The 288,358-nt window shown below is 46.4% G+C and overlaps 3 protein-coding genes across 3 annotated transcripts; 2 read left to right on the top strand and 1 right to left on the bottom strand.

Annotated features, from left to right (window-relative positions):
• Nucleotides 1-58,152: 58,152 nt before the first annotated feature.
• On the top strand, nucleotides 58,153-130,455 carry LOC144766822 (lectin-like). Its single transcript, XM_078650549.1, has 6 exons — nucleotides 58,153-58,227; nucleotides 64,320-64,410; nucleotides 75,899-76,056; nucleotides 119,040-119,180; nucleotides 123,135-123,246; nucleotides 130,218-130,455. Exons 2-6 carry the CDS (start codon nucleotides 64,329-64,331, stop codon nucleotides 130,322-130,324), a joined length of 600 nt encoding a protein of 199 aa, XP_078506675.1. The 5' UTR covers nucleotides 58,153-58,227; nucleotides 64,320-64,328; the 3' UTR covers nucleotides 130,325-130,455.
• A 7,248-nt stretch (nucleotides 130,456-137,703) lies between these two features.
• Nucleotides 137,704-210,042, top strand: LOC144766812 (arylsulfatase A-like). Its single transcript, XM_078650541.1, has 8 exons — nucleotides 137,704-137,918; nucleotides 160,578-160,818; nucleotides 166,710-166,928; nucleotides 167,032-167,201; nucleotides 170,934-171,058; nucleotides 182,654-182,781; nucleotides 184,586-184,688; nucleotides 207,801-210,042. The coding sequence occupies exons 1-8, from the start codon at nucleotides 137,704-137,706 to the stop codon at nucleotides 208,100-208,102; spliced, it is 1,503 nt and encodes a 500-aa protein (XP_078506667.1). The 3' UTR covers nucleotides 208,103-210,042.
• A 58,910-nt stretch (nucleotides 210,043-268,952) lies between these two features.
• On the bottom strand, nucleotides 268,953-269,897 carry LOC144757258 (olfactory receptor 10Q1-like). Its single transcript, XM_078646369.1, has one exon. It carries the CDS (start codon nucleotides 269,895-269,897, stop codon nucleotides 268,953-268,955), a length of 945 nt encoding a protein of 314 aa, XP_078502495.1.
• Between the last annotated feature and the right edge of the window lie 18,461 nt (nucleotides 269,898-288,358).

The following is a 288,358-nucleotide window of genomic DNA, read 5'->3' as shown; positions in this document are numbered from 1 at the left end:
GATGCACGACCATCTGCTCAAGCTCAACGGTGACAAGACCGAGGTCGTCATCTTGGGCAAGAATAAAGATCTGTGGGGCCCTCGACATTGGCCCTCCGATATGGGTCCTCTGCCGAATCCAGCCCCCGTAGCCCGCAACCTCGGTTTCCTCATCGACGACAGGCTCTCTATGAGACAGCAGGTAACAAAGGTCGCTGCAATCTGTTTTTCCATCCTGAGATGGTTGCAGAAGATCCTATGGATGTTGCCTTGCTCTACTCGGAGAACTGTCGTCCAGGCTCTTGTGATCTCCCGTATTGACTATGGGAATGTGCTTTATCTCGGGGCCGATAAGGCCACAATGAATAAGCTTCAGGTGGTGCAAAACTCCTCAGCTCGCTTACTGTGTAATGTACCCAGGAGATCTTCCACAGCTCAGGCTCTGCGCGATCTTCACTGGCTTAAAGTACCGAACCGCGTAAAATGTAAAACCTTATGCCTTCTTTTTTAAATTCGGCAGAGTTCTGCCCCTAAATATCTGCAGAATCTGGTCAAGTCTACAAGCCTGGTCGTACTTTAAGATCCTCCACTAGTGGCAATTTCCTGGTCCCTAGAATAAAACTGGCCAAAATGGGCGGCCGTTCGTTCTCTTATCTCGGTCCCAAGATGTGGAATGCTCTTTCGCTGGCCCTGAAAGCTGAGACTGATCTCCTCCCCTTCCGAAAAAAACTGAAGACTTTGCTGTTTAACTGATCCCTCTGCATTGTTGGTTCTATTAGGCTTTGCTGTTTCCTTTCTTTTATCTATCCCTGGCGCCGGGAAACCCATTAAGGGTAGCTGTGCGCAATACAAGTTTAATAAATAAATAAATAAATAAACTGGTCTGAGCGGGCGTTAGTTTTCAGCGAGATTCGCGCTTAGCGCACTTTTTTTATCTCTACGCCTGCCTTGTTAATAGGCAATAGCGACGTTAGCGACTGCTTTCAGTCGCTAACTGGTTGGGTACGCCCACTTTGCATGTCATTAGCGATAAATGTCGCTGACATGCAAAGCGGGCCCCAAACCGCTTGGTATCACCTAATAGGGCGATGAAATTATCGCCGCTTTGTGGCCGAAAACGGCTGCAAAAGCGGCAATAATTCCATTTTGCCTGCCTTGATAATATGCCCCACAGTTTCTTAAGAACTTAGAGGTCAGTGAGAGACTTTTGTTTTTCTAAACAGTATGGTTGTAGGTTTCTCGTACCGTTTTCTATGATTCTATGATTCTATGATTCACAATAATAAGATGTTACTTATCCCATTTTTTACAGGAATATTTAGTGCAATGTGCAGATTCTTATGAATTATTATTTATTGTTTAGGAGACTGTGTGCCCCTATCGCTCTGACAACCGTTGTGTGCCAATGAATTCACGACCGCAGAGGTTAGTATGAAATCCCTACATTTTGTCCACTAAGTGCCGATTAACACGAATATTCTGAGCTCTACATTAATTGGGGGCATCTGTATTCTTTTACATGGAGTGTAGAGTGCCTTTTCAGGAAGATTGGCACATACAACAGGAGGTAGCAAATAACACGCATCCTGTACAACAATTGGAGTTTAACATTCAATAGGTGAGCATATTTCTTGCCCCTTACTAAATTCACTGAGAAGATAGGTCTAAACACTTGAGTCCGCTCGCCACCGTACCGGGAAATGGGACTGACCGCCATAGGTGCTGTGGTCCTGTCATGGAAATTAGGATGCCACAGCCATGGTGACGGTGGAATCCAGCATAAATTGCCTTGTGGTGGGCGGTGCTGTAAGCAGGTACCTGCCACAATGTAATATATGCATGTTGTGCATTTGCATGCACAACATGGCAGGCGCCGTCCGGTGCCAGTCACATTGTGAATGCAAATAGAGGGGGGTACCATGGGTACACACCCAAATGCACCCCAATCCCTGGGGGCCCGCAAGTAAACTCCACCTGGCTTTCCATGGCGGGGTCTCCGCCATGGAAAGCCCTGCACTGCCACCTATCCTAATATAGATGGCGGTGTCTTGCAGACACCGCCACCATATTGAAGACCTTTTCCACCGGGTTGCCTGTCCGACCAGTGGAAAACCAGTAGACAGTCTTTCCGTCCGCCGGGGTCCTCACCGCCATCGTAATTTGGCAGGGGGAACTAGTAGGCGGGCGGTAGAAAATAGTGGGCAGATTGACACCACCAGATGGGCGGTGGAGATCCGCCCACCATCCAAATAGCCCCCTTGAAGTCTAATACAGACATAATTCATTTTCTATGCAGGCTATACACAAGATACCCTTATCTCTTCATACTGAGGAAGACCCGAGGTTGATGCTCTTAATTAGCACTTATATATACTAGGGACGAAACGTCAACGCATAATTAGAAGCATTATAATCCAATGTGACATAAATAAATAGAGTGCAATTCCAGGTCACTTTGAGATTTAGTATATGTTTCCACTCTAATTTTAAATCTAATGTCGTAAATTGTGTTTTGTATCTCATAATTTGTTGTGATATGTGTATTCCACATCCCTTCTCACGTATATCACTTTGACCTTGTGTATATGTTCTGAACCTAAACTATACATGTTTTTTTCATATACATTTTGGATATATTTAAATTAACACAATTTGTTTGTGCTACATGAGAAAAACGTGTTTAGACTGTTGTATGTCCTTTACCATAATTGTTTAGTAATTTGAAGAAATCCTGATTTAGAGTGTTGTGGAGGAACTACTTTATGTTTAACGCATTAGTCCCCAGGTTCTGCACGGTACTGGATATCCCCATTGATCAATACTGCCTGTGGAGATATGGGCTTGTAATTATGCCCCAAAATGTTTTAGAAAAAAAATTCAAATACAAAAGTACAAAGACACAGAGTAAGGTAATAAATAAAAGTGAAGGGCAGATAAGTTCCAGAAGGGTAGGATTAGATAGATTAAAGAGGGATCAAAAAGCAGGCCCCAAGACCATAAACGGAGCAAAACAAGATTACTGCACCCATGCGAACCATGTGGTGACGTTCATGCTTGATTTCCAGTGCGAGATCGCACTCTTTGTTGCATCTCTCACACAAACATGCATGACGAGTAACTACACCATCTCGGGAAACTACGCGTACAGCTGTGAAGTTTTTTTTACCACTTTGCGGCATTCTGCCAGGCCTACAAATATCCAGAAATCCTACAATAAATCCATGGAATTTCACACTTGAACTGTTAGTGAGATTTTTGATTTCCTGTGATAAATTCTGATAATCTGCATCTTTGTTTCAGTACCTGCAGATGCAACAAAGCATTGTATGTGGTTAATTTATTAAAATCTAACTTTGCACGAAGAAGTTCCTCTAAAGTAGAACTACAGGAGGAAGAATAAAATTGATGTGCTAGACTTTGATGTTTGCCAATAAACTATTATATTGATTGAGCGTTTTTTCTCTTTCCTTCAAACAAAACCTATACTGAAACCACGGGCAGCAGCTTTAAATGTATCCCAGGAAGAGGAGGAAGAGTTTGGATCTACATTCAAGGAGAAAAACTCCTCAGCAAAAGAAATAAAGGAAGAAGAAGAAAAAGGATCTTGTAAAAGGAAAATATTAAACCTCCATCTAGAAGATCTGGATGTGGTCAGAGTAAGTCACAATCAGAAACAACCAGGGCATGATCAGAAATTACAATAGGTTCAATTGAGGAGGAAATGAAATTCTTGGATAAAGGTTTGGAGATGAAAATGTAGTCTGACCGAGTGAGAGAGCCATGAGAAGGGGAGAATAAAGAAAATTCAGTTTCATCTGGATTACATAAATGCCAAGCATCAACAAGGAGTGTCTGAGAAATATTATCATGAAATTGTTTGTGAGCTTTTATAAGGGATGAAATTAACCTGGGACTGGCGGTCAAAAAACTGGGTAATCTGATTGCAGTCGCCTCCTAAAATAAAAAATTCATCTTCATACTGAATCATTCTTTTTATAATATTGGGATCGAAAGAGTAAGAGTAGTCTGGTTAAGTCGAGTCATAAACATTCAATACAGTCAAAGATATATTGTTAACAAGTACCTTAACTAATATCCATCTACCTTTCGAATCTGTGTCTTGAGTTATAACAGAACAATTCAACATTTTGTGACATAGAATAATCACATAATTTTTCTTATTGCAGGCAGGAGAAACAATGACTAAGCCAACCCAACATCGTTTGAGCTTCAAAGCCTATGTTTCTGTCAAATGGGTTTCTTGTAAGGGAACTAAATCTAGTTATAGGACGCTAAATGAGATACTATTCTCTGCCTCTTTATCGGGTTGATAAAACCTTTCGAATTCTAAGATATAACTCTGAATGTATACACATTAAACCAAAGCCCCCTCTCCCAGGCTACAGAGATACATAACAACTAACACTGTGATCTTGACACCAAGACCCACAAGAACCAAAGCCGCAATGTCCTTAGAAGAAGTGGCCGATCTAGCCTCATCATATGACTCTCCTCCTACCACATTGTCCTGCGAAGAAGGGGACAAACCTAACCCCATCATTCGACTCCCCTCCTACTGACACCCTAAATCCAAGATCAAAGTGATCACTGGCTTCAGAAGAGACCGTCCCCTCACGAAACGCTCGAGACCCCCAACCCTCCTCACCAGCTTACCTAGAGCCCCCCTGGAAAGACTCATAGTAAAAAAGATCTTTCACCAACTTCATTCTCATTAACTGTAGATCTACCTCTATGCATGCAACTGAAATAGCAGGAGCCATCTTCACGCAGGACATAGACATCGCATTCATCATGGAGACTTGGCTCAATGATCTCTCCTCACCGTGCTTAGATATGCCTGTGCCCCCGGGTTTTACCATCATTAACAAAGACAGAAAAGATCAACAAGGGAGAGGTGTAGCTATCATTCATGAGGACAACATCGCCATCATGGAAATGGATTCTTGTAAGTACAGAACCTTTGAATGTCTTACCACCAATATCAAGAGAAGGATAATGGATCATTACTCTGCCACCTTCTCTATCACCCACTAGGCAACACCACCGCATTTGGGAAACATTTGGCCGACCTGATTGCCCACTGCGTATTTGGGGACACTAACTACCTAATTCTTGGTGACCTAAACATACGTTGGAATTAAACAAACAACCCGTTAATTCAAACACCATCCAACCTGCGCTGTTATCCCAACACTGCTTGGAGAAAACGCACTATAAAGGCGCAACCTTGGATGCCATTATTGCTCAACAAGACTCAATTACGGTCGACCACATACTCCCTGTGGACTGGTCGGACCATCACTTGATCGAATTCCACATTAACCAAAAATGCTTGCTCAGCCACCCACACAAGACTGCCCCAAATGGGCTAGACACCTCACCCAGATTCCCATGGCTGCCATAGAAGAAAGGATAAGCTCTCTTCTTCCCAGCGCCAACGATCACCTCATCATAACCAAATTCACCTCACTCTACAACTCAAAGTTGGAGTCCATGCTTGACCAACTAGCTACTGAAGCTAAAAAAAACAGAGCCATTCCATCCAGATCATGGTTCAACAATGACATCAACTCCGAAAGGAGAGAACTAAGAGCCACAGAAAGACGCTAGAGGAATAATCCTACAACTACCCTCCGCGCACAAATCAAAACAGCTCGCAGGAAGTATGACAACCACATCAAGAACAAAAATTCCTCATTCTTCAGCTCTGCACTGGATACAGCAAAAAACAGACCCAAAGAGCTATACAACATCATCAGGCAACGAACCTCCAAGCCCGCTACTTCTTCAATACAGTCGTCCAAAGAACTTTGCAACAACTTCGCCAACTTCTTTAATGACAAGATCACTAACATTGAACTCTCATAGACAACAACATCACCCCCTCAAAAAGAACAACACATCAGAGGTGGATGATATCGCCCCCTTTCCCTCTACCATACCCTGAATAATCTTCCGCCCCATGCAGGAGACCGTGATAATCAATCCCATCTCCACCACCAAACCCTCATCTCATATCCTAGACCCCATTCCACCCCAACTGACCAAAAAAGCTGAAGCTCTCCCTTGCACAGCTCTGGTCCACGATCATAAACAGCTCCATGAAAAATGGAGTCGTTCCAGATTGCCTTACAGTTGAGCAAGTCACGCCTTTGTTGAAAAAACCTGGCCCTGACACAAAGGATCTTATAACTTTAGAACGGTCTCTAACCTCCCTCTTCTGTCCAAAACCCTAGAAAGATGCGTACTTCAACAACAAACCCAACAATTGGACAATATCAAACTCCTCGACTCCCATCAGTCTGGCTACAGAAAAAGGCTGTAGCACGGAAACCGCGATCCTTAACATCATCGATGGCATCCACAATTCACTCAACTCAGACCAATGCTGCCTCCTCATTCTCCTTGACCGATCGGCAGCATTTGACATGGTCGACCACAAACTTCTCATTAGGGCTCTCCAAGAAAGAGCTGGCCTTGGCGAGGCGGTCCTCCAATGGTTCTCTTCTTTCCTACACAACCGCACACAAAAAATCAAAATCAAAAACTTTACATCGACCTTCATCCAATCAACAAAAGGAGTCCCGCAAGGCTCAGTGCTCTCTCCATAACTTTTCAACATCTACATGGAACCTCTCACCAAACTACTCCAAAAAGCCAACATCCGCATCCATCTTTATGCAGACGATACTCAGATCTACTTGGAAACCGCCTCCTTAAGGGACATTCAACGACTCAATGATGTACTGAGAGATGTCCAACAGTGGCAGTCAAGTAACCACCTTAAACTAAATCCCGACAAAACCGAAATACTCCTCATCTCGAACAAAGAGGAGAACCCCCCAGTTGCTGAATGGCTAAAAGCTATTGATACGCTCAACGGCAACCTCACCCTGGCCGGCTCTGTCAAATCGCTAGGCATCACGCTAGACCCAAAACTCGGCATGTCCATACACATCAGGAGCTCGGCTAAGAGCGCCTTCCTTAACCTGAAACTACTGAATAAAATAAAACCTTTCATCCCGCCCAATGATCTCAAACAGGCCACCCAAGCATTGGTATTATCAAGACTGGAATACGGGAATGCAGTCCTCTCAGGAATAGCAAAATCACATCTTGCTCCCCTCAAAACAACGCTCAATGCAGCAGCCAGAATAGTCACCGGAATCAAGGAATTCAACCACATTTCTCCTGCACTCAGAGAACTCATGTGGCTCCCTGTGGAAATGAGGGCTAGTTTCAGAACAGCCTGTCTCACTCACAAAGCCTTGGACACAGGCAAACCCGAATATTAGGTGGCTAAACTCAAAAAAGCCGGTCAGGCCAGGAACCTCAGAAGCTCAAACTCTCTTCTCATCCCACTGAAAACTCGAAAACAAAAAACTGCGGCTCGATCCTTCGCCGGCATTGCACCCAAAATCTAGAACTCCATTCCCACTCACATCAGGACTATCACATCCTTTGTAAAATTCAAGAGTCAACTCAAAACCTTGTTCCTCGACCGCTCCCTAGGGAACCAATAGGAGCAGTCGGAGCCAGGAAACAGGCTCTATGTTAGCAAGACCTCGTAGCAGAACACTCCGCCGCCGACCTAGCCTATAATTGTTTTATGTGATTATCTACATTGTATCCGATGTAAAGTGCTCCGATACCCTCGGGTCAGGCCAGCGCTATATAAAACTTATTAAATAAAAAAAAAAGATTTATGAAGTAACACTAGCAACAATAATAACCACATGAAGATGAAACAATGAAAAAAGGAGAAAGAGCTGTGGAAAGAAAGGTAGTATAGAATAAAAGAAAGAGAGTGGACGTTAAGAGAAGGCAGTACATGCCAGCAACTGATAAAGTATATGACTGCAAATGAAGATAAAAAAGGACTGATGACTGTAATACGTACCTTCAGGTGAAAAACAGGAAGAGAGATAGGAGGAGTGGCGTCACACAGATGAAGACGACACAACCAACCAGGGAGAAAGCAGAATATCGGGAAACCATATAAGACAAGAAGGAAATGGATAAAGAAGAGATCTCAAAAAGAAAACCTGCAGGGGTATGTAGGGAAAAAGAATAAGATTAACATGTTATAGGACAATTGTTAAAAATAACCTGCAAAAGAAACATTAGATGAGGTAACGTGAATCAAACATGGCTGTAATAGAAAAAGGACCAGACATTTTCCTAGACGTTTTGAGTGAAATTGAATACATTTCCTAAGGGCTGCCTGGTCATCAAAGGTAGAAGTGCTGTTTTGAAAAGTGACCTTGAAAAAGCATGGGTGGAAAAATACATAACGTGCACAAAGTGTACGTATAGCTGGAGGAAACAAGGAATTCCTTCCGTAGTTTGACTGTTGCGAAGAAACATCCTGGGAAATAAATAATTTAGAGCCGGACCAAACAATCAGTTATTTAGGTTTAACTGTATTTAAAAATTGTAGATGGTCAGTAAATTTCAGAAATAAAATGATGAAGAAGACAAGCGGGGACCCAATGTATTAGCCCGTTGAATATTCAGATTCATAGAAGCAGGAAGATCAAGACACTTTAGAAGAAATTTAGGGGCATATCAGCAAGGGCCGGCAATAATTATCGCTCAGCGCTCTTAGCATGAGGATGATTATCTCTGGCCAACTCTGAATTTTATCGCGGAGATAACGTGCTATCAGCAACGCTTATCTCCAAACCGATAAAATTCAGAGTGCTAGCAGCCAAGCCAAGCAGCTAGCAGCCAACTGTGCGATTATCGCTGGAAATCCAGCGATAATCACACAACTTTTGACGATAGCTTGCTTATAGGGCCTCACATACTTAGCCATGATATCCACTTTCCATAGGATATCATGGCAGCGTGAGGAAAGTAGCGATAACAGATGTTATCGCTACTTTTCTTGTCGCTATGCTGCTTTGCGTGAGGCTTGATAGTAGGAGAAATGTCGCTTAGCGACATTTCTCCCATTATCCTGGGGAGGAACGCCCACTTTACATCTCATTAGAGATGCAAAGCTGGGCGTTAGGGGAAATGGTGATAATGCAAGGTTTCACGCAATAGCGTGACATTGCTGATAAGGCGATAAAATTATCGCCGATTTTCGTCCGAAAACGGACGCTAAAGCGGCAATAATTTTTTATCGCCTGGTTGCTGATATGCCCCTGGTTGAAAAAATGGACGGGGTCATCTCCCTCCAAAGCTTTCGGAAGACCAGATCATCAGAGATTATTGCATATATTTCTATTTTCAAGATATTTAGCAATTTTTTTCAACAAGAGGACCTCCTTCGCTAAGGTAACCAATTTGGTGGGTCCATCTTGTAGTTCATCAACACATTGCTCCACTACGGTAATACGAAATTCCATTGGCGACCATTTAGTATCCAGAACTTGTAGGCGGGAATTGGTTTCCTCAATAAATGGGCAGAAAGCACATATTTCCTCTAATACAATATCCAAAGATAACGGAGACACAGACTTAGGTGGAGAAGGAGGGTCTTGTTTAAGATGCTTATTGGCAGAGGCTGGAGTTTGCATTTTGGTTGAAGAGGTCGGTGAAGCCGTCGGTCGTTAAGAGCCAGACTGTGCCATTTTACTATTATTGTGCAACAGAGAGTCAGTTTGAGAGGAGTCAGACTCAGGAGCGTGAGCTGTACATTTCTTGTTAGTATGCCGCAATTTCTTACTCCTACCCATAAGTCAAAAGAAGAAGAAAAGCCAAAGGAGCAAAAGGAGACACCAGCATGCACACCAAACTCTATAAAGAGCAAAATATTCTCAGGAAAAAAAAGCTGAGCAAGAATCTCCATTACAGTAGTACAGCCTGTCCTGGCACACAAAACATTATTTACACATGAAACAAGCACCGCATAGTACTATGAGAAAAATCCCTTCATAAGCATTGTACCAGTGGAAGAGACCCACTCAAGGGCTCCTCTGACATGTGAAACGCTCCGGTTCACGTTAAAAACGCTGTTGGAGCAGTGAAATTCACCGCAACATTGCCCGCCGCAATACAGAATTCCGGGTCAGGCGGACATCTTGTTTGGTGCCACGCACAGCCCCCCCCACCCTCACACTGATAACCAAGCACACTGCCTTCAGAATTGAAAGGCCTGTCATGGGGTTACTTATAGGTTTTAAGTGCAGTGACCTCAGATATCAGGAATCTTGTATCTGTTGTGAGAGGTACAAGCACCAACTCACACAGGCTGCAATGCCAGGCTGTAGTCACAGTTTAAGTGGACTCCTATGGCTGGCACAATATGTGCTGCAGCCCCTGGGAGAACCCTGGTCTATTTATGCTCTGGGTACTTTAGTATCAAATATTTGAATGAATGAAATGAAAGGAAAGAAATGAAATTAAATTAAATATATATTTGTACAGCGCGATTGCTGCCCTGAGGCGTCCAAGCGCTAACGGCAAGTATGATTTGCTTAACAGAAGAAAGTTGCTGAGGAATTAATGAGGGGCATTAAAAAGGAAAGTCTTCAGCTGTTTCCGAAAGGAGGACAGATTAGGGTTGGACCTGAGTTGAAAGGGAAGTGAATTCCATAGCTTGGCGGCATTATGAGTGAACATCCTGCCGCCAGCTCTTGCCTTTTATATTCTGGGGACTACGGCCATAAACGCCTGGCTGGAACGAAAATTTCTACTAGGATGATACTGTGTTATTAGATCACGGACGTTAGCCGGTCCTGTGTCCAAAAAAAGCTGTGTGGGATAAACACATCACATTAAAGGCAATTCTTTGTCGTACCAGTAGCCAATGCAGACTGCTCAGTCCAGCTTTGGCTGACAGTCTACGCGACAGCTGGAGCAATGTGCAGGCCGCGCAGTTTTGCACTATCGGTAAGTTACGCAGAGTATATTCAGGGACACTGAGATATAGGATATTGCTAAAGTCCAAACGGGACTGAATCAGACCCTGAATGGCCACCTGCTTTGCCTCCAAAGGCAGAAGAGGAAGAACTTTCCTCAACATCCTGAGGAGACCAAAGCAGGTAGCTGAAAGTTTTGTAGCCTGGGTGTTAAACGATAGAGCTTTGTCCAGCCAGACCCCTAGGCTCTTTATGTTATCCTTGGGGGTTGGAGGGGTGCCTAGGCATGGGGGCCACAGGGAGTTGAAAGATGTGGGGTTCGTTGGACCCAGAAGCATCAGCTCCGTTTTGTCCCCATTAAGTTTGAGGGAGGACGAGGTCATCCAACCCTTTACCTCCTCCAGGCACCTCTTCAGCCCCACTGATGCTGAGAGACCACCCTCCTGCGCCAAGGAGACCACTAGCTGAGTGTCATCTGCGTAAGAGATAATTTTAATACCAATCGGACGGACAACCTCAGCCAGCGGTCTCATGTAGATGTTAAAAAGCGCAGGGCTTAGGGAGGAGCCCTGCGGGACTCCACACCTCAGTGGCACTCGTAGATACCGTATCTCCCTCAAAAATTTGAAAGGACCTGTCGCTCAGAAATGATCTGAGCCAAAGCCATGCTCCACCTGCTATTCCAACATTCGAGAGACGGCTCAGCAAGGTGTCATGGCTGACCGTATCGAATGCCGCACTTAGATCAAGGAGGATCACTGCCACTGATCCCCCTTGATCCAAGATCTTTCTGGTTTCGTCGGTGACTGCCAGCAGAGCGATCTCCGTCCCATGTCTGGAACGAAAGCCCGTCTGGGTGGCATCCAACAGCTGGTTATTCTCAAGGAGGTCCACCAGATGGTTATTGATGTGCTTCTCGAGAATTTTGCTCACCCAGGGGAGCAGGGAGATTGGACGATAACTACTGAAGTCGCCGGGGTCCAGTTTAGTTTTTTTTAGCAGAGCACGGACCATGGCCCGCTTCCAAGCAGGAGGGACGGTACCGGAGATGATGGAGGCATTCAGGAGGTTCATGATGGTAGGTAGTGCGACCTGAGCTGCCAGCATCATAACTTCTGGGGGTGCTGGATCGCATGGAGACCCAGATTTTACCCGACGAGCTGTAGAATCCAAAGTCTTGGGGTCCAACAGTGGAAAATGATCCAGGGTTATCGGGGATTGAGCTGGAGAATCCCCCAGGTTAGTCTGTCCCTGAGCTGTGGGTTCTGGTGCTATGGAGGTAAAAGAGGTTGACTTTATGGTGGAAAAATTCTGCCAAGTCGTTGCATTGGGCTGCAGTTTTACCCGGGTGCATGCCAGGGGAGGGAAGTTTAGTAAGGCTTTTCATTATTTGAAAGATTTCCTTCGGTTTGGACTTGGCTCGCAATATTTTATCCTAGAAGTAGGTAGACTGGGCAGATTTAACCTCAACCTTATAGGATTTAATTGCCTCTCTATATTGGGTTTCCTCATCCAGTGAGTAACCCATGCGCCACCGTCTTTCTAGTTTCCTGCAGTGGCGTTTCTTTTCTCTGAGGGCCACCGAATACCAAGGGGCGGTTTTTTGAGAGCGTTTCGATTTGAGTTTACACAGGGGAAGGGTGGCCTCAAGATATTGTGCAATCCAATCTTCATATTCCTGATTGGCCACACATGGGTCCCCGTTGTAAGAGGGCTGGGAAATCGCGAGTCTATTAGCCCAGGATTCAGCTGGTAATCGGGCCCAAATTCTGGCGTTTCTTACGGTGGGGCTAGGGAGAAATGGCTTATGTGTAGTCCAGGTGAAAGGCACTAGTAGGTGGTCAGTCCAGGGGATGGAGATTGGTAACCCAACCACCAGCTCTGTGCAGTTACTAAACACTGGGTCCAATAAGTGACCCTTAATGTGGGTGGGTGCCTCGACTCGTTGAGCTAACTGTAGCATCGCTAAATCATCTGCCAGCGCCATGGCGGTATGATCCAGGGTGGCGTCAAAGTGGAAGTTAAGATCACCTAACAAAGTATAATTCGAGGTAGTTGTGACCCGTTCGGCAACAATGGATGGAAGGTGCTTGTGAAACTGTTTAGAGGGTACCGGAGGGCGGTATACAACAGTGCCTGAGAACCAGTTGTTAGGGGAGAATTCCAGGCTAAATGCTAGGCTCTCACATTCTGGAATTGATTCAGGGATTACTCGGCAATGATACTGCTCTTTGTGTATAATAGCTAGACCGCCTCCTCTCCCTTCAGGGCGATCTTGCCGGGTGATTTGGAAGCCTGAAGGAAGGGCTGTCACAATGTCGGGGTCAGAGTCTTTCGTAAGCCAAGTTTCTGTGAGAAAAACTGCATCTGGCATACGTTCTTCTAGCAAAAGAGCCAGTTCCATCCTATGTTTTGGTAGGGATCTACAGTTTAGCATAAACATGTTATAGTCCGGTTTTGAGTCACACAATTGCATGGGTTTAAGAGTCTGTTGACACCCCGGACAAATCACTGGTAAATCTAACGGCTGGAAAGAATGCGAACAGCCTTTCATTCCCACAGGCCTCATACTAAGAAGGACTTCCGCACTATAATACCTGCTATTTGGCGGCTGAGATGTAGGGGGTATGGCCCTGAGCCCCGTCCAGGTGCGGACGGGCGCAGACAGGCTTGCCTTTGGCGCGACGCCGGCGCGCCCGCCCGCTGCGCCCGCCCGCTGCGCCGACGGGAAGACATCGTCTTCTTATACGTTGTGGAGGAGGGTGGGAGGCGTCCTACAGCTGGACCGCTACCCTTTCCTCCCACCAAGATGGCGGCCACCCTCTTTGCCTCCCGGTGTCAGCGCCTCAATCGGCTGCGCCGGTAAAGAAATCGGGTGCAGGGAGCCTCGGTGCGACGTTAGTCTCACACCCAGGGGTCCGGGATGCTTGGTAAGTAAAATGGACAGTTAAAATATTTACAGCGTTTAAAACAATTTACCAGTAAAGTAAACAAAAAACGGGAGGGATAGAGTGAAGAGTCCCCAGCTTCCGCCTCAGGGGAGAAATAAGCAGAATCTGGGACTTACAAGGGTAGACAGGTAGCCTATTGTGTAGGTACCAAAGTACTTACTGTGTCAGTTTAGGGGCAAAAGCACCCTTAAGCTGATAAAGACTTTACTCACTTTCACCAGACAACATCTTCATAAAACAGTGCTCACCTCCCTTGTGCTATCCTGGCTTGACTACTGTAACGTCTGAACTTGAAGGCACTTCAACATGTGCTCAACAAACTCCAAACTCTGCAAAGCACCACTGCTCGTCTCCTACTCAAGGTCCCTAAACACCACGCAGTGTCAAACCCCTGAGGAAGCAGCACCGGATGCTCATGAGGCAGAGAATTTCTTTCAGGGCTCTGTACATTGTACACAAAACACTACACAATCAAAGGTCTGTGTTCTTAAAAAAATATTTCAACTGGTATACTGCTAATAGATCCTTAAGATCCTCATCTTCCAAACACATGATTGTGCCCAGATTCAAACCTATGGCTTGGGTTGGCCACAGCTTTGTGCTGGGAGCTTCAAAAGCCTGGACTCTGCACATCAAACTTCTTCTAATCTCTTGACATTTAGGAAGGCACTTCATGCCGCACTTATAGCCAGTGCCAAGACACCCTTATGTATTTGGGTGCTTAATAAAGCTATAACATTTAACATAACATTTTTGGCAGCAAAGTTGGCAATAAAATGTATAAGCAAGAGAGTTGTGTCCCCTCTCAGCCAGTGCCACCCCTAAGGTGCCCTTATCTGAAGTGACTCCGTCCTTTCAGACTTGGAGATTCTCCATTGGATTGCATTGGGAGCCAGATACTTTGTTGGCACACTTCACCCGGATACCCTTGTGTTGCTGGAGGTGTAAGTTTGGTGCTGCCTTGTGGCCCTCCTGTGCTTATCTTAACTCACTGGAGACTGGGCTATTAAACCATGCAACTTACCTGTAAGTAGTACTACGTTGATTGCCCCCTTTCACCATTGGATACCATTGGCACTAGATGCAAAGTTTGAGCTCTGCACCCAGCCATCTCAGAGCTGCTGGTGGCGCACTTGTGTCATTTACCCGAACCTTACCTGGAACTGATTCTTTATACAGCAACTCAATATCATAAATTGTTTACCTACATGCACATAGTTGATTGCCTTTCCTCCAATAGGATCACATGATATTGTTGAAAAATTCACTATGTCCACTTTTCACATTGAAAAGCACTGATATTGCAAAACGTATTTACATGCAACAAAGTATATCTGGTTCTATAAATAAATCTACTAAAAGTATTATATTTACAAACCATTGGTTTCGAATGTAGTCATGGAGTGTGTACAACAAATGCTTATCACTACCCTCTAATAAGTCTAACTGCTCGCCCACACAACCACAAAATAGAGCATTAGTATTATCTACCCTAGCCTCTGTAAAGCCTCTGCGGATCCACTGGACTCTGTGCACAATATACCTAATTTGATATAGTATACAGAGACCCAGCTACCTACAACAGAGTCAAGAGCATCAACGGTGGGCAATTTGGTTGCTGACTGCCTTCCTTGGATGTGGTAGAGGTTTATCAGGCTCACTCTTCGGAATCGAACCCTTATTCCTGTTACCCGTGGTCACCGTGATAGGCACAGAAACTACCATCAAATGTTGATAGGGTAGATATCCGAATGTGGTGTCCCCATCAAGGGGGCCGGTGATCGACCCAAGGTTATCCAGAGTCACCAAATTGGCCCTGCGAGCTAGGATCGGTCGTAGGAGGTCAATGCTCGTCAGCAGGTATTAGGACTAGAATTACCACAGTTATGCAAGTAACGGATGGAGTAATCAAAGGAACCATAACTAATTTAATGAGCAATTCACTGTTTTACTGTACCCACTGCGTGTACTTACAGGTGCATGGCCTAATCTATGAGACAAGCATATGCTACTGGCAGAATCAACCAGGTAGATGCACCTGCTGATAAAGTTACTGGGAGCCTGGTGCCCGTCCTGGACAGACTTTGCACCTCTGAGGAGCCTGCTTTAAAGGCCCGCCCACCTGGGGGGCTTGCTGGTGGGACAGGCTGATTACATGGGCACCTGCAGGCCCAGCCGTCTCCACAGAAGGGAGAAGCAGGCCTATGTGCAGCCTGAGATGGACACATGAGTGCCGGCCTGGGCGGCTAAGGACACCCCATGGAACAATTGTTCCGAGCTTGTGTGAAAGTGCGCTAGGTGGAAGAAGGCGATGGCATGGCACATGGGGACCCAGACCACCAGGTAGCATGTGGGACCTGGCACCACCCGTCCCCCTTCCACTCTGGTCAGACCCCTGGAGGAGGTGCTCAACTTGTCAAGGCTGCTCGGCATTCTCTGTGCTGGGTAGGGCCTCTGTGCAAATGGCAGACCCTTGAATCACAAGGTCCCTGGAGGCTGGAAGGTCTTTGCTTTAAACAACAGCTGAGGCTAGACAAGCAGTCCATCCCTAAACAGACCAAGCATGCTCAATCGATCAGAGTATACATCGATGGCCAGGCCACCCTGCGCTGGGATGTTGGCTTTGTGTCCTTGACTGCTCTTTGGGAATGCTGGTTCATTGGGTAGGGCTGTGAGGCAGACACAGACCCAGGACTCAGAGGGAACAGGCCCTGGCAGCACCAGGCTGAGGACAGCTAAACCAGAAGGAGATCTGGAGTACCATGTCCCTAGTAATCCAGAGGGAAGCTACTGCCCTTTCTTGTAATCTGTGAGCACCTAGTGGCAGAGGGGACTGCCAGCACAAACACACTCAATCTCCTAGAGCCCTGTCTGGGGTTGAGGAAGCAAGTGAGACCTCATCCGGACAGACAAAGTAGCTGGGATGTTGGCTTCATGTCCTTGCCTGCTCTCAGAGAAGGCAGGCTTAGAGGAAAGGCCCATCAGACAGGACTGGGAGGCAGTTGCAGTCACAGGCCCCTTCCCAGATCCCTGCGGGACCAGGCATGCCGGCCTGGGCCCTGGTAACATCCGCCTGAGAACTGCTAGACCACAAGCGGGTCCAAAGTATCCCGTCCCTTGTAACCCAGAGAAAGCCTACCCCCCTTGAATGAAAACCATGTGCACCGAGCGAGAGACGGAATAAAAGGCCCAAATGCACATGACCTCCTGAAACCCTGGATGGGCTCAAGGAAGCAAATGAGCCCTCATAGGTACTTCCAGGGTAGCACAGCCATCTGGACATGGCATTGGTTAGCATTGCGTGTGACCAGAAGGGCCAAGGGATGGCCCTTTGGTAAGGCTGTTCCTTAACAAAAGAGCTCTGCTTGTCCGAGGAGGCGATGGGGACACTGCGGCTGGGGTGCTCGGAGCCTCAGTTGGGCCCCAGGCACTGTGCTGCAAGTAGGTCCATGATGGACCTATGACCCGGGGCTCAGTCAGAGCTGCTTGGCTCAGCCACACAGGATGCTTTGACAAGCAGCGGGTTTGAGCACGGGGCTCAGGATAAGGTGTCCCCACCCAAAATCCTGCCAGTAGACCAGTCAGAGCTTTTGAAGCTAGCCAGGCAGGGGACGCCTTTCCTGGCCTAATCAATCCTCATCCCAGGCCCTTGGTGGTTTGGCTGGCTGGAGGATGGACCCCAGGGCAGAAACACCCAGCCGGCAGGTGGGGCCTCAGTCAGAGCTCCTGGACCCGACAGTGCAGGGGAGCTCTCTCTGCCGTAAGGCAGGCCTGGGGACAGAGATCAGGTTGGAGGGCCCCCACCCCATGACGCACCATTACCCCAGTCCTGGGCAATCTCGTCATTGGCTGAGAACCGCCAGAGCACACAGGGGTCAAAGGTACCCTGCCCCTGGTAATCCGGAGAAAGACTACCTCCCTTTCTTGTAATCCATTCGCACAGAGGTACAGAGGGGACAGAAGGCCAAATGGACTGACCTCCTGGAGCCTTGCTTGGGCTCAAGGAAACAAACAATCCCTCATCAGCACTTCCAGAGCTGCACGCCCAGCCGGGGGTGCATTGGAATGTATTGCACGTGACCAGAAAGCAGAGGGAACTCATCTGGTTTTGCTGGTCCTTAACCAAAGGCCTTCCGCTTGTCCTTGGAGGGACTGGGGACTCTGCAGCCAGAGTGCTCGGAGCCAGAGCAGGGCATCATGCCTGGGTCTGAGAGGGAGACCCCTGACAAACCTCTAACCCAGGGCTTCTTTTCAACCCTGCCAAGTTTAAGTTTAAGTTTAAGTTTAAGTTTAAGTTTAAAATATTTATCAAGCGCAACGTACACCTGGGCGGTTTCTTGGCAGCGGAAGCCTCTCCAGGCTCGATGGACTCCATACCAGGCCCTTGACTGTGCAGCAGGCTGGAGAATTGACCACAGGGCGAGAGTGCCCACCCGACTAAGCTCCTGTCTGAGTTCCTGATCCCGCACATGCAGGGGAGGCCTTCGGGTCAGGCAATACCCCGTCCCAGACACTCTGACACAGGACAGGCCTGAGGACAGAAATCAGGATGGGGGCCTCCATCTGGTCACTGACTGAGAACCGCCAGACCACAAGGGGGCCGAGAGTATCCTGTCCCTAGTAATCTGGATGAAGGCTACACTCCTTTCTTGTAGTCCGTGTGCACCGAGTAACAGAGGGGACAGAGGCCCAAATACACCCACCCTCCCGTAGCCCTGGCTGGGCTCAAGAAAGCAAATGAGCCTTCATCAGGACTTCCAGGGCAGATGGGTTATCTGGACACACCATTGAAAAGCATTGCCTGTAACCAGATGGTCAAGGGACGGCACTCTGGCATCATTATTCCGTAATGAAATGGCTTCCACTTGTACTTGGAGGGGTTGGTGAGCAGCTAGGGTTCTCGGAGCCCCAGCTGAGCATCAGGCACATGGCTGTGAGGGGCCCATGATATACCTCTGATCCGGGGCTCAGTCAGAGCACCTGGGCCAGGCTATGGTGGGGAGGGTTCCCCGGGCCTGCAGGAACCTGTCCTAGGCACTTTGCCATGAGGCTGCTACGAGAACAGGGCCCAGGATGGGGGGTCCCACCCAAAGGCCTGCTGGGAGCCCAGTCAGTGGGCCCGATTCACAGAATGAACTTAAGACTCAATCCTAAACTTACTACTATTTTGGTATTCACAGAATGCACTTACTACTTTTGGCATTTACAGAATGAACTTACTGCTTTTGGAATTCACAGAAGTTAGGATTTTGTCTTAAGTCTGTCGTAAGTTTGTCTTAAGGCAAACTTAAGACAAAATCCTAACTTCTGCGAATACCAAAAGTAGTAAGTGCATTCTGTGAATACCAAAATAGTAGTAAGTTTAGGATTGAGTCTTAAGTTAATTCTGTGAATTGGGCCCAGAGTCTCTGGACCTGCCACACAGACCTCCCCGGGCCCACAGGACTGCATCCTGAGGGTTTTGCCATTTGGCAGACCAGAGGATGTAGCCCAGTAAAGGAGAGGACCCACACCTGTGCCCCCCAGGGCCCGCAAGGGCCCTGTTCAGAGTTTCTCTAGGCCCGAAGGACCCTTGTAACAGGCACTTGACATTACTGCAGGCTGGAGGACAGATCACAGGGTGGGAGTGCCCACCCATGGGCTCTGTCAGTGCTCCTGGACCTGGCTGAGCAAAGGAGTCCCCCCCGGGCCTAGGGGCTTGACAAATCAGCAGGACAGAGGGCAGAGGCCAGGAAATGCCCTTTGTAAATATCGGAAGTCGTAAAGTTAGACTTTCGGTTTTCAGTAAGGACATATTATTATTATTTAGCTTGTAAAGCACCTGGTTACTCTAACTGAGTGTCCCCCCGATAGAACACCATCAGAACCCCAACAACTGACCTAAGCTAGCACCCTTCCTATGCCTCTGACTGACCGGCAGTCGGAGTAGAGGCACCACTTCGGTCCTTCAAGCGGGTGAAAGAAAAGATAGGTTTTTAATTTTTTTCGGAACAGAGTCTCCGATACACACATCTGTAGATCCACAGGCAGATCATTCCATGCCTTAGCCACCAGGAAGCCAAAGGATCTCCCTCCCGCTCGAGCCTTCTGCACCATGGGCACAGTCACTTTGGATGTGCGCAACTATCTCAGGTTTCTTGCAGGCCGGTATTCTGTTAGCAGGGGGAGCAAAAATCTTGGCCCCTTCTGATTGAGGATCCTATGACCAAAGCATATTGCCTTAAAAGTAACTCTGGCCTGTATAGGCAACCAATGAAGTTTCATCAGAGCTTCCCCCACCGATGCCGGGTTGGGGATATTCAGATTCAGCCAAGCTGCCGCATTTTGGACCTAATACAAGATGTTCACATTTGCGGCGGTCACCCCTAGGTACAATATGTTACAATAGTCAAGATGAGATGTAACAAGGGCCTGTACAATAGTTCTTTTAGTGTCAGGTGGAAGTAGGTCCATCATTTTCCATAGCATTTTAAGAATGCCGAAGCAGGCTCCAGTGACAGCGGATATCTGCTCTGAAAAAGACAAATTGTCATTGAACCCTACTCTCAAATTCTTGACCTTAGCTTTCAGGACCGGAGTAAGTCCCAGTTCCTCCGGCCACAATAACTGAGACCAAAGAGAGGGCTGTTTTCCAATTACCATCACCTCAGTCTTCCCTGCATTCAGCTGAAGACAGCTGTGTTTCATCCAGTCCGCAAGCCCACCCAGGCAGACCTAAAGGCAGATGCCATTCCAGACTCATTTTGCTCTAGAGCAACAATCAGCTGAGTGTCATCGGCGTATGACACCAGCTTTACCCCATGCCTCAATACAATATCTGACAGGGGGCGCATGTAGATATTAAACAGGGTCAGGCTAAGAGCCGAACCCTGCTGCACCCTCTGCGACAGACTCTAGATTTGAAAGGATGTAGTATGACGTGGAAACATCTGGAAGTTTTTCTCCCACTCCCAGATGCCCCCACGAACCCCAGCCTCCCGCAGCCTCTCCAACAAAAGGCCGTGAGAGACCGTGTTGAACGCAGTGCTCATATCAAGAAGGATCATTGCAGCTGTCCTTCCTTCGCCGCTTGCAGTTCTCAGCGCCTCCGCAGCCAGGAGAAGGCCCAACTCTGTGCTATGAAGTGGCCTAAAGCCAGACTGGGTGTCGTGGAGAACACAGCTTTCTTCCAAGAACATGGACAGTTGGCGATTTAGATTTTTCGCCACAATTTTTGCAATGAAGGGGAGCAATGAGATCGGTCTCAAATTTTCTGGGAGAGCGGGGTCTAAAGAAGGTTTCTTCAGCAATGATACCAGCATGGCGTGTTTCCTGTTGCTGGGAACCTGCCCCGATCTGAAGGACATATTCAGTAGTGCGGTACGGTGAGAACCAGAGAAATGACTTTCTTTCCCTGCTTCAAAAATTTAGGGGGAACTGGGTCCAGAGGTGACCCACAATGTCCATCAACTCCAGGATCTCACTTTCCACAGGAGGGTGAAAGATAAACCTATTCTTGGTCCAAGGAACCTCCACAACAGGAGCAGTAACAAAATTCTTGCTACTTTCCGGAAAGGTGGCATATATTTTTTCTATCTTGCCCAGAAAAAATCTGCGGCCGTATTGCAGTGATCCGTAGAAGTAGGAAGTGCTGCTGCCACACGTTCCAAAGAGGACAGTTGTTTGACTACCTGAAAGATGTTCTTTGTGGAATTCTTTGCTAGCTCAATTTGCTCCGTATAAAATTCCCTACACACTCTCCTAATCTGTAAGTGATAAAACTTCAAAGCCATCTGTTAATTCTGCCTATTTTCCTCCAGGTAGCTCTTCCTCCATTGCTGTTCAAGGCGTTTGCATCCCGTTTTCAGCTGTGCCAATTCTTCTGCAAACCATTTCGCAGATGCATTCGTACGAGTGCTTTTGCATGGACTCAGGGGTATCAGGGAGTCCACTGCCTCCTTGATCCAAACATAGACTAAATTCTCTGCTATCTCAGTTTTGGCCCTAAAACAGGGGTACTTTAGGCCAGTTTCTCCTCAAAGATGCCCTGGGTTAACACGCCCCATTTCCGAACCATTATGGGCTCAGACTGCTTTCCCTACTTGTAAAGGACCTGTCTCGGATTCATGATCCTGAGAGGGAGAATATAATGGTCAGACCAAACTACAGGGACCGGAAGCAGAGTTTTAACCTCCGTACTATTAGTAAAGATATTGTCCTACGTATGACCCCTACTATGCTTAGGAGTATGGGCCACTTGGTTAAGACCCATAGTCGGGGTCAGCTCCGCAGATTCTTTACTTCCTTTATCTTCTAAATGAAGATTCAAATCACCCAAAAGGATAAAATTGGGGTAGCGGATAGCATAGGGGCAAAATATCCAAGAGTTCTTCAATAAAAGCTCTTGGCGGACCAGGAGGTCTGTAGATAAGAAGCCCTAGAATAGATTTAACACTAGTTATGTTAACATTTTAAAAAGCTGCTTTGCAGCTAGACATCGTCAATTTAGACATTTTTAACTGAAGAACTTTCCTATTTATCACGGCAAGGTCCCCCCCTCCGCTACCCAATATTTTCTCTACTGTTTTATTTAATGTAGTGTAAAATGTATTTTAGAAAGATGTAAAAAAAAAATTATAATTTAATGTGTTATATATGTTTTTTATACTGGAGTGGGAATAGTAATTTTTTTCCCCTCTGCTATCCTAAACTTTCCATACCGTTGCACTCACTGGAGTGGAAATATAAATTTTTACCCCTCTGCTTTCCAACACTTTCCCCACTGTTGCACTCTCTGGAGTGGGAATAGTAATTATTACCCCTATGCTATCCAACACTTTCCCTACTGTTGCTCTCTCTAGAGTGGGAATAGTAATTATTACCCCTATGCTATCCAACACTTTCCCTACTGTTGCACTCTCTGGCATAGTAATAATAATTGTATCCGCTCCGCTACCCAATATTTTCTCTACTGTTTTATTTAATGTAGTGTAAAATGTATTTTAGAAAGATGTAGACTTTTTTTATAATTTAATGTGTTATATATGTTTTTTATTTTTAATGTATGTTATTGGTGCATATGCATATATACATATTTATAATTTTTAATATGTTTTACCAATTCATAAGTTATCAAAATAATTGTTTATAAATATTAATAAGTAAGTAAATATATTATATTTTAGACATATATGTTTAATTTATTTTTACATTATATGTATTACTTATAATTTTAAACATGTTCTAATAATTTTAACTTTTTTTAATTATATGTATTATTTACTTTATTTCACATAATTTGTTTAACATTAAAAAAACAATATTTTTAACAACAACCATTATGTACACAGGACTTCGATTTTCTAGATATCGATTTTTTTTGTGTTGATATTTTTGTACCGTGATATTCTGACTGTCGATATTCTGTCAGTGATACATTCCAAAATAATTTACTATCATGTGGTCAGTCATGTGCTACTGAAGTACTTACCAACCAGAAGGCCATTCCCATTGGTCGCATTCTGGAAGCGCTCATTGATGGTGGAATGACAGAGGATGAAGTAATCATGAAGACAGCCTGGGTACTTTGCGTGGACATTAATGAAGAGACCAAGATGGTCCTCGATTGCCTGCTTGTTCATGGAATGCATGTGCCTCCTATTCCGGTACAGGTGTGATGCAGCTACTGGGGGCTGCGGTCCATTGTCCTCTACACATGGGGAATTCCTTCGATTGCCAAAAAGCTTTGCTTATTTTCCTGTTGTTACTGGGCTGTGTTGGAGAAGTAGAGGTACTGGGGTATGAAGCTTATGATGTCATCCAGGACAGAGAGGAGGAATCTAGAGAAGGATGCCTGGTATACTACTGACACTCTGGCTGTGGTGGGTTGGAAAATTCTTGACACCAATAGGTTCATGACAGCCAGTAGCTTCTCCTGCGGAGAGCTGTTGATGCACCGCTGCAAAACTGACATCCTTCTCCCTGAGGTCCATGAGGTTTATCCTCTGGCGGTATGCCCTCTCACTTCTCCTCCGCAGCCTCCATGGTGATGGTGGTGGTGAAGGTAATGGAGGGGTGGTCTTCTTGGTGATCCGAGCTGCCATACGAGTAGGCCCATGGCGTTGCTGAGCTTGCCAGAGGTATTTGTGTATGCTCTGCTTTTATACCAGTGGACATGTGTCATTTCTACGTCTGGTTTGCTGTACTGTTTCAGGAGAAGTGCTTAGAGCAGAGTTCATTGTACTGTTTCAGGAGAAGTGCTTAGAGCAGAGTTCATTGTACTGTTTCAGGAGAAGTGCTTAGAGCAGAGTTCATTGTACTGTTTCAGGAGAAGTGCTTAGAGCAGAGTTCATTGTACTGTTTCAGGAGAAGTGCTTAGAGCAGAGTTCATTGTACTGTTTCAGGAGACGTGCTTAGAGCAGAGTTCATTGTACTGTTTCAAGAGAAGTGCTTAGAGCAGAGTTCATCGTACTGTTTCAAGAATAGTGCTTAGAGCAGAGTTCAATGTAATGTTTCAGGAGAAGTGCTTAGAGCAGAGTTCATTGTACGGTTTCAGGAGAAGTGCTTAGAGCAGAGTTCATTGTACTGTTTCAGGAGAAGTGCTTAGAGCAGAGTTCATTGTACTGTTTCAGGAGAAGTGCTTAGAGCAGAGTTCAATGTACTGTTTCAGGAGAAGTGCTTAGAGCAGAGTTCATTGTACTGTTTCAGGAGAAGTGCTTAGAGCAGAGTTCATTGTACTGTTTCAAGAGAAGTGCTTAGAGCAGAGTTCATTGTACTGTTTCAGGAGAAGTGCTTAGAGCAGAGTTCATTGTACTGTTTCAGGAGAAGTGCTTAGAGCAGAGTTCATTGTATTGTTTCAGGAGAAGTGCTTAGAGCAGAGTTCATTGTACTGTTTCAGGAGAAGTGCTTAGAGCAGAGTTCATTGTACTGTTTCAGGAGAAGTGCTTAGAGCAGAGTTCATTGTACTGTTTCAGGAGAAGTGCTTAGAGCAGAGTTCAATGTACTGTTTCAGGAGAAGTGCTTAGAGCACAGTTCAATGTACTGTTTCAGGAGAAGTGCTTAGAGCAGAATTCATTGTACTGTTTCAGGAGAAGTGCTTAGAGCAGAGTTCATTGTACTGTTTCAGGAGAAGTGCTTAGAGCAGAGTTCATTGTACTGTTTCAGGAGAAGTGCTTAGAGCAGAGTTCATTGTACTGTTTCAGGAGAAGTGCTTAGAGCAGAGTTCATTGTACTGTTTCAGGAGAAGTGCTTAGAGCAGAGTTCATTGTACTGTTTCAGGAGACGTGCTTAGAGCAGAGTTCATTGTACTGTTTCAAGAGAAGTGCTTAGAGCAGAGTTCATCGTACTGTTTCAAGAGAAGTGCTTAGAGCAGAGTTCAATGTACTGTTTCAGGAGAAGTGCTTAGAGCAGAGTTCATTGTACTGTTTCAGGAGAAGTGCTTAGAGCAGAGTTCATTGTACTGTTTCAGGAGAAGTGCTTAGAGCAGAGTTCATTGTACTGTTTCAGGAGAAGTGCTTAGAGCAGAGTTCAATGTACTGTTTCAGGAGAAGTGCTTAGAGCAGAGTTCATTGTACTGTTTCAGGAGAAGTGCTTAGAGCAGAGTTCATTGTACTGTTTCAGGAGAAGTGCTTAGAGCAGAGTTCATTGTACTGTTTCAGGAGAAGTGCTTAGAGCAGAGTTCATTGTACTGTTTCAGGAGAAGTGCTTAGAGCAGAGTTCATTGTACTGTTTCAGGAGACGTGCTTAGAGCAGAGTTCATTGTACTGTTTCAAGAGAAGTGCTTAGAGCAGAGTTCATCGTACTGTTTCAAGAGAAGTGCTTAGAGCAGAGTTCAATGTACTGTTTCAGGAGAAGTGCTTAGAGCAGAGTTCATTGTACTGTTTCAGGAGACGTGCTTAGAGCAGAGTTCATTGTACTGTTTCAGGAGACGTGCTTAGAGCAGAGTTCATTGTACTGTTTCAGGAGAAGTGCTTAGAGGAGAGTTCATTGTACTGTTTCAGGAGAAGTGCTTAGAGCAGAGTTCATTGTACTGTTTCAGGAGAAGTGCTTAGAGCAGAGTTCATTGTACTGTTTCAGGAGAAGTGCTTAGAGCAGAGTTCATTGTACTGTTTCAGGAGAAGTGCTTAGAGCAGAGTTCATTGTACTGTTTCAGGAGAAGTGCTTAGAGCAGAGTTCATTGTACTGTTTCAGGAGAAGTGCTTAGAGCAGAGTTCATTGTACTGTTTCAGGGGAAGTGCTTAGAGCAGAGTTCATCGTACTGTTTCAGGAGAAGTGCTTAGAGCAGAGTTCAATGTACTGTTTCAGGAGAAGTGCTTAGAGCAGAGTTCATTGTACTGTTTCAGGAGGAGTGCTTAGAGCAGAGTTCATTGTACTGTTTCAGGAGAAGTGCTTAGAGGAGAGTTCATTGTACTGTTTCAGGAGAAGTGCTTAGAGCAGAGTTCATTGTACTGTTTCAGGAGAAGTGCTTAGAGCAGAGTTCATTGTACTTAGTGTAGAGTCCATTGTACTCTTTAAGGGTAAGAGCATAGTGTAGAGTAGATTGTACTGTGTCAGAAGAAATGCCTAGTGCAGAGTTCATACTACTGTTTCAGGATGACGGCATAGTGTAGAGTTCATTTACCGTTTCAGCATAAGTGCATAGAGCAGAGCAATGTTCCCTCTATTTTTTTCCTTTTTGTGTGGCAATGTAGGGTCCGGTCCCTGTGCTCTGCAGCCATGGCTATGTGCGCTAGGAACCAGACCTGCGTGTGTGCAGCGCCAAATATCACTTCAAACTTTTGCTTAAAACCCTAGCAGCCCAGCTCTGTTAAGAAGAGAAATTTTATTCCTCTGTCTGATGTAACATTTCAATCAATCAATCAATCAGTGACACTTGTAAAGCGCGCTACCTACCCGTAGGGTCTCAAGGCGCTGGGGGGGGGGGGGGGGTGCCGCTACCGCTCAAACAGCCAGGTCTTCAGCTTCTTCCTGAAGGAGAGGTGGTCTTGGGTCAGGCGCAGGTCGGTCGGCAGGGAGTTCCAGGTCTTGGCGGCCAGGTAGGAGAAGGACCTTCCTCCTGTAGTCGCTCTTCGGATGCGGGGGACGGCGGCGAGGGCGTGGTTGGCTGATCGGAGGTGGCGTTTGGGAGCGTAGAAGTTGACTCGGTTGTTGAGGTAGCTCGGGCCTTGGTCGTGTAGGGCTTTGTGTGCGTGGGTGAGGAGGCGGAAGGTGATTCTTTTGTTGACGGGGAGCCAGTGAAGGTCTCTCAGATGTCCGGAGATGTGGCTGGTTCGTGGGATGTCGAGGATGAGTCTGGCTGAGGCGTTCTGGATCCGCTGGAGTCTCTTCTGGAGCTTGGCGGTGGTACCGGCGTAGAGGGCGTTGCCGTAGTCCAGTCGGCTGGTGACGAGGGCCTGGGTGACGGTCTTCCTGGTCTCGGTGGGGATCCACCAGAAGATCTTCCGTAGCATGCGTAGGATGTTGAAGCACGCCGAGGAGACGTTGTTGACTTGCCTGGTCATGGAGAGGGAGGAGTCCAGGATGAAGCCCAGGTTGCGTGCATGGTCTGTTGGTTTGGGTGCGGTGCCCAGGGCGGGAGGCCACCAGGAGTCGTCCCAGGCGGAGGGTGAGGAGCCCAGAATGAGGACCTCCGTCTTGTCTGAGTTCAGTTTCAGGCGGCTGGTCGTCATCCACTCGGCTACCTCTTTCATCCCTTCGTGCAGGTTGGCTCTGGCGGCGGCGGGGTCGTTGGTCAGGGAGAGGATCAGCTGGGTGTCGTCGGCGTAGGAGATTATGCTGAGGTTGTGTTTGCGTACGATGGCCGCGAGGGGGCTCATGTAGACGTTGAAGAGGGTGGGGCTCAGAGATGATCCTTGAGGGACGCCGCAGATGACTTCGGAGGCCTCTGACTTGTACGGTGGTAGGCGGACTCTCTGTGTTCTTCCGCCGACATTTCCTATACATTGCTTTACACACCATGATTCAGTGTCTCTGTGTAATGTGTATGCAATGTAAAGTGCTCAACACCTTACATGGGTATGAGTGGCACTAATAACAAAATAGATATGAAAGCGAGAGGGGTTATGGAGACTTGAGGGGCACTGTTAAAGGTTGGTAATGAGAGTATCTGTGGTGGAGGTGGTCATTGGGGCGCAAACAAACATTGTCACATCAGGCGCCACCAGCACTAAACCTGCCCTGTTCAAATGGCACAAATAATTACATTGAAATTATTAAAACGTCCCACATTGCAATTTGAAACTTTGGCACCTATGTTGCTGCACTTCTTTTCCTAATAGGGCTGGGCTGCGGGGTGATTGTGTGCATTTGTTGATGTTTTTGTTTTAATTGCAGTTCACGATGGGTGCTCCGATTAACATGAAAACTTTAACAAAGGCAGAAAATATCTTAAGGATTTTTAGGGCCCTGGGCCAAACTTATTTCTGGGGCCCCTGATCAGAACAGAGGTGTGGGAGAGGTGTGGCGCCGCGGCCAGGGCGACTGACGCTGGAATCTGGGGACCACGGTTCGATCCCCGGCTCCGGCGGCAGGTTAGCCCAGCACCATGTGACTCTGGGCAATAGCTCGCTTAATCTTCCCGACGGCCCCCAGCGCCTAGAGACCCTTACGGGTGATTGTGCGCTTTACAAATGTGGACTTTACTTTATGTCCTTTTTGGCCAGGTCACTGGCACTGCAGAGGCACACTGGTCCAAATTCTAAATGAGCTTCCATCTAATATTCAGGGATAGTAATATGTGTTTTCAAAATTGTAATATAGCAGCCAGAAGGAAAATGAGAGGATACGAGTGAGAAATATAATTTAGTGGCAGAGAAAAGGGGAGAGAGGAATAAAGGAGAAAAAAAGTCATAGTGCAAAGATCAGTAAACAAGAAGGGGGTGGTGGAGAAGTTGGTACAAGAGGAATGGAAAGAGAAAGGCAGCCAGAGGGTCTGGATAATAGGGAGGAAGAATGGAGAATGGAAAACAGGTAAGAGACAGTCAGTGAGAGGGATATGAAGACAAGAATGGGATGAGGGAGATGGGGAAAGTGGGTAAACGTGGAGCGGGACAGATATGAGGAAGAGGAAAAAGAAGAGAAGGAAATGGCGAGAGCAGCTGAGGAGTGGAAGAAAAAAGGACAAAAGATATGTCAGAGAAGACAGCGAGTGTGATATGGCAAAGCTTCAGAAGTAGTGTCTCTGTATATCTACGTTGAGGTTCTAAAGGAGAATGTTTTGCCATCTTCTCATTTCTAAATGCTCACTCTATGTAACCGTGTTCACTTGAACAAACTAAGAAGGGTGGAAGGCTGGTTAGGCCTTGTCTAGATTTTAAATCTTGCCAAGATGAAGGTCTGAGCAGATGGCAGCTGCATGTGTGTAAATGACTGATCCATCTGTTGGACGTATTCTCTTCACTCACACCTGCTCTTTTCCTACAACACTCTCCAAATTACTTCCTGCAGGCACGAGCTCGGGCAATAGGTGCTATGAATGGACTAGTCTTGCACTGGCACGGAGTCTATCCAGAGTGAACCCCATGCATGTAAGACCCAAGCTTCCTGCAGCTTTTGGTTTCCACCGAAAACGTTCCCTTTTTCTTGACATTTTCTCCTGGTAGCCCCCAAATCTCACATGTAGTGCCAGGCCCCATGTGCTAATTGGCAGATTTAGGGAGACAGCCATTACCACGCGGTTTTTACACCGCGGTACCATTACAACGCATCAATCACAACGCAAGTCGTTCCAACGATTTGCGCTGGATGCGCTATGTGCTAAGGAATTGCATGATTTACAATTCCAACAGCTTCCCTACTGTAACGTGGGCTGGAGTTGGAATAGTAAATCATACTATTCCAAAATCCAGCGCCTCCAGTGCAAGTCGTTGTAACGACTTGCGCTGTGATTGACACGTTGTAATGGTACCGCGGTGTAGAAACCACGTTGTAATATCATACATCGCAGATTTAGACTCTTTGTTAATCAGCAGCTAAAGTGCCCTCCCTCACATTCTGATTGTGTGATGCTCCTAGCTGACAGTGGGTGACGTATGATTAACACTACATTCAGGGCTTTAAGTGGGCCGAGCACTGTCAGGTCTCGAAACGGGTCTCGATTGGACTCTGTTTTGTGCCCTGGCACAGGCGGTCCTCTTTCTTTCCAGACTGCAGTGACAGCAGGCATATTGATGTGTGCGTGCTCACACTGCTCTCTTTTCACTAGTGGAGAAGTTATGGCATGACGTCAGGCCAGGTGAGCGTTGTAGGGGAAGGGAAATCCTTCAAAGAAGCTCATTTCCTCTCTGGATTTCCCTTCTCTTTTTGAAACTCAGGGGCAGCAACAATGCTGTGGTGTCACCAGGGCTTTAAGTGGAAGCTTTTTCAATATTATACACAAGCCATAGTTGCTGCTTTTTTCTCTTATGCAACTAACAACTACTGACAAAGCCAACTGTCTGACTTGTTGTAGGTATGATGTTACTTGTTGTATCATAAATATGTATGCAATGACAGAAACAGGAAAATTAAGTCGAGTGGCACTCTATGCCCAGCACAGAAAAGTTTCAAGTCACACAATAACCCCCAAGCTGAGCTCTATTAAGAAGAGAAATTCAGCACGTCTACAAACAGCACGTGTGCTTTACATGCTGTGTTTGAAGAGTTGCTGCATATCTTTTCTTAATAGAGCTGGGCAGCGTGGTGATTGTGTGACTTAGCTAAAGTTTTCAGGTTAATCGCAGCACCCGTCACGAGCTGCAATTAACAAGAAAACTTTAACAAAGTCACAGAATCACCCCGCGGCTCAACTCTGTTAAGAAGAGAAATTCAGCAAGTCTACAAACGGGGGGGTGCTTTTACATGCAGTGTTTGTAGACTTGCCTGATTTCTCTTATTACTAAAGCGCTACTGTGGGCAGATTGTGTGCTTTTGTTTTAAAGTATTCATGTTAATTGCAGGTCGTGACGGGCGCTGCAATTAACATGAATGCTTAACAAAATCACACAATATGCCCTGCCACACACTCTAGATATAAAAAGAATAAAGCAAGTGCCCGCCATAATCCCACAGGCTGTGGCAAGACTTACCTGCTGCTCCCTTGTTTTCTTTTTCCAGTTAGTCAATTCCGCCCAGGAAATACCTGTTTTTCATGCAGCTCGCTTTATTAAAGGCAGTGGTGCAAATGCGCTTGCAGGATCATGTGCTGTGCGTGCGTGCTCCACCCATGGCACTGGCGCTCATGGCAACAGAGGTGCACTTACGCGCATGCGCGCAGCTTATTGGGAACAATGGTGCAGGTTAAGTTCATAGCATACAGTTCATACTACTGTTTCAGGATAAATTCGGATAAATTCATAGTGTAGAGTTCATCATGCTGTTTCAGGATAAGTGCTTAGTGTAGAATTGATCACACTATTTCAGGAAGCATGCTTAGTGTAGAGTTTATTAGAGTGGTTCAGGACACATGCTTAACACAAAGTTGATCATAATCTTTAAGGGCACATGCTTAGCCTAGAATTCATTATGCTGTTTCAGGGCATAAGCTCAATGCAGAGATCACCGTACAGTTTCAAGATACGTTTTTAGTGTAGAGTTCATAGTACTGATCCAGAATATGTGCTTATTGTAGAGTTCATGGTACTGTTTTATCATAAGAGCATAGTGTAGAGTTCATTGTACTGTTTTTGGAGAAGTGCATAGTGTAGAATTGATCACACTATTTCAGGAAGCATGCTTAGTGTAGAGTTTATTAGAGTGGTTCAGGATGCATGCTTAACACAGAGTTGATCATAATCTTTAAGGGCACATTCTTAGCCTAGAATTCATTATGCTGTTTCAGGGCATAGGCGCAATGCAGAGATCACCGTACTGTTTCAAGATACGTTCTTAGTATAGAGTTCATTGTACTGGTCCAAAATATGTGCTTAGTGTAGAGTTCATCGTACCGTTTCAAGACATGCTTAGTGTAGAGATAATTTAAGTAAACGTTATAGTTTTAGACATATGTTTAGTGGAGAGCTGATCCTACTTAGTGTGAAGTTTATCTGACTGTTTCTCAAAATGTTCTTAGTGTAGAGTTCATCTGACTGTTTCTAGGCGCATTCTTAGTGCAGAGTTCTCAGCGTTACTCCTAGCTCTTCTTTTAGATGAGAATCACATTTTCTAGGACATGTACCTGACTGTGTTCCATAAAAACTTGGATGAAAATGAGGGACACATGCACGCACTGTTCTTGTGAAATCTGCAGTGGCGACTAGTAGGGAACAGGGGTGGGGGCTTGTTTGGAGCAGAAAGGGTTGAAAATATATGTTCGAGGCATCTGAGCTGCAGATAGTACACTTTGCATTAGATCGCCATCTGGTGTTGGGGTCGGATGGTTGCACCTTTTTTTTGTCTTGGAAGAAGTCTTTGTAGTCACGTGATAGGTGACTCCTTCCTTGGACGATAGTGCACATGGGCATGGACTCCATCCTTAGATTGTTTTTTCCGCCATTGGGTTTGGATGCAACTTTTGGTGCACCAATTCGAAAACTTAGTTTTTATCATATTTTCGACGCACAAAACATCTATAACTCTTCAATTCCGATCCAAACTTTGACGCGACCTTCATATATTCGATTCCGGTAGTCAACCCGGGCCGCGGGGCCTATCAACTCCGCTGGGCCTTCGGATCATTGAAAGAACGCGGTTCAAGAAATGCCTCCAGTGTGGAGCAAAATTCCCACAAAACGACCTTCATAAGGTCTGCAACCTGTGTCTCTCGCCGGAACACGACGAATCCCGCTGCCAAGCCTGTGCCTCTTTTCGATCAAAGAAGACTATCCGTGATCGCCAGGCTCGATGACACATCAAGGCGCAGAGATCAGCTCCGGAACCAGTGGACATCTTCAATGAAGACCCAGATGTCCCAGAAAAAGATTCCGAAGAACTCAAAATCGTGTCAGAGGAAGAGGACTCAGATGACCCCATCACTCCTGGTCAACAAGTGAGTACTACTTTCCCTGCCACAACCCCACCATCACTACAAAAGGTACTGATCAAGACTTCGCCTGCTGGCCCCAGTCGTGACCGACATGCTGCAGAAGCTCCGCCTTTGAGCCCAGCTCCAAAGAAAAAATATAAGCCTTCCGGTATCTCGGTACCGAGCAAACCACATGTGATAGTCCCACAGGCACCTTCGATACCGAAGCCAAAAGGACACTCGGCTCCAAAATCGGTATTGATTCCGTCCGCACCAAAAGACAAACTGGCCCAAACACATCCAGGTCTACTGGTAGAATGGCTTAGAACAGTTCAAAGCCTAAACATCACGATCCGGCTCCGAAACCCAGACCTTCAGAACTGAAAACAATGCCAAAGGATTCTATCCTGCCTCCTAAGGCAAAAGACCACACAACTCAACCACGCTCAGAACTGAAAAAACGGTGCCGAAAGCGGTTATCAAGGAAGAGGAACTGTTTCATCCAGATCCTGTCGATCCTAAACAGAAGAAAATCCTATTTGATCCCAAAACAGGACATGTAATAGCTGTGCCATCCAACAGCAAGGACTCACATACTCTTGTAAAGAAGAAGGACTGTGCCACTTCACCCATGTCCCCTTCTTCTCCTGTACCTCCTTATAATACACTTCCTCACCCAAAACCAGCTACACCACAGCGTGTAACTTCTCCACCACATACACCACCACAAAATAATAATGATGATGATGATGATGATTTGGGGCGGGAGACTCTGTGGATCCGTTCACAGATCCATAGCCTATACCACAGGATGACTGGGACTTCAATGACCCAATAGACACAAAAAACCTCCCAAGCCCACAGGCATACCCAACAACACCATCTCCCCCTGATGACAATATTGGTTTTGGCCACCTCATTATTAGGGCTGTGGTTTTTCATGGTGTGACTATGCACTCAGACACACAAGAAGAGGATTTCATTTTAGACACGTTTGAACAGTCCCAAAGATCAGTACAAATTTTACCAATGATCAAAGGGGCCATCCTATAATATTTAAAGATCCGGTAAGAGCCAGAATTTTAAATCCTAGACTTGATAAAAAATATAGACCTGCCCCAGAAGACCCATTCTATATCTAGACTTACTAGTAGTGTCCAAAGCTAGAGCGTGCTAATTCACAGACATCAGAAAATGGACCACCCCCAGATAAAGAATCCAAACTGCTAGAAGCATCAGGCAAAAGAGAAGCTGCGCAGGTGGCCAAATCACTGGCACATAGCTAATACTCAAGCATTACTGACTGGATATGATAGGGCTCTCTACAACCAATTAGAGACCCTATTACAGCATTTGCCAGACCAATATAAAGCCCAAGCAAATGACCTCAATCAAGAGGGGAAATTGATAACAAATGCCTCGATTAAGTGTGCACTTCACGCAGCAGACCCTGCTTCAAGATCCATTAACACCAGTGTACTGCTCAGACGACAGGCACGGCTACTCATTTCAGGCGTCAATCAAGAGGTCCAGACAACAATTCTAAATCAGCCGTTCAATCAAGAGCACCTTTTTAGACCAGCTATGGACACAACTCTTGAAAAAAATGAAAAAGGACACAGACACTGCAAAGTCCATGGGAGCCTTGAAGTCTCCACAAACACGTGGTTCCTTTCGTCGCTCCTTTTATAGAGGAGCGTCAAAAACCATCAGTACAGCCACTTCATCCTCATTTAAGACTGCCACTCAAACAACCCCCAACAGAGGATATTTTAGAGGAGGTTATAGAGGAAATAATAACAAAGGCAGAGGACGAAATAACAATAACACTCGTACCTCCCCTGCCTCTAAACAGTGACTTCCCTCCACTCCCCCCAGGCCATTCCACTCCGGTCGGGGGAAGATTATCACAGTTCCTAACTGTCTGGAATTCCATCACAACAGTCAAGTGGGTAAGACAGATTATCCAATATGGTTACTGCCAAGAACTTACAGCGACCCCCAACATACCACCCAAGCAGCATCCCATGTCCACAGAACATCTTACACTGTTAAAACAAGAAGTTCTCTCACTGCTTCAAAAGCAAGCTATAGAGCCATCAGGGTACAGGAGTCTACTCCCTGTATTTCTAATCCCCAAAAAGGATGGGACTCTAAGACCAATTCTCGATCTCAGACCCCTCAATCTGTACATACACTTGTATCACTTTCACATGATCACTCTCCAAAAACTGCTTCCACTGCTCCAACAGGGAGACTTCCTTGCCACACTATATCTCAAGGACGCATACTTCCACATTCCCATGCATCCTTCTCACAGAAAGTGGCGACAAAAGTGGGTGGCGCAATCAGTGCTGCAGGCCCACTAGTAGCATTTAATTCACAGGTGATAGGCACATGTAGTGCACTTCACTCAGGACTTATGAATGCATTAAATATGGCAATTGTTGATAAGCCAATGTTAGCATGTAGGAGGACAGAGCATCTGCACTTTAGCTCTGGCCAGTAGTGATAAAGTGCCCAGAACACTAATGCCACAAAATGAAGGGGCATATTTACAACACAATGATGGAAAACTGCGTTGGGCAAAAACTGATAACACAGCGCTCTGCCATTCTGAAAATACAGAATTCATGGTGTATACAATGACACGGGTTACCCCTGCGTTTCCCCTAGCGCTGGTGCTGGGTTCAGCTGCCTAGAGCCCATGCAGGCACCATTCCACCAAAGTGCAAGGTTACATGTGTTGAGGGTATGATTGTTTATGTGAAGGCAGGTGTAAACAATCACTAATGGTGATTTGTAACTCATATGTTTGCTGCATTGTGAAGTTGCAAATAGTCTTCATAGTGTTCATGTGAAGGAAGGCACACCTTCCTGCACATAAAAAGTAAATTACACTTTGTTGTTTTTATGTGTGCTGCAAAATGCAGCACACATGGAAACAGCAAAGTTGAGGAGAAAATAGTAATTTCTCCACATTTCGCTCGGTTAAGACCAGGTTTTCCAATGGTCTTATTTTTGGTTCTGCCTCATATTTACGCCACCCTTATAAATCAGGGTCAGCATCAAAATCAATGGGTGTAGTGGTGGAACGGCCACCTCAACACCCATGGCCCGCCCCTTTCACCCTGGGTTTAGGGTGAAGGGGATCTTATTTACAGAATGTCATTAAGCCGCCTTGAGTTGCCTAACACGGCCTTGTATATAAGGCAAAGGGTTTATAGCCACAGGAATGTCCCAAAACGTAACGTTCCTGTTGCAATAAGCCCTTGTTAACATGCCCAGAAGTCTGCAAAACAGGAGGTCAGAAGGCAAAAATGTTAGGGGAACCCACACCAAGGATGTCAAATCTAACACCTTGCCTTTTTTTCCTTGATCAGTTTCATGCCTATCTGGGATTTCAGTCAAAAGAAAAGCAAGATCTGGGATTTCAACCTGCCTTTTTATCCATGCTGGACTTCTGTGACACACTTTATTTAGGTTGGCCTGAATCAGCAGTCCTGAAACTTCAAAGAATTCAAATTTGGCAATTCATCAAGTTTGGACACTGTACAAACATTTCATCATGACTCTCAAACTTGAATTAGCCAACACTGGTTTCCTGTCAATGAATAGTTTTCAAAGAATATTCCATCATACTGATAAATCTCCTTGTGATCTTGTTTTTCTCTCTTCAGCACTGCAAGTCCTCTACACTGCCCAACTTTCTTCCTTATGCAAGACTTGAGCTCATAGTGGGTGGTGTTGACTGTGCTCTCTTGTTCGCTGACTCTGGAACAGCATGCCCCATCACCTAAAACAAACTGGAACACATAGCGGGCGTAGAACCACACCATGATCCAAAGGAATCCCAAACCCAGGCCCTTTGTGTATGTACAAGAATAGCACCAGGACACCCTGTTCCAGGACCTCTGTGCACTTTAGAGAGAAACCTCAACATTAATTTAAACAGTGACGTCTTAAAGATTTTAGGGGCCCTGGCCAAGACATACATTGGGGCTTGTTGTGTGGAACAACTTTGTGTTTATCACCAATTTTCAGAAAGTTTAAAACACTTGATACCAAAGAATAAAGAAGGAGGCAAAATTAGCCAAGAGCTCAAGCTGTCTGCTGTTGGCTATCTAAATAGCAAGAAATTACAGTCTTGACACATTTATTTTTCACTTGGAACTTAATTTTCAAGTCAATCTTGCCAGACTCACACCAACTGTCTGATTGTAAAAGACCTGTTGTGGACTTACCAAAAACTAACTGTTGTTTACTTGTTGCTTGGATATAGATTTACTTGTAAAAACAAAAAGACAAGAGGTGTTTGGTAAAACAAGAGCAAATTAATTAAACACAGCTAGTGGGAGGGCAGCAACAGAGTCGCGTCTGAATATTGCCTCGATGCACGGAGGTTTTGACCAGTTTTATATATTGTCCTTGAAGTACAATAAACCAATTGCACATTCATGTAGAGTATGTAAATATGCACCTAGTCATGGACCATCAATAACCATCTGATTAGGGGGACGCAGGGGTGGTTCTCGACCTCGTAGAGAGCCTGTCCGGCAAGTGTGTTTGTGTCCTGATGTCCAGCATGGGGAGCACCTGATTACTGTGTGCACTGTGCATGCTATAGTCTGACTGGATGAGTGTTTCTAACTACATGTGGTATCTGACTTTGTGGTATTTTGGGAACACATGCTCCTTTGGTAAAACGTGTTTTATTGGAGCCAATCTTCTCTGACCTTTTGTGGTGTAGATGCCTGTCTGAGGGATCGGTCTGGGTTTTCACTGTTTGCGCGTTCGTCTTCGGGCTGAGTGTAAACCAACATGTGGACTATCAATCAGTAGGCTTGGGTTTGGGTCTCTGGTTGGCACAGGTAATTACTTGTGACAAGCAGGGACCCACTCCTCTTGTCAGGACAAGGGGATTACCCTTCAAAATAACCCCTGCTCACCCTCTAGGCAGTGTGGCACGAGCAGACAAGGTTAATCTCAGAGCGCTAATAATTAAGCATTTGTGAACACATACAGTAACTCAGTAACAACACCACAAAAGGATACCACACTAGGTTTTATATCAAAAATAAGTATTTTATATAAGGCTTAACACAAGATCCAATAACATTTAAAATAGGCCACAATACTCTCGGGAATGCAGTGATTACTAAAACAAATGCGTGTCTTTATGGTCCATGTGCTTCGCGCTGACTGTGCGGTTCTTTTGGGAGAGATCGTATCAACAAAAGAGTTAGCTAAACGTTGCGCACCCAGTCTGCGTGCAAATCTCACAGTACCTTTCAATGTGTACTTCTCGACGTGGACGATGCGTGGCAGGGGAAGGCGTACCAGGAGCATGCGTTGGTTCTTCTCCGGTGCCAGCCCGGCTGGTGTGGGCACCTTGGTTCGGGGCGTTCGAGCGAGGGCCACAGGGCAAAGTGGACGGTCCGGGTCGCGGAGCTTCACAGTGCTGGGTGTGATGCGCTTTTTGCCTTTGAGCGGGGATGCATGTGAACACCTCCACATGCATGGTTGCTCACATGTGGAATTTATCATGCTCTGGAGGCGTTTGCCATTTTGAAGTGCCCAAACACGCGCCTGACTGCTGTAGCGGTGCACGGGGACCACAAAAACACAATCGCCATTCTAGGAGACACCCATGGCCATCTGCATAAGCTTTGTGCACTGTCCTCTCATTTGGCTAATCCCGGGTGCTCTTTTCAGAGCTGAGGGACAATTGTGCAAACATACCTATAGATTCACTCAAAAGATACTTGTTGTAGTTCTTTCCCAGTCTCATCATATCAGAACTGAAGGACTTTTTATAATATATACAATGATGCCATAGCTGCTTTTTAATTATCTTATACAACTAACAACCAACAACAAAGCCGATACACCTGGCTTGTTGTAGGTCCAATTTTACATTTTGTGTTATATACGTTGAGGCATTGACAGAAACAGCAAAATACCCGTCTGGCGATACACCGTACTAAGCCCAATATTAAGCTTCTGTTTTGAAGCCACTCCCTTAATTACATCGACCAGACCCATTTGAGAGACCTCCCCCCAGATTTTTTATCCCACTTATACCTTTGCTTATGAGAATAGTGCCAACTGTGTAGCGCCTAGGTCTGGAATAAGATTTCCAAAAGTAGCGCGTTTAGTGCATTTTTCATTCACATACTCTATGAGCCCTATGTCTCCACTCCATCTGGGTTAGCAGCTGTTCAATGCAGTGGCTTCAGATCGTTGGAGGCAGATTGGTGCAGGGGTTTCACAGTACTGTTTTGAATGTGCACATCACATAGGAGTGTTGTTTGGCCTGACCTGAACCCTTAGTGTCCTGTACTTATCTGTGCGCTCTCGTGTGGGTCCATTTGTCTTACAACAACACCTTTATTTAGTGAAATCTGGACATCCGGCTTCAGATCCTGTAAATTGCAGTCACGTGTTGTGCCATTCGCCTGATCTCGTGACCTTATTCTTCAAAGGATTCTATTTCTTTAAAATGGAGTCCTTGGCCCCCTCCTGTGCCGCTGCAATCGATCTCTTCCAATTACTTGCCAACATTATACAGGAAAATTCATGGAAGATTTATTTGGGGTCTCCTAGATTTACAGTGGGGGCTGCTAACGTTGGGTGTGGAATAACCGAGAAACGGGCTGCCACATTTCAAAAAAGTTCAGGTCTCTCTTAGAGCAAACTGGCTTTTTAAAGGGACTGAAATATAATGCTTCTTAAGTTGTTTATCAAAAACATTCTCATGCACACATTTTCTCTAAAATGCACCCACCCAATTTATTCTTACACACATATTTCTCTTGCACATGCTTTCAGACAAGCCTCCTTTCTCTCACACACAGTTTCACCCTTTATTATTATTATTATTATTATAGCATTTGTAGAGCGCTCTATAACCCTACGGGCATCCTGGCGCTTAGGTACATAGCTAAGAGCTCTGTGGGGACAGGAACGTGGACAAGATGCTGAACAGAGTAGGTTTATTTATTGTGGTGGGTTTTAGGAGGATTTTTTGGAAAAAGCCAGGTTTTCACCCTTTTCCGAAAGGTCAGAAGATCATTAATTTTTCTGATATCGGTGGGAAGATTATTCCATAAGTGGGCTGCAGCTATACTGAAGGCTCGTCCTCCACAGGTGGCTTTCTTGATCCTAGGAATGCTGATGAAGTTCAAGGATGAGGATCGGAGAGACCGGGTGGGCTCGTACCACTTGAATTTATTCTGGAGTGGTCGAGGACCTAGCCCATGAACTGCCCTGAAAACAATACATAGGGATTTAAAGCAAATCCTTTGGTGTATAGGCAGCCAATGTAGGTCAGCCAGGGCAAGAGTGGTAGAAGATCTTTGCTCACGGGAAAGTGCCAGTTTGGCTGCTGCCGCCTGGATACTCTGGAGTCTGGAGATGAGGTAGGCAGGGGATTCCAGCAGGAGGGCATTGCAGTAATCCAGGCGGCTGAGGATAGTGCTCCTGACTATGTCGGCTCTGGTCTGTGGGGGCAGGAGAGGTAGCAGCCTTCGGAGTCATCTTAATAAGGCAAAACAGCAGCTAACCTGCTTGTTGACGTTAGTCTCTAGGCTTAGTTTGTTATTAATAGTGACTCCAAGATTTTTTACTGAGCTCACTGGGGTGGGTGAGTCCCCTAACGACTGGGGCCAGAAATATGATGGTAAACTTTTGGGGATTTTTCCTACTGTGCAATGCAGTATTTCAGTTTTCTCACTGTTGAATTTTAGTGAGTTCTGATTGAGCCAGAGAGACATTTCCAGCATGCAAGTGTGGAAAGTTTCCATTGAGCTTGCTCGAACTCCGTCAAGCAAGATTATCAGCTGAGTATCATCTGCATAGTTTGTCACGCAGATGCCGTGGCTTTTGATGATCCGCATCAGGGGTTGCATATAAATATTAAAAAGTATGGGGCTGATAGCAGACCCCTGTGGGACCCCGTGAGGGACTTTGATGAACTCTGATTGATATGGAGGGATTGCTACTGCCTGCCACCTGTCCGTCAAGTAAGAGCGGAACCAGTCGAGCACGACACCTCCAACTCCGATGTTCCTTAATCTTTCTATCAGAATGCCGTGGTTCACCGTATCGAACGCGGCGGACAGGTCAAGCAGAATCAGAGTTGCTGACTCGCCCCTGTCCGCCCTCATTCTTAGGTCATCCATGACTGTCAGCAAAGCTGACTCCGTTCCATGAACTGGTCTGAAGCCAAACTGCTCCTCTTCCAGGATGTTGTGGGAGATTGACATATTATTTATGACCGTGATTAATTCCTGCTGTTGTGAGGCATTAAAATACCCCGGAGACCTATAACATACAAGGGCCGTGAGGCAGTGTTCAGAATCATGTTTTATGGAAATCCCGAGGATTTCAACGTAGGAGACGGTATCAACGTCCAGGGTAGTGATGTTTAGTTGTTCCCTAAAAATGATCCCCAGGCCTCCTCCTCGACCTGAATGTCTGGTTTCTGAATGATCTTGAACCCGTCTGGGCATGCTAGGCCTAGCTCTGATTCTATTCCTTCAGCCATCCATGTCTCGGTTAGAAACAGGATGTCGAGGTTATTAGCCTCAATCAGAAGCTGTATTTCGGTGGCGTGTTTTGGAAGGGATCGGACATTTAACCTCTTCAGCGCGACCGCGTTTCTCCCTCCGGTGCTGGGCGGTAATAGAAACAGGCGTGGTCATGACGGAACGGTTCCGTCATGAGCACAGCTCAACCGTAGCTCATGACGGAACCGTTCCGTCATGAGCATGGAAGGGGTTAAAAGTCCGTTGATTAGTTTCTCTTTGATGCTGGACTTAGTTCCTGCTTGGGCTGATGGGGAATGGGTCGTGATGTTGTCAGGGCTTGGATGAGGCAACAGCATTGATTTGGGGGGGAGGGGATTGATGTATGGAAGCCGAACTTGGCAGTGAGAGCAAGCTCTATCGTCCTGATATACTGCGTGAGGGGCTAAGCGTGGGCACTCGATTTTGTCTGCCTGTGCATTCAGTAGAATGAGTGTTCCCCTGCTGTATCTGAGCGCATCATGGGCTGGTGTACAACGAATAGGGGGGGGTGCCTGGGCCCGGCCTCGGCGCGGACGAGCGCAGACGAGCTTGCCTTAAGCGCGCCTTCGGCGCGCAATCGTCGCGCCCGCTGCGCTCGTCCGCTGCGCTTCCGGTGGGGGCACATGCTTTGTAGCAGAAGAGGGAGGGGTACAAGGGGGGCGTGGCTTCGGTAGTGGGCGTGTCCTGGTGACCGGCCAATCCCGTCGTTACAGCTGGGAATCCTTGCCTACGTCAGCAAGCAGTCTGCTGAGTAGGGAGGGTGGTGCAAATACGGCGATTTTAAAATTAAGGTATTTCAGTGCAGTTTTAAAAAGCTATCTGTGCCCTGCTCCCGGCTGTGCCTCAAGAGCTGTAAGCTAAACAAATGCTGCGCTCGTGATCAGCGCGCGTTTTGTGTCAAAGGGGGCGTGGCTTCGGTAGTGGGCGTGTCCTGGCGACCGGCCAATCCCGTCGTTACAGCTGGGAATCCTTGCCTACATCAGCAAGCAGTCTGCTGAGTAGGGAGGGTGGTGCAAATACGGCGATTTTAAAAATTAAGGTATTTCAGTGCAGTTTTAAAAAGCTATCTGTGCCCTGCTCCCGGCTGTGCCTCAAGAGCTGTAAGCTAAACAAACGCTGCGCTCGTGATCAGCGCGCGTTTTGTGTCAAAGGGGGCGTGGCTTCGGTAGTGGGCGTGTCCTGGCGACCGGCCAATCCCGTCGTTACAGCTGGGAATCCTTGCCTACGTCAGCAAGCAGTCTGCTGAGTAGGGAGGGTGGTGCAAATACGGCACAGACACATTCTCGCTATAGCTCTCTCATGCACACTCTCAGCTTGCCCTATCTGATACATTCCATCACATTTTGAACAGGTTAAAGAAAACAAAACCTTTTCTATTCTTCAGTCTCCCCTTACATATGTTGCTTTAGGCAACCCCAAACCTTGGAAAAAATTCCATGTTAAAGAACAGTAGATGTTGCAGTACACAGTATAATGTGCAGCATTAGTAAATACTGATAAGGTCCCGTAGGTGAGACCAATTGCATTAAAAATACTTGTTCTCATATGTCATGACAGTCCTATTCCTTAAGTTTGGGTGTGTTTCTGTAGTATCTGCTTTCCTTGCTCTGGCTATTTGCATAACATCTCAGCCCTCACCACTAAAATAACCGCCATGCCCTCCAAGCCAACGTTATAAGCCTGCAAATGATTGAGGACCGCAATGCGACTATGAAGCGGTATGTCAACGTCAGCCATAACGACACAGTTAATTAAGGTACAATGCAAAACAATGTGGCACAACTGGGTAGTAACTCAAAAGGAAACCGTTTTAAAAGATTCAAGCTTGAAAAGACCTATTTAACTATAGGTAGGTTTATCTGTCACCACTGTCAACTGGAAACAATAGTGAAGGGGTTAAGGACTGATATAAGCACTACTCAAGCGTCATTAAAGAAGACCGACCGCCAACGTTAGGCGCCATGTTGCAGGGATTCTGCTCAGTCACAGAACTGTGCACAGATACTTAGGACCTCAGTGAATTAGGGTGTACAAAAAACTCACCTTAGTACCAAACAGCCCCTACCAGACTAGCATCAGTGTCTCATTAGCTGCTCGTCCTATAGCAAAGTCACCAATGATTAGACAACCCAGAACATGCGACTTAGGATACCTCAGATAAGGTCGGAAACATGAGCACTCTTTCGTTATACGCTCATACCAGTCCAGAACAGGAGTGAAGAGAGACACAATCAAGTTTAAATGTCTATTTTAACGCCATGATCTTAGGTGCAGCATCTTAGCTAATACAAGGAGACATATGATAAGATTGTCAGCATAGTTACTATTCCATAAAGTGCAAGGGGAGAAAGCATGTTATAATGCTAAATGGAAACAGGTTAAATATATACCTATATTTTACCCTCCCTTGCTAGTAGGTTTTTTTTGTAACTAAAGAAGGTCTCTTAGGCTTGCATAGGCGACCCCATACCTCAGAGATTAGCAGGAGTGAATCACATCGAGTTCTGCACAAGCTCTCAGCATACGAATATTCTCCAAGTGTGTTCAATCATGCCTACACAGTGTATTATTAAAGGCACCTGCATCTGAGCTGTCCACGACTGCATATATGTTATGTTTAGAACGTGCGCTGATCAGTTCTAACAACAACAACAGTGTTGATAACCTTGAAGGCCTCGGCACTCATTGTTCAGACTAAGCTTACGAAGCAAGTCTAGCAATGTAGAAAAGCAAGATATTGTCATGTGAAGCAAAACACTCAGCCTAACGCGATACAATATCTAACGTGTGTGCAGTGTGCAAAAGAAAGCAAAAGGTAAAATGGCATTTAAACTTCTAATAAGCTCATGTTAACTTAACACTGTAGGAATGCAAGGCTCAGCCCCACTACAGCTGTGCAACGCCACCTACTCTGCTCTGTATCTCAGTGATCAATGTTGTAAACAAATGCAGCCCGTCTTCAACACACCACAAATCCCACCAAGCACAAGAGAAAATGGTCATTTAAGATAAAAACTGTGGATCAGGTAAAACAAACTAACTTCAGTCCCATCGGTGAGTCAGCTTTTCTTTCTTTACAAGGTGCACAGAATCTGACCTTCAAAATTCCAGGAAGGACTATTGTGGAGTCCAGTGACTTAATAAAATGCGCAGGAAAGGTTTGATTAAAGACACGAAAGATGTTTCTGTACTTACGGTGAAGGCTAACAGTAATTACTGTGGAAATTGAACCAAGACAAAACCTGACACTGGCAAGTTGATGAGTCAGTGAAAGACAAGTATTGACATTCACATGGTATATAATTACTCGTTCTGTTTCCCTTTTTACTTTGTCTTCATTATTTCTTTTATTCTACAAATTGTAAGCTGAAGCTGGTGACAGAAAAGCTTCGGTAAGAAAACCTGTGAAATATGTGCAACATACAAAACGATTACTAATTAAGGACAGTCTTCTGAGAGATAAATTATTATGCTAATTCTGTTTTCATAGTATGCTCATGTGCTCATAAAAGGTTGTTTTGTTAACACTGGTTGTAGAAGTCGTGTTAATGTTAATGTTAATGTTATCAATTATCTATAGAGCGCACGGTCACCAAAGGTTTCATGGCGCTAATCATGCTTCAAGTTGCTGCCAGGAACCAGTTAATAGGCTAATCTGAAAAGCCAATTTTGGAGTGCCTTTCTGAAGCCCAGTAGGTTGTCACAGCTTCTTACTGTTACTGGGAGGGAATTCTAGAGGGTGGGTGCCAGATAGGAGAATCTGCAGCCTCCAACACGTTTAAGTTTTATAGTCTGGACAGATAGAAGATGAAGGTGAGATGAACAAAGATTGCACCGGGGGACATGCTTATTGATCATGGTCATAATAAATCGTGGGCTGTTGCCATGCAATGGTTTAAAGGTTAGGCACCCAGTCTTAAATGCAGCCTGTTGCTCCACAGGAAGCCAGTGGAGCTTGATCAGCAAAGCTCTGGCCAAGTGCCATTTTGGCTGTTTGTAAATTAATCTTGCCGCCTGGTTCTGCACTATTTGCGGACGTTTTAGCAGGTACTGAGGCAGATCGATGTAGAGGGAATTTGAGAAATCCAGGCGTGAAAGGACCAGCGCTATCACCACTTGAATTAGGGCTGAGTGGGTCAGCAGATGGGCGATCTTCCTGATTTTGCGGAGCTGGTTGAGTCTGTCATATGAAGAATAACTTCTCTCTGTTGTGCCAGCTTAGTAAAATTAGGTAAGCTATGTAAAAGGTTAAAGAAACATTTAACATATGCTAAATAGCTCGTGACTTTAGTAATACGTATATGTTTCTTTAATCACCCAGTGCTTTGAATGAAGACCGTGTGACTGAACATAGACTTGCACTCATCTAGAACCCCGAGAATTTTGAGTTTCCAGGTCTTTCCAGCCGTTCCAAGAAGTGTCTCCCTTCAGATCAGCAAAGACTTCCGGTATCTTTGTTGTCTTTGTCACTCTTCTCCGTCCCAATCCCCTTTTCCCCAGAGGGCTTCCGGATTGGCAGTGAATAATTTCTCCTCACTGCCTTTCTGTTACTTCCCAGGAGAACTAGGGAAATATCGTCACCAAAACAGAACAACCTGGAGTACATGTGAGGGGCTTTTCATAACAAGAAGTCAGTCACAGTCTCCCCAGGCTTCATGCTCTCTGCCATCAATCCTCCTGCGTCTGGGCGGTCAGAAAACACCTCTCTCAGGGCTGTCAATCTTCGGTGTCTAAACGAGTTCAATGTAGCCCCATCACGCTCGGTGTTGATCAGTGTGACTGCGGGGATGCAGGTTTGGGAAAACACAGTGGTTGTCTGCCCTAATGAGGCTGCTGAGCAAACATTTGACGTCACCTATAAATAAGTTAATTCCTGCCGTATTATTCTCAAAGTATGAGATCTACTTTCCTGCCCCATCTCTCAATGGAGGCAGTTTGTTCTTGAGCCCTTTCAAGTCCATCTCCACCCATGGTACATAGATATTCCCTGTCTCACCCTTTCATAGCAGCAGACAATTTGGCGTGGTGCGGCTCTGTCGGTTTCTCCCCAACGTATTGCTCCCATCTTCTCAGACATTCCTGCATGTAGTGGAAGTTCCACTGCAGATCTCCCCCTCCATGCTGGATGCAGTCTGCCACGATGGCCATGTCTTTGGGTTCAAAGCATCCCTCCTCCAGCCAGGGTTTATCATACTGTCCCTCCCTTTTGGTTGCACGAAGGACTCATCATCTTTTCTGCACAGTATCGTTCAAGGAGTCAGTTTGTCTGACTTGAGCGTTTGGGGTGTGGCGGATGTCCTCGTCATCGCTCTCCTCCTTCATGCGTACAGGTGCAACCATTCTCCTTCTATTTTGTCTTAATTATGTTTCAGTAACGTTACTCTGATTTCTTATTTCTTGGTCGGCCCCTCTCCTAAGCCAATAACCTGGTGTCGGTCAGATTTCAGTTATGGGCCTCTCTTCTCACTCTTCCCGATGCTCATCCTCATAAGTAGCCCAGGGCTTAACTCTGGCTCTCTCTGGAGGAGGGTGCATTGTTCTTCTTTACCTTGGGCTTCCCAGTTGAGAGCTCTCTCTCTCTCAATTCTCAACTTGCGCCTCTCCTCTAACTCCCACCTCGGTTGCCCTCTTCACTCAGGGCTGTGTGCGGTTCTCCTTGGTAGCATTTTTACCACCATCTCACTCCCTGATGCTTCCTCAGCAGTCTGAGCTTACCCCGGGGGAGCATATGTTCTGGATCCCCCCTCAATATCAGATCTCAGGGGGCTGGAGCCCCTATCCTCCGCTCACGGGTGGTGTCATCATCCAGAACTGCTATGAACTTCTCTCTGACTCTAGAGCATTCTGTGGGGACATTTGAAGCGTGTGCTCCTTGTTTTGCTGGGGCTTGAAGGCCTGCGACCAATGGATGGGGAGGTCGAACTTCAGTGGAGCCTGACTTCAGACTGGGAAGGGTTTGGCTTCACCTTGGCTGGTCGGTCTGATAATATACCTATCATGAGTCTGGTTGCTTGCTGCCTGGTTGAGGGCCCACTGGCACCTTCGACCATTGGATTGATGTAACCCAGCGCAGGAGTGGCTGGAATGGGAGGCATCAGAGAGAGCACATCTCTGCCGGTGTATGGTGGGGGAGGAGCTGGCACCTTGCTTGCGGGTTCAAGGATAACTTTGCAGGATAGGTCCACCTCAAAGATGGCCAGTACTTCTTGTAGGGCATCTCGTTTAACTCTCTTTTGATCTACATATCACAGCAGTATTTCTCTAGCTTTTCCTAGCCTGTGTGGGGAATCTAGTTTGCATATGGTTTCGCGGTGACTCCATGACGAGTTAGGAAACTTTTTAAGGAGTTTTTAAACTTCTAACTTTTTCGACTTCATATAATTCCAAATTCTACTCTGATCGTGGGGAAATTGTGTACATTGGCATGTGCCGGCAACAGCTACTGGTTCTGAGCTCTATTAAGGAAAACAATGCATCACATAAAACACTTAACAGTAGACAAAGACAATGCAATGCATTATTAATGACTTGTAAGAAAGTGCAATGGTTAGTTCAGAGAAAGGCGAGTTGCTTTTTGTCAGTGAAATAGAAAATATGGATTAGTGACTTGTGGGACAAATATGGTTACTATTTCATTGATGCACAAACTTACTAAAAGGACATAACATAAAATACAATAGCAACATTGAACAGCGCCACTATATCAGCAATGCATGAATTGAAAACCCTAATAAAAATAGAAGAGACAAAAATTGACTGGAAACAATTATTACTATGTCCAAAAATTCTTAGCCAGCTCCTAGCACCTAATGCCCGAAGAAGAGTGGATATGCTGCACGGTACACGTAGCTAAGTGAGCCCTATAGTCTGTCAGTATTGGCTCAGGGACAAAATAACAATGATTTGTGCAGGGAAGAAGGAACAACCTGACAATCATCCACCCTCCCTGGCCAAACACATATTACAGCTTATTCAAAGAGGTCTACATTTTTTCCTAAAGTCTGAAATACACTCTATATCACACCCAGGGGTCATGCATACTATCTGTGTGATTCCCAGCGGTGAGAGCAAAAAATGAACACCTCTTAACTTCTTTCAGACACGGTCAGTATTAAGAAACCGATATCCCTGAATAAAACTCTTTCGTACTAAAAAATAAGATCTGGTGGTGACCCTATATCACACCAAGGGCCTATGTAAACAATCTATGTAATACCCAGCGGTCCAAGCAAACAAGATAAAAAAGCGACCCTATGTCATGCACAGGGACTATGCATAACATCTGTGTAATAACCAGCAGTCCAAGCCAACTAAACTATAAACTCCCTTCGGGCAACAACCATTATAACGCAGCAGTTTCCACGCAGGGCCTTTACCACGCAGGCATTGCCACGCATTGCCATTACCACGCATTTTTTTAACAATGTATGTAGTGAGGCCATATGCTGGTAAAGGCACCTGCGTGGTAAAGGCAATCAGCATTGTTAGAGGACCGAAGAGGTACTTCCGCTTCGTCTTGTCGACGTGTGTGCAGTGCCTCGTCCGGAAAAGGTAGGGGGATTGTTGATTTTAGTTGAAAAGATTTTGGTAGGGGAAGTTCCACTGCGGATCTCCCCCGGGGTGGGTAATTTTTAAAAGGGCTGGAGGCTAGAAGGGAGTCGAGCAGGGTTAGAGATTATTAGGATTAGGGTCGGTATTTTTTAAACAGGGCGAGGGGCACACTGTGGACAAGAATTATGGCTTAGGGCAGAGACAAGTATTTTATAAAAAGGGCAGGGGATATGCTGGGGTCTAGATTTAGGGATTAGGACAGAGACTGGTACTTTGTTTAACAGGGCAGGGGCGAGCTTGGGTCTAGATTCATGGCTTAAAGTATGGTCATGTATTTTTAAAAAAGAGCAGATTTTACCATACATCCTTTCGGAAAACAGGGCAAAGTGGTCATCAGCCTCAGCCAGCAGAACAGGATGTTGAGCTTCATTTCAAGAAAGAACCTCCTTTTTAGAATTATTGGCTTCCAGATCTCCAGCCAGGAAAAGGAAAGATGCCTCTCCACCATCTTTTCAAATTACTAGTTTTGATGATGATGATAGAGACATGGAGTGGACCCCAGCAGAGTCCAGGAGTCAACAGGAGATGCAAGGGAAAAGAAAAATTCCTGAAAACATGAAACTTATAGAAGGGGATGATGAGGAAGATGACAATGAGGCAGTCATTGTGGAAGGTGACACAAAGGAGTCCAACATTGCTATTCAATATGATCCGAGGGATGTGGCATTGAGCCCCCATATTTGCAAAGCCCCAGCTGAGAGCTGACCTGACCCCTACCTCAGGAGAAATATTCTCTGCAGAGCGGCAATCAACAGCACACCCACCTACCTCCAGTTCTTCTCCAGGCATTGAGAGTGGCACTGTAAAAAAAAGTATCCCCCCAGTTTGGGACTTTTTTATGGTTAGAAGGAGGGTGAGCATATTGCAGTGTAGTATGCACCACTTGCCATACAAATCTTGGTTGAAGTAAGACTGGTACAAAGTATAGTACTAGAGACCAAACAACCGATATAAAAAACACCACACAATCAAGCATGAGGACCACCTTAAAAACCAAACATGGTTGTTGTGGTGCGGAGAGCCGGGGAACATTAGCTACAGGTCCAATCTTTGTGGGAGGTTATATTGAGGAAGAAGAATTTTACATCCTCATGCAAAATAGCTCCCTCCCTAGCAGTGCACTAACAGAATCAGCGACTTCACAATGGCACAAGAAGACTCAGAGTGAGATGGAGATACCACGGCATACAGTGACTGTCGCACCAAGATGCACATTGAGTCTACCACAACGTACTTTTCGAAAGTTGCCTGTATCAGTGGCCCCAGAAATAAGAAAATACAGGCTACTATTACAGGCATGTTTAGGCAGGAGGGGACCCCCAACCGCAATCACCCAATTACACATTTATACAATGGAAAGTTGGCAAAAATGTTAGGACTGGACCTCCTACCTTTTTCTTTTATGGAAGGAATGCGATTCTTAGAATTTGTGGCAGCCATCTTGACGAAATGGAAGGTTCCAAGTCAACCTATTTTTTCGGAGTGACTGTTTTAGTGCTGCATCACGATGTGCTGCAGTTGGTTGGACAAGCTTTGCACCACAGTGTTGTTAACGCTATTCACCTGAAGACAGACATGTGGACCAGTTGTCAGGTGAATGACTACAAGTGCATCACAGCACACATGATCTCTTTTGTGGGGTCAAACCAAAATATATCTGCAGGGTGTGGCCCTGAGGAAGGTTTTAAGACCGTTCTGTAGCACCAGTGGCCACACTCACCATCGAGAAATCACAAACAGCTGTAAACATCTTGAACAAATTTAGCAAAAGGTGTAAGAATGGCTGTGAGGTCTCAGAATTAGGTTTGTTGCCACAGACAAGGACAGTAACATAGTCAAGGCCTTGTCAGATCATGGCTATTTCAGGGTACTGTGTTTGTCCATTGCTTCAACTTGGTGGTGCAAGATTTTCTAAAAAAGTAGACGTAGTTAGTGACATAATGACCACCTGCAGAAAAATCTGCACTCATTTTAGATATTGTTTTAAAGCCTGGTAGCAGTTGTGGATTATTCAGCATACTAATAGAGCACCAGCTAAAGCCCAGATGCATGAGGTGCCAACGGGGTGGAATGCCACCTTTTACATGCTGCAACGTCTGTTTGAGCAGTACAAATAGAAAAATGACTATGTCATTCAAAGAGGAGGGGATACATTTGGAAAAGCTATGACCATGAATGCTGACAGATGGGGCCTAGTGACATGCTTGACACAGTTGCTACTCCCTTTTGAGGTTTTCACTCAGGATTATAGAAAGGAGAACAGTACAATGGGCCAAGCTATCCCATTGTTGCATCTGTTACATAACCAGGTATAGAAGGTATCACCCCCATAGTTGTAAACGAAAATACAGAAGCACACATCTTAGATGAGACCTTATTCTTTCACTTGGATTGAAATGGAAGGCTTTGGAAATACATAATCTTACCCAAACCATATATCTGAGCCACACTACTTGATACAGGGTACAAAATAATCAAAATAATTCTGACCACTTTCATTATCTTTTCTGAAGGGAATGCTTCAAAATACAAGAGGTAGAATGTTAGGGAAGCTGGAGACCTGAAGAGAAGAACAGCTGGAACTTAGAGTCCCACTCCATCAACTTTCAGAGATGGTAGTCTTGTCTCACAGTAGAGAACAACATCATCAACTAGAACACCGGCAACAACAACCTCAGATGGACAAGACCCAACCTCTGTATTGTATTGGTTTCAATTGGCAAGTCTAGTGCAGACACGATGACACAAGAGGCTCTGCATGTGGCAGCACTAATGACCATCCACAGGATGTTCCAGGAGTATCTGCATGATCCAAAAGAGGTCTAATTTTACAAAACCCATAGATGTATTAGTATGGGAAGATGCACCAATGTCTAGAGCTCATCAGTCAGGCAATAAAGTATCTGGTGTGTGCTGTCACCAGTGTGTCTGCTGAGCATGTGTTCAGTGCAGCTGGTGCAGTGGTAACAGTTGTTCGCCTCAAAATGTGGAGAGATTGGTTATGATCAAAATGAACCAACATTTCATGCCACACAATTACACTATTCCTGAAGCAGCACAGGAGGAGGATGATTGGTCATAATCAAATGTGCTGGCTGACCAACGTCTGGTTGAACCACCTGAGTTTGAGAATGAACTCTACAAATCCCAGTCCCCCATATAACTTTTTTTTATTATTTCTTGTTGAACTTCTATCTTTGCAACAAAAAATAGTAGCTAGTGGAACATTATTATTTTTGTGTCAGATTTATGCTGCATTACCATTTTATGTCATATATATTCATGAATTACAGTTGGTTGGACCAGTGTGCATTAAAGAAGCCTCCACAATTCCTTTATGACATTGGAGACAATGCGTGCCCTGCTCGCATGCCTATCCTTTTTTCATCACTTGGCATTTGCAGGGCTGCCCCAGCAGACTATTGATTTACAGGAGTGCAAGTAACAATGTGTTGCCTGCATTAAAGTTGATTTGTATGCCTACCACTTCACCTACCCGTGCTTGTATTGGAAGAGGTAACAACAACTATTGCAAAGGTGAGTGAGTGATAAGTGATGATTCAGTTGGTGGCAGAGACTAAGGAAAGGTGCTGATCGGGGAACTTGCTTGAGATGATTTGCAATGTTTGGGGCCTGAATGATGGGCGATAAGTTTTTTCCCGGGAGATGAATGGTATTTACAAACATACTAGGAGGGCTGTCCCAGAGGATCATTTGATTTACAAGCCTGCCAAATTCCAATCTGTTGCTTGCATTGAAGGGGAGATAGAGTACCTACCATCTTGCTTGGATTGTTACAGGTAACCATTGTCCCAAGTGATTATTGAGTGATTGTGAGTGATGATTGGTGATTCATGTGGAGGCAGACAGTAGGAGAGGGTGTTAAACAGTGATTTGGGAACTTGATTGAGATGATTTGCAATGTTTGGGGCTTGAATGGTGGGCTATCAGTTTTTCCTGGATTTGATTGACCCTTTTAAAATTAGCCGGATTTACTTGCAGCGTCGTCTAATTTTTCTGGTTCCTTAGAGACCAGGACAGTCACTTGTTAGACCTGGCCCCCTTGGCGTGGGTCTCCTTACATCTAGGGCCCTGACCGTTGGCCCCGTGCGAGGCCAACACCAGTATAAACCTATCCCCTGTCCGCCCGATCCCTCCTGACCCAGGAAGAATAGTAGCAGCCACCGTGTAGCACCCCCATTTCCCCCAGTGGCAGGAAGCCGAGTACAAATGCATAGCCATAGATGAACTCGGTCCGCCATCACTCTTCCCCCCCAGAGACCCGACCCAATAGCCCCCATACAGTACTCCGATTCCTGAGAACCCTAAACCCCCCAACGTGACATGCCCGGCTGTGGGAAGCAAGCCTCTCCCCCGTAGAATGGGGCGGAGGAGTTTCAATCACACCTCCTGCCAAGGATGGCCCCGCTCCCCGCCGAGCGTCTGTAAGCCCTCCAGCCAGACTTCAAAAGGGAAGAGTGCCAGATGGCCCGAGGCACCGACAATCAGCCCCGGGCCCCAGGAAGCCGTCTGGGAGGGTTATAACTTCAAAGGAAAAAAAGGAATATAACCGAAGCCGCTTTTGGAGCAAGGGTTAGTTGAATCCTGGAAGAAGAGAGCTCTGCTCATCCTGTGGGAAGAATGAAATCTACATTCCGTCCCTGTCTCCTGGAGCCCTGCAGACCTGATTGCGGCTCATCCTGTGGAAAGAGCAAAACCTACGTTCTGTCCCTGACTCCTGGAGCCCTGCAGACCTGGTCGCGGCTCATCCTGTGGAAAGAGCAAAACCTACGTTCCATCCCTGACTCCTGGAGCCCTGCTGATTGGATCGCGGCTCTCATAACCCTAAGGGACGCTTCACTCTCCCCGTTCCGAGTCCTGCTAACGTGGTCGCGGCTCTCGTACCCGTGAGGACGCTTCGTTTCCCCTGACTCAAGCCCTGCTGACCTAGTCACGGCTCTGGCCTTACAGCGCACCTGGAGCAGTACGCCCCGTACTTGGGAGCGCTAGAGGACCAGCCACGCTCAAGGGTACGCACCACACTGGGAGCAGTATGCACCGTACTGGGGAGCACTAGAAGACCATCCGCGCTCAAGGGTACGCACCACACCGGGAGCAGTACGCACCGTACTGGGGAGCACTAGAGGACCAGCGGTGCTCAAGGTTACGCACCGCACCAGGAGCAGTACGCACCGTACTGGGGAGCGCTAGAGGACCAGCTGTGCTCAAGGGTACGCACCGCACCGGGAGCAGTAAGCCCCATACTTGGGAGCGCTAGAGGACCAGCCGCGTTCACGAGTACGCGCCCGCACCTGGAGCAGTATGCACCGTACTCGTGGAGTGCTGGAGAACCAGTCACGCTCAGAAGTACGAGCCGCACCGTGCGTCCACCGTCCCTGTGGTGCTCACCGAATTAACAGTGCTCGGAAGTGCGAGCCATGCCTGAAACCCGTTGTGAGTGGACAATAAGTGGACAACCTGCGCTCGAAGGTACAAGTTCTATGCGAACCCGCCGCTCCGGAACACCTATGCATCACGCAACTCAAGGATTGTGAGTGGTACCCCTGATACTCCCGCATCGCAGCACCTCCGTATCCCGCGGCTCGAGGATTGAGAGCCGTACGCCGGATACGCTGCATCCAACCCCCGTGCCAGGAGTGCTAATTCCCTCGGCTCCCCAGAGCCCGCCCGGACTAAAGACTATCCCCTCCTGGGAGACTGTGAGTACCTCGGACATTCCCCCGAAGTCCACCGCACGCACCCTTCTTTAGTCCCGTCCAATCTCAGGGTAACCCTGGTCCCTAGCCTGATTGTGTATCGCATTAATGACCTGATGAGATTTGCTTTATAAAGAACATGTTCTGCAACTGATCAACTAGTGTGGTGTCAATTTGTAGTGTGGCAGAGTCTCTTTGTGCACGACCATAAATGCTTAATCCTCCCCCGGGAGGGTCTGACTCAAGTCCTCTGTAACGTTCCTGGAGGAGGTTGGTCCCGGGATGGCCAGAAATAACTACCTCTGTCCCCCAGAGACCTTCCCCCTCTAACGCACTTTAGTTAACAAACAAAAATGTATGCAAAATACTGCAATTCTGTTTCCTTACTTGTTGTTCAACCGCAGTGCACCACATCTATCTTGCTGACTGGGATGGAGTTACTTGGAGTCATGAGGAGCATGGAAGAACTCATCAGCAGCTAGAAGCAAGAATTTATTGACTTCAAAAGCAAACCATGAGCCTGAGGCCTAGTACTCAGCGATCTGGAATAGAGAGACGTGCGTGTGTGTATGTATGTCTGTGTGTAATGTACTGGTGGCAATTGGCAAAAGTGAAACTCTCAGTACCTTCTTGTTTTTTTTGCCCTGCCTCTGAGTCTTATTGGTACACTCCACATGAAGCTTACCTTTCTTCAGTTCTTTTCCTTGACTCTAATATACAGTTTATGTTTTTCAATCCACAGGCTTTCTAGTCTCCTGTATGAATAAAAGGCAAATGCTGAGCTCAACACTCCTGTTTACCTACTGGACAAGTAGAGATAGGCACCCAAGAATGATGTACATTCCCGTGGAGAATGCAGATGCGCCACCTAATTTTGCAATACAATATCATTTTTCTTTTAACAATAATATTTTGAAAACTGGGTGCATGGGTTCACTCTCAACCTGGAAAACAGAATTTTGATATATAATAACTTGGGTCTCAGGGGCAGAAGGAATGTTTGCAATGCATTTAACGGTACTATGTCACACTTATTCCTTAGTTTCCTTCCACAGCATATTGATGACAAATGGAATGCTGCTCATTATCCAGATGAATGAAGTCCTTGTACAGTGTTTGTCTTTGTCAAACCTTTCCCCAACACCCCTTTCCCATCCATTTATCAAACCCCTAACCCTCTTCCCCAGCGCTGTATGTGTTGAGGTGTGGCTTAATTTATACCATCAATGGATAACCCACTTGGTGGGGCGGATCTGCTGAAAGCAACACCAACTCACTGCAGGATCTTCTAAGCAATAGTCCACACTGGCCCCATGTATCCACCCACGTATAAAAGTGAATAAGTGATCCATATTTTAGAAATAGAACAAAGAACACCCGCATCATCATTCATTTGTCTTGTTGTGTTGTGAAACCATTAACACCTATCTAAGCTTGTCCACTCAAGACTGTGAGTTCATTTTTTATGACTTGAGTCATTTTATCGCTATCAGAAATCCTTGTTGCATCATCATGTAATAGTCTGGTCTGGTCTCAATTCTTTGTAAAGCTTTGATATAACCCACTAACTTGTTTTTTTTTTATTTCCATGTATTTACCCGCTATGGAAAATGAAGCAGGGGCTATTTTACCATAAAGTACTCCAGGACCATTCTGCCCACACCTGAGGCATGAGGCCCAGATAAGGCCCAACATAGGAACTGTTAAGTTGACCATACTGTCTCAGTAGGCCTAAAATGCCCCTTTGCTAAAATACAAGCTATTTCTTCTGCGACACACAAAAAGCTTCAGCTCTGTCCCTCTCCTTGCACAAGATGAGCTTGTCACTTCTCTCGCCTATTGAGAGATAGCTAACTACATGAACATGGAACTCTTGTAAACTCAAAAAAGTTTCCCTGAAGTGATGCAAATCCTCTTCAATAGATGTTCAAATTCTTTATGACTCATGGTCAAACATCGAGTGACCTACTGGAAAACGTTTTGAAGCGTGGTGTCACTTCTGTGTTCTTAAATATTTCCGAGAAGTGACCAAAGTGCGTTCATGCATCATGCGGTGAAAAGCACCTGATCATTTTGTGATTTTATGGTCAATGGTTCATCATTGAAAGAGTATAAATGATCTGCCCACAGTCCATTCGTTGAACTCCCTAGTTGAAGTGAAATGTGTGGTTTCCTTCAGCCATCAATCTAGCATCTTTGGCTGAAGCTATAATGCTTAGAGTATTTTAAAACAGTCTCTTTCTCTCTTCCCTGCATTTCCATTGATCTAAAATATATTTACATTGCATTGCATGAGTTTGTTCTTCATTCCAGAAATGTGTCTTTAAATGCCAAGTCTTTGCTAATACTTCCACATGCTTTCAAGTTCTCACTCTGCATATGTGTGACATTTTCATGTGTTTAGCAAGTTCATGTGTGACATTTGATTGCCATGTGTGACAACTGTCACACAAACTTGCAAAGCCTTAGATGCTTAAGGGTTGCTGTGTAACTCGGGTCCTACAGGCCAGATCTTGACAGGGGATCTATTAAAGTCCAGCATTGTGGTAGGTGGGTGCACCAAGCCTTGGCACACCGCAAGTTCCTAGGAGATGTCTGGGTGCCAGACTGCCCACAGTAGCTGGGTTCAGGAGACTGCTTGTGCAAGAGACTAAAGTAAAATGAAAGTGCTGTAGAACAATGGGATTCACGCACAGTATCAATGCAACCATCAAGTCTCTGCTGTATCCCCTTTCTGGGACTACAGCCAACAAACATAAACTGACAACGCCTGACCTACTCGACCCCAATCGTTATACAAGAGGGGCAGCAGTTTTTCTGAGCGCACTATCAATGTGCATGAGCCAGGTTTACGCTGACAGCAAGTCTTTTTAAAGATGCAGTGCAAGCAAAACCAGAGGTGGTGGAACTTCAGATTGCATGACAAATGATTTCAGTGCCGTAATGTGGTAGCAATGACGCATTTACATTGGTTTGACCCCTGATGAGTGACACTTGACAGGGTTCATGTAGTAGATGATCGAGCTCTTTTTCCCCCTGTAAGAATGAGCGAAGGGTGTGATGATTTAGTGGTGGGTGTGGTGTGTGTTAATTTGGAGGTATAGTTTCTTTTTTAGGTGTTATTTTAATCATCCATAGAGCAAGGCCTTTCGCCTAAATGTCCGGAGGCAGGGCAGGCATATCGAGGCGATGAAAGAGTGGGGCGTGTCACTGACCTCTGCATTCAGCCAGAATCTGCTGTTGGTCATCGTGAATGGCAGGACCTGGTCACAGTGTAGCCTCCTTCCAGGTCAGGCAGCCAGGTCGGAGCACGATGAGTGTTTTACTTTTGTTTATTTTACTCCTGCTTCAGTCCAGTTTTATTAAGACGTGACGGAGGTTGCATTGTGCTCTCGTGCACACAAATGAGGGACGACAGCAATATATTACCTGAGTCAAAAGAGCAGCATGTCAGCTCAGTTTTAAATGAGAAGTCATTAATCTTGGAAAAGCTTCCCAGTCCGTCCCTCTGTCCCTCCCACCAGGAGTAGAAAAACGTGTTGGAATCTGCTGTGTGCTGCTATGTGGGCTTGGGGTTTGTAGACGATTGGAGCTGAACGCACCTGGAGGAGCAGAATACAGCAGAAATTTGCTTGCCAGACGGAATAGCAAGTAAGTGAGATTGATTTGAATTCTGATCTTTATGCATTGTTACTCAGGCCGACCCTGCTCTCCCTCATGCCAGTCTGTACCTAAAGTGTCAGCCTGAGCCAGCGCTGCCACTGCAGTACGGACCCTCAGAGACTAAGAAACTTAATGCATTTACCAAGGCTTGTTTGCATTGTTGCCCAGGCTGACCCCACTCTACCTTATTCCAGACTGTACCTGGAGTGCCAGCCTGAGCCAGTACTAGCACTGCAGTACGGACCTTCAGACACTAAGAAACCTAGTGCATTTACCAATGCTTATTTGCATTGGTACCCAGGCCGACCCAGCTCTCCTTTATTCCAGACTGTACCGTAAATGCCAGCCTGAGCCAGCACTAGCACTGCAGTACGGATCTTCAGATACTAAGAAACCTAATGCATTTACCAATGCTTGTTTGCATTGTTGCCCAGGGCGACCCCGCTCTCCCTCATGCCAATCTGTACCGGAAGTGCCAGCCTGAGCCAGCACTAGCAATGCAGCACGGACTCTCAGAGTCTAAGAAACCTAATGCATTTACCAATGCTTGTTTGCATTGTTGCCCAGGCCGACTCCGCTCTCCCTTATTCCAGACTGTACCGGAAGTGCCAGCCTGAGCCAGCACTAGCACTGCAGAACGGACCCTAAGAGACTAAGAAATCTAATGCATTTACCAATGCTTGTTTACATTGTTGACAAGGACGAACCTGTTCTCCTTCATGCCAGACTGTACCTGAAGTGGCAGCCTGAGCCAGCACTAGCACTGCAGTTCGGACTCTCTGAGACTAAGAAACCTAATGCATTTACTAAGGCTTGTTTGCATTGTTCCCACGGCCGACCTCTGATGTTCACCGGGAGCTCGTTCCAGGTCTTGGCCAATGCTTGTTTGCATTGTTCCCACCACCGACCTATGTTTTAAGCAGTTTCCTAAAGATCAGCAGCGTGGAAGCCGCTCTGATGTTCACCGGGAGCTCGTTCCAGGTCTTGGCCAATGCTTGTTCGCATTGTTCCCACGGCCGACCCATGTTTTAAGCAGTTTCCTAAAGGTCAGCCGGGTGGGAGCCACTCTGATGTTCACCGGGAGCTCGTTCCAGGTCTTGGCCAATGCTTGTTTGCATTGTTCCCACGGCCGACCCATGTTTTATGCAGTTTCCTAAAGATCAGCCGGGTGGGAGCCACTCTGATGTTCACCGGGAGCTCGTTCCAGGTCTTGGCCAATGCTTGTTTGGATTGTTCTCACCGCCGACCTATGTTTTAAGCAGTTTCCTAAAGATCAGCAGGGTGGGAGCCGCTCTGATGTTCACCGGGAGCTCGTTCCAGGTCTTGGCCAATGCTTGTTTGCATTGTTCCCACTGCCGACCCATGTTTTAAGCAGTTTCCTAAAGATCAGCAGGGTGGGAGCCGCTCTGATGTTCACCGGGAGCTCGTTCCAGGTCTTGGCCAATGCTTGTTTGCATTGTTCCCACGGCCGACCCATGTTTTAAGCAGTTTCCTAAAGATCAGCAGCGTGGGAGCCGCTCTGAGGTTTATAGGCAGGCTGTTCCAGAGTTGAGAGGCTTCTGAGGCAAAGCAACTACCCCCAATATGAGTCTTTTGAATCTGGGGCGGGTGACCATCATGGAGCTTTTAGATCGTAAATCCCTGCTGGGCACACACCGTGCTCGGGATTGTTTGAGATGGGCGGGGCCTGAGTCAAGAAGAGCTTTGTAGGTGAGCCAAAGTGCCTTGAATTTTGGAAGATCAAGAAGAAGTCTAGCAGGTGCCTTCTGGACACTCTGCAGTTTTTTCAAGGATTGCTTTGGGACATTTGTGTATAGTCCATTACTGTAGTCCAATTTGTAAGGATCAACAGTGTAATGACTATTTTCCTTGAATTAAAGGGAATAAAAGAGCAAATTTTAATACTGATTCTAAGGGTTTTGAAACTTGTAGAAATAACTGAGTTAATGTGTTTGCTAAGATTTAAGTAATCATCTATTAGGACTCCTAGATTTTTTATTGTGTTATTGGCTCCTAGATCAGAGGGGCTACAGAGGCCCATGCCTCACAAAATACAGTGAACAGGTACAAAGAGGCATCCAGGTGGGAAACACTTGTGGCGACTATTTTTATGCGTGGGTGGGTTAATGAGCCGGAGGGCATATCCCAGACAGACAAATTAGGTATTTCTACTTCGCAAATTTCTGTTATGCTTTGATAATTGTCTTGAAACTTGTGCTGTAAAATGCCCCATTTGAATTCCAGTTTTTTAAAAACTAGTTATCAATGTTTGCTATAAAATCTATAATTTGAATCCCATATTTTCTCAGAATTCCTCGAGGGGGAAAACTCGCACTTGCCCTTTTCACTCCGGACCTGCTTGCTACGCTCGCTGACACCTAATGCTTGTGTATATAATGTACGCCCCATCACTTTTAAAATTCAACAGCCGTCACTGACATAAAAACACAGGCAGTGGGCTGAAGAGAGGTGTGAGAGGAGAAGAGACATTAAAATAAGGACAATCACAGGGGAGTGGAGAGAGATGTGAGGGGGTAACAGACGTTAACATAAGGACAGTTGTTTTACAAGGTTGAATGAAGTTGGGGCATATTATCAAGCACAGTTATAATTATCGCCGCTTTAGCGGCAGAAAACTGCAGCTAAAGCTGCGATAATGGCCTAGATAATATGCCCTTGAGAATTCCAATAGAAGCCCATGTTGACACGAGAACATGGGCTTCTATTGAAATTCTCAAGGGCATATTATCAAGCACATTATCGCCGCTTTAGCTGCAGTTTTCGGCCGCTAAAGCGGCAATAATTTTAATGCCGTTTCTTGATAATATTGCCCCTTGTTTTTTTAACCGGTCAGGAACACTAAAAGTAAACAGCAGAGTGAATGCATGTTAGAAATGGGGATTTCCGGTTGGCTAAGGCTTGCGCCAAAGCCAAGCAGAAACCACCACTCTAGTCAGGGCAAGGGAGCTACACGCCAAAGATAACCCCTGCTCACCCTCTAGGTAAAATGACACGAGCAGTAAGGCTAATCCCGGAGGCAATGTAAGTTAAGTATTTGCGCACGCACCCACCAGCAACAACTTCCCAGGCCCCCCACAAAAGGAACTCCACACAAGGTTATATATAAAAATAGCCTTTGTATTACACCAAACACAGTAGATAATAAACACACAATTTACACTGTGCCACTGGCACGGGCGGAATTTACAGGGGATTATTTACATGGGACAGGGCCTCATGGGCCACTGTCAGCATCAGCACTTTGTAGAAATAGCACTTTGTAGGAATAGCACTCAGAACATGGAATACTTATAGCACCAAATAGCAAATGTAGCACACGACCAGTAACCACTGGTAAAAGGTAAGTACCTGCTACGCAATCCTAACCACCTTAGGCATATATCACGCAGGGACCCATGAACTCACTAGTATAACTATACTAGGTAAAGACAGGGTATGCAAAACATACTACACACAGTACATTTCCTAACACCCAAAAGCATCAGCACATAAATTAGCATAGCACATAAATCACAATAGAGTCCAGGTTGCACCACTGTGCCAAAATCTAAACATTGCAGCTGCCCACTACTTGCTGGACAGCTGAGGACAAGAGCAAGGGGCCTAAACGCTGCAGCTGGCACTAAGTGCTGCACAGCTGTGGAAGGCCAAAGTAGACGTGAAGGAGTGCGACTCACTCCTGAGTCCATAGACATGTCCCTAGGAAGGAAAACCTAATCGGTGCAGCTTCCCACTACTTGCTGGGCAGCTGTGAACTCAAAACTGCGACAGTGGCCCTCACTGGCCCTTAGGACAGACCTGCGCAAAAAAAGGTTGGAGCCCTCTAGGCTCTGGAACAAACATGTGCATTGGAGCACTCTGGCTCCTTAAAGAAACAAATGTCCCCACCGGTGGATCCCTCTGGCTCTAGAAATAACATGTCACGCACACGATGGAGCCCTCTAGGCTCTGGACACACGTGTGCCCTCTGGACTAAAACTGCGCCACTCATGGGAGCCTTCGAGGCTCCAAACAAATAGGGTGCATTTTCGGTTGGAGCCATCTAGGCTCTAAAATAACTGGGCCTCTCGGGGAGCCCTTCTAGGCTCTCAAAAAGAAGTGGACCTCAGGGGCAAGAACACGGGCCCCTCTAATCGCTGGAGCGGCCCGCTCTGACACAGTGCCTCGCACCGGCACCTATACTCCATCGGCTCCCACAGGGAGCGGTAACAGCAATGCCCCCACGTCACCCAGTCCAGCCCTGACTCACCAGGCTGCTGGGGGAGGCTCTCTCTTCCTCAGGCGGTGGTAGCGCTTTGCGGGGCTCTCTCTCTCCTCATGGGAGCCCCGCCTTTAAAGTGCGCCTGCTTCACCCGGTCTTCACCCAGTCCCCGATCACGGGACCGGGACTTTTAAAATAGAGCCCCCAAGGCTCTGGGACGTCTCGCGGCCACTCCGGGAGACGGGGTGGGCTCCCGGCCTCCCCACGCAGCACCAGCTCCTTTTTGGGCGGCGGGCAACAAATCCGGTCTCCCTCTCGACCCGGGAGACTGGTAAGGCAGCAATGGCTACCCCAGGCAGGGGGAAGCGGAAGGGACGCACTCCAGGCCCCGCCCACAGTCAGGCGGGTGCGGGCCTGGCTTCCGGTTTTTCCACTGCATCACTTGTCGGGGGCAATAATGAGGGGTAGGCACCCTCGTAGTATAAACTAAAAATAAAAAGGGGTGGCACCCTTAATTAAATTCACATAAGCGGGGTGGCACCCGCAATGCCGGAATGACAGGGAATCCCCCGAGGGGGATGTTCCCTCCTCCAGAGCAGACAGCATCGTGCTGCTCAGCCCCCGGCTCTACCTCGCTGGGGGTCAATCCAGGAAACAAAGAAAAGCGCACACAGGGTGCTAGGGCAGCCTTAAGTCTAGAAGGCTAGCAAATAGGCAAGCACAACAAGGATAAAGGCAGGACAGCGCTCCCATGCTGCCGGGCAGGCTGAACAATCCTTAGCAACATCAAAAAGCAATCAACAAGGGTCCCAAAGAAGTCCTCTAGCATCCAGGGCATCCAGGGGCTGGGCAGGGCCCAGGGAGGCAAGCCTTCCCCTGGGCCCCAGCCTCAGCACGCCCCTGGTAGATTCAATTCAGGAAACAAGAACATTTTACATGAGGTCAAAGCCTCTTATTATACACCAAACCCTTTCTGTCACTAGGGTGCAGGGTGGGGGAAAACCAGATGCAACTGGATCTGGAGCACTTTGTTTTGCTCAGCCCCTCTACCTATTCACAGGACAGGCCAGGACATCAAATGCACCACAGGGGGCGGAGCCGGCATTGTGTAGGGGAAGCCCAGCCCTATTCAGGTCCCAGGTGCAGCCCCTCCGTGCCATCAACATGCAGATCTCCCCATTCACCACCGGGGCAGACCCATCCTGACTTCTGGAGCCAGGCACACCAGCCAGCTTTAGCCAATCACAAGCCAGACAGTCAATTCACATTTACTGCACAGGCAGGCCAACTTCTAGAAGTGGCACTTCCACACTAGGCACATTAAAGCCACACACATCATCGCGCAGCATTTAATCACAAGAGTCCGCACATACCAAACTCGACCTCGCACTCCCCACACATCAGGAACTACCATGGACACACATATCCCCCATACATTCCTATGTGAGGGCAGGCCAATCTCACACACGCACTCAGAGAACGCACGCACTTTACACTGCGCCACAGTGCTAAAGTGCGCAAAGACCAGAAATCACTTTTATGATGTAACATTAACAAGGCAAAAAGTTCAGGGGTGAACCTGCCAGAAGGGCCAAGTCCAACAATGCATTTTATTGTTATTTATTTTTTAGAAACAGTAATGCATATATTAACTGTTATGTCTGTACATTCCTTTGGTTTTCCTCAATTTTCTGTTCCCAAATTCATTTCTACTTTTTCAAGATTTGGACTTGGGTTGTTGTGTGTTTTGAAGAACATGTCAGAATGATCACTAAGATGTGTATATTGGGTAGGACGTGGTATTGATTTGCAGAGTGTTCTACTACTGATAAAGTGTGCCCCCAACGCATTCTTACAGGCCCAGAGGATGGGAGGGTCGAGGAGTTTGGGCGGTGCCAGGTCCAGGGTTCTGCTGCTCTGTGCCACCCTCTTCTTCACTGTAGGATGGGGTAAGTAAAAGACAGCGCCCTGACCACACTGCTCTCTTTCTAGGCGGTTTGTGACACTGACCACACTCCAGAGTGATTGACGCATGTTTCGTTTTGGTGAATACAAAATAGAGGCCTGAGGTTTTGCATCTTTTTAGTTGTGGTGTAGGTTAATGTTGTATTTATAGTTTTTTAAAAACAGAAAGTGGTAGCAAGGCACAAGGAAACTGGATCGATGACTCTCCGGACATGGACTATCCTGATACTTATTTGTTCAAAACCAATAAACTCGAACTCGCCGGAAACAATAAAGTAGTGCACTTTAAATCCAAAGATGACCTACTTTTAAGTAAAGAAAGTACAACACATGCTGAGCTACTCGGATGATACGAATGATCAAGGAACGGTGCAAGTACAGTTAAATGCTTGTGGGTCTTTTCTCCAGTATTTCTTGGAAAGTGCTTAAATAACAGATTACCCTGAAGAAGCCCTTGCTAGGGTGAAACACGTTGGATATGTCCACGTTGCAATGACATTTGTGAAATAAAGATTTTTCTACGTACACAATAATTCAGAGCATGACCCATTATTGAACACTGTAACATGTTTTAATATGCCTAGTGCCTCTCATCATTCTGTCTAAAACTGTATTTATAGTTCTTTGGTTTGCTAATTGGTAACACTTCTATTACCAACACTGTTTCACATTATCATTTTTATTATACTTTTTATTGTTATGCGCGCGGCTACCCAGCTACGGTCTTCTCAGCGCTGGGATGCATTTGCATTTTTATTTCCAAAAACTGTTCCCCTGTTTCTTTGCTGTTCGAAGACATGCTTTGTCTTCTTCATGTGCTATTTATTTAGGTCTCGCATTAGTGAAGACCGTTTGTTTTTCCCCAAAAGTGCCATTAAAAAATATAAAGAAATACGTACATATAGAGTGGCCCTCAGTCATTTTTCTTCATTCATCTGTCTATATTAGTGCCAATTGCATCTTCCTTATGACCACAACAGCATTGAACATGGGTCACTGGTTGAGCCCACTTCATCCATCGTCTACTGACAGTGTGAGTGACAGCATTATGGCCATAACTGTACATTATTTGCAAGGTTTAACACCAATGCCCCTTGTTATTTTGGTCTGGCTAGGCCTTATCCCTTGGACAAAACATACTGAGAAAGCTTTTGTTTGGACAGCGTACTTGGGTTTTTAGTCGGGTGCACAAATAGGTAACACCCACTTGGAGAGGGACCTTTCCAGGGAGACGAGCACCCATGATGTAGATCTATCATCTACAGGCTGAGGTATGGGGTATGCTGACAAAGCCCAGAGAACTTCCATTGTACAATAACACTTCTTCTTAGCAAGGGGAGGGATGTTAGGCACTGTAGTCCTTTCTCTTCATGATTTATTGACTGACTTCTATGCTAACAATACTTGTACTATGCATTTTCCTGCTTGTTGTGACACATATACTGCATGTTGGGGCTCGGTAGTTAAAATAAATAGTTGTCACCATCAGATCTTATTGTGGATGAGTACAAAAGAGTGAGCGAAAGGGTATGTCTTATTTATTTATTTATTTATTTATACCATTTATAGAGCGCACTAATACCAACCGGTGTCCTGGCGCTGAAGTGGTAGCTCCCTGAGTTTCCAGCCGCTAATCTAGGTCGCGAATAGCCAAGTTTTAAATTTTTTCCGGAATGCCAAAAGGTTGGCACTTTGCTTTAGGGTCATAGGAAGGGCATTCCAGGCCATCGCCGCCCCTCTAACGAAGCTTCGGCCCCCCCAGCGCACCTTCCTGATACGGGCAGTCTTGATCGGCCCCAAGTTAGCCGACCTTAGTTGTCTTTCCGGCATGTATCATTGGAAGAGCTGCTGGAGGAACATTGGACCTATTCCATGGAGCGCTTTATAAACAATGCATAAGGACTTGAACCTGATCCGTTTCCGCACCGGGAGCCAATGCAACTTCTCCAGCTCCCTGGAAACGGATGCAAATTTAGGCAGACCGACAATAAGATGGGCCGCCGCATTTTGTAATACCTGTAGCTTATTAAGCAGCCCCTGTTGGGCCTCTAGGAGCAGGCTGTTGCAGTAATCAAGGCGGGAGAGCACAAGAGCTGTCACCACCGTCTTTCTGCTCCCTACTGGCAGGAAGGGGAGGATCTTCCTGATAATTTTCAAGGTCCAATGAATGGATGAGGAGAGTGCCTTTACTTGGGGTTTATAGGAGAGTTGATCGTCTATAATCACTCCTAAATTCTTCACCTTCGTGGCAGGGGAGGGAGGGGGTCCCATGTCTTCCGGCCACCACTCAGGGCTCCAAAGGTTGGTGTTAGACCCAAAAAGTAGCACCTCCGTTTTAGAGGAGTTCAACTTTAAGGAACTTTTTTCCATCCAGATGCTGACTGCCTTCATGCAATCCTGAAACCTGGCGGCAACGCCTTGATTTTTCCCCAGAAGCAATGATACCACGATCTGCGTATCATCGGCGTACGATGTTAACTCGAACCCGTAGGATCGGATCACCGGGGCAAGAGAGGAAACATAAAGGTTAAATAGTGTGGGACTTAGGGAGGATCCCTGAGGGACCCCGCCTGGGAGTTTGAAAGGTTTAGACTCGAAGTCTCCCATTGCCACCACCTGGACTCTTTTCCTCAGGAAAGCTTTCAGGATACTCAGTGCTCTCCCCTGAATCCCACAGTCCTCTAAACGGTCCACCAACACATTATGGTGGACCATATCGAAGGCTGCAGATAAGTCGAGAAGGACCAGCACCGCTTGGCCTCCTGCATCCAGAGCCTTCCTGACCTCCTCGTGGATTTAACCAGGGTGGTCTCAGTACTGTGGCCTTCCCTGAACCCATGTTGGGCTAAGTCCAGGCCCTGTGACGAACGCAGAAAGGCACACAGCTGGAAATTCATGGCCTTCTCAATTAGTTTAGCAGGAAGTGGCAGCCTAGCAATGGGCCTATAGCTGTTAGGATCAGTGATATCCAATGAGGGCTTCTTAAGCAAGGGAAAAATAGAGGCCCGTTTCCAACATGTGGGAAAATCGCCCACATCAAACATCTGGTTGAACAGCGTGGCTAAGGTATCTGCAATTGGGAGGGCTGCCAACTTCGCTACTGACGCTGGGCAGGGGTCATGGGGGGAACCTGATTTTGTTGTGTGCAGCAATCTAAGAATGTCTGCAGTGCGCACTGGCTCAAACGCCAAAAATTTCTCTTCCTGCGGGATACCCGCTGGAGTCCTATGTGAGCCATCCAGTAAACTTAAGGCTACCTGGGGCTCAAGAGTGGTGAAGATAACTTGTACCTTGTTAAGAAAGAACTCGGCTAAAGACTCACAGAGTTCCAGGCTTGGAGGAACGATCACTGACTTGGGAGAGGCCAAGCCAGCAACGGTATCAAAGAGATCCCTAGATGAATTTTTGGCCCTCTCGATCCGATCGGTGAAATAAGCACTCTTATCCTTCCTTATGAGATCTTTATACACCCTTTGGGAGGCTTTCAATCTGGCCTTGTCTATGTCATTGTAGTTGGACCGCCAAATGCGTTCCAGCTTCTTACAAACTACTTTAGCATCTCTGAGCTCATCCGTAAATCATGGGGCTGATGGGGCCGATCTCATAGGGCGGCACACTTTTGGCGGGGCCAGGATACAGCAGGCCTGATCGATCCAGTCTGTGTACCTGGCAGCCGCTCTGTTCACATCAGTTGGCAGCACTGTCCTAGAAAACACCAGAAGCTCCTCGAGAGCAGTGCCATCAAGATTTTTCCAGGGCCTACAAATCATTGCGGTATTCCTACCATGCATTATCTTACGCACCAGAGGGCTGAATATGTTAAACAGCACCGCAGCATGGTCTGACCAGGCCATGGGTTCAGTCTTTACAAATTTTAGGTCAGGGTTATTCGTAAAGATCCCATCTAGCGTGTGTCCAGCCAAAGTGCGTCGCCCCTTCGACCGGCTGAGTGAGTCTCACCCCGTGCATTGCTTCAGATAATGCGAGCGTGTCCGGGTCAGCGCTGCCCTCTAGATGGAAATTAAAGTCTCCCAGGGCTATAAAGGAGTTAACACACAAAGCTTCCTCTAGGATATTACTCATCTGTCATTTGACCAAGATCTGTCACTCAAACAACACACAAACTATATTTCAGGAATATGCTTCAATACCATCAGCCTCTTACGCAAAGTTTTCCCTCTGCTGCCTGATTCTTCAAGAAAAACCCTTGTTCAAGCATTGATTCTAAGTCGGATCGACTATTGTAATGGCCTGTTGCTTTCTGCCAACGATGGGGTACTGGCGAAGTTACAGCTCATTCATAACACGGCGGCTCGCCTTGTTCTCAATGCTCCCCCGAGGACTGCCTCCAAACCCCTCCTGGAGCAGCTGCACTGGCTCTCAATAAGACAGAGAACCAAATTTAAAATATGCTGTCTTATCCACAAATGTTTGAATGGACAAGGGCCAGCCTATTTAGAGCAAAAGTTTGTCCCTTATGTCCCAACTCGAACTCTTAGGTCCGGTAACAATCTCCTCCTAGTGGTCCCCCGTGCCAAAAAAAACAGACATGGCCTTAAAGCTCTTTCTATTGCTGGACCCACTCTATGGAACAAACTCCCTCTATCTCTAAGACAATGTAAAGAACACCTTAAATTTAGGAAACTCCTGAAAACTGTACTATTCACAAGTAAGATCTAGTCTCCCTCATCCATCCACCACCTCTGTTATTACCGGCCTCAAAAGCGCAGAGATACTCCAGTTTGGAGTCGATTCAAGCGCTATACAAACCAGCAAATAAATAAATAAATAAATAAATCTCTTCAAGGAACCGGGCCTTTGCGCCCGGGGGTCTGTGGAGAAGACAGCCCTTGAGGGACTGATGGTTAGACAGCACAAGCTTAAACCCCAGGGCTTCGCATGCCTTAAAAACCATTGGCTGAAAGGACCCTTGGATGGAGGCATGATAGATAATGGCTAGACCTCCTCCCCTTTTCCCTGGCCTATCCAAAACAAAGTTCAGATAATTAGGTGGGGTTGCTTTTACTAGATCTGGCCCAGAAGCTGCATAAGTCCAGGTCTCTGTAATGAAAGAGATTTTTATATTTCTATCCTGTATCATCTGTGCACACTCCACACTATGCTTTACCAGAGATCTTGCGCTGATCAGAATACAGCTCGTGTTATGCTCCCCCCGTACCTCTTTAGAGGGGGAGATCCTGGAGGGTGACCATACCCGACCCCAGATGAACACAGGGAGATCGAGCAGACATGTTGAGCATTGACGCGGACTTGACTGGCCGTCAATGTCTGGCCTAAGAGTAGTGCAGTCCACTTTGTCACAACCCGGATTTAACTTCAGCAACTGATCTTGACTGAAGACCCGTCTTGACGGAGCTCCCGGGGGCTGTAGACCAGGGGTCATGGCGCTGGGCGTGGGTCCGGCGCGGATGGGCGCAGACGGGCTTGCCTTTTGGGCGCCCACTGCGCCCGCCCGCTGCGTGGACGAACCCCTGCCACCATTTGAAGGAGTGGGAGGAGGGCAGGAGGCAGCGAGAGCTAGACCGCCGACCTGGCCTACCCCCAAGATGGTGGTTCCCTGTGCCCCCTACCGCGGCAGCGCCTATTCGGCTGCGCGGGTGGTCAGGAAGTGTTGACGAGCAAGTCTGTGTCACCAGCGAGTCAGGAAATGAGGAATGAAAACGGTGACAAAATAAAATAAATTTAGCAGAGATGCGCAAATTATTAAAATCAGTCTGCAAGGCTCATAAAAACAATTCTAGCAATTCTAGGTCCTAGATCCTAATCCCCCGGCTTTCCGCCTCAGGGGAGTACAAACAATGCGCGGCGCTTACCAGCGCATTTTTATATCTCTGGGCGGGCGGGAGGCAGCGAGAGCTAGATCGCCAACCTGGCCTACCCCCAAGATGGCGGTTCCCTGTGCCCCCTACCGCCCCCTACCGTGTCAGTGCCTATTCGGCTGCGCGGGGGGTCAGGAAAAGTTGACGAGCAAGTATGTGTCACCAGCGAGTCAGGAAATGAGGAATGAAAACGGTGACAAAATAAAATTAATTTAGCAGAGACACGCCAATTATTAAAATCAGTCTGCAAGGCTCATAAAAACAATTCTAGCAATTCTAGGTCCTAGATCCTAATTCCCCGGCTTTCCGCCTCAGGGGAGTACCAACAATGCGCGGCGCTTACCAGCGCATTTTATGTCTCTGGTCGTGCGGGAGGCAGCGAGAGCTAGAACGCCGACCTGGCCTACCCCCAAGATGGCGGTTCCCTGTGCCCCCTACCGCGTCAGCGCCTATTCGGCTGCGCGGGGGGTCAGGAAGTGTTGACGAGCAAGTATGTGTCAACAGCGAGTCAGGAAATGAGGAATGAAAACGGTGACAAAGTAAAATAAATTTAGCAGAGACGCGCAAATTATTAAAATCAGTATGCAAGGCTCATAAAAACAATTCTAGCAATTCTAGGTCCTAGATCATAATTCCCCGGCTTTCCGCCTCAGGGGAGTACCAACAATGCGCGGCGCTTATCAGCGCGTTTTTATGTCTCTGGGCGGGCGGGAGGCAGCGAGAGCTGCACCGCCGACCTGGCATACCTCCAAGATGGCGGTTCTCTGTGCCCCCTACTGCGTCAGCGCCTATTTGGCTGCGTGGAGGGTCAGGAAGTGTTGACGAGCAAGTATGTGTCACCAGCGAGTCAGGAAATGAGGAATGAAAACGGTGACAAAATAAAATAAATTTAGCAGAGACACGCAAATCATTAAAGTCAGTCTGCAAGGCTCATAAAAACAATTCTAGCAATTCTAGGTCCTAGATCCTAATCCCCCGGCTTTCTGCCTCAGGGGAGTACCAACTTGTTACCACGATTCCTGAGAGATCTGGGAGAGTTGTGTTCTGGGGTGCCTAATCATTTGATTTCCCTATGAGTGAGTAGGAGATCAAGTGAGGCACTATAGCTAGTCGGTCCTGGGTTTGTGAGTACTAAGATGGTAGAAAGACTCAGTCCCTATACATCAAGCTCCCATTTCCTGTTCATAGTTCTGTATTTGTGCAGAATCCCTGCAACATTGTGGGGCTGTGCGCCACCCGGGCTGTACAAACAGGAAGAGCACCTCATTGGTGAACATGGTCTGAATGTCTGAGATGTACCCAGTGGTATCTGCCAATAACAAAAGGTGGTAGCCGGTAGGGGGGATGCGGGGGAATACATGTTAAAAATATTAAATAAAAACACTTACCTGATGCCGCTAGCCGCCACCCGCATTGCGTTGGTCCTGCTGGCCTCTTCCTGGTCCCTGCAGCCCCTGGGTCAGACTCCCATCCAATCCCCATGCTGCATTGCAGCACAGGGATTGGCCAGAGCATGCAGGAAAGATGCTCCCCTCAGTTCATTGAGTCTGTGGGTTTTCTCAAGTCTGGCTGCTGAATGCAACCGGGATGGGGAAACCTAAGTGCTCATGTGTGTTTTGGTCAGCCTGAGACGTCCGGCCAAACTCATAAGTGTTATTAGGGGTGTGCACAAGCACTCCTCCTCCCACCCCCCATGCATTGTCCATCAATGCTCAAGCTGGCTCAGAGCTGGCAAATAAAAAATAAAACAAAGTTATAGCATTGTTTTATTTTTGGGTCGCTGGCTCTGCTCCAGGCAGTGGGGCGATTCTCCTCTGCCATTGTGGAGGGGCCGCCACTAGATTTACCTACAGTGTGGGGAACGCTAATCACAGACCATTAACATAGCCCCAAAAAGCAAAACCCTCACTTAAAGCAGTTTTAAATATACATGTAAATTTCCGTTGAAAATAGAGTTCTGCTGCCTGCTCTACCATCATCGGACTCAATAAACAGGGACAGGTTCCCTTTCAAGACAGTCCTATATCCGAGCCTTCTCTCTGTAAATCCCTGCCAAGACACCTTGCCGCTCTGTCCATCTGCACTTTTCAGACTCCTTCCAAAACTTGTTTGTGTTTGGAGAGTTTTCTGTGTCGTTTGGCCCTTGTGCTGTGTGGGCCTCACAATGCACTATTCGGCTCAAAAGAAGCTTCTCACTGTGGGTCTTGAGAAATAATGGGGTTGGTTTGTGTATGTGTCCAATGGGAGGATGTTGGCAGTTAGTGTTGTCTGAAGGTTTATGAATTCAGCCAGCAGGAGGATATGGGCAGTTAATGTTGTCTGGGGGTTTGTGTATTTGGGCAATGGAAGAATGTAGGTAGGGAATGTTGCCTGTGGGTATGTCTATTTGGGAAGTGGGAGGATGTCGACAGTTCGTGTAGTCGGTGGGGTTGTGTATTAAGGCAGTAGGAGGATGTCGACAGTGTTGTCTTTGGGTTTGTGTATTAGGGCAGAGGGAGGATGTCAACAGTTAGTATTGTCTGTGAGGTTGTGTATTTGGGCAGTGGGAGGATGTCAGCAGTAAGTGTCATCTGAGGGCGTATGTATCCGTACAGTGGGAGTATGTAGGCAGTTGGATTTGTTTGGGGGTTTTTACATTTGGACAGTTGGAGGATGTCAGCAGTTACTGTCATCTGGGGTTTGTACATTCAAGCAGGGGGAGGATGTAGGAAGTTAGTGTCATCTGGGGATTTGTGTCTTCAGGCAGGGGGAAGCTATGGGCAATAAGCATCACCTGGCGGTTTGTGTTTTTGGGCAGTGGGAGGATGTAAACAGTTACAGTCTTTGTTTTTGGTTTTTATTTGGGCAGTGGGAGGATGTAGGCAGTCAGTGTTGTCTGGGGTTCGTGCATTTGGGCAGATGCAGGATGTCGGCAGTTAATGTCATCCAGGAGTTTCTGTGTTCGGGCAGTGGGAAGATGTAGGCAGTTAGTGTCATCTGGTGGTTTATGTATTTGGGAAGTGGGAGTATGTTGGCAGTTAGTGTCGTCTTGGGGTTTGTGTATTCGGGCAGTGTGAGGATGTAAACAGTTATTGTCGTCTTGGGGTTTCTGTATTTTGGCAGAGGGTAGATGTAGGTAGTCAGTGTTGTCTAGAGGTTTGTGTGTTTGGGCAGTCACTTGATGAATGAATGAATAAATTAATATTGGACTTGTAGAGCGCAAACTTAGCCCAAGGGCATCAAGGCGCTGTATGCGGAGAATGGGTGCAGACTGAAAAACATGCTTATAACGAGGGCTGTGCGAAAAGCCAGGTTGTTAAGGCTTTACAGAAAAGAGAAAGAGACACCTGGCCCAAGAGTTCTTCCGGGAGGGAGTTCCACAGCTTAGAAGCAACATTGAAAAAAGTTCTACCGCCCCATTTGACCTTCTTAAATCTCGGTACAGTTAGCAGATTCTTCTCTGCAGACCAGAGCTGCTTACTTGAAACATAGCGATGGACAATGTCCTTAACCGCCTCAGGGCCTGAGCCTTATTAGGCATCGTGAGTCATGCACAGAGTCTTAAAAAGGATCCTACAGTCCATCGGCAACCAGTGCAACAACTTGATGAAGGCTATGACTGCAGGAAATTTTGGTAGATTCATCACCAGCTTAGCTGCATCATCTGCAGACGTCGCACTAGACCCTTGTAAATGCCCAAACAAAGGGCATTACAATAGACCAATCTGGACGTTACCAGAGCAATGATGGCCTGCTGACGTGCTTCGAAGGAGAGAAAATGGGAGATGTTTCTAAGGGTCCTAATGATCCCAAAACAGGAGGAAAATGTCCTCTTAACCTGAAGGTTTAGTGACAATGAATTGTCCACGATAACTCCAAGGTTTTTCCGATGGGCAACCGGGCAGGGACAGGCACCAAGCTCATTCGGCCACCAGTCTCTGGACCAGATCTCCTGTTTGCTCCCAAAAACCAAGACTTCCGTCTTCTCACCATTTAAGTTCAGAAACTTTTCCACCATCCGGGAGGAAACTGCCTGCAAGCAGTTTCTAAAATTAAGGACCGACTTGCTTACACTATGCGTAATAGACATCATTATTTGAATGTCGCCCGCATAGCACAGCACCTCCAACCCAAAGGATCTCACAACCTTAGCAAGAGGAGCGAAATAGATATTGAAAAGGGTTGGGCTCAAGGAGGAGCCCAGAGGAACACCGCACAACAAGGGTGTGGGTGCTGAGTAGAACTGCCCAAACCTCACCGTCTGTGCCCGCTCACTAAGAAAGGAGGCGAGAAGCCCCAAGGCCGAACCCCGATACCTATCTCTCTGAGGCGATCAATCAGCCTGTGAGGCGGCAGGGTATCAAAGGCTGCGGTGAAGACAAGTAGAACAAGGAGAGTGGTAAGCACTGCGTCCACTTGAGTCCAAATGTTATTAAAAACAGCTGTCAGTGCAGTTTCCGTACTGTGGTGGCTTCTAAATCCATGTTGAGAACCATCAAGTAGGTGGTGATCCTTTAGGTAGGTGCTAAGATGAAAGTTCAATGTAGGCAGTTAATATTGATAATATTTGAGCAGTGGTAGGATGTAGGCAGGGTCTGGAAAAAGATGGGTACGTCCTCAGGTGCTAGATGATGTGCATCCATGCACATCATCGGAAAGAAGGAGGATGCCGTAATCGGGGTCGGACAGGTCACCAGGCTTTTACCGAGGAGCCATCGAAATTTGGAGGTCACACATTGAAGACGTGTTCGTTCATCTAGCATCTGAAGACGTACCCATCTTTTTCCGGGCCCTGTAATCTGCGACCATTTATTGAACACACCGCCACAGCGGAGCATTTGATTTTCTTTCACTACCTACCGAACAATTTTCAGATACCCTAAAAGAGGTGGAATTATCACCGGTTGTGGGGGATTCATTGTTTCTTATCCATTAGGACCTAGCCCTGAAGAGTCAGGGTGTATTGTACTCCGACAAAACACGTGTCGGCTGGCGTTTTCTAAAGCGAACATTAAAACAACGAGAGCAACTGGCGTCAACTGCTTTTTCTTTCAGTCTCACAAATTGCCATATTATATGTTTGATTTTCATGTGTGTGCACAGGTCTTTTGTCTTTAATGTAGATGTTTGTCTTGTACAACATCATCCAAGGGGTTGTTAGGGTCACCTCTTTCCTGGTAGCACCACAACATTAGGTCTGTGTCAGTTAATTTGCCAGTTAACCAGCTGAGCGCAATCACTCCCTCACACTAAGAACCCTTCACTTTGGTTTAAAACATAGTAAATATACTATCCTCTTCTACCTAGTAGTGCATAGGAGTATTTTAATATGTGTAGAGCACTGTAGCAGAGTAGAGGACGCTTCCTACGGTATTTTTGTACTGCTTGTACTATTCATTGAGAACCATGATGGAAATGAAAGGAGTTAAACTATTTTTTTAAATAAAATCTGCACTGCTGCCCACCTCCAGAAAATAAAAAAATATTAAACACTGCTTCCTTTAGCAACATTCATAATACTTATTTTTGCCGTTTATTTTATCAATGTGCCAAAGTCCATTAAATTGTTTTATTTCTGTCACATATTTTGACCACAAAATGTACATATAATTAGAATCTGCTTTAAATTTGCTTGCATTACTTGTCTCCCTAGTGGACTCTGGAGTGACCCCCGGGACCTTGGGAAAGACCACCCTCAAGATCCGTCACGCCGATGGAATTCTACGCTTGAATGACAAGACCGTCTGGCTCCCTCGTAATGATTCCTGTTATCAATATATCACTAACCTGGTCTCCTGGGGAGATGCTGAGGTATGGGGCAATGTTTCGGTGCATGTCTAATCTCTGCAGTGCAAGCCTTCTTCAGGGTATCTGCCTTAATGGGTTCCCACTCTAATAAACAGCTCAGTAGTTTACTTTATACTTAACGGATTGCACACATGGCAACATTTAAGAAGTAGGAGAGTCTGAAAAATAAATCAGGAGAAGGGATTTATGCAATTAGTTTGTAATGACGTAGAGGCAGTTTCAGGCAGTGAAAGTTGTGGAAGTGTTGATAAATGCTTTTCGTGTAGGCGATCGAGCATTGTGGAATCTTAATCGTTTTCCCCATTTAAAGGGGAAATAGAGGAAGAAGGAAGACAATTGGAGGATGAAGTGGGAAGTAGAGGAATTGATGCTAGTATTTTGTGATGTACCAAACATGGCATGTAGATTTGGAACAAATGAAGGAGTAACACCATCCACAAGTATACCAACTAATCTTCTTATCTCAGATCAAAAGGTTAGATGGGGTGGAAGAGCCTTTTCTACTCTGGCTCCCAAACTGTGGAACAATCTCCCCCCCCGAACCCTCCAAGCAACCCTCTTTGGCCATTTTCCGGAAGCTTCTGAAGACTTGGCTCTTCTCTCAGGCTTATCATTAAAGTCTTTCTGTATTTGTATAAATGTTTATGTGTTGACTGCGCCTTGATGCCCGCTGGCCTAAGTTTGCGCACTACAAATTAACTTTCATTCATTCAGATAGATCTGATGTCAATAGTTGATGTAGAATTTAAAGCTGCACCAAACACGGATGAAGTTCAAAGGACACCTATTTATTTGAAGATGGATCACACACCTCAGCATGCTTCTTCCAGCTGCAGCTCTCTCCCTAGCCCACACTTCTTTCAAACCAAAACATTCTCTTGGAGCTTTGGCAGGAAATGTTCCACAGCACATGCAATAAATAGGAAACAGTGGGGTTCTTAGGTGTGCACATCACTGTGAATGCACAAATGAAAGCAAATTGTAATCACCTGGGTGTGCACTTCACCATCAATGCCCTAGATAAATTGGAAGCATGTTACTCACTTCCTTCTCTTAGACACCTGGAAGCAACCCAAAATGAGCACCATGTTGTTGATGCTTGGCGTGATGACACCAGGACGGGAGCACATCTCCCAAAACCTTTTCCTCTCTATCTGGCAACCAAAACAGGTTACAAAGATGATTTCCAGCAATTGTCCCACTGCAGTTGATTTTGTTAAAAATTAAAGACTGTGATAACCCATCATCATCGCCAAAATTAAGGGGGTAAAGGCAATGGTGCAACATCAAGAATGAGCCCACAGTGTAGACGGTCCAAATGTTTATTCCTCAGCTCAATCCCCTCTATTTATGCCCTCAGGATGTTCTCTTGCTCGCATGCACATAATTCACATGACAATAATCAACCCCCAGCCGTTCAAGTAGCAACATATTGGGGCATATGTAGAAGAAGTTAACGGTGCCATAGCATACATTTTTTGATACTACAGTGGCTTTTTTATAGCTGGATTTACAAGTTGCTGCTAACCGCAGTTAGCGGCAGTTTTCGTCATAAATGTGAATTTTTGGGATCGCCACTTCTGTTAGCGGGACTTAGCGAAATATGGGATGTAGGCCTTCTAAGGCAAAACAAAAACTGCTGCTAACCCCACTTCTGGATAGTTACAAGGAATTCCTTGTGTGGTGCAAAACCAACAAAACTGCTTATAACTCCAGTTAGAAGCAGTTTTTTAAGACCACAAAATAGCTGGTCTTAAAAATGGGGCATTTCAGAAGGTTTTGGTGCTGGACAGCTCTGCAAGGCATATTGCTGCGCTGCCCTGTGACAAAACTACAGGGCAGGAATGCGGCCAATCAATAAGATAGTGTGCATTCCTGGGCCTTATTCATGAAAAGTGTTGCATAGCTGCGGCAAAACAGCGCTGCAACACTTTTCACTATGCCCTTCTTGCGACACCATGGATGCGCTATACTCACTGTATGGCGCTCCATGTCACAATTAATGACAGATACGTCTAGAATCCTGACGTATCTGTCAGCGCTAAAGTCACACATTGTTGCAGTTGTGTCACAAGCATGACGCAACTCCAGCAAGGCATGGGGCCACCCTATCTCTATGGCATGGTGTCACATTTACACCTGCCATGAGGTAGGCGTAAGGTACTGATGCTGTGGCGTCCTACCATTGTTGCTGTCGGATTTCACTGTCCCACTGCTATGAGACTTCGTTGCATGGAAACGCCCACCCTGCATATATCATACCTGATGCAGGTATAATGCAGATATAATGTGGCACAGGGGTCCACAAGGTCACGCAGATTACTAGATGCGTCACTTTGCAAATACGACGCGATGTGGTGCAAGAATTACACTGCAAGTATGTCAAGTAAATGATGCGCCAGCAGGATGGGGCTGTCAGAAGGGGCTCATGAATAAGTCCCCTGTCTTTTTTCCATATGTTGGTGCACAATGGTTGCCATTCACCAGCTCAGGCACCCTTGCTCCATGGTGCTAAGTTGACCTTGTTGTGGAGTTGATTGCTGTTGTGGCTCCATCTCGTCTCAAGATGTCTGCAGGTGGGCTAGACTAGTTGAGGGCGGGAGTGAACCAGTTGGCCTTCTTAGAGTTTTGTTTGCCTGGTCTTTTCGTGAGGGGTGCCAGGGTGTCGGCGCACTTGGAGATCCATCGGTGGACGTTGCACATTAGCGGAGTGGTGGAGCTGAGGGATTTGACAGAAAGTTCTTCAGTGGCCTTGATCCAGCTGCGACAGGGGAAATGATGGCACTGGTGTACGGTGGGCGTGGTGAAGGAATAATGTAAACTATGATGGTCGGTACAGGAGAGTCCTGTGGTGTGGCTGCAGTTGAAGTTCCCGCTGGTGGAGAAGACATGCTCGAGTGACTGTCAGGCTATGTGGGTAAGTGCAGTGACTAGCTACTTGAGTTCGATGTTAGTGAGGTTCTCCAGGAAGGGGGTGGTGTTGTGGTCACTGGGGTTATTCAGGTGAACTTGAGGTCTCTAAGTAGGATGTAATCAGTGGATGGGAGGGCCTGGGGTGCAATGAGGTCTACAATTGCATCAGTTAATGGGGGTTCATGGCCCAGGGGGCCTGTAGATGAGGGTGCCGCAGACGGTGGTGTTGGGATTAGTCCAGAGCTGGAAGTGGAGGTGTTCCATTATCATCTTCGGGTCATTAGAGTGCGTGGTCAGTCGGAGTGTGCTTTTTTATACAATGGCAATGACTCCTCCTGGAGGTGCTGGTGTTCTGATGTGGCAGAAGGTGTATTTGCAGTTTTGACAGGCGCAGGGTGCAAGAGAATTCTACAGTGTTGCTAGATGGCAGGTGGTGTGATGTCCAGGATTGATGGTAAGAAGGGTGCTGGTGTTATAGCGGTGGAGTGTCTTAGAGGAAAGGTCCTAAGATTTTGGTGTGGTTCAGGGGTGAACAGACGCAGGCGAGCTTGCCTTTGGCACACCAGTGGAACACCCGCTACGCATGGCTGCATACGGCCACCATGAAATACTGCTGCAGAGGGACAGGACAGCTGGGAGGCAGGAAACGCTTTAAACGGCCTGAGAGGGCTGACCAAACCGTCATTGTGCAATTACCAATCCGTCCCTGCTCCGTGAGTAGAGCAGCCTCACCCAACCACCAGTCTACAAAGGAAACATAGCATGAGTACATCAAAAAGTTATCATCGTGTTATGTTTCCTCTTCTTGCACTGCTTGAAAGCTACAGCGGATGAGCCACCACTCGGGGTGCGTCACCCACAGGTGCTAGGCCTCGGCCTGACTTGACGCCCTGGCCTCCTTCGCTACACGTCCCACTTGCGCCTCACCTGGACATTGACAAAGTAGCACAGTCCACTGCATTCTCTCCAAATCTGTGACTCAGCTAGCAGGAGCCTCTGCCAGGTAGGATTTCACAAGCCTGGGTACAGCTGTTGCCACCAAGTCTGCTGGGGAAACCTCTAGGGGTGGGCGTAATTTGCGTAATCGGTTTACGCAAATATCTGCGAAATGGTAAAAAATCTCTGCGAACACGCACAAACTCCGCAAACACGTGGAATTGCTTGTTCGTGTTGCTTTTTTACTGTTCGCAATCACTGTTTGCGTGCTCGGGGGGAAATATCTCGCAAACACGCATTTGAGAACGCGGAAAGCAGAATTTTGGTCAATTTTGCTTTCTCCGCAGAACGCAAAATTATCCAAATTCCACAAATTCTGCGAGCGGAACGGAATTTACCACCCAGGCCTAGAGGCCTCCCGATACAGGTGATGCAATAGGGCTCCATCAGGCATGAAGGTGCAGGGCTCCTGCCACACAAGTTCACCGCTGCTCAAGGGCCTCACCCAGCACAACTTCCTCCGGCCTGTGATACAGAGAGGTGCAGTCCACTATTGGTAATCTCCTCCGTGCACCCTGCTGTAGTGGTGTCATGTGGTAGGTGATGCAGAACTCCTTATATTGGTGCGCAGGCGTGATTTATTGTTCACAGCTCCAAGGAGCACCAGGGGGTCTTCTCACACAGGTGAGCAATGTGTCTCCAGCTGTGTTTAGATTTGGCTCACTGATGACATAACTGTTAGATATGTTATTTGAATTGGTGGGTGTTGTATATGTAACACACTAGGGGGTATATGTTTAAGAACTGCAAATAACTAACGCTAAAGCTAGTTAGAGGCACTTTTCTTAACGCGGCCTATCACGTATAAATATCGCCCTGTTAGCGCTGTATTTACAATACGTCTCTACAAGGCGATAGTTTTCTAACAATAGCGTGAAGGCGATACAAATTCTGATGTTAACAGGCAAAAACTAACAAAAGACCCATTAGTGGCAAAAAAACTCATGTTAGTCAGCCCAACATGATTTTTTTCCTTCTAGAGGCAAAAATAGCCTATAAGTCCACCTCCAATGAAACATTGGAAACAAAACCAATGAAATGCAGAATGAAGCAGCCAGGGCCAAGTGCAGCACAGATCAACAACCCCCCAAGCCATCCAACAGCCAGGGTGACCAGCCAGAGTCCCAGGGGGAGAGGACATTCAGGGCTACAATCAGAAAAAGAGGCGCATCGCTGGGCAAAACTAGTAATGTATCACTTATCATTGCACACTCATTGCAACACAATGGCAACCAAAATCAGGAAAGTGTGGACAGTCCCCGGGGTCCAGATGCCTCACTGGGCCTGCATCTGGGACCCAGAGTGGGATGTGGAGGTGCTGTGGAGTTGCTGGGTTGTGGCGCTAGACATTGAGACATCAGCAATCACCCTTACCTGGTGGTGAATTCTGCCAAATGAGAATCTGGCAACTCCTTGTGCGAGAACAAGATCTTGGTGTGTGTTATACAGACTGAAAAACTTCCAGATGAATATCAAGAGTTTGCCGATGTGTTCAATGAAACGGAGGTGAAGAAATGTCTGTCACATCGTTCTTATGATTGTAAAATCGACCTAGAACCGGGGGTAAATCTACCTTGTAGTAGAATCTACTCCCTCACCGAAGTGGACAATCAGTATCTGAAGGATTATCTTAAAAAATGTCTGAAAAATGGATTCATTCGACCCTCGCAGTCTACTGTCTCATTGCCATTCTTCCTCGTTCCCAAAAGTGACGGAGAGTTAAGATCTTGTAATGACTAAACAGTATAACTGCAAAAAATCTCAATACCTTACCCTTGATCTCAGTCTTACTCAAGCAACCAAAAGGTGCAAAGATTTTTACGAAATTGGATTTGAAGGGTGCCTATCATATCATAAGTGTATGTGAAGAAAACGAATAGAAGACGGCCATCAGAACCAAATATGGATTATTCGAACACCAAGAAATGCCATATGTAACCCTGGGTGGAGTTTGCGTTGCCACAGTTCATGGAATTCCGCGAAGTTGCAATAAAACTCAGCGAGCAACGCAGAGATTCTCAAGCACGCAGAGTTGCTTACTCCGCCCATTTGGGATGTTTTTTTTCCTGTTCAGGGATGTGCATTGCTCATTCGGGAAGCTTATTGCGTGCTCAGGGGAAAATATTGTGCGCACTTCACCATGCGGTCACCAATGTGCGCGGCCAGCTTGTTTTTCACTTTTTGCTATGGTTCTTGGCCTATTTTCTATCATCCCTATATCTTTTCAATCCTTTGTTTTGATAATATTTATTTGATCTTTTTATTTATTATCTATCCCTCTCTAGACCTGATTATATATTTTTGCTTTTTCCTACTTCTTGTGTGTTTTTAGTGGGTTTTGGCTCCTTTTCTATTACTTGCTTTTTTCATTTCTTTTACTTACTTTTTTGCTTCCTACCTTTTCTTTTCTGGCCTCCGCCTACCCAGAACCATGGCGAAAACCCTAAAAACAACTAAGGGCCAGGGTAAGAAGCCAAGGAGTGAGAGCTGTGACCGCCTTCCTTGCGGAAGGTGGCGCCCACAAGGGGTACAGCCGCAGGCCTTTTGTCAGTGAGGCGGAGGTGGCCGCACTGTTTTTTTTTTACCAGCGCCACCTCCCCTTAACCCTGGTACCAGGCAGCAGGCCTGGGTACAGGCTCCGGCAGCGTCAATGGTGGTGGGAGAGGGTGGGCCGGGCGTGTTTGGCTACTCTGGGGACCGGCCTACCTGTAACCAATTGACGCACCAGTGGTTCGACATCCTGGACCAGGAGCATGACCTTTTGGACCTGCTAGATGTTGAGGTTCAGGGGCTTGTGAGTTGCTAATTATATTACTATTGTGTCCTTATGTTCTTTGTTATTGTGGATATTATTTTTTCGCAAATAGCTAACATACTGTTGCTGCTTATATGCAGGAAACCTATGTTTAAAAATCGTATTATTATATCATTGTTACTTCCCAACATGTGCTCACGCTCAGCGCTAATAACTAATCGTACTTGTTTGCAGCTTTGCAATCTCTTGGCTGTTTATATAAGAGAGTTTAGAGAATTTAAGTTAGGTAATGTATATAGGAAAGACTCCAGTCCTTTCCTTTGTCCTGTCAGGCTGTACTGTCTCCTGACACAAAGATAGTCGTAGTCGTTAGTTAGTATTATTTGGTAATTTAGTTGTCTGCGTGACACATTCTCTCACATGATTCAGTCCAAATAGTACCTTTTGTAGTTATTTCTTCCAGTGAGTGAATAGAATAGCAACCAACTAATCTGGTGTATGCGTACATCTATGCATTAAGAAGAATACAAATGCAGACTTAGTAATTGGTCCATCAAAGGGGGTTTGATTTGGTGACTGAGAGATGATTAGGAATGAGATTGGAACTTACTAGAAGCACACATAATTTTTTTGCCGTTCATTCCAAAGTCAGGAATAGGCGAGCTAGGCATGTTTAGGATTCAGGAATCCGAATTGAACCGTGGAATAATAATGATCGGATGGTACTCGACTGCGATACATACTAGTCGACTACTACTAGTCGAATAAGCCGATCTGATTTAAGATAGGTCATTGTTATTGCCATTGCCGTTTCCCCTCTAAAAATATTTGTAGAGCAATTATATTTACTTATTTAACGCAAGTCACTTGTTGTCTTTTCAATTATGTCTTACCTGATCAGCCTCCAGGGCAAAAAGAAGACTGGGTCTGCTGGCAGTGCAGCAGGTACGGGAGCTTGAAGGGCCTCCCAGGAGCAGCAGAAAGCAGCCTTAGGTGCAGATGGCTCTGCTGCTGGCCCTAGTAAGTCCTCCTGGTGTTGTTATATATTAATATTATTTCCCTAACTTTTACAGCTCTATTATTTCCATTTCCAAATTTACATTTTTCAAAAATCCTTTTCTATCTATCTGTTTCTAAATTCTTGTTTTTGCTCCATTTCCTACTACCAGTCCTAACATGGTTTTTAGTGTCTGTTATATTTTTACATCAAATCAAACTGCATCTGACTAATCTCTGCTCTGACTATGTAGTAGTCTGTGGCTTGCTTTCTTCTGGGTTTCACTCAGCTTTCCCTCTCCCCTTATATGTGGATTGCCTAGTCATGGTACAGGAAGACTCAGCGAACCTATTGGTTGCAGGTGACTACTAGTACTAGTAAGGACCCCTTACTACTATTAGTATTTGTTGCATTAATCTGCTGTACAGATTGCTTGCCAAAGTAAGGTATTCTCTGCAGGTTTGTGAAATGAGAATGCTTCAGTTTCTTTTACAGTCTTGTCATGCTCAATCAGTAATGGTGTTTAGCTAAACTTATATAGAAAAAATAGATGCAATATAGACCTTAATGGTACTATAGTATTTTGATGACCAGCCGGACAAAGAGTTTTAATTTCAAAAATAGAAGTACATTTGTTACAATAAAAACAAGAACAATACAACGGGAAGCAGTCCTGCACCCGATATTTAGAAAACAGAAGAAGAACGAGGAAACATTACGCATACAAAACAAAAGAACACAGGCACTAGTTTGAGCATTGGGAGATTGAACTAGTCGTACAATGAAGCAAGCTAACCCACATAGTGACCACATTAATCATATACAGATAGAGATTAATGGCACTAATCAGTATGTCGACGACCTTTCTATCCCAAGCTCATAATTATTAGGGATCATCATGAGGACTACAACAATAGATTTGCCTGGTATTTAACAAAAAAATGCCTGTTGAGATAAGAAAAAGGGAAGGAAGAAAACAAGGGAACCTGTCAGGTACAGTTTTGGAAAACATTTACCAACATGTTGACAACATGAGCCCCATTTAGTTGAGATTATCATGTGAGTTCAGGTGGTGTTTTGGCGAACATTACCATCCGGTTGCACAGAACGTGGGAGAAAAGAGACTGTTTCGGACCGGCACCGTCCAGAGAAGAGGAATCACCAGGAGGCCATTATTGCCCCTCGAAGATACGCTTTGAAATTGCCAACAGTGAGGCTGACCGCGATTTATCACCGCGCAGTTCCTTGTTATTTCAGCAATATATAAAAGTTCCAAAGGTCTATTTGGCCTATTAGAGATTTGTGCCCTTCTTTTAAAATGACAGCCAGAGTGCTGCACAATTGAATGTCCGATCAGCCCCGTTAACAGCGGAATCTCCGTATTAATATTTTTTGCGTTTTCATAGTGATTGACACGCTCGCCGAATTACCACAAATATCACTAAGACAAATCAGAACCTGACAGTGCAGTGCCGTAAGCTTAATCTTTCAGATTAATTATATGATGGTACTTTCCTGACGAAGACACTTGGTGTCAAAACACGTTGAAGAAACCATCACTACTTCAACCATACCTAATTTTTTAATTTTATGTTCATATAAATATGCATTTTTTGTGTAATTTGTATTAAGAAAATTATTAAATACTCTGTGGATTTTTTATAAAAATCATTTTTTAGTAAAGTGTAATTTTTTATTTGCTGGTTTTCATTGCACTTTGGAATTTTGGTTTGCCTGGGGTTGTTACTTGTCATTATAGTGCCGCCGTATATCATCATTCATAAGCATGTCATCCTCATCATGTGCCTTATTGCAGTAGTCAGGGTGAAAGTGAAATTGTGTGTGCATTTGCCGTTGATTTAGCAGAGTATGGCAATAACGGAAAAATATATAATCGTGTAGTGCAGCTGCCCCACATGCAGACAGTAGTAAAGTAACATGAGTCTGCAACACAAGTAAGTCTGTCTGGGGCACAAGCAGACTGAGCTGGCATGTCTACAAGATTATTTGTGCTAAACAAGAGAGAGACTCTACTCCAGAGTGTCTGAAAGTCTAATCGTCACATCTAAATCTTAAGGGTAGAGGAACTGAGGAGGATACCATAACTGCTTGTGCTACTGTGCCATTATCATTTTTATGGGTGTAATTTTGTGTTACTGTTTTGCTAAGAGCATTGGTTACAATTATCTTTTTTTTCTTTCTTTATATAGCTACTCCTTCCCAACCCACCAGGCTGGAGTTAGCAGCCAGGGCCCGGCAAAGGGAGCTGGAGGCCATCCAGGATGAATATTGCTGGCTGGTTGACCTGGTGGAGGAGACAGTGCTGTGCTTCTTCCTGAAATGCCCAGGGCCCAGCCATCCCCGTGCCTCTGAAGGTACGGCGCTGTGTTCTGGCAGCCACCCGCTGCCCATCAACTTCATCATCGTCGACTGCTACCCACCCCTGTTGTTCCTACAGGAACTTTCGGTGCTTCATGCTCCTCCAGATGGTGCACCTAGAGGCCAAGCTTGAGGAGGTCCTGGAGCAAACTCGCGGGCACCCACGCCACTAGACCTCAGTCGTTGACCCTTGCCCACTTTTTTAATCTTTTGTTTGGTGGGTGGAATGGTGGGAATTGGGGAAACTTGGATTTTACTTTTTTTTCTTCAACCTGACGTAGATGTACATTTAATTAATTTACTGGACGTTGATTGGGGTAAGGGAGAGGGGTGGATCAGATGTTGTGGGTTTTTCTTCTAGTTTATATTTGTTAGAGTAATCATTTCTCTATAATTTTGCAATACATGTGATGCAACTCTTTTCTGGGGTTTACTCTTTTACGTCAAATTATTTGTGTCCTCCTTTTGCTGCAGGGCTGCAGCCAGTTTTTGAACTCGGCCAATAGTGTAACACACCAACAGATAGATGCGGTACCCTCACTTGTCCTACTACTGTCAGTCTCTAGTCCTTGTCTTTGCATTCTGCAACTATTCCCCTTTGATTTATGTACTTGGAAGGATGTGGGTGTATGATTTAATTAATTTCTGGAGCATATACATTATTGACTCCCCCACACTTCTTCTCTAATCTGTGATTGATGTTTAGGTGAGGAGATGGCTGCATGGTGATGGTTTCATTTCCTAAGGTGCCATGGTGGGTGGTGGTAGCAGAAGTAGACAGTTGCATTTGCAAAAAGAGAAAATGAGATAGTCAGTCACCTGCGGGAGACTAGGGAACGAGTAGTAGAAGTACAATAAGTAGTCAGTACACAAGAAGAAGACTGTCAAACAAGAAACCAGATGATGAATGATAAGCAATGCTGAAGTAAAAAAAAACATAATGGTGACAGGGATAGCCTAGTACAAGTTACAACAAACTGACTTTGACTCAACCTATGAAGTGGATATGGTTAACCTTTAGTGCTGGAAGGATGATAATCGATGCAGGCAATTAATAATGGGTTAATAGTGATGTTCCTCTGGAAAAAAAGAGCAAATACTACTGAGCATGGGTTGGCACTGGGCAATCTTATCTGTTGCCAGTGTTGCCAGTATATATATAGAACAACATCAAGATGGAGCTCCTTTTAGCTCCAAACCCATGGCACAGCATTCTCTCAGTTGCATTTGCAGCCATGATTTAATCCTTATTCTCTTGTCTCAAATTTTACTCTTTTTAGTTGATCCTTTTCCATATTGAAAGTTCATCTCAATTTTAGTCCACATGCAAAAAGTGGCAATTTCACAGGTTTCTCATATTCATGAGGGGCCATCCGAGCCTCTCCCAAGAACACGTACTGAAGCCAAATCCATTAAAAAGCTGTTTATTCAAACCCAATGCATTTCAGACCACCAGGGTCCTTCGTCAGGGGTAACTGAAATTACATAATTGAACGGGTATTAATTCTCATTACAACAATATTTAGAACACAATCTCATGCGTTTCACTGTTGCTGTTATTATTTGCTCAATTTAAAACTACCAGTTAACTGTGGGCAGACTCAGACTTGATAAAGCCAAACCAAAGTTAGCATTAATCGTGAGGATTATAATGCACTTAAGAGTATATGGTATGGCTATATCATAGAACAGCTAGAAGGAGATGGTTCCGAAAGCTGCAGAGGGGCTCAGCTCATGCAAGAGCACCCGCTCACATAAACCAAACACTCTGCCTCCAGGATTGTCAAGGCCTACCTTAGGAGTATATGTGTCTATATGTAAAGGTAGATATAGGTATACTATATCTAAGTAAGGGGAGATTACACCACCTTACCCAGGCTGTGTAAACAGACCTGTGGTGTCAGTTTGGCAGGCAAACCAGGGGTGGCACAATACATGCTGCAGCCCCTGGTAGGCCTAGGGTGCACCTATGCCCTGGGTACCTATGGTACACTATGCAGGGTCTTACAAGAGTGACCCAGTAACCAATATGGTATGCACCTAAAGAGCATGGTATCAATTTAGAGGGAGAACAGCTGGGCTGTGGGTCTGATTAGCAGGCCCACAGCCACATTAAGTCATAAACCAGTGAAGCAAAAAGCAAAAATTTGGCGTGACCATAGGAAGCAGACCCTACTCTCCTACATGCCTTACCACAATACCAACCAAGACTTTCACCCACAAGCATCATACAATCATGCTACATTCCTCCACCAATTGTAACTACTCCAACGTAATCCATCGGATAGCCTGCCCATGCGGGTCCCTTTATGTTGGCCAGACACAAATGAAAAATAAGGCCAGAATACTGCAACTTCAAAGTAAGATCCGCTGCTCCATTGTAGGTGAGCCCCTAGTTGAACATTTTACACAGATGGGGCACAGTCCTCATCAAATGCTATGGTTGGTGATTGAAAAAGCTGAACTGTGACCAAGAGGGAGAAATATTGCCTCAATCCTAACTATTAGAGAATCAAAATGTATGGTGCGTCTGGACACCATTGCCAACGGCTTGAATAAATTAGAACCTAGCAATGCCCAACTGGCCTGTCTTAATACGTTACCAGGTCCTTGTTACCCAGGACGTGCACAATTCTGACTTCTCCATCATAGGTTGGGATGCACTGTAATGATATACTGGTTGTATAAAATGAACTGTGCCTCTTGATGAGTGTTTAATCAAACATTCATAAGTATAACTTAACCGTTTAACTTGCACATGTTCTGTACCATCTGTGTTTTCTTGACACCTAATATTTTAACACTAATTTACCATTCAACAGTGTGATGTTTTTTTTTTCCAAGGACTTCCTTAAAATGTGTATATTATGATAGGGCTCGCATTACTTTAAGACTGGTTTTGTAAGTTTGATGTGTTCCACACCAGTATTCTTACCAAGTGGGTACGGCTCTGCTAATATTTGCCTTTTATATACACGAATAACCAAGTCTTTGTAATCATTGGTATTTTACAGCTGTCCGTGTTTTTGGGCTCGCATGTGTGTGATTTTGTATGTGTTAATCTCTTTAACATTCACAGCACCTAGACGTGTCCTAGCCAGTTTTGAGACAATTTACTAGGTTCCAATTGAGCAGTAGCAGGAAGAATCGTAGCCCGTACACTCCTTCAATAATAGCAATCAGCATTCCAGAGTCTTTCTTCTACCGTAAAGTCAGACTCCAGGACCGTCAGGCATTTAGCTGCTGCTGCACGCGGGACGTCACGCGGCGGCTGGCGTTTCCCCGCATAACTTAAATAGGGCTCACGTACAAGCAGCTCGCTCTCCACTTTCAAAGAGGAACGCTTGACTTACGAGGGTAACTGCTGTACCAGCTCTTGCATCTACCCAAATAGTTTAGTTTGTTTCAACTTGGGGTTTATACCCTGGGAGGTTAATTTAAATAATGCTCAGTCTTGGTATTCGTGGTAGGACACTTCTCCTTCTTGACAGCACTGTCCTCTGGCATTTTCTAAATATACTCCCCACATCATTCCTGTTTACAACATAAAGCGAGCGCATTGTCATTAATTTTGGCTCGTCTCTCTAAGAGCGGCATGCTGTTTTCGTAAAAGCGGGTGCGGTTATAGTGACACTGCGTTGAAGATTTGTACGAATTTATTTACCTCTCTGAGTTAGTTTGCCTTAGTTTTATTATGGCTTTAATTTAGCAACCAGGGAATCTTTCAAGGCCTTATTTTGACAGACACCTTACTTCTACAGGTGTCCATCACTCTCACCTATGGCTATCAGAGCCATTGTAGACCTATTGTCCTTGACAAAACATTGTACCTACAAGGCCTTTTCTCCTATCAGATACGGTAAATATAGTGACATATTACCCACTTCTGCTCCCGTCAGTAAGGATAGAACTAACCTACATGGTTTCAGGGGTCGAAACATCGACACATCATTGATGCCAGTATCACCAACAGTGCACTTTGCACTGTGATCCTCTTTTGTACATGGCTATGTAAATGATTGAAAACTATCTGCTATGAACTTTACTATGAATGTGTGGCATTGAGTAACATGCCCAACAATATGATTGTGATGCTTTTTGAATATTGTCCGTCACTTGCATCACTACCTCACTCAAGTCATCTTCCTCCCTTCCCCCCACCCAGTTGGGCACACCAACTATTTTTATTCTAATGTTTTCTGGAAACTGTTTCCTTAACTAATATAAATCAGGTGCTTAGTGTGATCAAACAACACTTTAGCACTAATCAATTTTTTTCTGTGTTATTGACTTTTGATATCACTTTTAAATGTAATTCTACTGGGACCACCACGTTCTATACTGCAATGCACAAGATGCAGGCTTTGGACTTAGGAAACAGGATCACAGTCCTTTTAACCTCCTTCGTCCTTCATGCCCATCATGCGCTCTGATGATTTCGACATTGTTCAGGATGTACTAGTAGATGAACTAAAAAAATCTACAGTCCAAAGTCCAACAAAAAAAATAATAGGATATAAACAAAAAAGTATTAAGATCTCATCCAAAAATGAAAGGACCAAAATTATGTCATCATAAACAAAGCAGATAAAGGGGAAACATTTTCTTGTGGCCATGAGTATACTATCTAGCAGAAGTCCATAGACATGTGGACAACAGAACATGCTACACCAAAGCCAATCACTTGAAGTTAAAAGAGGTACAAGAACAGCTAAAATAACATCTTAGTAAATGGAAGAGGGAAGTCCTTCTGACTAATGATGAATACCAATTCTTAAAGAAAGATTTTCCAATCACTCCAATAATCTATTTTATTCCCAACATCTATAAAAAAAAACTCTCCCCAGTCCCTGGAAGACCTATTATATCAGCTAGAGGAATATTAAAGAAGGTGTCTCAATACTTGGATTACTATCTACAGAATTTTTTTAAAGCACAGCCGTTGTATATTAAGCACACAAATTTCTTTTTAGACAACATTAAAACAATCTCTTGGTCTAACCAGTATTATCTAGTACCACTCGACACTTGTGATCCATACACTAGCATTAACCATGCTTATGGGATCTAAGCAAAACCAAAGGGGATGATGAACGGAGTGTTGAACATTGCAAGCATTCACCCCCAGTCAACTGAGCTGGGTTTAATCCATCATCATTCTTTAGCTCACTCCGCCAGCCCAGGTCAGACATGGCCATATGCAAATCAGTCTGACCCTGTGCCTCATTAGAACAGTCCAGCCCGAACTGCCAAGGCATGTCTTCCCTGGACTGGAAACAAGCATCCTGGAACCGGTTTCTGGCTACTCAGCCATCATCAGCTAGGCTAGCTTGAATCCAGTGGCAAAGTCAGCAGAAGACCCACATCTGGTCATACCCTGCCAACTTAGGGCGAACAAAGCAAAACCAAAGGGGATGATGGACCGAGTGTTGCACATTGCAAGCAACATGGATTAGCAGTTTGAGGCTGGACTGTTTCCATGAGCACAAGGTCGAACTGATTTGCATTTGGCCATGTCTGACCTGGGGTGGCGGAGTGAGCTAAAGAATGATGATTGTTTAAACCCAGATCAGTTGACTGGGGGTGGCTGTTTGATTTGATCCAGCGCTCCATCCATCATCCCCTTAGTTTACCCTAAATTGGCAGGGTATGCCCAGACGTGGGTCTCTTGCTCACTTTGCCACTGGATTCAAGCTAGCCTGGCTGATGATGGCTGATTAGCCAGAAACCGGTCCCAGGATGCTTGTTTCCGGTCCAGGAAAGACATGGCTTGGCTGTTCGGGCTGGACTGTTCCCATGAGGCACAAGGTCAGACTGATTTGCATATTGCCATGTCTGAACTGGGGTGGTGGAGTGAGCTAAAGAATGATGATGGATTAAACCCAGATCAGTTGACTGGGGGTGAGTGTTTGACTTGCTCCAATGCTCCATCCATCATCCCCTTAGGTATCGCTTTGATCGCCCTTGGTTGGCAGGGTGTGCCCAAACGTGGGTCCCTTGCTCACTTTGCCACTGGATTTAAGCTAGCCTGGCTGATGATGGCTGATTAGCCAGAAACTGGCCCCAAGATGCGTGTTTCCGGTCCAGGGAAGATATGGCTTGGCAGTTCGGGCTGGACTTTACTCATGAGGCACAGGTGCAGACTGATTTACATAAGGCCATGTCTGAACTGGGGTGGTGGATTAAGCTAAAGAATGATGATGGATTAAACCCAGATCACTTGACTGGGGGTGAGTGTTTGATTTTCTCCAACGCTCCTTTCATCATCCCCTTTGATAACGCTTTGTTCGCCCTAAGTTGGCAGGGTATGCCCAGATGTGGGTCCCTTGCTAACTTTGCCACTGGATTCCTTGCTAGCCTGGCTGATGACATCTGATTAGCCAGAAACCTGTCCCAGGATGCTTGTTTCCGGTCTAGGGAAGACATGGCTTGGAAGATCGGGATAAACTCTTCCCATGAGGCACAGGGTCAGACTGATTTGCATTTGTCCATGTCTTAACTGGGGTGGTGGAGTGAGCTAAATAATGATGGTAGATTAAACCCAGATCAGTTGACTGGGGGTGAGTGTTTGATTTGCTCCAACACTCCGTCCATCATCCCCTTTGGTACGGCTTTGTTTGACCTTAGTTGGTAGGGTATGCCCAGACGTGGGTTCCTTGCTCACTTTGCCCTGGATTCAAGCTAGCCTGACTGATGACAGCTGATTAGCCAGAAACCGGTCCCAGGATGCTTTTTTCCGGTCAGGGGAAGACATGGCTTGGCAGTTCGGGCTGGACTGTTCCCATGAGGCACAGGGTCAGATTGATTTGCATATAGCCATGTCTGAACTGGGGTGGTGGAGTGAGCTAAATAATGATGAGGGATTAACCCCTTCGGTGCTCATGACGGAACGGTTCCGTCATGAGCTGCGGTTGAGCTGTGCTCATGACGGAACCGTTCCATCATGACCACGCCCGTTTTCATTAGGTCTCAGCACCGGGGGGGAAAACCGGCCGCATGCAAGGGGTTAAACCCAGATCAGGTATCTGGGGGTGAGAGTTTGATTTGCTCCAATGCTCCGTCCATCATCCCATATTGTATTGCTTTGTTTGCCCTAAGTTGGCAGGGTATGCCCAGTCGGGGGTCCCTTGCTCACTTTGCCACTGGGTTCTAGCTAGCCTGGCTGATGACGGCTGAATAGCCAGAAACTGGTCCCAGGATGCTTGTTTCAAGCCATGTCTTGGCAGTTCGGGCTGGACATGAGGCACAGGGTCAGACTGATTTACATATGGCAATGTCTGAACTGGAATGGTGGAGCTAAAGAATGATGATGGATTAAACCCAGAACATTTGACTGGGGGTGAGTGTTTGATTTGCTCCAACGCTCTGTCCATAATCCCCTTTGGTATCGATGGGATCAAAGCAGCAGGTTTTGTTTTAGAAGATGCTCCTATTGAAATGTACAGACACAGTAAAATGATCCTGGAGATGATAGACTTCTGTTTATACAATAACTTCTTCATGTTCAATAAGGAAGTACACTAAAAGACCAGAGGTGTTGCCATGGGAGCATGCTTCTCCCCCAGCTATGAGTGTTTACACCTAGGTTGGTGGGAGGAGCGGGCACTCAGGGCCACACACAAAGAGGTGTGGGATAACCATATAATTTGCTGGATGAGATTTATGGACAATGTCTTTATGGTATGGAATGGTTCAGGAACACAAGCTCAGCCTTTCATTGACAGCATTAACCACAATGATTTGAACAACTTACAGTGTAGAGCAGATATCAGCAATACAGTAATCAATTTTCTGGATGTCGAAGTCCAAGTCCTTATTAACAAACTGGGAACCACTCTATACAGGAAAAGCACAGATGGCAACACCCCCATTCATGCCTCCAGCTTTCACCCTCACCATCTGAGTAGAAGCATCCAGTGGAGTTTCTCATATTCCGCAGAATCTGTAGCACAGACTAAGCCTTTGAGGACTGTGTTAAAGATGCTACTATCAGATTTACAGAGAGAGGGTATAGTGAGAAAATCATACACACAGCACTAGAAAAAAATTCAATAGAGTCTCACAAAGTGAAGTATCACACATGTATGATTCTGGACAGAACGGGCAGAGACATGTTAGTCAAAATGCCATGCCAATCAATCAGGGAACCAGACTAATAACTACATATAGTAGTCAACACAAACACATCAGAACCATCAATATTTCCAATTGGCCTATTAATAAAACTGATGCACTACTAGGTGACCTCATTCCAGGAGAGCTTTCCTTTACATTTAGAAGAGCCAGGTCAATGCACAACTCACTGGTGAGAAGCAGTCCGGAACTATCCCGGGGTGGACAATAAATCAAAGATAACTTGGCTGAGTCAATAAAACTGCTCTTGGGCAGTGCTTGCAGAGCTTGCAAGTTCTGCATTAAAACAACCAAATATGCTTCTGTCATCGGGTCCCTACGAACCTTCTCAAAGGCAGATACAACTGCCACACAGAATTCACAGTTTACGTTCTAACATGTACCTGTGGCCTGCAATATGTAGGCAGTACAAAACTATAGGTGCATGTGCGAATTCTGCAACATCTGAGGGCTATAGTCAATTTTGACATGACTTACCTAGTGGCAAGGCTTCTTAAGACGGTCCATAGCCGGGGCCTAAACCAATACTTTGTCATTGGTTCAATTCCTCCTCTCAAAAGAGATGGGAATAGAGAAAAACTCTTGATGAGACTAGAGTCCAAGTTCATTTTGGAGTTAGATACTCGTACACCAAATGGACTCAATAATGGGAAAGAACTGCACAACCTTTTATAAATCCTAGTTGAACCTTTTAAGAATCTCCTATGAATTTAGTAGCTATCTATTTTGTTTGCCCCAATAAATATGCCTCCAATTATCTAGTGATGGTATATACACTAGTATGGGTGACCACATAGGGAATTAGTCACCAATACAAGATCAAGGTGAAACAGAACTATTATATTTATTTTACTGCTAGCTTCCTTAACCCAGGACCAACTAGGGGTTTTTAACCACAGCACTGCAGCACTTTTAGGAGCACATAGGCACTTTACTCATAGTAAACTTGCAATAGGCAACTTTAATTATGGGCTAGTAATTTCTTGGCATTTCATCTTGATAGGAGGCATTGGCTATAACATTGTATATGATACAATTCGCAGGCTTTAATATTACATGACACAAAATATCAAATGATATTCAGGTTTCTGATTTAGCTTACACACACGTAGCACTTTAATAATTTTATCACAAATACTATTTATAGTTTTAGGATCCATACAAAGGTTTGGTACCGATATACCATCAGTCTACGATATGTTAGGATATAATTAAGTAAAAGCATTTAAGTGAGTACTAAACACATATGAAACATGTCAATATTAGAGGACTTTTCAGAAATTTCAATATTAACATTATTAATAGCCAAGCTTGATTAATTACAATGTTTTAAGGAAGGATTTATACAAAATAATGATTTTTTTTGTATAACATTGTCTTAAAATATTTTACATTTATATCTATATTGTTATTTATACATGTATTTGACAATTTATTTATGTATAATAAGGCATATATTTATGAAGCAGTCGCCATTAGGTAGTTATAGTTAGGACCTATTTTCCATAGGAAATCCGCAACATTCTATTTGGAATAACTTTAGCACCAGTTGACGAATCGTTGCGAAACTTATGTCCCACTCCAGTCCACTCCTATACTTAAAGTCTTGGGGTGATTCGTCAAGCGGGGGCCGAGAAAAAAGGGGGGTCCCAAAACATGTTTTCCCCATGCAATTTTCGATAGGAACCTTTAATTGCAGCTACAGCCAAACTACTGAACGGAATTACACCAAATTTGGCAAAGAGGTAGCCCTTGGTTCAAAGTCATGCCTTTTGGTTAAATGGTGTAAATCCGTTAAGTAGTTGCTGAGAAAATCAAAAATAAAATTACATATATATCTATGGCCGCGGTGGATCCACACATCCTGAGCGCACCTGAGCTGCATGCTAATTGGCTGTCAAAAGTCTGTCAACATTCCAAACTAGGAAGTGTTGGTAGCCATTTTGTGCCCCGGTAGAAGCGAGGCTGAAGAAATCAGTGGAACAAGTGTGGAAAACGTATAAAGGGGGCAGCGTAGAAATACCCTGACCCTCTAGACCTGCGTAAGGGGACCCAGAAGGACCCCCAGGGCCCCCCAAAAAGTTTTTTAAAATGTCAAAATATGCACAGGGTGCGCGGATCCTGCCGTAATAAAAAGGAAACGAACCGCGCTTCTTCAATAATTAGCCCCTGGGGGGCCAAATCCTAGGGGCAAAACTATTAAATTTTATGGGGGGCCCAGAGGGGCCCACCAACCCCGGGGCCCACCACCCCCGGGGCTAGAAAATAAATGGTTGTGGGGGCTCAACCACCACCCCCTAGCAAAATACATGGGTGGGGGGCTCAAAGCCCCCCAACCCTATGGACCACTACGCCGGGGGCTTTCAAAAAATAGTTGGGGGGGCTCATAAGCCCCCCCAAGCCCTAAGGACCACCACCCCCCGGGGCTTTGTATGTTGTGGGAGGGAGGCCGTGTGGCCCCCCTCCAGGAGCCGATGAGGGACCTGGGGACCGCCACCCCCCAGGGCCGCTCCTGCAGTGTCTCGGGGTGCCCACCCCAGGGACACTGCTGTTTGCTATGGCAGGGTGGGAGCTGAGGCTCCCGCTCTGCCATAGCAAACTTGGTTTGGATTTTGAAAGAGAGAGCAGGGAAACCTGCTCTCTCTTTCAAAATGCAAACCATAATGCTTTTTGACATGGGGAGCTGCATGTTAGTAGCTCCCAGTGTGGAAAAGCATTGCCGCCTCCAGAAGGACGTGGGGAGCCGGCTGGGACCGTGGGGGCATTGGGTCTCCCCCCACATTCCCCAATGGTGCATATAGGCATCCGGCAGTTTGAAAACTAGAATTTTTCTAAAATGGTGGATAAAATGCAGTTTTTAAAAAAGAAAATAAATGATTGTCTTTGAGAAAATTCTAGACTGAAAAGTAGGGTGTATGTTTCTGTTTTTTAAATGCATGTTTCTTATTGGTTAACAAGCATTTTTTGAAAGGAACTTTACATAGGATAAGGTGATATTTTGAAAAGTCAAGCACACTTGCTGTTTTGATTAGCAACATTGTGTGCTGAACTTGTGACCTGTGTGCTCAGTTGAGTGTTCCATGACCTGTTACTATGGTAACAGGCAGTAAGCAGATTGAGGGTAGGGTTCACACTTATGTCAATTGGAAAGGCTTAAAATGTGTAAACAATAGAAATGTGTGTTCGCTTTTAAATTAATGTGGGAAGCAATGGGATTTGATATTTACATGTATATGTGTGCAAAATGAGAGGGATACTGTAGTGAAATGGTTCACCGTAGAATGAATATATTATCAGAATAAAGGATGTCCACAAGAATATAATTATTTATATGTTTAATTATAAAGAAAGGAGCTTGTGCGGCAGTGACTGCGCAGAGTCACGGAATAACCACTAGCACCAGGTGACGTCAGCTTTATACATACTTTGCATATCTGTTAGCGCGTGCCTAACAACCAATCGGAGGGAATTCCTGATCACAACAACTAGACCATAACATCTCCTTTTCTTAAGGGAAGAACAAAAGTTGAACATCAGAAAGCTGTAGGTGGAAGACTAAACGGTACAGGGGAAGTTACCCAGAATTAAGGGGGGAGGATAGGTGTGGGAACACATACTAAATAAATGATCTTGCTAGTACGGTATATAAGAGTAATGCAGAGGCTACGTGGAGAAGGAAAACAAGGGTAGTAAACAATACTAAAGAGATGTCTAACCTAAAAGAAAGTTAGGTTTACTGTACGAAATGAATAATGCACAACATATGGCAATTACTGTATAAGTATAATCAACAGAAAATAAGAACTGACACACTTCCTATTTGACAAAAAAAAAAATATATATATATATATATATATATATATATAATTCATTACCATAAAGCTACATGTTCTGAATCAATAATGACATAAAATGACAGTATGAATAAAAGGTAATGTAACGTAGAAAAGTTCCATGACTGTACATAGTCCGTAATATGAATGGCAGACAGATGGTTCAACTGGAACGGAGCTCCACATTTTTGGGATGGTAATAAAGTCCTTGCAAAAAAATACATAAGCAGGTAATGCTGAGGGAAAACCGAAGACTGGAGTCACATACTAGTGTAAATTATTAATGGTAGCTTGAATGCTGATATATGAGTAATTACATGCTCGAAATACACACTTCAAAAGCTGCCATAAAATATATGTAAGAAAACTAAACATATTTTGCATAAAAATACTGTATGTGAGTAGGAACGATATTTAACACTTTATAGAATGACATACTATTTTATGTAGAGCCAATCCAGTGAGCGAAATATGTAACGATAGATGGATCCCGCCCTTCTGTACCAAATTCTTTAGGTCGAACATTTGAACCGTGAACATACTTACTCAACAAAATGACTAATCCAGCTTCTAATAATAAAAAAAATAAATATTGTCAGAAATATGAGAGCTTAAGAATTAAGGTTCCCTTCAATGTATACTCCAATGAACTGCAAGTAAAATCAGGGTAAACTAAACCTAACTACCTATACAACATAACAATATTAATGAAAAGGAAGGAAAATATGAAATGACTTACTACTTATATGCAGGGGAAAGAATTTAGATCACATTGAATTCAATAACTCACATTGAATATATATATAACATGTATGCAACATCTGAACTGTATACTTACTACGTGATGGCTTCTAGTTGAAAATCCTATAGGAAAGAGATAAAGGACAAAAGAAACATACCCTACTATCCACTCTAAAAGTCATCTTTAAATCCCTTTAATGACATATAAAGGTGTGAACTATGTAGATGAATATATTGGATAACAATATTAAAGCACGTATCCTCCTCTAACTCATCCACCATATTAATCCTTGCATCATCATTACGCCACTTATAAAAATTTCCACAGACCTTAGGATAATGCCCTATTTTTTTGCATTTGGTGCATCTATTTCCTATGGCTGGACAATATGTGGAATCGGCCTTATGGTTCGGGGAACCACACCTGAAACATATTACAGGGGAAGGATTAGAATCATAGTTAGGGTTATCATTTTTTCTAATATTACTATTTGTCCTTCTTCTGTCAGTTACCAACGCTATGTTTGAATTAACTGATTGATTTGATTTTGCCAATTCCCTTCTACTTTCGAGTGAACGTTCGATACCCTTGGCGATATCGACAACCTCTGCCAATGTAGGTTTCTTGCAGGCCAATAAACGTTCCTGGAACTTGTGCTCAAAACAATGGAACACAAATTGATCTCGGATGTAGATATCCGTCATGTCACCAAAATCGCATTTCATTGCTAACACCCTTAGATTTCCTATGTACTCTTCAACATTCTCGGACTCTAATTGTTTTCTTAAAGCAAAACGATGTCTGCCCACCATAATGTTTTCATCTTCATCAAATTGTCTCTCCAACCTCTTAACTGCCTCCTGAAATTCATCCAGCGGAATAAATTGACCGGGATCTGGTTCATATTCAGGAAGACTTACAAACATTTCCTGACCAGCCACCCCCAACAACCCAAACAGAATAGCTTTTTTTCTTTCTGCGTCAAATTTCTTGCCATTGATGGCCACTATATAATTCTCAAATGCCATATACCAGCTCTTCCACTTCATACTTGGTTTACCAGGAATTTCCAGGAAATGGGCAGGAGCATTGAATATATTTTCATTAGACATGACTTCAACTTTGACCTCCTCCTCTTTTTTAATAGATAAATTAATGGTGATGCAGACACAACTAACAACACTGAAATGAACTGACAAATGCCAGAATCAATAATGTGAGATAACGTTGAAAATGCTAAATATCGCACCTGAATCATAAAATAATCATAAAACACTCTCTATAAAATACTTATAACATACTTGTGATATGAAAATTTAATTAAATAAAATCAATGTCGGAAAGTATTTCTAAACGATAAGTTCATGTGAATTTCCTTAATGTTCCTGTGCACTGAACCAGCGCTAGTGAGCTCGGTGAATACACCACTAATCAGTACTTGAGAGAACCTCTGACGAGAATTGAACAAAACTTGTTGCACAAAATGGCGGCACGTACTTACGTCAATGACGTATCGACGCGCTATGACCAGCTGTACAAACTGAAGCGGATAACTGAATGCGGATGAGGTATGCGTCACCTCCAGCTGACAGTTGAAAGTAAACTGTCAATTACACTTAACGAACGAATTCCCTCAAACGCCTCTCAAACTCTTCTTGATGTTCTTTCTGAAAAATACATCGGAATCTTTGTAATGCCGGAATTTTTAAACACAACAACTTCACGAACATCCACACTTGCCTTTTAGTTATCTTTCAGACGCCGCCCGACAATGAACCACATGTCAATATCACGACACCGCTTTTCCTTCAGAAATCCTGTGATAACGACTCGAAATGTAGAAAGGAAGAATTACAGATCAGCCTTGAATTAGCTTAAGAAAGAAATGCCTTAACTTGCCTTGAAATAAAATGTAGAAATCCTGAAGAAATTCGAAACGAACTGTAGAACCTCTGAAGAAATTTCCACACAAGCTCCTAGTGAAAACGAATCCCGTACCTCGTCGCCATTGTAGTGAAATGGTTCACCGTAGAATGAATATATTATCAGAATAAAGGATGTCCACAAGAATATAATTATTTATATGTTTAATTATAAAGAAAGGAATAACCACTAGCACCAGGTGACGTCAGCTTTATACATACTTTGCATATCTGTTAGCGCGTGCCTAACAACCAATGGGAGGGAATTCCTGATCACAACAACTAGACCATAACAGATACTTTGCCATTTTTTGGTTTTGATAAGAGCAGTGCATTACAGAAATTCTGAATAAGAAACTCTGGAGTGTGACTGACATACTTCTTAATCTACAAATCAATTTGAAAGGTGAGTTTTTAATATGTGAGGGGTTGTATGTGGTGTCTTTGTTTTTCCTGGTAACGCCCAGGGAGTAGTCTTGCTTGTCTAGAATCAAACTGTGAGTCTGTGTGCATTTGGGAACTATTGTGACAGAAGCATTTGGATACTTCATGTTTTTGAAGACATATAACTGCTTAAAAACATATCCTATTCTCAAGTTTTGGTAGAGTTAGAAACCAGACATTGCTTATGTATTTGCAAAATGAGTCAGGCTTCCACACTAAAGTGCAGTTCTAAAATATGTGGAATGTGTGCAGTCATCTTACCTCTTCCAGATTAGAAAATATTTTAATAAAGTTCAAGGGATAGTTCTGCTTGTCTAGAATAACACAGTGAGTCTGTGTGCATTTGGGAACCATTGCTTTCTTCCCTAATAGTATTCCCCATCACTTCTTTTGAATGAAGTAGATTTACACTGTAATGTTCATAGATTTCTTTAGTTCTGGACATGTCCACTTTTTTAATTTGTCCACTTGACATTTCAGTATCTTCTGCCAAAAGTATTTCTTCTTCTCTCATATGCACATTTTATAGTACTCATTATTTTTATCAGATGCAAAGTTGCCTTTTGCACTTTCCTAACATCCACTAATTCCTGCCAGATTTTCTTACTCTTAGTAGACACGCCATTAACTAGAATGACTAGTGGTTCATTTTTTACACACTCTACACCAATAGTTTGAACATTTTTCTTTAAATCTAGAGGTAAATATACAACTCTTCCTTTTCATCCTCTCAGTAAATCTGAAGGAGGCAATATACCTGTTTTAGGCTCCATGCGAACAATAGCCTGAAACAAGTGCACACATTGAATGAGAATAGACTCATAGGTATTTAAATCTATCAGCCCTATAGGAATAGTTACCAACTCTAGATTATAATGGACAGCTCTAGCGGGCATTTTATTCTCATCTAATTTATTATAACAATATTTACAAATACACTGATCAGAACCCAAATCAAAACAATTCTCTACCAACAAATAAGTTGCAAATTCCTTCCACTTATCATTATTTTCTCTTTCACTTTTTAAATACAGATCAACAGTCCTAGTCTGATTTTTATAGTGAGTTCGCTGACAACAAATACAAAAATAATTTGGCCTTTCACCTGAAATCATCTTAAAGTTTGTAATTTGTTCCTCAAAATGTTTGTAGTAGTATGTTGCACATTCTATTCAACATTTTCTCCTATTAATGTCTCAGTTTCTCACTCTCTTGTTCAGGACCAAAGTAACAAAACTCAAATTTCATCACAAACCTTCTTCACATCTGATACTGACCCACGCAAAAGAGCACTGTCCAACTCATTTAATTTTAGTGCTGGACTTTTTGCATAATACAATCTTCGGACTAACTTCCGCATTTGAGAATGATGGTCAATAGTGACCATTAGGGTCACTATTGGATTGCTGTTGCAATCCAATAGTGACCCTTTCAGCACCAAGTACTAATACATTTACTAAAGTAAAACAAAACCAATAATAAATGCAACCACTGTCTCTCCATATACTACTGTAATCATTCAGTCAGTATCCATGTACTCATGGAGCAAGCCAGGCCTTAGAACATGGACTGCTTCATACTACTATGCACTGTGCATGTAGTCTTCTTACCACCTACACACTTATGTTTCAGGCCTACAACTCCTCAGTCAGTATCCATACACGACTGCAAACACACTGTTACTCCCCTTGTATTTCTATACAGCTATGTATACACCTTGAATTACAATTTCCATTAGTAATGAGAAAAGAAAGTGGTTAAATGATTTTTATGTAGAATGTGTTTGTATGGTAAAAGAAAATTATAATTTATATATTTATTAAAATACATTTATTTATGTTTATTTTTTACAGATATTGTCCATCATCATTAACATAAAGTTATCATGCCTGAAAAATCAAGAAAGAGTAAAAAAGACAGCTAAAGGACAATTATTTGATAAACAACTCAACAAGAAGTATTGGATGACCAACATCATGTGGGTAAAAAGAAAAGTAAGATAACTAAGGAATTCATTAAAAAACAACCTACAAACATTGTGCAGAATGTACAAACTACTAAGAATAATTCAACCGGAAAAAATAAAATTAGTAACAGGAAAGGAAAAAAAGTTAATTTACAGTCAAAAGATTAGATGTATAGTAAAAGAAGGCAAATTCAGTATAAAGAAATCCGTTAAAAAAAAATTATAATAGAGTGGTACTTAACTTGCTGAAAGAGGTAAAAAAAAAATAGACAAAGAGCACTATTTTATAAAAAGAAGAATCATATTGAATCCATTGTTGAAAAGGCTTTTGAAGTAAAAAGGAAATAATTCATTTTAGTTTTAAACAGAATTTGATCACTAGATAAACCAATCCATTAATGAAGGCCAAAAGTAAGAGGAAAAAAGTAATTAACAGAACTAATGTGTGTGATTTTTTTTGTGGTGAATCGAAACACAGTCCAAGTTCAGAGCCTTTCTTTAATGAAGAGAGTTATTTTTAAACCAATGATTTATTGCATGCAGTTGATACCAGTGGTCGAGCTTATGAGGTTAGAAATGGGTGTCCAATTGAAAAAGAGAAAATGGTTACCAGAAATGCAGAAGAAGTGTTTGGGAATCCAAGATTTCGACAATGTATCCCGTATATATTTAATCTTATGTTTGAGAGTGACTTGTCTGGACTTTCATATGTAGTCAATCACATATTAAAAACAGGAGTACATCTGCAAAATGTTTCTGCAAAGGAATTTATGGATAAAGTGCATCAGAGAGATGATCATTTAGAATCTCAGCTGATTAATCTGATGGCATGTCAGCGTGGCACTAATGAATATTGGTACCGTCGTCATGGAGAACTTAAATGTATGCTAAAGAACTTAGGAACTCCTACATGGTTCCATACCCTAAGCTGTGCTGAATACGCTTGGAATGATTTGCTTGAATTTCTTCGAGAGGCAAATTCCAATATAAAAAATATTTGATAAAAGACACCTGGAGAATTGTGCTCTTTGGATCCTGTGAATGTATGCAAGTATTTAATCATAGATTTGAAGCTATGATGTCTTTTATCTGCAATAAAAAAATCCTCCTCTTGGAGAACTTGTGGATTTCTTTTGGATAACGGAGTAACACGCAAGTGGTGCTCCTCATATACATATGCTGTTATGGATCAAGAATGCCCCCAAATTCGGAACAGATTCGGATGATACTGTTTTGTCTTTTATTGAAGAATATGCCACATGTGCTATATCCAAAAGCACAGAAGAAAACAACTTAAGACAACAAGTCTTACCATTCCAAAGCCATCGATGTGGAAAATACTGTCATCGAAAGTACAAGTCTAAAGATAAGTTCTATACCAAATGTCCTTTTGCATTTCCACGTCCTGTAATATCCAAAGGAACAGTTTTAAGTCAGCTATCCGACATACCATCAGAAGAAAGTCTCCCAAAAATTCCTACAATTTGAGAAGAAGCGAAGAATCCAAATATATAAATGATTACAATCTGGTTATTCTGTCTATATGGAATGCTAACATGGATATTCAGTACATTGCGGACAATTCCATTGCTGTTGCTCAATATGTAACATCCTACATTATAAAGTCAGAAAAGACAGAATTGAAAGAAATGTGGGAAGAGATTTCTCACGAGAAGAGTCTAAGTAAGAAATTATACAGTTTCAGTTCGGAGATGTTATCCCATCTAGAAATTGGAGTGTATGAATGCTCAGATCGGTTATCATCTGCCAGTCTATACTCCAATTCTAGAAGAATTATTTGGGTGAGTCTAGGTCTTGCTGCAACGTGAAATTGAGTACTTAAATCTGTACAAGAAATTGGATATTTTGCAGAAAAAGATCCGTAAAGTACAGATATTGTAAAAACAAATATGTTGGACACATATTATCCAAATAGAAGTCATCATCTTGAGAACGTATGTCTCTATGAAGTGCTGCAAAACTACACTTTTAAACAGAATACTACAGAAAACATCAACAATGGAAAATATGCAGTGTTTGGTTCCGTGGGATGTAAAGGAAAGGAAATTTAATTAATCACAGGAAACTGAGTTGCAACACTGCTGATAAAAAGGAATTTTACTATTTAGCACGTTTGCAACTGTTCAAACCGTGGTGTTCATAATTGGAATTACTTGGAGATTTCCAGAGCTATCAAGATTCGTTGAGTACTTGTAAAGATACCATACAATGTACTGTTTTATGCAAACAATGTGAAAATGTTGAACGATGAAATTGATCAAGAAGCTACTATTGCAGCTGAGATTGCTAGAGACAGTTCTCAAGACAGTCAAAGTTCTGCTCCACTGAGTCAAGATCCACTAGGACAACCAATTGTTGAAAATGAAGCAGCAATTGCCATGAATGAGGTGGAAACAGCAATGCATCAAGCTCAATAAGGGATCACTGACAGAATATCGACTGAAAGAATATCGACTACCCAAAATATCGTTGAGAAAATATCGACAGTCAAAATATCGAGTTCCAATCTACAAACAGGTAAGTACAAAAATATCGAGTACAAAATATCGTTTACAAAAATATCGTTGTAAAAAATATCGACTTTACTAAAAACAATGTTTAATTACATTAATATAAAAAATTAATTACTAAAATATAATTAACAATACTTAAAATAACTTTTAATAATTAAATAATTAATGAAAGTAAAAAAATAAAAAAAATTTCATCATATTTCTTAAAACATATATATATAGTAACAAAATTTAATTAAATAATAGGCAATATTGTATATGTACCCCAAAAACCCAAAACTGACCCTGAACCCTAAAAATACTCCTTTACCCAAAAACTGAAAACTGACCCTGAACCCTAAAAATACCCCTTTACCCAAAAACTGAAAACTGACCCTGAACCCTAAAAATACCCCTTTGCCCAAAAACTGAAAACTGACCCTGAACCCTAAAAATACCCCTTTGCCCAAAAACTGAAAACTGACCCTGAACCCTAAAAATACCCCTTTGCCCAAAAACTGAAAACTGACCCTGAACCCTAAAAATACCCCTTTGCCCAAAAACTGAAAACTGACCCTGAACCCTAAAAATACCCCTTTGCCCAAAAACTGAAAACTGACCCTGAACCCTAAAAATACCCCTTTACCCAAAAACTGAAAACTGACCCTGAACCCTAAAAATACCCCTTTACCCAAAAACTGAAAACTGACCCTGAACCCTAAAAATACCCCTTTGCCCAAAAACTGAAAACTGACCCTGAACCCTAAAAATACCCCTTTAATTTAACATAATTAGCAATTAATCAATTAAATTAAAGTAATTACCAATTACATTTTAATTAATTAAAAAATATTTTTTAATTTACAATTATTTAAATATTACTACCAATTATTAAATTTACATATTTAATTAATTATAATTAAATTACTTCCCACCCTATTCCCCTATAAACCCACAACCCGCTACAGAAAATACATTATTTTAATTTACATAATTAGCAATTAATCAATTAAATTAAATTAATTACCAATTTAATTGTAAATAATTAACATATATTATTTAATTACCAATTAATTAATTATTACTACCAATTAATAAATTTACATATTTAATTTATTATAATTAAATTACTTCCCACCCTATTCCCCTATAAACCCACAACCCGCTACAGAATAAAATTACACAATAATTTAAAAAAATTATTAATTAAAAATAATAATTAAAAAAAATGACACTTTTCACATATAATATAACATAAAACACTATAAATAATTAAATATTATTTAAAAAACTATATTTTTTACTATCTAGATTATATACTTGGATATTTTCACTGTCTATATTATTTACAGTCGATATTACTTCACTTACCTTAAAAACGATATTTTGACTGTCGATATTCTGTCTAGTCGATATTTTCTCCAAACGATATTTACAACTCGATATTCTTTCCAGTCGATATTTTGGAGTCGATATTATGTCTGTGCACCACCAATAAGATATATTGGACTTAGCAAACTTAGAGGAACAACTAAATGTTGAACAAAAATAAATATATCAGCAAGTGAGACAACTGATTGACCATGGATTTCTTCATGAAAAAAAATAATGCACATGCACATCATTTCAACCTATCTGAATGTATGTGAGTGGACAAGCTGGAACAGGGAAAAGATTCTTAATTAAAGTAATCACCAGTTATCTACAGAAAGCAACTGACTCACATTTGTCTTGTGTTGTAACTGCTCCAAATGGGTTGGCAGCACACAACATTAAAGGAATTATAATACATCGTTTACTAATGCTACCTGTGGAGCATGCAAACAAATTGGAATATCACAAGTTACCTGGAGAAGCTTGTTTTGAATTTTCAAGAGTGCTAATTAAAATGAAACTTCTGATTATTGATGAGGTAAGCATGCTCTCAAACTTAATGCTTGCATTTGTGCATTTAAGAATGCAGAAAATTCTTAAAACAGAGTATGATGTCTTATTTGGAGGAAAATTTGTCATAGTTTTTGGAGATCTACTGCAACTTACTCCCGTAAAAGGACAACCAGTATTTAAAACAATTGTGCATGAAGACACCAGAAAGTCTTTGGGTAGCGTTGGAAATGTTAACATTTGGTCATATTTTGAATACAAAGAGCTAATTACAAATATGCAACAGGCAAATAATGTTGATTATAGAACTATTCTTCAAGATATAAGAATTGGAGTATTGACAGAACATGGCAAACAAGTTTTGCAGAGTCGATTATTTTCCAAATTGTTTCCAAATGCAAATATAGTTCCTGAGAAAATATATATGAAAATTGCAGAAAACAAATCTATAATCTGCTTAATGCCAACACTGCACAAGTGTTCTATATTCAATGAAAAACTATTGAAGCTGGAAAATGAAGAAATAATAAAAATGGAAGACATTGATAAAAAAGAGCATGAAGGAATCACTATTACTTTGACAGAAAAATTGAAAACAAAATTGTTTTCTTAAGAAAAATCAATATCTAAAACTCTGGCTGAGAAAAGAATCTATATGCATGTATAAACTAACGGCCAATTTGAAGGCAAAATTTGGATGTAGACAAAGGCTTAGTTAATGAAGCAATAAATGAGCAAAGTTGTGGATTTTATTTTATTAATTTTCAGAATACAGAACGAATTGAATTTTTAAAAATTAAATTTGATCAGATTAAAGACGTAAAACAAATTGGTCATTGTTCAGTTAGTTTTTTGCTTGTTAAAGATTTTAATGTCCGTAGAAAACAGTTTCCACTTTCTCTGGCATATGCAGTGACTATTCATAAATCTCAAGGTTTAAGTGTAGACAGTGCTTTGGTGAACATTGGAAGTACAGTGTTTAAAGAGGGTATGGTATATGTTGCTTTGTCCTGATTCAGAACTTTATCTGGGTTGTTTTTGATTGATTTTGATGACACAAAGGTTACTGCAGATGCAAACTGTGTAAAAGAGTATAATAGGTTAAGAGGAGCGTATGCTCCCAATTTTGGTCTCTATCCTGTATTTCAAAAGCTTGTGATGGGTCAAAAAAGAAGATATCAGAATATCTGTAGTAAAGGTACAAAGAAGGAAAAAAAACAAGATAATGAGATTGCAAGCAAAAAGAAAAAGGACACTGTTGTAGAGATTGTTGGTTGTCAGTTTGAAAATAGTTCAGGTGTCAACTGCTATGCTAATGTAGTAGTCAATGTTGTTTTTTTCTTGAAAGTTTGCAAAAGCAAATTATGGAGAATCCGGAAAAAAGATTTTGTTCCTGGTTGCATTGTATTTATGAAAAACTGAGAACGAATGAAAGTAAAATGCAAAGCGTTTGTGATATTCATAATATTTTGGATGTATGTTCTGGTTCCACACAATTTACACAGAATATCCAACAAGATGCTCAGGAATTTATAATGTATATGCTTACCGTATTGGAAAATGAAGGCATAGAAATTGAAAATCTTTTTGCCCTTTGGTATAAATGGGAACATCATTGTGAAAATGATATTTTACCTGTAGCAGTAACGTAGACACTGAAAGATTTATATATTAGACATTACCTGAATGTAAATCATTGTCTTTCTACAAACTAGTTAAAGCAGCACATCAAAACATGGAGTGTAGCCAATGCAAATCATAAATGTTATCAACATTATTTATAGAAAGACATGGACAATATATAATTTTATTGATGCAACATTGTACAGCTGATGGAAGAAAATTGGACACTTTAATAAAACATTTTGTAGCAAGTCAACTATCAATATCAGGAAGGACTTTTGAAGAAGTAGCAATAATTTTCCATGATGGTCCTTCCACAACATCTGGACATTACACTGCCAATTTAAAATGTGACAAAAGATGGACATATTGTAATGATGCTCAGTTGGTTTTTAAACAACGTTTACCTAGCGAATTACCAAATTCCTACCTAAAATTTTTAAAGCCAAAGTTTTAGAAACATAATTTGGCCTCTCAGGAATTTATTAATATGTATTAATACGATTACTATTAGACAATTTCAATATAAAGGATTTCAGTAATACCATTTGGCCTAGAGGAAAGGTATATCTTTGAATTATGGACTTTTTCTTGCACATTCTCTCAGCGTATATTTTTAAACATTAACATTTACAGTGTATATAAATTCAAGTAAGAATTTTTTTTTAGGAGTAAGCATTTTATATATGTGTTATTTGTATCATATGGTATGTTATTGAGGAAGTAGTTTTGGGTATTTTTAAACAATCTTATTTATTTTTTATTTTTTTGCCCGCTGTTATGTGATGAGTACGATTAAAATCACTGTTTCCAGTGAAATTCAATGTATTCCGAGAACAGCAAAAAAGGCGAAGAAAATAATTTGTACAATTTTAAAATTATGCTGTGTTGTAAAAAATATAATATTATATATTATAACTGCATTTTTTTCTTCTCTTTCACAGTTCCTAATTCTAAAATATGAAATTTTCAGAAATTTAGATTATAAAAAACTGAATAAAAATGTGTAGCATTGTTTATTTCTAATACGGTGAAGGTAAGTTTAACTAAGTATTAAAATGCACAATGGCCTGTGTTTGCACACAAGTGAAGAAAGGGGAGATGGACGGAGTAGATATTTGTGGAAAAATGCTCTGTGTGCGTTTTAAGTTACAGGATAAAGTTAACATCAATAGTGAGTGTCCCTGAGGCCAACTAACCCACCATTTATGTGCAGAAAGTACAAGACAGTTGCAATGCAAAGAGGTGTAAAATGGGCCATGGTTTCAGAGCATCTCTCTGCAACGCAGCTATATGGTGTTCACTAGAGAGATATGGATGGTACTAGGGTCCAGGCAGTTTCAGGATTAAAAAAGACTAAATTGTTTAACTTACAACACGTCACAGAGTGTATTTGCACATGTCACATCAGGCCCCATGCCTTCCCTTTACAACTCTGTAAACATGTCCTATCACTTTGCCAAAACCTAAGTACTAAATGTATCTTGTTCTCTCTTTGCAGTACTGAAATTACTCTACTTATTACTCATATAGTTAGTTAATTGCTTTATATACTATGGAAGTACATTTGCAAGAAGCTAAAAAGTATTAATACAGTCTTCAAAACACCCAGTTTATACCTATGTAGTTTTGGAATCTCCCTGTCATAGGATAACGTGTGACCTGGAAAAAAAAGATTTGGTTGGTTCATAATATTTCCCCGCAACCTTTTCAATTATTCTTCTTTGAGCATCTTTAGAGACATAACTCTGTACTTGCATCTTGTCACTCTCATGCAATTTTTCAAACAATGAATTAGCAATATGTTTTTATTGTAACAGTCTTCCAATACCTAAGCACTTATGGGGAAAATTTAGAAACATCCTGTGCCAATAATATGTCACTTTTTGTAACATAGTGATGGCGCAAGACACTTTTCCATATTTACAAGGAGAGGAAAAGGCTTCCTGTGTAGCTTTTCTTCTCCATGTAAATAAAACCTCTTCATACACACCACTTTGCATTGAAAGGGCGTTCCATAGGTGTTGCCATGGGTGTTTCCACACAACACTCATAGAACAAGACACATCTCCAGATTTATCAGAAATCATAAATCTGGACATGTCTGTGAACGCTGCACCATCCTCCAATTGGTGTAGCAAGTCACAACAAGGAGAAATATTTTAATTTCCCCAAATTTTTTCTCTTTCAATGTATGCTACAATGCACAGCATATATTGAAGGAGACAAATGCCTTTACTGATTGTTTTTGTGCAGGAAGGTGTGTATTCTGCACAAAAACAAATTCCACAGGACACAGATATCCTTGCACCATGGTGCGAGGGTGCCTGTATCACCACATGGCTGCAGTTTAAGCAGCAGTGCAAAGGGAAGAATAGACTTGCAACATATTTGTGTACCTATGTTGCATTCCTGTGCTTTGGAAGTACCACAGCACACTGCAGCTAAAGAGCTTACAGTGTCATGCTGCAGCACTTCCTTATAGTTCTGCACTTATACATTCACCATACACCACAAATGCATTCTTTAAGTCAATTATGTACTACACATACATTATTCTAAACTTTCACACACTATCATACAAATATAGCTTTTTTGTTAACCAGAGTAGTTTGTTCTGAAAATAACAGTTTTTTTAGTTTTTTTTAGTTTTATATTTTTTTGTGATTTTCTGAACAATTCTTAGATTTTTTGTTTTTTTTTTAAAAGGAAAAAAGACAACTGGAGGAACAAAACAATGAACTTCAGGGAAAAAAACCTAGCACCAATGGTTGTCTATTGCTCTGCAAACCAAATCAATGGACTGCTCACCGTAGCAGAGCAATCGGTTACACTTGACGCAGTGTATCTTTGCGTTTGCAATTTGCAGACGTATGTCCTGATGTTGGCTAGAAGGAGACGTCCCAGAAGTGCTTGGTGCTGCCGGAAGTGGTGGTGCATTCTCCCGGAGTCTTCTGCACTCCTCATGTGCTAGGTTTACAGAGTGTAGACATTTTAAATGCTTCAGCATACTTGCGGTCCCGCAAGAATACTTTTTGTCGGGATCTCCACGAGACAGGACAGCTTTACAAATTTTGCAAGTGACTTTCGTAGTGTTCACTTTCTTCTGTCCTTCTGAACATGTAAAAAATTTCAAGATGATGGAAGTATACTTCTGAGGGCATGGAGGTTCATGGACAAATCCTTCTTCGTTGAGTATTCTGAGTCAGAAGATTCCTGCTGTGCTGAAGCCATTTTTTTTAATCAAAGGAAAACCAGGTGTCCAATGAAGAAAAATCAGGTTCTTCTTTGTAGAGTTGTTCCTCCAAAGAAGGTCTAAGAAGAATGATTGAACTGGGTGGGGTCCTTCAATAGTTAGAATAGGACGTGTTCTGAACCAATCAAATCCCTTTTTTTCCTGGTCACATGGGATCAGCGTAAGGTGCGCACATGCAGCACGGACCCAACGCGACTTTGCAAAATTGTATTTAAACGTAATATAGGTTTATTAAAACAAAACATGTATTATTTTTATGAATTGATTAGATAATGTCTTGCCCTAATATTTATATTAAATACATATATATATATATATCTATCTTTTAGACATTAAAAAATTTCACGGAAGTCGCACACCCACCGTGTCAAACACGTACATGACGTCACACGAAAGCACGCGAGTCACGTATGCGCTTGGATTCGCGTACCAGTCGCATGGCAATCGCATAGGAAAATACGCACCCATCGCACACCCTAAGCGGATGCTACACAACAATCCAAAAATGGCAGCTAGGTTCCACGCAGTGATCGAGAAAGGTACACTTTCGGAGCGCGACTCCCAAAAAAAAAATAAAAAAAAAATAAACAATAAATAAAATAATATAAATACATCTACAAAATATATAATAAAAAAATTAGAATTTCAATATTTTTAAAAACATTTTTTACAATTTATTTAAAAAAATATATCAAGTAATTTAAAAAATAAAATATCTAAAAATAAATAGTTTAAAAAAATGTAGTAAATTAGTATGAAAAAAATAACAATCCATTTAAAAATGATCATTTAAAAAACCTTTGAAATTCACAAAAAAAACATAGGTTTCAGATATGTTATAGTTAGGAATTAGCATTTAAAAAACCTCTGAAATTCACAAAAAAAAATAGGTTTCAGACATGTTATAGTTAGGAATTAGAATTTAAAAAACGTTACAAATTCACTGAAAAAAACATAGGTTTTAGGGGTGTTATAGTTAGCTGGACATTTCACTCATACAAAACCATTGAAATTCCTCTGTTATAGTCAGTTGTACTAACTATAACTCACGCGCCCGCAAACCACAGCAGATGATGTCACTTATTACATCATTCATGACATGGTCAGTGACATCACTGATGACATCACTGATGACATCATCCACGTGAAAATCTGATACACCTCATCATACACTAGTATAACCTTTTAACACTCACTGTAAAATACAGAGTACCATATTTGAATCCATTGACACACCAATACAAGTTTCTAAAAACCCACTCAGTGATTCCTACATCTACACACACATCTAATCACTTACCTATAGATTCACTCATACATGCTGACAAAGATCAATAGAACACTATCAAATATACTTATACACCTATATCGACATTACACACCGGCCCACATCCTATTCACTTATGCATCCATCCTTCTCACTTATGCAAACAATTGTCACACTTACATTTACTCAGCTACACACGTATACAAACACTACTCTATTTATTCATATACATAGAAATTCATACTCAGTGGCTCATTAGAATGGCGGGCGGATCGCCCCCGCCATGCTGGCGGTAGCCACAGCCGGCCTGGTGGAGGCGATCCGCCCACCATCCTTGCTGCAGAGACCCCCCCGCCATATTACGATGGCTGGAGGTTCCGGGGGCGGAAAAGGGTTGTATATGGGGGTGGTGTCTATCAGACACTGCCAGCCATATCAGGATGGGCTTTAAACAATGCCTTCCCTTGACGGCAATGTAATTTAAAAAATAAAATATCTAAAAATAAATAGTTTAAAATTTTTTAGTAAATTAGTATAAAAAAAATTAACAATCAATTTAAAAATGATCATTTAAAAAACCTTTGAAATTCACTGAAAAAAAACCTCTACCACAAATCACCTTTAACAACCATGAAAACACTACAACATATTCAGTACTCTGCTACCAGACTACTCATACATTTAAAGCTGCAAGACCACATCTCCCCTGCCTTGAAAGCCCTGCATTGCTTACCGGTTGCCAAAGATCCGCGTTCAAGCTCCTTTATATCACCCACATAGCGATAAATGGAAAGGAACAGCTCTTCATAGGTAATAAAATCACCAAACACATTCAACAAAGGAACCTCCACTCTAGAGTGGCACCCCACCTCAAAACCCAAACATACACGAAAAAAAAACATGGTTGGCACATCTTTCTCTGTTCAAGCAGCCAAACTTTGGAACTCTTTATCCCCCAACATAAGATCCACGGACAACCATCTTATCTTCTGATAAATACTCACAAAATGGCTCCTCCGCACAAAACCACCATACGCAAACAGAAAAATACAGCATATACCTCTGTATATAAACATTTATTTGCACTATAGATATATATCTATTTATGTTTATTGCTTTGTATAAACATGTATAATAATTATGTTTTTAATAAATATAGATATTTGTTCATTCTGCTTAACAAATGTGCATATTACTGATAGTCACAATATTCTATGCCTTGAACATGTAAATAACTGACTGAATAAATAAGTAAATCTTTTATTGTAAACTATTTATCTACAATTACTTCACTATTGAATTACAAACAAAACAAAAAAAACAAATACATTAATTTAAAGTAAAACAACACTTAAAAGCCAGAGTTTATTAAATGCATCTTTAATCTACTTATACTACCTTCCTTACTTATGTATCTACTCTTTCCAATGCACTACCCTAACCTCAATCAATACATCCTTTACCTCCGCTCTCTCATTCATCCCAAACCCCTTACCACTAATATGATCTCGAAAATAACCCTTTCTAGACTCTTCCCTCCTCTACCCCTCCTTGAATCATGCCATACCTCTTTTACTATTGCAATTCTTCAAAACAAGCCTTTCTAAAGCCATCCATTTGACTCTTTCTCCTCCACCTCCCTTTTACTCATCCTATGCTATGAGCTCCAAAACAAACAAACAAACAAAGAAAATACATCTTTCTAAATTCTTCCCTCTTCTATTCCTCCGCTGTCCTTTTCAATCCAAATAACTTACTAACATGTCCAGCACACAAATTAGTTTCAAATTTCACTATACTAATTCACCACCAATCCTCTATGGGTTCTGGAGTAGCATTGACGCCTTTACTATGTATTTGCAATACAATACAATTTTTTCTGCAATTCAATCCTCTCCTCTAAAAGACTGAAGTTAATTCCCACAATTGTGATGAAGTCTCCTGTGCAGCATTCCGTAGGGAGGGGCAGGCGGCATACTGGAGGTAATAGACCTTCTTGCAGTTCTTTCTGTGGGTGCCATTATTTTAAAAGAAATGGCACAACTGCATGACACAGAAACATTCATTGTCCCTAGCCTTCATTAGCTCCTAATGGCGAGGACTGTAGGGTGACATCACCTGAGTTAACGCCTGAAAGACAGCACTTCTATTTATTCACTGGGATGATCGAATGGCGGCTATCTGAGGGCACTGAGTTCATTCCAGGTGTTGGTGGAGTAAAGTGCAGCTGCTTTGCTCTTTCAATGGAGGAATGTCGGTTTTCGCCACAATGTTTTCTGTTGCATGCCTCCCTCACTGTGTACCCATCACCACAGAACTCCACCATCCTCTAATCTTAAAGGGACCAAGTAGTGCAGAGAAAAAAACTGTTCTCTTTGCCCAGTCCTGCATCCCTAACAACAGCCAGCAAGATGGGCTTCCAAGAATAATTGATGACTTTGGCTGAATTTAAGATCCATTGTGACATCCTTCACGGATGGCCCCTTTGAGACTGACAACGTGTTATGCATCCAGGGATCACCGTATCAGTTCAGATGGTGCAGTATGTTGCATTCCTGGCCTTTCCTATCTCTGTGAAGATCTCAGTGCCTGTTCATTGTCTATGACTATAGCCCCTCTTACACACGTCTGACGCTACGGCGATCTTTATTGTTTGGAATGCCAACATTTATAACCCAAAAGTTAGTTGTGGGAGCTTTTCACAGCACGCACTTTATCTTTCTAATTCTTTGTGTTATACAAGAATATATATGTTTTTCACAATCTACAACATTCACTCTAGGGCTTAAGAGGAGCAGTGCAATATTGTGTTTTTCTAGTAGAAGAGCCAAGACGAGGAACTTGGAGGGTTTCTCAAACTTCATGTGGAGGAATACACACAATAGGACTGCTTCTTGGGAATTTGTTAGTCCATAGCCCACTGTGGTCAACAGCACCTCCAGAACTCTCTTCTAGTATGAAAGCAGTATGGGATAAGACTAAAGAATGTGAAGCAAGTTAGCATTAAATTAAAGACAATGAGGACATGCAGCTGCGACTCCCGGGCATGTTTTGTTCATTCGGGCACGTGTAAGTTAGGCTTAATTCAGAATATTAAATTGAATGTACTTAACATCGGAGCAGTGGGATACTTTATGGGGATTTTAAAATGTTTTAGCCCAGTCCCCATCGTGCAGCGGCTGTGCAGGATAACCAGTGGTGGCATTTGGTAGAATGGTCAGTAGGAAACAATGTGTAGTGTGGTAAGCTCGTCTGATCGGGTAAACCCCATCTCATGCAGGGGGGTGGCCAGTCAGCCAGTGAGCCACCAAAGGAGCTGTGCAGCTACATATCAGCATTCTAAGGCCAGAAGGGCGAATCCACCAGCAGTCACGGGTAGGTTTAGAGTGGTAAGAGCTACCTGGTGGCTCTCTGGTCTCCAAATCAGATGTTGGACGTGTTGAAGTTTCTGAAAAAGGAACGAGGGATGAGCAGGAGAAGGTTTTCAAAATAAAACAATAATTGGGGTAGCACCACCATCTTCACCAGTGCCACGTGGCTCATTGCCTAATGTGTAAGAGAAGTTCAAAAAGCAAACTGGGCTAGGTATTGGAATGTAACTGATTTCCCGTTCAATCTGCGGTCTAAGTGCACAGTAAGGGGAAAACATTACCATATGTTAAAAAAACACTTCCTACAATGTGCAATCTTTGTCCTGTTCTTATAATTTACATCCCAAATATTTTGAAGATTCTGCATGTACAGTGGCACGTAAGGATGAGCCAGATCACTGGTTTGGCCTTAGCTCGACTGCAGAACTATGTTAATGTAATGTGTATACTTGTAAAGCGCACTGTTGCCAGTCGGCGTCCTGGCGCTGTATACCGCTGGGGAACCCGTCCTGGCTTTCTCTGTGGGATGGTCCCTGCTGGGAATCCCCAAGGTGGAGCTAGGCATCCCCAGCGTTGATGGGGCCGTTGTGGAGATTAGGCAAGCTAATGCCCAGAGTTGCTGAGTGGGACCCATGGTTAGAGTAGGCACCGAGGCGAGAATTATCGAGTCCGCTGACCCTGGCCCACGACCCTGCCACGTCGGGAATCGAACCCTGGTCCCGGGCCGACTTATGCTCTCGGGTCTGCCGCCTCTAACCAGTGAGCCACACCACTCCACTCCATGTTAAGACATGGACACAGTGAGCGATTGCCCAGCATAACCTTCCAAGGGGTCTGGCCCCTGATCACCCTTCATGAGCACAATCAGCAGCTCGTTGCCCTACCAGAGTTCGCCAGGTGGGTACTGCTTGCTCAATCCTTGACAGTGACTTTTCTTTTTCTCTTCTCTCTGCTGAGACAAATCCCCAGGTACACAATACTTTCTGATACTCCCAGTGGATCCTCTTGTCTGAATTTATGAATTGTCACACCTTATTCTTCTCTTCTTTATGCCTCTAGTTCTTAGCCAGAATCCTTTGAATCAGTTACTGTGGATATTCCATCTAATCCTGATTTCATCTTGCTCTTTAGTTCTCTTTGTCTGGTATTCTGGGCTTCCAGTTCTGAGCTAAATGTGGAATTCTGGATGCACACTCTAGTGCTGTGAGACAACAGATAAGCTGTAGGTATCTCACATACAGACATAAGGTGTGAGACTGTGGACCACACCATCTGCACTGCCTCATTAATGTTCTTTAGGTTTAAGGTTGACAATAGGTTGAGGTGAGGCGGATTGTTTTTGTTTTTGTTCAACTTGTCTAAACTAGCAGATAGACACTTACCTTAATGTTTCCCAGACTGTTAGATTTTAAAATGTTTAGAAACATAATCAAAGTTTGCAATTTTGCTGTTGCTTTTCACCAAGAAAGTTTGAGTAATTTTAGATAGGGGTGATGTACTTAACATCGTCCTCGAAGTCATACATTTCCTATTGAACAAGGACATATTGTGTCACCTGTATGTAGCTTAAATAGAGGCAGTCACATCAAGACCATACTGAATGCATAGTATTATGTACAAAATAGTAAATAATTGCACTGCTAAATAGTGCGGTAGGTCCTCTCCTTCGAAGTGTCTGTAAAACTGACCTTTTGTCCTGAATTTTGACCCTTTGTCCTGAATTGTTTACAGTTTTCTCCAGAATGTGCCTCCATGTCAGTTGGTCACCCTAGTGCAGATACACAGGCTCCTCTTCTTACTTGGCGCACAGTGTTTGTGCCATGAAGCCATGAGTGTGGAACCAGCGCTAGCCCCATTAGGAGTGTTCAGGGAGGAGTCCTGGGACATTGTACAATAAAGCACACTGGCGTCCTGGTGACCAGTCCTGGAATGTGCCCTTCACATGCCCTCTGATGCTCAGTCAACACTCATCCTGTCCTCTTTTAATTTCAGACGCACTGCCAACGCCTCGCCCAGGGATCACACCTGGCATCTGCACACAGTAAAGAGGACAACGAGTACATGCAGAACTTCGCCTACTGGCACACTCACCATCATCATGCCTTCTGGATTGGGGCGTCGGACCTTTACATGGTAAGGTAGTGTGCAACAATAAATGGTTTTAAATGGATGCCTGGGTCAAAAACTACAAATGGGGCAGGGATTAGGGAGTTCAGGTACAAACATGATCCGGAAAAGGAAAGATTCCCAACCACTTCTCACCTTCCTTCAAAACAAATTCAAATGTGACATGATCGCTTAGAGTCAGGGCAGGGGGACTACCTATCAGTAGTGTGCAGGAGAGTAGGGTCTGCTATCCTATGGTCACCCCAAATTTTTGCTTTTTGCTTCACTGCTTTATGACTTAATGTGGCTGTGGGCCTGCTAATCAGACCCACAGCCTGCTTTTCTCTCTCTAAATTAATGCCAATGCACATTAGGTGCATTACGAAATTGGAACTGGTTCACCTTATTGGCCCCTGTAACAGTGTACCCCAGGTACCCAGGGCATAGGTGCTTCCAAGGCCTACCAGGGGCTGCAGCATGTATTATGCCACCCCTGGCCTGGCCTCCATATCAACACAACTGGCTGATCACTCAGCTGGGGTAAGTCGGTGTAATCACCCCTTACTTAGGTATAGTATGTCTATATCTAACCTAAAATGGACACATATGTTCCTATCAGCCACTCCTATGGAAGGCCTAATCAATCCTGGAGGCAGAGTGCTTGGAAATATGTGAGATGGTGCTCTAGCATGAGCTGAGCCTGTATGCAGCTTTCGGAACCCCGTCCTTTAGCTGTTCCATGATACTGCCATACCATATACTCTTAAGTGCATTATGAACCTCGCGGTTAAATACTATCTTTGGTTTGGCTTTATCAAAACATGTCAAGTAAGGTGTCATACGAATTGGAATACTACCCCCTCGCCAGTTCTGGTGACGGGGGTAGCATTCCACCCTTCTAGAGGGACACGACATGTACCTAACCTGAACCCCGGTTAAAGTTAAACATGAGCCTTAGCATCACAAAATGGATGCTGCCACCACAGACACAAGTCTGACCTCCTGCTGCTGGGAGTCCTTCCAGCGAGGGAGGCTTGGACAAAGGGTTTCCTGCCTTGGGAGGTGCTAGCACCACCCCAGACAGGATTTTGTGTATTGGGTAGGACAGGGCTGAATAGAATGAGACATGCCTGGGGCAAACAAGGTGTCCCTGTGCATATGCCAGTTCAAACCGGTGCTGGGGCTCTCCAGCCCCAGTCTTGGCGCGAAGCTGGACAAAGGAAAGGGGGTGTAACCACCCCCCTTCCTGGTCCCACCCAGAGGAGGGACCTAGCAGGTAATCCGGCCCCTAGATTTGGAATAAGAGTAGGAGCTGTGTCCCAAGACTTCAGATCATCCTGAACTCGACTTGAAACTAAGAAGAAAACTGGACTTCGACATTCTGCTGCACAGAATACTGAAGAGAATCTCCCCTGTGGCCAAGGAGTGACCACCCTGTGAATACAGGCACCAACCAGCAACTCAACGTCTGATTTGCCGCCGCCTCCCGCCGGAGCCCGAGCCCAGAGCCCAACAAGACCTGGATTCCCCGACATCTCACAGCCCGATCCACAGTCCCTGAAAAGAAGAGACCCGTGGAGGCACCGAGAGACGTGGGACCGGCCATCTTGGAAGACCCCCGAGAAGCTGACTGCGCAGCAGCCAAGGCATCCTTGATGCTGTGCTTTGGGGTTTGAGAATCCCCACCACCAAGCAGCATTTTCACCGAATATCAGCCCCCCAGCATCTCCACGATCTGCGTGGGGCCCTTTTGCACTTTGCCACTTGACGCGTCGTCCCGGTCGCTAGCCCGTTGGCTGGTGGCCATCTTGGAAAAGAAATCTACAAACTAAACTGCTGGTCTGGTTGCTCCAGACTGGCCCTCGCTCCTGTAAAAAGGAGCAGCTCCTCTGACCTTGCTGGTCCGAGAAATAAGCTTACTTTACTTCCTGCGTGGCTTGCATTAGCCAAGGCCTCTTTGCTCCAATCAAGTTGCCGATACTGCCATCAGCTAGAGCCTTTGTTGTGCAGCTCGTGATCGACTCCTGGACGTCCTTGTTCTCTTCGTGTTCACGTGGCTGCGGAGACAAGCTACACCTCTTTGCCTGTTTGCACCCGACATCGTCTGGTTCCATCCTGGTTCCACGGTAGTCACTGGCTAGTGACTTTGAACATTGTCCCCTCTGCTTTCAGGTCTTCACCTCTTCAGATATACCCTTGGATCCACCGGAACTCTCCTCGACGACCCGCCTGCAGCATCTTCATCTCCAGGCACCATCGACCTGCGTGACGAAACCCGACACTAATTGGCACCTATGCACCCGCTTCCTGTGGGTGAGGTAACTCAGCAACGCCGGTGTTCCTACACTGATGCACACCTCTAGTGCCTAGATCTAAAGTTTTGTCCTTCTAGGTCAGTCGGAAGGTTCCTAAAACAGTAACTTTATAACTTTTACGCACCATTGACATTGCATTGGTGCATGCGTGTGCTTTAAGCGCTGCACCCGAGTCCCGCGGGCCTTTCCCGACTTCTTCACTGTTAGTCCCGAACAGCTCCAGCGATTCCCCAGGCCCTAGGCCTATTTCCTTTTAGATTGGTGGTTCTTATACCACTATTTTAGTATATGGTTTAAGTGGCCCCTAGGACTCATCCATATTGTGCAACTTTTGTGTATTTAAACTGTGTTTTGTTTTAACGCATTTGCTTCTGTGCTCATAAAGAGTATAGGGGATATTTTGTAGTAAATATATATATTTTCCATATATATCTTTGTGGTGTCCTTTCATTTGGTATTCAAGGGGATTGTGTATGGTAAAACAGCTTGCTTCACATGCCTTTACAGAGTTTAGCCAAAGACTGCTTTGTCCATGCTACTACTAGGATAGCTGGTCTATAAGGTTGACTTACAAACCAATCATCATAAGGGTTGCTTGGCATGGTACAAGGTGATCACTAGAACTAGTGAGCATCATATACCAGGCCAAATTCTCACATAGTGCATTGGGAGCAGTGGCACCCAGGTCTAGAGGCCTTAAGGGGCAATGAGACCTCAAATATCATTCTGTTTTACTGCTCCACAATGACAAGAAGTACCAATTGTCTTGCCAGTACGTAGCACATAACAGTCCAACTGCCCCGCCTTTGAGCCTGTGGGTGCCAAAATCTCTGGCATGCAATTTCCATCCAAATTTTGCAAGTGATTTTACAGTACTGGCATCCTGCACCCCATCAGTGGAAATGGGGTGACCTGATCCCCAACAAGAGGGGGGAGGGGTAGACTGTACCCCTTTGCTGCAAGTGGGCCAGGTTGAACCCCAACAAGAGACAGGGTAGGGGCAGCTGCATCGAATCAATGCAAGTGAGGTGAGCTGAAGCCCCACCAGAGACGGGGCTGCACCCCATCAGTGCAAGCGAGGTGGGCTGAGGCCACAAAAGAGGTGGGGGCTGCTCCCCACCAATGGAAGTGAGATAAGCTGAGTCCCAACAAGAGGCTGGAGGCTGCACCCCATCAGTACAAGTGGCATGACCTGTGGCCCAACAAGATGTGGGAGAGAGGCTGAACCCAATCAATGCAAGTGGGGTGAACTGAGACTCAGCAACAGTCAGGAGAGGGGGGCTGCTGCGGCCAGGGTGATTGACCTGGACGCTGGGGATCACAGCTCGATCCCCGGTTCCAGCTGCATGGGTCTGCCCCGCACCACGCGACTCTGGGCAATAGCTCACTTAATCTTCCCAACGGCCCCCAACTCCGGAAAACATTAAAAAAAGCTAGTAGATACTCTGGCATAGGGTACCTTCACTTTAATTTTTCCATTCCTAGCACTGGTTTATGGTCTATATTTAAAAGGTGAAATGCCATCTTTACTTGATGTTCCCTATATTGTCCCCCGCATTGACATAATAGCTTGGGTTATATTCATCTACTTTAAAACCCACAAATGAGGTGAGCAGTGGGGCCAGAAGTTGTAGCTCCTTGACAGCAATGGTTTTCTTTCTTCCAGAAAAGGCACTATGTGTGGACGGATGCAAGTCCCTTGAACTTCACGAACTGGCACCCGGAAGAGCCCTTCAGCTCAGGAGGAAAGGAACACTGTGTATGCTCCAACTATAAAAGTAGGTATTTGCCTCCCACATTCAAAGGCCCTTTCCTGTAAGTCTTTCATGTGTTTTCACAAAGCAGTTCAGTACCTCACACTAAATTTTTTTTTTTTTTTTTTTTTTTTGATACATGAAGCGGTTGGTATGAGTCATTCCGATCAATACAAATAAGTACAACATAGATCATCGCTTATAAGCATATTACACAAATAATAACATCGCTTTTTAAATCAAGCTAAATTTACAGAACATATCATGAACAGTCCGCAAAGAGAGGATTGATAATTATAAATAGAAAAACGAGGAGAAGAGGAAAAAACTATATCTAGATATTAACTTAACACATTGGTCTATTTCGAAAAAAAAGAAAAAAGAGAAGAAAAAAAAATCCAGACATTTGCTTAATTCTGCGGGCAGGCACTAATAAAAAGATATAACCCTATTTTATAGCTCCACATACTGTGTGACTCTGCACCAAGTTTCTTTTTACGTACGCCCTTCAACGCATACAGACTGTGCTCCATATTATGAGTAACAAAGAATCTGGACCGCCATTCCACGAATGAGGGTGGTTCCTGTTGTAGCCAGTACGAAGCAATACACAGTCTATAAACAGCAGTCGCTACAAATATTAATTTAGCATGTTGCTTTGCAGTTCCAGTATCCTTTGATCCCATTTCTACCCCCATAAGAATCTGAGTTGCAGATAATTGAATTTGATAACCTACAATTCCCGATAGAAATCGTTCTATCTGCAACAGAAGGGGAGCCAGTGATGGACACATAAAGAAAATATGTACATCATTTGCAGAAATGTGACCACATCGAAAGCATTTCCCTGTAGCATCCCCAGACCATTTACAAACCTTATCAGGTGTATAATATAGATTAAAGAGGGGTTTGAAATGTTGAGCAAGGAGCTTTGCAGATAGAAATAAGCCTGTTGCCATATCCAAAGAGATTTCAATTTGAATATCTTGTCTTTCTAATTTAGTCCCCCATTTAAGATTCTGCTGTTCGATATCGTTGGCTTCTATGTTTGACATCAGATTATATAAGATACCTATCTTTGCTCTTCTTGTATTAGCCTCAATCAGGGGATTTAGGTGAAAGGAAATGCCACTTTTCTCTAAAAACTCCCTAATCTGAAGATATTTAGAAAAATGCTCTCTGGGGAGTTGATATTGCATGCGTAACTTTTCAAAAGATTTAAGAGCACCATCGGAATACAGATCTCCCACCACTCTTATTCCTCTCCCCCTCCAATTATACACCACTCTATCCCATAGATCGACTGGTAGAAATATTGGCGATACCAACGGTGTATAATAAGAAATTTTCTCGAAACCAAACATATCTCTAGCTGCTCGCCAAACCTTGTACGCCGCTTCTAAAATCTTAAACCGTGTTTGCTTGTAATGGCCCCTCGCGGCGGGATGCCTGGCTTTCACCTTGTGAATACCCTGCCGGGGTATCTCTCACAGGGGAATACCAGGACGGGTTCCCTAAGCAAGCGCCTTGAGACCCCTGGGTGAAACGTGCGCTATATAAATCGAAATACATTTACATTTACATTTACATTTACATTCAAGATAGAGAAATAAGAGATTTTTTGCTTTTATACCCAATAACATTTGATATATCAAGGGACATTCTGCCAAATGCTCTGGTGCTGTTCCTGTCAACAAGATACCCATCCCTTGTAACCTACATGCATAATAATATAGTGCAAAGTCTGGTACCGAAAATCCTCCTAGCTTTTTCGGCAATGTCATGAAGTGCCTAGCCCGTCGTGCTTTTTTCCCTGACCACATAAAACTCATACAGATTGCTTGTAATTGTGTCAATCTAGCTTTAGGGATCTCCAAGGGTATACAACGAAAAAAATATAATGTTTGAGGCAATATCAGCATCTCTAATAGATTACATTGCCCTACTAGGGAAAGGTGTAGGCATTCAGCCCGATCTAGTTGTTTCTTAGCACTAACCAGCAGTTGATCCCAGTTTACTTTAACGAAAGTGGTAGTGCATGGTCGTAATTTAACCCCTAAGTATGTAACTTCTTGACACAGCATTGCATCAGTAAATTTCGGAATGTTTATACTTAGCAGCTGAGTCTTGGCAGAATTCATTTTATAGCCAGATGGCCTACCAAAAATTGTGGCCAGTTGTTCGATTGCTGGCATCGCTACGGCTGGATTCGGCGTGACCACAGCCACGTCATCCGCGTATGCTAATACTTTAAATTGATAGGACAGTATAAGTAAAGGGGGTATATGCACACTAAGTTCTAACATCTTTAAAAAAGGTTCAATATATAAAGAGAATAGCAGCGGAGAGCAGGGGCAGCCTTGCCTTGTACCTCTGTTGATTTCTACCTCCGCCGACTCAAGTCCCATAATGTTAATACGTGCAACTGGTCGATAATACAGTGTCTGCAATGATTTTATGAACTGTGGCTCAAAACCTCGTCTCCTCATCACCTCCCATAAAAACCGCCATGTGGCACGGTCAAAAGCCTTCTCGGCATCGAGCAAGATTAAACAAAATGGTTCCCGAGTGACTTTAACATAATCCAAAAAGGAAATCACACGATTAACGTGGTTTGTTGTACTGCGTTGAGGGATAAACCCATGTTGTACTGATGATACTAATCCTGATATAACTACAGAAAGTCTATTGGCTAAAATCTTTGAATATATTTTCCCATCTGCATTTAAAAGCGAGATAGGTCTATATGATCCAGGAATATTAGCCGGCTTACCCTTTTTATGAAACACTACTATAGACGCCTCCCTCCATGTTTTTGGGGGTGCACCTTTCTGTGCCTCTAACATTGTTGACAATAGATCCGTCTTCAAAACAGGGAAAAAAGTTTTGTATATTTCCAGCGGCAGCTTATCCGGCCCTGCCGCCTTCCCTAATGCTAACCCATTTACTGCCTTTTCGAGTTCTTCTAATGAGATGGGAGTCTCCATTAATTGTATCTCCTCCAACGAGAGGTCTCGGGTACAATATTGAGTGATCAAAGTAGTAGCCGTTACCTCATCATATACTTCATCTTTATACAAAATATCATAAAATTGTCTAAATACCTCCAAAATTCCCTGATGATCCTTAACAGAGTCACCCTTCATATCTAATAATTTATCTATACGCTGAGCAGTCTCCCTTGATCTCATTTTTTCGGCGAGGCATCTGCCGCTTGCCTCACCGTACTCATAATGGATTTGTCTCTTAACAAAAAACTTTTTTGCTGCCTCTCTAGCCCAGATCAAATTTAGCCTTGCTTTTAGCCATGCCACTGCTGTAACCTGAGCCGATGGGTCTCTCCCAGCCTGTATACCTTGCATAAGGTTTTCCTCAGCTGTAATCAAATCCTGATATAGTTTTTTGGTATTGGCTGTCTGCTTTTTTTGATTGTATATACCATAATTGAGACCCTCTCCATGAAAGGCGGCTTTAAAACAGTCCCACACTCCTCCAACACTACTACTCCCTCGATTAGTATTGAAAAAGAAAATTATCCATTGTTTCATTTGCACGATGAATTGCTGTTCCACTAATAATTTGCGGTCAAAAGAGAAGGCTCTTGGTCGAGTCGTTGATATTATACCAGCAATAGAGAGAACTACTGGCCCATGATCAGAAGTAATTCTGGGATATACTTGTATCGTTGCCTGATTTAAAAGTGATTGAGTGGTGAAAAAATAATCTAATCGGACTAGCGTCCGATGGGGGAAAGAAAAAAAAGTATACCCAGGTGCAGCCCCCCTTAAGAAGGCCCACGCGTCCACTAACCCATGATCGCCCGTTAGTGCCTGTAATGCTTTAAACACGCGTGGCTTCCTACCAGCATACTTTGACTGTTCATTACTTAGAATATTCGGTGCAAGATTTATATTAAAGTCGCCACATAGAATCAGAGGTGTGGGCCACGCTGCTAGTTCAAGATTCAGATTTTCCAGAATCCTTGCTTCATCCAAATTTGCACCATATACTACACAGACCGTAAATTTAATATGGCCCACAAGACATTCTGCGATTGCCCATCAGACTAACCCATCTGATAGGATCCTGCCCGTGTTGGTTATGTGTCTTTTAGCAAGGATAGCTACACCTCTTGCAGCACCAGAATATTTGGTACAAGTAATTACATTAAACCCTAGTTCTTCTAACAGTTGCCTCTTTGACCAGACTATATGAGTCTCCTGCAGACATATTATATCACATTGGAGAGCTCGTAATTCCTGTGCAAACCGGCGTCATTTCTCCAATGAATTCAGCCCCTTGACATTCAATGTACCTACCCTAATCCCCCTGCCTGCCATCTAATCTGATCTATTCTTTTCTCTCCTTTTTCTTCCCTATTTTTCCCGCTTATCCTCCATTGAAAAAAAAACAAAATTGCTGACTGCTCTATCACAAGGACTCCTTCCCAACCCTACTTCATGTATAATTTTCTTTTTTCTACCCATTTCCCACCATCTACCCCCCATTCCCCAACTCCCCCTACCCATTACCTTCCCACAACCACTCCACCACCCACGACGAGGCTTAAGGACAATGTCCTCTGCGATGTGGACGTACCTAGCCCCGTGCTCCTATGTTTGATCCCCCAGCCCCCTGCCCTCTGACTACCTCCCCTCTCCCCCAAAATTAGAGACTCTATTCCACTTTACATACTTTTATATAACTTTGTACAGCTGTATATGTCTCCCCAATAACATTTTCTCCCTGAAATGAAATGAAGAGATGAAAACATGTTCAAGAAGAAAAAAAGCCATCGAAAAACATTATTGAGATAATAGAAAGATAAATCTAAGGGAGAAGGGGAGCCCCTAAAATATATCTTTATCAACACCTTACTTTCCCTTTGCAACTATAACACAAGAATCCAGCAATACATCTCAAAAATTGCTACCTCTCGCCCAGTTTTGAAACAAATTCAAGATTAGCTATTAGTTAGTATTATTCGGATTGGGACTTTTTGGCTGTGTATCTGAGCAAGAAGTAAAATATCGGGTTTGGCCCTTGTAGATCGTTTTTACTTTTGCCGGATTAAGCAGAAAACATTGTGCACCCTTTTCTTGGAATGGAGCTATTAACTTCCGCAACTCCCATCGCTCATGTACCGTCGACGGGCAAAAGTCCGGGCGGACAAAGAATTCACATCCGGCACCTTTCCTTTTTCGTTCAGGACGAGCCAAGTCATATAATGCCTCCCTCAATAGATAGTTATTAAGACAAATTAAAATTGCCCTGGGATATGCATTTTGTTTATTTTGCCATTGCCTAATCACGAATGGAAACCTATGTGCCCTGATTACTTCAATGTCCCAGTTCCAGGTATTGAGCTCAGGGAAAGCGTCTCTAAATAGCTGAGTGATAAACTTCCGTGGATCTGAGCCCTCTTTTCCTTCCGCAATGCCCAAGACGAGCAGGTTGTTGCGTCTTGCCCTATTCTCTAAATCTGTCAACTTCCAGTCCACATCAGACCTGGATTTTTGCAAGTTCTCAATATCCGCCTGTTGTTTAACCAGAGTATCTTCAGCTGAAGAAATGCGTTCTTCGACTTCTACCACCCGCGTAGAAACCTCCGCACATGTTTTGACCAAGTGCCTTACTGTGTTCTGGAGCTTTCTCACTGCTCCTTGTGTGCGCAAGCCCTCTGCTCTGGTTTCATTCCGATGCGCCATATTAGTCTTGTAAACCATTCCTAAGGTGATTGATTCCTCATCAAGATCCTCTGCGTCCAAATTAAGCTGGGTCACTGTTGAACCTTGTTCAAACCCTACAATCGCTGCAGACTCTGCAGACTCTACAGCTCTCCTTACAGTTCCGTTAGGAAATGTGCACTCAAATTCTTCCAGAATCTCCTGGTCTTCTTCGACAGGGGTATCCCCCCAGTCACCCGGATTGCTGAGACTGTCCGCATCATTTTTCTTATCAGACGCCATAGTCAGATCTGTCATGGAATAGAACTTGCCGTCAGAGCCAGCATATTCAGACTCACTACCCAGGTCAGTTACTGGACAGATAGTAGGGTTTATTGCGTCTGTATTACCTAGTGCTCCCACAGTAACTCCAACACTATCCAGTAGTTGCTGACTTAGAGAGGTCGCCTGTATTGAGCATTCATCAGAGAGGCTCCCGCTCTCTACCATCAGGGGTTCGTGCTGATCAACCATTATCATATTTTGGGTGTTGCGGGTAATTTGCGAATTCTGTAACTCCACATTTACACTGGACTTAACTTTAGTTCCCTTTTTATTAAATATTGCCGGCACTACTCGCTGTTTCATTATAACATCTTGAAACGGGAGATTTTGGCCGCCCTTCTGAGCCAAGTGCTCATTCTGCCCTTTTGTGCTCGATATGTCAGGCAGTTGTGCTGTTTTTTGATTATTCCTGTCCCCCACTATGGTGTTGTCCGGTGGCATGTTCCCAGAGCTCTCAGATGTGCCTCCTTCGCCACCCCCAGCGACCACCTGTTCCGCTGCCACAGTTGTTACTCCCCCATCAACAGGAGTACTCACAGGTGTGGGGGCAGTCATTCCTCCGCGGTTCCTTGCAGCTCCTCTGCCCCTTGCCATTGTCTTACACCCCAACACCAATTGCGGGGGACACAAGCCGCATACAACAATCCCAGCACGGCCAGGCAGTCCACAGATCTCCGTAGCACCAACGCTGCCACTCAGCGCACCGCAGCTGATCTCTCCCTACACAAAGCAGCCGCATACATCACACTCATTTTGGGAATATATTTCTCCTTTTATTTAAAATATTCATGGACATTTGTTGTATTTGACCCATATTGTGTAAGCATTTTCTGAAAAATTGGCTGCAGACTCTCTATCTTTCACTATGTGCCTTAGTTTCTAGAAGTAGGGGTGAGTTGCTCCTGATTTACTTCTGAACTGATCATTACATGTTTGGAATGAGTGCAACTCAGTGGCTGAATGTTTTTGCTTCTTCTCTTGCAGGCCCAGGACTCTGGGGGGAAGTGAAGTGTGAAAGCAATCTCCCCTTCATCTGTAAAGTCCCCATTATTCCAAAGAACCATCTCTTATGTTGGAAGGGAGGGATATAAAGATGTGGAGCAACCAATGGCGTCCGTTCTGAAGAGATGGAAGCACTGACGCCAGGGATAGGGAGAAACCCTCAGGGCCGTGCTCTTGAATGGCACTTATGCATAAAAATAAATAAGTCACTTTATTCACCCATGATGTGTGTTCTAAACTCTCACAGCTTAATATACAATCTTTACCTTCCCTGGCCACAAAATTGGGATTTGTTCAGTTCTTCCATCATACATGGTGCTGCTGAAGATCTGCAGGTGTCACGCTAGGTGTAAGAGTGACAATGTGGCAGGTGAGGTGTGAGTGTCCCTTTGAAGCCCAGTGAATACCTACTAACTCTAGAATGGTCGCCGCCCGCTGACTGGGCACAAAGACACAACCCTTACTTGGGTGGAGTGAGGTCTTCACATCCAGGGCCTCTGGTGCCCCTGCTGCAGGATTGATGTTCACCCCTGTGAGGTGGACAGAGGACCCCATTGTGCTGGACCCAACATGTGCCAAGGGTGCAGTGCCTGGAGACAGGATCTCCACATCTGACCAAACCACAATCTTGGCTTTCCTTCCATCTTCCAAGGCCTCCTAGGTTCATATAAATTGTGAGCCCTCGTGAAACCAAAATCACAGACTTGGGAATTCATCCCAGGAAGGTCCAGGTTCATCGGTGAGTTCTGACTCATAGAGGGGGACGAGGAGCACTTAAAGGTCCAGCATACAGGCGCCATAGGATACTATGTAATACAAAACGTGTGAAGTTCCTAGGCGTGGAGGGGACGAGAGGATCTAGATTGTGGAAACGGAAGCATCAGATCAGAGGATCTCATTTGCTCAGAAGCAAGAGCTCTCACACACCCGTGTGGGTGTCATGCTTCATCAGCTCCTCCTTGGGCCGGTGCTGCGATGACCTACGGGCCCCTCGAGGAGGTATTTTGAGTGTAAGATGTCAATGTGAGGTGTAGGGTAGAGTTGCTCTAGGTGTAGATTGGTGTAATGTGATTCTGTGGTTTAAAAAAGCTAATCAATACCTAAATAAATTTAATAGGATGGCTATCTTGTTATGATTTAATGGCAATGGGGATTGAATATGGAAGTAATGGTCCTATCCAGCTCATAAAATAGTGTGTGTTTATGTCAACATGTTTCTTTCCTCATGTGTCGCTATCAATCCAGGCAATTCTTCAGGCCAGAAAAATAAAACCTAATCTACTTATGGTAGGGAAAATGTATGTACATTAGCAAAAGGTACCCCAATCATACAAATGAATCTTCACAGTAAAGTATACTTGGGGACATCTAAACCCAACCTAAGTTCGGTAAGCTACTGATCCCATTGGGGATGGCAGAGATCACGTTAGCTGTGGAACAAAAGGCTGATTCAGAGGTGACTTACCCCATCTCTGCCACCCTAGAGGTGAGTTCTCCATTAGTGCTGTCAGTGTAGAGCAGCCGTTGAGTGTCTCAATGCTGCAGCAATCCATGAAGTGCTAGCGGGGAGTGGGATAAAAAGTAGGAGCATACTGTCTACTCCTACTCAAAATGAGCCAGTAGCAGAATTATTGTGTAAATATATGAGTCGAGGATGAAGAGGATTTGGAGTTTAGTTTCCTGATCCCAAAGAGTGGGTGGTAATTGTGGCATCAGCAAAAGAAGAGCCACAATTAGAGAAAGCAAAGTTGTGCAAGAAACTTGTAACTTGTAAGATGACCTGGATTTCAGAAATGAGGTATTAACCTGGCTGATCCAAGCACCGGGATATCAAGACTTGGGTCATGTGGAATTCATAAGATTGCTCAAACATAGTTTCATCTTTTCTTCAAAGAAGAGTTCTCAGAGAGTAATGTTGATTCTTACTTCATAAATACTGGAGTCGCACGATGGCCCATCCTTTCACATCCACCTGCTGCTCCTGGTGAAACTGTGCTCTGAAAGAATCTATTGTTGGGTATAAGATTGACATGACAGTGAGGCCCTGGTTGGGCACCTGAACTTTGAACCCACAGTCACTCCACCCGGCAGGAAGGGAAGCCTCACTTGCTTTCTGCAGTTGGAATATCCTGATGTACGGTTCCGTTGATGAGTTTGAACTCAATGACTTACTCCTGCAATAATAAAGATGTTAAACATCTTGGTGCATTCTATAGCGCAAACCTATCCAAAAGGTCGCAGAGTGCCGTACATGGTCAAAGGCAAACTACAAGTTGGGGATTAATAAAAGAAGAAGCTGAGTTGCACAGTAAATGCGCTGTGATGTAGTGTTCTTTAAAGAGGTGAGTCATTAACTCATTCCTAAATTGGAGCAGCAGTGACAACATCCTGATGGATATGGGGATGTTGTTCCAGATCCTGGTGGCATAGATGAAAAATGGCTGTTGTCTTGCTTTTTTCCCATTGCTACACTTCTTAGTCTTCATTCTGATGGTTCCCTGGGTGTGGTCACAGGGTGCTGTATAAAAGAAAGTACCAGGGGAGGTGCTCGCAGTGTCTGAGGCAGAGCACCGGAGAGAGTGTCGGGGGAGTGTTAGGGACGTATAGGGTGGAGCCTTAAGCATGGTATCCAGGGAGTGTTATGTAAGGATCAGACAGAGTGGAGGAGATGTTGCATGGGGCCCTAGGGGAAGTGTTGTGAGGGGCAACAGGGGAGTGTTTGAAGAGTATTAGAGGGTATTAGAGAGAGTATCAGGGGAGTGTCCAAGGTGTGTATCGGGGAGAGTTTCAAAGCAGCATCAGAGGCAAGACAATAGGGAAAGTATCAGAGGGAGTATTAGGCAAATATCAAAGGAATTTTCATGGAGAAAATCCGGAAAACCGTTGGGGCAAAGCACCTGGGAAGGATGTCAGGGATAGAAACTTGGAGATGTTAGGTAGAGGGGGGTGTAAGAGGGAGTGTCAGGAAGCAGTCTTACAGGAGGGGTATCAAAAAGAGATTACAGTTTAGTGCCGGGAGCAAAGCACCTGGAAAGGCATCAAGAGAAGAGCACTGAGTCTATGGGAACTGACATCAGGGGGCATGTCCGGAGGGAGTGTCTGGCAGAGTATTAAGGGGAGTATCAGGAGGAGTGTCATAGTACATGTATGGGAGTGTACCAGGGCGAGTGATAGCATGTACAAGGAGGAGTATCAGGAGAATGTTAAATTTCAACTCTTACATTTGTATTTTCACTACTGCAAGGCCTTCCTCTCCCATAGGATATTATTGGAGTTACCTTTACATTTAATAAGCTGTAATCTCCAAATGGGAGTAGGTAATCCATTCATGTTTAGTGTCTTCAGAATTGTAATGAAAAGTTCCAACTTATGGTGCAGTGGGATCTAAATTACAATTGTGACAATGCCACTGCTAGAATGTTTCCATTTTACTGCCTTATCCATTTGGTGGCAGGGTGTAGCTGATGGTTAAACTATGTGTATTTCTCATAGACAGCCACACACAATGGGGAGCTTCCTTTAGTCACCTCTCATCCAGAGCCACCCCTAAGGTGCCTTAATCTGAAGTGACCCCTTCCTTTCAGACTTTGAGATTCTTTGCATTGGGTGCCAGAAACGGTATTGGCACACTGCACCTGGCTGCCCCTGTGCTGCTGGAGGTGTAAGTTTGGTGCTGCTTTGTGGCCTTACTGTGCTTACCTTAATTCCACTGAGACTGGGATATCAAACCGTGCTACTTACCTGTAAGTAGTGCCACTTTGATTGCCCCTTTTCGCCATTGGATCACAGTGGCACCAGATACCAAGTTTGACCTCTGCACCCAGGCTTCCCAGTGCCGCCGGTGGTGCACTTGTATAATTGACCTGAACCTTACCTCATACTGATTCGTTATCCAGAAGCTCAAAATCGTAAATTGTTTACTTACCTACATATTGCTGATTGTCTTTTCTCCAATAGAATACACTGTCTACTTTATATGTTGAAAAGCATTGAAATTGCAAAACGCATTTACAGGCAGCAAAGAATCCTTGGTTCTATAAATAAATAAACTAAAAGTAGATTTACAAACCAGTGGTCTCAAATTTAGTCAGTGAGTGTGCACAACAAATGCGTAGCACTGCCCTCTAATATGCGTAACTGCTCTCCCACACTACCACACAAGAGAACATTAGTATTAGAGGGGGCGGAGCTAAGGGGAGGACAGGTGAACTCACACAGGACAAGAGAGGGGGCGGAGCTAAGGGGAGGACAGGTGAACTCACAGGACAAGAGAGGGGGCGGAGCTAAAGGGAGGACAGGTGAATTCACACTGGACAAGAGAGGGGGCGGAGCTAAGGGGAGGACAGGTGAACTCACACTGGACAAGAGAGGGGGCGGAGCTAAGGTGAGGACAGGTGAACTCACACAGGACAAGAGAGGGGGCGGAGCTAAGGGGAGGACAGGTGAACTCACAGGACAAGAGAGGGGGCGGAGCTAAGGGGAGGACAGGTGAACTCACACAGGACAAGAGAGGGGGCGGAGCTAAGGGGAGGACAGGTGAACTCACACAGGACAAGAGAGGGGGCGGAGCTAAGGGGAGGACAGGTGAACTCACACAGGACAAGAGAGGGGGCGGAGCTAAGGGGAGGACAGGTGAACTCACACTGGACAAGAGAGGGGGTGGAGCTAAGGGGAGGACAGGTGAACTCACACTGGACAAGAGAGGGGGCGGAGCTAAGGTGAGGACAGGTGAACTCACACAGGACAAGAGAGGGGGCGGAGCTAAGGTGAGGACAGGTGAACTCACACAGGACAAAAGAGGGGCGGGGCCAAGGGGAGGACAGGTGAACTCACACAGGACAAGAGAGGGGGCGGAGCCAAGGGGAGGACAGGTGAACTCACACAGAACGAGAGGGGGCGGAGCCAAGGGGAGGACAGGTGAACTCAAACAGGACGAGAGGGGGCGGAGCTAAGGGGAGGACAGGTGAACTCACACAGGACAAGAGAGGGGGCGGAGCTAAGGGGAGGACAGGTGAACTCACACAGGACGAAAGAGGGGGCGGAGCTAAGGTGAGGACAGGTGAACTCACACAGAACGAGAGGGGGCGGAGCTAAAGGGAGGACAGGTGAACTCACACAGGACAAGAGAGGGGGCGGAGCTAAGGGGAGGACAGGTGAACTCACACAGGACAAGAGAGGGGGCGGAGCCAAGGGGAGGACAGGTGAACTCACACAGAACGAGAGGGGGCGGAGCTAAGGGGAGGACAGGTGAACTCACACAGGACAAGAGAGGGGGCGGAGCTAAGGTGAGGACAGGTGAACTCACACAGGACAAAAGAGGGGCGGGGCCAAGGGGAGGACAGGTGAACTCACACAGGACAAGAGAGGGGGCGGAGCCAAGGTGAGGACAGGTGAACTCACACAGAACGAGAGGGGGCGGAGCTAAAGGGAGGACAGGTGAATTCACACTGGACAAGAGAGGGGGCGGAGCTAAGGGGAGGACAGGTGAACTCACACTGGACAAGAGAGGGGGCGGAGCTAAGGGGAGGACAGGTGAACTCAAACAGGACGAGAGGGGGCGGAGCTAAGGGGAGGACAGGTGAACTCACACAGGACAAGAGAGGGGGCGGAGCTAAGGGGAGGACAGGTGAACTCACACAGGACGAAAGAGGGGGCGGAGCTAAGGTGAGGACAGGTGAACTCACACAGAACGAGAGGGGGCGGAGCTAAAGGGAGGACAGGTGAATTCACACTGGACAAGAGAGGGGGCGGAGCTAAGGTGAGGACAGGTGAACTCACACAGAACGAGAGGGGGCGGAGCTAAAGGGAGGACAGGTGAACTCACACAGGACAAGAGAGGGGGCGGAGCTAAGGGGAGGACAGGTGAACTCACACAGGACAAGAGAGGGGGCGGAGCTAAGGTGAGGACAGGTGAACTCAAACTGGGCAAGAGAGGGGGCGGAGCTAAGGGGAGGACAGGTGAACTCACAGGACAAGAGAGGGGGCGGAGCTAAGGGGAGGACAGGTGAACTCACACAGGACAAGAAGGGGGCGGAGCTAAGGGGAGGACAGGTGAACTCACACAGGACAAGAGAGGGGGCGGAGCTAAGGTGAGGACAGGTGAACTCACACAGGACAAAAGAGGGGCGGGGCCAAGGGGAGGACAGGTGAACTCACACAGGACAAGAGAGGGGGCGGAGCCAAGGTGAGGACAGGTGAACTCACACAGAACGAGAGGGGGCGGAGCTAAAGGGAGGACAGGTGAATTCACACTGGACAAGAGAGGGGGCGGAGCTAAGGGGAGGACAGGTGAACTCACACTGGACAAGAGAGGGGGCGGAGCTAAGGGGAGGACAGGTGAACTCAAACAGGACGAGAGGGGGCGGAGCTAAGGGGAGGACAGGTGAACTCACACAGGACAAGAGAGGGGGCGGAGCTAAGGGGAGGACAGGTGAACTCACACAGGACAAGAGAGGGGGCGGAGCTAAGGTGAGGACAGGTGAACTCACACAGGACAAGAGAGGGGGCGGAGCTAAGGGGAGGACAGGTGAACTCGAACAGGACAAGAAGGGGGCGGAGCTAAGGGGAGGACAGGTGAACTCACACAGGACAAGAGAGGGGGCGGAGCTAAGGGGAGGACAGGTGAACTCGAACAGGACAAGAAGGGGGCGGAGCTAAGGGGAGGACAGGTGAACTCACACAGGACAAGAGAGGGGGCGGAGCTAAGGGGAGGACAGGTGAACTCACACAGGACAAGAGAGGGGGCGGAGCTAAGGGGAGGACAGGTGAACTCACACAGGACAAGAGAGGGGGCGGAGCTAAGGTGAGGACAGGTGAACTCACACAGGACAAGAGAGGGGGCGGAGCTAAGGTGAGGACAGGTGAACTCACACAGGACAAGAGAGGGGGCGGAGCTAAGGTGAGGACAGGTGAACTCACACAGGGCAGGGTGTGGGTGCCCTGACAGCAGGTGGGCGGGTATGTATGCATAAAAAAAAAGCACAAACAATCAGTCAAATAGGAAAGCGAAACACAAGCAGGAGGAGGAGAGGAGCGCAGAGCCGGAAGAGAGGGAGAGGGAGGGGGAGAACAAGAGAGAGAGAGGGGGGGAGAGGAAGAGAGAGAGAGAGAGGGGGGGGGGAGCCCTTAGATAAGGACCAGAAGAGGAGGGAGGGCCTATAGAGAGGGAGGGGGAGAGAGGAGACGCTTGTGAGGGGTCAGAGAGGGAGGGAGAGTGGGGAGGGAGAGTGGGGGAGGGGTGGGGAGAAGGGTGTGGAGGTGAGAGTACAGTGAGGAGGGCGAAGAATAAGGAAAGTGTGGGGGGGGTAAAAAGGGCAGTGAAAGTTCTGGTAGGGGGATGAGTTCGGGGGTCCCCACAGAGCTCTCAGGGTCAGGGGTCACTGAGCCTGGAGTGAGGGGGTGCCCTCTTGTAACAGGCTCCGTGAGGCAGGGGTAGTAGGGACGCTCTTGTAGGGGCAGGCTCTGGACAATGTCTCCCCTCTCGGGGCTCCCCCTGCTCCTCCTCGCTCAGGGGGGGCTGGGTCTACCAAACATTCTGCTGCTTTTTGCTGATGATTTGGGGTACGGCGACCTGGGGTGCTTTGGCCACCCAACCTCAGGGACGCCCAACTTGGACAAGTTGGCCAACGGGGGACTCCGGTTCACAGACTTCTACTCCAGCTGTCCCGCCTGCAGCCCCTCCAGGTGAGTGCACGTGTCCCACCCCTCCAGGTGACCGCACGTGTCCCGCCTGCAGCCCCTCCAGGTGAGTGCACGTGTCCCACCCCTCCAGGTGAGTGCACGTGTCCGCCCCTCCAGGTGAGTGCACATATCTGGCTCACAGCCTCCCTCCAGGTGAGCACACGTGTCCAGCTTGCAGCCCCTCCAGGGGAGTACACATGTCCAGCCTGAATCCAGCCCCTCCAGGTGAGTGCATGTGTCCAGCCTGAATCCAGCCCCTCCAGGTGAGTGCATGTGTCCAGCCTGAATCCAGCCCCTCCAGGGGAGTGCATGTGTCCAGCCTGAATCCAGCCCCTCCAGGTGAGTGCATGTGTCCAGCCTGAATCCAGCCCCTCCAGGGGAGTGCATGTGTCCAGCCTGAATCCAGCCCCTCCAGGGGAGTGCATGTGTCCAGCCTGAATCCAGCCCCTCCAGGGGAGTGCATGTGTCCAGCCTGAATCCAGCCCCTCCAGGTGAGTGCATGTGTCCAGCCTGAATCCAGCCCCTCCAGGTGAGTGCATGTGTCCAGCCTGAATCCAGCCCCTCCAGGTGAGTGCATGTGTCCAGCCTGAATCCAGCCCCTCCAGGGGAGTGCATGTGTCCAGCCTGAATCCAGCCCCTCCAGGTGAGTGCATGTGTCCAGCCTGAATCCAGCCCCTCCAGGGGAGTGCATGTGTCCAGCCTGAATCCAGCCCCTCCAGGTGAGTGCATGTGTCCAGCCTGAATCCAGCCCCTCCAGGTGAGTGCATGTGTCCAGCCTGAATCCAGCCCCTCCAGGGGAGTGCATGTGTCCAGCCTGAATCCAGCCCCTCCAGGTGAGTGCATGTGTCCAGCCTGAATCCAGCCCCTCCAGGGGAGTGCATGTGTCCAGCCTGAATCCAGCCCCTCCAGGTGAGTGCATGTGTCCAGCCTGAATCCAGCCCCTCCAGGTGAGTGCATGTGTCCAGCCTGAATCCAGCCCCTCCAGGTGAGTGCATGTGTCCAGCCTGAATCCAGCCCCTCCAGGGGAGTGCATGTGTCCAGCCTGAATCCAGCCCCTCCAGGTGAGTGCATGTGTCCAGCCTGAATCCAGCCCCTCCAGGTGAGTGCATGTGTCCAGCCTGAATCCAGCCCCTCCAGGTGAGTGCATGTGTCCAGCCTGAATCCAGCCCCTCCAGGGGAGTGCATGTGTCCAGCCTGAATCCAGCCCCTCCAGGTGAGTGCATGTGTCCAGCCTGAATCCAGCCCCTCCAGGGGAGTGCATGTGTCCAGCCTGAATCCAGCCCCTCCAGGTGAGTGCATGTGTCCAGCCTGAATCCAGCCCCTCCAGGTGAGTGCATGTGTCCAGCCTGAATCCAGCCCCTCCAGGTGAGTGCATGTGTCCAGCCTGAATCCAGCCCCTCCAGGGGAGTGCATGTGTCCAGCCTGAATCCAGCCCCTCCAGGTGAGTGCATGTGTCCAGCCTGAATCCAGCCCCTCCAGGTGAGTGCATGTGTCCAGCCTGAATCCAGCCCCTCCAGGGGAGTGCATGTGTCCAGCCTGAATCCAGCCCCTCCAGGTGAGTGCATGTGTCCAGCCTGAATCCAGCCCCTCCAGGGGAGTGCATGTGTCCAGCCTGAATCCAGCCCCTCCAGGTGAGTGCATGTGTCCATCCTGAATCCAGCCCCTCCAGGGGAGTGCATGTGTCCAGCCTGAATCCAGCCCCTCCAGGTGAGTGCATGTGTCCAGCCTGAATCCAGCCCCTCCAGGGGAGTGCATGTGTCCACAATCTTCTCGAGTTTCGTCATGTAGGCTACATGACGAAACTCGAGAAGATTGTGCGGCGAGGCGTTTCTAAATACAAAAAGGGCATATTACAACCCAAGATCTTGCGACGACCTAAAATAGGAAGTATTCAGTGGATTAAATACGTACAAAACACGACGCGCTCTTCTGTTACAACAAAGAACTATTACTTATCTAGAATTCTACAGGGTGAGGCGATTCTCACATGAGAGACTTGGACGTTTGTACACTAAGGGGGTCATTAGAATGACGGGCGGACTTAGTCCGCCCGCCATCCTATCGGAATTCAGGACCGCCCGCCATAAGGGCGGGGGTCCCGTGGGGGGTATTAGGATGCGCCCGCCACAGTGGCAGGCGCATCCTGCATTTATAACATTGTGGCGGGCGGTGCTCTCTGCACCACCGCCACAATGCTATAAATGCATGTATACATTTGCATACACAAAGCGGCAGGCACTGCGCGGTGCCCACCGCCTTGTATATGCAAATGCAGGGGGGTACCACAGGTACCCCCCGTGTGCACCCCCACCCCTCCTTCACTCTGGGGGCCCCCAGAATGAAGACCGCATGCCTTTCCTTGGCGGCATCGCTGCCACGGAAAGGCATCTGTCCTGGCCCATCGTAATATGGCTGGCGGTGTCTAATAGACACCGCCACCATATTAAACCTTTTCCACCCCGACGGCAAGGCAACCGGGGCGGAAAAGCAGCGAACGGTCTTTCCATCTCCCGCGCTTCCCCCCCCGCCATACTAATATGGCGGGGGGGATTCAGGAGAGGATCGCGGGCGGATTGCCCCTGCCAGGCTAGCGCCCGCCATCCTAATGGACCCCTAAGTCTGTACAATACAATGACTGAAGCCTTGAAAAATGTTCTAGAAAATGAAACACGCGTCGCCTGCCGGTTCAACGTTTAAAAGGAGGATTGTCATACCAAGCTGTCTATTCCTTACCCACATTGTTATTGTGTTTTCAATTTTAAACTTGTGATTCAAAATTTGGTGATATATTTATAGTAAATTGATACAGCAAGAACTGAATTGATTCCCTGCTGGTACTTTGAACTGATTTGTGCTAAACAACTATATGAATTTATATTATATTTGTACTAGAGTGCCGGGGTTCATATTTCTATTTCACGGATCCTTGAAGGGTGGTGGCCACGGGCTAAGGCCCACTTTGCACATTCCTTAAAACATCTCTGGCTAAAATTATACAAAGATAAACGAATCAAAACGAGGAAAAGATAACAAACAGAGAGGGAAAGACTCTGAAGAACTGCAGAGATTGATAAATTACAGGTTACAAGGTGTCTGTGAAATGAGAGAATATAGACAGGTGCAAAGGAAATGCAGCCAGTTTCAAACACTGTCCTGTACATTTAATCAACTGAAACTTCAGCTCCTACTTGGCCGCAGAGGTGATTGGGAACAATTAAACAAGGAGTTCATCTCTCAGTAGTTTCTTGAAACCTGGATTTGAGGAAATGGTCTGGATGTGAGGGGCAAAGGAGTTTAAAATGTTAGGGTCCCAGCCTGAGAGGGAATTAATTAGCATTCCCATTTTGTCAAATTTGGGGACTTCAAGGTGAAAGTCAGTGTTCTGAAGTGGACGAGCGCAATCACAGAGCTTCAGTTCGTTGGCAAAGTAATGAGATGGATCGGCACGTAAAATTGTATGAAGAATGCAGGACAGTTTGTACATGAACCTGCCTTTTTTAGGAAGCCGCTTGGATCTGCCTTTGTTAGGAAGCCGCATGGATCTGCCTTTGTTAAGATGTGTCATGGATCTGCCTTTGTTAGGAAGTCGCATGGATCTGCCTTTGTTAGGAAGCTGCATGGATCTGCCATGGTTAGGAAGCCGCATGGATCTGCCATGGTTAGGAAGCCATATGGATCTGCCTTTGTTAGGAAGCCGCATGGATCTGCTTTTGTTAGGAAGCCATATGGAGCTGCCTTTGTTAGGAAGTCGCTTGGATCTGCCATGGTTAGGAAGCCATATGGATCTGCCTTTGTTAGGAAGCCGCATGGATCTGCTTTTGTTAGGAAGCCATATGGAGCTGCCTTTGTTAGGAAGTCGCTTGGATCTGCCATGGTTAGGAAGCCATATGGATCTGCCTTTGTTAGGAAGCCGCATGGATCTGCTTTTGTTAGGAAGTCGCATGGATCTGCCTTTGTTAGGAAGTCGCTTGGATCTGCCATGGTTAGGAAGTCGCATGGATCTGCCTTTGTTAGGAAGTCGCTTGGATCTGCCATGGTTAGGAAGCCGCATGGATCTGCTTTTGTTAGGAAGCCGCATGGATCTGCCTTTGTTAGGAAGCGGAATGGATCTGCCTTCTCTGGTTTGCTTGGGCAAAGGGAGGTATATTTATACCTGATAGGTGCCTTGGGATGGTAGTATTGACATAAAGTCGGTCAGAGGAAGATGTCAGGAATGAACCCTTAGGGAATAGTGGTTTATGCATATTTTATTAAGTTCTTGGAGAAATCAATAATCCTGTGCTAGGAAAAATCCCAAGAGCTTAAGGGTCTGTTTCTAAGAACTCGTTGTGACGTAGGTTAGTCACTGTTGGACATGGAGATGACGTATTTAGGATGGACCGTCTTCTGCACCCAGAGCACACGTCAGATAAGGGACAGCCTCTGTTGCTCGGTCTTGTGAAGGGAGGGCTAATGTGGGTGAAAGGGCCTGCCAGCCTGTCTTTGAGGCACAAAGGTTTTTTGCCTCTGGAACGGCGCACCCATGTTAGGGCCTCAATCCAGCACATAACACTCTTTCAACAATTGGATCAATTGCACGTTGACACTTTTGAAAGGTTTTGACCAGGAAGGAGGTGCTGAGGTAAGCAATGGTTTTAGGTCACAAGTAGATCATTAGTAGGGGGAAGAGTTAACCTATTTTCAAGCAATCGGGTAATAACCCCTGGGGTAGAGAATAATGCATGAGATTGGCCCTGTCGGGCCTGAGAACGTTTTGCATCTCTTTAGCCATGTGTGTGGGAAGGGATCTAAGGAAGTGAATAGAAGGCTTGAGTTTGGAGATAAGATGACTGTGCTCTGGCTGTGAGAGGTCCCTGAAAATTAACCAGTTGTTGGGTGATTTACTGATGATTTGTCCTCAAGACGTTGGGTGTCATGACCCTCAAAGCGTCAATATGTTTGATCTTGGTGTCGAAAAAGTGGGCGAAGTCTTCACTCTTCATGTCAGGATCCAGTATTATCAGGAAAACTCTGGGTTGAGTCAACACCCTGACAACCTCAAAAAGCTTTTGAATCTACTTTTGGCAATACCAGCTTGGGACCTAAAGACACTGATTTGGCCTCAAAGACATGCTTTGGTGAATCTTGACCTGTGGGGGAGTTCAAGATTTGTCCTAGACTGATTTTGCCACCAAGAGCACTCAATACGTCAGAGATGTTGATTTCTCCATAAAGGCCACCCATATACCACAAGTTTCTGCTCCGAGTCCGGGCTCGCTTCTGTTTGAGGAGCGCTACGTCATCCATGACTGCAGTAAGTAGCTTGTTTAAAAGATTGTTTTCAGGATTTATGTCCTGCTATGTATTAGGACGGGTAAGTGTTAAGGAAGACTCAAGTGTCACAGCTTTTACGTCTTCTAGGTTGTCAATGGGTTATTGATTTGGAGAAGGACAGTCAAATGGAATTTGAAAGTGATAAGACGAGTCCACAGGAATAAAGTCTGATCAATTATCAGGTCAGGAGTAGCCACTTTAATATGTGTTGGTTTCAGAGAATATTGAATAAACTCATCCGTGAGGAAGGAGGTGACAGTGATAAAGTAAATTCAATATTCACTTAATGTTTTTTTGTCGTCGGGTTCATGGTAGATCATGTTGAGTTTGTTAGGTTTGGCGTTTGAGGCTTTAACGTCTATTTTGAGGCACTGGAGAACAGGGCACACTTCTGTTCCTGCTCATTTGAAGGGAATAGTTCTTTGAGGACCACAGTTACTCTGTTGTCCATTTTGCCTTCCTCGTTAGAGAGTATGATACTATAATTCGGAGGAACCAGGAAATCTTACATCGATTGAGAGGTATAATTGAGCCAGGTTTCTGTTGAGATCACAAAGTCAAGGCTCAAGTCGTTAATTGCGTCCGCAATCTTGTGTTGTACAGCTGATCTGCAGTTGTGGAGCACGGAGCGAAGGTTGGTAGAGACGAGGATATGAAGGAGGTGGATTGTGGAGGAACTTCAATGTGATTTTTGGGACTCTCCCCTCTCATAGGGTGTCTGGTCCTAGGGAGACCCATCTGGACAGGGACATTGTGTCTCATGTGTAGAGGTGCATCTGTTGGCATCAGCTGACAAATAGGTAACGCAGGTGTGTAGGGGCTCTCTGTTGGTAAGTGTGAGAAGTTAACCTGGCACCTTGCACCAGTCTAAAGGACCCTTATTGATGGTGGTTGTAAAGTCAACCTTATAGAAAGCTATCCTAGTGGTAGGATGGACCAGCAGTCTTAGGCTAAAACCTCAGAGAGCATGTGAAGCCAGCTGTTTTACCAATTATAATCCCTTGAATACCAAATGAAAGGACACCACACAAGGTATATATCAAATATATATGTATTTATTACTAACACAACCCCTCTGCACTCTTTATGAGGTCAGAGTTCGAGATACGTTACAAGTCACTCAAGAAGCATACTATAAGTTGCACAAATACAGTTCTGCCCTAGGGGCCTCACGAACCATATACTAAGTAAGTGGTATAAGAACCACTTCAGGAATAGTGAATAGGCCTAGGGCCTAGGGAATCGCTGGGGCTACACTACAGAACAAAGGTTAGGAAGTAGGAGACCCACAGGAGAAGCGTGCAGTGTGGGAACACAGTCGCGAGTTACCATAGAGTTATAATGGGAATGTAAAAGTTGCAAAGTAGTTGATTAAGGACACTTCCGGGTGGACTGCGGTAAAACACTTTTAAACTAGGACACTTCAAGAGTCAACACCCATGGGAGCACCGGAGTACTCGAGTTACCTCAGCCAGGGAAGCCGGGTGCATAGGTGTCTTTTGGTGTCGGGTTTCCTCTATGTTTTCTATGGAGATCTGCAAAGAAGTGCTGCAGGCGACCAGGAGAAAAGTGTCCGGGTGGATCCAAGGGTGGATCGAAGATGGGAAGAACCTGAAAGCAGAGGGGACAGAGTCTGGGTCACTAGCCAGTGAACAGGAAGGAACCAGGCGATGTGGAGATTCAATCAGGTGAAGAGGGGAAGCCTGTCTCTGCAGCCTCGAGGACCAGGAGGCGTCAACGATGACCAGTAGCTGGTTACGAGCTGTCCCACAAAGGATCTAGTTGTCTCGCCGTCGGTATCCGGATTGGACCCAACAAGCCTTGGCAAACGCAATCCACGCAGGAAGGGAAGATGGGCTTCAGTTCCGACCAGCAAGGTCTGGGGAGCTTCTCCTCTGGAGGGAAGCTGGAGCAAGCCTGGAGCAAGCAGGAATGCAGTGTAGTTTCAAAAGAAAGTCTTCGGAGGGCTAACGAGCCAATGGGCTAGCAACCAGGAAGAGGCGTCAAGCTGAAATGCAAGACTGAGCTTCAGTGCAAATGGCGCTCCGGTCTGGGGATTCTCAAACCCCAATGCACAACTACGAGGGTGCCTCGGTAGTTGCACTGTTAATAAAGTGCAGGTAGTCCAGGGTGTCCGGCCCCACGTCTCTCGTGTCCGCCATGGTCTCAGCTTTGCTGTGGATGTGGATCGGAGTCGGAGAAGTCTGGAAGCCCAGTTCCTGAGTCCCTGAGTCTTCGGGTTATGGCAGGAGCATCGACAAAGCAAACTGGCAAGTTACTGGTGGTGCCTGTTTGCACAGGGTGGTCACTCCTTGACCACAAGAGAGATGTCTTCAGTCTTCTGTTCGGTATAGAACGTCGAAGGTCCAAGAGTTCCGTTTCAGAGTTTCAGTCCAGGATAATCTAATGTCTCTAGACACAGCTCCTATCTTTATACTGATTTTAGGGGCTGGATTACCTGCTAGGTCCCTCCCATGGGTGGACCCTGAGAAGAGGTGGTTACACCCCTTTCTCTTTGTCCAGTTTTGCGCCAGAGCACAGCTGGAGTGCCCCAGCAACTGGTTTGAACCGGGCTATGCATGGAGCACCTTGTGTGCCCCAGGCAGTGTCTGGAAAAGCATCTTTCCATTCAACCCACCCTGCCCCAATACACTACAGGCTGTATGGGGAGGTGCTAGCACCTCCCTCGACAGGAAACATATTGTCCAGGCCTCCCTGGCCGGAGTTTTGTCCAGCTGCAGGAGGTCAGACTCGTGTCCGTGGCAGCAGCATCCATTTTGTGATGCTGAGGCTCTGTTTAACTTTAACCGGGTAAAGCAGTAACTACATGTCTTCTCCCTCTAGAAGGGTGGAATGCTACCCCTGGCGGGTGGGGCGCCGGGGGGTGGGGGGGAGTAGTCCAAAGTGTTTGACACCTTACACAACATGTTTTGATAAAGCCAAAGCAAAGTTAGCATTAACCGCGAGGATTATATTGCACTTAAGAGTATATGGTATGGCTATATCATAGACAGCTATAAGGAGATGGTTCTGAAAGCTGCAGAGGGGCTCAGCTCATGCTAGGGCACCATCTCACACAAAACCAAGCACTCTGCCTCCAGGAGTGTGAAGGCCTGCCATCGGAGTGACTTATAGGTTAATATGTGTCTATATAAAAGGTAGATATAGATATACTATAAGTAAGGGGTGATTACACAACCTTACCCACGCTGAGTGATCAGCCTGTGGTGTCAGTTTGGAGGGCCAGCCAGAGGTGGCACAACACATGCTGCAGCCCCTGGTACGCCTTGGATGCACTTATGCCCTGGGTACCTATGGCACACTATACAGGGGCTCACAGAGGTGACCCAATACCCAATCAGTTATGTACCTAAGGTACATGGAGTCCATTTTAAAGTGAGAGCAGATAGCCTGGGGCCCTGAATGGCAGGATCCCAGGCCAACTAAGTAAAAAACCAGCTAAACACTAGGCAAAAAGTTGGGGTAACCATATAGTCAGATATCCACCTTCCTACAGTAAGTACCTGTGTTCAGCCTGAGGCCTCTGAGGCTAAGTGCCTGTGTCCAGCCTGAGACCTCTACAGGTACGTGCTTCTGTTGAGCCTTATATCTCTGTATGTAAGTGCCTGTGTGCAGCCTCAGACCTCTGTAGAAAAGTGCCCGTGTTGAGCCTTAGACCTCTGTAGGTAAGTGTCTGTGTCGAGCTTAGACCTCTGTAAGTGTCTGTTTCCAGCCTTTGACCTCTGTAAGTGTCTGTATCGAGCCTTAGACCTCTGTAGGTAAGTGTCTGGGTCCAGCCTCAGACCTCTGTAGAAAAGTGCCCGTGTTGAGCCTTAGACCTCTGTAGGTAAGTGTCTGTGTCGAGCTTAGACCTCTGTAAGTGTCTGTTTCCAGCCTTTGACCTCTGTAAGTGTCTGTATCGAGCCTTAGACCTCTGTAGGTAAGTGTCTGGGTCCAGCCTCAGACCTCTGTAGGAAAGTGCCTGTGTTGAGCTTAGACCTCTGTAAGTGTCTGTTTCCAGCCTTTGACCTCTGTAAGTGTCTGTTTCCAGCCTTTGACCTCTGTGTCTGTATCGAGCCATAGACCTCTGTAGGTAAGTGCCTGTGTGCAGCCTCAGACCTCTGTAGAAAACTGCCCGTGTTGAGCCTTAGACCTCTGTAGGTAAGTGTCTGTATCGAGCCTTAGACCTCTGTAGGTAAGTGTCTGGGTCCAGCCTCAGACCTCTGTAGGTAAGTGTCTGTGTCGAGCTTAGACCTCTGTAAGTGTCTGTTTCCAGCCTTTGACCTCTGTAAGTGTCCGTGTTGAGCCTTAGACCTCTGTAGGTAAGTGTCTGGGTCCAGCCTTAGACCTCTGTAGGTAAGTGCCTGTGTTGAGCTTAGACCTCTGTAAGTGTCTGTTTCCAGCCTTTGACCTCTGTGTCTGTATCGAGCCATAGACCTCTGTAGGTAAGTGTCTGTATCGAGCCTTAGACCTCTGTAGGTAAGTGTCTGTATCGAGCCTTAGACCTCTGTAGGTAAGTGTCTGTATCGAGCCTTAGACCTCTGTAGGTAAGTGTCTGGGTCCAGCCTCAGACCTCTGTAGGAAAGTGCCTGTGTCGAGCTTAGACCTCTGTAAGTGTCTGTTTCCAGCCTTTGACCTCTGTAGGTGTCTGTATCGAGCCTTAGATTTCTGTAGGTAAATGCCTGTGTGGGGAATATTGTGCCAAATGGTGACATTTAAAACATACGGGCTAGTAGGTTTGACCACACACTAGTTGAGTTCACGCCCCCTTTTTTTAGAGAGATTGGATTTATGAACCAAAATGTGTGGAAGGAGTGTATTCTGATGCCGGGGTCATACGGGTGTGACCAGAGCCCCGCGGGAGTAAGTGGGCGTCACCTGATGCCCCGGATATTGGGGAATCCCTATGGAGGTCTTTTTTTTTTTATTTCAAAAGAATTTTTTTATTCAGAAGTTTTTCCAATACAGTACAGTAGTAATGCAGGGGGGGGGGTTGTTTACAGCGGGGGGGGGCGGTGGGGGTACATGGTATTTCCTGGATTCATGTTTGCCCACGTATACATAATTGAGCGGTTGGTTTTCCCCTGGAGAATGTGAGAGAAGAAGAAAAAGAAGGAGGGAGGAGAGGGGGGGGGGGCACACTTAGTCTAGGCTCCGTGCTTGTGGTGTGCAGTGGTGTGTTGTGCGTTTGCGAGTTTACGGGGGTTTGTGTGATCCCAGGTGGGCATCTAGGGCCGCCCACATCTCATTCTTGGCGTTGTGGTTTGGTGAGAAGTTACCCGTAATGTTATCCGCCCCTCTGAGGAAAGTGACCCAGTTTATCCAGCTTTTGAATGTTGCTTTGGATGTGTCTTTCCAATTCGTCAATACGGTTTTAACTGCTGCTGTGAGTAGGATGTCTACTAGGTCTCTCTCTTCCTTGCTCTCTAGATTTGGTGCCATGAATGCGGTGGCTAGCCCTACGAAGCCTGGTTGTATGTTTCTCCCTATGACCGTGTTGATCAAGTTGCTCACTCTTGTCCAGTACGTTGTGACTTTGGGACACTCGAAGATGAGGTGTTCTAAGCTGCCCTTTTCCCTTTGGCAGTTCCAGCATGTGTCACTGTCCCTTATGCCTGCTTTTTCAAGTTTGGCAGGAGTCCAGAAGGCTCTGTGTAGGAGCCAGTATTTTGTCTGTGCGAGTTGTGGTGCCACTTTGTTGGTTGTGGCTGATTTCCATAGCCTGCCCTTTTCTTCCTCACTTAGATGTCTTGTGTATAGTGTCTCCCAGGAGTTTGTTGTCTTTGCATTCACTGTGGAGGTTTTGGGGCTTAGGAGGTTGTAGATCTGCGCTGTCTGGTGTCCAACCTTGTTGAGGTTGCTCATGTACTGTATGATGGTGGGCTTCTCCTTGTTTAGGTTCGCCTTGGCGATGGCCGTCCTTATTTTGAGGAACGTGTATAGTTCTATGTCTGGTAGGTTGTGCGTCGCTTTGAGGTTCTGGAATGTTATTGGGGAGTGATTTTTTTCCAGTTGCGCTGGGGTTGTGATTCCCTTCTTGGTCCAGGCCTCGTTGTACATCACCTTCCCTTGGTATTGGACTCTTGTATTAAACCCGATTGATTCCCAGTTGGTTCCTCTGATCCGTTGTCCCATTTGCTTGTCTACTCGTAGCAGGGCTGTTTTGGTGTGCTTGATGATGGGGTCATGTCTTTCGGGGTGTTTGTTCGCTGTGAGCATTGCTATTGGGTTTAGTCCTCTCAGGATGTTCCTTTCGATTATTAGCCACTCCGGTATGTAGTCCTGCGTGTTGGTAATCCAGACCTCTCCTTGTTTGGCTAGGCAGGCAGACTGGAAGTTCTTAAAGTTCATAATGTTCAGTCCCCCGAGTCCTTTGTTGAGCCTCAGTTTTTGTAGGCTTATTCTAGGCTTCTTGCCCTTCCATATGAACCTGTTTATTAGTTTGTCGAGCTTTTTGTGGAAGTCTTCTGTCACCTATGGAGGTCTAAGGCTGGACACAGGCACCTATCCAGTCACCCCTAGCTCCCACCCCACCAGTGACAGGGAGTGGGGGCCCGTGGTTAGGGCTACGGGCAGAGGGGAGGGTCGTCGGGGTGTTTAAGGCAAAGAATGTGTAGGCAGCCAATGTCCTGTCTTCTAACAATACACAATTGAATGCAGCTGAGGTGCAATGAGGTGACCCCACCCCCAAGCTCGCCCCCCTCACACCAACTGTCCTTTCCCTGGAAAACCTTTCCACCAATAGAACTGTGGAAACCTGTTGAATTGCTACACTGTTTGGCATCTTTAGTTGAGTTATTGACCTTGGAAGGATGGATGGCTGAGCGGGCCACTATGACGCGCAGCTCTTCACCTGCGCAGCCGCAGAAGTATCTATTCTCGACCTACCCAGCCGTGCCAATCGGTGCCACCCTGCGCCCCCAGGCCCCCGGCCCCACGCGCGGTGAGGCCTCCGGGTTTGTGCTGGGTCGGCTTTCTGCAGCCACCCTTCCCTTGTTATGTTATGTTATTTATATTTTTATAGCGCGCTGATACCCCAGCAAAGGGGCGTCCAGGCGCTCAGACAGGTACTGTAACATAACATGCGGAATAAAAGAAAACTATTCAGAAGCGGAGAACAGGAACGTTTTAATAGTACGCCTAAAAATGGACAAGTCATTCAAGGCTCGGGCATGCACTGGAAGCGAGTTCCATAGTCCCGCAGCCAACACCCGAAAAGAGCGACCACCCATTCGGCTAAGTTTGAACCGAGGGCAAATCGCCAGATGCAAGGCCTCAGATCTAAGAGATCTCAGAGGAATGTAAGGAGTCAGTAAATTAATCAGAGCCGGTGGGGAGGAAAGTTTCCAAATTTTAAAAGCCAGACAGAGTGCTTTAAACTTAATCCTCTGTCTAACCGGCAACCAATGGAGAGAAGAGATAGTGCCGAAGACAGAGCAGTATTTGGGAAGACCAACAATGGCCCGCGCCGCAGCATTTTGCACCCTCTGGAGTCTGGCTACCTCGGCCTGGTTAACCCCTAGCATCAGCGCACTTCCGTAGTCCAGCCGAGATAGTATAGAGGCTTGGACTACGAGCTGCCGGGTAGGGGGGTCAAAATATTTAAGGACCGGCCTTATGCCTCGCAGTAAACCGTAGCATGTGGCTGCAACCTTCTTCGTATGCCCAATGAAGGTGAGCGCCGGATCCAGCCAGATCCCTAAATTTTTCACCTCTGTAGCCGGTATGGGAGTAACACCCAGTTCTGGTGGCCACCACTGATCTCCCCATAGCTCAGCATGTTTTCCTAGGACCATCACTTCAGTCTTAGTAGCATTCAATTGTAGACAATTGGTACGAAGCCAGTTGGCTACTGCTACGAGTCCAGCTCGGAATCTGGGAGCCTCTACATCAGGGTCTCCACTCAGTGTCACCGCTAGCTGTGTGTCGTCAGCATATGAGGTCATTGTCAGACCCCACTGTTTGACGACCACCGCTAGCGGTTTCACATATAAGTTGAACAGAGTGGGACTCAACGAGGAGCCCTGTGGGACTCCCAGATCCAAGGGATGGATAGTGGACTGGCAAGGTGGTATAGCCACTTTGAAGGTTCGATCTGATAGAAAAGATCGAAACCACTGAAGAGCGCTTCCCGTGACTCCGGCTTCCTCAAGGCGTTGAGTCAATATGCAGTGGGAAACAGTATCGAAGGCAGCGCTCAGATCTAATAAAAGGAGCGCTGCCGTACGCCCGGAGTCAAGCACCAGGCGTAAATGCTCGATAATGTGGAGCAGGGCGGTCTCGGTACTGTGTCCAGGACGGAAGATGGTCAGATAGAATGGAATTAACATGAGCGTCGGTGACTTTAGCAGTCCAGGGCAAAAGAGATATGGGGCGATAGTTCTCAGGCAGGAGCGGATCTAAATTGGCCTTTTTCAGAACTGGGGTGACCACCGCCTGCTTCCAAGAGGAAGGGACTATTCCGGTTGACAGAGACAAGTTAATAAGGGACAATATCGGGCCACGGCACAGTGGAGAGAGCAAACTAATGAGGGCTGGCTTCAGCGGATCCAGGGGAGAACCTGATTTGATCTTAAGGCTTAGTTTGTTAAAAGCCTCCAGAGACAAGTCAGGAAGGAAGGCCAAAGTCTCGTGACCCACGGAAATAGGGTCAGCTAACATTGGGTCCGGCCGACACACGTCAAACCCCCTGTATATGTTCTGCACTTTCTCCAAGAAAAATACTGCCAGATTCTCGCAGTGGGAGTCAGTGCAGATCTCTGCCGAGGTAGCTCTCTTATTCGTAAGGTCTTTTAAAACCTTAAATATAAGTTTGGAGGGATTAGTGCTGGCTTGGAATTCCCGAGCATAATAATCGGCCCGAGTTCTGCATATTGCTCTATGATAAGCTCCTAGTTGGGCAAAATATGCAGTTTTCAGAGCCGGATCATAAGATCTCCTCCAGTTCCTCTCTGCCTTCCGGCAAGATTTTTTTTGCTCGGCAAGGGGCTCATTGTACCATGGGCTAGGAGTTTTAAAATGGCCTTTCGACCAGCGCAATGGTATGAGGAAATCAAGAGCAGCAGTAATCCAGGAGGAAAACATTTGGTAGCCATGCTCCACACTCAGAAGAGGGCTCAAGGGATTCTGCTCTAATAGCCTGTAGAAATCCTCCAATTTAAGCTTGTGCCAGTGCCGTTTAAGAACCAGCCTATCCACCGGTTTGAATGGCTTATCGTGGATAAAACAAGACACTTCCACCAGCAAATGATCAGTCCATCCTACCGATATCGGGTCAGATGGGTTGGTGTGTGTGCACAGGGTGCAGTGGCACCGGGCAGGCCGGCTGCTGAGAAGGCTTGTGCATTCACACACTGCTAATATCAGACGTGTGTTTGCAGTCCATGATGGTTTGTGTGTGAAGAGGGCGAGGGTGGCAGAGAAAGGGGCTTGGAAAGACGCAGCTGTAAGAACAAATCTTTAGGGCGTGTTTATCAAAAGAAGAAAGTGTTTGCTAAAGGGCGTGGTGTTCTTGGAAACTTATGCAGGGAGGCGCTTTCTTTTACTCAAGAACGGTGGGATTTTTGCTTTATCCACGTGGAGTTCACGAAGTTTGTCAAGTTAAAAATAACACCCACCGAGATACATATTTGCGGGAGACGCCCCCCCCCCCCACCACACACACACTCAAAAAAGACTTTGAGCAGGACTTTCACAAACCTTCTCTCACTACAAACTGACTGCCTTTTCAAAGAGTCCTGGAGGGAAGTTTGCTGACGATCACCAACCCAGATGGAAACATCTCTAACAAGCATTGGCTGTGCCAATAGGTCTCACATGTGCGAGAGTTGGAGCTATTGGTGTTGTGTAGTGGGATTGTGTGCTATGAACTGTAAATATGCGCAGTGGTTGTAGTTTAATTATGTGTTGTGTTTCTTTTTGTGGTATGATGTGGTGTTTTGTGGTGTATATAGTATGTATGTAGTGCGCTGTGTAATTGTGGTGTTTATTTTATTTATGTGGTTTGTTCCCAAATGATTGTATTTTAGAATGTAAGTGCATGCATTTCTAATAATGTGGTATGGAATTGTGTGGCATTTAGTGAAATTCTGCTATTTGGAATTGTGTGATGACGAGGAGTGTATTTAAGTGTAATGTTGCTGTGTGGCAGTTGATGGTGTTTTAGAGTGTAGTGTGAAGAGTATAGTGTCATATATGGTATTTGTAGCAGTATAGTGTTAAGATTATAATGTGGTGGTGCTCAGTGGTGCTGAGCAATACTGAAGTGGTGGTGCTGAGTAATGCTGACTTGGTGCTGAGTAATGCTGATGTGGTGGTGGTGCTGAGTAATGCCGATGTGGTGGTGGTGCTGAGTGATGCCGACGTGGTGGTGGTGCTGAGTAATGCTGACGTGATAGTGGTGTTGAGCAATGCTGACATGGTGGTGGTGCTGAGTAATGCTGACGTGGTGGTGGTGCTGAGCAATGCTGAGGTGGTGGTGTTGAGTATTGCTGACGTGGTGCTGAGTAATGCTGACGTGGTGCTGAGCAATGCTGAGGTGGTGGTGCTGAGTAATGCTGAGGTGGTGCTGAGTAATGCTGACGTGGTGGTGCTGAGCTGGTTCTTCGTGGTGTTGACTTGATGTGCTTTAGAAGTGTGTGGTTGATGCTGAGGTGGTGCTTGTGGTGTGCACCTCTAACGATCTGTAGGCGTCCTTGAGTGCAGGAAGTGCGTGGTGTGCACCTCTAATGATCTGTAGGCGTCCGTGAGTTCCAGAAGCTTGTGGTGTGCGCCTCTAAGGATCTGTAGGCGTCCGTGAGTGCAGGAAGCTTGTGGTGTGCGCCTCCAACGATCTGTAGGCGTCCATGAGTGCAGGAAGCTTGTGGTGTGCGCCTCTAACGATCTGTAGGCGTCCGTGAGTGCAGGAAGCTTGTGGTGTGCTCCTCTAACGATCTGTAGGCGTCCGTGAGTGCAGGAAGCTTGTGGTGTGCACCTCTAACGATCTGTAGGCGTCCGTGAGTGCAGGAAGCTTGTGGTGTGCGCCTCTAACGATCTGTAGGCGTCCGTGAGTGCAGGAAGCTTGTGGTGTGTGCCTTTAACGATCTGTAGGCATCCGTGAGTGCAGGAAGCTTGTGGTGTGCGCCTCTAACGATCTGTAGAAGTCCGTGAGTGCAGGAAGCTTGTAGTGTGCGCCTCTAACGATCTGTAGGCTTCCGTGAGTGCAGGAAGCTTGTGGTGTGCGCCTCTAACGATCTGTAGGCGTCGGTGAGTGGAGGAAGCTTGTGGTGTGCGCCTCTAACGATCTGTAGGCTTCCGTGAGTGCAGGAAGCTTGTGGTGTGCGCCTCTAACGATCTGTAGGCGTCCGTGAGTGCAGGAAGGTTGTGGTGTTCGCCTCTAACGATCTGTAGGCATCGGTGAGTGCAGGAAGCTTGTGGTGTGCGCCTCTAAGGATCTGTAGGCGTCAGTGAGTGCAGGAAGCTTGTGGTGTGCACCTCTAACGATCTGTAGGCGTCCGTGAGTGCAGGAAGCTTGTGGTGTGCGCCTCTAACGATCTGTAGGCATCGGTGAGTGCAGGAAGCTTGTGGTGTGCGCCTCTAACGATCTGTAGGCGTCCATGAGTGCAGGAAGCTTGTGGTGTGCGCCTCTAACGATCTGTAGGCGTCGGTGAGTGCAGGAAGCTTGTGGTGTGCGCCTCTAACGATCTCTAGGCTTCAGTGAGTGCAGGAAGCTTGTGGTGTGCGCCTCTAACGATCTGTAGGCGTCGGTGAGTGCAGGAAGCTTGTGGTGTGCGCCTCTAACGATCTGTAGGCATCGGTGAGTGCAGGAAGCTTGTGGTGTGCGCCTCTAAGGATCTGTAGGCATCGGTGAGTGCAGGAAGCTTGTGGTGTGCGCCTCTAACGATCTGTAGGCGTCCGTGAGTGCAGGAAGCTTGTGGTGTGCGCCTCTAACGATCTGTAGGCAATCGTGAGTGCAGGAAGCTTGTGGTGTGTGCCTCTAACGATCTGTAGGTGTCCGTGAGTGCAGGAAGCTTGTGGTGTGCGCCTCTAACGATCTGTAGGCAATCGTGAGTGCAGGAAGCTTGTGGTGTGTGCCTCTAACGATCTGTAGGCGTCGTTGAGTGCAGGAAGCTTGTGGTGTGCGCCTCTAGCGATCTGTAGGTGTCCGTGAGTGCAAGAAGCTTGTGGTGTGCGCCTCTAACGATCTGTAGGCGTCGGTGAGTGCAGGAAGCTTGCAGTACAAAGCCGGCTGGAACCCAAAGATAGCACTTAAATCCTGCGTCATGTCACAGTGGGTCTGTCTCATTTGGTCCGCCCTCCCAAAACATACAAAGAACTGTGAACACTCCACAGTAAACTGTGTGTAACATCCCTAAGGGGCTGGCTGCCTTACGAAGCTTCACTGCAACCTTCGACTCCTCCCCGAAGGGCCCATTAGCAAGTTGAAAAATTTGGTTTGACAACAAAACCGTCCTCAACCGTGAAACTGTTGGTGCAAAAAGCGGTGTTAGAGACTTTAATTAAAACATCCTTAAAGTTAAAAAAAAGCCCGATCACACCTAACTGGCAAGCCCTATTATTTTTTAAAAATGAAGTAATTTAGGTTGCATTTACAAATGTTTACTTTGCATTAAATGAAACAGGTTAGATGGGCTGGGGAGAGGTCACCTTGCAGCCATGATGTAACCCCGTAACAACGTTTTTTAGGTCTTCCCTGGGCAGTGCATGCTCAGCGAGACATGCTGTGTTCAGGTAGGGCCTTGAAGCTCCGTCCATAGTTTTCATTGGCTTGTGTCGTTTATTTATTTATTTAGTATTTTGTAGAGCGCGCAGCTACCTCCGACGGAGGTGTCCCGGCGCTGAAGACATTATCTCAGGAGGGTCGGGGGAGAGTGAAGAGTGAGGAGGGTTTAGATCTGGGAAAAGAACCAGGTCTTTAGTTTTCTTCGGAACAGGGGTTCTGATGTCAGGAATCTTAACTCTTGTGGGCAGCTGATTCCAGAGTTTGGAGGTGACAACTGCAAGGGCCCTTCCTCCCGTGCGAGCAAGACGAAAACGGGGGCATATCATGAGGCGGAGATGGTTGGATCTGAGATTACGTGGTGCCTGGAAAACTTCATTCTGCGCCGTAGATATGTAGGGCCTCGGTCATTAAGGGCTCTGAAAGCCAGAGTTAAGGCTTTGAATTGGATCCGCAGTCTTACTGGGAGCCAGTGGAGTTTGATTAAGTGGGGTGAAATGGAGTGACGATAAGGGATGTTATTAAAACAGCCCGGCTGCTGCGTTCTGGACTCTCTGTAGTTGGTTAATGAGGTAGGAAGGAGCACCTACATACAGGCTATTAGCATAGTCTAGGTGGGAAGTAATCAGGGCATGGACTACTGTTTTTCGAGAGTCTAGTGGTAAGTAGGGGATGATTTCTTTTAACATTCGTAGCTTCCCGAAGCAGGCAGAGGTAACTTTTCTGATTTGGGTTTTACAGGAGAGAGAGGTGTCGAATTGAAAGCCTAGGTTTCGGGCGACTGGGACTGGTGCTGGGGGCGGGTTGAGTTCGGTCGGCCACCAGATATTAGGAGGTAAGGGTGATTTCTGATTAAAAAATAAGACCTCAGTCTTGTCAGTATTGAGCTTTAGGTTGTTCTCAGACATCCATGAGGCGATCCTCAGCATGCAATGGCGAAAGTTGTCGAAAGATTTTTCAGTGTGGTTTTTGAAGGGGAACACCAGTTGGGTGTCGTCGGCGTAGCAGGTAACTTTGACGCCACAGGATTCGACAACCTTTGCCAGCGGCTTGAGGTACACATTGAAGAGGAGCGGGCTAAGGGAGGAGCCCTGTGGAACTCCCCAAATCAACGGTTTTTTGGCAGAGAGAAAGGATCCCAGCATCACTTGTTGGGTTCTGTTAGTGAGAAATGATTTTACCCATAAGAGGGGAGGCCCGCCGATACATATCTCTTGCAGGCGAGTCAGTAGTATGTCATGCGAGATGGTATCGAATGCAGCGGATAGGTCGAGGAGGACCAACATGGCCTCCTCTCCCCTATCCGTGCATTCACGGATTTACTCGGATACTTCATGGCTTGTGTCGTTGGCATTGTAAACTCTGGCTGTTCATTGGTCAATAGGCTTAATAGTCCCTCCTTCGTTCCACCTTGTGTCATTTTGTAACTTCGCATTGCAACACCCCCGTTACCTGTGTTGTCACTCGGTAGGCTTTAATTATAGCCTCCGAGCACAATTTTCTCAAACAGCTTTGTCCTGCCTGCTGTTGCAGACAGGACGCGCTCTCTCCTAACGTTTTTTTATTTTTACACCACGGGCACCCAACACATTTGCAATGCAATAGATCTCGCATTTGCAAGAGTTTAAGCTATTGGCATTGTAAATGGCAAAGCCTTGTATGTATCTGTTTATAAAAACAACACATAAATAAAAGGCTTTCCATTTACAATGCCAAGAGCTGAAACTCTAGTAAATGCAAGGGCTATTGCATTGCAAATGCTTGTTTAAGCAAGGTTCCAACTTAATTTCACTGTTCTCGGGATATTGCATTCCCAGAATTTCTTCCTGAGCCCTCCTCTGTAGAGGAGGAGATGCCTCACACTCAGGAATTGCTTAGAGCTTCTTCTGCGTAATTTGATCAGAGCGGCTTCGTTACGCAAAGTGGATGCGTTATTGATTACTCTTAGCATGCAGATTTAGGGTTCTCCACCCTATCCAGTTATTTTATTTATGCATTTATTTAAAAGGTTTTATATAGCGCTGGCTGGCCCCTAGGGAATCAGAGCGCTTTACAAGGTAACATCAAGATGAGCATTATATTACAATCCAGCTGGATTGGGTGCACTGCTATCATGTGTCGTGACTTCGCCCAGTCTCCAGTTCCTTCAGTTCTTGGGGGTGGATCCACTAGAGGGTTGTCAGCCTATGGGGCTTCTTTCAGAGGGGCTCCTTTGAGAGACTTCTGCTGTGCAGACCCTTGGAAAACACCGCATACTTTGTGTCCACTTATCGAGTTCAGTTGGGTGAACTTCTTCTGGAGACCATGTGTTCTCTGCTGTTTGAGACACATCATTTACTGTAAGTCATTGGAGAAGTTATCCTATGTTAAATATGTTCATTTGGATTCATCATGTGTTGGTGTGATTATCTGCTATAGGGCTTTACAGTAAATCATAATTGCCTAGGCATTATCTTGCAGGAGAGGACTGGTTTAGGGAAGATGGACAAGGGTTGTAACCCCTGCGGGTCTCCAAGAGACTTTTTTCACTTAGAGCATTCTATTCTCATGGGGCGGAATCTTCTAATAGCCTTATAGCCCGCAGCGGAAGGTCGTGGCCATTAACCACATGCGCGTGGCGGGTTTTCCCGCTGTGCGCTGAGAATCGCAGAATCCCGCGGTTCATGACGAGCTCAGCTCGTCATCAGCGTACGAGAGGTGTTCGTCATCAGGGTGGAAGGGGTTAAAGGCCCACTCTCCTGTTATACCGCCTTCAGCGCGTTCCTATAGCACAGGAGTTTATGCAATATAGTGGTAGAAGTTTGTAGGAGTTCACGCGGTCTTGAGCGGATGGTTGTAGTAAACAAGAGTACTCTATGACATGTATACAGGGACCGGGCGAGTGCTAGAACTGTTGGCAGATAAGATTGAACGCGATCTTCGTAACTTGTTGACCGGCTGGTCAGAGCTGCTGTTGTGGGCAGAGCAAGCATTTTATTATTTTTGTGAGTCCCAGTTTTGAGTTCTCATCTTGTCCGGGAGTCCAGGATGGTCTGATAGGAAAAAGCTAGTTATTAGCCAATCTTGTAAATTTCAGATGGTGGCTCCATAATTCGACAGCCTGCTCTAAGAAAGACATACTGCTGACTGTAAGGTGGAATGATTAATGATGGGGCTAAACTGGAAAGTTAACTCCTTAATTGGACATATTGGTTAATTTTCATACGGGGAACTTGCAACCTTTTTTACACAGATAATTTTTAACATTCTCCCACGTTTTTGGGCCTGACTCATAAGGCTAACTTATACTTTTTGAGTAATTTAAACTTTTGAGTGTGTTTTCACATTTTTTCTTGTTCAGAAAATCAGAGTACCAATGACTAAACTCCAGCATGACACATGCCAACCAGTGGTACTGTAACATCCTCCCATACAAAATATTAGCAATAGGGAATTAAAAGAAAATACATAGAAAATATTATTAAGTTAAATTATTTAACATAGTTAAAAAAAATTAGATACATTTAATTTATTATATTTATAAATATATAATATATATTTGTATATATATTATATATATAAAAATAGCACTAAGTGATTGCTTAATTTTAACATTGTTGAATATCTAGTTTGAATTTAAAAATATTGTAAAACTATTTTCTGATTAAGTTATAATTGCATTACTTTTAATTAATTGTGTATATCAATTGGAATAATTATTCATGCATAAAATGTTTTCTGTTTAGATGGAAATGATTTTTTTAAATATAACTTCAGAAAAGTATTTTACATAAATTTAATACATATCTATTAAATACAGATGTTTTTCAAATTTATATTGATAGTGCTTAGCATTTTTATTTTGTTGTACAATTTGTACAACTATATACAATTAATGTACTTTCAAATTTGTTATAAAACTATTTTTTAATATTTATTTTGGAGTTAAATAATTGTTTTACATTTTCTCTATACTTTACCATAGGGAGACTCTTAAGTAATTTACACATGTAATTTACTCTTACACTTTTGAGTAGCTTCACACTTGTATTTTGTGAATAGTCAAAAGTTATAAACTTACTCAAAAGTATAAAAGGATTTAACACATGTAAATGACTCAAAGCTGTAAGTTACCTTTGTGAATTGCCCTTGCAGTTTGTCAATGAACCCTAGGCCCTTCAATCTGGTGGAGACTTGTACATTACACTGTTGGAGTAAATTTAAACATTTTGGGACGATTCACAAAAGTAATCTGAGACAAAATCCTAACTTTACGACTTTTGGTATTCACAAAAGGGATTTAGTAGTAGTAAAGTTAGGATTCCTTTCTTTACTGCTACTAAACTGAGACAAAATCCTAACTTTACGACTTTCAGAATTCACAAAAGGGATTTAGTAGTAGTAAAGTTAGGATTCCTTTCTTTACTGCTACTAAACTGAGACAAAATCCTAACTTTACGACTTTCAGAATTCACAAAAGGGATTTAGTAGTAGTAAAGTTAGGATTCCTAACTTTACTACAACTACTAAATGCCTTTTCTGAATACCAAAAGTCGTAATGTTAGGATTTTGTCTGATTACTTGTGTGAATTGGGCCAAGCAAATAATGTACCCACAATTCAGGGGTAATGATGTCTCTCTTCTCCTTGCAGGGCAGCGCTGCTCACTGGCCGCTATCAGACCCGCTCCGGGGTCTATCCGAGTGTGTTTGACCCAGGATCCATCGGTGGCCTCCCGCTCAAGGAGATCACCATCGCGGAACTTCTGAAGACACGTGGGTACGCCACAGCCATGGTAGGGAAGTGGCACCTTGGCCTCGGTGCCAACGGGACCTTCTTGCCCATCCACCAAGGCTTCGACCAGTTCCTGGGAGTCCCGTACTCCCATGACCAGGTAGGCAGGAAATTCATATCAGAAGGTTCTGGGGAATGGGGGGGAGAGAGGGATGGAGGAAGAAACAGAAAAACAAGAAACACCTGCATCACACTTTACACACCAGGGCCAGATTTATCAAGATTTGAAGCACCAATATTCAGCAAGGGAACATGTTGCACTGCGTCAAATGGAGCGGGCAGGAATGCGCCATTTTTACTGACCTATGACACATTCCCGTTTCCTCTCTGCACTGTGGCACTGGTAGCTGCCACGCACTAATGCCCACAGTGCTCAGTGCTGACCCCATTGGCTAGTTTACTTCATGTTATACAGACAGTAGTTAGGTGATAACAGTGCTCTGTGCAGACCCCATTGGCTGGTTTATTTCATGTAATACAGACATGGTTGGGTGATAACAGTGCTTTGCACTGACCCCATTGGCTGGTTTGCTTCATGCTCTACAGAGAGAGGTTGGGTGATAATAGTGCTCTGTGCAGACTTCATTGATGGGTTTACGTCATCTTCTAAAGTTTGTGGTTGGGTAGTATCAGTGGTTGGCTAGATTGCTTCATGTTCTACAGACAGGGGTTGGGTGGTATCAGTGCTCTCTTCAGACCCCATTGGCTGATTAACGACAATTCTATAGACAGGGGTTGGTGGTAGCCGTTCTCTGTGAAGATCCCAATGGCTGGTTTACATGATGTTCTACAGACAGGGGTTGGGTGATAACAGTGCTCTGTGCAGTCCAAATTTGTGGGTGTACATCATGTTCTAAAGATAGGGGTTGGATGATAACATTGCTCTATGAATACCCCATTAGCTAGCTTATTTCATGTTCTAAAGTCAAAGGTTGGGTGGTAACAGTGCTTTGTGCTGACCCCAATTTCTGGTTTACTTCATGTTCTACAGACAGGTGTTGGGTGATGACAGTGCTCTGTGGAGACCCCATTGGCTTGTTCATTTCATGTTCTATAGACAGGGGTTGGGTGTGAACAATGCTCTCTCCAGACCCCATTGGCTGGTTCACTTCATGTTCTATAGACAGGGGTTGGGTGTGAACAATGCTCTCTCCATGCCCCATTGGCTGGATTATTTCATGTAATACAGACAAGGGGTGGGTGATAACAGTGCTCCATGCAGACTCTATTGGCTGCTTTATTTCATGTTCTTCAGATTGGAGTTGGGTAAAAACAGTTCTCTGTGTGGACCCCATTGGCTGGTTTAGTTCAAGTCTTACATACAAGGGTTGGATGATAACAATGCTCTATGCAGACCCCATTGGATGATTTACTTCATGGTCTACAGACAGGTGTCGAGTGTGAACAATGCTCTGTGCAGACCCCCTTGGCTGGTTTATTTCATATAATACAGACAAGAACTATTTGATAACAGTGTTCTGCGCAGATCCCATTTATTCTTCAGACATAGATTGGGTGGTAACAGTGCTCTGCGCAGACCCAATTTGCTGCTGGGTGATAACAGTGCTCTATGAAGACCGTATCCCCTTGCATGCTTCGGATGCCCCACCCCAGGCTGTCCGACGTCATGGTGGGCGTGTGAGGAGGACGGCCAGGGGCCGTCCTAATCCCACCCACAATTCAAATCACCCGCACAGCGTGAAATTGTGCACCGCATGCAAGGGGCTATTGGCTAGTTTATTTCATGTTCTAAAGACAAGTGGAGTGGAGAAGTGTGGCTCAATTGTTAGAGCGGCAGACCCTGATGCAGAGGTCTGGCCTGGACCAGGGTTCAATTCCCACCTCGGCGGGTCTTGGGCTCAATTTGCCCCGGACCTGATAATTCTCGCCTCGGTGCCTATTCTAATCATGGAGTCCCACTCTGCAACTCTGGGCAATAGCTCGCTTAATCTCCACAACGGCCCCCACAGTGCTGGGATGCCTGGCTTTACCTTGGGGGTGCCCAGGAGTGGACACTTCACAGGGAAAGGCCAGGAAGGGTTCCACAGCAGTATGTGTACAGCGCCTTGAGACCCCTTTGGGGGTGATATGTGCGCTATATAAGCACTACATTTACATTTTACATTTACAAGGGGCTCTGAGCAGATCCCATTGGCTGTTTTTTGCATGTTCTACAAACAGGGGTTGGGAGATAACAGTTTTCTGTGAAGACCACATTGACTGGTTTGCTTCATGTTCTATACACAAGGGTTGGGTGAAAACAATGCTTTGTGTAGACCCCATTGGCCACAGACAAGGGTTGGATAATAACAGTGTTCTGTGTGGAACCCATTGGCTGTTTTACTTCATATTCTACAGACAGGGGTTGGGTGAAAGCAGTGCTCTGTGCGTACCCCATTGAATGGTTTACTTCATGTCCCTGAGACAAGAGTTGGGTGATAACATAGCTCTGTGCAGACTCTGTTAGCTGATTTACTCAATGTTCTACAGAGAAGAGTTATTGGATAGCAGTGCTCTGTGCAGACCCCCCTTTGTTCCGCAGACAATGGTTGGGTGGTAAAAGTTCTCTTTTCAGACCCAATTTTCTGGTTAACGTCATGTTCTAAAGATAGGGGTTGGGCAATAACAGTGTTCTATGAAGACCCCAAGGGCTGGATCATTTCATACTATACCTTCAGGGGTTGGATGGTAACAGGCTCTGGTAAGACCCCATTGGCTTGTTTACTTCTTGTTCTACAGACAGGTGTTGGGTGATAACAGTGCTCTGCACAGACCCGATTTGCTGGTTTACATCATGTTCTAAAGATAGGGGTTGGGTGCTAACAGTGTTCTATGAAGACCCCATTGGCGAGTTTATTTCATGTTCTACAGACAACGGGTAGGTGGTAACAGGGTTTTGTGCAGACACCATTGGCTGGTTTAGTTCAAGTCTTACAGACAAGGGTTGGATAATAACAATATTCTGTGCAGACCCCATTGCCTGATTTACTTCCGGTTCTACAGGGGGGGGGGTGAAAACAGTGCTCTGTGCAGACCCCATTGGCTGAAATATTTCATCTAATACAGACAAGAATTATTTGATAACAGTGCTCTGTGCAGACCCCATTTATTCTTTAGACAGGGATTGGATGGTAACCGTTCTCTAGGCAGACCCATTTTATTCTTTACACAGGGATTGGGTGGTAACAGGGCTTTGTGCAGACCCCATTGGCTGGTTCACTTCATGTTCTACAGACAGGTGTTGGGTGGTGACAGTGCTCTGTGCTGATCCCATTGGCTGGTTTACTTCATGTTCTACAGACAGGGGTTGGGTGGTGACAGTGCTCTGTGCAGATCCCATTGGCTGGTTCATTTCATGGTCTACAGACAGGGGTTGGGTGGTGACAGTGCTCTGTGCAGATCCCATTGGCTGGTTCATTTCATGTTCTACAGAGAGGGGTTGGACAGTGCCTAATCCTTAAAGAATGGATGCCAGTGCCTAAAGCACTGCTCAGCTCTCAGCTATTAAATGTCATGCGCCGAAAACCAATGCTGCATAGACTCAAATCCACCTCATGCCACTTGAATCTAAAAGATACTCTTGCCAGTTCTTACTTACTTCCTTCGTGATGGTTTTTCCATCACTCTCTTCCTCTGTCCTTCTCCTTTGTGTGTTTTTCCTTCTTTTGCTCTTAGGAAATGTCTGATGTTTCCCAAGAATTTGTGACCGTGCTCCCCCACTGGCAGCCTCCGGCTCAAAATAAGCAGTGGCAGTGGGTAATAACAGAGCTATGTGGAGACCCCATCAGCTGGTGTCTGATCCTTGAAGTTTAATCACTGATCACACACCTGCTCCTTCCCTTTGCAACTGAGCATGGTGCTGATCCAGTGAACCTCATAGTATGAGTGACCATCGCGGCATGTTGAGTGCAGGGCTGGTCCATGACCTGAGCAGCAGATGCTGACAGGAAGATAACAGTCTCAACATTTCTCTCATTGGAGCAGATGATCTTTCGGCCTGCCCACCTTCAGTTTTGGTTGGCTGTGGTGAAAGGCAGGATTTTAGTTCCCACTTACGCTCACCCCTCCTTCATTGGATCTACATGTTCTTTGAGCATATTCTTATTCAAACAAGCAAATATATTGATCTTTAAACGCGCCCACATAACCACGTTAATGGGGTTTGAACACGTACTAATATCCTTGTGAAGACCTACACCATAATTGTCATTAGTGGTCGAATACAGTCAAAGGCACATGGTTAAAAGTTTATTTTTATAAGTAATATACAGAAATATCATAATCAGTTTTTATATGAAGTGCCGCACATATCCTAGGGGTACGAAAATATGGATAATGCTCATAATGTGTCAGAAAACACCATATATCATGGGTACGGAAAGATCATTTAAACTGCAGGTCACCCATCTCTCAGTGCCAAAAATTATAGCCAATAACAAGACATAGAGAAATCAACAGATGGTATCAAATCATGTGATCAACTGGAACGCAGAGTTAATATAGTTACTTTTATGTTGTCAAACTAGCTGTTAGATAACATCTTCCATGGAATGGCACGTAATGTTAATGCCTGAACAGGGTTGGTGAGTGATGATCCCAAGAGGTGATCGTGATCACTGCATATGTATGGTGTGTGATGGTGTTTCCAGCCTTGATGAAATTACCCACAGAGGTAGAGTGTGAAGATAATGATACTTAAGTCCCCACAGAGATAGCGTGTGATTATAGTGATGTTCAAGTCCTCTCAGAAATGGTGGTTCATGTGGTTATTTGATGTTCAAGTCCCTACAGATATAAGGACAAAGCAAAGGCATAGTAAATCTGGGTCCAAAGCTTATGTAAGTTCATAGTTATCTCAAGTCCCCACAGAGAAAGTGTGTGATTATAGGGATGTTCAAGTCCTCGCAGAGATAGTGTGTGATTATAGTGATGTTCAAGTCCTCGCAGAGATAGTGTCAGTTCATACTTATCTCAAGTCCCCACAAAGATAGTGTCAAGTTAGTGATGTTCAAGTCCCCACAGAGACAGTGTGTGATAATATTGTTGTTCAAGTCCCCACAAAGACCGTGTGTGCTTACAGTAATTCTCAAGCATCCACTGAGATAATATATGATTATTGTGAATTTTAAGTCCCCATAGAGATAATGTGTAACAATAATTGTGTTCACATTTCGACTGAAATAATGTGCAAAGACAATGTTCATCTCACACTCAAATAGTGTGCTAAGACCGTCTTGTTCAAGTACAGCCTGAATTAGTATTAATACACAATGTTCAAGTCTCCAAACAGTTGAAATCTGAGGCTAAGGATGTTCAAGTCCACAGATAAATTATGTGTGATTGTAGGAATTTTCAAGTCCCCATAAAGATAGTGTGTGGTTACAGTTATGCTCAAGTCCCCACAGAAATAGTGTACAGTACAGTGACGTTCAAGTCCCCACATAGTATGTGATTACACTGATTGTCACGCACCCACAGAGGATAATGTGTTTAACTTGATTTTTCAATTTCCATCAAGAAAGTGCGTGAAGAGATTGAGTTCAAGTCCCACCTCAAATAATGTAAGAACACAATGTTCAAGTGTCCAAACAGAAAGAATGTGAGTCTAACGTTGTTCAAGACCACACATAAATTATGTGGGATTACAGGAATGTTCAATTCCCCATAGAGATAGTGTTTGATTATAGTGGGGACCTTGGTTCAAGTCCCCTCAATGCACTCAAGTAAGTCCCCAGAGCATGACTGTGTGTTCACCCAAGTCCCCTCAAGGATAGTAACACAAACCCACACATGCAGTCTGTGCATGCATTTGTCCTTGCTGCAGGCAATGGATTTGGCAGTTTCTGGGAAGTCAACGATAAACAAACTGCCTACTAGACAATAAAAGAGGCCCCAAACAGCCCACACATTGACTTCAATCTCAGTCTGTACACGTGTGTAATGTGCGTTCTGGCATCTTCTTGACTCTCATCTCTCTGTGTTCTGTCCAAGGGCCCCTGCCAGAACCTCACGTGCTTCCCGCCAGATATCAAATGCTTTGGGACCTGTGACCAGGATGTAGTCCTTCTGCCCGTCTTCCAGAACGACAAGGTTATCCAACAGCCGGTGGACTTCACCACACTGGTGCCACGCTACAACGCCTTCTCCAAGCAGTTCATCGTGGACGCCGTCCAGCAGCGGAAGCCTTTCTTCCTCTACTACGCGTCTCATGTGGGTCTTGTGAAGCATCAATATGGCTGATCTGATCATTGGAACTATTGACTGGTGTAAGGTACACCTGGTAATCTTATGGTTTATCTCTTTCCCCACCCAGCATACCCACTACCCGCAGTTTGCCAGCAAGGAGTACAGCGGGCAGTCTCTGCGAGGCCCCTTTGGTGATGCCCTGATGGAGCTTGATGGCTCTGTGGGTGGATTAGTGGCGACCATCCAGCAACTTGGAGTGGAAAACAACACTCTTGTGTTCTTCACATCTGACAATGGGTGAGTCTGGTGTCTGTGGAAAAGCAGTTCACCTTTTGTTCTTCCATTTTAGTGCTGCTCCTGCTTGAACCAAAAAAAACAATTATTGTAATGAGTATAGAGAAGCATTATAACATAGAGGAAGACTAGTCCACCCTAGAGATAAATCAGAAATAACTCTAAATACTGAAAAGGTAAAAAGAAAGGAGCAATTTTAGGCTATTTTTTAAATGTGTTTATTAAGAATATGTATTAGTAAAATGATCAATTTAGATGCTAAGGGTATGATGACATTTTGGTTCCATTTAATTGTGTTATATTTGGTTGTCCCATGTTTGTGCACCTTTTTAGGCCTCCATCAAACAATCAGCTAAACTAGACATTGAAATATTAACAACAGATAACATTTGAATTTTTATAAAACAATTTGTGTGAAATACAGTGGAAAAGAGATATAATTTTTTTTTGGGACAAAGGTAGGAGTGCTATTAAAACAGTTGAATACTGGGTACGTTCCTGTGTCTGGTCATTTCTAACCCTGAACTGTACATTACAGATGTTTACAACATGCAGCTACTAAGACACAATATCAACATCTTTCAGCCTAAATGGGCCTGTCTTCTGTGCAAGGTCTTCATCAGGACATAAATGTGCATTCCAATAATGTAGATTACAAATATCAGAGACAGAAATCTAAAGGCAAACTAAAAGAACTACATTTTAAAACTCCAGTGAATTTCATAGAATTACAATAAAGCACATGGTTAGGTCATATGCAATGATCCAATATTGTGGATGGTGTAAGGAGGGGGCAGTGAAAGGAAAAAGAAACGTAGCAGAATGCAGAGACTGCTCTGGTCGCAGCTTCGGAAGAGCTTCGATATCGAATGGATGAGGGAGGGGAGGCTGCCCTGACCCTGTTGCATCTGTCGGCGGCTTTCGATACAGTCAGTCACGGCATTTTAACTGACCGACTGTCTGAGCTTGGAATAAAAGGCACAGCTGGGATCCTTCTCCTTGGATGAATTCAAGCTGCCCTATGGGTGCCACAGGGTTCCTCATTGAGCCCTACTCTCTTTAATCTCTATGTGACCCCACTGGCCAGGATTATGAAACCTTGTGGTGTCTCAGAAGTATCCTACGCTGATGATACCCAGATTATTGTTTCAATAGCTAGCAACCCAACCAAAACTGCAGAGCGTCAGCTGTATGTCTCAGGTCAATGGGTGGATGAGGCTCAACATTTTAAAACTTAACTGTGTGAAAACTGAGGTTCTTCTTTTTGGAAACAATACCTCATACGGACGTCTACCTGGTGGCCAACTGACCTAGGCACGTTCCTTTCTTCACTACCAAAGGTGAGGAATCTAGGAGTCTTTTTTGACGCTAGATTAACCGTCAATGAGCAAACTAATGCCCCAGTATCGTCAGTGTTCTTTATCTTCAAAATGATCAGGAAAATCTGCCTGTTTCTCCCTCCAGACCTCCAGAAGACAGTAGTCACAGACCTAGCCTTATCCAAATTGGATCACGGGAATGCCCTATTCCTTAATATCCAAAAATAAAATTACTGGCAGAGAGTGCAGATGCTGCAAAATGCCGCAGCACGGCTCATTGTGGGTATTCTCAAATGCCAATCAGTAGCTCAACATCTGGTGAAGCTACATCTGCTCCCAACTTGTAAAAGGATTGAAGTGAAAGCTTTATGTATAGCCTTTAAGGCTCTATATATTATTTGCCCGGGCTACCTGAAAAAATGCTTTATCTGGTACTCTCCATCCAGATACCTACGATGAGCTATTGCAAAGCTTCTGGGGGTCCCTATGACCAAAAGATCCCGGTGGGGCGGCAAAAGCTTCATTTCAGGAACTGTCAAACTCTGGAACTCTCTTCACTTCACATTAAGAGACAGACCCAATCTTATGTCTTTTAGGAAAGCATGAAAACTTGACTCTTTAGAAACTAGTTTTCCGGTATGGATGTAGCATATTGATCTCCTGCGTGAAAGCAGCGCCAAGACACCTCTGGGCATTCAAGCGCTATATAAAACATAAATCAAATCATCATGCTCACCATAGAGCATATCTGTGGGCGTCTCAGTCTCATAGTTCAATAACAAGACTAATACCAGGAGAAAGGTCCCATGGTGCTTTGGGATATAATGCAACATGAGTCATCTGAAACCCCAAGCACATCTCTCACGCTGCCCAACTGTGAGTAGGGAGCCGGACATCTTAAGAAGATTCAGAGACATCATAGACAGTCTCCATACTCCCCCTGAATGTGTTCAGATCTTCCTTATCAGGACAGCCTGTGAATCATCCTTCATTTTCTTCAACGTATAACCAAGAAAGCCATTAGATGAGCCTTTGACAACACAACAGCCTTGCCATAGGCTGCTCAGACTGTTCCTCGATTCCTAGCTAGGAACACGCGGATCCACCCAGTCCCAGGCCAACGATTCATGTCTCTCTTGAACATGACTTCCTCCCTGTTGCATGTAAAGTTGGATGCAATTGTAAAAAACAAAACATTGACCGTAAGTCCTGAAGAACCTCGGGCCCAACAAAGGTCTTCCTCCTCTGATCAATGATCGATGATAGATTGATCATCTCTGGACTTTAAAAAAATCACTTTCAATAACCACCAACTGGGACATTTCCAGTCTAAATACTGACCTGGGTCACCATGGAAACATCTGTCCTCAAAGCAGTTGTTGACAATGATCTAATCTCAAAAGAACATCTTCTGGCAGGGTCCTGAGAATCAGAACTTCAACATCTTCAATTCACTTTTTTTATGTTTGCCTATTTTATTAGCATTTGTGTATATCTATTGACACCGGTGCACAGACATAATATCGACTCCAAAATATCGTTTGGACAGAATATCGAGGAAAAAATATCGTTTGGACAAAATATCGACTGGACAGAATATCGACAGCCAAAATATCGTTTTTAAGGTAAGTGCAGTAATATCGACTGTAAATAATATAGAAAGTGAAAATATGTAAGTATATACTATAGATAGTAAAATAAATTGTTTTTATTTTTAGGGTTCAGGGTCAGTTTTGGGTTTTTGGGTAAAGGGGTATTTTTAGGGTTCAGGGTCAGTTTTCAGTTTTTGGGTACAGGGGTATTTTTAGGGTTCAGGGTCAGTTTTCAGTTTTTGGGTAAAGGGGTATTTTTAGGGTTCAGGGTCAGTTTTCAGTTTTTGGGTAAAGGGGTATTTTTAGGGTTCAGGGTCAGTTTTCAGTTTTTGGGTATTATTTTATTATATTTTATTACTATATATATATGTTTAATAAATATGAAATAAAAAAATATTTATTTAACTTTCATTAATTATTTAATTATTATAAGTTAATTTAAGTAATTTTAAGTATATTTTAGTAATTAATTATTAATATTAATTTAATTTAACACTGTTTTTAGTAAATACGATATTTTTTACAACTATATTTTTGTAAACGATATTTTGTACTCGATATTTTTGTACTTACCTGTTTGTACATACAAACTCGATATTTTTGCTGTAGATATTTTTTCCTCGATATTTTGGGTAGTCGATATTTTGGTAGTCGATATTCTTTCAGTGATCCATTGACACCACCTCTATATGCTTTGCCACACCATTTGGTTGAAAAAAATAATTAAAAATCTAAATCATAAGCCTACTTGTAATGCCACTGTCTGAGTTCTTGTTAGGCTTTCCTCGTGTGAACCCTTCCATCTCTTCTGCTTTATGTTACAGACCCGAGACCATGCGCCACTCCCGCGGAGGGAACTCGGGTCTTCTGAAATGTGGGAAAGCCACAACCTATGAAGGCGGTGTCAGAGAGCCCGCCATAGCCTACTGGCCTGGCCGAATCACACAAGGTATGTAAAGTGCTTTATGATGCATGTGTCTGCTAACCATGATGCTGTGATAACCTGGGTACACAGATCAGTGGATGCAAGCGGTGCTCGGATGCTGATCATGTATATGCCACACACCACACATTGGCTCTTGCAACTTAACTGGCAATTATTTCTATATGCCAGCTGCTCTACAGCCAACTTCTCTTGATCTTAAAAGGATGTATGGATCTTGCTGGAGTCTTCCCTGTGGCCTGCAGTTGACGCACAGTTCTCCTGACTGATGCCAGGTGGGATCCAGGATGGACTCAGGTTAGTTTACATGATCTGGATAAGGAGGATGTGGCACGCCTTTGAACTGAGATACTGGGGATGAGGGAGAAATCCCACTTAACAGGTTGACAGGCACCAACATCTAGTCACCAAGATTCCAGCAAGAGCCCTATCACATGGGCTAAGAACATCACTGAAATTGTCACGTTCTGACAGGTAATAAGAAGGAGCATAATCTGGGTTAAACACTTTGGATAAATAAATAAACACATGCGATGGGGGCCTGGCTGACAGTGCCTGTCTCAGACCAGCCCACGGCCCTTCATGCAGTCAGCCCCTTCTATAACATGCTTCTGTTATAATTGATCACTGTGGAGCTGCCTGACTATGCCTTAACCTGACTCTACCATGTCAGTTAGAATATCATTGTCAGTTTGTGCCAATACTGGAACTGTAATTCATACTCTGTTAAAAAAGTAATCTGTTAAACTGCAATATCAAATGAATGCTAACCATGGTGTGGTAATGTATATTTATTATATTTATTTTGTGAATTATTTTTCAGTGGTATGGACCTATTGCTTCGGTTTTCTCTGAAGCGTCCTTTAGTGGTTCTTTCCTATTAGTGTTCCATGTAGGATGTTTGTTGTCAAACCAGAAACAGTGAAGGTCCCTTGACTGGAGCATTCCTGGGACAGCTGTGGCTGGAGTTTCTTCCACTTCATCCTAATACATCTTCTTGATGTCAGGTGCTACGGTGTCTTGATACGTTTGGATTCTTTGGATTACACTTTGACTTCCACTCATGGAGAGCGCTACCTTGCATATCATAGACAAGGTCTTTCTTACAGCAAATGAAGATGTCCCCTGCTTCCAGATATTGCTGACCCTCTCAGCTGCCTCAGGCACAGTTGATCATCCCACCCTCATGGGCACCCTGGAGTCTTAAATAGGATTCCCCAGTAATGGCCTTCTCTGGTTCTCCTACTTTTCCAAACAACACCAATCTGTTCACATTTCACAAAAGATCCCTATCGCATGTAGAGTCCCTCAATATGTCCCCACTCATCTTTAACAAACACATATGGCCCTTTGCTGCTCTGTTGACAGATAACAGCATCAGGATTCAGCAATATGCCGTAGATCCTCAACTATTGTTGAACTTCTCCTCTGCTCCATACATCCAAGCTTGCACCTTGTCCAGACCTGGATGTACTCTGCCCACCTGAAGCTTAACCAACCGAGGCAGCATTTCTATTATTTGCCAAGAACAACAAAACAAGAAACAACAAAAACCTGCCTCAATGACATCTTTGACCGCATCAAACCCCAGCTTTCATCTAATGCTAAGACACTTGGATTCCTCGTGGACACGACCTTACCCTCATGAACATGTTGCTCAAAAACAAGATGTCCTGGTACCAGCTCTCTCTTCTAAAGGTCTGTTTCTTCCTGAAAGCATCTTCAGAACTGCTGATCAAGCCCTGGTACTCTCACATCTGGATGGAGGTAACATCCTTGTCCTTAGCCTGCCAGACGGTACACTGAAAACCCTTAGGCACATCCTACATCACTTCCCATCAAAGGTCTGAAGAAATATAATTACATCGGTCCCATCCTGATCGAACTCCATTGGCTGCTCTTGCTGAGCTGCACCATCCTCAAAAGCAGTTGCATCACTAACAAAGTCAATATGACCAGCACAACTGCTTATCTTTCAGAGAAGCCCACCATCCCTGGTGGTTCTTGGCACACCTGCATCCAGGACACCATCAGACTGCAGACTAATAAGTGTAAACAAGAAGAAAAAAAACAAGGCAGCAGAACTTTTCCATCATGTTCCCCGGATCTGGACCAACATCCCCATGCCCATCTGCATCACCCTAATACTGCTCTAATTTAGGAAAGTGTTGAAGACTCACCTCTTGAGAGAAACACAGCCCAGCTTCACCGCCTAGTAATTGTTGACTTAATGCTCGCCTTTGACCCTGTATAGAGGTCTGAGTTATAGAAATGCCACATATATATGTCAATATATGGCATAGCATTGCTTTGGATTCTAGTATGCCTTATATCTTGATGGTTGATGGTAGATCCTCATAAATCTTGTGATGGGACCCCTTTCATCCTCATCCTAATACTTACAACAGGTGAGATTTCATTAGCGATCTTGGTGATCCAGACTCTTTGCAAAGATCACACGAAGCACGTTAAGGGAAGGTGAGTAAACTCCCTTTGTAAGGGATTGTTTCTAAAAGAGAGTTCTTGTTTGGGCTGTTGGTGGAGGAGAGATGGGCCTCTCGTCATCAAGTAAGGAATGGGACCATAAGGAAGAAGCAGCGGTAATCACTTTTCACAGAGCGAACTCTTTTGTCACTCATCGAATGTATGCTTCTCTTTGAACAAGTATAGGGCTTTGTTGCATTATGGCTCGGTTTGTGCTATAAGAATACCATGTGCGTGCATACATGCATACATTGCACACCTACACATACACACACCCATAATACATGCATATATACATGCACCCAGACATACATGCACAGATGCATGCATACATGAATACATGCATGAATGCATGCATGCATACATACTTGCACCCATACATATATGCACCCATACATACATGCTTACATACAAACCCAAACATACATGCATACATACATGCATGCACCCATACATACATGCATACATACATACATGAATACATGCATGCATACATACATTCATACATGAATACATACATGCATACACACATGCATACAACATACATCTTGATATATTACCTTCCATAACCATGTTTACCTTCCATGTACTTATGTATATATCTATTTATTACTTTAATCCTACTGTTAACAAAAATACATTTGCGTCTCTCCAATGCACTACCCTATGTTTCACCCTATAGCTCTCTCAGTATATCCTGTGCCTCCCCTCTCTGACTCATCCCAAACAACATTCTACTACTATGAGCTCCAAAATTACTCTTTCTGGGCTCTTTCATCCTCTATCCCTCCTTGCATCACCCCAAACCTCAATATACTACTAGGATCTCCCCAACAACCCTTTCTAAATTCTCCCCTCATGTGTCCCTCCTTAGATGAATCTGAGACCTCATTTCACTACTTGGACCTCCCTACTACTATTATTTCCCAATAAACACTTACTAGACTCTCCCTTCTACTATCCCGCCATCATCCTTTTCAACCCAACTAACAAACTCACGTGTCCACCACTCAAATTAATTCATATTTCTCTATACTAATTCACCACTAATCCTTTTTGGGTTCCACATACTACTTGCCTAAAAGCACTTCAATACCAAGTCAGGGGTAGTAAGCGCTACATGAATACAGTGACATACATTCATGCATGCTTACATACATGCATGGATACATAAATACATACATGGATACAGATATAAATATATATATGCATACATGTGTACATGTATAAATACATATGCATAGATACATGCTTATATGCATACATGCATATATACTTACAGACATACAAGCATACATCCATTTGTATAAACATACATACATACATACATACATACATACATACACACACATACACCCATACATACATACTTACATATAACATGCTAACATACATATTTCCATTGCCACAGAGAAAGTACACTTGGTGGTGCTTGATTCTTTCATAAACAAACACCTCCCTCTACTTGAGTGTGTTTCTTGGACTCCAAACCCTATAGAAATCCAATCAAAATGCATTATTTTGTGTGTCAATGGTTCATTGTTCTGCTTCTGTCAAGCAAGCTCTGGTCGTAGTGCCAAGATGCCCTCTTGGGGAAAGTCAAACTTTACAAATGTTTTTAAAACTCTATTTTACTGATATGTGACCAGAAAAAGCAGGAAAAGCTGCACCCACCGATGGATATGCCCGGTATTTGTGTAGGGTGTGGAACGGTTCATCAGTGTGCTGGCTGTTTGTAAATTGTTTCTAGTTAACGAGGGCAAGTGCCATTTTTTAAGGCCCAGCAGCAATCACATGAATGACGTGGAATTGTATTGACAATAGTCCGAAGTAAGTTCTAATATTAAAGGGAATGTTTCAATGTGTGAAAATTAGATAACATGCGTGTAGGAAAGTCGTCTTTTTGGTCGTGATCATCCACTTTTTTGACTGATACTGGTGGTTACTTCACATTGGACAAAGCAACCTACCTCTAAATCCCTAGTATATGGTAGAAGATGTAAGTATTGAGACCTCAGTGGACTTCTTGTATGTGCGTGTGCTTTCTGTGGTGTCTTGTGTCATTTTAAAACCAACTGTGCCTTGCAGGCTGGTTTTACAATAAAACTATGTCCAAATTCGAACAAAACTAGACCTAACAGTGGGACCTTCTCAGAGTCAGCACCTAACATGGAATAGCCCCAACTAATAAATATTATCCCTACTAATTTGACTGGGGTCCGTGTGCACACCGAATAGCACCCACTGTTACACTGCCCGTTCCCTCAGGAGCTCAGTCAATTAAACATAGAAGCACCGGTGCACCACAGCATACAGCACAATAAGAGTCAATATAGAGTCCAAATTCCAATGAGTCGCAGGAGTAGAGGTTCCTCGGTTAGATCTCTTTATTTCATTAGAAAAATAGAGCACAATACAGCCAACGTGTTTCGTCCCAGAGTGAGACTTCTTCAGGGCTGTTCAATGCAAACATATAAACAAACATATATAATGCACATATAAAAATACATATATATATAGACATCATAAAGCCATACAAAAACAAAACACCATATTTTAAAATACCACAATTCATTATGCGACATTTGGTTTGATGTTATCTTTATCTGGTCAGGTTTGTTAATATATTGACATACATAGACAGACAGCTTGAGCGACAATTCAGGACTAATCTGTTTCCATCTATCATTTGTATATTGGGTTACAAAACCCTTTTTCATCATATACATAGTCCGAACAACAGAGGCTGTCTGAATATATTTTATGTTATGTTATATATTGATTTGTAACGCGCACTGTTAGTCAAGACTGTCCTGGCGCGGAAGAGAGACATAGTGTCAGCTGAGAACAGTGGAGCTAGAAGGCTTGCTGAAATAGATGAGTTTTGAGAAGTTTTTTTTAAACTAGTCAGGTTCGGCGTGTGCCTCAGAGCGTCCGGTAAGTTGTTCCACAAGGAGGCAGCTCTAACCGCCAGAGATTGGCCACCTAGACGAACCCTCTTCAACCTAGGAATCACCACATGTTTGAGGGTGGCCGATCGCAACTGACGTGTTGGCTGGTAGAACGCAAATCTGGCCCTTAAGTAGGATGGGCACGGGCCATGTAAAGCTTTGTGGGAAGTACCAGGGCCTTGAAGCGCACTCTTTGGGCGGCAGGAAGCCAATGGAGCTCGCAGAGCTGCTTGCGCACGCTTAGCCTCCTCGGGATATCAAAGAGGAGCCTCACTGTCGCGTTGTGGACCACTTGCAATTTGCGAATCAGAAAGTCTGGGGCACCGATATAAAGGGCATTAGAGTAGTCCAGGCGTGAGAGTATGAGTGCCCTGGCTACTGCTTCTTTTGCAACTTGGGGGAGGAGAGGGAAAAACTTCCTGAGGCTGTTTAGGGTGCCAAAACATGTACCCGCCAGCCTCGTGATTTGTTCGCGAAAGCACAGATCAGCTCCGAACCAAATCCCCAGGTTTTTTGCAATCCCACAGTCACCCTTGGGGCATGGTGATCCTTTGGGCCAGAGTGATTCTTTAAAGGCCACATGGAATTGGCCGTACAGGAGTATTTCAGACTTGTCCTCATTACACTTGAGGCTGGCCTGGGCAAGTCATGCAAATACCAAGGACAGGCATTGCTGGACACCCTCCGTATGAAGGTCACCATCGTCCCATGTGAAGAGAAGTTGGGTGTCATCGGCTTAGGCCATTATTTTGGTACCCAAACTCTCCGCCAGGTAGATGAGAGGGGTCATATAGACATTAAAAAGCAGGGGGCTCAAGGTGGACCCCTGGGGGACTCCTGTTTTCACCTTATTGTTGGATGAGTGGAAGGGGGGCATCCATACTTGTTGGAAGCGGTCTTTGAGAAAAGATTTAACCCAGCTTAAGGCCGCGCCCGTGATGCCAACATCCGACAGCCTAGAGAGGAGCTGGGAATGGGGTACCATGTCAAACGCGGCAGAGAGGTCCAGTAAAATCAGAGCCGCCCTGCCGCCCCCGTCCAGACATTCTCTAATGGCCTCGGTGACCTCCACGAGCGCGGTTTCAGTGCTAAAAGAAGTTCGGAAGCCAGATTGGGCAGGGTGAAGCGCCCCGGAGGACTCCACGAACTTCTCCAGCTGTCTGAAAGCAGCCTTCTCACAGACCTTAGCTAATGCTGGGAGCAGGGAGATGGGCCAGTAATTGGAGGGAATCAGAGGATCTGCCAAGGGTTTTTTAATCAGAGAGAGGAGCTTTGCGTGTTTCCATTGGTGAGGCATCACGCCTGATTGTAAAGAATCGTTAACCAAGGCTGTCACCATAGGAGCAATTACTTCCGCCACTCCGCTTAAAACCCTGGCAGGACAAGGGTCCGCAGGGGAACCGGACTTAAAAGTGGTAAGGAACTGGAATGGTTCATTATGGTCCTAGTCAACCGGAATGGGAGGAAGGTAGACCAGAGCAGGAAGCTTAAGGCTGGCTTGGATCTTTTGAATTTTTTCTATAAAGAAAGTGGACAACTTCTCGCACCTGGCGGCAGATGTAGGGGCTGACGAGGTTTCTGCCGCTGGGGACGTAAAACTCCGCACAATAGCGAAGATTTCTCTACTATTGTTTTTGGCCTTGCTAATCCTAGCCTCAAAGTGGTCACCTTTGGCAGACTTAATGGCGGCATAGTACTCTTTTTGCGCTGCTTGGAGTTCCGCCTTGGCTGCGGGACAGTATTCCCACCGCCAGGCCCGTTCCCTACAACCAAGCTTTAAAGTTTTTAAATGTTCCGTATACCAGGGAGAGGATGGAGAGGCTCTAGAATGCCTATTCCCTGATGGATGAGGTAAAGTGTTTATAGTGGAGCTTATCCAGGTTGAGAAGTTCTCAACTGCTTCCTCTATATTATGGGCCTCGGCTGGATGAGTGTGGGCCAGTGCATCTGCTAAAGCAGGGATACTCATTTTCGGCGGGAGGGGGCCATGATACTCCTTTCCCCGTATGCGGGCGCTGTCAATATCCCATGAGAAACAGATCAAAAAGTGGTCAGACCAAGTGACTGGGCGTGGGGTTTCTAATGCTATATTAAAGTTGGAATGGACAAGATCTAGACAGTGGCCTCCTAAGTGGGTAGTGTCATGAACCTGCTGGATTAGGTGAGTAAAATCACAGAGGTCCCTCAGATCTTTGGTCCCTGGGGCTGTCGGGATTTCCGCGTGGATATTGAAATCTCCTAGTAGTAGAAATTTAGGGAACCTCAGTGCTCTCTGGGTAATCACCTCCTCTAGTGATTTGATGAAGGAGCCAGGAGGACCTGGGGGGTGATAGATCAACATCCCACCCAAGGTAAATTGCGGAGAAAGAGCTATCGAAAATTCCAGAGCTTCTCCTTCAACAATAACCCCTGCGCATTCCTTCATCAAAGACCATTTGTCCCTGTAAATCACTGCTAGACCCCCCCTCTGCCAGAACACCGGTCAAGCCTCGTTATCTTAAACCCCCGGGGAATGGCAAGCTCGATCACTGGAGCGCAGAAAGTACAAAGCCATGTCTCCGTGATAAATAAGAGGTCAAGCGATTCATCTTTGATCATCTCATGAACCTCCTCCGTGTGCTTGACTAGTGAGCGAGCATTAATAAGTGCAGCGCGAATGTTGGAGTGAGGGTCAGTGTCAACAGGAGGGGTTGAGGTAGATGTAGAGCTTCTAACCCGGAACTGGCATGCTGGGCAAGTCCGTGCCATAGAGTGAAGTAAATTCCAGGGCAAGATGTTGCAATAGGAGTATTTATTAAGGGGGTATAGTAACTCTCTACTATAGGTAGTGCGTGAGCTCCCAGGATCAGTCCCTGCAGCGACAGCGAATCTGGCCCCGTGCGCTGCCGGTGCGCGGACTGGCGCAGACGGGCTTACCTTAGGCGCACCTTCAGCACGCCATTGTCGCGCCCGCTGCGCCCGTCCGCTGTGCTCCCTGGGACACATGTGCATTTTATGCCCTGCCTCCCCAAATGAGCTTGACCGCTTACTCCGGCCTCGCTCCAGGAAAACACAGCCCAAGATGGCGCCTCGCCCTCCACACAATCGGCACAGTCAGCCGCGGTGGAACGGGGCGAGGGAGGCCACAAGAAGAGCGAAAAAGCGCTAGAAATACTTTTGGCAGTAAAAACGACAAAACAGTGCACAGAGTGGTGAGTGACAGTTTTTTAAAAGTTATTATGGCGCCAGCATCTAAATCATGACCAAGCTCTCTGAAATAGCTGAACAAGCTTTGCTGGTAATAGCGAGCTCTAAGGTGTAGCTGCTCACACTGACACAGAATCCCCCCAGCGAACCTCAGGAGCTGCCACCAACCTGAAAGTTCACCTATATAATGAGCAAACGAGCGGGAGAGGAGAAGAGAGCCACGGGAGAGTAAAGAGAGAAGGGAGGAACTGATATAGCCAAAAGATAAGTACTTTTGGCTATATGTTTGATATGTTCAAATTCGACTTTGGAAATAAAAATACTTCCAAAGTACAAAACTACCTTTTTCATACATATGTCACTCCTAAGGTCTACTTTAGGTGCCCCCAGAGTAGTGTGCATTGTTATAAAAAGCAGGGAAAATATAACATTTGTTTTATATGTCCTAGTATGGAGAAGCAGACAAATTTGCGTTTCCCTAATTGTAGTGCAGCTAGCCCCATAGGTTAACCTCGAAACGCTTTATCAAAGTTTAATAAAGTCTAACTTTTGATTGGATTTCGCTAGAAATATGATTCAAAGTATCACAATAATTGCTACAATACATCCAACAACTCGCCAAGCTTGGATTTGTTATAACTGTTACAGGAAAGTAGTTTTAGCACCTACTTTCCTGAAGTTATCTAAAACAGCCATGTAGCAGCCATTACGGACTTACCAACCTTTGACAGTCTGAGCTGCTCTCCGAGTAAGCGTGAAGAGGTCTGAGGTTGAAGCAATACAGCAATTTGTTGGGAGAAGATTGCTTCCTGGAGAAGCCAGGGAGAGTTAGGGGCAGGGGAGATGAACTGAACTTCAAAAACAGGAGAACAGATGTCACAGGACCCAGGCCAGCCCCTACTTCCTTGATCCAAATCCAGATGGAAACACCCCTAATTTGATTAGGAGAGGGGCAAAAAGGGGAATGTAGTAAATTGTTAGCCACATCTGTGGATTGGGTTAGCCATGCATGCACACACCCCAAGGGGAGAATTTCTCCATTTTATTTTTTGGAGAACAGTGCATTCTGGGTCAAAAATATAAAACACTTTGCAGGAAGTGGTCATAGCGGAAAAGGCAACTTTGCTCTTATTGGGTGGGTAGCCCCACTCTTGCCAGCACAGAATGGAGAATAAATATGGCAGAGCTTCAGGAGCTCCTGAGATCACTGCTTGGAACATCTGAAAAAAAGTACTGCCCTGCTGGACCCTTGAACTGCAACACAGAAGATTTAGCACTCAGAGGAACTGCACTTGCTGCACTCTCCAGTTCCCACAAAAGAAGGACTGTGTCTAATTCAAGGAAAAGAAGTGGACTCCTGAACAGCAACAGGTAGAAAAGTGCTGGAACGCGTCACTTTCAACAGCCAAAGAGAGGACTACTCCAGCTGACCATCTACAAAAATATTTTCCTGGACTGACCAGGAGCATCGTGGCTGAATGACTCCAGACCCCAGGAGGCAATCCAGAACTTCTGAACCCTTGGCTGGTGCTGCTGGGAACTTTTTGCAAAGTTTTGGTAAAAAACACAAGAAGAAGACTGGTTCAACATCAAGAGTCAAGCTGGTGTTGTTGACTCTAGAATTGGCCTGTCCATGCTGGATTGTCCTGCTAAAATCTCCAGAAATCCTCGCCATCGACACCAAGGACAAAGACTTCCTGGGGCTCACTGTGGCTTTGTGCTGCCGCAGGCTACCATCATTGAAGCCAACTCAGGATTCAAGGAACCCGAGGGCTCGTCGTTGAGAGAACAGCTCAAAAAAAGTGACTAAGTGCGAAGGTAAAATCATGAAAGGGACCTAATGCTCGACCTAGCTGACCAGTGGTCAATTGTAGTAGGCATAAAACTTTGACTTTGCTCCGGCCCAGCTCAACCAGATAGCCGCGAGTGGAGCTTTAAAATTTTCGATGCTATTGTGCACTATTTTGTATTTAATCGTTAAAAATTAATATCTCTGGTTCCTTACATTGGAGTTTTGTTGTTTTGGTGTCATGTTAAAAATACAACTATTCTCTATTTTTTTAAATTGATGTTGATTTTTTTTTATTGTGTTGTGTCTTTTACTTATGAACTGTTTTGGTGATATTAAATGCTTTACCTGTCTCCTAAGTTAAGCCTGACTGCTTGCTGCCAAGCTACTAAGGGTGGAGCAAGGATTAATTTATAGAGACCTTGCTGGACCTTATTATTGATTGTGGTATTTTTACTAGCTGTTGGTGAAACACCCCGCTTACTAATAATACGCCTTCCTATAATGGGCTCTCTTCAATGGAGATTCTGAAAATGGTGTTTGCAGAATGCCAGGGTATGACAAGGCAAACACTTTTTGCCTTCTGCCAAAGACCATCTCTTTTGCGCCGGAGAGTGAGTTTGGCAGCATTTTCCAGATCCATAAGTTAGGGAAGAGAATCCCAGATGTGTTAAGACAAAGGCTGTTAGAAACATGAAGGTCTAAAATCCTGACTCCTGAAAGCACATGAGATGGGTCAGGCAACAGAGAAATCCACAAAGGATTATGGCCTACAGAGGATTTAGATCCATAAAGGATAGATACCCCCTCTGGGACCCACAGTTAGATCATATGGGACCAATAACTGGTTGGGATCCCTCTGAGGTAAAAACCTACTGGGGTACAGTATTTGTTGGACTGATATCTAAACTCATCCTTGGTGCAAATCCACTATGTCCTACACATTACCTAAAAACAGTCTGTGTCCTGGAAACTAGGATGTTATGGACTTACATGGAGAAGGCTGATTAAATCATAGATGATTGTACAACCATATTAAAGCAGTTGCTGTTGGTCATTCATTTAATCAGCCTATTAAAAGAGTTTGAGTCTTAATGTTTCGTTTAAAAAGCAAATGTAAATGGTGACATATATTGAAAAGAACATGTCTTGTTCTCTCTTGTAAGTTGTAAACCTCTTTTATGCTGTCAGGGGTGACCCACGAGCTAGCCAGCACCTTAGACATCCTGCCGACCCTGGCGGCTTTGGCTGGCGTGCCTTTGCCGAGTGTGACTCTGGATGGCTATAGCATGATCGATCTTCTCTTCAGAGGTGGCAAGGTTAGTGCTCAGTCTACAATACTTGATCCTTCTGTGTGGTGGTGATTTGTAGTATGTGTCAGTGAACAGTGCGATTGCTCTCTTGAATCAATACACAGTAAGTTCAGCCAGCATTGATTAGTAGCGCAGGATGCTTGGTAGAATACCACGAGGACTAGAATTTGGCTTAAATGTAACAGCATCATTCATTACATGCTTATCCAGTCCCCTAAAGGGCATCAAAGTATCTCCTTGCCAGCCTCAAACCCCCTTGAGCAAATTTCTGTCCCAGGTCTTAATTAGGCCTGGGCGTAGTTCGTGGAGTTTTGCTATTCGGAACTTTGCGAAGTTACAAAAAACTCGACGATGTTCCGCGAGTGGTGGAGTGCAGTGCGAACTGCAGTTTGTGCTGGTATTCCTGCCGCTCGGGCAGAAATTCTTGCCGAGCGGCACCTTGCGCTCGAAGAACTTACCGTTTGCAATCATCGCAAGCTGGGAAAAAACTCCGCTGCACATCGAGAAGCAGAGTTTTATTCACTTCGCGACCTCCGTGGAGTGCAGAAAACTCCACAAACTCCGCGAACGGAGTGAAGTTCACTGCCCAGACCTAGTCTTAATCAGTCTTGAATGCACTCTGTTGAAACACCCCAAGAACTGAAGGGCATGGCCTTCTATGATCTCCCACTACCCAGTCATGCATTAGCCAAGGTGAGAATGGATGAAGGAATGGATGGCTTATAGATAGGTAACTGCGTTGTTCATAAGTGGATGGATATATGGATGAGAGATGACTTTTCAGGAGGGTGGAACTGTATATGGGTGGATAAGTGAATTAGGGCCTGACTAAGACTGTGGCAGACGGTTACTCAGTCAAAAACATGACAGATATCCCATCCGCCGTATTACAAGTGCATTATATTCAATGGCACTTGTACTACAGTGGGCAGGATATATGTGATTGAGTAACCCATCTGGTAAACTAAAAATATGGCCTTTAGTCTTTAAATGAGTTGGTGAGTAAGTTGGGTGAATGCATGAACAGGTGAGAAACTCAGCAGTGTCTGAAAGTGCGGATATACCTATGAGTGAATCAATGAGGGATGATTACAATACAGCTCTTGATGAGGTATATAAACTACTCCCAGACCAAGTGAAAGGCCTTGGGTGTGGGTCAGTGTCTGTTGCTCTGGCAGAATGTCTATTTGGGCTGCACCCACAAACTTGATTAACTTCAAAGAGTCATCAGCTGTCACAGGCAAATGTGAGTGGACACTGGGCCGGGCCTTTTTTTGGTCCCCCAGCCAGGCAGGTTCCAAACCCAGAGGGAGAGGAGCTTCCCCCAGGACTGGTTTGAGGTGACCAAAGAAATACTACAAGGCACAAAGTTTTAATCAGAAGCCTACTGTCGGCTCCATCGAAGATCAGGTGCCAACACCAAGCCGGCATAGTCCGGATTTCACCTCATTCATCTTTCCTTCACCACAGGTCACTCCCTGTCTCCTTATCTTACCCTTGCATCATTTTGTTCTTCCTGGGTTTGGAATACTAGGGATCAGGTCAGAAGAGATGGATGTAGTCACCTCTAAGATGACACTGTGGGACATAACACTGCCATACTCACTGCCAAAAGAATAGCCTTCTTTATTCATGAGGATTATGGGATGGACACGTATTGTGACATAAGCACAGTTTTCAACATAATCGTCTTGTCACCAGAAATACATGCAATGTGTATGTGTAATCATGCTTGCTGTGAATAATTATTGCAATCCTAAAAAAAGTACTCAAGAGTGATGTTTAAGTGTGGTCTCTTGCAACATTTTAGAGTAAGAGAAATACAATGTTCTACTATCCAGTTTCCCCAGATGAGATCCGCGGAGCGTACGCTGTCCGATATGGGAAATACAAGGCCCACTTTTTTACAAAGGGTATGTCTCTTGTTCTTTTATCTTTGTATACATTCATGCATGTGTTTTTATATATGTTTATTTTTAGAACAGCCTACACTAGGCATCAAAGCTCTGTAAAATAAAACCGATAAGGCTGCACATGCAGTTCAGCCTACAATGTGATGCCCAGATATTTAGGGGTCAGTATTTAGTGTGCTTCACTATTAGAATCCAATGCTACTCTCGGATCTGAGAGTTGTGAGCTCTATTGTAAACACATAGAGGCAAACCTAGGACACTCAGTATAAGGTAGAGCCTTTTAAGTCATACACATGCCCAGTAGCAGGAGAGGCAACTATTTACTAAGAGTATAGGAGTTATAGGTCTGACGCACAGGCAGTTTTAGGGCATTACATGATGACTAATGCCCAGTGCCCAGGTATGCCTTGGGGGACAACAAACTCCCTAAGATGTTGACTTTTGGAAAAGTATTAACAAAACAGAGGCACTGCTGAATGGCACCAGTAATTTCCTCCAAGTCTCCTGAGGGATTGTATGAGCTGCAGAAGCACAGCTGCTTCCTCAGGGCTGAAGCAGGGAGGATTGTTAATTAAGACTAAGCGTGTCTTAGAGGGAGATTGTATCTGTGTTAGACAAAGCTGATGGATAAAGGAATTGCATGTGAAAGTTACCCACTCTGCATACACAGCTTTCAGTAAACTAGAAGCAACTGAAGTGGAAATTATGATCATTCATAAATATCACACTAAGGAAGCAGCTATTGCCATGAATCATGATTCAGCTCTTTCACTGATCTATAAAATCACTTATGGGAATAAAAAGTAACCATTGATCATTTTCAAAAGTGCCTCCAATTTATTAGAGTTCACTTCAGATTATCACAACGTTTGGTCACATACAATACTGGGTCCAGTTTTTAAGAAGAGACCCATCAGGTGTTAGACACTGCTGCTGCCTTCTCCTTACAAACATTGGTATTGGTATTTATATTTATAGAGCACAATTATCACCTGCAGGTCTCTAAGCGCTGTAGAAAGAGAGAAATAAACGGCCACCCAGCACAGGGACAGAAATTAATCCGACCCCCACGCCTCTTGGCAAAGAACCGTTTTCAACTTCTTCCTGAATGGAAGACGAGCGAGCTCTTTACGCAAGATCTCTGGTAGTTTGTTCCATCAAGGGACAATGACAGTTGAAAAAGCTCTGCCTTCTCTGATAGCCAGCCTGAAACGCTAACACTTCAGCAGGCAAGCCTCTGAGGACCGAAGCGTCCGAATGGGAGTGTAGAGAGCTAGACGATCTTTTACATACTGTGGGGCTTGGCCGTGAATGGCCTTATGGGCAATGCAGAGGCCCTTAAACTTGGCTCTCTGCCTCACCGGGAGCCAGTGCAGGTGCTGCAAGAGAGGGGTGGCATGTGCTTTCCTGGGCAATATAAAAATCAGCCTGGCCGCATCGTTCATGGTAACCTGGAGCCGACTCAGTAATTTCTCCGGAAGGCGGATGTAAAGGGCGTTACCATAGTCCAGGCGAGAAATTATCATCGCTGACACGATCAGTCTCAGAGTGGAGAAACTCAAAAGGGGGGCCAGCTTGCAAAACTGTCTCATCAGGCCTGTGCAGGCTCCCACTACTGCAGACACCTGCTGGGACATAGACAGATCAACATCTATTTTAATTCCAAGGCTCTTCACGACCAAGGCTGGGACTGGGCTGACGCCCAGCTCCTGCAGCCAGAAAAGGTTACTCCACGGATTGAGCGCGGTGGCAATGGTCAAGACTTCAGTCTTATCCGGATTGATTTTCAGAAAGTTAGACGTCATCCAGTCGGTAATGAATTTGAGGATGTTTTGGGTCTTCACTTGGGCAGCAGATGAATTATCAATCTGAATGATAAGCTGTGTATCATCCACATAGTTGTAGATCTGGCAGTCCATGGCATTGAGAGCACCTATCAGTGGCTGCAGATAGGCATTAAAAAGAAGAGGGGACAAGGCTGATCCATGCGGGACACCACAAGAGAGACTACCCAAGGTCGATGTATGGGATGCCAACTGCACTCTCTGGGTCCTACCGCTAAGGAAAGATGTAAGCCATTTGAATGCCGTGCCCTGGACTCCAAGATCATATATCCGCGACAAAAGAAGCTTATCGTTGTCCGTATCAAATGCCGCGGATAAATCTAGTAGAAGCAAGGCACACGGCCTCTTCTTGTCCGCTTGAAGCCTCAGATCATCAAGCACTGCCAGCATCACTGTTTCAGTGCTATGATGGGCCCTGAAGCCTGCCTGATTGTACCTTAGGATGCTATTGATTTCAAAGAAATGCGAAAGAGATTTCAACACATGGAGCTCCAGCACCTTTGACAAAAAAGGCAGCTGGGAGTTCGGTCTAAAGTTTTTTTTAGATTTTTCGCATCTGCACCCGGCTTCTTCAAAAGCGGCCTAACCAGGGCTTCCTTGAAGTTCGTCAGGACCATGCCGAAAGTCAGGGATCGGTTCAGGAGCGACAACACCTCTTCCTCCAACCCGAGAGACACCATCTTAAAAATGGAGGGTGGACACAGATCTGCCGGGGAGTCAGACTTGGTCCTTTCCACTAGGTGAAACAAGGAATCTCCCGTCAGAGTCGGTGTTAGACCTGGCACCTTGGCGTGAGTTTCCCTCCCACTTTTTGCTGTTGTGCCTCAGATGTTTTTGCTGGTGTCCGCTACTCAGGGCACTGCGCCACGGCCAACCCGTGCCGCAGTGCAAGTGCTCCCTACTGTAAAGTGTACATGTGATTGATATACCTGATTGGTTCATTGGATTTACTGTCAGTCCCCAGTAAAGTGCACCAGGAGTGCCAGGGCTTGTGAATGCCAATACTGCTAGTGGGCCTGCAGCGCTGGTTGCGCCACCCACAGAAGCAGCCTTAAAATGTGTCTAGGGTCTGCCATTGCAGAACCTGCGTGCAGTCTGGTACTGTCATGCTGGCTGGGCAAGTGCACACACTTGCCAGCCCCTAAACCTTCCCTTAACTTCATATTAGTCACCCCTATGGTAGGCCTAAGGGCAGGGTGCATTGTAAGTGTAAGGTAGAACATGCCCTGATGTGTGTGGCATGTTCTAATAGTGAATTACTGCCAAATTCGTTTTTCACTATTGTAAGGCTACCAGTTCCCTTCTAGGCCAGATGGGCTGCTGGAATTATTACACTCTATAATCCCAGCAGGCTCAGGGAACATGGTAGAAATTAATGTTTAGTATGCCTGAACTCAGAATAATAAAATACTTCTTTTAGTAAAGTTTATTTTAATATCCTGTGTTTGCAAATGCTACTTTTAGAAAGTTAGCATTTGCTTGCCTAACCATTTCAGCCCGCCTCTGCTTGGATGTGGATCTGACTGTCTGGTGTGTGTGAGTGACAGGGCTGGGAGTTGACAGGTAGTGAATAGCCAGATGACACCTTAGTGGGTGGTGGGAGTTTCCCCTGAATGATGCATCAGGCTGTGCTCTGCCACCACAATGCTGGCTCCGCCCTCCTGGGGAGCGACTGATGACTCAGCCTGCACCTGGCCCAGGAAGGACCGAAGCTTGTCAACAGAGTGCTCAGGCTGCCCCTGTCTTCACAATGCCGGCTCCGCCCCCCTGGGGAGCGGCTGATGTGCCTGCCCTCACACTGAATGCAGAAGCAGAAGTACCCACCACAAGTGCTCAGGAGCTGAGAGCAGTTATGCAGAGGCCCCCCTGGCCAGTGAGAACAAAAGAAACTGTGTATAAAAGTAGGAGCCCTGCTCCTTGTAAATTAGAATCCTGTTTCACCACGAAGGACCTCTGCCCGACTAGAAGGAGAAGAGACGCTGGGAGAACTGGCCTGCTGCTTGCCTTGCTGAGAAAGGAGAGGAAAAGACTTGATAAGAAAAGACTTTGCTGCTTTGTGCTTAAACATTCTCCAAGGGCTTGACTGAGCTTGCCCCCTGACCTGAGCCACAGGACCATCTGGCTCAACCTGCCTCTGCTCGTCTGCCGGTAATTAACCGGGATATCTACTACTGCCGGAGCTGTGACTTTGGTGCCCCCCAGCCCCTCCCTGAGGCCGTGACCGACTGTGTCTCCTCGTCCCCGCCGAGGAAGAGCTCCGCTCCGTTGAGCCGCTCTTCCCCCGCTGAGGAGATCGCTGAGTTGACCGCCTGGAAGGCTCGCTGCTGTGGTGCCCCCCAGCCCTTTCCTCAGGCCGTGACCGACTGTGTCCTCTCGTCCCCGCCGAGGAAGAGCTCCGCTCCGTTGAGCCGCTCTTCCCCCGCTGAGGGGATCGCTGTGTCGACCGCCTAAGAAGGCCCGCTGCGGTGCCTCACCCTCCCGCCAGAAATCCCCACCGGACGCAAACAGACCCAGGGGACAGACCTCCGCTGGACGGATGCCTCGGGTGCCAGCCTCGCTCTGCTTGAGCCGCTGGGCACCTCGCCTTTGTCCCCGGAGGAAAGCCGCCACCGAGACCGTCAACGGGCTCGGGGCCCGCAACGTTTGTTTTTGCCCTTTTTGTTGTGCCAGCCGCCCTGCCTACGAGTGCCCCCGGCCTCCAGATCAGCTGTGGTGCGAGCCGCCCTTTCGCAGCTGACTCGCACCGCTCTCTGTCCCTGCTCGCGGCGCCGCTCCGCTCTGTGCGAGCGCTTCAGCCCCTCCCGCTGGAATCCGATCCAGGCGGGCAGGAGAAGTCCCCGGCTGCATCCCGCGCCCCGGCCGCAGTGACAGAAGCGGCCCCGGGTCCTTTGGCCCTTGCCTCCCATGGGCCGCCCCGAGGCCAACACTCACCCCTGCCTGAGCCCCCCAGACCCGTGGGGGCCGCCCGCATCAACAGCCCCGGCAGGGCCGAACGCGTCCCACGCGGGAAGCGTGAGCTTTGGGCGGTCGGGCCCCGATCTCGGCCCGGAACGGGCCAAGAGTATCCCGGAGCCCCTGGGCAGGCTGCAACAAGTTGGAAAGGAGCAGTGTGACCCCCAATATTCCCCAGGACTCAAGAGAACCCTCCTGGAAGGTACACTGCAGGGAAACATCCGTTTTAAAGACTAAAAGTACATTTTGAATTACAACGAAGAAAGCTTGCCTATTTACAACCTGTGGGAACCCCAAAAACGTTATTTGATCTTGTGATAAGTCTGACCTAAGAGATATATATATTTTACATAAAGAAGCGTATTTTTATATACTCACAGCCTGGTGTCCATTTGTGGGGGGATTGGTATATTTTACTGTGTGTGTGTCTACAAATGCTTAACTGACTAACGCCTGGAGAATCGCCTTGGCTGCTCACGCCACGCACCTAGAGGGTGAGCAAGGGTAATTCTGAAGGGTCATCCTTTGCCCTGACTTAGAGGAGAGGGTCCCTGCTTGTCACAAGTACTTACTTGCGCCAACCAGAGACCCCCAATTCTAACATTGGACGCAGCGGTGAGGATTTGCGAATTTGCATTTGTAGTTTACATACAGTGAATTACTGATCACCACATAGGGAGAGCAGATCTATAACGCAGCCACAGGTTTCCAGTTCCTTTTTTAATTTTGTTGAGACATCTGCCATTACTGAAGCCATGCCTGGCTCGCTCCCTGCTGGAAGAGCGCTCTCTACCTTCTCTGGAGCAGATGACATAGATTGGAGGGAGGGAGCCTTGAGGAGCTTAACCAATGACCAGCTGAAAGATCTCTGCACAAAATGCAGAATTGCCAAAAGTGGATTGAGCAACAAGACCCAACTCGTGACGGCGCTGAGAGCCTGGAGGGAGTCAAGAGATCCACAGACCCCGGTGGATATCATTCCACCAGATGGCGCTGCAGAGCCCCCCAGAGGCCTGTCACCAGAGGAGCTGGCAGACAGGGCAGCAGACAGGGCACATGCAATGGAGATGGCAAGATTAGCTGGGCAAATGGAAATGGAAAAACAAAAACTGGAAATGGACAAGCAAAGATTGGCCATGGAGGCACAGCAACGCCAGCTGGACCATGACCTGAGAATGAAGGAGTTGGATCAAAGAGGTTTGGGAACAGCTCCTTCTGGTGGCAGCACAACGCCGGTGCAGGTAGAGTCCAAAGTGTACATCCCCAAAGATGTAGTTAAGGAATTCTTTAGGGGGGATGACATAGGACAGTGGTTTAGGGCATATGAGGTAGCCATGTCCTCCCACCGGGTCCCTGAGAAGGATTGGGGAGCGGGGTTGTGGGGAAGATTCCTTAGTGAAGGGCGGGACACCCTGCTAGATTTGCCCACTGCAGAACAGATTTCCTATCCCCACATGAAAGAGGCCTTAATGACCAGGTATGGGCTTACCCCTGAATTATATAGACAGAGGTTCAGGGGGTGTGCAAAGCGTCCTGGGACTACGTATGTGGAGTATGTGAATTTTTTTTGCAGAGCCCTAGATGGTTGGGTGAAGGGTAACAAGGTGAATGATTTTCAAAGTCTCTTTGATTTAATTGCATGGGAGCACTTGTCTGATAACTGTTTTCCTGAGTTACGCCAGCACCTGATTGATAGCAAGCTGTCCAACCCGAGGAAGCTTGCTGAGGAGGCGGACCGCTGGCTCAGCACCAGGGTCCACAAGGGTCCAGTGGGAGACTCCGCCAAGGGTGGGCAGGGTCCCCAGCAGAAGAGTGGGGGGGACAGGGGTAAACAGAAAGGGTTCCCTAAAGGCCCCCAAAGTAATCCTCAAGGGAACCAGCAGAAGGGTTCTCAGCCTCCCCCACCCCCAAAGCAGAATGGGGCCCCGACAGGTAGACCTGTTCCAAAGGGGCCCTTCAATTGTTACAAATGTGGTGACCCGGGGCACATAGCCAGTGACCCCAAGTGTCGCCTGTTTGGAAAACCAGCACCCACGGGTGCTCCGCCCCGACAAGTGACCAGTGTTCACTTAGGAGAAGAAGTGATGGTCCCGGGGGGTGGAGATCCTGTTCAGATGACCCTAGTCTCACTAGGAGACAGTGAGATGGTCCCTACAAACTACCTGCCCTCTAACACTAAAAAATATGGGCAGGTGGTTACCATCAATGGTAAGAAAGCTGAGGCTCTTAGAGATACAGGAGCCAGTGTGACTGCAGTGAGGCAGCACCTGGTGTCTCAAGAGCAGGTTGTACCCCATGCCTACTGTAGGGTTGTCAACGCTGACAATTCAGAGAGTCAGTGTCCGATGGCTCAAGTTCCCTTCGAGTGGGGGGGGGTCTCTGGTACTCTGCAGGTCTGTGTGAGGAAAACCATGCCTGTTGACTGTTTGCTAGGGAATGACTTGGAGGACTCCCCTTGGGAAAAGGTGGAGAAAACGACTCACCTGAAGATGGTGGGTCTGCCTGACTGGGCGTGCGTGACCACCCGGTCAATGGCAGCCAGTAGGGGTGATCAAGAAGTCCTGGGACCTGAAGGAGAGGCCCAGGAACCGGCCTTAGAGAGAAGGCGCAGGGGGCGCGGGAAACCGGCCCCTGCTGTTCCCACGGTCCAGGAGGAAGCAGACCTTGAGGGGGATGCCCTGGAGCCTACAGGGGAACAGATTGCTGAACTGGGGGACCTGCCTGAGCTGACCCATTGGCAGCAAGAAGGAGGCCCCTCCAGGGAGGAATTCTGCAGGGAGCAGAAAGAATGCCCTTCTCTCGTGGGTATGCGGCAGCAGGCTGCAGACCAGGCCAATGGTGTTCAGGCCAAAACACATTATGTGTACTGGGAGAATGACCTCCTGTATTCAGAGCCTAAGACTGCTGAACCTGGGTCAGCCCGTGTGCTGGTGGTACCCCAGAAGTTCAGAGCCTTCCTACTGGGACTGGCTCATGATGTGCCGTTAGCAGGACATTTGGGGATGGACAAGACCTATGACAGGCTTGTCACCCACTTTTACTGGCCCCAAATGCACAAGAGCTCAGATGCTCATTGTAGGACCTGTCCAACTTGCCAGGCAAGTGGGAAGAGTGGAGGGAAGAACAAGGCTCCACTCCAACCATTCCCTGTGGTCAGTACTCCATTCCAACGAGTGGGTATTGACATTGTTGGGCCTCTGGACCCCAAGACAGCCATGGGCAACAGGTTCATCCTGGTCTTGGTGGATCATGCCACCCGGTACCCTGAAGCCATCCCTCTGAGGACAGTGACGGCCCCCGTGGTGGGGCGTGCACTAATGGGAATTTTCTCCAGAGTGGGGTTCCCTCTAGAGGTGGTGAGCGACAGAGGGACCAACTTCATATCCAAGTATATGAAGTCCCTTTGGCAAGAGTGTGGTGTGACCTACAAGTTCACCACACCTTACCATCCACAAGGAAATGGGTTGGTTGAAAGATTCAACCGAACCCTGAAGGGCATGATCATGGGCCTGGAAGGTCCAATGAGGCGTAAGTGGGACGTCCTCTTACCATGCCTGCTCTTTGCATACCGCGAGGTGCCACAGAAGTCTCTAGGGTTCAGCCCCTTTGAGCTGCTGTATGGTCACCCCGTGAGAGGACCACTGAGTTTGGTAAAGGAAGGCTGGGAGCAATCTCCCAGGAAACCTCCCCAGAATGTATATAGCTACATGCTGGCCTTCAGAAACCAAACCAGGCGCTTCAGACAACTTGCTGAGGCAAATCTGGAAGCTAGCCAGGAGGAGATGAAGCGGTGGTACGACCAGAATGCCACTCTGGTAGAGCTTCAGCCTGGACAAGAGGTGTATGTCTTGGCCCCAGTGGAACCCTGTGCACTTCAGGATAAGTGGACGGGCCCATTTGAGGTTGTGGAGCGCAAGAGCTCAGTGACATACTTGGTGGACATGAAGACGCCCAGGAATCCTTTAAGGGTCTTACATGTCAACCGCCTCAAGCCCCACTTGAAAAGGTCCGAAGTGGGCATGCTGTTGGCCACTGATGATGGAATGGAAGAGGAGTCTGAGCCTCTTCCTGACCTCTTAGTGGCCTGTGAGAAAGATGGGTCAGTGGATGGAGTTAACCTCTCACCCACCCTGACCCCTGAGCAACAGGAAGACTGCCGCCAGTTGCTGGGGCAGTTTCCAGACCTGTTCTCCCTGGTTCCTAGTGTCACAGATTGGTGCGTCCATGATGTGGACACAGGAGACAGCTTACCTGTGAAGCATAAGGCTTACAGGGTAACTGACAGGGTCCGGGCCTGCATCAAGGAGGAGGTCTCCAAGATGCTTGCTCTTAGGGTGGTTGAGTCTTCCAGCAGTCCTTGGTCCAGCCCCGTGGTCTTGGTCCCAAAGGCTGCTGCGCCGGGAGCCACACCTGAACTCCGGTTCTGTGTGGACTACAGAGGACTCAATTCAGTCACCAAGACTGACGCGCACCCTATCCCCAGAGCTGACGAGCTCATTGATCGGCTAGGGGCTGCCCGGTTCCTCAGCACGTTTGATTTAACGTCTGGGTACTGGCAGATCGCCTTGACCGATGGGGCAAAGGAGAGGTCCGCATTCTCCACACCAGATGGGCATTTCCAGTTCCGGGTTATGCCATTTGGGATGAAGAATGCCCCTGCCACCTTTCAGAGGTTGGTCAACCAGGTGTTGGTTGGGCTGGATGAGTTCAGTGCCGCCTACCTGGATGACATCGCAGTGTTCAGTGGCACCTGGCCAGAACACCTGCAGCACCTCTGGGAAGTGTTGATGGCGCTGCGCAAGGCAGGCCTCACAATCAAGGCGAGCAAGTGCCAGATTGGGCAGGGTTCCGTGGTGTACTTGGGACACCAAGTGGGGAGTGGCAAGGTGGCACCCTTGCAACCCAAAATTGAGACCATCCTGGCTTGGGAACCCCCCAAGACCCAGACTGCAGTGAGAGCCTTCCTGGGGCTCACTGGGTAATACAGGAGGTTTGTCAAGGGCTATGGCACTATTGTGACCCCCTTGACAGAGCTGACTTCTAAGAAGCAGCCCAGGAATGTGATTTGGACTGACACCTGTCAGAAGGCTTTTGACACCCTGAAGACTGCCATGTGCACGGCGCCCGTGCTCCTGGCTCCTGATTTCTCCAAAGAATTCATAGTGCAAACAGATGCTTCAGAGCATGGTGTAGGGGCTGTTCTCTCACAGATGACTGAGGAGGGCTGGGACCAACCTGTAGCCTTCATCAGTAGGAGGTTACTTCCACGGGAAAGTAGGTGGAGTGCAATAGAGCGTGAAGCATTTGCTGTGGTCTGGGCACTGAAGAAGCTAAGACCCTACTTGTTTGGGTCTCACTTCCGGGTTCAGACAGACCACAGGCCCCTCAGATGGTTGATGCAAATGAGGGGTGAGAACCCAAAACTGTTGAGGTGGTCCATCTCCCTACAGGGTATGGACTTTACGGTGGAACACCGCCCTGGCACAGATCACGCCAACGCTGACGGTCTGTCCAGGTTTTTCCGCCTTAGTGATGTGGAACTCCCTGGGGAAGGGTAGTTCCCCCCACATTTCAGCTGGAGGGGACACGTGTTAGACCTGGCACCTTGGCGTGAGTTTCCCTCCCACTTTTTGCTGTTGTGCCTCAGATGTTTTTGCTGGTGTCCGCTACTCAGGGCACTGCGCCACGGCCAACCCGTGCCGCAGTGCAAGTGCTCCCTACTGTAAAGTGTACATGTGATTGATATACCTGATTGGTTCATTGGATTTACTGTCAGTCCCCAGTAAAGTGCACCAGGAGTGCCAGGGCTTGTGAATGCCAATACTGCTAGTGGGCCTGCAGCGCTGGTTGCGCCACCCACAGAAGCAGCCTTAAAATGTGTCTAGGGTCTGCCATTGCAGAACCTGCGTGCAGTCTGGTACTGTCATGCTGGCTGGGCAAGTGCACACACTTGCCAGCCCCTAAACCTTCCCTTAACTTCATATTAGTCACCCCTATGGTAGGCCTAAGGGCAGGGTGCATTGTAAGTGTAAGGTAGAACATGCCCTGATGTGTGTGGCATGTTCTAATAGTGAATTACTGCCAAATTCGTTTTTCACTATTGTAAGGCTACCAGTTCCCTTCTAGGCCAGATGGGCTGCTGGAATTATTACACTCTATAATCCCAGCAGGCTCAGGGAACATGGTAGAAATTAATGTTTAGTATGCCTGAACTCAGAATAATAAAATACTTCTTTTAGTAAAGTTTATTTTAATATCCTGTGTTTGCAAATGCTACTTTTAGAAAGTTAGCATTTGCTTGCCTAACCATTTCAGCCCGCCTCTGCTTGGATGTGGATCTGACTGTCTGGTGTGTGTGAGTGACAGGGCTGGGAGTTGACAGGTAGTGAATAGCCAGATGACACCTTAGTGGGTGGTGGGAGTTTCCCCTGAATGATGCATCAGGCTGTGCTCTGCCACCACAATGCTGGCTCCGCCCTCCTGGGGAGCGACTGATGACTCAGCCTGCACCTGGCCCAGGAAGGACCGAAGCTTGTCAACAGAGTGCTCAGGCTGCCCCTGTCTTCACAATGCCGGCTCCGCCCCCCTGGGGAGCGGCTGATGTGCCTGCCCTCACACTGAATGCAGAAGCAGAAGTACCCACCACAAGTGCTCAGGAGCTGAGAGCAGTTATGCAGAGGCCCCCCTGGCCAGTGAGAACAAAAGAAACTGTGTATAAAAGTAGGAGCCCTGCTCCTTGTAAATTAGAATCCTGTTTCACCACGAAGGACCTCTGCCCGACTAGAAGGAGAAGAGACGCTGGGAGAACTGGCCTGCTGCTTGCCTTGCTGAGAAAGGAGAGGAAAAGACTTGATAAGAAAAGACTTTGCTGCTTTGTGCTTAAACATTCTCCAAGGGCTTGACTGAGCTTGCCCCCTGACCTGAGCCACAGGACCATCTGGCTCAACCTGCCTCTGCTCGTCTGCCGGTAATTAACCGGGATATCTACTACTGCCGGAGCTGTGACTTTGGTGCCCCCCAGCCCCTCCCTGAGGCCGTGACCGACTGTGTCTCCTCGTCCCCGCCGAGGAAGAGCTCCGCTCCGTTGAGCCGCTCTTCCCCCGCTGAGGAGATCGCTGAGTTGACCGCCTGGAAGGCTCGCTGCTGTGGTGCCCCCCAGCCCTTTCCTCAGGCCGTGACCGACTGTGTCCTCTCGTCCCCGCCGAGGAAGAGCTCCGCTCCGTTGAGCCGCTCTTCCCCCGCTGAGGGGATCGCTGTGTCGACCGCCTAAGAAGGCCCGCTGCGGTGCCTCACCCTCCCGCCAGAAATCCCCACCGGACGCAAACAGACCCAGGGGACAGACCTCCGCTGGACGGACGCCTCGGGTGCCAGCCTCGCTCTGCTTGAGCCGCTGGGCACCTCGCCTTTGTCCCCGGAGGAAAGCCGCCACCGAGACCGTCAACGGGCTCGGGGCCCGCAACGTTTGTTTTTGCCCTTTTTGTTGTGCCAGCCGCCCTGCCTACGAGTGCCCCCGGCCTCCAGATCAGCTGTGGTGCGAGCCGCCCTTTCGCAGCTGACTCGCACCGCTCTCTGTCCCTGCTCGCGGCGCCGCTCCGCTCTGTGCGAGCGCTTCAGCCCCTCCCGCTGGAATCCGATCCAGGCGGGCAGGAGAAGTCCCCGGCTGCATCCCGCGCCCCGGCCGCAGTGACAGAAGCGGCCCCGGGTCCTTTGGCCCTTGCCTCCCGTGGGCCGCCCCGAGGCCAACACTCACCCCTGCCTGAGCCCCCCAGACCCGTGGGGGCCGCCCGCGTCAACAGCCCCGGCAGGGCCGAACGCGTCCCACGCGGGAAGCGTGAGCTTTGGGCGGTCGGGCCCCGATCTCGGCCCGGAACGGGCCAAGAGTATCCCGGAGCCCCTGGGCAGGCTGCAACAAGTTGGAAAGGAGCAGTGTGACCCCCAATATTCCCCAGGACTCAAGAGAACCCTCCTGGAAGGTACACTGCAGGGAAACATCCGTTTTAAAGACTAAAAGTACATTTTGAATTACAACGAAGAAAGCTTGCCTATTTACAACCTGTGGGCACCCCAAAAACGTTATTTGATCTTGTGATAAGTCTGACCTAAGAGATATATATATTTTACATAAAGAAGCGTATTTTTATATACTCACAGCCTGGTGTCCATTTGTGGGGGGATTGGTATATTTTACTGTGTGTGTGTCTACAAATGCTTAACTGACTAACGCCTGGAGAATCGCCTTGGCTGCTCACGCCACGCACCTAGAGGGTGAGCAAGGGTAATTCTGAAGGGTCATCCTTTGCCCTGACTTAGAGGAGAGGGTCCCTGCTTGTCACAAGTACTTACTTGCGCCAACCAGAGACCCCCAATTCTAACAGTCGGAAAGACTGTGAGCGGCGGTACAGACAAGGGTACCAAAGGGATAGGCGACAAAGAACAGGGTACAATGGGGGTGGTGGCAATTACCCCTAGTAGGTCCTTGATTTTGTCAAGAAAGAAGGACTGCAACTGGTTGCAGTCCTCTAGACTATGCACTGGCCTCACCGTCTCTGTTTGCCTCAATTCGGAAAGTACCCGAAAGGTTTCTTTTTGGATATCCTGGGCCGAGGCAATCCAAGTTTAAAACAATTCCGCTTTCCTAGCAAGGATAGCTTTTTTATAGACCCCCAGCCCTAATAGGTACACCCTGTGGGCATCTGGATCATAGAATTTCCACCATGCTCTTTCCTGCTGGCGCAGCCGTTGCTTCCGGGCTCTTAGCTGGTCGTTGAACCAGGGGGCTCCCTTGCCCTTGTCTCTAATTAGAACTCTCTGCATGGGTGCCACTCTATCTAGGGCCTGCTTCAGCCTAGTTGTCAGGACGATACTAGCGGCATCCGGATTACCCTCAATAAAATATGAGTCCGCTGTATTCTTTAAAGTATTGACCAGCTCCGCCTCTTGGATATTCTTCCAGTTTCGTGCTTCCTTCCATTCAGGGGCAGCGTTGGAACCCTGCCTCATCGGAGGCAGCTGGACACTAATCAAGTAATGGTCTGAGCAGACACAGGGACTAACGTCTATTGGTTGGACAAAGGGATGTGAAGTCCAAACCAGGTCCAACGTGTGTCCCTTCACATGTGTGGGGACTTGTACCACCTGCTTAATATCAAGTGAGGTGAGGGCTTCATTTAGTTGAGCAGCCTGACTATCCAAGGGGAGCTGATCCCAATGGAAGTTAAAGTCTCCCAAAATCAGTAGGCATTGGTAGCGGGTGCGCAAGTCACAAACCAGTTCAATAAAGGTCTCCACAAACTTATAAGAAGTGTGCGGGGGGTCGATATATAATCAGTATGGCTAAACAGGAGACTGGCGAACAAAACTTCGCCCCCAGCACCACCGCCCCTTCGATGATTTCGGCGCAAATTATTTTGGCCCTTAGCTCCTTCTTATATAGCATTGCCACTCCGCCCCTCTTGTGCTACCCGGTCTATTATGATATGCGGCCGCATAGTTTGGCGGCAGGGAGGCAACAATATCCGGGGTAGAGGACTACTCAAGCCAAGTTTCCGAGATGCCGAGAAGATCCACGGTGTTATCCTGTAGAAAAGAGAATACCTCCAGGTTATGTTTTTGAAGGGAGCGGGTGTTAATAGAGGCTACCCTAATTCCTCGTGCTGCAGAATTTCCAGGAACCTGGCCGCGAGGTACTTTCGTCCTAACTGCAGTATTTCCCCACTGGGATTTTAACAGCTTGTGAGACCCAAGGGTGTCAATAGTGACGCCTGTAAGAGGCACCGAGATATGGGCCAAACTCTGCAGGACGTCCGGGCTATACTGAAGCCGGGGGACTTGGGTCCTGGCCCCCGGCCCCGGTCGGGCGCAGACAGGCTTGCCTTTGGCACGGCTTCGGAGCGCCATCGGCGACCCCGCTGCGCGTCCTTATCGGCCTCATCTTAAATCCCCTAACTTGGAACAAAGACTAGAGGGCTAACCACGCTATCCCCAAAGCTGGCTGCCTGTGGGTGGCGGTGACGCCAGCGTGTCCCTCCGATCTCCCCCAGTGCCTAACTCGGAACAGTGCCGTGCAGATAGGGGTGCAGGTTAATTTTAAAACAGCAAAAGCTGACGGTGCACGTAGTACAGTACCAAAACTGTAGAGTAGCACCTAAATGAACAATATTCTCTGATGCTTTGAAAAAGCAGTTTTACATGCTTAACAACATATAACTAATTCACTAAAATGAATTTTTACAATGAGGACATTAGGTAATGAGAGAGCTGATCATTTTGGGGTCGCCCCTAACATAGGGAGAGCACCAAGCAGATGCCTTGAACTCAAAGAGCATAAACAAAAAGCACATTTTGTTGAACTTCAGTGGTGATCCCATCATTTTAGGACCACCCCAAGCACAGTTATTGGCAAAAAACAATCCCAACCAAAGGCCCTGCAAAGCATTATGGGACAAGATTAGCAGTGGCAGTGAATATTATAGTATCCAATATCAAAATAATTCTACAAAGAGCTGCAGTTCCACTGGTCGTCCCTAGATGTCCCTCACGAGTCAAATGCAAAACCATTGAAACCCTTTCATCAAGCATTTGCATTTGACTCGTGAGGAACATCTAGGGACGACCAGTGGAACTGCAGCTCTTTGTAGAATTCTTTTGATATTGTGTACTATATAATATTCACTGCCCACTTCTAATTTCATCCCATAATGCTTTGCAGGGCCTTTGGTTGGGAATGTTTTTTTTTGCCAATAACTGTGTTTGGGTTTGTCCTAACAGGATGGGACCACAACTAAATCGTTCAATAAGATGTGCTTTTTTGTTTTCAAGGCATCTGTTTGGTACTCTCCCTAGGTTAGGGAGGATCCCAAAATCATCACATCTCCCACTGCTTGCCAATTTTTCAGTTTCACTATTGTGAAAGTACTATATGCATGTTAGCATATAAAGATAGGAAAGCTTATTTTATCATATTTGGTTATGTACAGGATGCTTTTTGCAATTATTTTGCAATCTTAGCACGGTACAGACAAGTACACAGTGTCTTTAGCTACGCGCACTACGCAAAGTTTATAAAGTATACTACGTGAAGCTTCGTGTAGTGCTGCTACACAAACTACGCCCAGGCTTACTCCTGGCTTCCGCCTCAGGAGCTGATCACCAACTCCTCAACCTTCAACATTGCAAACATTCTACATATATATCATGATGTTTTGTGCCTTTGGCCACCTTGAGATTACTAGCATGCTTGAGGGCATGTCAACATTATGTCTACGCTGACAAACCATATTGTAGGTGGAGAGCAATGTCTTCACTTAAGAGTCTAGAGCCATTCAGGTAGGAAGTACGTTCTTTGTTTAACCCTAGCCCCTTAGGCCGTAGCCTGATAGCTCCTGTTAGGGACCCATTCCATCTACAACTTTAGATAAGTCCCAGACTTCACCCAGTACAGAGACCCCAACATGCTGTGCATCATCACAATCCCTCAGCGTCCACACTAAGCATTCCCTGCATCATCTCACTCCCTCAGTATCCACACTCATCATTCCCTGCATCATCACACTCCCTCAGTATCTACACTCAGCATTTCATGCATCACACTCCCTCAGTATTCACACTCAGCATTCCATGCATCACCACACTTCCTCAGTATATACACTCAGCATTCCATGCATCATCATACCCCATGAGTAGCCACTCTAAACATTCCATGCATTATCACACTCCCTCGGGATCTACACTGAGTATTCCAGCCATTATCACACTTCCTCAGAATCGACACTCAGCATTCCATGCATCGTCACACTTCCTCAATATCTACACTCAGCATTCCGTGCATCATCACACTCCCTCAGTATCCACAGTCAGCATTCCATGCACCATCACACTCCCTCAGTACCTATACTCAACATTCCATGCATCATCACACTGCCTCAGTATCCACACTCAGCAATCCATGCATCATCACACTTCCTCAGTACCTGCACTCAGCATTTCATGCATCTTCACACTCCCTCAGTACCTACACTCAACAGTCCATGCATCATCACACTGCCTCATTATCCACACTCAACATTCCATGCATCGTCACACTTCCTCAGTAACTACACTCATCATTCCATGCATCGTCACACTTCCTCAGTATCTACACTAATCATTCCATGCATCATCATACTCCATGAGTATCCACTCTAAACATTCCGGGCATTATCACACTTACTCAGAATCTACTCTCAGCATTCCAGGCATTATCACACTTCCTCAGAATCTACACTCAACATTCCGGGCATTATCACACTTCCTCAGAATTTACACTCAGCATTCCAGGCATCATCATACTCCATGAGTATCCACTCTAAACATTCCAGGCATTATCACACTTCCTCAGAATCTACATTCAACATTCCGGGCATTATCACACTTCCTCAAAATCTACACTCAGTATTCCAGGCATCATCATACTCCATGAGTATCGAATCTAAACATTCCAGGCATTATCACACTTCCTCAGAATCTACACTCAGCATTCCAGGCATCATCACACTCCCTCAAAATCTACACTCAGCATTCCAGGCATCATCATACTCCATGAGTATCCACTCTAAACATTCCAGGCATTATCACACTTACTCAGAATCGACACTCAGTATTCCAGGCATTATCACACTTCCTCAGAATCTACACTCAACATTCCGGGCATTATCACACTTCCTCAGAATTTACACTCAGCATTCCAGGCATCATCATACTCCATGAGTATCCACTCTAAACATTCCAGGCATTATCACACTTCCTCAGAATCTACATTCAACATTCCGGGCATTATCACACTTCCTCAAAATCTACACTCAGCATTCCAGGCATCATCATACTCCATGAGTATCGAATCTAAACATTCCAGGCATTATCACACTTCCTCAGAATCTACAATCAGCATTCCAGGCATCATCACACTCCCTCAGTATCTACAATCAGCATTCCAGGCATCATCACACTCCCTCAGAATCTACACTCAATATTCCAGGCATCATCACACTCCCTCAGTATCTACACTCAGCATTCCAGGCATCATCACACTCCCTCAGAATCTACACTCAGCATTCCGGGCAATTTCCCACTTCCTCAGAATCTACACTCAATATTCAATGCATCAAAACACTTCCTTGGTAGCCACACTCAGCATTCAATGCATCATCCAAACTCATTATTCCATGCACATCATACTTCTTCAGCATCTGCATTCTGCACTCAACATTCCATGCAGCACACTCCCTTAGTATCCACACTCAACATTCCATGCATCATCACACTCCCTCAAGATATATATTTTCAGCATTCCATGCATCATCACACTCCCTCAGGGCCCGATTCACAAAGGTCCTTCACACTTCACAAGGGGAGAGGGGTTGGCCTAACGGCTAAGGCGCTCGACCTCGGACCTGGGGATCTGGGTTCGAGTCTTGGTAACAACGCCAAAAACCTCCTGTGATTCTGGGCAAATCACTTAATCTCCCCGTGCCTAAAATGAAAGTGTGTCCTCATGTAACGTAACTGGTGCTATGTAAAGCGCTCTGATACATGATTCGGTTCGGGTCTAGTTTGCGCTATATAAAACTCTGCAAAACAAAAAAACTGGCCAGTGGTTTAAGAATATTAACCATTAATGATAGTTCCTAATTAGTACTTTGATTATGCGTCAAAGGGGCTAGATAGGGTTTTGCTATCCGAATGGAAATGTCTCCATCGTATTGTACTTAACTTCATCTTGAATTTGATACGATTTCCTTTCATTTTTGGTGGCAAATACGTAACCTAGATTGAGTCTCAAACCCCTAAATGCTACAGGAGGATGAAGGGTCTGCGGTTGCTTTTTGCCCCATGTGCATTATAAGGCTGCATGTCTATAGTAAATTGTGGAGAGATGCAGCCGGATTGAGTGACATTGATCATAAAAATCTTTATTCGGTTGCAACAACTGTCACACCTCGCTCCCTGCATTCTCGTGCCCACCACCAGAGGGCTGAATTGTGGGGCTCTCCAGTGTGCCCATAAGCTTCCAGACCCTCCCCTTCATGCATATACTGACTTCCAGTCATTTGAATTATACATGCGCATTGCCATCCATTCCCAATCCTTGCCGCGTTTTGTGAAAGCCAGCCTGCTCATGTTTGACATTCTGTTACCTAGAATTCTCTGCTCACTGCTTCATTTCCACACCTGCAGGACAAGGATAGGTGGAGTAATTCAGCTTTCCTGTGGCTGGCTGCTGCTAGCCTACTCACACCTGATGCATGTGATTACTGTGAGCTCTTTAAGCCCCAGCTCCCTTCAGTCCAGTGTTGGTCATTGTAGCTGTGTACCGGTGAGACTGAGCCTCGTTTCAGTGTTTCCTGAGGTTTTGATATCCTTGTTTCCAGTGTTTACTTGTTCCTGAGCTGCAGAAGTTCCCCTTGTTAGCACTGTCTGCAGTGCTACCTTGACTCCTGAGCTTTTGCTCAATTCTTTTTCCTACCTCAGCACTGCCTTCTATGCTGCTTTGTTTTGTTGATTCCTTAACCTGCACTATTGTAGTAAACCCTTGTAGCTTCCCCATCTGTACATCCAGTTCCTGCTTTTCTTCCCATTTCCTTGGTTCCAGTTCCTAGTTTACTGTCTTTCTTTTCCTGCTGTCTTGCTTCTATTACCTTCTATGTTTGTTAGTTGCTTTCTGTCAAGTTTGTCCTGTGATGTCCTTCGTTTACTGTTAAGCACTCCTCCTTGCTAGCTCCTTGTCTATTGTGCTTGTGTTTAGCTCTACTGCCTTGCATGTTCCTGTTTCATCACCAGGATCCCTGGGTACAGCTGACAACCTAGGTGGTGTTTCCTGTCTACTGTGACTATTGTCTTTGAGTTATATTTCTAACATCACCATAGGTGTAAGCTCCACTGACCCTGCCTCTGCATGCATGTCCTATAAGTGGGTATTTGCCGTCAGTATCTGTAACAGCAATTGTAGTTGATGAACTTACTGATCATCAGTTTCACCTTGTGGATCTCCTGAGTGCTTTCCCCACATTCCCTTTACTGTTAATGTTGTTTCATATATGTGTCTTGCACACTCATCCTGGGTGTAGTTATTCTGAGTGCTAAATCACCTCATGAATGCTTGTTCTTTCTGAGTCTTCGCCAACTTGTTTCTTCGTGCAGGCTTCCTTACCCTTTGGATCCTTTTTCTCCTCTGACTTCCTGCGTGGTCCTGGTCAGCGCTCTACTTCTCTTTCTGCGTACATTTTCTACCCAGTCGCCAGTGCTTGCCCAAGTCCATGACTGTGTTCCAGACATGGGAAGGACAGTCTCTGAGAAGAACAACCATAAAATAACAAAAAGCACAGCACATACGGTCATACAACTATAATACATTTGCCTAAAATGCAAAGAATTAAAATTAATTACCAAGTCACAATAAAAACAAAAAAAAGGCAACCCCATTAGCAGCAATACATTGGTCACTTAGGTCTAGAAAGCCTTAACATCAGTGTGGCTCATAAAAAACAAGCGAAAGCATATAAAACATGTTCATTGGGGGGCATCTGCAGGTTTATAAGAGTGGGGGGTAAAATTCAGGGGCTTCGACAGTGGGACAATAAACTGCTTTCTATGCATATTAAGATAGTTGCAAAACATTAAAAAGTGTCAAATGTAGAGTGGAGACCTATTGTCGCAGCCGCAGGGCAACATGGAACATGGATGGGCCCAGCAGCGTGGCAAGGCCAAGAGGTGATGTAACAGGTTAAATGTAAACCTGGTCATACCAAACCTGTCCATCAAATTAGGTACCTGTGCTAAGTAAGGATCCATACCCTAGACTCTTTTGGTTCTCTAGCCAAGAGGGCCCACTCTAGAAACAGATCATTTACCCTTTTCAGTTCTAAGAGCAACAGTGAGTGGGGATTAAGAAATGTTCCCTTTCTCCCTGGGGTTGTAAAAGCTGCCTTCACATAAACAATCCAGGGGATTCTGAGTGCATGATCAAGAGACAGACAGTTTCAGAGAATCTGTCTGTTTAATGAAAGTCTCTCTCTGACCCAAACCTTAACCCAACACAAGAGAGGTCTAAGGGCAATTATATCATCCAGGTAACTGGTTCCAAGCTCAGCATGGATTAAAAAGGCTGGAGTACTTTGGGAGCACGGCACCAACCGTTTTAAGAAATGGTTTTCAGCGGTTTGGATTTTATCACTCTTTATGCACCTCCAAACCTCACTACCATACAAGATCAGTGACACCCATTTGGTCTGGTAAATCTTAGTTAGAGCACGCAGTGACCAAGAACTCAACCTACGCGCAAAACTGGCCACTACCACGGTGGCCTTGACAAGTTCAGATCTCTTCCCCTCAATCTGGGGTTTCCAATTTTTGTTCATGCCAAATAACACCCCTAAATAGGGAAAGGCTGGTACCTTGGCCAAGGTATGATTGCCCACTTCAAAGATTATTAGGCTAGTGGTCCGAGGGCCATCAGCTATAACATATAATTTGGTGAAGTAATAGTGATATTGAAATATTCATATTTATTTCAAACGTGTAACAATGCCTCTTCCTACCTCAACTAGGTGTGAGGGAAGGACAAGGTTAGTCTGAGCAGGAGTGAGGGTCTACTCTCAGGGTGTCTTTATATCAATTATGATGCACACCAGAGGGCTCACAATCATGGTGCAAATCCACAGGGCTAAGACAACTCACATTCAATATGTACACACTGTTGTAAGGCAATTCACAATCAAGGTGCACAGCTAAAGTTGTAAGATGACTCACTATCTTGCTATACACAGGTGTAGGACAACTCACAATCAAGGTGCAGACACAGAGGTGTAAGATAATTCACTATAAATGTGCACACGCAGAGGTCTCAGACAACCCACAATCAATGTCACACACAGAGGCGTAAGACAACTCAAAATGGAGGTGCACAGAGAGAGGTGTAAGGCAACTCACAATCAAGTTGCACACACAGAGGTGTAAGACAACTCACAATCAAGGTGTACACTAACAAGTATAAAACAAATCAGTATCAAGATGAAAAGACAGAGGTGTAGGACACTCACAATTAAGTTGCACACACAGAGGTGTAAGACAACTCACAATCAAGTTGCACACACGAGGTGTAAGACAACTCACAATCAATTTGCACACACAGAGGTGTAAGACAACTCACAATCAAGGTGTACACACAGAGGTGTAAGACAACTCACAATCAAGGTGTACACACATAAGTATAAAACAAATCACTATCCAGATGAAAAGCCAGAGGTGTAGGACACTCACAATCAAGTTGCACACACAGAGGTGTAGGACACTCACAATCAAGTTGCACACACGAGGTGTAAGACAACTCACAATCAATTTGCACACACAGAGGTGTAAGACAACTCACAATCAAGGTGTACACACACAAGTATAAAACAAATCTCTATCAAGATGAACAGCCAGAGGTGGAGGCCACTCACAATCAAGGTGCACACATAGAGGTCTAAGACAACTCATTATTAAGGTGCAGACCCAGAGGCTTGAGACAACTCACAACCAATGTGCGCATTCAGAGTACTCAAAAGTAGTCCTCAATACTTCTAATCAAATTCTGAAGGTGGTGCATGGTTCACACTCACTGTGAAGTATTCTTCTCATTATCAATTCATGATACTGTTTGCAATGAAGAGAATGTGAAGATGTTTTTAAATGTGAGGCATGGAAGCAAGCACATAGTGTGGCGTTTGCGGCACTGAAGACAACTTGTGTATTTCTTTTGTTAGAAAATAACATTTTCTGTCAGTGGTAAGCTGAACAGCAGTGAGTCTGAGTGTGGTCTCAGGAAGTTCAGACAAATGACACAGAGGGATTTGTCCATTACTCAAGGCACTGTCAATCTTTGTGACAAGTTGCTCTCTGATGTGATCTCACAAACAACTACTGTGACGCAAACTGAAGATGCACCGGCAAAAGATAAACCTCCAAACTCTGGAAAGCCCATGCCAAGTGTCTCTTGAGGGATAGTTGGAAACTGAATTTCCACTTACTTGTTACTGGCCTGTCCACTGAGTCTTTGGAGGGTATGGCTCCTGTTCAGTGCTCCCCCATGGTTCCTAACACGTAGGGCAGCGCCACAGTTTAACTTACACAGCCTGACCGTCCACTGGTAGGGGAGATATAACCAGAGTCTGCAATGAAGAGATGCATTCGATCTTGCTGTCCTACTGCATGTGAAGATCAGTGTACACTAAAGGCCCTGTAGCTCTGAAGTAATACACTATGGTTTGTAAACCATCCTTTTATTAATCTTGTTTTGTTCCAGGGGCCATGAACAGTGAAGGACCACCAGATCAAGACTGCTATCGATCAGCTAATCTAACCTCCCACAACCCTCCGCTTCTCTATGACTTGGAATCAGACCCATCTGAAAACTACAACCTCCTGGCAGGCGAGCAGAGGGAGAAGTACATTCACCTCCTGAAGGAGATCTGGCTGGAGAAGGCACACTTCGATGAGCAGATGGACTTTGCTGAGAGTCAGTACAACAAAGGTAGAGACCCAAGTCTGGAGCCATGCTGCAACCCCAGCTGTTCACCCAAACCAGCCTGCTGTCAGTGCCTATGATCAACACTCCAGCCCAGGCCAAGCTGTCAAATTGGTGGTCTTCCAAAGATATTCAGATTGCTTGTGCCCAAGATCACAAAAAGCCTTCGATACTTACCTTAATATTCACTGTACACTAAAGACTTTGGGGTGTTGGGGGTCCATGAAAAACACTCAAGAATAATTCAGTTGTTAGCGCTTGAAGCCTGAAACCATGTTGTAGTACTGGGAGCTGACCTAAGCCATCCACTGGGCAGTGTCCATCATCCCCACCCAAGATTCTCACTGTATCCCTGCTTTCTTATCCAAGATGTGCCATATCTGGTGCCTGCAATAAAAAAAATCCTGGCACAAGGCAGCAACACCAGATGTTCACCAGCAACATCCAGCTGTTGGTGCACTGAAGCCTTGTGTGGCGCCATATGCTTGCCCAAGTCATCCTGCTAAAGAAACAATTGATGGACGGAATGCTGGACAGTACAATCATTCACCCCCAGGCACAATGATCTGCGTTAAATCCATCATTCTTTTGCTCACCACAACACCCCAGCTTGAACCCAGCCATATGCAAATCAGTCTTGACCCTGTTCCTTGTGGGAACAGTCCAGCTCGAACTGCCAAGCCAGGCCCTCCCTGGAACGGAAATAAGCATTTTGGGACCGGTTTCAGGGCATCACCCTTCTTCATCCTGGCTAGCTTGAAGCCAGTGGTGTAGTGAGTACGGGCCATCATGGCACCTGGATACTGACACATCAAAGAGTGGAAGAAGTGTTTTACATTAACATTAGTACCAAGAGTAAATGTCAGATGAATTTGAAGGTGCAGGATTAGATTGAGAACATTTTAGGTAGTTGTTAGAATTTCATCTCAACCACCATGGCAAAGCTTTTATACAGAGCAAAACAGATAACACTTCAAAGTGACTCAGCATTGCTCCTCGCTTATCCCCCTTTTGATAGCCATTCAGTTAAAGCAGCAGCAACTAATCACAGAGTTTATCTTTACTGTGGGTAGCTGCTCTTTGGCTCCTGCGAGGGATGCTGGAGATGTATGTGATTAAGTATTTTTCACTCTCTGCAGTGCAGGCTCTAGAAGAGAACAGATTCTCCAAGTGTTTATCCTTTGTCAACCTTCTAACAACTGAGAGACACCTGATCCCACAAGATCTATTACTTCTTGAAAGAGTGATCACTTACTGAAAGAGCTATCACTTCCTGAAACATTTATCACTTTTGTCTGGAAAGATCTCTCACTTTCTGCAAGATCTGTCACTTCCTGAAAGATCGATCCCTTCCTGAAAGATCTATCTCTTCCTTGAAAGATCTCTCACTTCCTGAAAGCTCTAGCACTTCCTTGAAATATCTATCACTTCCTGAAAGCCCAATCACTTCCTTGAAAGAACTATCACTCCTTGAAAGATCTGCCACTTCTTGAAAAATCTGTCACTTCAGTGAAAAAATGATCACTTCTTGAAAGATCTATCACTTCCTTGAAAAAAATATCACTTCTTTAAAGAACTATCACTCCCTGAAAGCTCTATCACTTCCTTGAAATATCTATTACTCCCTTAAAGATCTATCACATTCGGAAAGATATATCACTAAAAAAAAAGATCTGTCTCTTCCTGAAAGATCTGTCACTTCCTTGAAAGAACTATCACTTCTTTGAAAGAACTAGCACTTCTTAAAAGATCTATCACTTCTTTGTGATATCTATCACTTTCAGAAAGATCTATCACTTCCTTGAAATATCTATCACTTCCTGAAAGATCTATGACGTCTTGGAAAAGCTGTTACATCCTTGGAGGATCTCTCACTTCCTGGAATATCTATCACTTCCTCGAAGGTCATATCACTTTTTAAAGATCTATCACTTCCTGAAAGATCTATTACTTCTTGAAAAATCTATCACTTTCTTGAAAGATCTCTCACTTTCTAGAAGTTCTATCACTTCCTTGAAGGATATAGGGGCATATTACCAACAACTAGCGATACTTTTTGTCTCTAACTTGTTTAGAGACAAAAATTATCGCCGCACATCGGCGATTTTTATCGCAGATAAACCTTGCTATTAGCAAGGTTTATCTCAAATGCGATAAAAAACGGCCGCAATGCATGAATATCGCTGATAAGTCAGCGATATTCATGCATTATCGAGCAAATGCTCTTAGCCATGTTATCCACCTCCCATTGGATAACATGGTGAAGAACTGCTCAGGGCAGGTGTTAGCTTTTGGAGATATTCGCGCTTAGCGCGAATATCTCCAAAAGTTGTTAATAGGAGATAGCGATGTTAGCGACTGTTTCCAGTCGCTAACATCTTGGCACACCCACTTTGCATGTCATTAGTGATAAATATCACTGACATGCAAAGCGGGGCCCAAGATGGTCGCTATCTCCTATTAGCTGTCACTAACTGGTGTTAGCGACAGCTTGGTAATAGGGAGATAATTTTATCTCCGCTTTCTGGGCTTTTATAGCCACAAAAGCGGAGATAAACCCCCTTGATAATATGCCCCATAGTTCTTCCAGAAAGATCTATCACTTTTTGAAAAAATGATCACTTCTTGAAAGGTCCATCAATTCCTTGAAGGATTTCTCACTCGCTGAAAGATCTATTACTTTCTGAACGATCTATCACTTCCTTGAAAAAACAATCACTTCTTTGAAGATCTATCACTTCTTTAAAGATCTATCACTTCCTTGTGATATCTACCTCTTTCTAAAAGATCTATCAATTCCTGGAAGATCTATCACATCCCTGAAATAAGTATCACTACTTGAAAGCTCTATCACTTCCTTTAATTATCTATCACTTTCCTGAAAGATCTATCACTTCTTGGAAAACCTATCACTTCCTTGAAGGTCATATCACTTTTTTAAAGATCTTTCACTTCCTGAAAGATCTATCCCTTCCTGAAATATCCGTCACTTTATGAAAGATCTATTACTTCTTGAAAAAGCTATCACTTCATTTGAAAGATCTGTCATTTCCTAGAAGTTCCATCACTTCCTTGAAGGATATTTCTCTTCCTGAAAGATCTGTTACTTCTTGAAAAAACTATCACGTCCTGAAAGATTCATCATTTCCTTGAAGGATTTCTCACTTTGTGAAAGCTCTATCACTTACTTGAAGTAGTTATCACTTCCTGAAAGATCTGTTACTTCCTTGAAAGAACAATAACAACTTGAAAGATCTATCACTTTCTTGAAAAAGCTATCACTTCCTTGAAGGATATATCACTTCCTTGAAGGATATATCACTTCCTGGAAATTCTGTCACTTTTCACTTCTTGAAAGGTCCATCACTTCTTTGAAGGATCTCTCACTTCCTGAAAGCTTTATCACTTCCTGAAAGATCTGTCACTTTCCTGAAAGATCTGTGACTTCTTAAAAGCTCTATCACTTCCTTGAAATATCAATCACTTCTCTTGGAAAAACTTTTACTTCCTTGAAGTATCACTCACTTCCTGGAAGATCTATTACTTCCTAAATCTTTTGATTAACCGTAAATTCTGCAGGGGCTAAAACATTGGCAGAAAATGTAATATTCTAAAATTATTTCCAGTGATGACACCTTGGTGCTACACAATACATGTGTGGGTGGTTGGGAAAAGCCAGAGCTAACTATCTAGAAGGCGTTACTGAGAGACACAGGCCAAATTAATTAACACCGTGTACAAGTTAGCATCGCAGAAGTGAAACAAACTGAATTTAAATGTTCAAATCATGATTTATTTTCAATATAAAATGTTTTTTGTGTTAGAAAGTAGCCCTAACCAATGCAACGTGCTGCTGTGCTCTGCTTTGCTTTACTTAGCATTAAGGGATGTCATTTAGTTGCTGCTCTGCATTGCTTTAGAATTTCCTAAGTCTACCCCCATTTGGTTTCATATAGCGAGACCAATAGTAGTATATATATATATATATATATTTGTATATATGAGCACACAAAAGAGACACGTTGGCATTATTACGCCATCTCAGTTGGCTGTCTCTGTTGGCACACTGACCTTCAAAGCTAAAAACGGACCATAAACCACAAAAGCCCCAACATCTGCTGTGAAAAGTTCCTTTCTCTGGAACTGACCGACACCAGATGTGATGTGGTAGACAACTTGGGTCTGTGGCCTTCTTCAGGATACAGACTATGGGTGGGTGGTCCTTAGCTCTTCACAGGACTCAAAAAGGGAATTTCTTTTGCTTACACTAAGATTGACAAAAAAAAGAGTATCTATTATAATACTCAGATTGACTTTTAAGAAGGTATACATCTTCACCCAAAATTAAGATGATAGCATGTATTGCATGTTAACGTCATAGTATTTCAGGCAGTTCTGTCTTTTAAATTAAATTGTAATGGGATTTAATTTTGAAATATAACTCTTAATCAGGGTTGGGCTTTTGCTAGTGAAAAGTAATAATAGCTTTTTGGTTGGTTGGTTGATTGATTGTTTTGCTAAAATGAAGTTACTACACAATGAGTGCATTAGTTTTCTATTGAGATGAAACACAGACACTGAATCAAGGCATCAGAGTAGCTAAGATTATTAACATGTTAGACAAAAAAGCTGGAGTGTAGGAAAACAAGTGGAAATCCATATTGTGAAACTATAGACATATTGACTCTCATTAATGCCAGGTGGGTCATATCATCCCAATAGGAAAATCAGAAGGATTTCTTCTGGTGAGAATCCCTTACTGGATGGTCAATCAATCAATCAATCAGCGGGTTATAAAGCGCTGCTACTCCACCCGTGAGGGCCTCAAGGCGCTGAGGGGGGAGGGGAGCTGCTGATCTGTCTGAGTACTGGGGTTCACTTGAAGAGCCAGGTCTTGAGATCCTTCTTGATTTGGGTCAGCGGCGGGGAGTGTCTGAGGTGGAGAGGCTGGGTGTGCCAGGTCTTAGTGGTGATGTGGGAGCAGGATCTTCCGGCTACAGTCTTGTGGATCCGTGGGACAGTGGCCAGGCCAGTTGGGAGAAGCGGAGGTGTCTGGAGGGTTTGTGGAAAGAGAGGCGGTGGTGTCAACCCAGGTGGGATATCATTTATAAGATAGGAACCCTTATTCCAAGTGAGCACCTCATTTAGAGTTTGTTGAGTGGGAGCACTGCTGTAATATGACGGTGCCTCTACCTCGTCAAACTAGAGCCTCTTCTATTCTATTTAGAAGAACCTGCCCTAGCTCCGCCGGTTTGAACCTGTGACCTGGCATTCCGTCAGTCAGGAAAAAGCAGAATGGTCCCCACAAGAAGGGAGGTCCTCCCTGCAATTCGGGTATTTGTTTCTTGTTCAGAGAAAACAAACTGCCATTTTGGCAAAGGAGGGTCCTATCCATCTTACCTTGAATGTTGAAAGTGGAGGACATATGGGGGTGACCTAAGGTCCAGCATGTTGGGGCAGACCTGAGGTCCGTCATGTGGAGGTGACCTTAGGTCCAGCATGTGAGGGTGACCTAAGGACCAGCATGTGAGGGTGACCTTAGGTCCAGCATGTGGAGCATGTGGGGGTGACCTAAGGTCCAGCATGTTGGGGTGCCCTTAGGTCCAACATGTGGGGTGACCTGAGGTCCATCATGTGAGGGTGACCTAAGGTCCAGGATGTGGGGTGACCTGAGGTCCATCATGTGAGGGTGACCTAAGGTCCAGCATGTGGGGGTGACCTAAGGTCCATCATGTGGGGGTGACCTAAGGTCCAGCATGTGGGGGTGACCTAAGGTCCAGCATGTGAGGGTGACCTAAGGTCCAGCATGTGAGGGTGACCTGAGGTCCAGCATGTGGGGGTGACCTGAGGTCCAGCATGTGGGGGTGACCTGAGGTCCAGAATGTGAGGGTGACCTGAGGTCCAACATGTGGGGGTGACCTGAGGTCCAGCATGTGGGGGTGACGTTAGTTCCAGCATGTGGGGGTGACCTTAGGTCCAGCATGTGAGGGTGACCTAAGGACCAGCATGTGGGGGTGACCTGAGGTCCATCATGTGGGGGTGACCTGAGGTCCATCATGTGGGGGTGACCTAAGGACCAGCATGTGGGGGTGACCTTAGGTCCAGCATGTGGGGGTGACCTGAGGTCCAGCATGTGAGGGTGACCTAAGGACCAGCATGTGGGGGTGACCTTAGGTCCAGCATGTGGGGGTGACCTAAGGACCAGCATGTGGGGGTGACCTGAGGTCCAGCATGTGAGGGTGACCTAAGGACCAGCATGTGGGGGTGACCTTAGGTCCAGCATGTGGGGGTGACCTGAGGTCCAACATGTGGGGGTGACCTAAGGACCAGCATGTCGGGGTGACCTGAGGTCCAACATGTGGGGGTGACCTGAGGTCCAGCATGTGGGGGTGACCTGAGGTCCAGAATGTGAGGGTGACCTGAGGTCCAACATGTGGGGGTGACCTGAGGTCCAGCATGTGGGGGTGACCTGAGGTCCAGCATGTCGGGGTGACCTGAGGTCCATCATGTGGGGGTGACCTGAGGTCCAGCATGTGGGGGTGACCTGAGGTCCAGCATGTGGGGGTGACCTAAGGACCAGCATGTGAGGGTGACCTGAGGTCCAGCATGTGGGGGTGACCTAAGGTCCAGCATGTGGGGGTGACGTTAGTTCCAGCATGTGGGGGTGACCTGAGGTCCATCATGTGGGGGTGACCTTAGGTCCAGCATGTGGGGGTGACGTTAGTTCCAGCATGTCGGGGTGACCTGAGGTCCAACATGTGGGGGTGACCTGAGGTCCAGAATGTGAGGGTGACCTGAGGTCCAACATGTGGGGGTGACCTGAGGTCCAACATGTGGGGGTGACCTGAGGTCCATCATGTGAGGGTGACCTGAGGTCCAGAATGTGAGGGTGACCTGAGGTCCAACATGTGGGGGTGACCTGAGGTCCAACATGTGGGGGTGACCTGAGGTCCATCATGTGAGGGTGACCTGAGGTCCAGAATGTGGGGGTGACCTGAGGTCCAACATGTGGGGGTGACCTGAGGTCCTGCATGTGGGGGTGACCTAAGGTCCAGCATGTGGGGGTGACCTGAGGTCCAACATGTGGGGGTGACCTAAGGACCAGCATGTCGGGGTGACCTGAGGTCCAGCATGTGAGGGTGACCTGAGGTCCAACATGTGGGGGTGACCTGAGGTCCAACATGTGGGGGTGACCTGAGGTCCAGAATGTGAGGGTGACCTGAGGTCCAGCATGTGAGGGTGACCTGAGGTCCAGCATGTGGGGGTGACCTGAGGTCCAGCATGTGAGGGTGACCTAAGGTCCAGCATGTGAGGGTGACCTGAGGTCCAACATGTGGGGGTGACCTGAGGTCCAGCATGTGGGGGTGACCTAAGGACCAGCATGTGGGGTGACCTAAGGACCAGCATGTGGGGGTGACCTGAGGTCCATCATGTGGGGGTGACCTAAGGTCCAGCATGTGGGGGTGACCTGAGGACCAGCATGTGGGGGTGACCTGAGGACCAGCATGTGAGGGTGACCTAAGGACCAGCATGTGGGGTGACCTGAGGACCAGCATGTGGGGGTGACCTGAGGACCAGCATGTGAGGGTGACCTAAGGACCAGCATGTGGGGTGACCTGAGGTCCATCATGTGGGGGTGACCTAAGGACCAGCATGTGAGGGTGACCTGAGGTCCAGAATGTGAGGGTGACCTGAGGACCATCATGTGGGGGTGACCTGAGGTCCAGCATGTGAGGGTGACCTGAGGTCCATCATGTGAGGGTGACCTGAGGTCCAGCATGTGGGGGTGACCTGAGGTCCAGCATGTGAGGGTGACCTGAGGTCCAGCATGTGGGGGTGACCTAAGGACCAGCATGTGGGGTGACCTGAGGTCCATCATGTGGGGGTGACCTAAGGACCAGCATGTGAGGGTGACCTGAGGTCCAGAATGTGAGGGTGACCTGAGGACCAGCATGTGAGGGTGACCTGAGGTCCAGAATGTGAGGGTGACCTGAGGACCAGCATGTGGGGGTGACCTGAGGTCCAGCATGTGGGGGTGACCTGAGGTCCAGCATGTGGGGTGACCTGAGGTCCATCATGTGGGGGTGACCTGAGGTCCAGCATGTGGGGTGACCTGAGGTCCAGCATGTGGGGGTGACCTAAGGACCAGCATGTGGGGTGACCTGAGGTCCAGCATGTGGGGGTGACCTGAGGTCCAGCATGTGGGGTGACCTGAGGTCCAGCATGTGGGGGTGACCTGAGGTCCAGCATGTGGGGTGACCTGAGGTCCAGCATGTGGGGGTGACCTAAGGACCAGCATGTGAGGGTGACCTGAGGTCCAGAATGTGAGGGTGACCTGAGGACCAGCATGTGAGGGTGACCTAAGGACCAGCATGTGGGGGTGACCTAAGGACCAGCATGTGGGGGTGACCTGAGGTCCAGCATGTGGGGGTGACCTGAGGTCCAGCATGTGAGGGTGACCTGAGGTCCAGCATGTGGGGGTGACCTGAGGTCCTGCATGTGGGGTGACCTGAGGTCCATCATGTCGGGGTGACCTGAGGTCCAGCATGTGAGGGTGACCTGAGGTCCAGCATGTGGGGGTGACCTGAGGTCCTGCATGTGAGGGTGACCTGAGGTCCTGCATGTGGGGGTGACCTGAGGTCCATCATGTGAGGGTGACCTAAGGACCAGCATGTGGGGGTGACCTGAGGTCCAGCATGTGGGGGTGACCTGAGGTCCAGCATGTGGGGGTGACCTGAGGTCCAGCATGTGGGGGTGACCTGAGGTCCAGCATGTGGGGGTGACCTGAGGTCCAGCATGTGGGGGTGACCTGAGGTCCAGCATGTGGGGGTGACGTTAGTTCCAGCATGTGGGGGTGACCTGAGGTCCATCATGTGAGGGTGACCTGAGGTCCAGCATGTGGGGGTGACCTGAGGTCCAGCATGTCGGGGTGACCTGAGGTCCATCATGTGGGGGTGACCTAAGGACCAGCATGTCGGGGTGACCTGGGGTCCAGCATGTGAGGGTGACCTGAGGTCCATCATGTGGGGGTGACCTTAGGTCCAGCATGTGGGGGTGACCTTAGGTCCAGCATGTGGGGGTGACCTGAGGTCCATCATGTGGGGGTGACCTAAGGACCAGCATGTCGGGGTGACCTGGGGTCCAGCATGTGGGGGTGACCTAAGGACCAGCATGTGAGGGTGACCTGAGGACCAGCATGTGGGGGTGACCTGGGGTCCAGCATGTGAGGGTGACCTTAGGTCCAGCATGTGGGGGTGACCTAAGGTCCAGCATGTGGGGGTGACCTAAGGACCAGCATGTGGGGGTGACCTGAGGTCCATCATGTGGGGGTGACCTGAGGACCAGCATGTGGGGGTGACCTAAGGACCAGCATGTGGGGGTGACCTGGGGTCCAGCATGTGAGGGTGACCTGAGGACCAGCATGTGGGGGTGACCTGGGGTCCAGCATGTGAGGGTGACCTTAGGTCCAGCATGTGGGGGTGACCTAAGGTCCAGCATGTGGGGGTGACCTAAGGACCAGCATGTGGGGGTGACCTGAGGTCCATCATGTGGGGGTGACCTTAGGTCCAGCATGTGGGGGTGACCTTAGGTCCAGCATGTGGGGGTGACGTTAGTTCCAGCATGTGGGGGTGACCTGAGGTCCATCATGTGGGGGTGACCTTAGGTCCAGCATGTGGGGGTGACGTTAGTTCCAGCATGTGGGGGTGACCTGAGGTCCATCATGTGGGGGTGACCTTAGGTCCAGCATGTGGGGGTGACGTTAGTTCCAGCATGTGGGGGTGACCTGAGGTCCATCATGTGGGGGTGACCTTAGGTCCAGCATGTGGGGGTGACCTAAGGACCAGCATGTGGGGGTGACCTAAGGACCAGCATGTGGGGGTGACCTGAGGTCCAGCATGTGGAGTGACCTAAGGACCAGCATGTGGGGGTGACCTGAGGTCCAGCATGTGGGGGTGACCTTAGGTCCAGCATGTGGGGTGACCTGAGGTCCAGCATGTGAGGGTGACCTTAGGTCCAGCATGTGGGGGTGACCTAAGGTCCAGCATGTGGGGGTGACCTAAGGACCAGCATGTGGGGGTGACCTGAGGTCCATCATGTGGGGGTGACCTTAGGTCCAGCATGTGGGGGTGACCTTAGGTCCAGCATGTGGGGGTGACGTTAGTTCCAGCATGTGGGGGTGACCTGAGGTCCATCATGTGGGGGTGACCTTAGGTCCAGCATGTGGGGGTGACCTTAGGTCCAGCATGTGGGGGTGACCTGAGGTCCAGCATGTGAGGGTGACCTAAGGACCAGCATGTGGGGGTGACCTGGGGTCCAGCATGTGAGGGTGACCTGAGGACCAGCATGTGGGGGTGACCTGGGGTCCAGCATGTGAGGGTGACCTTAGGTCCAGCATGTGGGGGTGACCTAAGGTCCAGCATGTGGGGGTGACCTAAGGACCAGCATGTGGGGGTGACCTGAGGTCCATCATGTGGGGGTGACCTGAGGACCAGCATGTGGGGGTGACCTAAGGACCAGCATGTGGGGGTGACCTGGGGTCCAGCATGTGAGGGTGACCTGAGGACCAGCATGTGGGGGTGACCTGGGGTCCAGCATGTGAGGGTGACCTTAGGTCCAGCATGTGGGGGTGACCTAAGGTCCAGCATGTGGGGGTGACCTAAGGACCAGCATGTGGGGGTGACCTGAGGTCCATCATGTGGGGGTGACCTTAGGTCCAGCATGTGGGGGTGACCTTAGGTCCAGCATGTGGGGGTGACGTTAGTTCCAGCATGTGGGGGTGACCTGAGGTCCATCATGTGGGGGTGACCTTAGGTCCAGCATGTGGGGGTGACGTTAGTTCCAGCATGTGGGGGTGACCTGAGGTCCATCATGTGGGGGTGACCTTAGGTCCAGCATGTGGGGGTGACGTTAGTTCCAGCATGTGGGGGTGACCTGAGGTCCATCATGTGGGGGTGACCTTAGGTCCAGCATGTGGGGGTGACCTAAGGACCAGCATGTGGGGGTGACCTAAGGACCAGCATGTGGGGGTGACCTGAGGTCCAGCATGTGGAGTGACCTAAGGACCAGCATGTGGGGGTGACCTGAGGTCCAGCATGTGGGGGTGACCTTAGGTCCAGCATGTGGGGTGACCTGAGGTCCAGCATGTGAGGGTGACCTTAGGTCCAGCATGTGGGGGTGACCTAAGGTCCAGCATGTGGGGGTGACCTAAGGACCAGCATGTGGGGGTGACCTGAGGTCCATCATGTGGGGGTGACCTTAGGTCCAGCATGTGGGGGTGACCTTAGGTCCAGCATGTGGGGGTGACGTTAGTTCCAGCATGTGGGGGTGACCTGAGGTCCATCATGTGGGGGTGACCTTAGGTCCAGCATGTGGGGGTGACCTTAGGTCCAGCATGTGGGGTGACCTTAGGTCCAGCATGTGGGGGTGACCTAAGGACCAGCATGTGGGGTGACCTGAGGTCCAGCATATGGGGGTGACCTGAGGTCCATCATGTGGGGGTGACCTTAGGTCCAGCATGTGGGGGTGACCTAAGGACCAGCATGTGGGGGTGACCTGAGGTCCATCATGTGGGGGTGACCTGAGGTCCAGCATATGGGGGTGACCTGAGGTCCATCATGTGGGGGTGACCTGAGGACCAGCATGTGGGGTGACCTGAGGTCCAGCATATGGGGGTGACCTGAGGTCCATCATGTGGGGGTGACCTAAGGACCAGCATGTGGGGTGACCTGAGGTCCATCATGTGGGGGTGACCTGAGGTCCATCATGTGGGGGTGACCTGAGGTCCATCATGTGGGGGTGACCTTAGGTCCAGCATGTGGGGGTGACCTAAGGACCAGCATGTGGGGGTGACCTAAGGACCATCATGTGGGGGTGACCTTAGGTCCAGCATGTGGGGGTGACCTGAGGTCCAGCATGTGGGGGTGACCTTAGGTCCAGCATGTGGGGGTGACCTAAGGACCAGCATGTGGGGTGACCTGAGGTCCATCATGTGGGGGTGACCTGAGGTCCATCATGTGGGGGTGACCTTAGGTCCAGCATGTGGGGGTGACGTTAGTTCCAGCATGTGGGGGTGACCTAAGGACCAGCATGTGGGGGTGACCTAAGGACCAGCATGTGGGGTGACCTAAGGACCAGCATGTGGGGTGACCTGAGGTCCATCATGTGGGGGTGACCTGAGGTCCATCATGTGGGGGTGACGTTAGTTCCAGCATGTGGGGGTGACCTAAGGACCAGCATGTGGGGGTGACCTAAGGACCAGCATGTGGGGGTGACCTAAGGACCAGCATGTGGGGTGACCTAAGGACCAGCATGTGGGGGTGACCTGAGGTCCAGCATGTCGGGGTGACCTGAGGTCCATCATGTGGGGGTGACCTTAGGTCCAGCATGTGGGGGTGACCTTAGGTCCAGCATGTGAGGGTGACCTGAGGTCCAGCATGTGGGGGTGACCTAAGGACCAGCATGTGGGGTGACCTGAGGTCCAGCATGTGGGGGTGACCTGAGGTCCAGCATGTGGGGGTGACCTAAGGACCAGCATGTGGGGTGACCTAAGGACCAGCATGTGGGGGTGACCTGAGGTCCAGCATGTGGGGGTGACCTGAGGTCCAGCATGTGGGGGTGACCTTAGGTCCAGCATGTGGGGGTGACCTGAGGTCCAGCATGTGGGGGTGACCTAAGGACCAGCATGTGGGGGTGACCTGAGGTCCAGCATGTGGGGGTGACCTGAGGTCCAGCATGTGGGGGTGACCTTAGGTCCAGCATGTGGGGGTGACCTGAGGTCCAGCATGTGGGGTGACCTAAGGACCAGCATGTGGGGGTGACCTAAGGACCAGCATGTGGGGTGACCTAAGGACCAGCATGTGGGGGTGACCTGAGGTCCAGCATGTGGGGGTGACCTGAGGTCCAGCATGTGGGGGGGACCTTAGGTCCAGCATGTGGGGGTGACCTTAGGTCTAGCATGTGGGGGTGACCTGAGGTCCAGCATGTCGGGGTGACCTGAGGTCCATCATGTGGGGGTGACCTGAGGTCCATCATGTGGGGGTGACCTGAGGACCAGCATGTCGGGGTGACCTGAGGTCCATCATGTGGGGGTGACCTGAGGTCCAGCATGTGGGGGTGACCTGAGGACCAGCATGTCGGGGTGACCTGAGGTCCATCATGTGGGGGTGACCTGAGGTCCAGCATGTGGGGGTGACCTGAGGACCAGCATGTGAGGGTGACCTTAGGTCTAGCATGTGGGGGTGACCTGAGGTCCAGCATGTGGGGGTGACCTAAGGACCAGCATGTGGGGGTGACCTAAGGACCAGCATGTGGGGGTGACCTTAGGTCCAGCATGTGGGGGTGACGTTAGTTCCAGCATGTGGGGGTGACCTGAGGTCCAGCATGTCGGGGTGACCTGAGGTCCATCATGTGGGGGTGACCTGAGGTCCAGCATGTGGGGGTGACCTTAGGTCCAGCATGTGGGGGTGACCTGAGGTCCAGCATGTGGGGGTGACCTAAGGACCAGCATGTGGGGGTGACCTAAGGACCAGCATGTGGGGGTGACCTTAGGTCCAGCATGTGGGGGTGACCTGAGGTCCATCATGTGGGGGTGACCTGAGGTCCAGCATGTGAGGGTGACCTGAGGTCCAGCATGTGGGGGTGACCTTAGGTCCAGCATGTGGGGTGACCTGAGGTCCAGCATGTGGGGGTGACCTAAGGTCCAGCATGTGGGGGTGACCTAAGGACCAGCATGTGGGGGTGACCTGAGGTCCATCATGTGGGGGTGACCTTAGGTCCAGCATGTGGGGGTGACCTTAGGTCCAGCATGTGGGGGTGACGTTAGTTCCAGCATGTGGGGGTGACCTGAGGTCCATCATGTGGGGGTGACCTTAGGTCCAGCATGTGGGGGTGACCTTAGGTCCAGCATGTGGGGGTGACCTGAGGTCCAGCATGTGAGGGTGACCTAAGGACCAGCATGTGGGGGTGACCTGGGGTCCAGCATGTGAGGGTGACCTGAGGACCAGCATGTGGGGGTGACCTGGGGTCCAGCATGTGAGGGTGACCTTAGGTCCAGCATGTGGGGGTGACCTAAGGTCCAGCATGTGGGGGTGACCTAAGGACCAGCATGTGGGGGTGACCTGAGGTCCATCATGTGGGGGTGACCTGAGGACCAGCATGTGGGGGTGACCTAAGGACCAGCATGTGGGGGTGACCTGGGGTCCAGCATGTGAGGGTGACCTGAGGACCAGCATGTGGGGGTGACCTGGGGTCCAGCATGTGAGGGTGACCTTAGGTCCAGCATGTGGGGGTGACCTAAGGTCCAGCATGTGGGGGTGACCTAAGGACCAGCATGTGGGGGTGACCTGAGGTCCATCATGTGGGGGTGACCTTAGGTCCAGCATGTGGGGGTGACCTTAGGTCCAGCATGTGGGGGTGACGTTAGTTCCAGCATGTGGGGGTGACCTGAGGTCCATCATGTGGGGGTGACCTTAGGTCCAGCATGTGGGGGTGACGTTAGTTCCAGCATGTGGGGGTGACCTGAGGTCCATCATGTGGGGGTGACCTTAGGTCCAGCATGTGGGGGTGACGTTAGTTCCAGCATGTGGGGGTGACCTGAGGTCCATCATGTGGGGGTGACCTTAGGTCCAGCATGTGGGGGTGACCTAAGGACCAGCATGTGGGGGTGACCTAAGGACCAGCATGTGGGGGTGACCTGAGGTCCAGCATGTGGAGTGACCTAAGGACCAGCATGTGGGGGTGACCTGAGGTCCAGCATGTGGGGGTGACCTTAGGTCCAGCATGTGGGGTGACCTGAGGTCCAGCATGTGAGGGTGACCTTAGGTCCAGCATGTGGGGGTGACCTAAGGTCCAGCATGTGGGGGTGACCTAAGGACCAGCATGTGGGGGTGACCTGAGGTCCATCATGTGGGGGTGACCTTAGGTCCAGCATGTGGGGGTGACCTTAGGTCCAGCATGTGGGGGTGACGTTAGTTCCAGCATGTGGGGGTGACCTGAGGTCCATCATGTGGGGGTGACCTTAGGTCCAGCATGTGGGGGTGACCTTAGGTCCAGCATATGGGGGTGACGTTAGTTCCAGCATGTGGGGGTGACCTGAGGTCCAGCATGTGGGGGTGACCTGAGGACCAGCATGTGGGGGTGACCTAAGGACCATCATGTGGGGTGACCTGAGGTCCAGCATATGGGGGTGACCTGAGGTCCATCATGTGGGGGTGACCTTAGGTCCAGCATGTGGGGGTGACCTAAGGACCAGCATGTGGGGTGACCTGAGGTCCATCATGTGGGGGTGACCTTAGGTCCAGCATGTGGGGGTGACCTGAGGTCCAGCATGTGGGGGTGACCTGAGGACCAGCATGTGGGGTGACCTGAGGTCCAGCATATGGGGGTGACCTGAGGTCCATCATGTGGGGGTGACCTAAGGACCAGCATGTGGGGTGACCTGAGGTCCATCATGTGGGGGTGACCTGAGGTCCATCATGTGGGGGTGACCTGAGGTCCATCATGTGGGGGTGACCTTAGGTCCAGCATGTGGGGGTGACCTAAGGACCAGCATGTGGGGGTGACCTAAGGACCATCATGTGGGGGTGACCTTAGGTCCAGCATGTGGGGGTGACCTGAGGTCCAGCATGTGGGGGTGACCTTAGGTCCAGCATGTGGGGGTGACCTAAGGACCAGCATGTGGGGTGACCTGAGGTCCATCATGTGGGGGTGACCTGAGGTCCATCATGTGGGGGTGACCTTAGGTCCAGCATGTGGGGGTGACGTTAGTTCCAGCATGTGGGGGTGACCTAAGGACCAGCATGTGGGGGTGACCTAAGGACCAGCATGTGGGGTGACCTAAGGACCAGCATGTGGGGTGACCTGAGGTCCATCATGTGGGGGTGACCTGAGGTCCATCATGTGGGGGTGACGTTAGTTCCAGCATGTGGGGGTGACCTAAGGACCAGCATGTGGGGGTGACCTAAGGACCAGCATGTGGGGGTGACCTAAGGACCAGCATGTGGGGTGACCTAAGGACCAGCATGTGGGGGTGACCTGAGGTCCAGCATGTCGGGGTGACCTGAGGTCCATCATGTGGGGGTGACCTTAGGTCCAGCATGTGGGGGTGACCTTAGGTCCAGCATGTGAGGGTGACCTGAGGTCCAGCATGTGGGGGTGACCTAAGGACCAGCATGTGGGGTGACCTGAGGTCCAGCATGTGGGGGTGACCTGAGGACCAGCATGTGGGGGTGACCTAAGGACCAGCATGTGGGGTGACCTAAGGACCAGCATGTGGGGGTGACCTGAGGTCCAGCATGTGGGGGTGACCTGAGGTCCAGCATGTGGGGGTGACCTTAGGTCCAGCATGTGGGGGTGACCTGAGGTCCAGCATGTGGGGGTGACCTAAGGACCAGCATGTGGGGGTGACCTGAGGTCCAGCATGTGGGGGTGACCTGAGGTCCAGCATGTGGGGGTGACCTTAGGTCCAGCATGTGGGGGTGACCTGAGGTCCAGCATGTGGGGTGACCTAAGGACCAGCATGTGGGGGTGACCTAAGGACCAGCATGTGGGGTGACCTAAGGACCAGCATGTGGGGGTGACCTGAGGTCCAGCATGTGGGGGTGACCTGAGGTCCAGCATGTGGGGGGGACCTTAGGTCCAGCATGTGGGGGTGACCTTAGGTCTAGCATGTGGGGGTGACCTGAGGTCCAGCATGTCGGGGTGACCTGAGGTCCATCATGTGGGGGTGACCTGAGGTCCATCATGTGGGGGTGACCTGAGGACCAGCATGTCGGGGTGACCTGAGGTCCATCATGTGGGGGTGACCTGAGGTCCAGCATGTGGGGGTGACCTGAGGACCAGCATGTCGGGGTGACCTGAGGTCCATCATGTGGGGGTGACCTGAGGTCCAGCATGTGGGGGTGACCTGAGGACCAGCATGTGAGGGTGACCTTAGGTCTAGCATGTGGGGGTGACCTGAGGTCCAGCATGTGGGGGTGACCTAAGGACCAGCATGTGGGGGTGACCTAAGGACCAGCATGTGGGGGTGACCTTAGGTCCAGCATGTGGGGGTGACCTGAGGTCCATCATGTGGGGGTGACCTGAGGTCCAGCATGTGAGGGTGACCTAAGGACCAGCATGTGGGGGTGACCTAAGGACCAGCATGTGGGGGTGACCTTAGGTCCAGCATGTGGGGGTGACCTAAGGACCAGCATGTGGGGGTGACCTAAGGACCAGCATGTGGGGGTGACCTAAGGACCAGCATGTGGGGGTGACCTTAGGTCCAGCATGTGGGGGTGACCTGAGGTCCATCATGTGGGGGTGACCTGAGGTCCAGCATGTGAGGGTGACCTTAGTTCCATCATGTGGGGGTGACCTAAGGACCAGCATGTGAGGGTGACCTTAGTTCCATCATGTGGGGGTGACCTAAGGACCAGCATGTGAGGGTGACCTTAGTTCCATCATGTGGGGGTGACCTTAGTTCCATCATGTGGGGGTGACCTAAGGACCAGCATGTGGGGTGACCTTAGTTCCATCATGTGGGGGTGACCTAAGGACCAGCATGTGGGGTGACCTGAGGTCCATCATGTGGGGGTGACCTAAGGACCAGCATGTGAGGATGACCTAAGGACCAGCATGTGGGGGTGACCTGAGGTCCAGCATGTGAGGGTGACCTGAGGTCCAGCATGTGGGGGTGACCTTAGGTCCAGCATGTGGGGGTGACCTGAGGTCCAGCATGTGGGGTGACCTAAGGACCAGCATGTGGGGGTGACCTGAGGTCCAGCATGTGGGGGTGACCTGAGGTCCAGCATGTCGGGGTGACCTGAGGTCCATCATGTGGGGGTGACCTTAGGTCCATCATGTGGGGGTGACCTGAGGTCCAGCATGTGGGGGTGACCTTAGGTCCAGCATGTGGGGGTGACCTGAGGTCCAGCATGTGGGGGTGACCTAAGGACCAGCATGTGGGGGTGACCTAAGGACCAGCATGTGGGGGTGACCTTAGGTCCAGCATGTGGGGGTGACCTGAGGTCCATCATGTGGGGTGACCTGAGGTCCATCATGTGGGGGTGACCTGAGGTCCAGCATGTGAGGGTGACCTGAGGTCCAGCATGTGAGGGTGACCTGAGGTCCATCATGTGGGGGTGACCTAAGGACCAGCATGTGGGGTGACCTGAGGTCCAGTATGTGGGGGTGACCTAAGGACCAGCATGTGGGGTGACCTAAGGACCAGCATGTGGGGGTGACCTTAGGTCCATCATGTGGGGTGACCTTAGTTCCATCATGTGGGGGTGACCTGAGGTCCATCATGTGGGGGTGACCTAAGGTCCAGCATGTGGGGGTGACCTGAGGTCCAGCATGTGGGGGTGACCTGAGGTCCAGCATGTGGGGGTGACCTAAGGTCCAGCATGTGAGGGTGACCTGAGGTCCAGTATGTGGGGGTGACCTGAGGTCCAGAATGTGAGGGTGACCTGAGGTCCATCATGTGGGGGTGACCTGAGGTCCATCATGTGGGGGTGACCTGAGGTCCAGCATGTGGGGTGACCTGAGGTCCAGCATGTGAGGGTGACCTGAGGTCCAGCATGTGGGGGTGACCTAAGGTCCAGCATGTGGGGGTGACCTAAGGACCAGCATGTGGGGTGACCTGAGGTCCAGCATGTGGGGGTGACCTAAGGTCCATCATGTGGGGGTGACCTAAGGACCAGCATGTGGGGGTGACCTGAGGTCCATCATGTGGGGGTGACCTGAGGTCCAGCATGTGAGGGTGACCTGAGGTCCAGGATGTGGGGTGACCTGAGGTCCAGCATGTGGGGGTGACCTAAGGACCAGCATGTGGAGCATGTGGGGTGACCTGAGGTCCATCATGTGGGGGTGACGTTAGTTCCAGTATGTGGAGATGTCCACCTTAGACTGGGGGCAGATGAGACTTCATGACTTCATCGGGGCTGCACCCTTCCATAATCATTTATTCCGAGGCAGCGAGCTCTGAAGCCTATCGAAGGGTAGACATTTTGAAACTGTGTTACAATCCAAACACCATAAATACGAATTTTGGAAAACTTTACATGAAGCAGGTAATAGAGTGAATTTCTGTGAAAATGAGGTGTTAGTCTAGCAGAAGTATTGCAAAAGAATGCTTTTATAACATAAAAAAATGTGTGTATGCAAATAAAAGTACACACTTGTTTATAAAATATGGGGAGAAAACGAAACAGGACTAGAGACATAATGTGCTGTGGAAAATGAATATGGTAGCTGAAAATGTTGTGGCATTGATACTAAAAACCATGCTAGGAGCTTAGAATTTTGCGTGGTGATATTAGAAGTGATGTATTATGATTCTCTCAAAACGACACTGATCTTTGATGAAGTCAGAAACATGATATATGCAATGACAGCAACAGCTTTGCAGTAATAGGGCATATTCAGTAATGAATAACTTAGTAAATTGAATATATGTATATTAAAAATGATTTATGAAGGAATATAGATTTATGGAAATGTTTTATTGTATGACATGAAATGTAATTGTGCAGATCTTGCAAAGCTTCGTGGTGGGGCAACTGGCTTTAACTTGACAAAGGATGACCCAGGGCCTGCAGATCTTAGATATTGTTATATTTCTCCTTATCCTAGTAGAGACGCGAATGTAGTGTGACTTGGGTCTCATGAGAATACTTAGACCCTGGGAGCCATGTTGGCTGATGCATGCATGTCTCAAATATTGTTTCTTTTCAGCATCTGACATGGACTTGGCTTTTCCGTTCTCATGAAGCGCGTGAGAATATTCCTTGGTGTATCTACTTCATCAATTATTAATAATATTATGACTGGATGCGCCGCTGACCTGAGTGTGGACATCGTCCTGTTCGACTTTGCCTCGTTTCTGTTGCTGGTTGTCCTGCCGCTGCTTCTAGCCACACCCGCTTCGCGGGTGCCGCGTCGCAGCTTGAAGACTCTGCCTGTGGCCAGGGGTGTGTGTGTAAGGAGACAAGCTGTTGCAGGGCAGAGCGCTGCAGGGACTCACTTGACCAGGAGTCCCTGCGTGGCCTGTTCCACCTGGCCTGAGCCCCCTGCTAGCCCCGCCCCCCCAACATTAAGAACTTTATTTAAGCAAACTCTCTCTCACCGCAGCACGGGACGCGAGCGGGGAACCGCCCGGGGAACCGCCCGGGGCGAAGCCCGGGCAAAGGGCGGGCCCTCTGAGGCCCTCAGAGGCACGAGGAGGCCGGGCTGGGCCCATATCCTAATACGTTGCAAGGGATTATTTGGGTATACTCTTTGGCTGTTTATTCTTCATGGCCGCGACTCTTGACAAATCCACACCCGTAAACGTAGGGGGATTAGTAAGGGCACATTAGACAATTACTTTCCTAAGGTTGCCTCAGATTTAGATAAGGAGAGCGCTTTAGCCGAGCGTAGGGCTGAGCGACGTCGCTCGATTGAATCTATGAAAAGTAGACCTCCCTTAGACTTGTTGCATCAAACCATCTCTCTTGATGCAAGTTCCCACATTGAAAATGAGGACCCCTTATCCACAGATAGTGTCCCTATACTTTTGCGAGACACGCCATCTCTACCTGATACTTCTAACACCTTGTACACGGATAATGTTTCCCTCTCTAGCAATTCCATCATAGGAGTAGATGTGATAGCTGAGCCACCTTTATTAGTAGTTGAGACCATTAAAAAAAAGAACGTTAGGAAACCAGTCGCGCCCAACGTTCATGGTCCGCCACCAAACAAAAGAAGAAAGAGGGGTGGTGATCCGCAAAGAAGCAAGATCAGCCACTCTGACTTTGGTAAACCTATAAAGGCCACTGTAACAACTGCACCCACCTTAAAGGCCACTGTAACAACTGTTCCAACTCTAACGGCTTCCACGGAAGCAGTACTAATTCCAAAAGCCCCTTTATTGACTGCACCAACTCCACCAGGTTTAGTTACTCCTCCACACTGTCCGTCAAATGAAGCACTGTCTGCTGTCCCTCTTGAAAGTATTGAACACTTAATTAGGTCATTTATATTACCCGTAATAGAGAGGCTGAAGAGGGTGGAGCAATGGCTGGGGAACCTAGAACTGGCTATGAGTAACAATGCTGGGTTACCTAAGGACCTTGTGAAGCCAGTACCACCCCCCGCAGTTATAGTACCATCTCCCACCCCTGTTGCCCATAAGGGCACTAATAAAATTATCAAGCCTATGAACCCTAAACAACACAGGGCAATACCCCCTAAATCAGCACAACAACCAGTACTGCATGTTGCTAGTGAAGCTCTGAAGGCAGGGAATGCATTTTCCACAGGAAACACGAGAGACGAGAGGGGAATTACCAGTCCAGTAAGGGCAGCGAAGCATAGGGGGCGTCAAGTTGAACTATCCCCGGAAGCAGTTCCGTTTGTGGTTGTGCTCACGGGAGTCCCGACATCAGAGGATGGCAGGAGGGAAGGGTTTTTTCAGCTAAAAAATAAAACTATGCATTGGCTTAGTCAAAACCGACCACTTCCTTTTATTATCGATGGTGTGATTCTGCATGTTTGGCGACTCCCCTGGTTGGGAAGTAGAGTGAAAGATATAAACGGGGACCTAATTGTCATCAACTTTAGAGATCCTGGAGCTGTTAGATATATTCGAAACTGGACCCCAGGAAATGTTGGTAATTCCATCGTTCCATGTGACCTGACTTATTTTTATCCAAGATCTCTAGTGACCCCTATAATCTACCCTGGGGCTCTAGCTTGCCCACAGATCACATCGTCTATACCATCTAACAACCGGTATATGATGCATCATTCACCTAATCTTATGACTGCTGGAAATGCATTTGGGTGGGATACCGTACCTTCCAGGAGCTATAGAAACGGAAATAGGAGGATGGACCATCTGCTACCATTTACCCCGCTGGGAGTCGCAAATAGATTCGATGCCTTTTCAGGCTTTGATGACTGCGATTGACAAACGGGGCACCCTATTAACATGCCACCGACTACTGAGTATCAAGATGTAAATGCTAAACTAAGCCCCTTAGTGCAAGTCCTGGCACCAGAACAAACTATCTATCCCGCAATTGCCATTTCTTCTGATGACCGATATCTACTGAATTGTGAGCCTGAACTGGGGACAGATTCTAGCGCTTTTGTTATCAATGACCTCTCTGGTTCCTTGGATTGTGAACCAATTAAGCAAGACTTGTTGGTTGCCCAGGTCAAAATCCTCTCTTGGAACGTGGCGGGTCTTAAGAGTAAATTTCCCATTCCAGAGTGGGGCTCCTTTATGGCTTTACACGACATTTGTATGTTGCAGGAAACCTGGGCGTTAAAAGAAAGTGGGGTTCAGGGTATTGCAACATACGATGTCTTGGCAAGTATGGGTGAGAGGGGTAGGCCCTCGGGTGGGTTGTCCATATGGGTTGGTACGCACCTGGGAGTTAAGGCATCACAAATTCCAACTAATTCACTGGATGTCCAGTGTGTATTGCTGAGTATGTTAAATGGGCCAAACATTGCTTTGATCAATGTATACTCAAGGCCAGTTAAGCGGGGCCTTGAGTCAGAGGCTATTGAAACCTTGTTAACCCTCATTCAGTCAATTGACTCCTCCACCGTGCTAATCCTGGGTGGAGATTTTAACTGTCACTTCGAGCCACTCATGCATTCGAATTTTGGTGACCCGGATGAGGTTGATCTGTTGTGGGCCATCCCTGAGCCATTGACTACCCAGGTCAAGGCATGGACCCCTCTAGTCCTGCAATTGCAGTCATTTGCGTTAGCGACATCATTACGAGCATGCAATGGGAGGGTGGAGCCTGATAGACCAGGGAAAGATATGTTTAATTGATTAAAACTCAGTACCTCAGTAATCGATTACATTTTCATAGAGGCTAGGCACTGGGATAGGTTGCATGAGTTCAGGGTTATTGAAAGATCTGACAGTGACCATAATGCCTTGGTCCTGTCACTTAAACCGGGGAGCTTTGGGTTGAAATGCCAAACTCCGGTTGAACATTGCCCCACTGTGCCTTTAATAATAACAAACTGTAGGCGTAGGGTTAAATGGCCAGACCTCCAGATGTCCACTAGTAAACTTGCCGATTTATATGAGACTGTCATTCCGCTCATTGAAGACATGGGGAAATTTGGTCATCTGGGTAAGGCATCTGAAATTAAGGGTGGGCGTAGTTCGTGAAGTAGCGCTATGCGAAGCTACGCGAAGTGCACTTCGCACTACGCAAACTTCACGCAGCACTACGCGAGCTGCGTAGTAGCATGTTCGCACTGTGCAAGATGCGTTTTCAATTATTGCACAGTGCGGACAAGCATCCGGCACTGTGCAAGCATTGAAAACGGCATCTTGCACAGTGCAAGCTGTAGTTTTCTGCCAGCAGCTTTCTCAACGCGAACAGGTAGTTTCTCATTGAGAGCGGTCGCGAGCATGCGCAACCACTCACAATGAGAAACCTGACCTCCTCGCGTTGAGAATCTCGCCGGGATGTAATTTTGCTTGCTCGCGGTCGCGAACATGACGTTCAGGACTGCGAACAAGCAAAAAATGACCGCTACGCTGCACTACGCATGTTCGCACTGTGCTACGTGCAGCTCACGTAGTGTGAAGTTGCGAAAACTTCGCAAACTCCGCGAGCGTAGCGTAGTGCTTCCCCCAGGGTTATCTGAAATACACATTCAATTGGTTGCCATACTAAAAGATACTTTGTATCCCGTGAGAAGGGCAAACCAGCCCCAAACCACGATCTCTCGATGGTTCAATACCTCCTGTCGGAAGGCCAAAAAGGCCCTTCTTACAGCAATAAAAACTAATATTATCATTTGTTAGGTTCCATTAATCATGCCCAAGGGGGGTCTCTCAATGAGCTAATCAATCAAGGAACTAACTCTACATCTTGAACTGTGAGATGATGTAGTAGGGGTGTGATACCCCCTGACACAGATTGTTGCTAGAAATCTTATAACAGATGATACCCCAGAGCAGGGGCAACACATTTTCACTATCACAACGCTATGCCAGCTGTTCCTTGGCAAAGCTTTTCAATGTGTATTTTCTCTTTTTAACGAGGCATTCAACCAGCTCTTTGTTTTTGGATGAACTTCCTGCTTTAGATGCAGACTGGCTTCAGAGGATTCTAAATGTCTTTGGATTTATGGCTCAATGCCACATTCGTTAGCAGGTGGACAAAGCTTCACCTGTCGAACAAGAATAGACTTTGATGTAATACTGCTAAACCCTTATTTGTGGGGATTTCCCAAACTGCAGCGTGTATACATGGAGATATACCCTTCTATCTTACACCGGAGCCCTGAAGAAGTTCCTTCATAGGAACGAAACGCGTTGGATGAAGGCCATTTTAAAACTTTGAAACAAATAAAGAAAACTGCTGGACTCATTTGGATGACTCTGACTCCGTTCCTGGTGTACCTTCCTTTTTCACAAAAAGGATAGACTTTGATTTGAGATAGACTTTTTTGATTTAGCTAATGGACATTGCCCTAGAGACTTTAACCATCCCAAATCCTGGATTAGTGAAGTATATTCTTGTTAGGTGCTGGAGAATTCTCCTCTACCTAGGATAGTAGGAATCTGTACCTCTGTATTTGCGTTTGGTTCATTTCTCACAAACGCTGAAAGCTTTGATTAAAGAGATTGTACTTCTAACTGCGATATCAAAAAGAGTCTTGATATTGACAAATTTTGTATTTTAAAACAATAAAAAACTGAATACTGGCCAGAGACTCTTAGTTTATGTCTATGTCATTTTATGGAACTGTCCAAATCCCTTGTGAGTTAGAGGGAGAGGGTCCTATGTGGTGAGTGGGAGTTCTACTATCTATCATCTTAGAAAAGGTCCATTAGAGAAAGGGTGGGACAAGGCAGAGTAGGTCTGAGTAACTCTGTCCGCAGGTGGCCCAGTGCGGCCAGAGAAGTGGAGAAGGAAATGAAGCTTTATGCTTCCGCAAAGAATATAAAAATTATAGAAAGGAAAATCTCTAACAACTGCATGCAGATCCAAACACTATTGTCTTTCTCCACACAGAATCTCTAATGTTTTTATTTCTTTTAATTCCTTCATACTCATGCAAGATCTGTAATATAATATAAAAGGCATTTCAAAAACACTCTGCTACTCCGAAGGCTGTCCAGGTGTTATATTCCATATAGGTACCCTGATAAAGGCCCAGGTAACATCATAACCCTTCACCTATGTGCTTCCCTACATTACACTTATAACGGTTTACAGGGGCTGACCTTTTACCTAGATACAAAACTGCATTCAGAATGCAGTTTTTCCCTAGTTCGAAATCTCATACACCTGGGGGCATATTATCAAGGGGGTTTATCTCCGCTTTTTTGGCTTTAAAAGCCAAGAAAGCGGAGATAAAATTATCTCCCTATTACCTAGCTGTCGCTAACACCAGTTAGCGACAGCTAGTAGGAGATAGCGACCATCTTGGGCCCGCTTTGCATGTCAGTGATATTTATCACTAATGACATGCAAAGTGGGCGTGCCAAGATGTCAGCGACTGGAAACAGTCGCTAAAATCGCTATCTCCTATTACCAACTTTTGGAGATATTCCGCTAAGTTCGAATATCTCCAAAAGCTAACACCTGCCCTGAGCAGTTCTTAGCCATGTTATCCAATGGGAGGTGGATAACATGGCTAAGAGCATTAGCTTGGTAATGCATGAATATCGCGGACTTTTCAGTGATATTCATGCATTTCGGCTGATTTTTATCGCTTAGGAGATAAACCTTGATAATAGCAAGGTTTCTAAGCGATAAAAATCGCCGCAGCTCGGCGATATAAATATTGCCGCTAAGCTAACATAGCGATAATTGTCGCTAGTTGTTGGTAATATGCCCCAAGGTTTCTTGGAAGCACAGCAGGACTGCTATCTCTTTTATTATATCTATGCATAAAGTTCATGCCTGATGTCATCCTAAGGCCGACACAGTAATACAACGAGGTAGGACCCCTGGGTAGACCTTTGGGTATATATACATCTCATCCTGCTAAGATAGAACTGAGGAGACCGAGACTTCCCGGCCAACACACTGACCAGAGACACTGAGGGTCCTGCATGCAGATGCTCCAGCTCGCAGTGGTCTAACATCCCTGACGGTGTGTCCAACTCGAGACCAGGACGGGGTCCCATGGTCTCTCACTTCAGGTAATGGGGTTGACTTTATCTTAGTGGATTCTTGGCTTAACACCTACACACATGCTAGGTACACTTAGGTAAATCTAGCTAGGGAGGCATCATGGAAGTATGCATCTTTTTTTATATACTTTAATGTATTCATGATTACTACAAGGTGGTAGAACGTTACCATCCGTTTACTTTCATAATAATGCTATTCATTTATATCTTTTACTGTCTAATGGTTGTTGCAGCCCATCTATTTTACACCAGAATAACAACTGCTTATTGAAAATGCCCAGCCTGTATATTCTGTGTATCAGACTAAGTGAGCACGAGTGACTAAGCAAAAAGTAGTATATTGTTTCCACGTCCTGAAGGATCAGAGGTGTCATGTTCGATGGTTGCCAAGAATTGTTTTCTCCTTGGTAAGGGGAGACTATAGTGGCACGGTTGTATGACAATACAACGCATGCTAATACATCGCATGCCATTACATCGCGGTTTTTACAATGCAAGTCATTACAACGACTTGCGTTGGAGGGCGCTGGACTTAGGAGTAGTGTAATTTACTATTCCAACTCTAGTCTACATATAGTAAGGAAGGTGTTGGATAGTAAATTATACTACTCCTTGACGTAGAGCGCCATCCAGCGCAAGTCGTTGTAACGACTTGCGTTCTAAAAAACACGATGCAATGGCATCGCGATGTAACAACCGTGTTGTAAACGACGTTTCCCAGTGGCACTGTAAGCTAGCTGATACAAGAGGTCACCATACCAGGTGGGGGTTTTCAGAGTCAGTCTGACACCAATCCTGCAGTGTATGCTGTTCGAACGCGCAGATCCTGTATAGTTTTATAGGAACTACTCGACACTGGTGCTCTGGACTAAAAACACAGAATCCTCTTGACATCAGAATGAAATGAATCAGATAATCATTGTCATCCAAGATGCCTGCTGTTGCTTTTGGCGCTTGTAAACAGGGAGCTTGTCTTGGAGTTATGCATGCATTTCCAGTTCTCTGCTGAAGCTGCCAATACCCTCTTCATTCTGTAATTCTATGAGGACCTCGTGGTGGGATAACGCTTCCACTGAAATTAATTGTGGAGAACTCTGCAGACTCAGAGTACTGCCAGTACTATCCAGCCATCCCCAAGTTTTCAGATGAACGGCTGCCACAAGGTCCTATAGAGAAGCCATTGACAGCAGTGCGTTGACGCTTCGTGTGGACTTATTTCGTGTTTGCTCCCACTACATTTGGGTATTTGGATTTTCCAATTAACTGTGTTTTTTTCTGGCCCTTCGATATTTCCTGTAGCAGTCTGACTAGCCCATTGCAATACCATTCCTTTAATACATCATGGCACAGACTTATTAAGCCTTTGCGCCTTCCTTGCGTCATGTAAGGCGACGCAAGGACAACACAAAGGCTTCAGTAATAGTTACAAAACCTCAAAACGAGCAATTTGCACGGTCTTGCATGACTTTGTACACAAATGTAACACAACGTAGCGGCTTGCGCTACATTACATTAGATTTCTAGATGGGAGGTTTTCCCATTCATATACGCATGGAATCTGGCACATTCCCAGAGATACTAAAGCTAGTAAACCTGAGAAAGCATGACAATTCTGTGCCTTCCCCAATGAGGCATAATGAGGAGAAATATCTTTAGCCTTGTTGCTTCTCTTTCTATGTGTGATTCACTCCACAGCACACACAGAAAGAGGAAACTGCATTAAAAATAGTTTTTATGCAGGAAGGTTGCACTTTGGGTGTATGCAACCGCGCTAAACTGTACACAGTGCACCAGTGCAATCAGAGAGACAAATATGGAGCATTTCCAGTCTCTCCCTTCCACGCAACGCAACACAGTGCAGTGCAACACCTTTGTGTGCTGCCCTACGTTGCATGAAAGATTAGTAAATATGCCCTCATACTCTTAAGTAATACTAATTACAGCCTCCTTCAGGAGTTAGTCAATCATTTTGAAGTCTCAAGCACCAACAGAATGCAGGGACATATCAGCAAAAGACGGCGATAAATATCGCAAAGCCCGCTTAGCACTTTTATATTTATCGCTGTCAATCGCTGGAATTTATCACCCGGTTAGCGCGTTATCAACAACGTGTTACTCCAGGGCAATAATATTCCAGTGATATTCTGGGAAATGGGCCATCATCTCTGGAAAACCAGCGATGTTGCACTCAAAACGGAGATAGCCTTGGTGATACGACCCTGTGGTCGTATCACCATAATCCACCTCCCATGTTAGGTATGTCTTAGTCAGAAATTTAACAGACGTTAAATTCCTGCGTTACGGCATAGTTAACGCAATGATTATTATCGCTAAGGCTCTTTGCCGATATCGGGAAGCTGCCTTAGCGATAATTTCCCATGTTGTTTACCCAGCCACGCCTAGTTTGCATCTCAATAGCGTACATGCGCTAATGGATGTTAGCGTCGCCTTGTTTATAGGGCGATAGGAATATCGTCGCCTCAGCGGCAAAAAGCTCAACTAAAGTGGCTATAATGCCCTTGTTGATATTCCCCGCAGTTCTTTCTTTACTAGACATCAAGGTGCACATCACTGAAAGTACTTACTCTAAACCAAAGAGAAGTAGACAAAAGAGAGGTGGATGGAATGCTAGAATGAACCTCAGCCACTGGTAGTTACCGGGGCCACATTCCACTCCATAGAGTTTCTGTCCACCATGCCATATCAGTTTGGACCCAGCCGTGTCCAAATCAATCTTGATCCTGCTCCGGTGGGAAGAGTCCAGCTTCAAGTGTCAAGCCAAGTCCTCCCTGAACTAGAACACAGACAAACCAGGACTGATTTTACCCTTCTTAGGGGTCATCTGCTGGGTATAGCTTGATACCAGTGGCACAGTGAGCAAGGGACCCACATCTGGGCATATCTGCCAAACTGAGGTGGCATGGTAAGCAAATGTTCGATGGGTTGGAGTTCCTGGTCAAGCGACTGCCAGTGGCTGAACTTATTGCAAGCCTTCCTCTCATCACCTTTTGCATGTTTACTCTAAAAAACAATCATCCTTGAGCACATTATGATCAATATGGCACATCTGAACTCGACCGATCACCTCGCAAAACCCTTCTTGCTACGTCATACCACTCCTATAAACCCTTCTTCAAAGATTCTCCAGAGACTCACTCCAAAAAGAATTCATCAAACTCAGCAACTCCCACCAACCTTCAATAGATGACCACCTACTCCTGAATGTATACAATGACACCCTGAAAATAACACGTATATGTTAATGCACCATAACCAACCGTTCTCCAGAGTAATCACAAGAGCTCCCTTTGCACATATGAATATTCCATATAAAGCCAAAAAAGAAACAGAAACTGATTAAAGGACCCAACTAAAATCACTCAGTCTGTGAACAGATCCCTCATCAGTGCATCCAAAATTACCTTAAAGAGGACCATCACCCTCAAAGCAACAAACAGAAGTAAAACCTTCTTCCATGCAGTCAAGCACTGCGTCCGTGCACTACTAAATTTACCAATCTCTCAGTCAGTGGACAAGTGCAACCAATCACTTCTTCACTGAGAAGATAAACAAAACATTACCTGCAACAAAAACCCCAAACAGACATTCATCTTGTTATGTTATGTTAAGTTACGTTATGCTAGGTCGATTTGTATGACACAACTTAGCCGTAAGGGTATCTAGGGTCAGGAGCTGGAACGTAGACCTCAACTGGACAGGCGTCAAACTCCTCTCCCTCACTGACACCCTCAAGTCCATCAAAACCAACAACACAAAGACACTATTGACCATCAAACATGGTGAAGCCCCTCAGTTGAGATGCACTCATATCTAGTCAATGTTTCAGAATAGACCTCAGCTGCTGAAAGGCCCACTCTGGACAAAGAAAGATCTCTCCAACTACCACCTGTCACCCATCTGTGCTTCTGGTAAGACTAATGACAGCCTGTATTCAACTACAGGGTATATCAGTAAGAGCAACCTTCTGAAGCATTGCCAACCCAGCTCCATACCCTGCTGCAGCACAAAGAAGCTGCTCTCCAGGTAGGGGACAACTGCAGCCTAATCAGAAGGAGGAATGATCCCTGTCTCCTAATATGAAACACACTTGTTGCAGCCGTTGATACAGTCAGCAAACTCTGGTCTGTGAGTCTCTGACACAGACCAAATGGAAATAGAGAGATGGGCAGAGACAGACATGGATAGCTGTAAATAGAGATAGAAAGTGACAGAATAAGTATGTAAAACTCGTTATAGATTGAAAGAACTCCGCCCATACAACGCAAATCAGTACAGACCCTGCTTCTCAGCGACCAGTCTGTCCTGTACCTTGGTCATTTCACCCATTCACAGTGCGGCCCATTGCTTTTTTAGTTAGGAAATCTGGGATTCACACCGCTCCCTGAATCTCACTGACAAAGCTACACCTCTGGATTTTAAAATGGGGGAATCAAGTTAGTAAGATTGTGGGAGTGTGAGCTTGAGATTTTCCCAATCATCATGCTGGCATATAATGTAAAAATGTGTTTTACGGGAGCAGAGCGCTTGAAAGTGGCTTAAGGGGCAGAGGAAAGGGTGAGAAATGAAGATTGGTAGAGGTACTAAGTGAGGAAATCACAATATTTTGTAAACTTACCAACATTTTCAAAGACTTTCAAAGAAGAGAAAGGAAGAAAAGCGTGTGTGCGTTGTTGACTGTGTATGTAACAATTAGAGTTGACAAACCATGGGCACCTCGCCATACCTGACTGAAGGCACCTGTACCCAATTATATACCAGAAGATACATTTATTAGGGGGTGAAAAACCCAAACATCCCCCTTCCCACACCCCTGCTACTAACATTCTTTATAATTCCAACTCTTTATTCTTGAATAAAATGCTATATTTTTTCAAGGCTGAAATATATTTAAAAAGTATGAACTATGCCTAGCCAAGCTAAATTATAACACATTCGAACGTCACATCAGATGTGGCATAGGGACAATACATGAGGGAATAAAGATTCTTATATAGAAGTTCCATGTGATGTTGTTATGTTATATTTATTGTATTGTGCAGTATTCACCCGAGAGGCTATCCAGGCACTTGGGCAGGTGTGTAGGTTTGTGGTTTCCAAGGTGCTTATATGAAGAGCCAGATCCTCAGCTTCTTGCAGAACTCAAGAAGTGAAGAGGAGGCTCTGACCTGTTGAGGGGGGGTCGTTCCATGTCTTGGGTCAATGTAGAATGAGAAACCTCACATTTGCTTTTTCAGATGCAAGAAATGTGTGGAAGTGAAAGTGATGCAGAGCATAGGTGTCTGGTGGGTTAGTGAAAGTGTATGCAGCTGTTTCGGTATACCGGTCCTGTGTTATTTAAGGTTTTGTATGCGTGTGTGAGAAGTTTAAATTGGCTGCACTTGTGAATGAGGAGCCAGTGAAGCTTCCTGAGGTGCGGTGGGATGCGGGTGAGGCGATGGACGCTGAGTACGAGTCTTGCAGGTGTTCTGCATGGTCTGGAGTATGTGTAGGAGTTGTGTGTAGATTCTCTCATAGAGAGTGTTGCTGTAGTCCAGCCTGCTGGTGATGAGTGCTTTTGTGAGTGACCATTTTGTGTTCTGAGGCAACCATTTGAAGATGTTACACAGCATGCGTAGGATGTGGAAGCAGGAGGTGCACACTGCGTTGACTTGAGTCGTCATGTTGAACTGGTTGTCTAGAATGATCACTAGATTTCTTGCATGGTCTGTAGATGTAAGTGTTGATACTTGCTCTGACGGCCATTAGGTGGACTCCCATGGGGAGGCCTTGTTGTTGAAGACCGGTACTTTCGTCTTGTCAGAGTTTAGCTGCAGGCAGTTGTTTCATGCCTCAGGCATATTTGCAAGTGCCTATCGCCACAAGAGCATCCCTATTTCTGATGTTCCTTTGGTGATAGGGGCGTCACCTTATTAAAAAATCAGAGCTAAGCAACTTAACGTGGACTAACGCCACCTTTCACGCTACACTTAGCCTGAAAGGGGTGGGCAACGGGTGTTTTGGTGGACGTTCTGTCACAACACCCATTGATTTTGATGCTGCCCTATTTACAAGGGTGGCATAAATAGGAGGCAGCGCCAAAAGTGAAACCAGGAAAAACCTGGGGGCATATTACCAGGGGTGGCGATAGGCAGTTATCGCCGCTTTAGCAGCCGTTTTCGGCCGCTAAGTGGTGATAATTCTATCACTCTATTAGCAAGCTGTCGCTAACTGATGTTAGCGACAGCTTCTAGGTGATAGCGAGCCGTTTGGGCCCGCTTTTCATGTCAGCGATATTTATCGCTAATGACATGCAAAGTGGGCGTACCCAACCTGTTAGCGACTGCAAGCAGTCGCTAACGTCGCTATCGCCTATTTGCAAGGCAGGTGTAGCGATGGAAATATTCCCGCTATCGCCAAAAACTAACGCCTGCTCAGACCAGTTCTTAGCCATGTTATCCAATGGGAGGTGGATAACATGGCTAAGAGCATTTCGTCGCTAATGCATGAATATCGCTGTATTCCCAGCGATATTCTCGCATTTCGCCGCTATCGCTGGATATATTAGCACAATGGAGAAAAACGTTGCTAATGGCATGTTTTCTCCGCTAACATATCCAACGATAGGCAGCGATAAAAAATTTGTCGCTAAGCCTATTTAGCAATAATTATCGCTAATTGTTGGTAATATGCCCCCTGGTCTTAACTTGGCAAAACGAGGAGAAATGTTTACTTTCCCCTCGTTGTTGCTGTTTCTATGTAGGCTGCATTGTGCAGCGCACATAGAAACAGCAAAATGTCATGAATGATTGTTTATGAGCAGGAAGTTGCCCCTTTCTGCACATATACAATCATTAAACATGTTTTAATTATCAAATGCAACTTCTATGTGTTCTGCACAATGCAGCACACATAGCAGTTACAAATCGCCATTTGTGACTGTTTATGTGCAGGAAGTGACAACTTCCTGCACATAAACAATCATTCCCTCAATGCAGTCACAACTGCACTAGCACCAGCACTAGGGAAAATGCAGGGGATTGCCGCATGCTTGTAAATAGGGCACATTCCTGCTTTTTCGAATGGCATAGCATGGCATTAGCACTTTGTGCTTAATACCATGCTCCCCTATTCCCTTGTAACTAAGCCTCCAAGGTTTTTCTTTTATTTTTCTGAGTTTTCTATTGCACAAGCTTGACCTGAAGGTATCAGAGAGCTTTACATGAGCACCAGTTGTGTTACAGACGGACACACTCATGTTTGTCAGGCGCAGGGAGATTAAGTGATTTGGCCAGTTCCCCTGCTTCAAGGTCGACTGCTCTAGCTGTTAGACCACATCTTCTCCCCTAGTCTGTTTCCATGGTCATGCGGTAGGTGAAGTTGGTTCTGGCAGTAGTTCTTTTGTCTGTCAGGGAGAGATTGAGTTGTGTGTCATCGGTGTAGGAGTAGGAGATGATGGTGATGTCTTGTAATTGGATGATGTTAGTGATTGGTGTCATGTATATGTGGAAAAAGGTGGGGGTGAGGGACGATACCTATGGGACTCTGCATTTCAATTTCTTGGTCTCTGATGTGAAGGGTGGCAGCCTGACCCTTTTGGATCTTCCTGTGAGGAAGGAAAAGATCCATTTTGAGGGGTCATGGGTTTATTGGGGAGCCTGAGTGGATGGGCTGCTGAAGTGTCATTTCTGGTGAGGGTTGTCCATTCGGTCAGGTTTCTGTTTTGGGTGGTGGTGGGTAGGTTAGCAATGAGTTCTCTAAGGTTGAGTTGGTATACGAAGTTGCTGTAGATATTTGTGATTCTGTTGTGGAAGAAGTTGGACTGGTTGTCGCAGAGTTGCTGGGAGACAGTAATGTTGGTGACAGTGGCTGTGGGTGAGGTGAAGACTTTATTGATTAGCAAAGATCTCCTTGCAGCTGTTGGAGCTTTCTTCGATGCGGTAAACTAATGCTTTTTTCTTGGTGTCTCCTATTTGCTGGTGATGGTGCCTCAGTGTAGTCTTGTAGGTAGTTGTGTCAGTGGTATTGTGGCTACCTCTCCATTTCTTTTCTAACTGTTTACAGTGTCATTTGATGTCTTGGAGGTCTTCTGTGTACCAGCTGGCTTGCTTTTATGATCTACAAATCTTGTTGGTCAGTCCAAATTGAGCTGTGTGATGGTGTTCTATTTGATGCTGTCACTTGTGGTGCAGTTAGGGTCCAGTGTGTGTTCTGCGGTGTGTTGGTTGTGGTACGAAGATGGGTGAGTCTGATGCTGCTCACGCTTTTGAGGAGTACTGTAGTGCAGGGGTTGTTTCGGTCTTCCAAATGAAAGTTGAGATCTCCGAGGACAATGTAGGCTCTGGAGACGTTGCTAAGCAAAGTAACAAAGTTGGTAAGAAGGTTGTTAAAGGTGCCTTGTGGTATGAGTTGTCTTTATGCAATGGTTCCATTCAGGGTGAATTTTCTGAGATTAGCAGCTTGAAGTGCAGGTGTTCCATGAATGGGGTGGCATTCCCTGTGGCAGCAGCGTAACAAAAGCTGAAAGGGCCCCCCTGCAAGGTACACAGAGGGGCCTCGCTCCTGATTTAATCCGGAACTCTCAGGCCTTAACACATTGCTGAGGGGGCCCCCTGCAGCTCGGGGCCCCCCCGCACCACAGGGGTTGCGGGGGCCTGTGTTAAGCCCCTGCCCTGTGGATGTTGACCATTTGATGGATCCTTTGTAGAGGATAGCAAGTCCTCCTCCTGTCTTGTGAAACTCAAGCAATCTTGTAGCCCACTGGGATTGGCATGGCAATGTCAGGAGCTGATGAGGGTTTGAGCCAGGTCTCTATGATAAAGAGGATATTAAGTGCGTCACTGGTCAGCAGGTCCCATATTTTAGTTGTGTGTTCGGTGAGTGATCTTGTATTGAGAAGCACGCATTCAAGTGTTTGTTGATGTGCAGGTTTACTGTAGCATGCGGTGTGGGGTGGTGGTGTGGGTGTTGTTGGTGCTTGCGTGGCGTGTGTGCTGGGAGGGTGTCTTGAGGGCATTGATTGTATTTGTGTAGGGGCAGTGGGTGTCTTGCTGCTAGAGAACCTGCAGTGGGTGCAGGGGAAAGCTTTTATTGTGGTGTGAGGCGTAGCACAGCAGCAGTTGGGGGAATGGTGCATGAGGTCTAGCGACCTAATGAGTGCTGCAGAGTATCGCTGAATGTGCACTGTACCTGGGTTCCCGGCACTGGGCGCGTTCCAGGGGAATATGCCTTTAACGCAACTTCGTCATGTCTGCTGCACATCAAATCAAATCAGGTGTTTGTTAAGCACAACTACTCACTCGTAAGGGTCTCAAGGTGCTGGGGGTGTGCGGGGGGGGGGGGGGTTACGCAGGTTCCAGTCCATCAAGAAGGGGGTCTGTCAAAGAGCCAGGTTTTGAGGTTTCTTGCAAAGATGGGGAGCGATTGTAAAAAGGGCAGGCAGGCAGACGCGATCGATAGCCCTTTTCTTCTAAGAATGCCCGGCGTAGCCGCCTCTAACTCAACTCAAGGTTATCAAACAAAGAGGCAGGCGCTAGAGACTGGAAGGCAGGAAACAGGAGTTTGTTCCGACGGAGCAGAACACGTCAAATCAGACAACAGGGTATCTTCTCGAGGTGCTCTAACCGCATCTCTGAGGCCTGGCCTCTTATACACGAGTTTATGGTTTTATTGCATACATTGCATCCGTAACATTTCTTTGAAGTACAGAAAGACATCCTCAGAATCCCCGGTTCAGGTCCGTTCCCACACACATCTACAGTAGAGTTCCCACCCCGATCCCAGCATGTGATGGCTATCGCGCAGCTGGACATTCCGCTGGGAACGGGTATGTGAGCAATCGGTCGGATCTAAGGGTGTGAAGGTATTGATTAATCCCCGCTCCTTTGATGTGGGGTGAGTTCCTACTGTAGGGGCAATAAACTGCAGCTGCAAGGCTAGGTGGTGGCCTGGGAACGGTTCGGACAATGGACGAGGAGGAAGAGGTTATCAATGGGAGATGAGATGAAAGGAGTGTGGGGGTTCAGCACGGGATGTGGCTCTGAGGCAGGGTCGCGCTGGAGGTGCGTTTATGGCCCAGGCAGGAGAGATCGGGGGCCGTCAGAGCGCGGGGGAATGCTTGCGAGGCCGGAGAGTAAGGGAGACAGAGACGCGCTGGCTATCAGCAGTGGGCAGAGAGGCCATGGCATTCAAAATGGTTGTTGCTTACGCGCACGTACGAGTCTGGAAAGGGACAAGATGGCGCCGATAATGTTTATGCCACAATCTAGATTTTAACAGTCCTCCCTTTTCAACATATCTAGCCAGCTTGTCAATTTACGTCAATCCCCATCATATTTCTTATTTCAAGGTCATACAAAGCTTTCATGCGTTCGGTTTCAAAGTCCAGAGTCTTACGGCAGATACAGTTAGTCAAAAGTGAGCATAGGGGTGGCAAGCATTGAATACCCAGGCAGAATCCACATATTACGACAATCGGTATCAATACAATCATAAGTAACCTCCACCCCCAGTCCTTTACAGCACTCCAGAACCAACTCCCAAGCGACCAATCTTCTTGTTCCTGATGAACCTCTGAGGAAAGTCTGTGGAGGTGTTCAATGGCTTTGTAGACTGAGGGTGAATTGTCTGGTACGTAGGTGCAACAGCTGGACCCGATGATACGGCATGCTCCTCCCCGATCCGCAAGAACCACGTCTAGAACGAGGCGGTTCTGAAGGGCTACCAGGCGGACCGCCTGAAGCTCGGCCGTGTTGTTCGTGAGGATGCCAGCTGTAATGTTCATTGTCGTTTCAACTGCCTGGGTCAAATGTCGGATGGCACGGCTGTTCGCCATTGGTCCCCAGAGCGGGACGAGTCCTTTAACTGCATGCAGGAATTGTGCTCCGGCAGAGTCGGCTTGCTCAATGTCTCATGCTCGCTTTTGTCGGTGATGATTTGCTGAAGCCACATAGGTTGGTGGAAGGATGAATGCAATGTAGCAGGTACCTCCCCAGCCCTTTGGGAGCCAGGTGTAGGCTTTCGTACCACAGATGAAGTACATGTTCGGAGAGGTGACAAAGGAGGGTGGATCAGTTGAGTCCAAAGGTCTGGTGATGAGGCAAGCACTGTGGCCCACCATCTGTGTCCCAAGGCCTTTGATGCATACAAGGCCCGAGACATCGACGACAGATAGGGCTACAGTTAGGGTGGCAGCTGTTCGTTTCCGGAGATAGGAGAAGGTGGGTCGGGCTGGGTTGTTGAATACCTGCATTTCAATTCGCTCTTTAGCGGGGATGTCCATGTGGATAGAGACGTTGGAGGTCAGAGGGCAAAAGGGAGCAGCATTTCTTCCTGTTTTGTTCAGCCAGACCCCATGATAAAAGTGTGACATAGTTTCGCTGGAAGTGGTATTGTCCTTGTAACTCTCTTGTAAGAGGATCAGCCAGGCAAGGCAGGAACCATGGATATAAAAAGGCGAAGGGATGAAAGGGATGGAATGTCCGGCGGCATGTGGTATCAACCCACAAATCCAGCAGTTCATGGCATTGGCTGCAAGGTTGTGTTGGTGCAGCAACTGTACGAAGGAGTTGTTCCAGAACTCCTTACGTCTTTCTCGGAGTTGAGGTGAAAGAGAAACCAGGTAGTGTTCTTTCATGGTGGTAGGCTGTGCAGTCGTTAGAAATGTCTTATGCGCCGGGGCGCTCTCTTCCACAATCCAGAGGGTAGTCATGAGGAGGAGGCAAAAGAGAAGAGCGATAAAAAGGGCAATAGTCTTTGAGCTGTGTAACCTGTTTGTCTTCGGGTTTCTGTAGTGGGTCTTCGGATGTCCAGTTGCTGCCATCATCTTCGTATCGGGCGCTTCCATCATTTTCAAGGGGCTCGGTGGCGGGCAGAACCACAAACTTCGTTTGGCTTCTCTCCCGGCAACCTTAGTAGTGTTAGGCCACCAGTCTGAGAATGGTAACTTAGTCAGTGGTCTGCTTAGCTGAAGCTCCCTTCTTTCGTCGCAGGTTATACCCTTCTCCGGATGGCACAGTGGGATCAGGGAATTTCGCCAATTCGAGTGTCTCTGTCTCAGGGTAGCAGCTCAGGGATGGTCGGTCTTTGTTCAGGAGCTCTTCTTGGGTGGTCACGTCTTCGGTTGACGTCAGGGTCGGAGAGATTTTCTTGCAATGATGTGCATGCAGCCAATTTCGCTTCCCCTCCACTCGAAGAGCTGTTCGGGTGGTGATCAAGACTTGCCAGGGGCCCGTCCAGCGGGGTTCCAGACTCTTCTCCCGCTGGAAGTTCCGAATTAGGACGAAATCTCCAGGCTGGATGGTATGTCCGGGGCCCCTGGAAGCATCGGGGATGGCCTGCAGCACCTGATGATGAATAACAGACAGTGTTTTGGTTAGGTTATACAGATAGTCAGACATTAGGACGTCCGGGACGTCGTGAATAGATGTCGGTTTGGGCGCAGACCAGATACTCATGGGCCGGCCGAAAACGACCTCGTAAGCGGTCAAGTGGTGTTTGGTGGGGGTGGAACGCATTGACAGCAATGCCAGGGGAAGAGCGTCTGGGCATTTTAGCCCTGTGGTAGCCACTATTTTCGCCAGTTTTAGTTTCAATGTGGCATTGTGCCGCTCGACCAGTCCAGCAGATTGGGGGTGAAAAACTGCATGGAATTTCTGTCGTACCCCCAGTCCTTTCAGGATAAGCTGGATAACCTTGGCTATGAAATGGGGGCCATTGTCACTCCATAAAATACGGCAAAGGCCGTAGCGGGGGAAGAACTCTTTCAGCAGTACTTTTGCAGTGGCAATGGCAGTGTTGTCACGCGTCGGGTAGGCTTCCACCCATTTGCTAAAAGCGCATACAACAACAAGTACATACTTCAGTCCTTGACATCTCTCTAACTGAATATAGTCCATCTGTAGGACTTCAAATGGGTGGTTGGGGACTCCAAATCCTCCTCGGGGTACGACAGTTCCTTTCCCAGGGTTGTGTTGCAAACAAACTAGGCATTGTTGGACAAGACGTTTGGCTGAGTCTGTAATTTTGTCGTTATGCCACACTCGGGAGACAAGCTCAGCCATAGGGGCTGCTCCTATGTGTGCAGGGGAGTGAGCCATGGTCAGTATAGGGATCAAGTATGAATTGGGTAGCAACCATTTGTTTGTGTCTTTTGTCCGCCAGCAGCCATCATCGTCCTTCAGTCCCACCCGTGCCCATTCAGTCAATTTGTGTGGTGCACTGGCTATCTGGATGTCCCTAATGATCTCCCTAGCGTCCTTCCATTTTTCTGTTTGTGACCTGGTCACGTATATGCGTGTTGTCGTCCTATTCTCTGCTGTCGTCCGGGCGGTGATGTCCGCCAGTGCATTCCCCTGTCCGATGATATCTGTCACCCTTTTGTGTGCCTGACATTTGATCACAGCAAGTCGTTTGGGAAGGAGAACTGCCTCAATCAGAGCGGAGACTAGATCTCCATGCAGGATGGGGGTGCCGTGTGAGGTCAGGAATCCCCTCTCCTTCCATAGGAGCCCAAAATGATGAACCACCCCGAAGGCATACTGGCTGTCCGTGTAAATGTTTGCTGTCGTCCCTGCTGCTAGGATACACGCTCGTGTGAGGGCAATCAGTTCTGCTGCCTGTGCAGATTTCTGTGTGATGCGGGCGGTCTCAACTACAGTTCGGGCTGTGGTGACTGCATACGCAGCTGAGGTGGTGCCATCGGTGAGTTTGATGCAAGAGCCATCCACCCATAGCTCTCCGTCAGGATCTGGGAAAGCTGTGTCTCGAAGGTCTACTCTACTCCTAGTCTGTTCGTCCGTGAGGGTCACACAGTCATGTATAGGGGGCACATCAGGATCATTCTCAGGCAGGGGCAACAAGGTGGCTGGGTTCAGTGTGGTGCATCGTTTCAACGTGATGTGAGGTGCGAGTAGTGTCAGTTCGTACCCAGTCAGTCGTGCGCTGGTCAGGTGTTGTGTCTTGGTCTGGTTTAGGAGGGTGTCAACAGCATGGGGCACTAGTACCGTGAGGGAATTCAAGAGTACGATCCCCTCACTTTGTCGGATAGAGACAGCAGCAGCAGCTACTGCTCGAAGGCAGGCAGGCAAAGCTCTCGCTACAGGGTCAAGAGTGGCAGAGAAGTAGGCACATGGACGTTGCTTGGGGCCAATGGTTTGAGTCAGGACAGACAAAGCGCATCCCTCCCTTTCGTGGGTGTAGAGAGAGAAGGGTTTTGTATAATCAGGGGTTCCTAGGACTGGTGCTGAACAAAGGTCGTCTCGTCGTTCCTTGAAGGAGGATTGGCATTCAGGGGTCCAAGGGAGCGGGAAGGGGACATCTTTAGCCAGTAGGGAAAGTAGTGGTTTCACAATGAGGCTGAAATTTGGCAACCATTGCCGACAGAAGGAGGTGAGGCCTACCAAAGAGCGGACTTGCTTCGGGGTTCTAGGGATAGGGGTCTCTAGGATAGCCTGAATTCGATCGGGTGTTAGTTTTCTCCCATCTTTGGACAAGAGGTGGCCTAGGTAAGTGACTTGAGGTTGGCAGATTTGCAACTTCTTCTTGGAGACCTTGTGGCCGTTTTCCGCGAGGAAGTGTAGGAGTTGGATGGTGGCTGTGACCGCGAGTGGAGTGGTGTCGGCCGCCAAAAGGATGTCATCGACGTACTGTATCAACACCACTCCATCCGGTAACTGGACTGCATCCAGCTGTCTCTTGAGGGCCTGGCTGTAGATGCTTGGACTTTCAGTGTAGCCCTGGGGTGCTCTACAAAATCTATATGAGCGGGATTTTAAAGTGAAGCCGAAAAGGTAGCGGCTGTCCGAGAGGATGGGGATGGAGAAGAATGCGTTCTTGAGATCGATTACCGTGAAGGTGGTGGCAGTGGAAGGAATCAGGGTCAGAATGGTGGTGATGTCTGAGACTACAGGGTACTGAGGTACGACTACTTTGTTGACTTCTCGTAGGTCGATGATGAAGCGGTACGCTTTTTCATCTCCCTCACCCTGCTTCTTCACAATGGGTAGGATAGGGCTGTTGCAAACATTGCTAACTACTTCTTCTACCACTCCTGCGTCTACCAGGGACTGGGTGATTTTTACCAATGCCTTATCGCCTTCGGGCGATATCCGATACTGTGGGAGTTTTGGGAGCACTGCGTCCTGTCGAACAGTTATGTGTACAGGGTCTATCATCATGCGTCCTACGTCCGAGTCAGTCTTTGCCCATAGGTACAGAGGTAGGGTGTCGAGTTAGGACAAGTCAGCGTCAGTGATGGAAAACATGCGTTGTGTGTGACAAGATCCGAGCAGCGTTGGGTTGTCGTACAGAATGACTCGAACTCCGTCTTGTGAACACCTAATAGTAGCTCGAAAATGTTTCAACAAGTCAAGTCCTATAATGGCGTCGGGGGTGTTGGAGGAGAGCAAAAATGTCGTGTCAGTGGTGTTATTGTCCAAGTTAAAAGAGATCGGTGTGGACAAGGGATTAGTGGAGGGCGTTCCATCAAAACCTATTGATGTCACATGTGAGCCAGACAAGGGTGCCCTGGGAATCAATCATTTAGACAACGCACTACGTGTTGCACCAGTATCTACCAGAAATGGAGACTTCGTACCTAGGACCTTAGCGGTGACATAAGGACCTTGCTGGTCAACATAGAGCTCGACTGGATCCCTTCCTTGCCCTTGGCAGTCCTATGCAAAGTCGTGGGCATTGTCGCAGTCAGACTGTTGGCACTGATTCTGTCGGGGACGGTCAAACGTGTTCGGTCTGCCAGGTCTGTCATTGTTGGTGTCGTTTGTGTGCCCTCGTCCCTGTCCTCTATTTCTTGGCCCGCCCGCTACGTCTCTCGTGTCTTTATTTCTGAGTGCTTCTTGCAGAACTGGGCATTGAGACTTCCAATGGCCAAATCCTTTGCAAAACGCACACTGGTTCTCATCGAGGTCTGTTCGTGGAGCGCCGGGTGCGGGTGTGCGGTCTCTAGGGGGTGGATTTCTAGGAGCATTCGACTGGTAGTTCCCTCTATACTGTTCCCTTCCTATAGTCACCCCTTGCAACTGAGCAATCATCACCCTCTCTTTCAAGTCCTTTTTCTTTTTCTCAGTCGCTCGATCGTTCTCGTTCTTTTGTCGTTCATAGTATTGAGCCATCTGAAGGATAGCTGCGGGCTTGGAGGCCGCCCAACTACTCTCGCTAGTCTGTAGTTTCTGCGAGACTTCTGGTGTCAGGCCTTTCACATAGTTCTGGACAAACAAGTGATGTCCGGTTGCAGTGGTCATGTCCTGGCCGCTGTAATCGGAGAACACCGTTTCAAACCGGGACAAGTATTCTGATACGTCTTCCTGGGGTTTCTGGCGACAGGCCGTTACTACCGACCAGTCCACCTTCCTTTCTGGGACCAGGGTTTTTAATTTCTGCACGATCTTATCTGGTAGGTCTAGAATGGCTTTCAAAGGTTTCTGTCCCGGCTCTCGCTGTTTGTCTACATCACCGAGTTGTACCCAGGTATGTCTGAACAGCTCAAGGTGGTCGACTTTCCGGATTTGCTTCCACACATCAGCTGGCAGACATAACCCAAAAAAACAAATCGATATCCGCTAGGGTCATAATCGTCGAACCCAAAGCGGTGGCTAATTCTGTATAGAAGGCTGTGGGGTTCTTTGGCAGATCAGGCAAGGACTTTCGGAAAGTCAGGATGTCTTGCCGATCCCATGGTTGGTAAACCCAGTTCTAAACTACCCTCCCTCTCGCATCTTGGTGGTTAATATCGTCGTGTGTTCCCTGTCCTCGTGGGGTGACCCAATAGGGAGCGGCCTCCTTTATGGGCATCATAGTGTCAATTTTTTCTACTCTAGCTGCGGTCGCTACAGGGATCGTGGTGTTAGTCTCTGGTTTCTGTTCAGTGAGGTGGTGAAGAACTTCAAGCGTACGCGTGAAGAGGTTCGTCACATCACACTCGTCTCCGTCTCCGACATCAATTTTCCTATACAGAGTCGTTAGGTTTTCAGGACCTTTTCCTTGGTATCGGTCCTCATAGGCATTAAGGGTATGGTAACAAAGGCGTACGACAAAGTGTCGTCTGTGGCTATTGGCATATGCATTGTACATATCCGTTACATAATCCTCACTTTCCTTTCGCACCACCAGTGTCTTTACAATCTTGTTGATCCCAGCTCGTTCATCCTTACTTAATCTATTCGATCTCGCAGGGTCTTTCCTCCCAGCTTCGGGATCATCTGAAGTTGCTGCTCATGCTGTGCTGAGTGCGAGGGGTTTGGTCGGCACAGAGGCCATGAGGACCGAGGCCCCGGCACTACTCTCGCCTGTCGTTGGGGGTTGCGGGTGCTGCGCTAAGGGTTGGGAAGGGGCATATAAAGGGGGCATGTAGATGATCGGGGGACCTAGTAGTAAATCATCGTTCGTTCGCTGTTTCGAAGGTAGCTCGGGGTAAAGTGTAGAGGGTGTCCTGACGGGACACTGGCCCGATGATTCGGAATCTTGTTTTAGCTTGGTTTCCTCTCTTTCTTTTATTTCTTCCTTCAATTTGTTAGCGGCTAGGTGAGCTGCTTTGCGTAATTCCTTTTCTAACCTGACCTCATTTCTCTTTTTCCGCTGCTCCGTTTCTTTGCGCCACATGCCGAAGCTATCGAGCATAGTGGGTGTTGTCTTATTGTTATAAAGGGCTGTTCCCAGTGTGTTTATTTTATCGTTATCAAAGGATCCTATCAGTGGCCACTGATTTTCCCGATCCTTTCTCGTGTATTTATGCCACAGCTTACTATAAGCCACGGTGACTAGTCCATATTTAGTAAACATGTCCTTATTAGGGGTGCCCTCCAGTGGAGCCGGATGGTTCACCTCTAATAAGCGGTCCGGCCTGAACCAACTACCAACAAATGGGGCAAAGACAGGCATGACGGGTTACAAAGGGGACAAAAGTCTGCACTACCTATCCTTCACTGTCCGCAAAGACTAAACAGAGTATTGCGACCCTGTGCTTATTTGTGAATAGAGAATAACCCAAAGAGAACCAATTCCGAACGATCAATGTTCGGATAAACAATCAATCAAATGAGGGATAAAAATAGGCACGACGGATTACAATGGGGGCAAAAGCCTGCGTTACCTATCCTTCACTATCTGCAAAGACTAAACAGAGTATTGCGACTCTGTGCTTGTTTGCAAATAGAGAATGATCCAAAGAGAACCAATTCCAAAACAGTAAATGCTTGGATAACAATCAATCAAATGGAGAGGGAAGCAGGCACGACGGATTACAACGGGGGCAAAGGCCTGCGTTACCTATCCTTCACTATCTGCAAAGACTAAACAGAGTATTGCGACTCTGTGCTTGTTTGCAAATAGAGAATCTCTCAGAAACAATCAAATGAGTAATACTAGTATTTTCAAACAATCAAACAATCAATTCGCAATTCGTCGTGTTACACGATCTTACCCGGACCGCATGGACAGTTTCTCGTCTTCCGCTTCCGGCGCCTGATCGTCCTCTATTCTCCGTAATTGCTGTGGCACTCCTGATGGTTCCCAGTCAGGACCGTAGATCACTCGAGAGAGGTCTGCTCGGAACCGGTGAAGTTCGGATAATCGGCTGCCAGACAAGGGTCTATCGGGCAGGAGCTCTTCCCGATCGTTGCAGTTGTTCACACTGTCGTCGGGACCTCTCCCACTGGATCCACGTGTCGCTGATGGGCCCCACGTTTGGGACGCCAATTGTAAAAAGGGCAGGCAGGCAGATGCGATCGATAGCACTTTTCTTCTAAGAATGCCCGGCGTAGCCGCCTCTAACTCAACTCAAGGTTATCAAACAAAGAGGCAGGCGCTGGAGACTGGAAGGCAGGAAACAGGAGTTTATTCCGACGGAGCAGAACACGTCAAATCAGACAACAGGGTATCTTCTCGAGGTGCTCTAACCGCATCTCTGAGGCCTGGCCTCTTATACACGAGTTTATGGTTTTATTGCATACATTGCATCCGTAACATTTCTTTGAAGTACAGAAAGACATCCTCGGAATCCCCGGTTCAGGTCCGTTCCCACACACATCTACAGTAGAGTTCCCACCCCGATCCCAGCATGTGATGGCTATCGCGCAGCTGGACATTCCGCTGGGAACGGGTATGTGAGCGATCGGTCGGATCTAGGGGTGTGAAGGTAGTGATTAATCCCCGCTCCTTTGATGTGGGGTGAGTTCCTACTGTAGGGGCAATAAACTGCAGCTGCAAGGCTAGGTGGTGGCCTGGGAACGGTTCGGACAATGGACGAGGAGGAAGAGGTTATCAATGGGAGATGAGATGAAAGGAGTGTGGGGGTTCAGCACGGGATGTGGCTCTGAGGCAGGGTCGTGCTGGAGGAGCGCGGGGGAATGCTTGCGAGGCCGGAGAGTGAGGGAGAGAGAGACGCGCTGGCTATCAGCAGTGGGCAGAGAGGCCATGGCATTCAAAATGGTTGTTGCTTACGCGCACGTACGAGTCTGGAAAGGGACAAGATGGCGCCGATAATGTTTATGCCACAATCTAGATTTTAACACGATGCTATCTGTCTGAGGTGGAGCGGAAGGTTATTCCAGGCACTGGCCGTGCGGAAAGAGAAGGAGCAGCCTCGCGATATGGTCTTTCTGGTGCGGGGGACCACGGCGTAGGAGAGCTGGGCTGATCGTAGGGTCCTTGCAAGTGGGTAGAATTTGAGTCGGCTGTTCAGGTATGCTGGTCCGGAGTCGTGGAGGGCCTTGTGAGCGTGGGTTAGCATCTTGAAGGTGACTCTAGCTTTGATGGGGAGCCGGTGGAGTGTGCACAGGTGCTGGGAGATGTGGCAGTGGCTTGGCAGGTTGAGGACCAGTCTAGCGGCGGCGTTTTGGATGTTCTGTAACTTGCGGGTGAGGTTTTTGTTTATTCTGGCGTAGAGTGTGTTGCCGTAGTCGAGCCTGCTGGTGACCAGGGTGTGAGTGATGGTCTTTCTGTGTTCTAAGGGAATCCATTTGAAGGTCTTACGTAGGAGGCAGAGGGTGTGGAAGCAGGAGGACGAGACAGAGTTGATCCGGCGGTCCATTTTGAGTTCTAAGACTAGAATGATTCCCAGGTTGCGTGCGTGGTCCGCGGGGGTGGGCGGGCTTCCGAGGGCAGGGGGCCACCAGGTGTCACTCCAGGCGTCTGCGTTTGGGCCCATGATGAGTACTTCGGTTTTGTTGGTGTTTAGTTGTAGGCAGCTGTTTTTCAACATTTGGCGACAGCTTCCATGCCTTCTCGAAGTTGTGTCTGGCGGTGTTGGGTTCGTTGGATAGGGAGAGGATGAGTTGGGTGTCACCTGCGTATGAAACAAAGTTGAGTCCATAGGTTCTGACGATGGGGGCGAGCCATGTAGATGTTGAACAGCATAGGGCTGAGGGAGGACCACTGGGGGACTCCGCAGGTGATAGGTGTGGGGTCTGAGAGGAAAGAGGGGAGTCTGACCCGCTGCGTTCTGCCGGAGAGGAAGGAGCGGATCCAGTCGAGGGCCTTGTCTTGGGTCCCTGCGTCATGGAGTCTGTGTATTAGGGTGCGGTTAGAGACTGTGAGGGCGAGGAGGATCAGGGCTGCTGTTTCTCCTTTGTCCAGTAAGGTATGAATGTCGTCTGTTGCAGCAAGGGGGGGAGTTTCCATACTGTGTTTTTTGCCATGTTGGACCTGTCATTAAAAGGGCCTGGGAGGTTGGAGGTGCTGTGATATAATATCCTGTGTTGATGGGTGATGGGAAATGAAGTCCTCTTGCTCGTCTTCTTCTTTTAAAGAGGGTTTTGGTGGGAAAACCAGTAATATCACTTCCTGCCCAGATGATGGGAAATCCAGTGATGTCACTCACTTCATGTGTTGGTGGATGATGGGAGATCCAGTGATGTCACAACCTGTGGTAAAGGGTGATAGAAAATGAAGTTCTCATGCTTGACTTCTTCCATTAAAGATGGTTTTGGAGGGAAAACCCTAGGAAGGTATAAAAATGTTGACTAGCGAAAAAGATTATTATACAGACTGTTCTGTTATTCTGCCAATCAACTAAGGAGTTATTTAAAATTATAACTCCTTAATTCACCCTTGTTGCAACAGGTTAAACATCCCGAATGTACAAGAGATGTGATAAGCTTGCACCTTTTTTTCAGCTGAAAATTATTAGGATCTGTGACACATTCAATCATAGAGTCCAAATTGAGCTTAGACCCTGATACAAGATATAAGCAGGTAGATGCTGAAAGTTTTCTTGATTTTGAGCCCCGTGAGTTTAGTGTGGTGTTTTTGGAGAAGTCCTCAGAAACCTTGCCCTATACAAATTCTAGAGGGGTTATGTTGGACCAGATACCCATCAGGTAGTGTTTCCCTAAATGTCTTAGCTTTTACTGCCTGGGTTTTGCTGATTCTCTTGTAAGGCCTCCATTAACTGGGTAATTACCCACTGTAAAATCAGTGTGAAAGTGAGTTCACCCTTCATATCCGTGTTGAGAAGTGCGACTGATTCAACATTCTGAAACATTGGCCAACCGCCAATGCAGACCTGAGTGTGCGCATTGGCAGCTATTGTGATTAAACTCATGAGCCACCTGCCAAGCCAGGCCACTATATGTGCGCACCTGCACCTGTGGTGCCCTTGATTGTGTGTGCCGCCTGTCATAGCAGGCTTCTGCATTAGCACTGACACATGTATTGGTGAAACCCATGTCCAGTCTGCTGTTGCAGACTCAGGTGGGGGCACTTGCACTCCTGGTGCTGGGGACTATCAGCCTGATTCATGAAGCGAAATAGCGCCCGCAATGGCTGCGAAAACGCAATTGCGGGTGCAAAACACGGAATCGGCATTCAAGTACGAAATAGCGAAATCGCTAAAAAATAATAGCGAGCGGAATAGCGATTACGCTGTAAAAGTCGCAGACTCCGGGAAGTCGAGCATTAGCGATAATGAAATAGCGACCAACCACGGAATCTGCGAATTGAATAGCGAAACGCAATATTGTCTCAATCGGCATTCATGAAAGAAATACATTAGCGAAAAAGCGCTAAATCGCACATTAGCGCGGCGCAATTTAAGGACAACTCAAAGCAGGTGGTAACCATAAAAGCCATGATTAACCAAAATTTGAAAAACTGTTAGCCAATCACCAACAGGTCCAGGCCTGACCAATCACACATAAGGACATTCAGCAGCAGCAATAGGCGTTCCACAATGCCTGGGATGTACATGGTGGTGAGGCGGCGAAGGCTACAGCGAGCAGCACGGAGGAGACGCATGAGGCAGGCAAGGATTTACCGGCAGCGGGTCACCTTGCTGGGGCAAACCAGAGAACAGATTTATGCTAAATACAGGCTGAATGGGGAAATGATCACCTGGCTGATACAAGAACTCGACCCCATCATGCAGCACCCAACAAGGCGAAACAATTCTGTGCCCACACATGTGCAGGTATTGTGCAGCCTGCACCTCCTGGCATCCGGCAGTTTCCAGGGCATAGTAGCCGCTGCTGGGGGGATATCCCAGCCCACCATGTCACGCTGCCTCCACACTTTTGTTGACGCCATGCTCACCCAGCTCCACCGGCACATCACATTTCCCACGAGCCAACAGGATTTGGACCTCACAAAACTACAATTTTATAATGTTGCCCATTTTCCCCATGTCCTTGGCTGCATAGACTGTACCCACGTCGCCATCTGCCCACCAGCTGGCACGGAGTATATGTACCGCAACAGGAAGTCGTACCACTCCCTCAACATACAGATGGTCTGCAATGCCAAGACCATCATCACTGACATTGTGGCCCAGTACCCAGGGAGTACCCATGACTCCTTCATCTTCAGGCACAGCGGACTCCACACACGACTGATCAGGGGAGAGTTTGGGGAAGGACACCTACTTGGTAAGTACACTTTGTCGACAATGTCACATTGCTATGAAGTAACTGCGCTGCACAGGCAATCAACATCTGCTCCTCTCATTCAGGTGACAGTGGCTACGCCCTACGGGAATACCTCCTGACCCCTTACCTCAACCCTGCCACACCTCAGCAACGCCGCTACAATGTTGCGCACATCCGGACAAGGAACTGTATTGAAAGGACATTTGGCCTGCTCAAGAGCAGGTTCCGTATACTGCACAAGACAGGTGGGGCCATGTATTACAGTCCTGCAGCGTACTGCCGCATTGTGGCTGTCTGTGCAATGCTTCATAACATTGCAACCAAGCGCCGGATACCAGTTGACATCTCAGGCTGTGAATCTGAGGGGGACGACCGGCCACCAGCACATGCGCACCATGCACGCGGGGAGAACCCAGCTGAAGGCCACAGACGTCGCAACCACATCACAGCTAACAATTTCTAGCCCACCCCTTCCCCCACCCCACATATCACAATTGCATGCAAACTGTAATGATTACACAAGGCGTATGTGTGCACGAAAATAAATGTATTTGTTATAATCACAAAAAAAAAAGGGTCTTGGTAACAACTATTTACAAAATGCAGTATTCATGCATACTGCATGAGACGGTCCATGGCAGGCTTAAGTTCAGCCTGCGCCTGTGTCCCTGACACAATGTCATTGGCGCCTCCGGCGCACAATTCCCAGGCGCCTGTGAGGCTCTTCCTCATCCTGGGCAGCTGGAGCAGGCGTAGCCCTTGTGCTGCGCCTAGGTGGGGGGGCCTGCGTGGCAGAGTGGCCGCTGACACTGGAGGCACCCTCACTAGCATCATCACCCCCCACAATTGCCGGTAGCACAGGTGCGTGCAGTGCGGTGACGGCGGTGGTCAAATGCTCCAGCACCCGGGTAATATCCTCGCAGCACTGGACCAGTTGGTGCTGCTGGGTCAACGAGCGCCGCGCAAGCAGGGTGGTGGCATTTGCCGAGACATAATTGGAGCGGCTATAGGTGGACAGCCGGCTCAGCAACTGGTGGTGGCGCCTGCTTGCAACACTGCGGTGCTTCACCAGCGCTGCAGTGTTGTCTTCCATAGCCGCCGTCATGCGGTCCATGGCCGCCGTCATGCGGTCCATCCTCTCCCCGACTCCAGCCACATTGCGGCCTATCTTATGAAGCTGGAGCTGGATTGCTCCTTGCTGCTGGGACTGCCGCTGGTGTATGCGGAGCATGCGCCGCTCCACGCTCATGCAGGCATGGAGATGCCCATTGCCCCGCCTGCTGTTGGGCCGCTGTGTAGCGGATGTGGCTGGCCCAGATCTTATTGGACGTGCTGCAGGTGTTGTAGCAGCTGGTGTTGCAGGTGCGGCAGCCACTGGAGGCACATTGGTGGGGTGCCTGGCTCTGGCAGACGGTGGGCCTGCAGGTGTTGTAGCAGCAGAGGCGGGGGGCCTGGCCTTGGCAGACGGTGGGCCTGCAGGTGTTGTAGCAGCAGAGGCGGGGGGCCTGGCCTTGGCAGACGGTGGGCCTGCAGGTGTTGTAGCAGCAGAGGCGGGGGGCCTGGCCTTGGCAGACGGTGGGCCTGCAGGTGTTGTAGCAGCAGAGGCGGGGGGCCTGGCCTTGGCATACGGTGGGCCTGCAGGTGTTGCAGCAGGTAAGGTGGGGGGCCTGGCTGCTGGTGTTGGCGCTGCTGCAGGGGCTGGTGGCTGTGTATCAGGTAGGGATTCCTCCTCCTGGGCCTCCTCATCGATCAGCAGCCTCTCACTGTCACTGCTGTCACCCGCACCTGTGAGGGTAAGTGGATACTCATTAGGTGCATGTGACTGTCAGACGTGCAGATGTTACATGCATGCTGGGTGTCATTCCCTGGGTGGCTGTGTATTTGCGCACTTTGGAACCTTTCTGGGCGCATTGTGGTACTACTACATTGTGGACATACTACGTCTCCCACAATGCTTCAGGGCATTTCCTGATGCACAACATAGGCATGACTAAGGGCCAATGAGTGAGCCTATTTGGTCAGGGGCGGTCATAGGGGACAGGGTCGCAGTCGCATGCCACTTACCTTGGGTGTCTTGGGTGGGGCGGGAGGAGTCCAGAGGGGTCACGCCAACACACGCCTCCCTCTCCAAGGTGTCCTCTACCTGGTCCTCCAGGGGGGTGTTGGGTGGGACAGTCGGTCCACCACCTCCGGTGCCTGATGCCTCACCAAGGCGCTCCGCCACCCTCTCCTTGGCACGGCCTTGGAGGTCGTACCACCGCTTTTTAAGCTCCTCCAGAGACCTGTCCGCAACGCCCACAGAGTTCACACTGGAGGCAATCCCCACCCATATCCTCCTCTTCTCCTGCTCTGGGACCCTCCGGGAGTTGGCACCAAACAGCTGGTCGTGGTTGGCCACCACCCCTTCGATGAGGTTCTCCAGCTCCTGTTCGGAGAATTTCAGTTTGCGCTTGCGGCCAGCGCTGTTGCTGGGGCCTGGCTGGGGTTCGTCCGACATGTCGGTCGCTATTTCGGCGGGGTTGTGAGTCGCTAACGGCGGTTTAGCGGCAGCTTTCGGTCTTCAACACCCGACTGATAGCGTCACTGTGTTGTTTGGGGGTGGGATTTGGCTGCTTCCTGGTTGTGATGTCATCACGGTGCTCGTAATGCGTCTTCCCGTTTTCCAGATCCCGCGAGATTGCTACTCGCATTCCCGATCGCACGGGATTGCGAGTCGCTATCCCGTGCGATCGGGATTGCGAGTCGCTATCCCGATCGCAGGTAGCCGGAAATAGCGATTTTTCTGCGTTTTTTGTCGGTCGCTAACGGCTTTAGCGCCCGCGTGCGAGTCGCTATTTTTTTCCCGAAAAGTACATGAATGCCGTTTTGCGTTTCCTCAATAGCGAGTCGCTATTAATCGCTATTAGGGACACGCAAAAAGGCCCGTACATGAATCAGGCTGTATGTGTCCAACCTGCCATTGCAAGTCGGTGTGCGCACTAGCCCACATGCGCCCAGGTAGCGAGGAATTACTGTGTGTGTTTTCACTACCGATGAGGCTTGCTCTTCCTATAGGTTAACTTGGGCAAGTAGCTGACATTACTTCAGGCTGCACTGATGGATTGCAGTCGAGAAGCATAATAATGTTTCATATTAATGGATTTGCAATGCCAAACACTTTCCAATGGTAAAGGGGGGTTTGGCATAACTTGCATAGAAATTCCACTTATAGAATTTGGACATTTCTATGCTTTAAGAGTCTTGGGTGCCATGGTGTCTGGCTCTGGTGGACACCAGGGTTTGGGGGAGAACATCTGTGCATCCCCCAAGCGACATCCATAAACCATGGGCGTCCCACGAGAACGGCTGACCTCTCACATTTGAGGGCCAAATGAAATAGACTGGAAAGAGAGGTTTTGACACTTAGGGGCATGATGTTGTGATGGCGATAGGGGCTTTGCTTTATTTATAAGGGTGGGCGTAGTTCGCAAAGTAGCGATACGCGAAGCTATGCGAAGTGCACTTCGCACTACGCGAACTTCACGTAGCACTACGCAAGCTGCGTAGTAGCATTTTCGCACTGTGCAAGATGTGTTTTCAATGATTGCACAGTGCGGACAAGCATCCGGCACTGTGCAATCATTGAAAACGGCATCTTGCACAGTGCGAGCTGTAGTTATCTGCTGCTCGAGTAGATTTTTAATCGAGCGGCAGCTTTCTCAACGCGAACTGGTAGTTTCTCATTGCGAGCGGTCGCGAGCATGCGCAACCACTCGCAATGAGAAACCTGACCTCCCCGCGTTGAGAATCTCGCCGGGATGTCATTTTGCTTGATCGTGGTCGCAAACATGACGCTGAGGACCGCGAACAAGCAAAAAATGACCGCTGCACTATGCTACGCTGCACTACGCGTGTTCGCACTGTGCTTCGTGCAGCTCGCGTAGTGCGAAGTTGCGCAATCTTCGCAAACTACGCGAGCGTAGCGTAGTGCTTTGCCCAGGGTTATTTATTTACAAGGCAGATTTAAACCACTTAACATGGCTTAACACTGCCTTGTAAATAAAGCACCCTTTCACGCTGTACTCTGCATCAAAAGGGAGGGCAATGAGTGTTACGATCGGTGTTCCACCGCAAAAGCCATTGATTTTGATGCTGTTCCCTGTTTACAAGAGAGGCGTAAATAGGAGGCAATGCCAACATTAAGACTAGGGAAAACCTGGTCTTACCCTGGTGCAACAAAGAGAAATGTTTAATTTCTCCTCATTTTTACTGTTTCCATGTGTGCTTATTTGTGCAGAGCACATAGAGCAAATTGCCACATAAACAGTCAAAAATAAAAATTATGTTTTGCAACTTCTATATGTCCTGCATTAAGCATCACACATAGAAGTTTCAAAATGCCATGACCTTCCCTCACATAAACAATCATTTCCCCCAACGGAGACACCCTTGAACTATGGTGCAGGGGTGTCTGCGTTGGCGCTAGGCAGCTGAACTCAGCACCAGAGCTAAATATGCCCCTCAGCCTTTAGGGGCTGGATCGTGGCCCCACTAAGGATTAAGATCTGCATTACATGGCCCCATGGAAGAAAGGCCTACAATTTAGGGGAGACATCTGTTGTTCATAGGGAAACCCCTTCCGCCACCCCATATTTCAAAGACACGTGACCGTATTAACTACTGGTGCCATCCTTCAGCAAGGGTGAGCTTTGCTTGTGGGGATGCGGGACAGGAGAACCCGGACTGCATGGGGCACTTTCACAGAGTATTCTAGTGTGCACATGGAGGATACTTGCCTGTGAAGGGGACTGCGTGCCCTTTCTGAATAGTGGCTGGCCTGGGCTGAAGACATGCTGACGTGCGGAGCCCTGATGTGTACTCTCCAAGGGCCTGTCTGCAGGACTCCTGTTTTCCCAGAGAGCTCAGGGACATCAAAGATCTCCCACAAGGGACCTACACCAGCTCCCTGTGTCATCTGGAGAGCAGTGCACTCATAAGTGCCCACACCAGCTAATGAATTCCAACTGTTTGTGTGATGTGAGTGTGGAACAAAGACTTGTGTCTGGAGACTGGATTGTCTAGCGCGGAGCCCCAAAAATCTTGCATGCATCTACGCTGTGTGGTTCCTGTACTTCAGGGACCTTGACACTCATAAGCACCTAGTTGGTGGTGAGCAAATTCACTGGTTGCGGGACCCTGCAAGGCCCGTTTAGTCGATTGTTCCCAATATCTCTCGTATGACACGCTGCCTGCATTCTCACTGCGTGCCTTTTCTTATTCACAGGATTCGACCCCTTGAAGTTGGGGGTGTACCCGTAGTAGTGCCTCATTTTACCTCATGTGGCTCTGCTGAAATTTCAGCTGTGTGTGTGTGACTGGACTGGTCTGGTGCAACCTATATCATCTTGCACCGGATGTGGTGCCTCATTTCCAGGGAGGTACGGAATGTGCAACTCTTCGATGTATCTGACCTGAATTGCCTGACTCAGCCCATCTTAACGTGCATCAGTCATTGTGCCTTATTTCCAGGGAGGTGCAGAACTTGTAACTCTTTGTGTTTGAGACCTGAAGTGTCTGGTGCAACTCATACAAACGAGCACCAGACGCTGTGCCCGGATTGCCTGGGAAATACCCTGATCAACATATACCGGATGGGGTACCTCCTCCTATCGAAAGGCTACAATGTGTTACTCCCCATTCATCGATTGTTCACTTTTGAACCTCATAGCAATGGATCTACTACCCTCTCCATACCTGACCCGTCCCAAGACATCTTGGCCCCTAGGCACTAGAGAGAGAGATTGACTGGGTTGAAGGAGTGCTTCCGAGACTGTTCGGAAGAGGATGACAAGACTTCGTGACTCCATTGTGTTTTGAGCAATGTGTGTGAACCTCCCGAGTGGCTGCTAAACTGCCCTTGTTTACGTCTGCCTCCTAATTAAATCTGGTTACATATCCGCACCTGCTTCCTGAGGACCCAGACTAAGTGTGACTTCAGCCGCATGGGGCCTAGTATCATGGAGACGGGGGTGGTTATCTTCCATCCAAGGGCATGGTACAATCGGGGTGAACTATAGGGTGAAGCGAGGCTGAGGCCATGGTGTTGTATTGTTCCTTGGAATACCTAGGACCTGCGCATTTTGGATGACCTAAACTGAGGGCTTGGTGTCCAAATCGCTTCCGTTCACTGCCATGGGATACGTCAGCCATTAGATCAGCTAGCTCTACAGTGCCACTACCACCCCCCTGCATCTTACAGTGGTGTACGTAGTTTCTAGTAACCACTGAACATGACAATCCCGATGTTCTGATTGGTCCAGAGTCAGTCTTCTGTAAAAACATATTTGAGGCGACAATCAAGAGACAGAAGCATACGAAAGAAATCGCAAGTACCAATATAGCAAACAGTAGATACATTTCTATCATAGTGCTAAGAAGATGAACATATACAGTTCAGGTGAAACAATAGCTCCCTACGTAATTTGCCTAAATGTCCCCAGCCTAGATATCTAGGTGTAGTATGTAAATGTGTATAGATATATATGTATATATAGCCAAGAATCCCCTAGGGAAGAACCAACCCCCTCACCTGATGGTAGAGAATGAAGGACCCCATCCCTGCATCGAGGATGATACCCCGCAAGGGATGTCAGATTGCTGCGTGTCGAAGATTCAGCATGCAGGACCCTGAGTCAGCTTGGAAGACATTTTCCTCTGATTTGTAGAGGGGAATACGGGTCTTATATACCAGAGTGGTCGCTTGAGGGTTTCTTATAGAATCAATATGTTTTGAAAACAATCATAAATGTTTTGAAAACAATCACTGATGCTTTTCCAAACAAGTATGATCAGGCACAGCAGGCTGTTGGCCAAGGATAAAAAAGTGGAGACCCTTATGCAAAATAATTATGCAGCGCCTGAGGATATGTTTATGTACGTCAAGTACAGGGATTATGATAGAGTACTGAGAGTCTGGTGTCAAAGAGACAGAAGCGAACTACTAGGTAAAATGTCACCTGTTTAGAACCATTATTGTCGTGTGGATGGGACAATGTTTGTAAGAAAAGAGACATACATGATAGTACCGGCCTAAAATACATGACGCCCACTCCTCATCAGAAGGTCAGCAGGGTCAGCTAGATAATAATAAAGCTAAGGTCATAAAAAGCATGAAAATCACATATAAATAAAATATTAAAAAGCCTATCAAAAATGTCCATAAAAGAAAGGCCAATTTCCCTAAAAGCATTCAAAAGGTCCTCTAAATTTGTAAATGTGGTTTTTATTACACTGAACACCATGAAAACCATTATGCTCAGTCAGAGCAGAGATGGAGAAAAAATAAAACAAAGTCAGTTTCAACCTACACATTGGTAAATGTTTAAAAATGCTGAATAGTCCCCAGAACTGGAAAGCCAGATTGTTTATGAATCCTGTGCTGAAGACTCGACATAGCTGAACATTGCATCTGCAGGTGGCAATCCCTCCAGTGCTTCCAGAATAATATTGAGTGAGCAAAGATGGTCATTTCTGGTTCCCACAGCACACGTTAGGTAAGAATTAGATGCCTACACGCCTGGAACTGATGCCTGTACCTCTGGAGCAGAGCCGATGTCCCTTCCAACAGGAACGGAAGCATCCATTGAAGGCTCTAGAAATGCCGTCATCAACATGGGAATACGCTACGGACAACTGTGCACGTGGGCCTGCAAGGCTCCAGAAGCACATCTATGCCCGGTGGCTCAACCGCTGGAAGTGTCAGACACTGATCCAACTCGCATCCGAATCCGCAGGAGAGGCAGCGGAACACAGGCAGGACACAGTCTAGCCAGACTGGTCTAAAAGATAGAAACCAATGCTCACTCTGCTCTCGAAGCTGCGGGGTAGTCAGGTAGAACACCATACGCTCACGACAATGTTGTTCCAGCGGTATTCTCTCCATGTCTTGAGGGATTGAGCTGTCCATTGCGAATCAATAGGTTTAAAATCAGAATGTCTGCCATTGATAGCAGGACAAAAGGAAGCCCTCCAAAAACTCTTCCAAGTACGGAGTGTATGAAAGATGGAATTACTCCGAAAATGGTCTGACGGGTTGTTAATAGACCTGATTCAATGTGCTTAAATAGGTCATCGATCGTCCTTGTATCAGACATGTTAAAGACGCAGGGTGTTATCCATTGACCTGCTGGGTACCAGTGGCACTGTATTAGGGTGCCAGGTGCATATGTGAGTGAAAGCCCTCCGTACGGAGTGGCTGATACCTGTTTCATGGTGCAGCGGTGCAGAGTGAATGTGTGTAAATGGGAGCGATCGTAGGTGGACCGCCTTTGACTCATGGCATTGCCTGCTGGTGCTGCTGTAAACATTGATTTCATGCCGAAAGCACAATTTGACATTGGGGTTACCTGCGTGGCTTTGCCCACAGTTCTGCTAAAGAGTGTTCTATTTTCATGTAGGTACATGTCTTTGATATAATTGTGACCCGGTATGTACCCTATATCGCTGTCGGACTGTATTATCAGTATTGCTAGGTTTGGCTTGGGATGGATAGTGTATCGCACCAAATAAGTGTGCTCTCTCTATTGGGGGCGGGGGGTAGATTAGGAGTTATGTACAGTGTGCATACTATTGATATCAAAAAGATATGAGTGGGCCTAGTACTGCTAGTAATATTTCTAAGTGTGTTTTATGTCCACAAGTATATGATGTTCAAGTTGTAATGATTGAATATGTGTATTGAATATAAAAAATCTTACATACACCCTGTGTGAAGTCTCTTTTGTGGTTTTCAGTGTATTTAACACAAGTGACTGCTGTGCCTTTGCTTTACACATTGCCTCTGAAGAAAGCCTGACTGCTCAGCGCCAAACTACCCAATGGTGAGCACAGGTTATACAGCAAGTGTATTCACCCACCCTTGACGGGAGCGGCCGGTTCCGCCTGGCTTGGGGCATCCCTTCAGCCGACCAGAAAGTGCTGGTTCCAACAGGTTAATATCCATGGACCTCCTGAGGATACTTTGCAATATCTCATTAAATTGTGCTGTGATCCCTTTCAGCTGGAAGAAGGCAGCTCTTACCTATTTAAAAAACAAAACCTAGAGCCAATCCAGCTATCCCTGACAGTATACCCAACAGTATCCTTGCTCCCAACACCAATGAACCATCTCTCTTTCCACTAGTGCATAAATCAGTACCATATTGGAAACTCACTTTGGATTCGGAGCTATGCATAGACCTGGAAGTGCTCGGGTATCCGTGGTGGATGAGTTTAGATCAAACTGGATGAAGGTGTGAATGCAGCTCTACTACGGCTGGATCTCTCAGCTACCTTTGAGTTGAGACCACCTCTCACAAGGTCCTGGAGAGGGGTGTCCAGAGCAGGCCCTAAGATGGTTACCCCGGCCCCTGTTGTTTCATGTGTCTGTTACCCTGCTGCCACAACAGATTATGGGCCTCATGACATGACATAACATTACATAACATCAAATATAACAGAGCATAATATAACATGACTATATAATAACTGTAGACAACACTGAACAATTGAACATGGTTTACTAAAGAGAGCTACCTTCCGTATTATGTGAATAGTTTCTACTGCACTCTTTAGACTAAGGGCCTTATTTATGAGGAATTGACGTGGGGCAGCGCCGCGAGTCTTCTTGCTGTGCTGCCTTACTCCAATGTGAAAAGATAGGAATGAAGTGTATTTATGTCCTTTCCCCCAGCACTGGTGCACAATCTGCTGTCTAGCGCCAACGTAGGTGGAAACACAATCCTAAGAGGCGTCTTCCTTATTCTGCAACACAAACAGAAAGAGGAAACAATGAAGAGAAGTAACATTTCTCCTCGTTATGCCTGCTCTGGGGAGGCGGAAGGTTCTGGCGCTGCCCCAGGTTTACGTGATTAGGTAAATCTGGGGAACGTCAACATCCACGAGTGTTGCCTTGCCTTGCTCCATATCTACGAGGCCATGCAAAGCCGCTCCGAGAGGCCATAAATACGACTGAGAGGCTCGCGGCCGGGCAGCGCAGATCTCTCATAAATAAGACCCGTGTATCTGGTTGATAACTGTTCACTGACATCACACAGCCCACCTACTCAATCAGTGATTAATTCTTTAATATCATTCATTTTACTGACTCCTTTTGTTGACAAATACAAGCTGTCTGGACCCTCCAATGCCTGACATGTTCCAGTCTTTGATCTTATGACACTGTATTAAAATCTCAATAGAAGTCAACTTCTGCCAATGCTTGTTTGTTCTCAGGACTTCTTTAAAGTTGCTGTGCTTAGGCCCCCAGGTGAACCCTAAATGCAACAGGACTAAGACTAGAATAGCCATTTGCTTCCTCCCAGAATGCATCAGATTTGTTTAGAATGACATGTTTTGGATCTAAAATACATTTAACCAAAAGGGATGAAGAAAGATAATGATACATTTTCAAATAGTTTGTTTTCAACATTTCTGTTAAATGACATTTCAGTAATTTACTTTCAGTAAAACACTTACATCACACATATCAGAGTTTGGTATTTGTGTATGTTTTGAAGCTGCACAATATCCCTTCGTTGGTTCACTGTCACACTGTATGAGGCATTCCTGTGTATCAATTAGTCTAGTGATCTTTTATTATTTGTTTTTGTTTATTTATTCTTTTGTCATTTTTGCTCTTGTGACTTGTTCCATATCTTTACATTGCATAAGATAATGGGTTTACTTTTTTGTTGTTTGCTGTGTGAATTTTATGAATATATTTCCACTACAGCCCAAGACTGATGCTGCCTGGTTCTCATACACAAATATTAAAATAAGCTGCATGACTGTGAAAATAATTAATAATAATAATAATAATAATAATAATAATAATAATTAATTTTCAAAACCAGTGTTTTCCACTTACATAACCCTATATTGTATAGCATATATGATGAAGACAATCAGTGTTACCTCTTCGAGGCGTGCCGGATAGTGGCTTCGCTCTGGTCGCCATACCTTGTACATAAGAGGTGCTGCTGTCAGGCAGCCTGTGAGAGTGGGTGTTAGGACATCTGCAGATATTTCACAAGGATCCTGCCCTCTTCTTGTATTTAGAGTGCTGTGCACCTGGCTTGCTGGTATGTGACCACCTCAGCTGTTCCTTCTTCAAACCCTCTGGGTGAGATTCAGCCTTGAGCTCTGGAGAGAGTTGGTTCTCTGTTGGGTGAGACTGAGTATCTCCAGTTATTGTGTCTGTCCTCAAGGAGACAGCTTGAGGGGGGACTGATGTGTATGGAGCTCGAGAAGCCAAAAAGAGTTATAGTGTGTGTTCAGTCCAACTGCTGTCTGTGATGAGCTTTTAGGCTGCTGAAGGTAGAACCTGAGGAGAGGCCAGAGTTTGAGAACCAGTATGCAAACCTAAATAGTTATAGGACATTTACTGTCTGAAATTATAACTCCACATTGTTAGGTACCAGAAACCCTGCGAGCATCTTCAGCTACAGTATTTATTACCCCAGCTCTCTAGTAGGAAGCAGCTCTTATGCAAGTCCTACTAAGACCAGCAGAACCAAACTTTACCTTCATCCAGGCTTTTCAAGAGCAAAGGAGTCCCAAACACTAAGACAAGCTTGTTCACATGCTTTGCGTTAGAGCTGGAAATCTGCAGCAATTTACCAATCACGAATCCTCATCTCTTTCTGGAAAAGCCTCAATGACCTTCTTTTCAAATCTCCTCGCTGGGTCCTCCTTGCCCCTTTCCTTCTCCTTGGGCACAGTGGGAGGACCATAAAAATTTAAGGACTATGATGGCTTAAGCCGATCTTCATCTGGGTGCCAACAAATAGCTAAACTGTGTAGCAACGTATCCCCATCTTCCATTCCTCAAGCCTTTGCCACTTACCCTATGCATGGGTGTAATGTGTTTGTCCCTCGGTTCTTTGTAACCCATCACATTACAGAAGAAGACCATTTGTGGCTTAACACCTTTCTCAATGCTGCCTTCATTTCCTTGTTTCTTAGAGTATAAATGAGTGGATTCAACAGAGGAGTCCCGAAGACGTACACAAGCGAGACCAGTCTGTCCTGCTCTGGAGAGTGAAGCGACTTGGGGCGCAAGTAGGTGAAGCTGACCACGCCATACTGCAGCAGAACGACAGTCAGGTGTGATGTGCAGGTGGAGAAGGCTTTGCGTCGGCCCTCAGTGGAGCGGATACCCAACACTGATGAGATGATCCTGGTATAGGAGATGCTAATGAGCAAAAATGGGATAATCAAGACTAGGACACCCACGATGAATACCGCGACCTCATGGACTGATGTATCCAAGCAAGCAAGCTTCAGCACCACGGGGATTTCACAGAAGAAATGCTGGATGTGGTTATCCCCGCAGAACGGTAAGCGGAATATAAGGATGACCAGTGTCATGCACAGAAAAGAGCTGACGGCCAGGGAGGCAGCTACAAATGTGAAGCATAGCTGCTTGGTCATGATTGTGCTATAACGCAAGGGGTTGCAGATGGCTACGTACCGGTCATATGACATCACTGCAAGAAGGAAGCAGTCAGCACTCCCCAGAGAGATGAAGAAGAACATCTGCAACGAACAGCCAACAACGGAGATGGTTGGATTGGTAACAAGTAAATTGACCAACATCTTCGGCACCACGCTGCAGGTATAGCAGAACTCAAAGAAAGACAAAGTGCAGAGAAAGAAGTACATTGGTTTATGGAGGCAGCTGTCTACCTGGACCAGTACAATGATACTGATGTTCCCCAGAAAAATTATGCTGTAGAGAAGGGAGAAGAGCAGGAAGAGACCGATCTGCAGCTCGCGGGCATTTGTGAAGGACATGAAGATGAACTCAGTCACCAAGGTTTGATTCACATGCCCCATCTGCCATCTTTGAAAGGACAAAAAGCAATGTTTAGACTTAAATATCAGTCTACAAAATCAATTCAAGCAACCATGTATGTGTTATTAATTCATGTTTCCATGTATGTTATTAATTCATGCTTACATGTATGTGTCGAGGGCTCATGCCATCGGTGTAACACAGCGCATCCCCACTGAAAGTTCTAACAGGCTAAGGAACATCAAAAAACCTGGAAACAGGAATTATAATTATATTTATTCCAGAAAATACAGAGGTGCTTTTAAGAGGTGAACTCAGGCCTCTCTTTGGTGGGTTTCACTGTACCTATCTGACACCCACTGTTAGAAATACAGTTTTTGGTAGGCAGAGGTATGCACCATGTCCAACCAGGAACCACGGATGTATGACGTTATAACGCATACTTTTACAACGCCTACCTTTACCACGCAATTTTTACAACGCAGGATCCATTACAACGAAGTACCATTACAACGCATGTATTTACAACGAATATACTTTTACAACGCATACCATTACAACGTAAGTATTGGTAAGTATATAATTTTTTTTAAATGTAAATTTATTAAAATTATTATAATTTAATTTAAATTAATTTAATTTAATTTAATGTAATGTAATTAATTTAATTTAATGTAATGTAATTTAATTAATTTAATTTAATGGAATTTAATTTGAATTTTTCTTAATTTTTATCCTGTACCCCTGTACCCCAAAACCCAAAACTGACCCTAAACCCTAAAAATACCCCTTTACCCAAAAACCCAAAACTGACCCTGAACCCTAAAAATACCCTTTTACCCAAAAACCCAAAACTGACCCTGAACCCTAAAAATACCCCTTTACCCAAAAACCCAAAACTGACCCTGAACCCTAAAAATACCCCTTTACCCAAAAACCCAAAACTGACCCTGAACCCTAAAAATACCCCTTTACACAAAAACCCCAAACTGACCCTGAACCCTAAAAATACCCCTTTACCCAAAAACCCAAAACTGACCCTGAACCCTAAAAATACCCCTTTACCTAAAAACTGACCCTGAACCCTAAAAATACCCCTTTACCCAAAAACTAAAAACTGACCTTGAACCCTAAAAATACCCTTTTACCCAAAAACCCCAAACTGACCCTGAACTCTAAAAATACCCCTTTACCCAAAAACCCAAAACTGACCCTGAACCCTAAAAATACCCCTTTACCCAAAAACCCAAAACTGACCCTGAACCCTTAAAATAACCCTTTACCCAAAAACCCAAAACTGACCCTGAACCCTAAAAATACCCCTTTACCCAAAAACCCAAAACTGACCCTGAACCCTAAAAATACCCCTTTACCCAAAAACCCAAAACTGACCCTGAACCCTAAAAATACCCTTTTACCCAAAAACCCAAAACTGACCCTGAACCCTAAAAATACCCCTTTACCCAAAAACCCAAAACTGACCCTGAACCCTAAAAATACCCCTTTACCCAAAAACCCAAAACTGACCCTGAACCCTAAAAATACCCCTTTACACAAAAACCCCAAACTGACCCTGAACCCTAAAAATACCCCTTTACCCAAAAACCCAAAACTGACCCTGAACCCTAAAAATACCCCTTTACCTAAAAACTGACCCTGAACCCTAAAAATACCCCTTTACCCAAAAACTAAAAACTGACCTTGAACCCTAAAAATACCCTTTTACCCAAAAACCCCAAACTGACCCTGAACTCTAAAAATACCCCTTTACCCAAAAACCCAAAACTGACCCTGAACCCTAAAAATACCCCTTTACCCAAAAACCCAAAACTGACCCTGAACCCTTAAAATAACCCTTTACCCAAAAACCCAAAACTGACCCTGAACCCTAAAAATACCCCTTTACCCAAAAACCCAAAACTGACCCTGAACCCTAAAAATACCCCTTTACCCAAAAACCCAAAACTGACCCTGAACCCTAAAAATACCCCTTTACCCAAAAACCCAAACCTTGCCCTGAACCCTAAAAAGACCCCTTTACACAAAAACCCAAAACTGACCCTGAACCCTAAAAATACCCCTTTACCCAAAAACCCAAAACTGACCCTGAACCCTAAAAATACCCCTTTACCCAAAAACCCAAACCTATAATATTTTTAATAAAATTATATACTTACCAATACTTACGTTGTAATAGTATGCGTTGTAAAGGTATCTGCATTGTAAATACATGCGTTGTAATGGTACTTCGTTGTAATGGATCCTGCGTTGTAAAAATTGCGTGGTAAAGGTAGATCGTTGTAAAAGTTGCGTGGTAATGGTTGTATACCAGGAACCACAGTCCTAGGCAGGGTAAGTCACAAACACAACTTAAATTAACCTGTGCTCACCCTCTGGTAGCTTGGTACTGAGCAGTGAGGCTTAACTTGAGAGGCAATGAGTAAAATATTTGTCCAACGTGTACCAGTATTAATCTGTGCACTCCCCTGTTTTTATTCCAAATGCCTCAAAGGTAATCTAATTGGGTTGTCATGGGGTGACACTCACTGATTCAGAGGCTCTTTAATTTTGTTTACTCTTGCATTGCATAGACCAATTGCAATGTCCCCCCGGCACTCCTCTGTGTCCTCTTGTGCAGTCAATCATTCTTCAAATACAAACCATATCATGTTAAGTGAATCCTCCAACTCTTTTAATCATGCAAAAGTCAAATGTATTGAGTGTTTATTCTTCAAATTCCCCATTCCTTTCTTTCCTTTAATATTTAGTTTCAAGGTCCTCATTCTCAAAGCATTTTGAACTCAATAGTACTTCATCAGGAGGTTTATTTTGTTCTTTGGAACAAAAGAACATCAACCTATTACTGTGCATATTTAACACATCAACATGATTCCTGTTAATTACTCACCTGATGATCATTTCAAAATACAACTTATTTACTGATCAGATTTACCATCCCTTCCTTATATTCATCAATATCTTGTACTGGTATTGCATATGATTATTAAAACATGAAACACAAAATAAATTTAAGATGATCCGCTAACAGTGTCTTTTTCCTTCTTTATCTACACGTTCATTAAAAATATGTAGAATTATATCCTGTCAGCTAATGTCACCTAGGACCATATCACTCGCATTAAATGGCAAATCATCTACTTCAAATCTGCTTACCCAGTATGTTCATAAGCATGGGCGGATTTTGCGGATTGGCAATCCGCGAATTTGCGTATTTACGGATTCGCAATCCGCGAAGATCCGCGAACTCTAGCGGATTTGCGGATTTTTCTGTTTTTTGTGTTGGCGCATGTTCGCGCCGATTTTGGGACAAGTTCGCAATTGCGAACTTACTTTTCGGCTTGCAACGGCCGCGACTATGTTGTTTCTACGTCTGGTTTATCATCACAGGTTCACAGCACCCTCTGTTTCACCACTGCCACCCTCTGGGACACCCATGCCACCCTCTAGTACATCCTCACTGGCACCTATTAGGTTTATTTATCACTGTAGATTATGGTGGTTGAAAAAAGCAAGCACACCTGCCCTTCTTCAACTGCCATCAATTAATTTGTGTTTCATTAATGTGTCAGTAATTTTGAAAGTTCCAGTCTGGCTGGCACCTGCTTCCTTCCTTATCTGTAATTTGCTTTTTGTTGCAGTGAAATTTTTTTTTCACAGGACCTTTATGGTGCTATTCTATGAGCCTGCTGTTTGGGTCATAGCAGGGTCATAGAATAGTTGCAAACTCTGGAGGGGCCCATCAGGAAGCACTACCTTGAATGTTACTAATGTTAAGTTTGAACTTTTGCACCTGCTCATTGCTTTCAGTTTAGCTAAAATCGTTTTTTCTGCAATTTCGCGCGTTTTTTGGGGCGCGAATCCGTGCGAGATCGATTTCGGAAGCCGCGAATACGTGCGAATACAAAATTGTTTTTGTTGCGACGTGTATGTTCGCGTGATCTTGCGCGTGTTCGCGAGGCGCTTCTAGCTATACGTTTGCCAAGTTACCCTATCGGTCGTACACGGGCGCGGCCATCTTGTTGGCGTGACGTAATTCCGTTTCCGCCCGCTATGTGTAATCTCGCAAAGTGTGCTGCTCGCTAGTACAATTTCGCGCGTACTCGCAAGGAAAATCTCGCGCGAACTTACCCACGCGGTCGTGAACGGGCGCGGCCATCTTGTTTCTCATTCATTGCTATGGTTCTGGGCATGCTTTCTCTATCCTCTCTCAATCTCTGCCATCCTTTGCTTGTTTGAAGTTTTTTTGATCTAATTTTACTTATTATCTAACCCTCTATTTTTCTAGCTCTATATTTTTGTGTTTTCTGCAGCTTTTAGTTACTTTTAAACTACTTTTTTAAACTCTTTTCTTTTCTTCTTCACTATTCTATTTCTTCTTTATCATTTAAGTTTATTTCTGCCCAGACCATGGTAAAGGGAGCCGGGAAGCACCCTGAGAAGGGGAAGGGTCCCGCACCCCGTGCCCGGCTCCCGTGCGGGCGTTTAAGGGGGGAGCAAGTGGTCCCGAGGGAGATCTTCAGCGCGGAGGAAGTGGCGGCACTGATCTTCCACGTCCAGCGCCGCCTCCCCAAGACGATCCTGGGAGGCGGCAAGATCGCGACCGGCTATGGCATCCGGGAGCGCCGCCAGCGGTGGGAGAAGGTGTGCCGGGCCATGTACAAGATCTCTGGGGTCCGGCGCACATATAACCAGGCCACCCACCGCTGGACCGATGTCATGGACCGGGAGCGGGACTTGCTGGACGCGCTCGGCGTAGAGGTCCCCGGGCTTGGTGAGTAGTAGTAGTAGTACATTTACTACTCTGTTTTATCCTGCTCTGTTATTTGCAAATTTTTGTTCTTTACCAAGAGCAATAATGCTGCCGATTACATTGAGGTAAATTATATTTCAAAATCTTCTATGCATTTCATTTTCAGGTGCACTGCTCTCCTTCTCAGTAGCCTTGCTTGCTACTATGCTTCTTTGTTTTGTATGTTGTGTTCAGAAGCATTTCATTGGCCTGAGAAATTATGTATGAGTGTACTGTAAAGAAAAGAACTGCGTAATGCTAGACAGTAAGGGTCATATTTTCAATTACCGGCGCATCCCTGCAAAGTAGCAGGGATGCGGCAGTAATTGTGTGCCATGCCACCACCACCCATTGGCCCAAAACGTCACAGAAGCCTTACGCATCTGTGCCGTAAAGGCAGCGCATTGCTGGAGTTGCGTGCCAACGATGGCGCAGCTCCAGCAATGCACTGGGGTACCCTATCTCCCCAATGATGCATCAAGCCGTACGTCGGCTTTAAGCGCGCAGGGTTTGAGTCATGCATCATTGTCCTAAAAGTGACTGATTGACATCTTGTAGATTTCCCTCAGCCACTTTTAGGATTCGTTCCTGCGCAGGTACGCCCTCCCTTGCGCCGGAACGCCCCCTGATGGCGCAGGGCTTTACAACGTGATGCATCGCCCATATGCCCATATGTATTTGTTTTTTTAATATATACGCCGCACCAACACCATGGCGAGTCTTTTGTTCTGCCGCTGCGTCAGAAAAGGCACGCAACAATGGAGGAAAATCAGCCGCAACTTCCGCAAGGGACTTATAAATCAGCCCCAACAGACTGAAGTCCAGTCCTTCCTTTAGACAGTCACATGGCTATCAGAAGAAATAGTGGCGGTGGTGGCGGGTGGATTGATAGTTTGAGTATTCACTGATCTGCAAGCAGGATGGACTTTGTCTGTCACGTGTTGCGCACTGCTGCCTGCAGTGCCAGGCCTAGGCAAACCTCTTTAGTAGTCTGTTTTTTGAGTTACATAGGAACTTTCTAAGTCAACGTTCCGCAAATCAGGCAATACGAATAACGTAGTATACCACATGAGATAGATCCCGTGGAATAGTTGTCTATCTATTTGCTATTTTTCCAAAATATGTTGTTATTGTTCTTTTCAAATGTTTGATTTGGTTGAAAAATCTCATCCATGTTTTCTGGTTTTTCTTTCTTTCATGTTGTACATCAGCTCCCCCCAAGGGCAAGAGGACACAGGAGGAGGGTGCTGAGGATGCAGGCCAGGATCGGGCAGGCGAGGGCTCCTTTGCTGGCCCCAGTAAGTTTACATTTTAATAAACAGTACCTATTTTTTCCTAGCGTTCCTCATTCGATTTTTTCTAAATCGTCTTTGATCTTCTTGTAGACTGGATATAAATTCTTATCCTGCCTCGAATATGACTCCCTGTGGTATTACTAGACTATTCTTATTAGTCTGTCTGTGTAGCTAACTAAGATTGGACATTTGGCAATTCCATTGGACTCCCATTATATTCAGCAATACCTCTATGCACTGTCTCCTTACTGACTAGATAGTGTGGCAGAGTCATTCAGCTCCCGAAGTCACCGATTATAGATCCCCAATGATCTCTAGATTATCGTACGCAGGACAAGAGAGTAGTACGGAGTCACAGCACAGTCAAGAAGTGTCAGAGGCACTCATGCTTGCAAAAATTCCAAAACCTTTAGCTCATCCACTCTAGTCTGGAGGAACAAAAACCACAGAGTCTATTTAAGTGTAAAAGCTTTATTAAAAGTAAACACATTTATTAAAATCTACTTTGTCATAAAACTATTTAACTGTAAACGGAAAAGTGGTTAGTGCTGACGATTAATTGGACACATTTCTTGTGGTCGAGCCGAACTCTCACCTAGTTTGAACTTGATCCTGGTCGTGTTCTTAGGACTCAGGAGTCAAGCTTCTGTCTGTTAGGAGAAAAAGTGGTGCGTGTTAAAAATCAAAAGCAAGCATTCATCAGTTGTGCATAAAAGTGCAGCAAGACAACAGCCTTCCCTGGAAAATGGGACATTTTTACTATGGAGTAGACAGTCACAAATTATTACATTGTATTCTGTTTTTTTAACATTTCTCCTAGACCAAATATTATATAGTAGTGAGTGGTGTATTCTAACATTCTTAAATGTACTTTGTAGGTGTAACATCTGGTGACGGGGCCAGCGCGGAGGTGGCTGTGTTGGACTTGGACTCGGAGGCCTCTGGGGAGGAGGCGGCGTTAGAAGAGCTGGTGGCCGTTCCTGTGGGGGATCAAACGGTGGTGGCGGAAACAGGTAAGCTATATATTCCTTACTTATTGAGATTGAAGACTGCATAGTGTGCTTTCTGCACGGGTGTATTACAATTACAAATCAACCAGGTAGTAGCCTCCTCGAAATGTACTTCGACTTAGCTGTGAAGTTTTTGGTGAGAAGAATCCCAATAAGTTCTTAGACGAACGTGATGGATGGGATGAACGAAAAGCGAAAGAAGGGTGTAAGTAAGTGGGACGCGAACTTGTATGATGGCTGGCAAAGAAGAACGATATGTGTTTGCTTGGACCCAGAGGTGGCTGGGAAGGAAAGAATATGGTATGGTGCATGGCTGGGTCAATGATGAAGCAAGGATGGGTGGAAGGACAGCAGCCTGGGTGGGTGAAACAGAAACTGTATGTGTGCGTATACTTTGACTGAATGGATGCCTGGAGCATGGTATTCTCTGACTCTTACATAGCACATGTGTATCTAGAGAGAGTAGATGGTCGCCACGTGAAGTAAGTGTTACCTTGAAGAGCATGTACCACCGCACCCGCACGTCCGTCCCAGTGCAGGGAAGGCAAGGAAAAGAAATTGTAAATGTGTCCAATACTACCATGAATAGTAGCAGTACTTTGTATTGCGTTTGCATTCACAGCATATATCTGGTTATTACGGTGGACACTCCGTACCTCTCTTAATAACTTTAGTTTACTTGTAGTACGTCATTCATGTGTGGGTGTATCACTGTTCACTCAATATTAAGCAAAGCACCTAAAGTCATCTCATCTGTCATTAAATACGTCCCATGTGAAGTGATAGATAATCAAATTAGTTAGCTTCTTCAGTTTCCTTTTCTAGTACTCATTTGCACTGTAGGGTGAAAGGTAAATTAATTAAGCAGTAGCCCTTGTAACAGAGTATTCTCAGTGCCACCCGTAATAGAAAAGTAATAGCTTCACCACCTGCATGTACTGGACCGGTACAGTAACGCAAGTCTGTCTCCATCATCATGGTGTGCAACTTTTTTTCTCGGGTGCAACTTCACTGTGCTGTGTCCATGTCATTCTGCCGGCTTGCATAAGATAACGTACCCATTTCCCTAAACAAGAGAGAAGAAGAAGAATAAGACTGGTGTACTGTCATAGTCGACTGTAATGGAAGTCCATAGTGGTCGTAGAATTAGTTCATTAAACTACCACTACTGTTAGAGCAAGGATGCAGAAGTGGGAGGTTACATAGATACTGTCCTCAATAGTTATGTACTGTGCTTTCAATTTGCTACTTGTACTCTGTGACCCAACTTTCGGCTCAATCACTTTGTGTTATTAATAAGGAGCATTGGTTACAGACTATGTCTTTCTTTCTTCATATAGTTGCTCCTTCCAAATCAACAACAAGGAGGGAGCAGGCTAGATTGGCCCGGCAACGGAGGCTGGAGGCCACAGTCGCCGAGTATCGGCGGCTGGTGGCCCTGGAGGAGGAGGAGGACACGCAGTCGAGCGGGGCAACATCTTCGTCTGTGACCACTGCATCCTCCTCCGTGACTAAGCCAGCGGGACCGAGCCGGGCTAAGAAAGCCGACCGCCACCGCCAAGCAACCGAAATACCAGCTGCCCCCCACAGGAGCTGCAAGGAACGCCAACGCCGCCTACGAGTCCGCATGTCCAACCTGGAGCAGGAGGTCCTGAGGTATAAGAACTTGGTTAAGGGCCTCCGCTCCGAGCTTGCCACCCTCCGCAAGGAGTATGATGCCCATGCCGCATCATGCACCAGCACCAGCACCCTCCAGTAGTGGAGTGTCCCTTGCCCTTTTTTTATAGACTTTTGGGGGGTGGGATTTGGGAGTTGGGATCGTTTTGGGACGTTTCAGAGACAATCGTTGGGGTTAGGGTGGGTGAGGGAGATTATTTTGTTAGGGCTAAATAAATATATTTTTCAACTTTATCTGACCATACCTGTTTTTTACTGCTTTTCAGTCTGGTGGGTGGGGGGCGGGGGTGTAACAGTAACTTTGTTTTCCTGAACAGTCGTAGGACTTTAGTAGTACAACCGTCAATCTCTTGTCTACTCCGAAATAATACTCCATTATACTACCTCCCACCAAACGCTTATCTTACCTGTAATTTGTGTTAGAAATTAGGGCTAGGCCCAGGGCTGGCTCCAGGTGAAATGGGGATTAACGTTGTCAATCCTGGGCGGGTGACATTTCCTCATTGCGGTGGTACTAGTGGTGTGACACAGTGGCAGTTGCATGCCTATGGAAAAAAAGAAAACGAAACCTTGTTTGTCCTCCTTACTGTAGCATTACAACGGTTACGGTACGATCGAGAAAATAGCAGGTGACAGTACACTAGAACAGTGCCATAATGTAGCCTAACAAATGGTAAAGTATTTGCTTGCAAGTATAACTAGTACTTGCGTTGAATTTATTTGACATTGGCTACTACTACTAGAAGATATAGTACTGAAGCTGAGTAAGTCTAGAAGATATCCTCGTATTCCTTCACCAGCCTGTTGCTGCTATCACCTTATCCTCCCCAGCAAGTGTGTGGAATTATTGATGTCATTTTAGTCAGACATCAAGCAAAACAACACAGCCCGGGGGAAGAGGGTTAGGGTTTGTAAAATGGATGGGAATGGGGGTTTCTTTTTGGGTAGGTTTTGTTGAGAGAAGAAAAAAAAAGCAGAGCATGGACAAACAATAATTGAAGATACAGAGTTTACAGACAATCTTTGGTTACAAACTAAAGGTAAGCACATGCAGTCACACTCATAGAATAAAAGACAACAATGGATACTGTATCTGTATTGCGTATGTTGTTGGAGTTGTCCTGTTGAAATTGGTAAGTAAGTTGCATGCAGCAAACAATTCCTCTTATTGGCGGCACTCCTCCATTCCAGCTGACGCTTCGTCCATCAATGTGGTGGTGACCACTGACAGAAGAGACACCCTGTCCACTGCCTGCCTGGCGGATGTTGACTGAAACCCGGCCTGTAATTATTGAACGGAAAACAGGAAGTGCTATTACAATACCACTGATAAATAAATAAAAGGTATGTACGCTGTGTGGTTCAAAAAGTGACACTTTGATTTCCCTAATAGACAGTACAATATTTTTGAAATTGCGTGCTCTGTCTGAGTCACCTTTTTAAGGATCAATAAGTATGGCCAAAATATTATAGCGGATCTTTCCCCTCAAGGTGGGTGTACTACTGTGTTTTAGAACAAAATTTGACCTTCCCAGCAATGCTCCCACCAAGACCCTTACTAAAGCCAGTCGCAAAAATGTAGAAGAACCCAATCATATCTCCAAAAACGATGCCTAGCAGAAAAATGGTTACAAAACGTACTTTGAAAGTAACAGTAGGCCCAAATACAGACCGTGGATTGTATTCAAACCACTTGCCTGCAAGCAAAAGTATCCATAGCCAGCATCGCTCCAACAGTGCTCTACAACAACAGAACCGCGTTGCAATAGAACCCCCCTAAACACATGCAATCCTGCTGCTAGGGCTAACCCTAACGAACCCTAACTTACAAAAAGTGCCAAAACTGGTGTTTCCTTATGGATTTTGTCCAACAAACTTCTAGCCGGTATTAGACCTTCCCAGGAATGCCCCAGGCAAGACCCGCCAACCCACCCGCAAAAAAACACCCGACACAACACCACCAAACAGCGAAAAAGCTAAATCTCATACTTACAATGTCTCTCGGCCTTCGGTCCAAACGCGGCGCTGTGCAGCTAGGTCGTCATCATCATCAATCCTCATAACTCCTGTTTTCCACCACGGATTTCCTGAAAAGCAAATGCAATCAAGATTAGACTGTCGCAGCAGTGCTTCGACAGAGACCCCGGCCGCAACCCACCCACGAACAGCAGGAAGCCCCCCAAAACGCTACATTGAGCAAGATGTCTGAAGAAATGGCAAAAAAAAGGCTTTTCCTTAAGGATTTTGTCCAAAACACTTCTATCCGGCATTAGACCTTCCCAGGAATGCCCCAGCCAAGACCCGCCAACCCACCCGCAAAAAAACACGCGACAACACCCCCAAACAGCGAAAAAGCTAAATCTCATACTTACAATATCTCTCGGCCTTCGGTCCAAAGTAACGCGCTGTGCAGCTAGGTCATCATCAATCATCATAACTCCTGTTTTCCACCACGGATTTCCTGAAAAGCAAATGCAATCAAGATTAGACTGTCGCAGCAGTGCTTCGACAGAGACCCCGGCCGCAACCCACCCACGAACAGCAGGAAGCCCCCCAAAACGCTACATTGAGCAAGATGTCTGAAGAAATGGCAAAAAAAAGGCTGTTCCTTATGGATTTTGTCCAAAACACTTCTATCCGGTATTAGACCTTCCCAGGAATGCCCCAGGCAAGACGCGCCGGCGCCAACCCACCCGCAAAAAAACACCCGACAACACCCCCAAACAGCGAAAAAGCTAAATCTCATACTTACAATATCTCTCGGCCTTCGTTCCAAATGCGGCGCTGTTCAGCTAGGTCATCATCATCAATCATCATAACTCCTGTTTTCCACCACGGATTTCCTGAAAAGCAAATGCAATCAAGATTAGACTGTCGCAGCAGTGCTTCGACAGACACCAAAAATTACACACAAACCCCCGGAACCCCGCCAAAGAGCACCTCAAAGGCAAGCAAGTCAGCAAAAACGGCAAGAAATTTCCACCTCATATTTGGTCCAAAACACTTTTGTCCATTATTAGAGCTTCACAGCAATGGGCCCAAAACCGTCAACTCACCCGCAAAGAAGTACAACACCCCCACAAGTGCTGAGTCTTTCTTCATTGTGCGTAATCCAGCACTCTGCTTGGAGGGAAATCGCAGTCTGGAGGAGGAGGATAGAGGAGCATGTTCTTCAGAACTTGTGAACCTGAGGAATGTAGACTGCGGCACCTTCAAATCAATAAGCAAACAAGTGAAGACAGTTCTGATGATGGTCTTGTTTTTGGGATTAGGTGATTAAAGTTTGAATTAAATTAACTGTGCAAAACAAAGAAAGAGAGACACAAAGCACACAGGAATAAAAGTGAATAAGGACGAAAAAGAAAGTTCTTGATTGATTGTCTCATTTTCAGGGCTCGGTGTCAGGGAATAAGAACAAGATTTCGTCATCATACTCTGCGAATTCAGGCTGGATGAGGTCAGTGGCACCGAACAGAGAAAAAATCCCCTCATCTACGTTGCTGTCCTCCTCGTCTTCATGCGGCGTGCTTTCTCGTACTTTGTAATCTGGTGGTATGAGGTGCTGATTCATCTTGATCATTGTCAGCCGCTCCACATTTTTGGGCGAGAGGCGGCTCCGTTTGGGAGTTACAATGCCACCAGCAGCACTGAAAACACGTTCAGAAGACACACTTGCGAGTGGGCAAGACAAATAGTTTATAGCCAGGTTGAAGAGCTGTGGCCACAATTGTTTTTTGCCATGCCAATACTGCAATGGCTCATCATTAAGGAAGACCTCTGTTGAGTCATTCAGATAGTCCTGCACCATCGACTCAAGGTCATCAACTGTTCCTCCACTTTGCTTACTTTTTGCTGTGCCTGTGACATTTTTTCGAGAACCATACCCCATCAAACTTAGCCAATCCTCCTCCCCAGCCACTGTTAGTGTTGTCATTGTGTGTGGTGCAGATGATCCAGTTGCCGGTGTCTTTAATGGCTGAGAGGTCACTTGTGCCCCAGCCACAGGTGCAGAAGTGGATTCTTGTGACTGCGGATGGCCTGCTGATGCTGATGCTGATGTACTGGCTTCTCCTTCAATAACCTGCCGTTCTTTTTCAAACCTCTTGGCTGACCAGGCTAACCAATGTTTGTACTTTTGAACATCTGCATCAGCGAAAGGAAAGAATGCGTTGTCTGCCAGCGCCTTTTTGTAGCGTGGATCCAGAATAGTAGCACAAATGTAATGCTGATCTGAGTTGATGTTTTGAAGACGTTCATCACCACGTAGGCGATGTAATAATTTCTCAGACAAAATGAAATGTTTTTTTTTTTTCATCTTTTGCAAACTCAGAAGAAACCGCCATCAGTTGGTGCTCCAGTATGCACAACAATGGGATAGCTTTTCCCAAATTACAGTCCTCCTGGCTGACTGCACGCGTGAAGAACTCAAAAGGACGAAGCATGTCTGTCAGGCTTTTAACTATGTCCCATTGCGCCTTACTCATCCGCAGGTCCTCCTTCTGAGATGTAGCCTCTGTCAAGAAATAGTGATCGAGTACCGTATACTGCTCATGCAGACGCTCAAGCATGTAGAAGGTTGAGTTCCAACGTGTTGCCACCTCCTGGATGAGTGCTTTCACTGGCATTCCACGTTGAAGTAGCAGTCTCCGCAGATGCTTCCGGGCCTTAAAAGAATGGCTGAAATGGTTGCACATTTTGCGGCAGGTGGCCATTACCTCGAACGCTGGACTCTCTTTATCACTCAAGAATTTTTGAACTACCAGGTTGATACAGTGCGCCAAACACGGCACTCTAACATGGTCACCAAGGAACATGGCCTTAACTACATTGGCGCCATTATCCGTGGAAACATAACCAATCTTGCGTTTTAGGGGGGATAGCATTGTCAAGACCTTTTTGTCAAACTCTTCCAAAAGGTTTTCTGCTGTGTGACTTTTCTCCAAGCCAAACATGGCTAGTGTTGCATGTTTCCGAGCAGCTTTGAAAACTTGGTCCGGGTCAACACCTGCGTTTAGCTTTGCTATAACACCTGAAAAAGAGACCCAGTGTGCAGTGATGCACATGTAATCATCGCCTGGGCCACTGGTCCACATGTCTGTTGTCAGATGTATTGTGTGAACAGCACTCTTCTGCAAAGCTGCCCCAATCGCCTGCAGCACATCTTCATGTAGTGCTGGAACCGCAACTCTGGCAAAATAGAACCGGCTCGGAACCTTCCATTTAGGGCAGAGCGTTGCAACTAATTCAAGAAAACCTACCGCTTCTACAAAAGAAAAAGGTAGAAGGTCCACAGCTAGCATTTTAGCCAGCTTAGTGTTATACAGACGCGTCAGTGGGTGGTTGCGTTTATATGGCACGTCTGAAGTAAGCATTGTTCTAATGTTGGCCTGGACCAAGCATTTACGGGCTGATAATGACTTCGTTGACCCAATTTTGCTCGCTGGTGAACTTTTGTGCGTTGGTGTCTCACTCGCTCCAACACTCTTAGTGTGCCTCACATTGGGTGTGCGGCTGACAGGGGTACTGGGTGTAAGGGAAGTGTTTGACACGTCTTCTTCCTGCTCGTCAACATCAGATGAAACATCAACGTTTCCTTGATTTTGGCCTTTCTTGATCGCAGCTAGGTGCGCAAACCATTGGACAGCGTGCTTTCTCTCAAGATGACCACTCTGGCCGCCGGTACCATAGTTGGTACCTGACTTACCACGACTAACTGCAAGCTTACAAAGGGTACAAATGGCAAACTTTGGATTTTTGGGACAAACAGTAAAGAAGTCCCAAACTGGGGACTTGAAGTGTCTGTGGGACCTGGAGGAGGCGGCGATACTGGTGGTGGTGGTCATGAAGCTAATGCCAGATGAAGTGGAGGATCTGGATTGCCCAACTTTTGTACGTTTTCCACTTTCACCGCCACTAATTAAGGTCGAGGTTGACGCAGGTCTCTTCTTGCCAGAAAGAAATATGGAAGCGGGACGAGTTGGTGTACTACTTAACTCCAATGATTGTGGTGTTTTCACTGCCTCCTCATCGACAACATCATCATCATCATCATCACGCGCAGCAGCTCTTCGGGCTAGGGTCAAAATGTCTGTTTGCTGCATGCCCGCTGGGGCTGCAGTGACCTTTATGATGACTGGGTCATCGTTGGCAGAGTCTTCATCAGCAGCAGTATCCGCCACTTCTTGTTGAGCCTCATCACACTCCATAAGTCTGAGACTTTGGACGAGCTTCCTTTTACGCTTAAGTACCTTTGTTGGATCATGGTGTGCCTCACTCTCAGACGGCTGTGGTGCTGGTTCCCAAGTTTGATCCGTATCATCAGAAGGAGGTGTGCTTGAAGAGGATGTAGACACCACCCTTGATCTCTTCCTTGCTAGGGTTGTGGAAGACAATGAAGGATCAGCAGGAGGAGTGGCTTCCTCAAATGATACCTCGCCTTGATTGTCGATTTCCTGATGTGCCCCTACTTCGGGAGGAACAACTATTGTGGGCACTTGTGACCCTCCATGCACCTCTGCTTGCGCATCTCCTTGCGCTGCCTCTCCTTCCACATGTACTTGGGCTTGTACTTGCACATGTGATTGTTGTTGCGGCTGTGGTTGTTCAACACTCGTCAGATGAGCTACAACAACCTGTGTTGATTGAGGGACATTGCTGCTGCTTTCTTGCGATGAGCCAACATCACTGGTCGATGGTGATTGAAGAACTATACTGGCTGCCTCTGCAGCACTCAAGGGCTTGGACTTAAGTTGGCGTGGTGGTGGTGGTGGCACTGAGCCCAATGGAGCGGGGGGGGTGCTGCCAGCTTGGTCCCCAGCAGATCCCGCTGCTGCTGCTGCAGGCATACTTTTTTTTTTACTCCCAAAAAAAGGGGCGGGCGGCACACCAGTCTCCTTGGTAACTTGCTTCTTCTGCTCCTTACTGGCACCTTTCTTGCTAGAGGAGCTACGGGTTACTTTTTTTGGGGCCATCCTCTTCAGAGCAGGTCAGCAGGCAGCAGTTGCACGAGTTGCAGAGGGTTCTGTGTCCAGACGTGACGTCGCGTGACGTTATGCTGCACACACCGCTGCAGGACTTCTTCCTGGCACTGGTGGTTCTCTTGAGTCTTCTTGTGCACCTAAAAGCAATGGAAGACAGAGGAACATCAGTTCAGTTATACACCCCAAAAATTCGACAAAACACAGAAAAATGAGCACAATCCCATGCCATCCTTGATGTTTACATTGAAGACACCCCACAGAAAGACTACGGACTTGCAAGTATGCAACACTCACTACCCCTGGGCATAATGGATGAAAAGTAGGCAAAATAAGTGCAGGCCTCAGACACTGCCTCTCCTCAAAATGGCCCCTTACACCCCAGGCACATGTTGCCTGTACCAGCCAGCACTCAAGATGGCCACCACCACCACCCACATGGCCAGTCCACATCAACAGTACACCCCCAAAAAACAGAAAAACAGCCAGAAATCACCACAATCCAGCGCCATCCATGATGTTTACATTAAAGAGAGTGAGACCACACCACAGGCACACTCAGTCCATGCACCACTCACCACCCCTGGGCAAAGGGCCCCACCAGCAGCCCCCCAAAAACAACAAAAAACAATAAAATAAGCACAATCCCAGCCCATCCATGGCCTCAATTATGTTTAAATTCAAGAAGACACCCCACAGAAAGACTAGGCCCATGCAACACTCACCACCCCTGGGCAAAGGGCCCCACCAGCAGGCCCAAAAAAACGACAAAAAACAATAAAATCAGCACAATCCCAGCCCATCCATGGCCTCAATGGTGTTTAAATTCAAGAAGACACCCCTCAGAAACACTAGGCCCATGCAACACTCACTACCCCTGGGCATAATGGATGAAAAGTAGGCAAAATAAGTGCAGGCCTCAGACACTGCCTCTCCTCAAAATGGCCCCTTACACCCCAGGCACATGTTGCCTGTACCAGCCAGCACTCAAGATGGCCATCACCACCACCCACATGGCCAGTCCACATCAACAGTACACCCCCAAAAAACAGAAAAACAGCCAGAAATCACCACAATCCAACGCCATCCATGATGTTTACATTAAAGAGAGTGAGACCACACCACAGGCACACTCAGTCCATGCACCACCCACCACCCCTGGGCAAAAGGCCACACCAGCAGCCCCCCAAAAACGACAAAAAACAATAAAATAAGCCCAATCCCAGCCCATCCATGGCCTCAATTATGTTTAAATTCAAGAAGACACCCCACAGAAAGACTAGGCCCATGCAACACTCACCACCCCTGGGCAAAGGGCCCCACCAGCAGGCCCAAAAAAACGACAAAAAACAATAAAATCAGCACAATCCCAGCCCATCCATGGCCTCAATGGTGTTTAAATTCAAGAAGACACCCCTCAGAAACACTAGGCCCATGCAACACTCACTACTCCTGGGCATAATGGATGAAAAGTAGGCAAAATAAGTGCAGGCCTCAGACACTGCCTCTCCTCAAAATGGCCCCTTACACCCCAGGCACATGTTGCCTGTACCAGCCAGCACTCAAGATGGCCACCACCACCACCCACATGGCCAGTCCACATCAACAGTACACCCCCAAAAAACAGAAAAACAGCCAGAAATCACCACAATCCAATGCCATCCATGATGTTTACATTAAAGAGAGTGAGACCACACCACAGGCACACTCAGTCCATGCACCACCACCCCTGGGCAAAAGGCCACACCAGCAGCCCCCCAAAAACGACAAAAAACAATAAAATAAGCACAATCCCAGCCCATCCATGGCCTCTATTATGTTTAAATTCAAGAAGACACCCCACAGAAAGACTAGGCCCATGCAACACTCACCACCCCTGGGCAAAGGGCCCCACCAGCAGGCCCAAAAAAACGACAAAAAACAATAAAATCAGCACAATCCCAGCCCATCCATGGCCTCAATGGTGTTTAAATTCAAGAAGACACCCCTCAAAAACACACTAGGCCCATGCAACACTCACTACCCCTGGGCATAATGGATGAAAAGTAGGCAAAATAAGTGCAGGCCTCAGACACTGCCTCTCCTCAAAATGGCCCCTTACACCCCAAGCACATGTTGCCTGTAGCAGCCAGCACTCAAGATGGCCACCACCACCACCCACATGGCCAGTCCACATCAACAGTACACCCCCAAAAAACAGAAAAACAGCCAGAAATCACCACAATCCAATGCCATCCATGATGTTTACATTAAAGAGAGTGAGACCACACCACAGGCACACTCAGTCCATGCACCACCACCCCTGGGCAAAAGGCCACACCAGCAGCCCCCCAAAAACGACAAAAAACAATAAAATAAGCACAATCCCAGCCCATCCATGGCCTCAATTATGTTTAAATTTAAGAAGACACCCCACAGAAAGACTAGGCCCATGCAACACTCACCACCCCTGGGCAAAGGGCCCCACCAGCAGTCCCAAAAAAAAGACAAAAATCAGCACAATCCCAGCCCATCCATGGCCTAAATGGTGTTTAAATTCAACAAAACAGTTGTATCATGCACCCCTAACCAACCCTGGTCCTACTGGATACTGTGGCTACCCACAATATAATTTATTTAATGTTCTGAAAAAGTTCCAAAATTTTACTTGCAGCAACTGTAATGCCCCAAACAAACTTACTTGTGAAAGTTGATTTCTAATCCAAAAGTGATCCAAAGACAGTCAAAAAGGCC

Source organism: Lissotriton helveticus, chromosome 1_1 (genome assembly GCF_964261635.1).
Source record: "Lissotriton helveticus chromosome 1_1, aLisHel1.1, whole genome shotgun sequence".
NCBI lineage: Eukaryota > Metazoa > Chordata > Amphibia > Caudata > Salamandridae > Lissotriton > Lissotriton helveticus.
The sequence above is the reverse complement of the archived record's forward strand: the minus strand, read 5'-3'. Positions and strand labels throughout refer to the sequence as shown.

Coding starts and splice junctions, on each gene's coding strand:
- LOC144766822 (XM_078650549.1), top strand. CDS start 64,329: ATGGGAGGGTCGAGGAGTTTGGGCGGTGCCAGGTCCAGGGTTCTGCTG. Junction 64,411..75,898: donor CTTCTTCACTGTAGGATGGG/GTAAGTAAAAGA, acceptor TTGTCTCCCTAG/TGGACTCTGGAGTGACCCCC. Junction 123,247..130,217: donor TGTATGCTCCAACTATAAAA/GTAGGTATTTGC, acceptor CTTCTCTTGCAG/GCCCAGGACTCTGGGGGGAA.
- LOC144766812 (XM_078650541.1), top strand. CDS start 137,704: ATGTCTCCCCTCTCGGGGCTCCCCCTGCTCCTCCTCGCTCAGGGGGGG. Junction 160,819..166,709: donor TCCCGTACTCCCATGACCAG/GTAGGCAGGAAA, acceptor GTTCTGTCCAAG/GGCCCCTGCCAGAACCTCAC. Junction 166,929..167,031: donor TCCTCTACTACGCGTCTCAT/GTGGGTCTTGTG, acceptor TTCCCCACCCAG/CATACCCACTACCCGCAGTT.
- LOC144757258 (XM_078646369.1), bottom strand. CDS start 269,897: ATGGGGCATGTGAATCAAACCTTGGTGACTGAGTTCATCTTCATGTCC.